At 37.6% G+C, this 288,358-nt stretch overlaps 6 protein-coding genes and 4 pseudogenes across 15 annotated transcripts in view; 3 read left to right on the top strand and 7 right to left on the bottom strand.

Moving 5' to 3' along the window:
* ARHGAP25 (Rho GTPase activating protein 25) overlaps window positions 1-920 on the bottom strand; it is an 80,283-nt gene extending 79,363 nt beyond the window's left edge. Inside the window, exon 1 of one of the 2 annotated variants that reach the window (XM_039852447.1) lies at window positions 444-920. In XM_039852447.1, the coding sequence (XP_039708381.1) occupies window positions 444-504 (61 nt within the window). In that variant the 5' untranslated portion in view covers window positions 505-920. Of the gene's footprint in view, window positions 1-164; window positions 400-443 lie in introns of those variants that run through there. The other variant, XM_039852446.1, reaches the window with a different exon arrangement.
* A 34,098-nt stretch (window positions 921-35,018) lies between these two features.
* Window positions 35,019-48,869, bottom strand: PROKR1 (prokineticin receptor 1). 2 transcript variants are annotated; one of them, XM_039852385.1, is made up of 3 exons: window positions 48,229-48,869; window positions 45,610-46,256; window positions 35,019-38,370 (listed from the first exon to the last, which is right to left on the bottom strand). In XM_039852385.1, the coding sequence occupies exons 2-3, from the start codon at window positions 46,092-46,094 to the stop codon at window positions 37,674-37,676; spliced, it is 1,182 nt and encodes a 393-aa protein (XP_039708319.1). In that variant the 5' UTR covers window positions 46,095-46,256; window positions 48,229-48,869; the 3' UTR covers window positions 35,019-37,673. The 2 variants fall into 2 exon arrangements, with proteins under 2 accessions (XP_039708319.1, XP_039708320.1); XM_039852386.1 differs by lacking the exon at window positions 48,229-48,869 and adding an exon at window positions 46,429-47,165.
* A 32,305-nt stretch (window positions 48,870-81,174) lies between these two features.
* APLF (aprataxin and PNKP like factor) lies at window positions 81,175-144,266 on the bottom strand. Of its 3 annotated transcripts, none has more exons than XM_039852383.1 (10): window positions 143,968-144,266; window positions 131,165-131,236; window positions 122,191-122,363; window positions 119,607-119,754; window positions 119,145-119,277; window positions 112,040-112,215; window positions 104,276-104,625; window positions 98,987-99,112; window positions 87,266-87,312; window positions 81,175-83,115 (listed from the first exon to the last, which is right to left on the bottom strand). In XM_039852383.1, the coding sequence occupies exons 1-10, from the start codon at window positions 144,061-144,063 to the stop codon at window positions 82,910-82,912; spliced, it is 1,527 nt and encodes a 508-aa protein (XP_039708317.1). In that variant the 5' UTR covers window positions 144,064-144,266; the 3' UTR covers window positions 81,175-82,909. The 3 variants fall into 3 exon arrangements, with proteins under 3 accessions (XP_039708317.1, XP_039708316.1, XP_039708318.1); XM_039852382.1 differs by having other exon boundaries at window positions 81,176-83,115; window positions 112,040-112,221; window positions 143,968-144,263; XM_039852384.1 differs by lacking the exon at window positions 143,968-144,266 and adding an exon at window positions 142,464-142,481 and having other exon boundaries at window positions 81,176-83,115; window positions 112,040-112,221.
* On the bottom strand, window positions 141,861-141,978 carry LOC120594707 (uncharacterized; annotated as a pseudogene).
* A 219-nt stretch (window positions 144,267-144,485) lies between the features above and the next one.
* FBXO48 (F-box protein 48) lies at window positions 144,486-149,058 on the top strand. Of its 4 annotated transcripts, none has more exons than XM_039852389.1 (4): window positions 144,486-144,592; window positions 145,624-145,719; window positions 146,796-147,134; window positions 147,668-149,058. In XM_039852389.1, the coding sequence occupies exons 2-4, from the start codon at window positions 145,699-145,701 to the stop codon at window positions 147,860-147,862; spliced, it is 555 nt and encodes a 184-aa protein (XP_039708323.1). In that variant the 5' UTR covers window positions 144,486-144,592; window positions 145,624-145,698; the 3' UTR covers window positions 147,863-149,058. The 4 variants fall into 4 exon arrangements, with proteins under 4 accessions (XP_039708323.1, XP_039708324.1, XP_039708322.1 ...); XM_039852390.1 differs by having other exon boundaries at window positions 144,528-144,750; XM_039852388.1 differs by having other exon boundaries at window positions 144,528-144,943.
* An 8,582-nt stretch (window positions 149,059-157,640) lies between these two features.
* LOC120594675 (uncharacterized) lies at window positions 157,641-157,756 on the bottom strand (annotated as a pseudogene).
* Window positions 157,757-167,154: 9,398 nt separating this feature from the next.
* On the bottom strand, window positions 167,155-167,273 carry LOC120594685 (uncharacterized; annotated as a pseudogene).
* Window positions 167,274-174,049: 6,776 nt separating this feature from the next.
* On the top strand, window positions 174,050-174,867 carry LOC120594497 (heterogeneous nuclear ribonucleoprotein D-like; annotated as a pseudogene).
* Window positions 174,868-185,475: 10,608 nt separating this feature from the next.
* Window positions 185,476-210,085, bottom strand: PLEK (pleckstrin). Its single transcript, XM_039852525.1, has 9 exons — window positions 209,920-210,085; window positions 200,721-200,876; window positions 200,290-200,471; window positions 198,509-198,600; window positions 195,391-195,575; window positions 193,930-194,034; window positions 189,332-189,415; window positions 188,445-188,514; window positions 185,476-187,275 (listed from the first exon to the last, which is right to left on the bottom strand). Exons 1-9 carry the CDS (start codon window positions 209,959-209,961, stop codon window positions 187,139-187,141), a joined length of 1,053 nt encoding a protein of 350 aa, XP_039708459.1. The 5' UTR covers window positions 209,962-210,085; the 3' UTR covers window positions 185,476-187,138.
* Window positions 210,086-248,020: 37,935 nt separating this feature from the next.
* CNRIP1 (cannabinoid receptor interacting protein 1) lies at window positions 248,021-273,300 on the top strand. 3 transcript variants are annotated; one of them, XM_039852529.1, is made up of 3 exons: window positions 248,021-248,884; window positions 251,003-251,153; window positions 273,003-273,300. In XM_039852529.1, the coding sequence occupies exons 1-3, from the start codon at window positions 248,706-248,708 to the stop codon at window positions 273,168-273,170; spliced, it is 498 nt and encodes a 165-aa protein (XP_039708463.1). In that variant the 5' UTR covers window positions 248,021-248,705; the 3' UTR covers window positions 273,171-273,300. The 3 variants fall into 3 exon arrangements, with proteins under 3 accessions (XP_039708463.1, XP_039708464.1, XP_039708465.1); XM_039852530.1 differs by lacking the exon at window positions 273,003-273,300 and adding an exon at window positions 264,512-265,506 and having other exon boundaries at window positions 248,081-248,884; XM_039852531.1 differs by lacking the exon at window positions 273,003-273,300 and adding an exon at window positions 264,512-265,506 and having other exon boundaries at window positions 248,761-248,852.
* The last annotated feature ends 15,058 nt before the right edge of the window (window positions 273,301-288,358 follow it).

Here is a 288,358-nt window from a genome sequence, read left to right as displayed (position 1 = left end):
AAGGCCTGAATGGGCTCACAAAACAGGACACCTTGAGTTTACTCACAGATCAAGCACTTCAAAAGGCTCTTGTCTCTGTGCGCCTATGAAAAATCACTCAAAATATGGATGAGTGTTCAAACAGGAAAAAAATTATCCTTCCATGATAAATAGGGAAAACGCACAGTTTTGTGTGTGATCTGTAGCCTTAGCCCATCCAAAGTACCCCAGATCCCACACACCAGGGAACTCCATTCCACTGCCACCTCCAAACAAAAGAGAGAGCCCTCTCCCAGTATTTGAGAACTTTGAGCCAACCTATCATTTTGAATGCAAATTTTTTCCCAAACCAAAATTTGCCAAGATCTATTTTTAGGCAGACTACGCTCCCTGCAGACCGACATGCAAATGGTGGACGCTCAAGTAGAAGAACCACAAAGGTAATAAAAAGGCATTGACCATACCTATTTTCCCAGCCTCTCCTTTCAGGTTGAAATCCCAGTTTCTTGGCAACTTCAGGGACATTTTGCTTCTGGTTCGAGTGAGTAGCTGCTGAAATGGCAAGTCTGTCACTATTTGAGCCCTTTCTGCTTTTTCGATCTTTCCCTCTAGCCGGTGTGTGTGTGTGTTTTCCTCTTTATGGTTGCTTCACAGGCAATCTTGGGCTTGAAGTCGATTTGCCAGCGTGTGTCCTCCTTCCTCTCAGACGAAAGGTCCATTCATCTGTGCCTTGGGGATGGCACCCAAACTCCCACTGAACCTTACCCACAGCCTCCTGGGGGCTGGTACCTCATGAAGTGAGCACCTTGCTTCTCTTGTTTTCAGTTTTACCAGAAATATCCCAGTTTACACTTCGCTTTGCGTCATGGGAAGCAAAGCTTCTGTTCAAAAGAATCTCAGGCCTCGCTGAAGAGATGAAGAGACGTCGCGATAAACAACGACTGCCTCCTGGCTTTTTTTTAACTGTCTGCTTCCTCGCATATGAGGAAGTGGTGGCTGCTCTGTGTAGATGATGCATTATGAGCACTCTTTCTTAAGAAAATGTTTTTTGGAAATGCTTGTAGAAGTAGGACAAGTGCTCTTGTGATATAAGGCTATAACTTTAATTAAAAGAAAAAGAAAAAGAAAATTCCAAGACTCTTGCCATATACCTCTAAACCCTCCTCCTCACTGAATGGATCCGGCATTAGAAAATGGGCAAACAATCAGCATTCCCCCCAAATTACCTTCCTTTAAATTTTTCCTGCTGTAAGAACTTACCCAATGGTAAGTTCTCCACCTGCTCAGAATAAAGTTTCCAAGTGATCTCAGCCTGACGCAGGAAAGGTTCTGATGTATTGAACTAATAAGTTCTCTTGAGATGGGGAGAGCCTGTCACGTGTTATAATGGGGTTGGCATTGTCTATAGGGCATGGGTTTGGGAATCAGACCGACATGGGTTCAAAAGTCAGTTTTTCCACTTCCTAGCTCTGCAGCTTTTAACAAGCAAATGCATCTCTCTGGGCCTCAATGTCCTCAGCAGTGAAGTGGGGCTGATGATAACCATGACTGCACAGAGCTGTGAAGTTGTCTAGTAGAGAGCTTGACTCACAGTGGTTGCACCACAAATGTTAATTCATCCCTCATTCCATTTAGTTCAGTTCTGTGACAGGCTTTCATATGTTTAACTGGGTCACCCTAACCTAGTGATTAAGTGTTTGGGCCCAGAGCCAGACTGCATGTGTTCAAATCTTGGCTCTCCCACTTTCTTACTGTGTGACCTTGGACAAGTTTCTTGACCACTCTGTGCTTCGATTTCCTCATCTGTAAATGAGGCAAATAATAGAGCCTTACAGGTCCGTTGTGAGGCTTTGTTAGATAGTGGTAAAACAGTCACTGCTAGCCAGCATGCAAGTTACAGATCCTCCATTCGTTCCTGGACTCTCCTGGACAACTCTGTCATACTTTCTTCTTCACCTCCCACAGTCTCACCTTCTTTTGATGACCTGGCTTCCTGTTTCATTGAGAAAGTTGGTGTAACTGGAAGAGAATGTCTGCAGTTTCCTGCCACTAAGTCCGCCCACCTCCCTGCATGCAAGCCTTCATACTCAACCTTCTTCCCATTACGAGGAACGACACGGTTGTCACCAGTCCTCCATCTCTACTGTATCACCAATTTCTTCTCTCTCTTGGATCCTTCCCATCGGCATTCAAACTTATTCTTTTTTTATCCCATTGTTCTGAAAAAAAAATCTCTCGCGATACCACTTCCCTCTTCAGCGACAGCCCCATTTCTTACCTTCATTTCTGAGCAAAGCATTTTTCACACTTGCAAATACGTTTGCTATTATTCTCTCCTGAATCCCCTCTGTTGATGTTTTTGGCCCCATGACTCCACAGAATATATTCTTATCAAGGACACTGATGGCATCCCCGCCACTATACCCACTGGTCAATTCATCTCATGTCACTGACCTATCAGCAGCCTTGGGCACATTTGATCACTGTCCCCAACTTCGAGTCCTCTTTCTACTTGGCTCCCAGGACTTCTCCCTGGCCTGGTTGTCTGCCTGCCTTCCTGGCTGTTCCATATCTGTTTCTTTGCTGCTTCCTTTTCATCTCTCTGACCTCTAAATATTAGAGGAAACCAAGACTCACTCAATGGGCTTCTTTTCCATCCACATCCACATTTCGATGAGCCCATCTTTCTCAAAGCTTTAAATACCATGTATTTAAAGCTGTTGATAACTCCAGTGTAGATTTCCAGCCCAGACCACTCCCTCGGCCCCAGATCACACACATCTCTGCTTAGATATCTAATAGCCATCTCAAACTAAAAATGTCTACAACTTATATTCAGGGGACCAGGCTGAGGAGCAGTGGTGACTTGAGGCATATTCTTCTCATTGTGAATGAAAGGAGCATAAGAGAAGAATCACACAAGTACATTTATTAAAGTCTCTGTTCACATCACTTCTGCTCATATTCCATTGGCCAACATACATCACATGGTCAAGTTCAAATAAGTGAGGCAGGAAGTACATACAGCCCTGGGGGAAGGGAGACAAAGGACTGAATACTTGCCGATCAAGACTCCAATCCATCACACCAACCCGATTTACCCAACTCCCTGCTAACCTCCCTAGGGGTGCTTCATTCTTTTGAACTTGGCTCCGCCAGTTGGAAACTTCGAAGCCCCCAGTCTGCATTACTGCCTGCCAGACCGGAACACCACTGCTTCTTTTTTTTTTTATCCTGACTTGGGTCTGGGGCAGTAAATAGCTTATCTTGAGCCCCAGCTCAGCAACATCTTCATAGGGAACTTAACATTATCCAAAGTATCAGTCCTGGGACCTTAACTCAGAAACTCTAAAAATATTTTGAAGTTACTATTTAGAAACGTACAAAGAACTTCCTTTACTCTTTAGGGTAGGTTCCTGTAAGGCTTGGAAAAACTCATGACTGATGGGGAAGTTGGTTGTGAATGCTTGGAAAGGCCATTAGATGAAAAGCACCCTGGGAAGGCCCAACACAGCAGGCTTCCTTCCAAGGAGCCCACTCTGGGTCAGCCAGCTGCTCCCCTCAGAAAATGTCAGTGCTGCTCCCCTCAGAAAATGAAGAACTAGTTGTAGTTGTCTTGTCTTGTCCCAAAGTTTGAATTAGCATGTATAATAGCAAAAGCAAAAGCAAAAAAGACTCATTCGTCTACCATTTATTGAATGCTAACTATTTATTGAGAAAGGATTTGATTTTTTTCTGGACATGGAAGGAATGTTCATGAGCACACAGACTTGGTTTCTGCTCCCATTCAGCATACTGTCTGCCGAGAGAGAAGAACAATTAAGTGAATAGCAAAATACAGCATGAGAAGGGTTACGTTGGGGGAAGTGTAGGGAACTATGGAAGTTGATATCAGAGGGGCCTAATTGGCACTTGGGGAGTGAGGGAAAGCTTCCTGGAGGAAGTATCTTTTAAATTAAAGCTTGATGGATGAGTTATGCAAGAGACACAGAGGCAACCCATCAGGTTGCTCCTGAAAAGGATGGAAGGGGTGGGATGGAAGAGAGAAGCTAGAGATACAGGGCTGTATCAGGCTGGATTCCTGACAAGCCTTGGTAAAGAGTTTTGAATTTACCAACGATGTAGATGCCATTGAGGAATTTTTAATTCGGGTCAGGATTGGGAGGCTGTGGCAGATAATCAGATGAGAGTGAGACAGAGGGAGAAAGGTCAGCAGCAGTGTGTGGGTAAAGAAGGGAAAACAATACAAGAGCTATTCAGGTGTAGGACCGACAGCCCCAGGGTATTTCTGTGGGAGGAAAAACTGATGCCCACAGTCTGCTCTAGTCCCTGGAGGGATGGAGGCTCCAATCGCAGAGGTGAGGAGTGCACAACAAGGTCAAGGGTTGCAATGGAGATCAGGGAGGGGAGTCAAAGTGCTGAGGGAGAAGATGCTGGGCTCGGCTTGGAGGAAGTTATGTTCAGAGACTTGAGGGGCCCTTGAGCACAGATGTCCTGCAGATACGTGAGCCTAGAGCTCAGCTGACAGATTCTTTCACTCGTTTGCTCATTCACTCCATAAACATTTATCCGAGACTGTGCTAGATGCCCAGTAAACAGAATGATTAGGAACCTAATCCTCCAATGACTCATGAGAGAAGAGTGTAAACATAACGGCAGTATTGCTTACAGTACAAAAATAGAGCACACACGGGGTAGGGTGAGAGTAAAAAAGGTGAGTTCTGCTTGGGTGGTCAGGGATAGCTTCCCAGGAAAGGTGACCCAGGCAGGAAATAAAGTGGGGGAACAGGATAGGACTTCTGGGCAGATGAAGCGACAGATAGCTGTTAAAACATGAAACCCGCTGAGGAATGGTGTATGGCCATAGGGTAAGGCCAGAGGAGGAGACAGCAGAGGTGGCAGGAGCCACTGGGCCAGGGCCTCTCAAGTAATGACTGAGAGGTCGGACTCCATCCTGAGGTGAGAATCACTGGAGGACCTTTTAAATAAACCTTTTCTTGTTATTTTTTCATTGTAGAAGTCTGTGAAAGTTTTAAATAAGCATAAAGAAAATAAAAATCACTTACCATTTAAGGTGTAATGAAAATTTTCCCCATTCTCAGTCTCTATCTCTCTTACTCTTTCTATTTATGTGTATATGTCTCTCTCTCTCTTCCTCTCTCTCTCTCTATATATACATATATATATATATATACACACACACATTTAATTTTTTAGGGAATAATTGACAAGTGTAATTATACATATTTAAAGTGTACAATGTGATGATGATTTGATATACACGCACATTGTAGAATGATTACCAAGACCAAGAAAATTAACACATTCATCACCTCACACAGTTATCACAGTTACCTTTTTCTTGTAGGTGGGGAAAATGCTTAAGATCTGCTCGGCAACTTTTAAATATACAATATCATATTATTAATTAGTCGCCATGCTGTACACTAGATCATATTTTTTTTAATTAAAAAATGGTTTGCATGCTGTTTTATAAGCTGTTATGTTCTCCTGACAAAAAACAGATCTATCATCAAGCATTTTTCTAAAACATCATTATCAATGGTTTCATAATTTTTAATTATATGACAAGAGCCAAATTTATTCAAGAAATCCCTGTATCAGTGAGCATTTGAGATGAGTACAAATTTTCACAATATTCTTGTACATATTGAGGTCAATTCTTTCTCCCTCTCCCACCTCCAGGTGAATTCTTAGAGGTAGAGATGTGGGGAAGTGGTTTAAGAAAATGTTAAGACTTGATTCATATTTCCAAACTGTCCTGGAACGTTCTACCAGCTTCAGTCTCCATCAGTGATATCTGAGGGACCCGGTTCCTTCACAGCCTCTCTAACAGTTGGCATTATTTTTGTTTTTTAAAAAGTTATTGCCTATTGTTCAAGCAAACAATTCTTTATCAAATAGTGCTTATTGGTCATTTGCAGAGGTCAGATATGTCTAAGTATCTATGTGGCTAAGTTGATTTTGTAAGGAATCTAGGAAAGGGGTTTTCTTATATCTTTATTTGTGGTTTTTATCCTACTCATTCTGGGATCTCCTCCAGAAACACCGATCACCCGCATGCCAGCTCTCCTCTTTGCTGCCTCCTTGCCCTCCATTTCTTCACCTCTGTTACTGTCCTTTGCATTTTGAGACAATTTCTCATGTCTGATCTTCGTTTCATTGTTTTTTTTTAACAGCTTTATTGAGATAAATGGCTTCTCTGACCCACCTAAAGTGTACAATTCAATGATGTTTAATTCACAGAGTTGTACAACCACCAGCACAATCAATTTTAGAACATTTTTATCATCCTTAAACGAAACCCCAAATTCCCCGATTCCCTAGCATGTATACCCTGGAGTGTGGCAAGGAAGATCTTTTTCATAGGGATTTTAATAGTCTATATCTTTAAGAAAACGGAATATAAAAGGCAAAGATTCAGGGTTTTATTCCCCGTTCCTTTTTTATGTGGTGAAAATGGGAAAAGAAAACAAATAAACACCTAAAAATATCAGCCTGGTGAGGAAGAGACTTCTGTCTTCCGGACACTCTGCTCAAGCTCAGGGGACTCTGTGCAGTAATCTTGGCTCAGAGCCTCCTTCCTACGGGGCCTGAGCAGTGAGGTGGAAGCGCTCAGCCTCATTACCAGCTTCGCCTCTGCCGTGGTCTCTGTGTTCGTTCTGATGGCTGGTCACAGTTGATAGTTTATTAACCTTTACTTTTCCAGCTATCCCATGGCCAAAAATATATAGAGAATCCTAAAGGTCAAGACTGATATTGTTGTGGTCAAGGCTCTACCTGGAGGAAGGCTGCTCCATAAGTCACGGGATTGGGGAGAGAAATGTCTATTTAAACAAACAATTTGTTATCAAGGGATATAAACAGTACCTGAAGCTTTTGAATGGGCGTACACAGAGCAAGTCAAAGGGAATGCCCCCCACGTTATACCTCCCGTGGGCCATCTTTATAGGTTACATTATATGAGGTTGAACCACTTGACAGCTTTTGACCTGCAAAAACAATCAATTCACATGGTCGAATGTAAGATGCCTGCTCTGTTCCTGCCTCTCATTTACTCAATAAATATCAATTGAATTGTTCACAAATTACATACCAGGCCCTATTCTGGGAGCTGAGAATACAGCCAAAAGCAAGACGGACAAAAATTCCTGCTTTTCTGAGACTTATTCTAGTAAAAATGGACAAACATAAACACGATAAATAAATTAAGTAAGTATGATATGTCAGATGGTGGTAGGTGGCACAGAATAAAGTAAAAGTGTTATGGAAAGGGGGATGTTCTGGGTTTCAGGGGAGATGGCTGCAGTTTTAAACGGTCGGACATTTGAGTAAAGACCTAAAGAAAGTGAGGAATAATTCAGATAAATATCTGTGAAGAACCTTCCAGAAGAAGGGAGAGTAAGTATAAGAGCCCAACCAGAAGTGGAAGCAAGCCAAATGGGACCAAAGACAGCAAGGAGTCCATGTGCCTGGAGCAAAGGAAAGAAGAAGGAGATCGTTGGAGACAAATATGATGCGATAACAGGAGACAAATCGTACGGGGCTTTCTAAGACTGGTCCAGGACTTTGGCTTTGACTTGGAGTGAGGTTTTGAGTGGAGGAATGACTTTGCTTGATTTGTACTTTCAAAAGATCACTATGGCATCCATGTCAGGGACCGGAGAAGAGGACATGAGCAGCCCCAGCTCAAGCCAGCAGGGAGGAAGCAAAAGGGGTGAAGAGTCTGAAAGGTGAGGAGGGCAAGGGCAGGAGCAGAGACTTTAGGGGCTGGTTGCAATAGTGCAGGTGACAGAAGATGATGGGTCTGGACCAGCGTGACCCAGCCAGCACATCATACACAGTTGTGCTGTTGATACACTAAGCGGCATGGACCTCAAGAGGGAACGGGGGCAACTGGAATCCAGTAAGGCCCATTGCCTAATGTGGAGCCACATCCCTCTGGAGAAAGGGGCACCTTTCTCTGGACAAAGGCTCTGTCCACCCATCAATTGTGAAGGTGATGTTTTTCTAAATTTTACAAAAGCAATGCCACAGCCAGAGAATTGGTTAGAAATGTTGAGATCCTAAATATATCCTGGATCGGTCCTATCAGTTCAGTTAACAGATTGGATGAAAGGTTGCAAAAAAGAAAAGAATCAAAGGAAACTACAAGGATCATGGCCTGAGAAAGTGGAACAGTGGATTCCCTCTTGCTGAGATGGGAAAGATGGGGAAGGAGCTGGCTGGGGAAATGGAGTTGAGGTTGGCACATATTAAGCTAAAGATGCCCAGCTGACATCCAAGTGGAGATGGTCGGGGGGCAGTTACATATGAGCTTGGTGATCAGGGCTGAAGTCTACTGGGTGGACATTTTAGATAATGTGAAAAGACATTTCTTTGACCTTACACTTTTGGGTTCCCCAAAGTGGCTCAGAAAGAACATCAGCCAGTGCAATCAGTAATAACTTGAAGAGTTCCCAGGTGCGCTAGGCCCCCACTCTCTTGGCAATCTGTAAGAATTATACACTGTGGGGCTTGCCCCAGCTGAGATGGCTGCCCACAGTTGTTCTTTTTGTGAGGCTAGTGTGAGAAATGTTTTTCCCAGGAGAAATGAACATCAGAGGTTCAGATGTCAAGCAATCTAAATTACAGGCCAAGTGTTTAGGAGACTTGGGGAAAATGTCAGCTTCTTAACACCTGGAGAGCTGGAGGTCCTAGTCCAGTGGGAAGTTGAGTCAAGGAGGGTCTCAGCCTTTCCCATTGGAAGAAGGGAGTCCGTGATTCGACTACCCAGAGAACTCCTCAGGTCACTCATGAGACAATCTTATTCGGCTCAAGATCTGCTATCTGACCCCAGCAGCTCACCAATCAGGGGCACAACTCTGTTGCATCTAGAGTAAGAAGAGGGAGATTATTTATCCCACCTCACCCACTTTCCAGTGTCAGACGTGGCCAAGCCCAACCAATTGCATTCTTTCTCTCTTTCCAAAGTGAGCCAGATTTTTTATTCATCTCTTTGAAGAAATAAATTCTCTGGGGTTCCAGAAGTCTCCATCGTGCCGCCATAGGTAATCTCCAGGGACCAGAAAATGTATTAGTAAAATCATCTATGACACATCTGTATGTTCAATTTGTGTCCGTCCCAGACTAACTAGCTATAGACAGTGACCGGGTTTGTCTCATCCTTCTCTCCATCCCTCAAGCCTTTTAAAAACTACTTTTGAAAGTATCCTACAGCTGTAGGTACTAACCCCAGGAAAGGAGCTTAGAGAAACTTGTAGGACTACCTGGCCAGTAGGCCTGGTAAGCAAGAAGGTGGCAGGATAACTTCTCCTGTCCTCCATCCTTCATGTTTTCACTCTCAAGGGTCCAGGATTCTCCCTGGGGCAGAGTACCTGGGCAGGCCTTGTGATTGCCCCCACGGGGTGTCTCTCCATATTACCACTTCCCAAGCACTCAGTTCACACCAAAGATGTATTAAAATGGTCAAGCTGCCAAGATTCAGTGCCCTTTTCTTCAGAACCCATTGGGGAGTGGGGGCTTGTTCACTGGTCCCTAGAGGGAGCCCTGGAGCAAGAAGGAGCCCCCGTGGCCTGTCCTCCGTGGCCTGTCTTTCTTCCCTGACCATGTTCTCACGGTCCTCCCGCTTCTCATAACTGCTCTACGTTTTTATCTGCCCCTTCTTATTCTGTCCCAGCTAGCCTGGCCCACAAATGTCAGACTAACTTTATAGTCTCCCTGCTCCTGAAAAGGGGGTCTCACTTTCTTGAAAATATTCTCAGAGCATAAAGTCTGCCCCTCCTGAGTGGATAGCCACAGACCGTTAAATTATAAATGACCTCCTTTGTCATGTGCTGAGAAGCTCTGACTACAGGAAGTCCATTTATGACCACTGCTTCCCAGTGGGTTCAGAATCACAAAATTTGCCTGCTATTCCACGCTCCTTACCAACCATAGCCGATGCGTCTAAATGAGCACTAGAATGGCCAGCTCAAGAGCAAAACACAGCCACTGTCACACTTGCCCCATAAAAAGAGAGCAAAGAGGAGATGCTGCCCCTCTGCTGGACTCCAAGCCCATGTGCATCCAGCTGAGCCCCAGGCCAAGCTCGCCAATCCTCAGTTTGGAGAGTGGAGGAATGGGGCACCTGTCAACCCCCTACACAGGAGTGTCTATACCAAGTGACGCTTGCTTGTGGTCACCCTAGTCCTTTGCACAATGCTTTACATGGCTGTCCTTGAGCACCCATGCACCCGTAAGCAATGTGGAAGGGTCTGAGAGTTCAGGAGCCTGAGCTGGGGTGACAAGCACTATAGAGGGTGGCGGCCTTGCAGCCAGACTCCCTGGGTTTGAATCCTGCTTCCTCAGCTGACCTCCTGTGTGGCCATGGGCATGTTGATTAACCTTTCTAAGCTTTACTTCTCCCATATGCAAAAAGAAGGTAATTATATCTGTCTCATAGAAATGATAAGCTCGTATGAGATAACAACATCAAAAATACTCAATTCAGTGTCTAGCATGTAGCAAGTTCTTAACAAATGTTAGAGAAGAAAATAACTGTTACTGGTTAAGTGATGTGTCCTGAAGAGCCCTCACATTTCCATTTCATGTGACTTACTAAGAAAGTAAGTTTATAGCTAACAAGTTAAGATGTGCTATATTGGCTCCAACTTGAGAAATAGGAGGACCCCGAGGTTCTTGTTTAAAAAGCCTATCAGGCTGCAAAGCCATCTGGGATTGTATTGGGAAAGAGCAAGGAAAGGAGCGAGGAAAGGTGCTGTCTGTCCACAAAGCACTGCGGTGCTGAGATGCTGGGGATGGGGACCAATTCTGGACCACAAATCAGTGGTATGGTTTCAAGAGCCCATTCTTATCTGCCCAGCAGCCCAACATGTATGCAAGTAATGATACAGCCAGTTCTATCAGTTTGGACATATTGAGGACAAGGAAGTGTGTAGTGGTGGGGGGGGAGGGGGGGCGCGTGGAGACACCCAGAGAAGGGAAAAGGGTCCAGTTGCAGAGAGGCAACTTATAATCTTTTATCTACCTGGGACTTTGCTGAGAGGAAATCTAATCCAACAGTTCAAGAACTGTATTTGTAAGCCAAAACTGGACTGCTCCGCCAGCCAGCTTCTACTCTCCAGAGATCATGAGGTGCTCAGCAGGGAACTGCCAGAACAGGAAGTGACAAAGGCAGCTGATTTTGCCAGTGATATGAAACCCACAGTTCACATTGAGTAATACACACAGAACAGCCAAACCCTGCTGGGGGAAGGGAAGAGCTAGTACCTATGTTTAACTTTACTTTAAACTCATTCACACATTGGCAAAGAGAACACGACTTTCATGCCCATTGCAAATCCATTTTTCCTTCATTGTTTTCATCATAACCCTGTGTGCAAATGGGGCAGATATTATTTATCTCATTTTACAAATAAGAAAACTGAGGCGAGGACCAGAGAGGTCAGAGTTGTCGCAAACTTTAAAGGTCAGAAAAAATACAATATAATCCTTAAAATAGAGTATAAAATTCAAAATAAAGCAAGGAATTAATTTCCGATTGCTATTTCTGATGGCAAAAAGTAAAAATAAGTTTTGGCCAGTTTCATAAATAAAGTCTGTTTTATCTATTATTAAAAAAAAAAAAAGTTTTGTTTATAACATTTTAAGCAGCCAGGGCAATTAAGACTTGTATACATTTTTATTTGAAACATAATTATTTCCAATGTTGATGTAAAGTTGGTATTAGTTCAAGTTGTCTTCAGGAAGTTTCGGACACATGGGGTGGAAAAAAGAATGAGGATGTTAATAAGCTTTCGGAGTCTGGAGATGTCTAAAGTGTTTCTGCATTTAGTCACATCTATAAGCACAACTGGATTTCTGTAAAAACTTATTTCAGTTTTGAAAGATAATATTCGCCAAGCAGAGGAGTCTATTAGGGTCACTCTCAAACATTCCAAAGCATCTAGGGGCAGAAAAGGAGTATCAGAAAATAGCTTACAAGTTTTAAAACCACGTAGATTTTGCCCGTCTTGTTAAAGGACATTTGAATCAGGAGGTGTGAAAATGCTGAGAGCAGACCGTGGTCCTGTATACAAAGAACTTGCCCTTTTGGATGATTCTAGTCACAAAGTAATTATATCCACATAATTGAGGGGAAATTGATCTCTGCCCATCGCAAAGCTTCCAGAGCAATTATAGGAGCTATTTTTATAAAAACCTGTTTGAAATGTTTCCAAGTCCACAATCTCCGTTCTGTCCCAGCTTCACTCCTCTGCCCCACCAAAAGTTTGAGCCACAGTGTATCATGGCAGCTTGACATAGTGAGATCTCTGAAACATCCCTGAGCCAAGGAACAGCATTTCTATCTCTTGTGATTTTAAAGACAGGGACCTGCTTGTCTGGGCGTGTGATTTCTAGAAATGAGTCCCGATCAGTCAGCTGATAGTGCACAGGAAGTTGCTAGGGCTTTGGTCTAGCAAAACCATCACTTTGATCTCTGCATGACATTTGAATGTTCCTTCTCAAAATAAGTGAGCTTTCGATCAGTGGACATAATAGGTAACTGAACAACCCTGGGCTATCTGACATCACCCATGCTGAGTTTGGGAGCAAATCAGGTGATTATGTTGATGACATGAGCCAGGTGGAAAGTGGTACTCAGTAAGCTTGGATTCATGAGGGTTGGGTGCCAATCTCAGTGATTTCTCATCCACAAGAACAGGAAGACAGTATCTACTGTGGGCTTTTCTTGGGTGGATGGGGTTTCCTGTATGTAAAGTGCCTGGGACATAGCTGGCATTGTTAAATACTAATGTTAATAACGCTAAATTTCCTTAAAACAATACCTGGTTGTGGAGGCTGAATGATGTCTCCCAAAAGATGTCCACATTGTAATCCCTGGAACCTGAGAATGTGTTACTTTCCCTGGGAAAGGGACGTCCCAGATGTGATTAAGTCAAGGATCTTGAGATGGGGACACTGTCCTGGATTATCCAGGTGGCCGGGTGTAATCACAAGTGGCCTCATAAGAGGGAGGCAGGGGGAAATTGGTGTGCGTAGGGAAGCCCAGGTCAGCATGATGTGAGAAAGGGCCACGAGCCAAGGAGAGCAGGTGTCCCTCTAGAAGCTAGAAGAGATAAGGAAACAGATTCTCCCTCAGAGACTTCAGAGGAAAGCAGCCCTGCTGACACCTTGACTTTAGCCCCGTGAGACCAAGTTGGAGTTTTGGCTTCCAGAATTATCAGAGAAGAAATCTGTGTTATTGTAGACCACTGGCTTTGTGAATTTATTACAGCAGCAAGCGGAAATGCACACAAAGATTATGAAACTGATTTTCTTGGGTGGCCCATAAGCTGACTCTGGAGGTAATTTCCAACAAAACAATCTTTTGCATTTTTTTCAAAACAAGTTTACCACATATTTATGACATACCTACTTTGTACCAAGTTCAAAAGTAGACAATCCCACTAAAAGAGAGTGTGTTGAGCGAAGAACAGAGGCCCTAACACACGCCCACAGCAGTGATTCTCAGACTTTCTGTTGATTTTGAATCATCTGGGTTATTGTTAAAGTGAAGATCCTAATTCAGGAGTCTAGGGGGAAGCCTGAGACTGCATTCTTAACGCATTCCAGATAATGTGATGCTGCTGATCCCCAGATGGCAATTTGAGTAGCCAGGCTCTAGAGGACCACCCTAAAGGGAATGTCTTTAACTGGCATACGAGAAGCTCCTTTAGTGGACCGGCCCTTAACTAACTTACCTTCTCTGTGTAGTCCTTTGTAAAACTCCTTGAAGGGTGCCCAGGGTCCGCTGAGTGCTTAGGACTAATAGTATGTCATTTATCAAGTGAATTGTACATCTTAATTCAGTTGGATCTATTCCAAATGCATCTCAAGCTGTATTTACTATGCTAATTATCTGATGAAGTCAATTATTTAAATCAATGAAATATGAGTGCAGAGAAAAACAAAAAGCTCTTCTATGAAAGTGAAGTCATTGGCTTAGGAAAAAGAAAATAAGTGTACAGCACTATAAAATATAAAATATGTCAAATCACATGTAAGTAAGTAGAGGAGGTGTCATAAAAATCTCTGCATTTAGAACACTTTAAAATATGCCTTTTACTTTCACTCCAGTTTAAAGAGATGAAAAATTTCTTGCAGTGCATTACAGATTAGATTTAGAAGAGAAAAGTGATAGAGATAATCATCTACTTTTTAAGTGAAAATGTAAAAGGTCACGTGGCCGTTGCCATTCTCCGTGGTGGTGGTGATAGTGTAGTTGCTTATACGCTGGACCTTTTTGGCTTTGCGTAGACAGCACTGACATTGTCACATACCTCAAGCCTGTCAAGCCTCCACACCACAATCTGTCAGAGGCCGTGATTAATCTTCACCTTTTGCAGAGGAAGAGTCTGACGTTCACAAAGAAAGGAGTGAATTGACTCAGTTCTAGAGCCAGTAAAAGCCTCACCATCTTGACAGAGGGTCAGATCATGGTGCCTCTGCCATGCCTTACCCTTTCAAAGGGGGGCCCTGATTAGATACAGCACAGAACCAGGAGTTTAACATCTATTTAATTATAAGAGAAACATATTAAAGAATACACATAAAACAAATACTTCTAAACAAACAGAATGTCACATTCTGACATTTTAAGAGAGAAAATCCGCATATATTGTTCATCTAGGATTACAGAACAAAGAGAAATATCAGCTGTGGCAAAACCATTATCAGGTTGAAGAAAGTTTGGGTCAGAAAACTATAAAGTAGAACACAGAAGCCTATCTGAGATCGCCCTAGAGACCCCATGGTGGTTTCTCACCAATGTAAGTGCTACTTCAAGATTATATCATGTGATTGAGGGTTTGAATAAAACTGTATATAGATTCTCAATCTGTTTGTGCTGGATAAAAACTTCAGCTTCATAAAATTATGAAGGTAAAATGACCCATATTCCACATCTTCTGAGTTACTTTCTGGGAAGAAAGGCTGTTGGCCCAAGCTCTAGGGGAAGGTAGAAGCAACCTAAAGCAAGCTCAGGGGCCCTGCTGACCTCTATTGCCAGGTTCACTCACTCGGTATCCCTGTCTAATCTGAAGGTTTATGTTTTTGGAGAACCCACAGCTTGTAAGAGTGAAGAGTACTTTCCACAGTATGTCCTACAAAGTTACATGGGTGTTCCAAGTAGACCCCACTGAGCAGCTCTCCTTCTTCTTGATGAACTTCATTTTTCTTTTTCTTTTGGAAATGGGTTACAACGGACAATGGGTGTCAAGTCTCAATTAGAGTAAACAAACAAATGAACTGGGTCTTCTGATTCACATTGGCACACTAAGCATACCCCTTTCTCTCTCTGCCTTACTCAAGTCCCATCTAAATGACAGTAAAGAAGGACAAGAAAGAATGGAGAGCATAGGTGACAATCAGCAGGCCAAGGATTTTCATGAATCTCTGGAAGCCAGTTGATGGGTGGAATTACACTGAGGGATACAGATTGGCAGAAGGGACATTAGCTCAGAACATACCTAAGAGAACACTGCAACGGAACAGGGGGCCTGGAAGGGCTCTGGACTCAGGGATGGGATATGAAAATGACTGAACAAATACCTACAGAATAAACGATAGAATAGGTTTATTCTCCTATCCCTTCTCCTCGCCCATTCCCACAACAAGACGTCCATGGTAGGATGATTCCCAGATGGTTAATGTCAGGGTTCTGGGATATCATGCATTCAGATCTATCTACTTCTGCCCTACTCAATGTGTCAGCTCACACCAGGATCACAAGTTCCATCATCTCACTCAGATGCAACAACATCTGGTGGAAGGACTGAAGATGCCTCCTACTCTTCCATACATCTCTTTTAAGAGCAAGAACTCTTTGCCCAGGAGCCCCCCAACAAAACCTCCCATGACATCTCATTAGCCAGACAGTGTCATGGGTCCACTCCTAAACAGTCACTGGCAAGAGAATGGGGTTTCTGTGGTTGACTTAGAGCAGTGCTTCTCAAACTTGGGTGCATGACAGAATCGCCTAGAGAACTTGTTAAAAACACCAGTTGCTGGGTGCCACTCCCATAGGTTCTAATTCGTTAAGTCCTGGGGTTGGACTGGAGAATTTGCATTTCTGCTGAGTTCCCAGGTGATACTGATGGGTATTGGTTTAAGAATCATGAATCTGAGAAGGCAACTGACAATGAAGGGGCCTCTCTTCTTTCAGCAGAAATTCTAACTTGACTTCCCACCCACATGTTTGAGTTAAGCCTTCCAGTGCCTATGATCTGCCCTCATGCTCAGAGCTTAGTCATCCTTCTCATTCAGGGAAGTTATGATTGTAACCATCAGAAGAGCTAAAAGCAGAAATAGTCAAAAGTGGCTACCTCTGGGGAGCAGATGGGAGAAAAGGGGAAGGAAAGAAAGCAGTGCGATATTTTACTATGAGTGTGTGATCATCTTAACCTTTGGGATTTTTAAAATCTGTATTATTGCTTTAAAAAGAATACCGCAGTGCACTTTTTCTGTTTAAAGGAATTTTAGTTTCCAGTGCAACATTCTTCCTTCTCCAACCAGCAGTTTAAATGTATCAAGATCAAGGTTGTGAATAAAGTTTAATGTAGGAGAGAGTATCTCTCCTTTCAAGGACACGAGTAATTGAGTTAAAATCATCATAATGAGATGACAAAATATTAACTTATGGCTTACACCAAAATTTGTCTTCATAAGAGCACTCTCTCCTTTAGAAAAATAATTTGAGAAGAACTTAGGGGAAAAGTTCACCTCCACTCTTCCCTACCAGCACCACCATGGACCTCCATGAGGCCAGCAGCAAGGCTCAAGAAAAAAAGGCTGAAATGCTCTGCAAAAAAAGAAGACTTTAGACCTCCTTGGGAAATCCACTGGAGAGAAGAGAAGAAAAGAGAAATGGGTGTCATTGATGGCGGGGCTGGGGAGGGCGGAAGGCGGGGCACCTATATTTTGAGCTGTAACTCTTATCTGGACATCCTTCATCACTTTCCCAGGACCATTTTCAGCAAAGAATCTTATACGGGCTTATATGACTATTTTTTTGTGGTAGAAATTAAAGTGACTCTGTTTCAAATTTGACAATCGAAGAGGAAGTGGAGGGCCAAGGAGACAGACGAGACTCGGAGAACAACTTAAGATTGGTCTGCCCTAGGAAGGTATAGCAGAAATCTTGGTTTTCACTTTCCATAGGCCCAGTTATTGGAGTTGAAAGTAATTTTACCTTCCTCTCAAGGGGACAAGTCAGCTCCCAGCTGACACCCAGTTATAGAAGAACTTGAAAAAGCCACCAAGTTCATGTCAGAGAGCAAATATCTCAACCCTGTGAAACTGCCAGATGACTGAGAGCTCTGAACTCTTGAGAAGGAACTGTCACTCACGTGATGTGGAGATATCTCCCTGGAAGAGGGGGTAGTCCAGCAGTGTCCAGAGCCACCTGGGCTGGGAGCTATAGACCAAATTCCGAGCATATCCGACCAGATGGAACACCTTGAGAGATCTTAGGCTGGCATTCATCTATGCAGAAACCAGAAAAGCCAAGTCTAACCAAGTGCAGGATCCTCTTTCAGTAAATAAATAAGTAAATAAATAAATAATAGCCTTATTGCTATTTTTAGTCTGATTCACATCATTTCATACACCAGCTGAAGAATGGGGACTCTGATTCAAATAATACTTACATTCCATTTGGTTCTGGTTATCTTTCCCCACTAATACAGAAGGAGTAATCTGAAGTTCTGCCATTAGTACAAAATTAATGTTATTACTCCATTAACTCAGGAATTTAATGGATTCTATTTATCAACACATTTCTTTCATAATTTAAGTTCATATCCTTTTTTTTTTTAAGCATTTCTATCTCTCTTCACAATTGCAAGTCTAGGCTGAACTTTTATTTTTCCTCCCTTTCTGTGTCTGATTCTCCTTTTCACTTATAAATGACCTATTTGACCCATTTTCAGAACTAGTATAAACCAGCCTCACGCTGTATGTCCTGAGTAATTAGCTGTTTCCTTTACGGATCAAATGGAAGGGCTTGTCATCAGACTTTTCAATAAGGCAACTATCAAAAAATAATAATAATAACGCTATTACCTTAGGAAAATTATTCCTTCACTTATTAGGAAAAAAATCTGAAGAGAAATGTATTGGCCGTTTTGTCTTGTAATCCAAACTCCATTTGATTCTGCTCTCTTTGGCTCTACCTCAGAAAGGCTCATAAAGCAGCACAGACGGCCATGTTGGCTGGTGTGTGTTCAATTTGTCCTCTTATCGCTCAGGAACAAGGACCACATGTCTGGCTCAGGGAGGCAAAGTGGGACTGAATTATCAAGCACACTCACTTGCCAAATTCTGAGATATTAGGATCTTGGTTAAATCTGTTCTAAATTATAACATAGTGGAGAAAAGTTGACTTTTTCTACATCTGCAGCCATGGGATATTTGGCAAGAGGAAAACTGTTGTTTCTCAGCTCCCTCTGCTGGCCTTTCAGAAAACAATTTGTCCCCTTACTACCAGATCCTGTGCTTTGTAGGCGAAGAGGGCCATCTTCCTGCCCAATGTGAGTTGATAAGGAAGTTAGGTTCACATCAACTGGGAAAAACTTTTCAAGGAACCTAGTGCGCCAAATATAAAAATGGGAGAAGAGTCTTCCTAATGGTGAGTCCAAACCATAATGCAGATTCTCTAGCCCGCCTAACAAAGAAGGAAGCCTGAGATGGGGCCCATGCATGTTTATTCTGAAAAAGAATCCCAGGTGATTCTGCTGCACCTCCTGGTTAGGAACCACAAGTCCTAAAAGTTGTTTTATGTTTAATGAATATTCCAGATGCTACAGGCTTAGTAGCATCTAGATTTTGCAAGCTGTGTGTGTGTGTGTGTTTATATGTGTGTGTGTGAGTGAGTGTGTGTGTGTGTGTGAGTTTGTGGTGTGGTGTGGTGTATGGCTAAATCATTAACTCAACCCGATATGCTTGGTTATTTAAATGGCACCTATAGCCTTGCTTCCTCAGTCTAAACACTAATTCCATTATCCTTCCTTCACAGTTCCTATCCTCCTAAAAGATTCTGAGGAATCAATACTAAAAATTCAGCTCTCTGTCCAAGTTTCCGAAGCCTTGCTGCTTCCTTGTCTTAGGTTTTCTCATGTCTCCTCCTTAAGGATTTTGTAATGTCGGTGAATTCCATCTGAAGCTGGTGAGCAGTCACCCAATGACAGAAGGGTCATCCCTCCCAACCTGCTCACTGACATTCATTGTGCATGATGGCGGGGAAGAAGGGGCACAGTGCTGAATGGCACACATGGCCTACTGAGCTCACAGTCCCGAGGTCTATACATCAAACCTATCCCTGGCAAGAGAAGAGGTCTTGATGTGTCAGCTCAGTGACTAAGAGATCACTTCTTATTGACCTAAGCATGAGTTACATTCAAATTCTATTTATCCCTGTCAGAGCTGCACAGAGAAAAATGGTGTCAAGTTTCTAGGCTGTATCCATGACTTCAGCCAGACACCTTACAAATGTGTGATCTTGGTTATTTCTTACCAAGAGAAATAGGTCAAACTTTGCCCAAATAACCATGGGTCAGTAAAAGTATACACAAGACAAGAGAACAAAACACTTACATAGTTTGTTCTATCTAGGGAAATATTATGCACACGCAATATGCCTTCCTATAACCTTTATTCTTTACAAAGCATGTTAATATGTTTTACAACCAAATTTCACAACCACAAATGCATGCTGATTTATTACAATGTTTTGTTATAATTGATTTATATATATGAGACACGTTTTACATATATTTACACATATTTCTATAATTTTTAAATCAGGAAATTAAAAAAATAGATTAGCACCTTTAAGATATACTCCCCAATTATTACTGAAAATAATGTTTCAGTTTTGGCAAGTATTAACTCAAAATACCTATAAGAACTCAATTAATAACACAACACACAAGCGCTCAAATTTAATTTCCTGTGAGTGGCCTTTTGAAAAATACCAATAGCAATACACTGAAATGCTCTGAGTTCTGTAAATGGTAGGAGTCCTGTGATAAATACACGTAAAGCTCTCTGGGTTTTACAGAAACCTGTCTTTAAAAAATTTTTTTAATTACAGATATAATATAGTTTATACAAGGGTATGATCCTTCTGTCATTGGGTCATTGGGTGGCTGCTCACCAGCTTCAGAGGGAATTCACTGACATTACAAAACCCTTAAGAAGACATGGGAAAACCAACCTGCACCAGAACTGGGAGACTCTCATTTATAATGTTGTCAACACTTTGCAAATCATTTGTGACTCTCCAAGAAAAAGATTGATACGCACCTTAAAGCAGCCACCAAGAATGCTCTTGATTTACACATTTGAATGTTTATTCTTCCATTCACTTTATCTTTTGTTCCCAACAGCTAAAAAGATAAATGCAAAGCTCACACGAAGCTGCTGAATTAAAGTGAAAATACACTGGAAGAATTGCGAGACTGATATTCTGGACCATTTCCTTTGTATATTTTACAGCGCAGGGATGGAACCTGGAGGCAAGGAAAAGGGTTAGGGTCGGGAAGCCCTCTCTGAGGAGGTAACTGGTGAGCAGAGCCCAGGGACTGAGATGAAGGAGCAAGACTTGTGAAGATGGGAGAAGAGCCCTTCAGAGCAGGAAACAACAGGCATGAATGCTGTGAGGTCTTCATTGAACACCTGCTAGTTTCCGGGAACTGTACTAGATGCTACATATATATTGGTAAACTTCCGCTATCATGGCACCTATAAACTATGTGGGGAGGTTCCAACAGGGTGATATGAAAGGATGTTGGTGAGGGTGGGAGTGAAACTACCTGACATAAAATGGTCAGATAATGTTTTCTGGAATCGCTAATACTTATGTGGAAGATGATTCTAGCAAAGAAGCAGTTGTGACTGAGAGAATGTTCCTGGCAAAGAGAATGGTATTTTCAAAGTCCCTGGACGATCAGTTGCCCACAAAACTACTCCAGTCCAAGTATTTCTGGTAGTCCCCATGGACCGTGTATGTAGGGAGCTCTCACTCCCATGATATCTGCATGGTTCAACAGGCATATACAATCGTCTCTGCACCATGGTCTCTCTTGAAATCTCCACTGGTCACAGCAGTTTCCTGACTTGTGGCCACCATTACTACACCAAGCAGATCCTGCCTCTGCTCCAAGGCAGCTTTGCCAGAGATGACCATCATTGCTCTTCCCTGAGCTATCCTGCTACAAACTGTGAGTTGCAGGGCATCAGAGCTGTGCAATGTCCTAAAGGAGAATGAAAGAGAATGGTTCCCTCCCTTTTGTGTTCTGGGCTGTATGAGAGATCCCAAAGCAGGATTGCTTGAGTCTGATGTATTACAGAATTTCCAGTTTTTCCTTCAATATTTTTTTTCCCCTAGACCACGGTGTACATCTGGGCTGATTTAAGTAATCACAATTATGTCCTCCAAATCTCTTACCCCTCTGGGAAGTACATCTTTATGCTTGGTTCTTTCCTCTCTCAGGATACAACCTTCCATAGCAGAATTCTTTCAGACCACCCCACCAATTCACAAGAAATACCCACTTATTTCTGAACCTAAGCAGTATATGCAGCTGGTATCTGACACACGGACATAGCACTAATCAGAAGACTCCTTAGCTCCAAAGGCAAGTAGCCATCTGTCAGATCTGTCCTCAAGTTAACCAGATATATATGAACTCTTGGAGTAGGCTGTGCCTCCAGTTTCAATTTCCATATTGAAAATATGTTTTTTGTTAACGAAGGTGTTTTTCCCCAAAGGAATTTAGAAAAATGCAAAGCAGCTTCAAATTTTCATAATGCAATTGGAATCGTCTCATGTTAATCCTACTAATTGACATTTATAGGTTTTTATCCTAGGGAGTGGAGAGATAGTAAAGAAACATATGTGTCCAATGTCAGAAACAGAATATGTCGAATACTCTAACCAAGAAATCATTTCTTGGAAGTGATTTAGTGAAACTAAAGAAACCATAAAAACATTTTTATAACAAAAACGTGTTCGTTTTTATGTGTATAATGTTAAAAATGAAGAATAAAGACACATACATGGAGTACTATCATCAGAATGTAAACTGTAATAGATCACAAAATCTCAAGTTTCCACACCTGATTTTTTTTTTTTTAGATCATTAAAAAGAAAATGTAGAAGAATGTATATTAATTATCTTATGTGAGATTTAGAAACAGAATTTGGAAACTTTTAAATTTTTTTTCATTAAATTCACAATTTATACAGCAATACAAACAAACTAATACATTCTTGTTACTAATCCGATGTGTACCCCCTCCTCCCATCTATGTTGCAAATTTTCATTACCCCAGGCACATATACACCCTCCTCTCTACCCCGCTTTCTCTACTAGTATCTCTTTTCTTTCACTCTTCTACTTCAGATTCCTATTACTCTCCTAAATGAACTTCGAATAAGTCCTTTCAATCAGACATCAGGTCTTTATACCTTAATGTGCATTTATGCCGGTAAATTGTCTGTCAGGAATACTTCATTTAAAAACTGTATCTCCAACTGTATACTGAAAAGCTTCTTTTCAATGAAAATCCAATATCACCTCTCCAAGAGATCTAGGCAAACTTGATTCAAAACCCCCAAATCCACAGCCTTCTTTATGATTTTTGTGAATTCCCGAGTTATTTATTCTGTTGGCACTCTCTGCCAATGGATCTTGAGTCCACGTGTACTGTCTCTGTCATGCATCGACTTGGATTCAGAAGTCAATGCCAATTTTTGAGTTTAGTAGAATTTGCTAAGGATTTGGAGTTACAATGGACGGCACACTTCCCTCCACCATCTCACATGCTCCATTCTCCCTCTTTCCTTCTTTTCTCCGTATACACCCTGTGAACCTCAAATTCTTCCTTTCCTATTATGCAGAGCATTTCTTTGCTCTAATAGATTCTGCTTGGAAACTTGCATATAGAAACCTATCAAGGTGATCAGCAAAACTTAGGGCCTTCCATTCATCAGGAACAACCTTCCTTGGAAGATACTTGGGATTATAAAGAATGGGATTTCTCCTTGTGCCTCCATATAAGATGGTTCTGACAGTAGTTTGGAAGGCCGCCGGAAGACAACCAGCTATGGTAGTTAGGGTCGAATGAAAATTATAGTTCTTGCCACCTTTGGAGCACCACCAGGAGAAAGGATAGGTGAGGAGGGGCAAGAATGGCAATGGCATGGAGTTGGTTCCTGGCAGAGGACCGCACCCCTACACACTCTGCAAAGTGTTGTCAGCAGCGGTTAAGCACAGTGTTGCTACAGCGGTGAGAGCAACTAAAGTAGGCAACTTGCCCAGCTCCCAAAGAAGAGAGGCTTTGGGAGGATGAGGTGCAGTTAGCACACTTCTGATCATTGATTGGACAAAGTGCTTCTTGTTTCTTAAGGCAGGGTTTCTGCATTTGGTGCAAAGATAGATTCACTTTGTTTTTCCTTTTTTGAAGAACGTGAATACAATCGTCCCTATCCCATTGCCCAAACTTAAAGCAATGCTTCCCAATTCTAAGAAAAGCAGTCAGATAATTACCTACTCATCAAAAATTATTCAAAGTAATTTAAATGTTATTCCAGTTCTTGAGGGACCACCTTCTTAAGCCACAGTCAAATGTCTTAGGCATCCTCTCTCTTCAGCTCTTCTATTCTCAGTATCTTTAATGTAGATGGAAGTTGTTCCATGGGGAAGTTTTTCTCTCCTATCCTCAATTGCCAACTTAAAACTCTCCAAAATCTGCCCTACTGAACTTTTCTAGCACTCCAACTCATTCTTAGAGTTATTGTCTTATTTTCTTTATTTCCAGTATAAATTCTCTAGCTAACACTTCTCCTGTTTTCAAATAAGCTAGACTCTCATAATAGAAATGACTGTTCAAGAGGTGGGTAGATGGGGGGAGGTTATGAGTGCTTATGCATTATTTGATTTCATCTATATTATACACGGAAAACAGGATCTCTTGGAAAAGATCAAGGTGTTTTTCTTTTTTCGATAGCAAAGAAATACCCCTCCACTACTTTCATATCTGGGTAAGGGGATTTATCGAAAAAAATAAAATAAAATAAATATTTTAAAAACCCAGAAGCTTAGAATGGGATTTTCTGAGGCTAGCCTCTCTTCACTAGAGCTATTCAAGCAGCCCTTTCTGCCCAAAGGGGCCACAGTGATGAAGCTTTAACCTGGAGCATGAGAATCTTTGGAACTGTGAGGACTAACATGAACTCACTGAGCAACAGATCCCAAGGACCTTGAGTAGCCCGAGTCATCCATACCAATGACCTTGGAAAGATCTGGCCTCCTCTGTCATTTGCTCTTTGCTCCTCAAATGTCAGTCGCATATTTATGCCACTGTCCAGAAGTATCATCCACACCTGAACAAGAATTTTCCAGGCTAGGTGCCTGTGAGAATTAAGGGTGAGACCCTTCTGTCCTGGCTATTGTCAGGGACTTAGGCTCTTTCATTTATTCCAGCTGATAAAGCCTCACTGAGGACTCAGTGTGAAGAGACATCCCCTCAGCGGCACACTTGCTGGAAATCTTTGTCCTCAGCTGAGCATCAGAGGCCTTCCTCAAACCCAAGGATGTTTGTAGAACTGGCTTCTCTCCCCACATGCTCTACCCCTGGGAGCCTCAGTGCAATGACCAAACCTTTTCCTATACAGCAGAGCCTGGGCCAGGTGCATTGGGAACAACATGGGCCTCTGCAGACACCTAATTGTCTTCGTATAAGGGGTGAGAAGCATGTCTTACTGACCTTAGACTTGTAATGGCCATGTGTTGGGAATGCACGTTCAAAGCTCCTTTTCATTTTATATGCACTAATGTCAATTCCAGGCAGCTTTTATTCCTTAATGCTTCTCCAGTGGTTACATATCTATTTGGAATTAGCATGCAATATTAGATTTTAAAACAAAAGTACAAAGTAAAACATTAATTTGTTAATTTGGTTAATAGTTATAAGGCCTTATGACACCTTTGGGTCAAAAGACATGCTGTATTGTGCTTCATAATAATATCGTAATGATACTAGGTGCTAACAAACATTGAATATGGACTGTTTGTCAGGCACATATTATGTTTTTTCATTTAATCCATGACCAGCTCCTGCCAGTCACCTCCTTCTTCTGCTCCTGCTCTGACTCTCAATACTGAAAATGGGTTCAGGCCACTAGGGAATAAACACAGCATGGAAGGCACAAAGTAACCACAGGCTTTGTTCCAGTCCAGTTGGGAATACACTTCTTCATTATAAGAGTTAATGCAAATGAATACAATTTTTAAAAAGCTCCGTTGAATGACTCAGTGGGAGGCAATGTAAGATTTCAAAAGGAGCCTTGTCTTGCCGAGAGAAACAGGAGAGCCACAGGTGGTAATGGCCATCTCATTTCCTGCCAGAATTTTTCTCATCATAGCACACCACTTCTCTGTTTTTCTGCTTTATCAATCAATAAAATGAGAGCCTCATGACAATAAAGCCCATAGCCCAGACATCAGGACTAAATGCAATGTTCAAAATCAGCTTCTACAGGACTAAGCTCTCACCAAGAGGAGGATGAAGTAAGTGGCTTAACCTCTCTAATTTCAATTCTTCTTCTGTGAAATGAGTTGCTAAACTTCATTCTCTCTAGACCAGGGGTCCCCAACCCCTGGGCCACAGACAAGGCCACGCAGCAGGAGGTGAGTGGCAAGCCAGCGAGAGAAGCTTCATCTATATTTGCAGCCGCTCCCCAGCGCTAGCATCACTGCCTCTGCTCCACCTCATCGGGCATTAGATTCTCATAGAAGAACCGATCCCTGGTGCCAAAAATGTTAGGGACCGCTCTCTAGACCCCTTAATGTCCGGCTCCTGTTCCCACCTGCCTGACCAAAATCTGCACTAGAGACTGCAATTAGTGGCAGGAGAAAAGAAGACGCATAGTTTGGCTTCTGAGGAACAGGGCTTTCGGAGAGTTCTGTAATTAATCTACTTTCCCCAAAACTGACACTCTGTCCTCCAGGCCCCCAAAATAAGCTGTTTCCAGAATTTCTCATTTTATATGCTTGCAGTGGAGGAAAGAACAATGAACCAAGAGTTACAAGACTGATTTCTGTCGCAAGTCTCAACTAGCTGTGTGACATTTGCCTAAATGGTTAACCTCCCTGCAATGTCTCCTCGGTTGAAAAATGAGGGGATTGGACCAGGCGATCTCTAAAGGCCCTTCCCATTCTGAAACTCGAAGTAATACAAGTCACATGGAATAAAGAAATTTTCATAAGTTAAAATTCTCAAGCTTTGAACTCAGTAGTGAGGTCAACCCAGAATGCAAACAAATGGCCTCTTGTATGAAAATGGCTTTCTAGAAGTATTATTGATAAGCACTTAATTTTCATACTAGATTTACATTTTATACAAAAATTACCTTATTTACAATGTGATACCAATTTCAGCTACAGTTGCAATGTTGATTTGAGTATAAAATTTCACAAAAAAACACATTTCTTCTAATTACTGATTTCTGCCGTGCTCTGTGGCTAAGAGATCAGTAATATATGGTATTTCTTCCAACAGTCCAAGGCTTTATTAAATTAATAAGCAGAAAATAAGAGCTCAATAAATGTGTTTGAATAAATAAATAATATGAACAGGTGACATTTTCCAACCAGTTTATTTCCTGATATTTATCTGGGTTCTACATAAAGGTGACCAAGCCCATAATTACTATGCCTCATTATAGTCCAGGTACTATACTAGGTTTTGGAGATTCAGAAGTAAATTACAATCTAGTTTGAAAAGAGAGAAAATAGAGTAAATGGTGAAAAACAATGCAATCATTCATAGCTTTACTTTAAAGTGCTGCCAAAAATTTGGTTATGTTTTAATGAAAATTTCACATTTTTCTAGCAAATATACAGTTACTAAGACATTCTTTCCTGTGTGTATGGTGGGGCAGTGTATGGCAGGGCACCCATGCACAGCTGTGTACCTATACATGCTTGGTGGCCCAGAATGGGACATTTGATATATTTAGGGAGATCATTTCTATGAGAAACTATAGAGAAGGACCACAGAAGTCAGAATCTTACAAGAGGATTTGTATCGTTTTGCACTCCCACTAACAATGTATGAGAGTTGCAGTCTCTCTACATTCTTGCTAATATACAGAATTGCTAATATATATGTTTTTATTTTAGACATTCCAGCTAGTGGAAATTGACATCTCATGGTTTTATTTTGTATTTCCCTCATTCTAATGATGTTGAGAAACTTCATGTGCTTACTAACCATATATATATTTTCTTTTGTATCTCTTCAAGTCTTTTGGCATTTTTTGTTGAGTTGTTTGTCATTTTATTGTTAATTTTTAAGAGGATTTTTAATACATTTTGTATTTAAGTCTTTGTCAGATCCATGGATTGCAAGTAATTTCTCCCAGTGTGCGACTTGCCTATTTGTTTCCTTAATGGTGCCTTCAAATGTGCAGACATGTTTTATTTTGATAAATTCAATTTATCCAATTTTTGTTTTATGTTAATACTTTTCATGTCCTAATAAATCAGTCTCTGGCCCAAGATTTTGAAGATATTCATCTACATTTTCTTTTAGAAGCCCTATGGTTCTTGATTATATTTTTAAGTCCTTTATTCATCTGAAATTAATTTGGAAATATATAGAAAGATAAGAGTTGGGGTGCATTTTTTTACCACTCAAGTATTGAGTTGTTTTAACACCATTTACTGGAAAAAAAAAAATCCTTTTCAATATGGAACTGTCTAGGTGTCTCTGTCAAAAATCAATTGACCATATTATGCGTGAGTTTGTTTCTATACTTACTCTTCTGTTCCCTTGACTAGTTTGTCTATTCTTATGCCAAACCACACCATCGTGATTACTATAGCTTTACAGCAAGTTTTAAAATCAAGTAGTACATGTCCTCCAACTTTTTTCTTTTTTAAGATTTCTAGATCTTTTGTATTTCATACAAATCTTGGAATCAGCCTGTCGATTTTCACAGAAAATAGTCTATTGGGATTTTAACTGAGATTTCATTGAATCTATAGAAAAATTTAGGAAGAATATATATCATAACAAAACTGAGTCTCCCAAACCATGAACATTGGAAGGATGATTGGATGGTTTTTAATTTCTTCAACAGAGTTTTGTAGTTTCAGGTATAAAGCTCTTTCACCTCTTTCCTCCTTGGGTATTTGTTAGGTTTCAAGGCTATTGTAAATAGTATTGTTTTTAAATTTTATTTTTCTGTTGCTTGTTGCTGTTATTTAGAAATGTAATTGATTTTTATATATCAACTGATATCTTTGCAACCTTGCTAAATTGACTTATTAGTTTTTATAGATTGTAGATTACTTGGGGTTTTCTAGAAATAATATCATGTCATCACAAAAAAAAATGACAGTTTATTTCTTTACCATTTTTTATGCCACTTCTTAAAATTTCTCCTACATTATTAAATTAACAAGACTTCCAGCACAATGTTGAATAGAAGTATAAGAGTAGACAGCTGTGTCATGATCCAAATTTTAAGAGAAAAACACGTAATATTTTATCATTAAGTATAATTTAGCTGTATGTTTTTCATAAATATCCTTTGTCAAGTTGCAGATGTTCCTTTCTATTATGAGTTTGCTAAATTTTTATCAACTGTTGATGTTGAATTTTGTTAAAAGTTTCACCTGCTTCTATTTAGATGATTATATGATTTTTATTATTTGTTTTGTTAATGTGGTGAATTAATTACACTGGTTGATTTTTCAAGTGTTTTGTCAACTTTGCATTCTTGGGATAAACTTCATTGTCATGATGTATTATATATATTTATTTATATGTATAAATTGAATTTCTTATAGTCAATTTTCTTATATCTTGTTATAGAATTTTTAATCTAGATTAATGGGGAAGTTAATGGGGATAATTATTTTATTGTAATATCTTTGTCAAGTTTTGGTTTAATGTTTTGACAGCCTTATAAAACTATTTAGGACATGTTTTCTCCTCTGTTTTCTGTATTTGTGTAAGATTGGTACTATTTCTACCTTATGTCTGAGAAAATTTACCACTGCATCCCTCTAGGCCCATAGGTTTTGCTTCTGTTGTTGTTGCTGCTGTTAGTGGTGGTGACGGTGGTGATGGTTTATGGTGGTGGTGGTGGTGGTGGAGGTGTTTGTGAGGAAGGAAATGGGAATTTTGATTATAAATTCAATTTTTTAAATAGATAGAAAGTTATTAACATTTTCCACTTCTTTTGTGTCAGCTTTGCTAAGTTGTCTTTCTAGATATTTGTCCCCTTTATTTGAATTTCAAACTTTACTACCATAAAATTTTTTATTATCATTCTTATCTTTTAATAGATTTAGAATATTTACTAATGTCCCCACTTCAGTTTTTATATTGGTAATTTGTGTTCTTCCTCTTTTTTTCCTTACTTAGTCTTGCAGAGTTATATCAATTTTATTAATGTTTTCAAAAGAAAATTTTAACTTGTCCACTTTTCTCAATTTTTTGTCTGTTTTCTATTTTACAATTCCTGTTTTTATATTTATTGTTTCCTTTCTTCTGCTCTTTTGGATTTGATTTACTCTTTTATTTTTAATGTCCTTATATGAAAGCATAGACCATTAATCGTAAACCATTTATTTTTAAATATAAGCATTTAAAGGTATTAATTTTTCCCTAAGAACTGCTTTAACTGCATCCCACAAATGACATGCTATGTTTCATTATTATCCAGTTCGAATAGTTTTGAATTTCTTTTGTGGCTTATTCTTTGAATTGTTGGGTCATTTAGAAATGTGCTGCATAATTCCCAAGTTTGGGGAAATTTTTTAACTGCTTTATCGATATTAATTTATAATTTAATAACACTTTCAGAGAACATAATCTGTATAACATCAATACTTTGAAATGTATTGAGACTTGTCTTATGGGCAACCATCTAGTCTATCTTTGTGAATTTCATAAATGTGTATTTTGCAATTGGTGGGCTTTTAAGTTTTTTGTAAATATACTGCATTAAAGTTGTTTATAATAATCTCTTATGATTTTAAAAATATCTACTCTATTTGCAGTGATATCCTATTTCCTTAATATTTATTTCTGCCTTCTCTTCTTGTTTTCTTTATCAATTTTGCCCCAGATTTGTCTCTTTTACTACTCTTTTTAGAGACAATTGGTTTTATTGATCATCTATACTTTTATTATTGTTTCCCAGGTTATTAATTTCTGGTTATCTTAATTTTGATTTGCTAGGTTATTGACTGCCTTCTGCCTAAGAACTTAAGTTCTATGTGGGGTGAGAACTTATCTCTCTAAATAAATATTTGAATAAATAAATTTACAAATGAATATGTACAGCTTCCAAAGTAACTGAACAACCTGGAGCACGAGAGCACACCAGATGACTTCTTAATTTACTTCCTTCCTATCAGAATATTTAGTGCATCTTATTCTTCCACTCAGCCTCTCTTTGCTAGATTGCTTCAGAACCTAATCACTGGACCTCCTTCTATACTTAGCTTCTGAATTTCTTCATTCTAACTTAACACATAAACTTAATAATTCCAAATATTTGATTTACCACTCTCCCTAAACCTGATCAGCCCCAGTGATTCTATCACATGAAATGTCATCATTTGTTTAGTTTTTCAGAAAAAAAACTCTAGAAGCATCCTTGACTTCTATTTCCTCTTATACAACACCAAATATTGATAAAGTCCTGTCAGCTTTTTATTCAAATTATAATAGAATCCATTCATTTCTCCCCATCTCAATCATACTATTCATGCCTTTGGCATATTTATATCTCATCTGGACTATTTTTTCTTAACTAGTCCCCTTGCTTCCATCTCTGTGTATTACAGTCTATTCTATATACAGCAGTGAGAGTGATCATTATAAAAGACAATTAATGTTGGTTACTCCATTGCTCAAAACTCCCCAATGGCTTCTCACAACTTAAGATAAAATCCAAAGTCCTTCCAGACTATAAGCTCCATGAAGTAGAAGCTTTGTCCAATTGTTCACCTCTAGATCCCTAGTAAGTAGAGAAGCTAGATTTTTTGCCTTTTTTTGGTCTTAAATTTTTTAAAATTGAAGTATAATTGGCATATAACATTATATTAGTTTCAGGTATACAATATAATGATTCGATATTTGTATATATTATGAAATGATCTCCACAATAAGTCTATTTAACATCCGTCTCCATATGTAGTCACATATTTTTTTTTTCTTATGATGTGGAGTTCTAAGATCTACTATCTTAGCAACTTTCAGATACCCATGCTAACTACAGTCACTGTGCTGTACATTGGGGAAGCTATTATTTGAACCAGGCAGTCTGGCTAGAATCTACACTGTTAGCCACTACACCAAAAAAGTAATAACAAATAAATTAAATAAAGTACTTTTGTTAGTAACAGAGACAATTCAGAGAAAGTAGAACTTCAAAAAGTAACAGTAATATCCTCTGAAATAAGAGAAATTTCATCTAAGTAACAAGAAGTCTATAAAAATGGAAAATTAAGAGAATCAAAGAGGCTTCTTAGCAATTAAAAATATGGAAACAAAAGTAAAAATCAAAGCAGAACAAAAGTCTTCTAGAAAGAGAGCAAGTCATAGCTTTGTAGCTGGTATCCCAGCTTCTAAACTTGACCCACCCACCCCCTACTCCCCAGACTACTTTTAGTGCAATAAACAGAGTGCTTAATTTTAAACCCTAATTTAGAGCCACTTTAATTCCTTTCTTAAAATTCTCCAGCAAACTCCTCTCACATTTAGAATTTTACACACTTTACCATAGCCTGTGAGGTTCTGCATAATGTAGTGTGGCCTCCTCACCAGTGTCAACCCTGGCCATTTCCTCCTTACTCATTCCAGCCACACTTGCTATTCCTCATCTTACCAAGCTTGCTTCTACCTCAGGGACTTTGCGCTTGTTGGTTCCTCTGCTTGTAAAGCTCTTCTCCTGGATCTCTGCAGAGCTGGCTTCTTCATTTCTAGCTTCCAAGACGCTGAGTGGTCTCTGATCTCCTAACCTAAACCACATTTTCTTTCTGCTTTATTCTATGAATTGTCACTTGGTGGCCTTTTACCTTGCTTATTTTTTTTTTCATAACACTTATCAGTATCAGAAATTATCTGATATATTTATGCATGTGCTCATGTTTGTTTGATTGGTTGATTTAGACTAGAAACTCCACAAATGCCAGAACTTTGTCTTGTTCATTGCTGAATCCCCAACACCTACATGGTACTAGTACAGAGCAAGCATTAAATAGATATTTGTTAAATAAATGATGCTAAATGGTAAAAACAATTATACTAGCTACAATGATTGTTTTTATAGAATTCCTGGATTTTCAATCTGCTAGATAATAACTTAAAAGTTTGTTCAAAGGAAATTGGTCTCATGTTTCTAATGCCCATATTGCCGGGAAGGTGGCTACAAACATAATATCTGGGCTGCAGTCTGTGCTCTGGCATTATTTCTCTGAGTGTCAGTGGTATCTTCCTTCTGGCAAAGCCTCCCGCACGGAAGGGGAACAGTCCAGCACTTCTATTAGCTAAGTACGTAAACAAGCAGGCACTGCCTCTGCTTGTTATCTGCTTGAATAAAATGCTTCCAGTAACCACACCAAGGGAGGATCATTCTCAGTTCCAACTGAGCTAAGTTCTCCAGGAAAGTGATTCTTGACCAATGGCTCAGAGAAATTCTTTGGAGGAAAAAGCGATCAGCAGTGTTAATCTCCCTTTACACAACTGGGCAGGATGAGTAATATTTCTCATAGAAGGGAAAATAAAAGTGGAAGTTGTGCTATTCTTAGTTTTTGAGAAAAATCTAGTTAATTTAGGAGAGATGATTTATCATATAATGATTGGACCTAAGGAGAGAGGCATTTATTTGGTTTACCAGAAAACACAAGGCCTAGGAAAGTCATTTAAAGGCTGCAACACAGTATGACCAAAAGCAATACAACTGCTTGGGTTCAAATCTCAGCACACCATTCATTCCTGTGTGACCTTGAGCAACCTCTCCAAGCTGAGACTTGATTTCCTCATCTGTAAAAGAAGAATGACACTTGCTCTGGTTCTGGAGGGTTGTCGTGAGATCTGAGTAGGACAAATCCTATATCGTGCTTGTCTTAGCCCCTGACACATGGTAGATGTCTCTCATTGTTAGTATTGAAGTCAGCCATATTCATTTTCAGCAACTTCCTCCTCTTCATCCTTTCTCTTATTTTTTTCCTACTTACGAGATGCTTCCTTCAACCCATCATACAGACCAGCTTCCTAAGGCTAATTTCTGTATCTCCTTTCCTGCCCCTCCTCCTATCTAAACTCACTCTCAGATTAAGGCTCTAACATTACTTATGTCTCTGTGTGTTTTTCAGTTTCTTGGTTACCTCTTTCAGGGATGATAATCTCTTCATTGTGTAAGAAGGTTTTTTTCTCCCAGGAAAAAAATCAATCTCAGTGTCCAGGAGCAGATAAAAGTAATGTTTCTCTTCCCATATTGAGTGCTTGCTCTCTTGCTTTTCTACCTCCCACTTGTCCAATTTAAGTCCCACCTCATCCAAAAAGCCTTCTCAACCTTTCTTGTCTTTACTGGCAGCAGCAATAGGTGGCCTTCTGATGCCACTGAACTTTGACCACATAGGCCTGCTATCCATTCTGGACATTCAGCCAACATGGCTTCTGTATCTTTCTTTTCTGCTTTCACAGGGAAAGGCAGCTGTTCTCATGAGCAGGGGCATGATATCTCTCCTTTTACAGTCCTAAAGACCCCCAACTAGGCAAAGTAAAGAAAGAGCAGTGGTAAACATTTTTTTTATCAGTTCTTCCTTTAAAACCTCCTAGTCTTCATGTCTGAGCTGTGAGTTCCCAAGGGTAAGATGAGCTAAACTTGGCTTGCAAAGGGATGAGGAATGTTCCTGCTAAAGTTCTTAAGGGTCTCCAGAGAAGACCAGACTGCAGTTGAATAGTCATCTCAAGGATTCTTGGAAAGGACCCTTCCCTTTCCAAGATTGATGCTCCCTGCTCCCAGGAACACCATGATAGGAAACCCTACACTGAGCACTGGGAGCCTTGGGATCTAACCCTGGCTCTCACAGTGACCAGTTGTGTGACTCGGAACATCTCTCCCCCATTCTGGGCTTCAGTTTCATCTATCATAAAATATATAACTTGAATTTAATATTCTCACACTCTAGGAAGGAGAATTGGATCATTCTTTATGGATTCATTCCAAAATTTATCATATTTTTCAGGGAACAGGACTCATATTTATAATTTTCTGGACTTCTCACAAATTCTTTAGCATTCTTTTCCACCGTGAACATGGAACTCGTTTCACGCTCGAGGGCTTGCTGTAGTGACTGCCTTATTGCCACGCTTTGGTGTCTTTGATTTAAGAACTTATTTTTTAAATGTATACTCACTAAGCAAAATTTCTAAAAGCTTTGTTGTAAATCTGCCTTTCTTTTACTTTAGTTAAGAAAGTGATTTGATTTTCCAAAATCACATCTTATCTGTCTGTATATGACAAGGTGGATATCTCTCTGCATATTGAAACAAATATGTAGAGAACAGAAAAGGAACATGTGAGCACAAGCATCGCCTTGTTGGGCTTACCACCAGTCTTTGGAGAAGCCATCTACTGGCCAGGCTACTCAGTTCAATGAATCAGCCACTAACTTGACCAAAGTGTGGTATCATAGGTCATCTCTTGGTTCACTTTGCATGTGCAGATATTAAGCCTGTTCAAAGGTTCAGCCTTAGCTTATGTAACAGATGTAAACAGGTCTTCAGATTTCCAGTCTTGGCACTTAGATGTTAAAAAGTATTAATGATTTTACCAGAGCAGACTTATAGGAAGAAGATATAAATAAGTTAAACCTCTTTAGGATGGAGAGGAGAAGTTCATAGGCAATATGAGCATGAGTTAGCACTGTTCTCACAATGTGTATGATCATAGAATAGCATTTATTCAGTGTTTACCCAAAGAACCATCACACTATAACTAGGAAAAGAATGGGGGGTGGAAATTACAAAAACATTATAGTGAATGATTATATATGTAGATTTTTTTTCACTTGACATCAACACAATTTCATGCACTATAAAATCACAAGCAGATATAATATCTAGGCATATCACAGATAAAAGAGTGAAAATTGATACACTTTAGGCCAAAAAGCAAAAACAGGTTTGGTTGTCACATATAAAAAGCTCCTATTTAATACAGCCAATTGTTGTTTAGCATTCCTAATGAAAAAGGTGAACACAGTGGCAATAAATTATATCATTTTATTATTTTTTAGTCTAAAAACTAACTTTCCTTGTTTTACAATGCAATATATGATTTTATTAAAAGTAAGAATTGCCTTTCAAGGCATGTTGGATTTAGGCTAGCATTTTAATTAGTTTTTATTCTTTGAGAGTATTCTGATTAAACTGTAGGGTAAATGTACTGAATAATAAATAGGAAAAAAATAGGTTTTTGAAATGTATCTTCCAGGGTAATAAGATAACTTTAAAAAAATAAACTTTGCTGCTCAAAATACTTAACTATATTTGGAAGGGGAAACGCCACAGAGGTGTCACTTAAATAGCATTATAAAGGTGCTGCTCTAGAATTATTTAAGAAAAGGACAAGTCAACTCTATAGCTGTACACACACTTGAGAATAAAAACAGATTGAGAAACAAATACCTCATTGCCCAGATTCATGCTGGGTGGGAACAAGCATAGGAAGATGGCCAATACGTCCATGATTACAAAGATGCTTTGCTTTGTGATGCTCTGAGCTCATCTTCTGACTAAAGACTGATCTACCATTTCCTTTCACACGTCTGCCACCAAATTTCACCACTTTTTTGTACCAACTTGTTTTTAAGAACATAATGCATGTAGCACTGCTAAGAGATATAAGGAAATAATTTACATAAACAATAATGAAAGGGGAAAATAGTGAAGTTTATAGATTACAGAAGCCAAGGTAAGTTTTTCCTTGTCCAGGCACACTACACAGTTATTAGTCCATTCTTTTGATTACTTGTGTGGTTGAAAGAGTTTTTCCACATTGGCTTGTCACAACCAGCTCATTGGTAGACACCGCAGGTATTATCATCCCTTCCAAAAAGCTTTACCTAGGGTCACACAGGTGACAAAACTTGGAAGGCTGAATCAGATCTTCTGGTTCCAAAATTCCAAATTCCAAAATTCAAAACACCAAACAAAAGAGGTGATTAGAAAGTGTGACAAGCTCTCTATAAGCCTATGGAGTCATCCACTGTTGCCTCGCATCACTCATTTGTATGCCCTTTTCTTTCCTGGGTGCCCAGGGTTCTACCACTGATCTTCATCGCCTGCCACTGGATGGCATGACTTCATTCATACTGAGGGGGGAAAATGTGATGGGTTATCCCTCCTAAAAGTACCTCCATTTTAAAGGAGAAAAAAGTTTTAATCCAAAGGAATAATGAGTATGATGGGATTCAGGCACCAGTGACAAAGACATCTTGACCTCGAATCATACCAATGAGGGTGAAAGCTGGTGGGAATGGAAAAATGGCTGATAGCCACATCCATGAGGTATTGTAGCCACTTTCAAAGATTCTATGCTTCACAAGCTGGAAACATGAGACAGAGGAGAGGGACTTAAGGAGAAGTCTAATAGGTCCAAGCCAGGATATCTGAGAGGTGGAAACATATCACCCTTCGACCCAGAGAACCTGAGCCCCTTCCTTGCGCTCCATAGTTTCAGAGGCCCTCTACTTGCTCCCCTCCCCATGGGGTGAGAAAACCACTGAGCCAAGGGGACATACCCATCCTGAGCCCAGGCTTTCCCCTCTTAATTTGTTCCAGGTGCCCCAAACCCCTTATTTCCCATCCAAATGGATTCCAGGGTCTACGTGGCGTCTTCTCCAGGTCCCTCCTCCAGACGATGAGCCTTACCTGAGTGGGGAGTGGGGATGGTGCAACGTGGAAGAAGAGGGTTTGGACAAAACTTGGCCATGCATACTCGAGTGTCCATGTGCATGCATGTAAGGCTCTTCACAGTGAGAGTCAAGAGCAGGGATGAGGAGTGTTGAAGAAAAAATCAAGAGCCAGTTCTGCATCCTGCCTCCAACCCCACAAATGTTAGGAGTGAACTCGAGCCTAAGAACGATTTTAGAAATTGACTACATCAGTGTCTGATGAGCAGCTGAAATGGCCAAGAGGGACCCTCACCCTACAAACACATTTGCAACAGTCCTGGTACCCACTTGGGTTCCCCTCTGGAATCTCGTTTTTCCAGGCTGTCTGTACTCCGACATTTTTCTTGATTTAGTCCCTATTTTTTTTTTTGACACTTAAATATTGTCAACATATATAGTTCACCAATGCTTACTCTTTGCACAAATTAGAAATTCAAAGAGTGTCAGTCACTGGTGACGGTGTCTAATCACACCAGTTTTAGAAAATCTCAGCTCCTTGCTCACAGCGTTCACACAGTTATCCATTTACTCTGCCTTCTCCAGAAAACCGACAGTTCCCGGGTGATAACATTTATCTAAACACACTGATTTCTGTCCCAAAGGTTCCGTCTGTGTTTAAACTCCGAAAGGTCCATAGGATTATTTTAGTCTGATGCAGTCCACCTCTTCAGTGGCAGGCACTCCCGTGGTTTTGAGATCAAGGTCCGCGCTGGACTTACTCCCATTGTGAGAAGACTTCCAGTGGAGCAGCATGATCCTCTTGAAGTACTTGATGGTGTTGTTCTTGACGGTCACGAAGCACAGGGTGTTGATCATGCTATTGCTCATGGCGATGCACTCCACGATGTAGAAGGCCGTCAGGTAGTGCTTCTCCTTCACGAACACGCTGGGGAAGAAGTCGCGCACGATGGTGAAGCCATAGAAGGGCGCCCAGCACAGCACGTAGGCGGTGAGGACGCACATGAGCACCAGGACCGTCTTCCGGCGGCAGCGCAGCCGCTTCCGGATCTGCTCCGTCTGGAAACCGGGGACCGCCTTGAACCAGAGCTCCCGGGAGATCCTGGCGTAGCACAGGGTCATGGTGACCACAGGGCCCACGAACTCGATGCCGAAGATGAAGAGGAAGTAGGACTTGTAGTAGAGCTGCTGGTCCACTGGCCATATCTGGCCGCAGAAGATCTTCTCCTGGCTCTTGACAATGATGAGGACTGTTTCAGTTGTGAAGTAGGCTGAAGGGATGGCGATGAGGGTGGACACCACCCACACCAAGGCAATCAAGCCAGTGGCTGTTTGGTACTTCATCCGGGGTCTCAGCGGGTGGACAATGGCCAGATATCTAGGACGAACACAAATGGGTCAACCACTGTGATAAGGAAGTGCTAGATGATGATAGATAGTATTTTTGCTCAGAATGGTGTGTGTGGAGGAAAAATACAATGGCATATGGGCTTTCAAGCAAGTCAGACTTGAATGCAAACCCCTTACTAGCTGTTGCAACCTCAGGCAAGTTTTATTTAGTCTCTGAATCTCGGTTTTCTTATCTGCAAAAGTTTTTGTTTGTTTCTAGGATTAAGTATGCTAATGTCTACACCATTCCTGACAGTTTTAAACATGGTATATACTCAGTAAATGGTAATTATTATTATTAAATGGAGTAATAATGCCTCCCATCAGTTTCCACCATGGCACCATTCCCAGGTCTTTCCTGTTTTCAGGGCCATTCATCTTAATTACCCCCACAGTTTAAGGCTAAGAAAGCCTGATAATTCCAAAGACTTATTGGGAGAACTTGCCCTTTCCAGTGGAAGCAGTGGGCAAAGTTTTGTCTTCATTCCACCTTTTTAAAAACATTGCTCTGCATGCAAAGGGGGATGAAAAACATGTGAACATTTATTTTCTTTTCCTGGCAGAAAAATAGAGGCCAAGTGAGAGATGAGTGACTTTCTCAAGGTCATATACCATAAGATTCTTCATAGAAAACATTTAACCCTATCTCACTAGGTTGATGTGAAAATCAGTTGAGAATATACACGAATGTATTTTTTTAACCACAAAGCACCAGATAGCTGTTGTTCTCTCCAAAAAAAACCATGCTCCTGTTACCACAGTGGTCCAGGAATGAAGAGAGAGCACTTTCTGGGGGATGTGAGTCATTCCTGCGGTATGAAACCTCCTTCCCAAAGAGAGTGCACATACTTATACAGACAGCTCTGGTTTCCTGGAAGACTTTTCGTGTCTGGCAGGGGGTGGAAGTTGGAGAAAGAGAAAGATAGGAAGTGAAGTAGGAGAGAATGACTAATCAACAATGGAAATAAACACATTCTCAGGTGCCCACAGCTTATCCCAGGTAGAGCCAAGAGCAAATGTGACAGGGGCCTGAAGGAAAGCCAAGCCAATTCTATTTCCTTTGAAATCAATCCTTTAATGTCATCTTTCTTGGGCTTTTGATTGGAAGAGGAGGTTCATCCTTATTTGTTTTCTTCCGATTATATTCCTGCTGTTTCTGTCCCTCCTCCTGCCTCCCATCACTTGTAGCTGGCTCCATCAAGTGTCATTTGGAGAGTTAACTGGAATGAAACTCCTGCTGTGTTCTAGCTCCCAGATGTTAGATGAAGTTGGATTGGTTGAGTCCACCCTCTGGACACCAAGATGGCTGCTCAACACACTCTGCCATCAGCAATAATCCCGGGCACTCTCACCAATCTCCTGAGTGCTGAAGAGTGGAATGGCAGTGTCTGCAGGTCGTTGGCAGTGCTTTTGTCAATGTACATGTATGGGCCCTTCACAAACACCATGGTGTTCCTGCCACAATGAGTGCACCAAATTTACTCTGACTCATAACAAAAACTAAGAATCTAGTGCTTTTTGCTCTCACTAGCTCTCTCCCTCTCTATCTACCCCACCATGTTCTGTTGATTACTCTGTCAAAGAATATTTCTATAGTCATACTTGTTTATATTAATTTTCACTGTATAATTCTATTCCTTCTTTTCCCAATAATAACTTCCTAAACCTTTATGATGTTTCAAAGTCAAAGTGTTTTTTCAACGAACAAGTAGTAGAGAATGCTGATCTAGGAGTCAGAAGTCGAAGAATCTAATCTTAGCTTTGCCACGAACCTGTTATATGAATTTGAGTAATTTTCTTAGTATTGTGGGCTCACTTTCCTCACCTGTAACATGGGAATATCACTAGTCTTACCAACTTCACAGAGATACTGTGAGGCTCCAATCAGAAACTGCATATAAACAATAGGCCCTTAACACACAAGAAACTACTAGCATTCTAAAATGTTTTTTTTTTTTTCAGAGCTATTTTGTATACATATCCTTTTACCTTTTACTGCGATTGCAAGTACTCTATAACTTTCTATTTTATTAGATCTATTTATCTTCACATCAAAACTAATCTTCAGGGTCATCTGGGACTACCCATCAGATAGTTATTTTATCCTGGCTTTCTCTGACATCACCCTAACTCATCCCCAAGGTTAGCGCCAGAAGCTATGCAAAAGGCCTTCCCAATACATTTACCAATAAGCAAATTTCAGAAATTTTTTTAAGGCTCTCCACCAACTTTGGCTATGCTAGGATTAGAACTCCAAAACTCTAGTATTAGTACTACTGGCTTATGTTTGTAAAATAGTTTACAATTTACAAAACATTTTCAAATCCACATTCTCATTAGATAATCTCAACTCTACTGAATACGTAAGAGAGAAAAGATGCCCGTTTTACAGATGAGCAGACTGAGGTCTGGAAAAATTAAATAATCTGCCAAAACCACATAGATGGAAACTGACAGAGCCATGATGCACACCCATCCATATCTTGCTCCAAATCCAGTAGGCTCACAAATATGCCATTTGTCTTCTCCCTTTCCAACCAGAGCAAGCAATACCCCTTCCTCCTACGCTCCTGGCACCCTAGTTGTCCTTCTCATCTATTCTCTCCATGAGAATAAGTAGGTTGGTTCCTACTTATTGATGTTCCAAAAACAAGTCAGGCAATTGGCAGATACTTTTCTCTGCTTATGAATATGCCCTTGGCTTGCCCTGTGTGTCTACCACTACAATGGCTCAGGTCCAGAACCACTTTGAGCCAACATTTTCCAGAGAACAAAGAATAAAGGCTGCTAGACAAAGAAATGTCCAGGCAGTAATTGTGTGATGATAGCAGTCTGAGTGATTAAACAAAAATCATTTGAGCTTCCTCTCTGTCCTCAGGACCCAGCCCCAACACAAACCATGGAAGTGGCAGTTGCAGTAGCTACTAGGCCGGTCATGGGATGGGCGGGGATTTCATGACCCGCTCCTTGGCCAGCCAGCTCCAACTGACAAGCTCACTGGAAAGCATTTCTGTTACCTAGGGCTGAGCATGGTTACTCGTGCCTTTGCTGGCCTCATTTGAGCAGACAGGCTGACCAGTTTCGCCTGGATTCTGGATAAAAAAGCATGAGGGGCCCCAGTACCCTACATGCTCTGGGATCTGAAGGATACACCTCAAGGACAGTGTAGATGTCTCCATATCAAAGAGGAAACCCCAATCTGGGGTTACGGGGTCCTTTTATGATTTTTTTCAGTTCCCTGCTGCCATCAGGTCTGAATCCCTGTGCCTAGATTTTGAGATCTTCTAGAATATGGCCCTATCCTTTCTGATCTCTACCCTCAAATGTTCCTTGCTTCTGTCCCACATACTTCCCCAAGAGACCTCATACCTCAAGCATTCCCACCTATAAACCTTGGCAAACACTGTTCTACCCTCTTGGAAAATCTTCCCTTTACTTTGCCGATTGTAATGTGTTGAAGGCCAGTTAAAAACCTCCCTCCTCTGTAAAGCCTCCTTTGACTACTCAGGTACACAATTATCTCACCCTTCTCTAAATTTCATTTAAAATGTATCCTTTATCTTCTAATTGTTTCATAGTGTTAGCTCTCACCCATCCACCCCACCCCACTCTAGATGGTAAGCCCCTTAGAGCAAGGATTATGTTTTACTTCTTTTACAACCTTTTGCTGTCTGTGAATTCTGGGCACCTAGGATTTTAGTGAAACTTCACTGTCAGCAGTGCCTGGCACTGAACAAATAGAAATGTAGCCAGCCATGGTGACAGTTTTCAAAAAGATTGCAACCTTTTTTGGAAAACAGGACATAAAATGGGTTTACCCAGCATGAGACTGGGAGGCAGGCTGGGGCTCAATAATAAAAGGTTGCAAGAGGAGGCGAAGGGGTTTGAGCCGTATTTTATACACAATGGAGTTATTAGAAGTCTTTTGAGCCAGAGAGAGGGGACATGTACAAGACAGAAGATTAAGTGGGCTGCAGTCTTGCTTTCTTCCCTCAGGTGACAGGGGCCTTCTTTCTGTTCCTAGAACCCATCGGGTCTGTTCCTGTCTCAGGGCCTCTGTACTTATAATTTCCTTTTTCCAGAATGCTTTTTCTCAATTTTCAGGAGGCTGGCTTTTTTTTTTTTTTTCTTTTCTTTTTCATCATTCAGAGGTAGGTTCAAATGCCTTCTCCTCAAAGGCACTTTTCCTGACTCTCCACCTAGAATAGCTTCCACCTTGCCACGCTCAAGGTTTTTGTGTTTGTTTGTTTGTTTTTATTTTGTTCAGAGCATTTCTCATGCTCTAAAATCACTTTCCTTGTTTGTTTGCCTTTTAACTCTCTCCATCCATGTATGTGAGCTCCATGAGGGCAAGGAGCTTTTTTTCTTATTCACCATCATATCCCCAGTGCTTGGAATAGTATCTGTCACATTGCAGTCACTCTACAAAAATGCATTGTCTGAATATATGAATGAATGAATGTTTAGCGTGGATCGTGAGGGGAGAAGGGTTGGCAGAGAGCAGACCAAGAGACACCGAAGGCAGGAAGATCAAAAGGAGACTATGATAGTCCAGCCCTGAGTGAACAGATGGGAGGGAGGGGTGAGTATTGGCAGGACCTGAAAATGGAACGAATGCTGGAGAAAAGGTGAGAGTGTCCAGGCCAGAGGAGACTTGCTAGTTTAGATGCTTGGGAGAACCATGGAGCCAATAAGAGAAACAGAGTAGTCTAGGCAGGTAGAAGATAAATAGTTCTGTTCTGCTCTATCTTGATAGCTGGTTTTCTAAAAAACCTTATATTATTATTTTGTAAATCACATCATAAAAACAATCGCTTCAATGACAACAAATAGGTTAGCCAATCAGAAATATTCATTTATCTGTTTTGTTGTTGTTGTTGTTGGTATTCCTTTAATTCAAGAATTACAATATTATGATTTATGTTTACTCTGTTTTATGCATTGTTCTAAACAATTACCTATATTGTTTAATTTAATCCTCAAAGCAACCCAGTACATTAGGTTTTCTTATTACTCCCATGTTATACATGAGAAAACTGATGGAGAGAGTGATCAAATAACTAACACAAGGCCCTACAGCTAATAGGTGGTACAACAGGTATTTAAAACCCGGCAGAATAACCACTAACATTATTCCTATGAAAAATTTATAAAAAAATTAAAGTTACTTTTATAACTGTAGGTATATTTCTTATATCAAGATAAAAATTAGTTGCCCCAAATTAACTGAATCAAACCTGAAAACCACTGATCAAATCCTGAACAAAACATGAGACTAGATAGGAATTTGAAACTAGATGGTCAAAACACAAAAATAAAAACAATTTGAAGGAAAGACCACAAACATCAGTAAAGGAACTTAATGCATTGGAGGAGCTGGTTAGTTGGCCAAGGCCTCAGGACAGCCCTGTGCAGGCAACAGTGCTTTCCCCTGAAGTCTGGGTGCAAGTTTCCACTCACGGCCCCACTCTAAATAATAGCAGGCTCCATGATGTAGAGCAAGTTCTTCAATTAATCTTTCTTATTATATCTAAATCGCATTATCTAAACTCAGGCTGAAAGAGAAATGCCTGCCGTATTTTAGACAAGCAGAGTTTGGTATGAAAGTAGGATTTGAACTTAAAGGAAGTTCAGGAGATTGAGGGGAATTGATTGACATAGATCTTACCTCTTATATGTTCAAAGTAACCCAGTGCTCATTAACTTACTTTGGCTTCTCTCCTCCTGAAGCCACTTCCTATGACAGTGTTACCCCTTTCAACAAGTAGACCCCAACATGGTGAAATGGATCTCACCCAGAGGGCAGGGGCCCACCCCACAACAGGCACCTGCCTAACCCACTTTCAATGGCTGAGAGCACCCCTGTGGAAAGATGTCCTGCTACAGTGAAACTTCAGGAAATGACCCGATGTGCTCTGTCTGCTGGTGCGCTGAGAGAGATGATGGCAGCTTCTTCTTTTAGAAAAAGTCAGAACTAAGGTCCCTAGAGCTCTTCCTTGACAACTGTGAAGGAGACTTAAGGGCCAGATACCCTGCTTGACTGTCCCTCTTCTGCTTCTTCTGTAGGTCCACTCAAGGTCTGTGCCTGGATGGACAAAATACTGTGTGGCTCCGTGACTCAAGTGGAAGACCTTGGCCAAGGAGAAGTAGCCCTCTGCAGGGATGACACCTCTAAGCACTTTCTACGGGTGACAGACCAAGGGTTGTTTTAGCTGCTAATTCCCTGACATCCTTCCCTGGAGAAAAGAGGCCAAGGCTTCGCCCTTCAGCGGTTTTAAAGCCTTGTTCCTTCTCAACCCCTCTTTCTCAAGTTTGGGCTGATTCCAGGTTATCCTGCCTATGACTCCAGAAAACAGGCCCCCATTTATTGTGCTCATCCCCAGAACATTGTCCTGGGGTGTCCTGACTGTGAGGGGCAGGATCAAACTCCACCAGAGCCCTAAGGCCATGGAACAGGGAGAACATCTGTGCTTTAGGCTCTCTGGGTTAAGGGAGAGGGACGGGCTGTTCACATCGAAGTACACAGAGGCCTGATTTGACCCTCAAGGTAACTATCTTTACATCTGCAAAGATTGTCCCAAGGGAACAAAAACCATCTTGGCCCATTAGCACAAGAAATTATACTCATTTAAATGAAAAGACTAAACATAACATCAGAAAGATTTGCATTGGCTGCTCTTATTGGTTTTATTTACCATCACTAGAAACAAGTCTTCTGCACTGTTGCACACAAATGTATAAAAGGGAGCAAACTGATTAATGCAACAACTAAAAGAGTAAGTAAGCTTATGTTCCTTTTTGTTGTTGTTTCAAAACAAATCCTTCAATCTTATTTTAAAATCAATTCATGCTAGAGGGGTCATGTTTTAGTAGAGGAAGTCTTGATGAGACAGAAACCTCTCTCAGGATATTGAAGTTGATTCAAGAGGTACCTGTCTAGAACTTAATCTTGTCCCTCCACAGTGTCTCTTACCTGTCTACCTATAGACCTTGAACAGATACAACATCTAGAAGCACGTTTATAGCAAAGGGGTATCAAAAGCCCTCCTACTGCCCAACTCAATGGGGCTCTGCCATCTTCTGCTTGCCAGCTGGAAATCTAGAACTCTCCTCACTGTTCAGTCGGTGGGCCAACTTTTAAGCCTTTGTGCATCCACATCTTTGAGCAGTACAGATATCTCTCATTCATCACAACTGCAATGAACAATTCCAATGTCCCCTCACTCACCTGTCAATAGCAATGGCCAGCAGGGCATTGGTGGAGACGTAGAGAGAGACAGTGCGCAGGTAGTTGACAGAGGCGCACAGGACGTGGCCATGCTTCCAGGAGAGCTGGCGCACCACATAGTAGTCCATTTCAAAGGGGCAGCAGACAATGGCCACCAGGAAATCAGAGATGGCCAGATTGGCAATGAACAAGTTGGTGAGGTTGCGCAGCTTCTTGTAGCGGGCCAGGGCGACGATGAAGATGAAGTTGCCAATGCCACAGACCAGCATGATGCCCACCAGGGCCATGCCAATGACAATCTTGGCGGCAAAGAAAGTTCGAGAATTGGTCACGTCCTCATCTTCATCCAAGGGCATGTCATAGTCACCATAGCTGAAGTTGAATGGGAAGGAAGCAGCTTGAGCTCCATGGGTGTCAAGCACAGAAAAGAAGCTGGTGGAGATGTTGGTGGCGTTCTCATCCATGTCTCCCGTAATGACTTCCATCTGGCCAGGTGGTGGTTTCTTGAGCAACACTGCTGAGAATTCCTCTGGGGTGATGTGGAAGGCTGATGTCTTCTCTCTCTGCTGACACTCAGTTCTCCCTAAATGAGTCACAGTGTCCCTGCCAGCATCCTTCCTGTACAGTATCGGAGCTCCATCCTAAGCCTTTGAAAGACATACAAACAGTTGGCTACATATGTGAGTGAGCATGGCCAAACTGAAAACCATTCTGTAACCCAAGCAGACACATTAGCTACCTGCTCAGAGTGAACATTGGGGTGACGGAGTAGAAATAAAGGAACCAGTGAGAAAAAATAAATGAATAACAACCACTTACTCACTCATTCGGGGAAGTCTGAATTGTTATGGAGACAATCGGGCACTGATGCAGTTTATTTTCATTCCACTGTAGACTGTGAAATGTTGCACTTTTTCTCAGGGACCAAAGTTGGGAGTGTAGGGGGGCTGAAGATAACAAAAGGGACCTGCTCCAAACTCCATTCCCTGTCCTGACAGTCTGAACTTTGTCCTCGTGGAATTGTCCCATTCTGTGGCTTAAACAAAATGATTCTGAATACCATCGAAGAGGGAGGACTTTGAGACAATCCTGTCTGCTCTCCATGAGCTGATCTCCTTTCTTCTAGCAAAACGCTACTCTGAAATAGCAGAGCCTACCTAACAGCCACCTTCCCTTCTCCTCATTGGGCTTCCTGTTCCCACATCCAAGTCTACTGTGACCTTAGAAGCCAGGCACGTTTACCAAAGCCTGTTCTCAGGCAGAGGCTGAAGGGTTAAAGTCACAGCCTAATCACTGAATAGCTTAGAAAGGGAGGTCTGGAGCAAAATCTTTTCTTGGCTGGTTGTGTGTCCTAGAGTAAATAGCTTAAACACTCAAAGTTTCAACATCCTCCAGGCAAGAGATCAATAATGTCTGTAAAGCATGGAGCTCCCTGGAGAGGGAGGGTGTTTCACCCTAAAACTGCAAGGAATTACTACATCAAGCGTTCAGCCTCCTCAGTCAGCTGCAAAGGAGGGAAGGAAAATCCTGACACAGATGATTCCACCACATCACATACTGGGGCTGCGGTTGGGGGTAAGGGCTAGAGAGGAGAGGGGGATGTTGGCTGTACTGCTGGGGACCGAAAACAACAACAACAAACAAACAAACAAAAAACAAGAGGATGCTGGAGTCCCTGCCCCTGCCCTCTTCCCACAGTACCAGTCCCTCCCAGGGCCTGAAAACCTCAGACCAGGTTGCTGGGATGTAAGAGGAAGGCTGTAGTCTGGACAGCACTGGAAATATCAGGAAAATCCGAGAGAGAAAACCTGAGGTGAGGTTCCTGGTAAAGGGAGACACGAGGAAGATCCCTAAGACCCCCAGGAAAGCCTGCTGCCCACCTTCCTCAAAGGCGAGACATCTGGACTTGACTTTGGGGGCTGGGGTTAAAGTCCCTCTGAACTCCAATGAGGTTCAGCTCCATTCCTGCCCCTCTCCCCAGCTTCTCGTCCCCACTTATCTCAGATTCATGTCCTTCCTCTTAGCCATTGGTTCTGCCCCTCTCAGGCCCTGTCCTTTGCCCCTTTCAGGTCTAAGCAGCAGAACCGAGATCTGAAAGGTCAGGGCGGGGGCAGGTTTGCAGCTCAGAAAGTGCAGCTGCAATTCCCAATGCGGGTGGGACCGTCCGCACTCCTGTCAGGCCCTGTGTCTCAGATCATGCCACCTCTGCTACCTGGAAGGCTCAAAGTTGGGTGCTAAAAACAAAGAGTAATAGAAGCTTTTCCGTGCGGGAGGAAGAGATCTGAGTTTCTCCTTCTCACCTCTCAAAGAGGAACCCCATTCCCATCCAGTGTTCTCTGGGGATCCCGCCGTTTAGCTCTTGCCCCTGGCCAGACCCTTCGGAATCCGGAAGCCTCTCTTTGCAGCCCCCGCTAATAAGTCTTCTCCTGCCCCTAACTTTGTCCTCGGAGCCTCGCCTCGAAGCCTACACCTAAGGGCGGAAGGAGCCTGAAGAAATGGGCTCCAGTGTCAATTCCTTGAAAAGCCCCCTCTGCATGCGAAAGCCCCTGCATCCCAGCGGCTGCCGGCGCCGCGAGGCTCATCTGTCTGGAGCATCGCCCCGGAGGGTGCGCTCAGTACCTGCGGCATCCCGGCGCCCAGCGGACCGGGTCGCGGTTTCTTTATTCTGGGCTCAGGGACACGAGCTTCTCCCATTGGGCCGCAGAAAGAGGACAAGTCCCTTCTTTCTTCCTCCTTTTCTCGGGGCTCCTTCCCTGCTCCAAAGGGAGTAGCGCTGGTGCCGCCGCGGTAGACCCGAGCGAGGGCGGCTCCGCGGCGAGGCCAGCCCCGGCCAGCGCCCGCCCCGCGCTCGCTGTCTCCGCCCCCGCGGGCCGCGGGGCGCCCAGGGCACAGGCGGCTGGCTCAGGAAGGCGTGCTCGGGGTCCGGGCTCGAGGCGGGGACACTTCGGGGTCGCCCTGGCACAAGCGCGGCTGGGGACCCCGAAGTTGTCCCGGGGCCGGAGTTTTCGCGACACACAGGCTGCAGCTCCACGCTCGGAAACGCCGAAGGGAGCCGTGCCAGGCGGGCGGCGAGCATTCCCCAAACTCAGGCTCCAGAACGGCCGCCTCGGGCGGGAACCAGGGCGCCGGCGCTCGGAGCAGGGCTCAGCGCCGACTCCGCGCTAGAGGTGCCCATGCGGCAGGGCTTCGCCTGCCCCCGGGCTGGGGACCTCTCAGCCGGCTCACCTGGTCAGCCCCAGAGCCACCGCCAGAGTGGGCGGATACGGCCCGCTTCGCTGGTGAGATTTCAAAGGACCGGGAGGAGCCTGGGCTCCTGCCCACATCCCCGCCTTCGCAGGACACGCTGGGACCCACCCAACCTGCGTTCCCTCCTGCGAGGCCAGGTGGACACCGGGGTCAGCTTCATTTCAGACGCTTGTACCTTTGTGTAAAAGAGGCTTAGAGAACTACTTGCTCGAAAGCAATAGAGTGCTGGAGGTGGGTGGCGTGGATGCCAGAAGGAGGGAGGAGCCCCCGCCCACCAGCGGGTATCTGTGCAGAAGGCTGGGACGAACACAGCTAACTTACAGAGCGCAGATCTCTTTGAAGTCTATAGATTTCTCAAGAAGTTAAATTTACAATCGCCCTGCGATTTCAAACAAAACAAAACAAAACAAAAAAAAACAAAAAAAAACTGACTGCAGAGACTAAACTACTTGTGCACCAGTGTTCACAGAAGCATTATTCAAAAGAGCCTAAAGGTGGAAACATCCCAAATGTCCACTGATTGATGAAAAGATTTTTTTAAATGTAGCATATATATACATTAGAATATTTCTCATCCTTAAAAAAGGGAAAAAAGTATAAAGAATGTTGGTGAGGATGTGGAGAAATGGAAGCTCTCCTTCACTGTTGGTGGGAATGTAAATGATACAGCCACTGTGAAAAACAGTATGGCATGTTCTCAAAAAATTAAAAAATAGAATTACCATATGATCCAGGAATTTCCTTTCTGAATATATAGCCAAAATAATTAAAAACAGTGACTCAAAGAAGTATTTGTACACCCACATTCATAGCAGCATTATTCACAATAGCCAAAAGATAGAAGCAACATAAGCGTCTAGTAAGAGATAAATAGATAAACAAAATATGGTGTACGCATGCAATGGACTATTATTCACCCTTAAAAAAGAAGAAAACTCTGACATATGCTACAATATGGATGACCCTTGAGGACCTTATACTAAATTAAATAAGCCAGTCACGAAAAGACAATATTGTATAATTCCACTTATATGAGGTACCAGAGTAGTCAAAATCATAGAGACAGAAAGTAGAATGTCAGTTGCCGGGGGCTGAAGGGATAAGGAAAGGGAGAGTTATTGTTTAGTGGGTACCAAGTTTCAGTTTTGCAAGATGCGAAAGAGTTCTAGAGATGAATGATGGTGATGGCTTCATGACAGTGTGAATGTACTTAATTCACTGAACTGTACTCTTAAAATGATTAAGATTGTAAATACTATGTATATTTTATGACAATAAAAAATTGTAGTAAAATATTGATACATGGTCCAGTATGGGTGAATCTTGAAAGCATCACATTAAGTAAAATAAGCCAGGCACAAAAGGACAAATATTATATGATTCCATATATATGAGGTAACTAGAACAGGCAAATTCATAGAGTCAGAAAGTAGAATAGTGTTTACCAGGAGAGGAGGAATAAAGAGGAGAGATATCATTTGATAGATACAGAGTTTCTGTTTGGGATGATAAAAATGTTCTAGAAATGGTTAGTGGTAATTATGAATGCATTAATGTCATTGAATCATACACTTAAAATGGTTAAAATGAGCTAGAATAGCAAGGCATTTAAGGCCAATCCCAGTTTGGCCTCTAATTGTCCATAATGGAAAGGGGCTGCTTAGGATCTGGACATTTAGTCTGCTTTGTCACTATCATCTGTGTGGCTTTAGGAATGTAGCGTAAATTTTTCTAGGGTTCCCTTTCCTCATTTAAAAAATGAATGAATTAAACTTGCACTAGGAAGTCATCGCCAGGTTCTAACTCTTCATATAATATCTTCCCGTGGCCCAAATCCTTACCTGGACATCTTGTTCTATCATTTGCACAAAACTTCTGTCATTTGCAAAAATGTCACAGCCCTTTCACATCTCTGAGTCTCATGTCCCCTGGGATGTGAAACACAATAGTGGTTAAGAACATTGCATATGGAGTCAGCTGCCTCCTTTCTGCCTAGCTCTACACAAAGGAGCTGTGTGACCTTGGGCAACCTGGTAACCAAAGCCTAGCTTTTCCGTTTGTAAATTACAGATGACAATAACTCCTACTGCATAAAATTGTTGTGAGGATTAAATAAGGTAAGGCAGGTAAAGTGCTTGGCACAATGCCTGGTGCTTAGCAGGCACCTGATAAATACCAACTGTGACCATCATTCTGTGATTCTTTCCATATCTTGCTCCAGGAGATGTTAACCAACCTTTGAGACCTAGCTCATGTGTCTTTTCTTCCAAGAAGTATTCCTTGATTCTCCCACTGCTTTTCCCATCTTCCGTTACCACTTGGTGCCTCTCTTTAAATGCACCTTTGTGTACCAGTTTGCTTTCTATCTTACCCTATTGCCTGAGGAAAAGCTATGTCTCATTCATTTTTTAACTCTCTTCTGCAATATTTCTCAAACTTGCCTGATAATAAGAATTATCCGGTGTACTAGTTAAATGCATTGATTCCTTGGTCCCACCCCAAACCCAGTGAAGGGGCCTAGAAATCTGAATGTTTAACCAGCACCCCAGGCGATTCTTATTATCGAATAAATTTGGGGATCTAGGGACCTAGAACAGAGACTGGCACAGGATAGACAAATATCGATTTGTCATTCCACATAGCAAATGTCTTTCTGACTCTATCGCCACACAAAAATCAAAAACAAAACACAGAGTGCATTAGTTATCTATTACTGTATAACAAATTACCCAAACTTAGTACCTTACAACAACAAACACATATTATTTCAAGGAGTTTCTGAGTGCTGGGAATCAGGGAGTGGCTTAGCTAACTGGTTGCAGGCTCAGGGTCTGTCATGAGATTGAAGTCAAGCTGTCAGCCAGGGCTGCAGTCAGATCTGAGGGCTCAAGTGCAGAGAGGATCCACCTTCCAGCTTATTTAATCTGAGGTTATTGTCAGGTCTCAGTTTTTCACTGGCTGTTGCTGCAGACTCATCATGTGGGCCTAGCTGTAGGCTGCCTGAGTGACCTCACCATATGGTAGCTAACTTCCTCCACTGCTTCTGTTATAAGCTATTCATCACAAACAACAACAACAACAACAACACAAGTGTGTGAATATCAAGAGGTAGGGATCTCTGGGGACTGTTCTGGAGGCCATCTTGGAGGCTGGCTGCCACACAGACTTTAGAATTTTCCTTTTTTCCCTTCAAAGATCTGGCAAGAAACGACACTGGCATAAGGTTAGCCACAATGAAGAAAATTTTGACCTTCAGAATAAGGAGGTCCTGAATGACTTCTGGAGCTGAGTGAGGAGGGCATAATTTTTATTATGTATTGGCCAAAGACCCCCATAAGGGAAATAGAATAATGGATGTAGATATAGTTTGGAAGGTTCCATGCACTGCAGGTCCTGTTAGGGAATCCTTCGAAGGACTTGGTCCCTACATGTCAGTTTCTGGGAAAAGGTTCACGAGTTCCCCTCCTTCAGAGAAGCTGATGTCTGTCAGGGGCCCTATCCGAATAATTCATCTCTGTGACAGTTAAATTAGGGCTATCTTGGATCACAGCAATATCTGGAATTTAAAAAGCATTTTTTTTAAAAGGAAAGGAATTAAAAACAGAACCGGTAACGCCAACGACATAATTTTTTTTCAAACTTGTAGCACCAAGGACACTAACAGATTGGATATTTTTTCTATGGCTAGAGTCTGCTACCATGAGGGATAGAGGTGCCTTGCCTCATCCTACCAATAAAAAAGCCACAATATCTGAGAAAATTTGTCATCCCAGGGACCTCTCACCAAATAAGATCAAAGAACTCATTTAGAAAGCATTTCCTTTGAAATTATTTCTTACCCCTAAATAACGCCCTAAGACTACTGTGAATTTTTTTCTTTGCTATTCCACTAGCAAACATCATCTCAAAGGTTCTTTGAATTCTCATTCAGTAGCACTTTTATGCTGAGAAAGGAGTAAACAGATGCTCAAGAGGAAAGGCCCCTGACCCAAGGAAACACAGAGCCAGCTGATTTCAGAGTCCAGATTGGAATCCAAGTCTCCTGGACTTAGCCTAGCCCTGCATTTCTGGTCAGCCATACCGGCAACACCTACTACTACCTATTCTCAATTTGCATTTCTTTCCATGCTCCTTAGCTCCAGGGCCCAACCACAATTCCTCCTGTCTAGCAAATATACTCAATCAGCTTATTTTCTGCTTTCATAAGATTTGTTCTCTCGGCACACGCTCTCATCCAGTGCCATGAAAAAAATCAAGGATTCCTGGAAGATACCCAGAGCTGGCTCAGAACTCATCCTGCCTCCTTTTCCAATTACTTCTCCAACATTCGAGCCGGCAGTGCTTGACCGGCTTCCCAAAGCCCACTCAGCAGGTTGTTTGGACTGCTCTTTGCCATTCCTCTCCACCTACCCAAATCCCTCTGGAGGAGATGTGAACAAAGATTCAGATAGGTACGGAGACATGCTCTTATTTCTGATAGAAGCCGAAACACTTCAAAAATGACAATCGTTCATTAATTTCATTGGTTTAATGTCATTCCTAACAAATTCTTAGTGGTTGACAAAACTATTCCCATGTTTATCAGAAAGTATAAACAGGTACTAGTACACAAGAATATATATGAAAAAGAAGAGTAATAAGAGGAAATTTGACCTATTCATATCAAAATAGTATGAAGGTTCAAGAAGACAGCAGGTATGGGGTTGAGACCTGGATAGGTCTTGGTATGAAGCCTGATAACTCAGTGGACTCACCAATCTGGAATATTTTACATGGAGGTCATGGATGAGAGACGTGAGGATAGGGATGGATCTGGCTCATGGTATCTTTCTCAGATTCTGGTCTTCCTGAAAAAGCCCCAGATGACGGGGCTATAGGCAATAGGACTCTGGGAGACAGTAGAACACCAATAGTGCTGTTTGGGGGCTCCTAGTACAGAATGGGAAAGAAAGACCTTCTCTCCTTGTTTGGTTCTAACGCGGCAAGGGCCACATGGAATACCACAATGTCCTGACACTTTGTAGACTCAGCTTCTGAAGTTCTAAGATGGGCCCTTTCCACTGACATAATGCACTCTCAGAGAAAATAACACAACCAGGTCCCCAAAAGTCTTTATGGGAGGATGCGCTGAGGAGTTGGGTAGGAGAGGAAGAATGTGAAAGGATTATTCAAGAATTTAAATGATAACTTGAACTTGAACCCTCCAGAGACTCCCATAGATAAAGGGCTGAGAAATTCTGCTTTATGCCGGTGGTGTCAGGAGCCAGTTATATCTTTATGTGAGCCCACTATACTCAGAGGCTAGGGAATCCTAAAGTTACAGGGGAATGCATTGCAGAGAAAACAGCCCATCACCAAAGGGCTTTGCCATCACCTACATCACCAAGTACAACACTTAAAGATGGTGATTTTGGGATTCACAGTCATTGTCTTACTAATATTCCCTACTAATATTCTTTAATATAGACAATTCACTTATATAGTTTATTCTAAGGAGAAAATTTAAAGAAATATTAATAACACTATAAAAATAATAAAATGTTAGAAAAACCCTAAATCTTCCAAAATTGGGTTAGGTATTTATTAGATCTTAGGGCTGCCATAACAGGGTACCACAATCTGGGTGTCTTAAAACAACAGAAATCTATTTGTTTATAGTTCTAGAGGCTAAAGTATGAAAACAAGGTGTCAGCAGGGCTATGTTCCTTCTGACTCTGAGTAGAATCCTTCCTTGCCTCTTCTTAGCGCCTTAGGGTAGCTGTTCTTTAGCTTGCAGCTGTTATCTTCAGTCCAATCTCAGCCTCTCTCATCACATGGTATTCTCTCTGTATGTCTCTGTCTTCATAATGCAGAATCATAGTAGATTAGGACCCACCCTAATGATTTGATAACATCTGCATAGATCCTATTTGCATAGATCCTTATTTCCAAATAACATTTGCATAGATCCTTATTTCCAAATAAGATTACATTAGAAGGTATTGGGGTTAGGATTTCAACATAACTTTTGGGAGGACACAATTTAACCTATAACAAGTATACGTATCTATGAAAAGAATCTATGCTGTTAGAAGTCAGGATAAAAGAACAATGGGAAGGGAGATGACTGGAAAGAGTCCTTTGAAGGGCTTCTGGGACACTAGTGATATTCTGTTTCTTGATCCGGTAGCTAGTTGCATGAACGTATTCAGTTGGTAAAAATTCATCTAGCTGTACACTTATGAAATGTACGTTTTTCTGAATGTACAGTATATTCCAACGAAAAGTTAATTAGAACATAGTGCTGTAAAAGTATATTGACTGACATGGAAAGATAGTCATGATATATTACCGAATGGAAAGACATCAGGTTACAAAACCATATTCGATACGATTCCATTTGGAGGAGAAATACATGCATACATCTATAGAAGAAAATGTCTGGAGAAACAAAGCAAATTGCTAATACTCAAGTCAGAGTGGAAAGGAAATACAAGTGCTTTCTCCTTCATGTCAATTATTTGTATTTTGATTTAAAGAAATAAATAAACCCACATTATTTGTATAATGCTTTAAATTTTATAAATGAGAAAAAGATGAGTTAATCAATAACAATGAACAGGAGATTCGACTATTAAAGAAAATAATTAATTTAGATCTTTATCTCACACTACATTCTACAATGCAATATGGAAGGATTAAAAAATTAAATTCAAAAAATAAAAACTGAAAGGAAACATTTATCAAAATTTATCCGATTTCAGAGTAGTAAAGGCTTTATGAAGCTAAAAAAAAAAAGGCAATAGATGACATCTTAAAGGAAAAGATGGATAGATTTTTCTACCTTAATGTTCAAAACATTTGAAAGTCAGAAAAATCATAAACAAAACTAAAAGATAAATGTCAAACCAGGAACAATATTTATGACTAATATTGCAAACAAAAGGTCAAGATCCGTAATGTATGAAGTACTGTTATATTGTAATAGGGAAAAAAACTAGTACCTCAAAAGAATAATGGGCAAAATACACAACCAGGAAATTCACAAAAAGAAATGCAAATAACTACAAAAATATGTTTTCAAGTGCTTATCCTCACCAGTAATCAAAAAAAAAAAGTCATGTAAAAAAAATGAGATACATTTTGTCTATTGATTAGCCAAGATCACAAACTGTAAAAATTGAAATAGAATCTGTGGCTTAATTTAAGAATTCAAATAAACTCTCTAACTTTGGAACTATCTTGAGCTTTCTTTGATTCTTCAACCTTTACTATATTCTGCCCAGAGCAGCTTCATAATAAATATGGGTTGATTCAGTTGATTCCACACAACAATTTTTCCCTCTTCTGATTTTAGGTCTGCCTAACAATTACTTGAGCTGCAGCCAGGAGAATAGCCACAAGCACAGAGCCAAGAAGATGATGTCATTCAAATTAAAGTGTCAGATTTCTGAGCTCCTGAAACTTATAGAGAAATGCACAGGAGAAGGTTGAACTCATATTACACCTCAAAATGTATAATTAATCTTTTGTGTGATTTATTGAATAAATTACAAAAGTGTCATATATTCGGACCACTTTCAAGGTGTATGTGTTGGGGGCGGGGGGTGAGAAACAAGCGATATACATGGCAAAGCCCCAGAAGTACTTTCATCACTGGCCCAAAGCCAGACTGTAGTAATACAGCTGACCTAATGAAAATGCTTTCAATGTTAATTAGCCTAAAGAGCTGCGGGGAGGGTATGAGAGTAGTGGGAGCATTGAGACAAAGGACTAGGACTCTCTGTAAAGTAGGTAAAGTGGAATGGAAGCCATCGCTTGGTAAGAAGAGTTTGGGAAGAGCTGAAGTTGCTCATACAGAAATGGCACTTTGTGTAGTAGCACCTCATCTCTGACTTCTTGGCTTCCTTACCAGCTTTTTCCCTGTCGATGATGTCACCTCATCCATGCTCAGGTGTGTGTCCCTAGCTCATGTTCATTTGCACCTGCACTCATTTTCTCTCCCCTTTCATCAAACACTATCCTCAAGAACAAGGATAGATACAGATATTGATATGTAGATATGTAGATATAGCTATATAATGTGTAATTAGGCATAGTATATGCCATAGTATATACCTAAAATATATACATTAAGTATGTGTAATTAGGCATAGTATATGCCATAGTATATGCCTAAAATATATACATTAAGTATATATTTTCAATGTTTTTAAGTTTTGTCTATGATCGCAAAAGTAACACGTGCTGTTTTAAAAAAAATTGTTTTCAAACCATTTTAACATGAAAAACAAAAATTCTCAGACCTTTATCCCTAACCCCATTAATTAGCAGTTTTGTATAGATATTTTCTTAAATACAGAGTATCTTAAAATGTTATAAAGAATTCATTAATATTATATTAGCATATGTCAATGTACATTTAAAAGAACAGAATAAACTATAAAGTCGCAAATGTTCAAAATACCTACCTCAGTGCCAGAGCATTAATTTAACATTCTGATGGTGCGCACAGTTTGTTAGAATACTTTCTATGTAGACGTGTATCAAAGAAACAAGGTAGAATACCGAACAATCCATGCTTGGGTAGAATTCCAAACTCAGATTATTTTCCCTGGGGGAGATTGTCTCTTAGAACCCATGAGGACAAGACAATAATGTGGTTATTATTCTTATTCATACTCAGGCAGGAAATGGATGGGCCTGGGGCCTGCAGGAGGAAGGAATTTGGGGGGATATATAGCAGGGAAGAATGAGAGGCCACATGGAAGATCCAGTGGTAGAAGTTAACTGCCCTGCTCTTAGAGAGGCAAGATGGTTGTGTGACCTGATCCCTCTTCCACTCTCCTGACTGATGATGGAGAGTCTGTGAGAAAAGCCTTGGCAACGTGTTGGAGCCTTACATTCCAGGAAGCAGCCTCTTTAGCCAGGAAAGCAATCCGAACTGGTCCTTTGTACCCAATACAGGAGAGAAATGCATTCTGTATTGGAGGCAACAACAGAGAAGAGTGAGAGTCCCCGAGTTTAATGATGTAAGCAGTAATAGCCGCAGAGCTCAGCTACACATCCTGGAGGAGCCAGGTGCAGGAACAGTGCAAAGTCCTTCTGCCTCAAAGGAGCACATTTGAGTTCTGACTCCATTAGCTACACAAGAGCACATGAAACTGGGCTTTGGATACAAAAGTACCTTGGGAGTTCCTGGATTTATTCTGGGTGGGTACTGTAATGACAAGAGAAAATTCTCTTAAGGGGTTGACATGTAAGGTCAGTGACACTGACACTGAACAGTAAAAGGAAATGTGATCTTGTTTTGGACTCTGATCTAATAAAGTGAACAAATCAGGAAGAAAATAATAAAGATTATAATAAAGATAAACAAAATTGAGAATAGAAAAGCAATACAGAGAATCAGTGAAATAAAAGTTGGTTATTTGAAAATGTCAACAAAATTGACAAATCTTTAGCTAGATTGACCAAGAAAAAACAAAAGAGAAAATTACTAAAATCAGGAAGGAAATTATTAAATTAGTAAAATCGGGAATTAAAATTACTAAAATCAGGGATGAAAGAGGATACATTCCTACCAACTTTACTGAAACAAGATAGATCATGAGGGAACATTACAAAAATTTTATGCCCCAAAATTAGATAACCTACATAAACTGAACAAATTCCTAGAAAAATACAAATTACCAAAATTAAATAAATAGACTATCTGAATAAGCCGAAAACAAATATAGAGATTGATGTTGTAATAAAAAAACTTCCAAGAAAGGAAAGCCCAGAACCAGAAGTCTTCACTGGTGAATTCTATCAAATATTTGAAGAAGAATGAACAACAATCCCTCTCAAACTCTTTAGAATAATAGAAAAGGAATGAAAACTTTGCAACTCATTCTATGAGGCCAATATTACCATGATACAAAAGCCATACAAAGATATCACCAAAAAATTATAGACCAATATCCCTTATGAATATAGATACAAAATTCTCAACAAGATACTAGCAAGCCAAATCCAACAACATGATTATACACCACGACCTAGGAGAATTTATCTCTAGAATGTTGGCTCAATGTATGAAAATCAATAAATAAATCATATCTTATTAATAGGATAAAGAGCAAAATCCACATGATCATCTGAATTGATGCAGAAAAAAATTGATGTTTAAAAATACTCAACAAACTGGGAATGGAGGGAACTTCCTCAACTTTATCAAGTACATCTATGGAAAACAAAAAGCCCACGATTCAAAGGTCAGCAATTTGAGTAATCAGCTCAATCATTATCTTTTATTTATTGTTTCACATCCCTAGCTCTAAAGATTTTTCAGATTAAAAACAACAACAATAATCATTAAATGGTTCTCAATGAGCCACAGGACTCACAGTCAAGATTTTACCTACACACGTTGGCTTTGTCTGAGGTGCATGAGTTATTTCTGGAAATGGTGGAGATTGGCTCCCAAAGAGAGAATCTAGATTTTCCTGCAGAACTCTCTTCCTCTATGACCCTGTCATTCTCTGGGTCCAGACACCATGCCCCACCAGAGAAGGGCGCAAATGTTCATTGAGCATCTACCATGTGCCAACACTGTATATACGTTATTCACTTAATCCTCACAACTTTCTGAGATAGGTCTTATCATTAATTCTATTTTACACTGGGAAAAAAAAATCTTTTATTAATGTTCTAAAGTCACACAGGTAATAAACAGCAGAACTAGGATTCAAACTTATGTTCCCAGAACTTAAAATGTATGCCCTTCTCATTCTGAGGCAGATGATGCACCGATGTGGAGAACAGGGCCAGATATAGGACTGCACACGACCTCCCAGCTCTCAAGTTTACTTGGGGGGATTAAAAGACTTATTAAGGTTTGATCGTGTTACCTCTAAAAGATGATTTTTAATATGAGTTGTGCATCAGAATCACCTGAACAACATTTTTATTATACCCACTCCTGGGATTCACTCCTGGAAGTTCTAGTTAGCAAGAGAATAAAATGGGTTAAGATTTTCTTGCCTTTGCTAGAAAAGATACCAAATAAAAGTAATGAGAGAATTAAGCTCAAAAAAGAAGTACTGAATAAAAAACATAGACCTTAATTAATTCGGGTCTAATTTATTGGCTCTTAAAGATGCCAGAAAATCTCAGTAGGATGCTGTTATGTTTTCTTGTTTGTAATCTTTGAATCAGATAAGGTTATCTGGGTCTCTATCAACAGTTTTTTCGAAGAGCTGTTCTTTTTCCTACCCTCAATTCAATTCAGTCATTTTTTTTTTAATGCCTGCTCTGTGAAAGGCTGCATTTTTAAGAAGTCACGTCAAGAAGAAAAGGTTAAATTCAACAATAAATGTAACAACCATTTATTGACTGCTTGATGTATGCAAAGCCCAATGCCAGGCAAAGCAGATTTTGAAAGGAGAAAAGGGAGACCAAGGTAGGGAGGGCATTTCAGGAAAAAAAATAGCTTATCTAACACTGTACAAAAGCAATATGATTATTCACAAAATTTCTGCTAGATTTTATTATAAATGCGATCAATTATTTATTCAATGTATATACATGTCTTGCAAAAAAAAAGGGGGTGGGGGAGTCTCCTTTTAAGCCATAAGACTTGTGCAGTGACTGTATAATTTGTCAGTAATTATTTATTTATACTAGTCTATAGGTAGAGTATACTTTCCTAACTCCACGAGCCCCACCCCTCCTCGCTGACTTTGGCCTTGGTCTGATGACTTACTTTGGCCCATGGAATGTGAGTGAATATACTCTATATCACTACTTGCCTGGTTTGGCTTGATTTTCTGAGCTAACAGGCCTTCCACCTGAAAACAACATGTCTCAGAAGTGGCTGCCCCTTTAGTCTTGCTCCCGAAATGAGACAACAGAGCAGACTTGGTTCTTCACCACATACTGGAACCCAGTCTAGCCCAGCCCAGCATTAAGCAGAGCCACAGACATGGACCCATGAGTGAAACAGAAATGTTTGTGATTTTAGTTTCTGAGTTTTGGGGTTGTTAGTAATGCACCAATATTACAGCAAAGGCTAACTAATACAGCCTGTAATGGTTTACAAAGACTAGATTCAGGAAATGCAGGAGTATTTAAAGACAGACCTAGAGATACCATCCATCTAGCTCCAAGGCTGTATTACTTTGCTAGGGCTGTTTATAACAAAGTACCACATACTGAGTTTTATCGTCTTACAGAAGTCAGAGGCCAAGGTGTAGTTAGAGCTGGTTCTTGCTGAGAGCTCTGAGGAAGCATCTGTTTCATGTTTCTTCCCACTTCTGGTGGATTACTGGCAATCTTTGACATTCCTTGGCTTGTGAACCATTAACCCAATTTCTCTCTTCATCTTCACCTGGCCTTGTCCTTGTGTGCTTGTTTGTGCCCAAATTTTTTAATAGGGCATGAAATTTTTTTATAAGGACATCAGTTAAATCGAGTAGGGGCTCCTCTACTCCAGTATGACTCCATCTTAAGTGATTACATCTGTAATGGTCCTATTTCCCAATAAAGTCGCATTCTGAGGTACTGGGAATTAGGACTTCGACATATGAAGGGGGCGGGGAGCACGATTCAATCCATAACACCTCCTTTTATACTTGTACTCCTTAAACCAGAAGAAGACCAGAGACCAAACATTACGGCTTACCCCTACCACTTATGTTAATTTTCTTCAGAGATTTCATGCCTTTGAAATTTTGCTTTGCTAATGCTAAATAAGGTTTATGAGTGATTTGAGTGTGTATGATTGTTAAAATTGTTTTTTGCCTTCCCAGCAGTAACTACTTAATTATTCTGTTTGTTTTGGCTGCTTTCCCGAATCACTGACCACTAAAATGGTAGTATAAAATAGGACAAATATTCTAATATCAAAACATCTGAATTACCATTCTGGTTCCAGAAGTTATAAGCTTTGTAGACAAACACATACCATGCCATTATCGACTCTTCTCAAAGTAAGAATCATTACGATAGGGGCCAGTGGCCCCTGGCAAAGAACGCAGGCCGTAATGTTTGGTCTACATCAAATGAGAGCACGAGAGTGTGCCCAAGACAGAGCCAGTCTTTTTAAACCAACCTCGGAAGAGACATAGCAACATTTCTACCATATTCTATTAATTAGAAGTGAGACACTAGGACCAGCCCATGCTCAAGGGGAGGGGATCACACAGGGCATGAATACCAGGAGGCAGGGATCCTGGGAGCCATCTTAGAAGCTGCCTACCACAATCCTTTTTGCTCTTTTTCAAAATTGTCATGGCTATTCTTGCCGATGAACTTTAGAATCCGTTTGTCAAATTCAATAAGGAATTTTATTCAGATCTTTAGATGGGATGCACTATATTTATAATTTAATTTGTGAACCGCTAACATATTTACAAAACTCAGCCTCATCCAGAAACACACCATCCACTCTGTCTTGGGCACACTCTCATGCTCTCGTTTGATGTAGACCCAGCAAGTTGCCATGTTATGAGCTGCCCTATGGAAAGGCAAGGAACTGATGTCTCTGGCCAACTACCAGTGAAGATGTAAGGCCTGCCACCAGCCACATGAATGAGCGTGGAAGTGGATCCTCCCCAGTCCAGTGCTGAGATAACCACAGCCCCACATGACACTTTGCAGTCTAGTGAGAGATCTTAATCCAGAGGCCCCCAGCTAAGCTATGCTTTATTTCTGACCCACAGATATTGAGTGAGAAATAAGTGGTTTTTTTATTGGGTAATTTTATGCAACAACTGATAATTAATACACCTATAAGTGTTTGTTTTCTTTTAACCAGCACCACCTCAATCTCCCAGCTTCCACTGAAACTTAAAAACAGAGGACAAACAAGACATGAGGCTCTGTGGATCCAAAGTCCCCTGTAAGTTAGGCTCCTCAGGGCTCCTCCTACTCCCAGGTAGCCACGTTGAGAAATTTTGTGTGAGAAAGCAGGTGCATTTGCCAAAGGAATGGCCTGAAGGCTGTCTTACCTCCGGGGCAGTCACTAACTTCCTGAATTCACCACCCTCGGGGTAGAGCCTGAAGCCTCACAGGCTCAGCAACCTGACTTTGTGGCCACATGAGGGCTGATCCATCTGCTATGAGTGGACTCATACTAGTCAAGCATGTGAGACCGAAGAATAAAATCAACATTTCCTTTACAAATTTAAAAAGAGAACTCTGACTCTCATGGGATCTTGAATACACAGATCCCCATGAATCACCTGTGCTTTCTGGGTCAGTTTCTTGGGCAGCCAGGGAAGCTGAATAAGGTTGGGGAGTTGGTAAAAGGAATCAAATTCAATATGAATTATATTAATTATTGATTGCTACATGAAAATTATCCAAACTTAGAAGCTTGAAACAACACATTTGAAACTTTGAAGTGCTTTGGAACTAAAATGCTTACCACAGGACCGGGCCACTCTCAACAAACAGCTGCTGTTATACTCATCCATCATCTGTAGTCTTACCAGTTCTTGGGTACAAAAAGGGGCAGCACGGAGTCTTGCACAGAGCATGAGCCTTGGAACCAGACTATCTGGGTCCAAGTTCCTGTGCTGCCATTTATTTCCTGTGCCTTCAACTGATACCGCAGGAAGGGCAGTGGGACTTTTCTGAGAGGTGCTTGAGAAAGCAAGTGGATGCATAGTAGAGGCATTTGAAATCATCTAGATACAACAATTAGTAAATAAGCCCTAGAGATATAATGCAATATGTATATATCAGAGAATATAGACAGCAATATTGTATTATAGTCATCAAACTTGCTAAGAGGCTAAAACTAAATTATTCCAACTACGAAAAAGACAGGATAATTATGATAGAGGTGCTAATTATCACTACAATAGCAATCCTTTTACAATATATAAATGTATCAAATGAAATTGTTGTATACCTTAAATTTACATAATGTTATATGTCAAATATATTTCTATAATAAAAATAAATTAAAATAAATAAAAAGAAAACTAGATAACATATTGCCACAAAAAAATCATTTAGAGAAATCTAAGAATTATAAACAAAAATCCACCTTAACAAAGCTGGACGGCAAAAACATTTTAGAACCAGGGGTTGCAAACGCAAATGTCTGCCTGGAAGGCAATGTAACTGCCTGGAAGGCAATGTAGATGAAACCTCCAGGGGCAGACAAAACTAGATTTGAGGTTCATCTAACTCCTTCAGGTCTTCTAGTGGGAGTAGAAGGCTTCAGTTCATGCTGGATACTTGCTAGCCAGCTGTGCCATAGCCCAAATGCTGTAGCCTGCAAGAATGCTCCAAGCTCCCAGCCATCAGCTGACACATGGGCCCTGGGAAACGTGGGAAACAATACGACAGGAGTGTGGAGACAGAAGCCGAGCGGTCCTGCCATAGACTGTAGAGAGAGGGGTCTGAATTCTTGTGCTACCGTGGTTTCATCACTTTAGATATGGTGTAAATCTAGACTTATGTGTTTAATGTTTGTGTGTTTTAAGGAATAATTATGTTACTTAAAAATGGGTTTTTTTGATGATCAGTCTGGTACAGACACAAAATAACACCATGGAGAGGCATATGAAAGTGAAAAAGATTTACTATACTCACAAGTCCTAGAAGAGGGAGAGGCACAGGGTGCCATGCAGGGGGCCCCCTGGGAGGAGCACCAAGGGAGTGGGCTCACCCAAACAGGCAGGGAGCGAAGAGAGAGTGAGGGCCTGGGGACGAGCGCCTTTATGCCTTTATTGGGGGTCAGGGTGAAGTACACAAGCAAAAGGCAGGAGGGGATTTCATTGGTGCAATTAAATGCCACTAGATCACAGTCAGGAAGGGCAAGAAGGGGCATTTGTGGCAGAGACCAGACTTGTCACACTGGTGCACCTGGTCACATGGGCAGGGTGCTCACAGCTTATTTGTAGTCATGTTGAGGCATCGGAAAAATATAAAATTTTAAGATTTTACAATATGCTTTAGAAGTGCTTTTTGCTTTTCAGTAAAACCTCTTGGTAGCAATGAACTTATAGAGGGGAAGGTCCTAGTACTAATTTTCATTTTTTAAAGGGAAGTTGATGATAAATGTCCACTATGGGGGTCATAGTCATATCACTGACCACATGAGAACAATAAAATACATATCAGCTAGAAAAACATCAACCTCTACAAGACGTTATGAAAAGAATACTGTGCCTAATTTGCCATGTGCAATGGCAGAAGTACGTTTATTTATCGCTCTGTGAAGTATACTTTTCATTTAGATCAAATGATCATTCTCCTGAGCTCATTTAACTCTGCTTTAATTCAAATTGGTTGTTAGTGTGTGTGTGTGTGTGTGTGTGTGTGTGTGTGTGTGTGTGTGTCTGTGTATGCAAACCATAGCTATTAGTGTATTGGCTCCATTTATAAAAAAAAATTTTACATTAACACTTTATGTTAGTATTATCAAATGATTCTATTTGAAAGTCAGTTGAGCTGATTCCAATCATGGCATGGTCATTCTTTTTCCAACTCTCCTAAAATCATAGTAAGGCTTTTGGAAGTTCATTCTGGCAAAGGTAAACATTTCACACTATAGTAAATGCTATTATAAATTCAAGTAATAAGTTCAACATTGATAATAAAATGATTCGGTGTTTGTATGTGTGTGTATATTTATAATCTTAATTTCTATTAAAATTAATAATTAATGAATGAAGTTTCTTAATTAAATTAAGAAACACATAAAGCAGAATTCTCTAGAATTAGTTTTGTTGCACACATTACTCATAATTATACTCAAATTTCAATATCTTACAAAACTGCACAGAAACTATAGTTGTCAACATGTATAAATATTATGTTTACATATGATAACACAAGTTTTTAAAAAAATTAATGTATTGTTAAATAACAAAAGAAACTCTTTCGCTTGGCAGAATGTGCTCTCTCTCTTTACTTTCTGTTATCAATCAGATTTTAGAAACGTTTATGCCTTTGAAGAATAACTTTGTCCATTAAAGTGTCTAATAATTGTATTAAACTTTTTAAATGGGTCCTTTAAACTTTAGCTGCATTTTGAGCATAAATAATTTAAAATATTTAATTAAAGTATTCAATCACTACAACAGAAAAACAATTTAAGATTTAAAGCTTTTAGAAAATTACAATTATTGAAAACAAAGCTTGTAAACAAAAGCATTGAAATTTATCCCTGTAAATGCTAGAGGATCTGAAAAAACTAAATGAGAGTTTTAACTGATAGTCTCTATTGTACTTTGGAATATCTCTACCTGTGAGAATAATTTATTTTTTTAAAATTGTGGTTTAATACATATACTATTTATCATCTTAACCATTTTTAAGTGTACAGTTCGGTAATATTAAGTATATTCACATTGTTTTGCAACCAATCTTCAGAAATTTTATCTTGCAAAACTGAACCTCTATACTCATAAAACAACAACTTTCCCTGTTTCCACAGCTGCTGGCAGCTACCTTTCTAGTTTCTTTCTCTACAAATTTAACTACCACCTCATACAGTATTATCATACAGTAGAATCATATAGTATTTGTCTTTTTGTGACTAGCTTATTTCTCTTAACACAATGCCTTCAAGGTTCATATACATTGTAGCGTGTGTCAGAATTTCCTTCTATTTTAATATTATTATATATAATAATATTTCATTGTATATATATATCACGTTTTGCTTATCCATTTTTCTGTCAATGGATATTTGGGTTTCTTCCACCTTTTGATTATTGTGAATAATGCTGCTATGAACATGGGTAACAAATATCTCTTTTTGAGACTAAGCTTTCAATTCCTTAGGGTATATGCACAGAAGTGAAATTCCTGGATCATATGGTAATCCTACTTTTAATTTATTTGAGAACCCTTGTAATGTTTTCAACAGTGGCTGCACATTCCCACCAGCAGTGTACAGGTTTCGATTTCTCCATTACCTAACCAACACTTTTTGTTTATTTGCTTGTTTATTGAAAGTAGCCTACCCTAATAGGTATGAGGTGATATTTCATTGCAATTTTGATGTGCATTTCTCTAATGATTAGTGATGTGCAGCACATATATCTTCTTTGTCCTTTGCACATATTTCGATTGGATTATTTGGTTTGTTATAGAATTGTAGAGGTCTTTTTTATAATCTTGAGTACTAATTCCTTAGTAGGTATGTAATTAATAAATATTTTTTCCATGTTATAGATTGCCTTTTTATTCTGATAAAGTCCTTTGATATACAGAAGTTTTAAATTTTAATGTAGACCAATTTATCTACTTTTACTTTCATTTCTTGTGCTTTAGTGTCATATCCAAGAAAATACTGTCAAATCCAATGTCATGAAGTTTTCCCCTACATTGCATTCTAAGAGTTTTATAGTTTAGGTCTTACGTTTAAGTCTTTGATCTACTTTGAGTTAATTTTTTGTATATGGTATAAAGTAAGGGTCCAATTTCATTCTTTTGCATGTGGACATTCAGTTTTCCCAACAGCATTTGTTAAAAAGATCGCCTTTTCCCCTATTGAACAGTCTTGGCACTCTTGTTGAAAATCAAATGACCATTTTGCAAGAGTTTATTTCTGGGCTCTCAATTATATTCTTTTTGTCTATATATGTCTTTACTTAAGTACTACAATTATGATTACTGTAGCTTTGTAATAAGTTTTAAAATCAGGAGGGTGAGACTTTCAACTTTGTTCTTTTTCAAGGTCGTTTTGGTTATTCAGGATTCCTTGAAATTCCATATAAATTTTAGAATGTATTTTTCTATTTCTGAAAAAAATGACATTGGAGTTTTGATGGGGATTGCATTAAATCTGTAGACTGCCTTGTGTAGTATTGACATCTTAAGAACATTAAGTTCCAATCCGTGAACACAGGATGTCTTTCCATTTGTTTGTGTTTCTTTAATTTTTTTTAGCAACATTTTGTAATTTTCAGTGTAATAGTCTTTCAAAGTATTTTATTCTTTTTGATGCTATTGTGAATGGAATTGTTTTTAATTTCCTTTTCAGATTGTTCATGATAAGTATATAGAAATGCAATCGATTTTTGTATCCTGCAACTTTGCTGAATTTGTTTCATTGTTCTAACAGTTGTTTTTTGTGGAATCTTTAAGGTTTTCTGCCTATTAAATCATGTCATCTGCAGGGGAAATTTTGCTTCTTTCTTTCCAACTTGGATGCTATTTATTTCTTTTTCTTGCCTGATCACTCTCTCTAGGACTTGCAATTCTACGTTGAATAGAATTCATCAGTGAAGCCAACTGGTCCTAGGCTTTTTGTTGTTTTTGAGAAGCTTTTCATTACTGATTCAATCTCCTTACTAATTATAGGTCTGCTCGGATTTTCTATTTCTTCATGATTCACTCTTGGTAAGTTTTGTGTTTCTAGAAATTTGTCCATTTCATCTAGGTTATTCAATTTGTTGCTGTACAATTGTTCACAGTAGTCTATTACAATCTTTTTATTTCTATAAAATCAGTTGTAATGTCTTCTTTTTTCCCCTTAGTTTTAGTTTTTTTCTTAGTTGAATCTCCTCTTTTACCTCAGTTAATCTAGCTAAAAGTTTGTTAATTTTGTTAATTTTTTTCAAAGAACAAGTTTTTGGTTTTTCTCTATTGTTTTTCTATTCTCCATTACATTTATCCTTGCTCTAATTTAATTATTTCCTTCTTTCTGCTAGCTTTGGGTTTAGTTTGTTCCTCTATTCTCGTTCCTTAAGATATAAAGTTAGATTATTATTTTGCAATCTTTCTTCTTTTTAAATGTATTAATAGCTATAATTTTCAGTCAGTATTGCTTTGGCTGCATCCTGTAAGTATGTTTTGTTTTCATTTTCATTTGTGTCAATATATTTTCTAATTTCTCTTTTGATTTCTTTTTTATCCCATTGGTTGTTTAAGATTATGTTGATTAATTTCCACATATGTGAAGATTTTTTTGTTTTCTTTTTCCTATTAATTTCTAGATTTTTTTCTATTGTGATCGAAAAAGATATTTTTGTATGATATCAATCTCTTTAAATTTATTAGTACTTGTTTTGTGGTCTAATATGTGGTTGATTCTAGAAAATGTCCCATGTGTACCTGAGAAAACGTGTATCCTATTATCATTGGGTGAACTGTTCTGTATATGTCTGTTAGGTCTAATAGGTCTATAGTATTCTTCAGGTCTTTTAATTTATTTATCTTCTATCAAGTTGTTCTATCATTTATTAAAAGTGAGGTATTAAAGTCTACTACTATTCTGTAGATTGGTCTATTTCTTCTTTCAATTCTATCAGCATTTGCTATATATATTTACAAGCTGACTGGTGGTGCCTATAAATTTATAATTTTTATATCCCCTTGATGAATTGACAATTTTATCATTATATACTGTCATTCTTTGTATCTTATAACAGTATTAGATCTAAAGTCTATTTTGTCTGATATCAGTACAGTCACCCTTGCTCTCTTTTGGTTACTATTTGCATGTAATACCTTTTTTCTATCCTTTTACTTTCAAACTATGCATGACCTTAGATCTAAAGTTCGTATCTTATAGATAGCATATGGTTGGATCCCGTTTTCTTATCCATTCAGCCAATCTATGTCTTTTGATTAGGAATTTTAACCCATTTCTATTTAACATAATTGCTGATAGAGGACTAAAATTGCCATTTTTAAATAGTTTTCTGTATAACTTATAACTTTCAATCCCTCGGAGAAGAATCTTTTCAGCAACCTCCTATTTCTAATTGAATAGCTTTATATCCTGTACTAGAATGGAATAAAATTGAGTAGACCTACAATTTTTTACAGAATCTGAAACACTTTGCTAAAAGACTCAAGGGCTCATAAATAAAGATAACATATATTTGGTAAGTTTGTTTTGTAAAAACATTTGTTAAAAAAAGAGACTGTCAGTATTTAGATTGACATACTATTCTATTTCAATACAAAACAGATTTGGGAATAGCCTCCATTTAGTGGAGCAAAGCTTATTGTGTAACTCAGCATCTTTAGATAGCGTATTTCTCAATTAACAATATATTCTAAAGAGAAGAGACAGATGAAAGTATAAATAATTTCAAAGTGATTAACCATAATGGCAATTTTGAAGAAGACTGGAGGTGATTTTATTAAAAAAAAATAAAAATAAGACTATATTGGAAAAAATGTATTCTTCAGTAAAATACTAGTGCCACAGAACAAGGCAAAGATGTGGCTAATAAATTGATTAAAATACAAGAATATGTATAAAAAATAAATATTCTGCTTGTGCTATTATTTTTTTTTAAAAAAAACTATAATGGAATTTAAATTTTTGATTTATTGTACATGTGTACTTAAGATTTTTGAAGAATTTTATTTTTGAAAAAGTTTCAAATAAAACTCTTTTGCAGATCTGGCAATGCAGTAAGACCAATTTGTTGATTAATAAATATTTCTAAATTGACTTAATTCTAAAACAATTTTAGTGTCCCCTTTCACTTTCAGAAGTGTCCCAGTGTGTTGGTAAATTATATGGTCATTTGGCTATAAGTAACATGTCTGAACATCCTGTAACCACACACATACGGGTCTCTGAGTCTTATGGGTTTGTCCTTACTTGTCCTTAAACTTAGTTTGAAAAAGTTCTTATAGAGTCCAACCTTTTGTTTACAGATGCGGTTGACTCCTTAAAACTAGCTGAGTTCCTGCAGGTGGCAACCAAGGAGAGGACTGTAGGAATCCCAAGGTAGGTACTAACGAGACAAAGAAAGAACCCGGCATCTTCTGGAATAGCCAAACTGATGCTGGTAAGGAGAGGAAATTTTCTCTCAAGAAACTGATTTTCTTAGAAAGGTTTAAGAAAACAATGTGCTGGGATTTTTTTTTTTTTTTTAATAAGAAGTCAGTAATATGCAAAGCCCACACAGCAGGAAAAATAAGGATCATTAAGAAGATTTTGGATATATAAGAAAATAACAACAGCCGTTACATGTATCCAGTGCCTACCACTTGCTGAGCACATTACATACGTATCTCGCTTCATCCTTTCAACACATCTACAAGATGGGCATTGTTATCCCCATTTTACAGATGAAAACGTGTCTGAGGGCTCCCCTGAGTCTGGGGGCTCTTTGCTGCTGCACTACCCTATTGCCCCAGTAGAGGGCAGTGAAGAACACATAAGGAAACAAGGAAGAAGCAGGCCGAGAACTGCAGGAAAATCAAGGCTACAGCTTGAGAAAACTATCTGTTCATACAAGACGGCATGAACAAACACTTTAACGGAATATGAAAAATCTAGAGGTTCAAAATAAATACATTTTGAAGACTCTAAAGAGATGTGGCCTTCATTCATTAATCAGAAACATTTCCTCTTTTGGGGTGAGACGCGTGCAGAGAGCCAAAGCTGGGAATTAATTACAGGGTGGCTGCAACTACCAGCCATCCTCTGAAGTCCGCTGTGAAATGGAATTAGAAATAACCAGGTAATCAGTTCCGTGGGTTGCTGAGGATGATGCAAAGCCATTATTTTCCCCAAATTAAAGCACTCTATTCATGTCCAGAGCTCGAAAAATTCATTTCTCAGTAAAGGTCAAGAAAAGCAAACACTGCCTGAATTTAATTATTAAGCCAGCTGTCAGTCACTGGCAGTGACAGACGCAGGAAGAGATTTCGAGTCAGGAAATCAGCTGAAATTAGCATGGCGGGTATTTACATCTTTAATCAGGAACTCTTTTCACTTTTAGTGTCTATACTAAAAGAATGATGCCAAGTTGGCATTTATTTTATTCCCTCACTGATTTATCTCATTCTTTTAAATAGCAAATCTAGCAAACAAGGCCTTAGTTCACTAAGGTGATGGATTTACATTAGGGCTGATAATTGTATTAATCTGTCATTGACTGTCCACATTCTAAAGTAGTGCCCTGAAGCAAATTCAAAGCATGAGATAAAAGTCGGACCTCTTGGCACTTTGTTTTGTTTATAAGTTTAGGTGTGAGAAAGTTGGTCCAGGCTTCAAGTGAACCCACCACTACTAACTTAATTAAAGGTGCTTCTAAAGGCGAAGGGCCTTGATAGGTTAGAAGGAAGTACTTGAGCTACTGACATAGAATGAATGAGGAAAAGGCCTATAACACCTGCTATCCCCTTAGAACCACTTAGAACTGGTGCTAATAATTTTTTTTCTCTGTAACTTTGAAGGATTCACTTAACTCTCTAATCTTTAATTTACCAATTACAAAATGGGAATAGGATACTCAAAATGAAGTAGCTAGTGGTGGAGGTGTTTGTGGGTGATTTTATGTTGTGATTTCCGCTTGTCTTTCTCCGTTTTTTTTAAAATGAAATTTTAAGCATATTATAAAATTTCAACGCACCAACATTTCTTTAAGATTAAGTTATTGCCTAGCTACTGATGAATGTTCTGGCTTTTTTGATGGTCCTTTACACATGGGTCATAACAGAGAAAGCAACCCATTATTGACTCACATTATAGTCAACATTTTTCCACAGCCCACATTGCTTCTCAATAAATTCTAAAGTTTCTTCCAGCAATAAAATTAAATGACAATGATACCTTTACTGCTTTCATCCAATACATATTCTCCAGTCATCATGATGAAAGAAATGCTTCTTGAGATTAATGTCTGACAGGGAGTTAATGAGCTACATAGAAAAGTTCAGGAATATTAGCTTACCTGAATATTGAGAAACTACCCGAATACTGAGAAACCCCCGAATATTGAGAAACTACTTAAAGGGCTTGTTTAATCACATTTTCAATATGTTGTTGTTGTTTTTTTTTTCCAGCATAATGATGGCCCCAGAGAAGAAATGACTTTTCTGAGTTAGGTTGAATTAGATAGAAATGACATAATTTAAAAAATAAAAACAAAGATTCAAATGCACATCTAACACCAAAGAAGATCTTATTTTTAAGTTTAATATCTCTTAAATACATATCAGCACATATGTAATAATACTTATTTCATTAATTTCATTGATTTTTCAAGGCCTTCATAATTTTAATTTAAAGTCTTTTAACTTTTAACAATTTGAATGTGATTTATAGTTATGATAGAAATATTTATAAGAACTCTTGTGTTATAGATTTATTTTTCAGGTGACATGAGCTTGGATTCTGTGGGCTCCAGTGTAAGTCACATTCTCTGCTAGAGTATTCATTTTCTCAAAGTCACAAGATCTAAATTCAATTAACTGAAACAAACATTGACTGAGAATCAGCTACTTATATGGCACAGGCTAAGTCTTACATGAGAAATAGAGAACATAGTCCATACCCTCATGGAAACTAGACCCACATGACATACCTAGGATGACCCCCTTTTCTCCACTGGGACAGGATCCTCAGGAATAAAGGAGCCCCCAAAAGCTCTGAATGCCTCTGGTAATACTTTCTCCTCCCCTCCATCAGGACACCACAAGCTCAGCTGCCCATAGAACAATCCAAGTCAGAGGGTGCAATTAGAGCTAATTATTTTCTATCGGATTTATCCCATCACGCCTCACACCCTTGTTTGCCTCAGTCAAGTCCAAGATGCCAAGTCATTTATTCTTCACCTGGTATCTTACAGCTATGTGTTCAACATGTGTACAAACCTGATTCAGTTTCTCATCCCTCCCCAATGCCAATGTTTGCCCTTTGTACCTCACAGTCCGTTATCTGCAAAATCCCCTACATACTCTTCTATGAGGAGTCCCACAATCTAGCCCTACATGATCTGGCTCCTGCCTACCTCTCTTAAGGGGAGAGGTCTCCTACCCTTCCTGTCTCCTACTCCTCCTCTCTACCTTGCTCATTCTACCTTAGGCAACTCTTTTTTGATATTTCTGGAACTCCCCAAGCTTCTTCCTGCCCCATGGCCTTTGTACTTGTTATGTCTGTTGAGAATACACTTTTCCTAGATTATCGCATTGCCACTGTGTTGTTCCATTCAGGACTCTACTCAAATATCGCTCCTCAGGGATGACTTCTCCAACCACTGATCTGAAATAGCCACCACCACTCATACCCACCGCAAGCCCCTACTCTACACTCTATCTCCTTTCCCTGCTTTATTCTTACAGCACTGATTACATTGCTATCATTGTCTCTATTTTGTTGGCTTATTTGCCGTTATCTCAATATAAGTTCCATTTGGGGAAAAAACATTGTCATATTCATCTCTGCATCTTTAGTGCCAAGAACAATGTCTGCCACAGATAGCTACTAAACTGTATTTGTTGAACAAAGGAGTGAATATTATAGAATTTCTAGTATGCTCCTCCCACCCCAAAAAAATCATGTTTATATAAGTTTCAGAAACAGTAAATACTATAAACCCAGTTTGGAAGATTCAAAGTACAAATTTGCTTATGCAAGACTATGACATGTCCCAGAGTGAGAAACCCGTTTAATCCAGCATTTTCCAAACTTACTTTGTCACTGTACTCCTTTTTGAGTCTCACCTATAAACATCCTGTAGAATCAGTATTCCATTTGGGAGAGGCTGCTGTTGGCTATGGAGATCTGTTGAAGAGATTTTAGAAGGGGGATGATATCTTTTGACCCCCAGGCGATCCCCTGGTCCCTTTCTAGATAAGAAACAGAACTCCATCTTCAGTAGTTGGGGTAATTGTCATCTGGGACTCACGTGAGAAAAGAGACTATCTGCTGGTGGCCACTTGGGAGAGTTTATTACCCAAAGAACCACACAGAGACCAGCGATGTGATTCCAAAGCTCATCTCACACAGGCCTCAGGGACCTGCAGTACAACGATATCCAATCTTGCCCCAGTGCCTGCCTTCTCTCAATACCAAACTATCCTCCTCTTTGTAGGATGTGTGTGGGTTAGGGGACTTTATTAGGAGAGTGACAATATATGCTTGCTAATGCAACTTACTAGTTTCCACACAAGATCGTAGTAGTGTCTTCCCTTGAGCCTTGGTTCTGGGGAGCACTTCAGCCAGAGCCCGAGGGAGCCCGACTGCAGGAGATATCTTGATCACATTACATAGACTCTGAATTTCCACTGTGGCAAAGTGAAAGTCTTTGAAGGCAGAGAAATGCAGTCTAAGAGAGCCCTCTCCAACTTCACTTAATATTGCTGCGGCCACAATTCCAACTTCCGATGTTTAAGCGAGAGCTGGAGAAAACACTTCTAATCCTGATAGAAACCCCCGCTAACAAATCCCTCCTAACCGATCATTCTGCTTACATTCTTTCCACTCATCAAACCTGCATCTGGGTTATTCTACCTGCCTTAGTAGCAGTTCAAAAGTTGACCTGGAAGCATGAGACACTGTAGGCATAGAAGTGATCTCCAAATATTTTCGATTGCACACTGCAGGAACAAGAAGTTTTGAGCATGTATATTTCTGTGTATCAAGTATTTTGAGCATGTATATTTCTTTATATATTTACATGCATCACTACATTAGTATATCATATGGACTCTAAAACACAAAATAAAAATTTTAAAAGAATAAGGTCAGCTTGAAATAATCAATATTTTTAACATAAGATTCTTTTGTTTTCAGATTAACTAAGCTATGCATCACCTTCTTTTATAATTTAAGAAATCACCCCCATGTTTTCTTTTCCTTTATTTTGTTCTAAAATTTTTAAAGAAAATTTTCAAACACATAAAAAAGTAAAAAATTGTATAGTGAACATCTGGATATTTACCACCTAAATTTAACATTAATTAATATTTTTTGCCATATTTGCATTAGCTGTGGGTATGTGTTGTATATAAATGGAGCTATTTGAAAATAGATAAAAAATATTATGCTACTTCATCTATAACTACGTCAGCTTGTATCTCCTACAATTAAGAACATTCTCCCTCTGAATCAAAATGCTATTATCACAGCCTAGGAAATTGACAATAACTTCCTAATATCACCTAATATTCTATTCATGTTCAAATTTCTCCAATTGTCCTAAAATATCCTTTATAGCTTTCTTTTCAAGGATTTAATCAAGATTCATGCATTGCAGGTGGTAATTATGATTCATTATTCTTTTTAAGTCTAGAGTGGTCCCCATTTATCTTTTGAGAACATCGAAGCACATAATGTCAGTCCAGCTCACTACTAGTGGGTCACACCTGATCTCTCCATTGTAAAGTTACCTTTTCTTATTTGCAAGTTATCTGTGGGATGACACTTTTCAGGGGCTATTGATGATCGTTCCATGAATTATTACATTGCAAGGATAGAAAATGCCCCAGCTCCAACTCCCCCTGTCTGTCCTTACATGGCACAGATTCCCCAAAAGGAGCACCTTACGGGTCTGGCTGGGGTCCCCCCTCACTCCGAATGAGGTCGGAGAGGTAGAATCAGGGAGCTGGGACACCGCTCCGGAGGTCCACTCTTGGGCATGTTCTGAGAGAGAGCAAATCATTGAGAAGGGGCAGCTGCCACCAAGGAAACTTCAGTTCTTTAAAATGAACTTAGAGTGTCTATGTTGAGAGGAGATACAGAATTTCACTAACTTTACACTGTCGTTCTAACAGGAGTGATAAATGTTTTGTTAAAGCAAAATGTCTTAGGTGAAATGCTTCTAATTTTTACTGGTTTAGGGGGACTAGAGGCAGGATGCCGGCTTGAAAATATAAATTTGGGGAGAACAAACATGTATTCTTGACCAGAGAATGTTTACATAAATATCCAGACTGCTAATTCCAGACACTTGCTTATTTCACAGACCAGTAAACCTGCTAAGTCATAAAAGGCTCATCTCTTTATCAGGCTGGGCATGTTTATTATCTAGGCAAGGATGATAGGTGCCATCTTGAGATGTCAGCCATGAATCAGAAATAAGAAGTGCTATATCTAAGAAGAAACAACAGGCAGATTGATCTGTGGCTATTAATTAGACACATAAAGCAACACGATTTTATCTTTTGTCAATTAGCACTTAGTTATCAAACCCATCAAAGGAAGGCGAATTTCTCTGGCATGTAATGCTGGGCAAGAGTGCCAGGCACACAGTTTGCTTAATCTCAGTTTTGGAACAATGAATTTCTATTTCAAAACAAAAGGGATGAATTCCAATGCTATACTTTCATTAAGCTAGCATTGACACAATTAGGGAATATTCTGGACTTCCCACCTGAGCACCAGGGTCAGGTAGGGGTTGATTGGAGTCATAATTAGCTCACAGTCTTCAACCTATATTTCCTTATTCAGGAGGCAGTACTATTGAGTAAAAACCTCCTGGCTTTTCATCTTGCCTTGCTATAATACATAAAAACCAACGATCCGAATGTTTACCTGCTGACCTAATTATGCTGACACATTGGAGGCCTCCAAGCACCAAGACATCCAGGAGAACTGGACCATAAAAACTCCGTATTTATGATGGAGGCTGAATGTCATAGAATGCCAAGGGACTTCAGGAGAAAGTGAGAAGATTCCTTCCTGGTAAAGAGTGAAGATGCAGCACCAAGCTGATCCATCCTGTCTCTACCTCCTGCTTCCCCAAACTCGCCACCTGACACAGCCTTGCAGGGTTATCTTGGAGAGTGCCTGGAATTTGGAGGCAACTGAGGAAGTTCAGTTTCACATTTTTTTTCTAAAACGTCTGTCTGCATTGAATCTGGATTAGGACATATTCACCGCTTAACCGCCATGGCACAGGCTATGCTTTGAATCCATAAAATCTTCTGCATTTCTACCAGTTAAAAGGACTTTATGTTTTAGCAAAATCCCAAGGGCCACGAACATAGGGGGATTTCCTGGTCACTGAAATAGTTTTTGTTTACAGAAATATTTTTGATAGCATCAGAAATAATGCAAGGATTGTTTACCAGGTGTCTGAGGGCTTTATCTTGAGACTGCACAGCTGTCTTTTACTGCCAGCCTCGACTGGTGTCCTCAGCAGTGATTCTTTTTTCTTTTTGACACAAGTAGTTCTTGAATATATATATATATATATTCTTGTTATAAGATTCAGGCAATATATTAGGATGTGGATTTAATTTGACAGTCAATGTTTACTCCCTTCCCCCTCCCATACATTTCCATTCTCCTAGGTAAGTATTGTGAACAGTTAGTTATCTGCATCCTGGTCTCTTTCTATTCATATGTAAATAAATATGCAGTGGTACTTCCTTGTATAAATGGAATCATACTGAGCTCATTATTCATAATTCCTTTTTTAAAAAATTGCATTTCTTGGAAAGCTTGCCAGATTGCTACATAAATTGACCTCATTCCATGATATGGCTGTCACATCACTTATTTAACCACCTCCCTATTGTTGGAAATGTAGGTTCTTTCTCTTTTGATTTTTTTCTTTTTTCTCTAATTACAGACAGTGATACAGTGGACTTCTTGGTATAGTCATCTTCATACTCAGACATAAATGTTTCTGTAGGATAGTTTCTTAACAGTAGGAACAGTCAAGTCAAAGAACATGCGCTTTAAATACTTACAGCGATGGCTAAATTGTCTACTAGAAAGACTTAACACTCCCTTCTTATTGCCGAAAGATGTCAATATTTTAGATTTAAAAACTTTGATGGTCAAGGACTATTTCGTCATTTTAATTTATACCTACGTATGAGGCTGAACATGTTTTCACACACACAGTGGCAAACTGTTTCTCTTCTGTGAACTGCCTGTTACGTCTCTTGTTCATTTTCTTTTACATTGTTTGTAGATTTCTATGTGTATACATTACATGCGCCGAAAATATATTTCTCAGTCTGTTGCTCTATTAAAACAGAGTTTTTAAATTTTTGAGTGAAATATGTCTATTTTTTTCTTTAATTCTGAGATGTGGGTTTTGCTTAGAAGGGCTTTCCTCAACATTAGATTAGGGGAATATTTTACGTTTCCTTCCAATATTTTATTTTCCCCAGGTATGTTCTTTATTCCAACAAAATTTTATTTTTCGGAATCTGAGGCAAGTGTATAATTTCATTATTTTTCAACTTTCCCAATGGGTTTAAAATTACATTTATCATATATTAAGTTCATATATATCCAGATGTTACTGGAGTCTCTTTTCTGTTTTATTCATCTATTTGTCTTTTCCTGCATTGATACTGTTATTTTTTTTAAAGCATGTGTAGCTCTATTGTTTTGATATACACGTTTCGATGAGGTAGTCAAGTCTCCCAACTGTTCTTATTCAAAAATTATTGATTTGCCTAATGTATTTTTCTTTAAACTGAATTTTAGCATTGTAAACTTGACAAACTTTAGATTGTAAAACTCTATATAAAGAATCCATTTGAAACTTTAATTGGGATTGCACTGAATTTATAGATAAATTTAGGGAGAATTTATTTTCCTTTCTTCTTTTTTGAGGTATGGTTGATAAATAAAATTATATATATTTAGGAAATACATTGCGAAATGATTACCACAATGAAGCTAATTAACGTGTATTTCAATATTGCATTTTTCTATCTAGAAATATGGTGTGCATCTCCATTTATGCCAATCTCTCATGTCTTTTAAAGTTTTAATATATCATCTGTAATGCTCAACATCTAGTACCATACTAGAAGTATATTTCTGAATACTTTCCATTTCCTCTACAGCTTTGATTTAGATTTTCAAAATACATTTTAAAGTAAATTTTGGTAAATTATATTTTTATAAAGTCATACACTTATTTAGATTTATAGTTATTGGCATAAAGTTTTACATACTGCTTTAAATCTGTATTTATAGCTCAAACTTTTTCATTTCTAGTATTTGTCTTTTTTTGCCAAGTATCTATTTTCTCAAAGATATCAAAGAATCTATTTTTGTATCTTGTTGATCAAGTCTACTGCTTTTTAAAATCTTATTTCAAGCTTTTACTTTATTAATTCTGTCCTATTTTCCTTGGGTTTACTTTGATGCTTTTGTCTAGCTTCTTGACTAAAATACTTAGTTCACTTATTTGTAATCTTTTCCCTCATATATATGTTTAAGACTATATAGTATTATCCTCCTCCAAGTACATCCTACTCGATGTGTAACATAACACTCTCACTGTTGCTTATTTCTAAACACTTTATTATCTCAAACATTTCTTTTTTAAGAAGAAGGCTTTTAGTACATTCTAGTTCACAATTCCATGTTGGTTAGATTTATATTTCCTATCCTTTGGTTGTTAATTTCTAATTTTCCTACACCATAGGAAGTCTTCGTTTTGGGCTCCAAATACGCAATGCTACCCATGGCACCTTATCCGAGGATTTTCCCTGACAGTGTATAGTTGGCGCCATTGTGAGCTGTTGAGCCCACACCTAATGAAGCTTAAAATCTTAAAAATAATGTATGATGCTGGTGAAGTACTGCACTTATAATTTTATGGTTTCAAAGAGTACCAGCTAGTTCCATTTATGACATTCCATCTTGTGTGGTTCATGAGAAATGGAAGTCTCAGTTTAATCCCAACCAGAATGACTAATTTTCCTTTGAGATGCCTCACATTCTGCTTGATTTTCAGTGTTGAAGTTGGACCAACTGCTCATCAGAAATGCATGAAAAGTGGCTGTACACTGCCTGCTTTCCCAGAAGCACTCCTTCAGTAGCATCTCTTCCTTGATACCGGAAAATATAGTGTTTGGGAAGTAGGCAAAGTGGTACCTTGGTTTATTTAAATTCTGTTTAAATAAACAAAACCACTGTTTTGTTGGTGACAGTCACTCATTTCCAAATAGTCATCTACTCATTCAACAAATATGTATTGAGCACCAGTTATGTTCTAGACACTGTTCATGGCACTGAAGATTTAGCACTGACAGAAATGGACAAAAATCCTTGCCCTGATGGAGGTTACATTCTAATGGAATGAGAAACAAAAACAAATATAAATTACACAGTATGTTAAGAAACAAGTGTTACGGAAAATAAATAGAGCTGGGTATGCGGGATCAGGAGTGCATATTTGGAGGTGGAGGGGATGGGAGCTGAAATCTTAAATACGGTGATGGCTATGTGGCTAAAGCCTTGAAGTTGGTGAGGGTCTGACCCATGCCAACGCCATGGGAAAGAACACCCCAGAAAGAGTGGACAGCCAGGGCACAGGCCACAGACAGGAGTGTATGTGAGGAGCAGTGAGGAGACCAATAGGGCTGGAGCACAGAAAGTGAGAGGAAGAGTAACGGGATGAGAGACCCTGTTCATGCAGGGCCTGGAAAGGACTTAATAAAGACTCCGATTCCTCTGAGTGACACTGAGGATCACTGGAGGGTCTGGGGCAAGGATGCAACATGATTTGACTTAAGTTTTAATAGAATCACACAAAAATGTCTTCGGGATGATTATCCTTAAAAACCAGCTGCCATGAGCTATCACATTACTACCAAGAAGAATACATTGATATTAAATGCTGTTTTCTTTCTAAAAGACTAATCTCATCTTTTGTATTCTTTTTTTATAACAGCTTTATTGAAATATATAATTCACATATCGTAAAATTCACCCTTTCAAAGTTTACAGTTCAGTGGGTTTTAGTATATTTACAGAGTTGTGCAACCATTACCGCTAATTTTAGAAAACTTATGTCACTTCCTAAAGAAACCCTATACCCATTAGCAGTCACTCTCTGCCTCTGCTTCCCCCAGCCCTTGGCAACCAGTAAGCTACTTTCTATCTCTATTACTATGCCTATTATAGATATCTCATATAAGTGAGTTCATACAGTATGTGGCTTTCTGTGTCTGACTTCTTTTACTTAGCATATGTTTTCAAGGTTTATCTACACTGTAGCATCTTTCAATTCTTCAGCGGTTGCTTATGAACAAAACAAGTACTGAAGAGATATACCTTTTTTTAATCCATTTATCAGCTGATGGACATTTAAGTGTTTCTACTTTTTGACTATTATGAATGCTTCTATGGCCATTGTGTACAAGTTTTTTATGTGGACACATGTTTTCATTTCCTTTGGGATATATCTATGAGTTGATTAAGGAACACTTTAAAGATTAAGTAAGTGCAAAGATGAGAATAAGTTCAAAGATTTTTTTCACCTGTTTGTCAAGACCCCAAGATTAAAGGGACATTAGAAGGGAAAAATGAGTTTCCGAATAACAACAGAAACAAAGTAAGAATGATGGGTAATACTACTCTAGGGAAATACTTACGCTATCCTGCTGTAGTTTTTAAGTAAATTTTAATATTATGCAATTACTTGAAAATATATTTAAAAACACTAAGAAAACAATTATAAATCTGTGCTCTTTAAGATGTAAATTTTGAGGTTCTCTTAGAATAGAAAATATTACTGTTTAACAAGACACTTTTGGTTTAGTGATTTATTATTTCAATACTATACCTACTACAGTATGTACATATACCCAACGATTATTAAAGATTCTAAACTAAATTTCAAAAATTCTAAGTCACCTAAAATAAAGAGTATAACAGGGTCCAAAGTAGTTTAAGAACAGAGATACAGAGATATGCTCCATAAAACTGAATAGGGGTTTCTTCTTGAAATAAAAGGCTAGAATCTTGAACACTGGCAAACAACTTGCCACTTTCATCTGAGGACAAAAGAACTAAGGTCATTTTAGAAAATTATGGTTAAAAATCATTTATTCCTAATGTAAAGACAACACATTGAGAGTTAAAATAATCAGGGAGGACTTACCTTTGAAAAAGAAACTGTTAAATTCTTTCAGTTTTTCTGCCTTTAATCTCAGACATACAGTAAATTACAGACGTGGGTCACAAAATAACATTCCCTGCGTGGTGAACATTTCTCTTCTGCAGTCTTATTGAATCTATATTCAGTATCCCCTTGGAACTAATTTCTCCAAGTTTCAAAGAATAAATGTAATAAAATTGTAAAGCTTACATCTAGGGTACTAGAAAAATAATAGCTATTATATGATAGCTATCATTTTTTAAAGCCTGATTCTGCTTGAAGAATTACTTCAATAGCAATGAAGAGGTATGCTTTTCTACCCAAGACATAATTTACCTGGTTATACTTGCCTAGTATTCTGTAAAGACAGAATCTTTGGAAAAATGAAAAAAAAAAAAGACCAAAGTTTTATGCAACCTATGGCTTTTTACTTTTTATAACCATCACACAATTTTTTTCCATAAAGAAAGAGTAAATGTGAGCCACATATTATTGCAGGAAAAAAATGGTTACTTTTTTCTTTTCATAAACTTTTTTGCTTCTTTCACAAGCTCTTCCATATCTTCCTTCTCTTGGTCCTCCTTTCCAGGTTCCCAGTCGGAATCTTCATCTGTTGGCTCATATTCTTCTTCCTCATCATCTAGAGAGCTGTCATTCACGTCATGCTCACTGGGTTGCTCAATGTTATCGTCGTCTTCATCTAAAGTGCTTCTCACTGAAAAACAGAAGTTTGATATACAACACATCAACTGCCACTCAACCTGGGATTACAGATGTCTAACTGTAAAATTTCTTCATCCACCAAGAATAATTAATTTCACTTAATGCATAAGTAACCACTATAAATTTCTAGAAAGGGGATGAAAATGACCATTTATTTATTTTTCTAACTTCTCCAACCATGATAATGAAAATAACAGCCTTTAGAAAATGAAGCAAACTCTTTAACATGTTTAAAGCATGTTATTAAGTATTCGGTATTAACAATGTGGTAATTTCTGACTTTTCTATTTATGCAGAGGAATTTGTAATATCAGAAAGACAATTCCAAAATTTGCATTTAACATTTCCTTTACAATTTAAAATCTCACTGTCAATTCTTATCCCAAGAACGAAGTCTGAAGAGTTACTGACGAGTACACTGTGTCACATGCGTGTTGAAAGAAATATTGATTTTTACATGGAGAAAAGATCTTTCTAAATTACTGGGTTTTCCAAAGAGTTTTCTGATGTTGAGGTCTAAGATGACAGCTGCCTCATAGCAGATTTACAGCTTAACATCGACGATTCCTCAAGTTTTATTTTCCTTTCTTTTCTAGTAAATCTTAGGACAAAATAGGGTATTAATTTTCATTATGTAAAAAAAATTAGCCCAATTCTCTAAACATGAAAATTTATTATACACTGCAAAAATAAACATTTTTAATTCTTCGTTTTACTACTAAAGACTCACTTTCTAGTGTACCAATATATTCATATTTTAGCTTTGGAAAAGCAGTTTGTGTAATTCTGATCTACTGTATTATACATGAAGTTTATTTTGTTTTGAAAATACTATTACGCTAGCCTTTTTCATATTCTAAAATCTGTTTTCCCCATGCTAAGCAGCAGCTTACAGAATTTCATTTACGTTCCACTAACCTTCCTTAATAGCTTTTTTCTAGATTTTTTGATTTCTACTTCTGAAGAAAAAAAATATGTGTGTGTATATATATATGTATATATATAGATATATATATATGCACATGTGTGCAAGCACATAATTGAATAACTAGAGAAATATTAAAATAGCTATCAGTGTAACATTCTAAATTTTCAGCTATGAATGGTACTGATCACCTAGAATATGAATATCGCATAATAATAAAAGCCAGAAGGAATGACTCTAATAATCAGGTGATAATTTCTTTTAAATGCTGTCAACAGGTAAAGTAGCTAAGAAAGTAGAAAATAAAATTTTCCTGGCACTAATTATTCTTATGTTCAATACCCTGTGCCAAAACCAAAGCACTCAGAAAATGTGTGGAAAGTTAGTGAAATTTTAAACTGAGGTATACAAGAAGCTTAACAGATGACAGAAGCCAAACCTACAAAACCAGAACAAACTACATAAATTGTTACATATGTGCAAGAACCTTACAGACTGAAGTGTTTTAGGAGTACTACAAATCAGAAATTAAATAATAAAAGTTTAATGCAGTTATTTTATACTATAAAATACTACAGTATTTGGTATATATGGTATATGGTACTAATTATATTGTATTGTCTCATTATGTAATTACGATACCTCACTTCAAATTCAATGTTTAAACTTTAAAAAAAACCTACATAGTCCTTCCTTCTGATCTCTATTATGTGTAACTGTCATCACCAGTCTCCTAAAAATACTATAATTCTGAGTCATCCCTATTTCCTTTACCTCATCCCAGCCCCAGACCATAACCAATCAGTTGGCAAACCTTACTGATTCTTGCTTCAAAATTCACTTGTACCTCATGGTGACCTAGCTCTGGCCCTTCATTCAACTATCTAACTAATCTCCACAAGGCTCCCCCCACTCCAGTTCAGACTGCTCATCCTCACCAGTTTCGTTTGGGTAAAATAGTAGCTCACCATTATTGGTCAGTGCATCTATACCTTCGGGCTAGCTTTTGAGAGCTTCAATAATTTGGCCTCAATACATCCTTTTGGTACCATCCACAGTAACTACAGAGACTCCATGTCAGTTAAATAGATCCACCTGCTAACTCCAAACACAACTCACCATTTTCTACCTTGATGTCCCTGACTAATCTATTATTCACTTTGTTTGGTATGTCCTATATGTACCCACCACAAACTAAGAAACTAGCAAAAATGACTGAAATCCTACCACCTTAAAGACTAACTTAACTTAAAATTCCCACATCAAGTCTACCCTGATAACTTCCAACAGGAAGGGCTCCTTCTCTTTCTTCCAAGGTTTTAGAGAATTTCACCACAAACGTATAGAGCCAGAGCTGGGTCTCACATCTCTCTGTAACTTTCCTCACTTGTTAGACATATAATAAATGCATAAAGGAGTGTGTGAGTAAACGAACCGTTACATAAATGAGATTGAGATCTTGGGTAATGTTAAACTAAGGATTTAGGGAATAAGAAAAACAAGTATGTCAGAATTCCGTGTCAGATGTCACTGAATTTAAAAATATAATGAAAACCTCAACATTTAATATTCGAAATACTCCAAATACCTTAATTTAAAGGTTTTAGAGTAGAAAGACATGTTCTGATTATATTGCCACAAAACAACCCTTGAAAGTATATTAAAAATATAAAACAGTTTTAACTTTGCTTAAAAATATCTATACTTTTTTTAAAACTATCTTTCCAATGAAAAAAGTTTTTCTTAAAAAAAGCTAATTGTTTTAAAAATATATTCTTCATTCAGAAGCTACTTTAATGATAATTCAAAGAGACTTTTCAAAGAAAATTCAGACATTTTTAACTATACCATATGATGCATATTAATAGTGTTTAGGAAAACGGTTCCTATTTCTGTAAAGATATACAGATATGTCAAATGCTCTTTTATGGAACAATGTTAAATTCAGTCAAGAAAATATAGTTTTAATCAATATTATTACGTTATTGCTGGAAAACAAGTTAATTTATGCATCATAAATGCAACATCATTAGACACAGTCCCAGTAAAGAAAGTATAACATGTAACATATAACCTCCATACCATATTAGCTCAGACAAAATGAGTACACTGGTGTCTGAAGTACTAAGGCATCAAAGTGTGTTTCAATCAGAACTATGAAATGAAATTGCCAATGGTAAAATTCATTATTTTTATCACTTGGTTACAAGTTGGTTGTGTTTGTACACATACAAAGCATGTGAGCATAGCCTGGATAGTATGCATTTTATTCTCTCTGTGGGCAGAAATATTGAATGTTGAATTGGCCTCTGCATTATATAAATGATACAAAGAAGCCAGGATTTGTAAAGGGTAAAAGTATCAGAGTTTGTAAGCAGGTAAAACAGATTAATGCAAATAGGACTGATGGACATTTGATAGTTGCTTCTCTGGTGTTTATTTCTCCTCCTCCTCCTTTCCCCAAAACTTTAGTTTCTACTGGGGATCTCTGTGGTTCTGAAGGAGGTGACTCTACCCTGGTTCCAGGGGTGGTACAAACTAATCAGTGGCCCTGGTGATTAGCTCAAGAGAAAGAATGTGATCCAAGCCAATAAAAAAAAAAAAAAAAAAAGGTAAATTTCATGATTTTTTTCTAGGAATAGTGAGAGTCGAAACTGTTCATTCTCTTTCTCTCCTTAAATGTAAACATGGGAGCTTATCATCCCAGCTGAATAAGGATGCATATAGTTTCCTGGTGGAGACAGAAGCCAGTCTAAGGATAATAATACTCCTCTAAAGGTAAAATGACAGAAGGAAATTGGGTCACTGGTGACCTTACTGACAACATTAATGGGCCAAAGCATAAATCTTATCTAAATCCAGTCCGACTTCTAGACTTTTCAATTATAGAAATCAGTAAGTTCTCTTTACCATCTAGACCAATCTAAATTTTGTTTTCAGGTACCTACAAAGAAAAGAATCATAACAGATATAAGGACAAATATATATCGTTAGATAATGACTATAGAAAACATTTGTAATATAAAAATTTCTATTTTTTTAACTAAGAAAAATCATCAAAATCAAAATTCAAAAAATTCACAGAAGAGATTTTGAGGAAAAACACAAAATAACAGCAAACTGTACCTAGGTTTAATAGGAGAGTCATTTGAAGGTTTCATTTTGAGTTTCCTTTTCATTTTGAGTTATTTTTACTTCCTGAAGTAAAATTACTTACCCGGAAGTGTACTGTGTCTATATTCTATCTTGTGCTGGGGATTCTTCCTAAAAAAAAAAAAAAAAAAAAAAAAAAAAAAAAAAAAAAAAATAAGAATGAGATCTAGTTTTCCAATCATAAAAAATTAATGAGACTATTTTAATTAAACTAGAACATTCACTAACTTACACATAAAATTAGCCTCTTATTAAGAAGCATTTGCTGTTTTTGTTAACTACAGTAATCATGCTGTACAAAGTATTTCCTTTTTAATTTCAACATTAACTGGTCACCCTCTCTATGCCAGACATATTTCTAGATGCAAAGATAGAGTGGTGAACCAGACAAATTTCTTTCCCCTGGATTTATACTTTAGAGAAAGCCAGTAAGAGATAAATAAAATATATTCATTAAAAAGATTTATTTCTAAAATGTCAACATCATATATTACATATATAAAAATACTGTAAAATACTGCATAAAATATATAACAAAATACATCTCTGTTTGTGTATGTCTAAAATGATGCTTTTAAGGCGCTTCTTAAATCCAAAGTTAAAAGCACTTAAGTCATGCCTCTTCAAAGAACACCAATTGTTATGCAAAAACAGAAAAGGTGGTTTGTGTTGAGAAATTTATATAACATATTCCCTGCTGTTTGAATATTTTGAATATATGCACTTATGATTCCTTCTATTATTTTATTAGTTAAACAAATATTTGGGTACACTATATATACAAGACATTTTACAGATAATGCGAAACTGCCTAGGAAGCAAAAATCCAAAGCAGTAACTGGTTGATCATGACCCACTTGATGGGTATCTCTCCCTCAGGATACTGACGAAGGAGAGCTGGGGTACACTGACACCAGATAGCTGCTAAGGTATACAACTCATATGAAGCAGTTGTGAGGATGCACGAGGAATACACAATAAGTCCTTAGTCTAAGGGCATGGTAAGTGGTAAGTAATTAATGTTAGCCAATGATTCATTAATCGCTGATTCAAGAAATAAGTCACAGGGCACTTATTATATGCCAGGCCCTGCGTCAGGTTATCAGTGACAGTTCTTACTGCTGATATCTCTTTTTATTGGTAACTTTCTCTACAATATGAGCATTAAACACAGCACAAGAGTGCAACCACACAGTTAATTAAGGTCATAACTCAACAGTTTTGTAAAGTGGTAAAAAGATTCTATAAAAGATTGTATCTTGGGGTAATTAACCCAAATTTGACCTTTTGATGGAAAAGAAAGTTCAAAGTTGAGAGAAATAAACTGGACAACTTAAATGTGATGAAGAGAGGTGCAAATGAACAAAGCTGCAGTGATGACTTAGGGGATGATCTTTCCTTAACGAACATGCTGGCGCAGGTCAGTGGCTTGTTTACTTCAGTCTTTATTAAAGTACAGTTACTGCTGGACATCGGAAAAATGAGGAACATTAATACCAAAGGTATTCTTCATTGAGAATTTATAAAAGATGGCTGGGCAGTCGAGATTATTTTTGGTGACTTTTTAAAAATCCTTTCTTTTTTTATTGTGGTAAAGTACACTGTTAACCTTTTATTTTGAGAACAATTCGAACCTACTGAAAAGTGATAAGATAGTACGCTGAAATTCCACACACCCTCACTGAGATTCAAGTGCTAACATTCTACACAGATACTTCATGATGATTATTATATATCTACATTCATTTGAGATTTAAAGGCTTTTTTTCTCCTTTTTAATATATGTTTGCTTCAGATACCAAGCAGTCCTATATTTTCCTGCTTTACCCTTAACGGAGCAGAACTGTTGAAAAGTTAAATACGGCCTTCATTGTCTGCTACTGCAATCTCCTTCAAAAGCTGCTTTAGAAACTCTCAAGCAACTAAATGTCAGGCTTTGAAAACAAGTACAGAAATTGAACCATGGCACCTAACGGAGACAAGTACAGTTTATGTACCAGTTAAATGACTGCTGACAGATGTCAGGCAAGAAAGATTAAAAGAGAAACTTTCAAAAAAGGCGAAATGAATGATGTGGTATCAGAAAATGGGGTGAGGGTTGTGGAGGCACATGTTCAACCTTAAAGTTGCAGAAGGCGTCTCCCCGTTCTCCGTCATTTTGGAACACAACACAACTGCACTCACACACCCCAGTGACATAATCTAACCTCACACACTATCTAGGAAAAGGCAAGCCATTTCAGAATACATGAATGGGAAAAAAGTTTTACATTTGTATATTCCCTAAAAGAAGATCAGAAAAGTATATTATGAAATTTTGTATTCAGAAAAGATTTTCAGATCCATGTGCACATTTTCCTCTACCTTAGAGGGGGGACATTTACTTCTTTGAGGCTCTGCTAATACTTTTCATCCTTTCCTAGGAGAACTTGTAAATTTCACAAAAACGCAAGTGTAAGACTCCAATGTGGACCTCAAAAAACTAGTTGAATTGGTGATTTTCCACATTTAACTCTGAGACCCAACTTCCAATTTAAAATAAAAGTATAAATATCAATAAAATTTTTACTAACTATCTCACTGAAAATGAAGAGAAAATATCCTCTGTGACAGCTTTAAAAGTTTCCTGTTTGAGGTATTTTCAAATATATTTTATTCCTTGTTGTTGGTAATAAATATAACACAATAAAGGGACTTTAAAAAATGAGCTGAAACATAAAAGTTAATATTATCACATACAAAAGCCCACACTCAAAATAAAAACAAATTTTGGACATGTTTTGTTGACATAGCAATCTAAATGTGAAAGAAATTAAGTATTTTGAATGTTAAATTCTTAAATTATCCTCTCCCTCAAGGTCCCACATAATTTTAGTCCCAACCTTTATTTTCAACCCAATTCTTCGTTTCTGCTCTCAAGGAGTAGTTTTTGGTTCCTTCTCATTGACAGGTACTTGCCGATAGCCTTTTTGCCAAGAATATTATTCTTACTCGACACTGCTCCCTCAGGAAGGCAACTCTGATCATCCCTGGGAAATATCTCCAGGACTTATTGTCTGTATCTACCATTTGGTATACTTACCACAGAATTTCTTATATTGTCATCTAAATTTTCAATGCAAATGTGTGTGTGTATGTATTATCTCTATCATCTATCAAATGAGCTGCTAGAGGGCATGGGATTTTTCTTAACACTTTCTAATATATTTTATAGCATCTATAAGAGTACCTTTCACAAAGTGGCATTCAACTATATTTTTCATAAATTAATCTATCTACTATACTGTAATCATCTTTTTCCTTCAAAAAACTTTTCTAAATTAAGCTCTCACACAAATTCCCAAAATGATGAAATATTTTACATTTTTCTATTTAATAGGGAAAAACGATACTTGTTTTTGCTACCTATTATTTCTTAAGAAAACGATTATTGAAAAGAACTGGCAAGAATCATTTGCAATACAAACAAAAGTTTAAAATTCTCATTGGTTGGAGTACAGAGAACAGTTTCTACTAATTTCCAGATTGATAATGAGTTTTCTCGAATTAATGTTAATACTTTTTTTTTTTAGTAAATAGTAATCCATAGATGCTGATGTTTTCAGAAGTCCATTCTTTGAAAGGCAGTTTTTCTATTGGAAATATGCAGAGAACACCTTTATCATTAGGTTGAAAAGAATGTCAATATACCAAAATTGCTTTGCACTCACACCTATAAAGTTAATAATCAAAGTATTCACTGAATCTTTTTACACAGACCTAAGATTAAAATAAGTTAGAATTTCCTGCCATTAACAATTCATATTACTTCCCCAGGAAACAATGAAAAACTGAGTTATATTAAGCAGACTCCACTGCAATCAGGTTCCTGAGATACTACTGACTGCTCAGCATCATAAGACACTTAGCTCCAGTCAATCAATCACTCAGGTGATTGGAAGGAACACAGAGTCCTTCGCAAATGCTTAAGAGATAGATGCCACTGTGTCTTGGACCTGTTCTTATCCGGCTTGTTAAAATTTAGATCACCAGCATTCTGTTGTGGAAGGGGCTCTGGTTTCCGACCAGAAGAGCTAAGTCTGAATTCAAAAGACACCATTTACTGATTCTGTGATTCAGGGCAAGTCCTACGAACCCCGTCTCCATTTCCTCATCTGTAAAGAGAAATAATACTGCCTGCTTCACAGAGGACTGTTCCAAGGGGTAAATGAAATAATGTGTATAAACGTTTGTGGGTTACTGAGCATTTTACAAGTGTCAGCCATTTTTATAGAAATAGAAATCAGTTTTAGTTTAAGAAAGCCAACAATGTCTGGGATCTGTGCCCATAAAAGTAATTGCCAATTAATACTAAATCACTGAATTTGCCTTCTATAATACATACAATTATTATGGTTGAATATTTTCCCAATCATACTTCACACAATTATAGAATATTTTCTAACATTTGCCTATGCATATCCCATTTTCAAAAATCAGTTATTTCATAACAAGGCAAAATGTCTTTTTCATATAACCCTGGGTTAAGGCTAAGTAGCAACCCTGGATGGATCTTTGGGAGCATATGAGTATTTGAAATAACTTTCAAGGACAATGCCGAATTCCACCCAGGACTTTTTCCAAATAATGAATGAAAATACTCAGAGTTCATTCATAAAAGATTTATATCAACCTCTTTCACAAATGACATTTTCTGTAACTCAGCGGGCCTCAAAATCTTTTCTGGTTTTCAGGGGTTTTGTTTGCTTTTGTTTTTGTTTTTGTTTTTGCTTTGTTGTTAATCATTAACAGTAATCTTTGGGTTCTAAACATAGAGATACACACCCATAACTATACCAGGTTTGTATGAGCTGTTATATTTTAAAATATTCAATTTCCAAAACATGTCTGATTTTAATGATATAGATATATGAAAAACAGTACATATCTGAAGGAAGAACACATCAGGAAGAGGAAATTAAAAATATCTCTAAATTTGCTAAGGCTGAGGTAGAAATGAGCCTAGGGTATTTGGAAAACCACTGAAAGATTTGTATAGCTCACGGGGAATGAGTGAGAAGGAAAGCAGTAAAAAATCAAGTCAGAGAAAAACTTGTAAGATAGGGTAAAGAGTTTTATGAGAAGCTATTGAAAGATTCTGCGTAAGAAAACAACATGGTATCACTTATTTTTAGAGAATTACTATGATTGCTGTGTGGAAAACAAACTACAGAAGGGCAAGAGAAGAAAAAAGAGATATCAGTTAAGAAACTGGTGCAGTACTCCAGGAAAGAGATGATGGTGGTTATAACTACGGTGATAGAGGTAGAGAAAGTAAAAAGTGGTTAAGTTCCTAACATAATTTAAAGGGTGAAATGGCAAGAACTGCCAATGGATTGAATGAGTGATGTGAAGAAAAGGGAAGAATCAAGGGTATGTCTTGGTCTGGTGCCTAAATACTATGTATAAGATGAAGTCATTGACAAAGGAGGAGAATACTTGGGAAAGAGTTGTTTTCCTGATAAAAATCAATAGTTTTGTTTCAGATGTAATAAGTCTGAACTACCTATTTTAGAACCAAGTGGAGACATTTAAACATATGAGTCTGGAGCCACTAAAGTGGATTAGCTCACCTAGGGATTAAGAATAGAATAGAGAAGGGAAGAGATCAGAAAGAACCGAGCCCTGTGACTCTGTGATAATTATAGGTAGGGAAAAAGAAAAGGAGACAGCAAAGAAGACTAAGGAAGAGTAGCCAGGAATATAACTGATCTGACTATGAATACGAACAGATTTCACTTTGCTCTGGATTTCTCCACTACTGGGTGGAGGTCCTTGAGCACAAATGATCCAACCTCTGTTTTCCATGTTTTCATGAGGAATTGAAGCTCAGGAAAATCTAATGACATGCAAAGTAATGCTACAGAATTAGCATAATATGACTAGAACTTAAGTCTGCTGATTTAAAAACCCATTTTCTCTCCACCATAAAGACTTATCTAAAGATTAAGTAGGCAACAGTGTGAGAACAGAATAATAATTTTTATTTTTGTTTACTTCCAAAGATTTGGTAACTTAATACCAAAACTTAACATTAAAAGTTTTAAATGAACCTGAAATACTGTTTTACATCAGCTTCTAAAATAGTGGTTGGCATGTTAGATGCTCAATATTTGCTCAATGAATAAGTGATCATACTATATATATTTTTGTTTTCATTCCAAAATAATTAATCTTGCATTTTTTGAAATTCAACACTTATTTTAAAACTTAAAGCAAAATCCTATGAATCCTATGTTACCAAATATCTAAGTCTCAAAATTTAGAAAGAATAAAAAGATATGGTATTTATTAAATAATGAAAGAGTAAACCAGCATAAAGTAATGGAAAATAGTCAATATGTTAATTAAAAATCATTACAATTTACTACCTATGCCAAAAGAAACCTGAAAATTCTTACATATGTGTAATTAAGACTAAATATAACAAAGAAAAACAAATCTATTATTAAAACGAAGGCATATTCATCAAATAAAGAAGAAAAACAAAACCACAGAAGGCATCCCAGTATATTTTGTCAAGTCTACATGAATATAATTGATGTTGTTACTGCTATTTCTAAATGAAGTTTTAAAAAATTATAGCCAATGGGTCAAAAAAGTGAAGGAATTAAGAAGGAACAAATGGTAGTTACAAAATAGTCATGGGAATAAAAAGTACAGCAAAGAGAACATAGTCAATAATATTGTAATAACTATGTATAGTGTTGGGTAGGTACTAGACTAATCGAAGGGATCACTTTGTAAATTACATAAATTATATAAATGTCTAACCAGATGCTGTGTTAATTTTATATTACCCGAAACTAAGATGAAATAATATTGAATGTCAACTGAAATTGAAAAATAAATAAATTAATTTAATTTAATTATAGCCAAATCTTATGTAAAACTGTGTAGCAAATGATTGACATTTAGTCTAAGATACTTCCTTCTAAGACCACACTCTTAAACATGATTAAAGAACTGTAAGCATGGCAAATGATGATAGGGTACTTCCTCTATATGCAGATCCTGTAAAATGCAATAAGATACTATCAACTTTAATTATTCTTAATTACAAATAAAATGATTGATAGCCTCACATGACTGATTCTGGGAATCGCAACTACTGGGTAACTAGGGTTTTTCTATTAAAACCTATTTGTTTTCCCCAAAATAATGTAATATGAATTTACCCTAAATACACATTCTTATTTTTTTATTAAACAGCTTTTAAAAATCAGTATCTTGTAGTTTGAAGTGTACACCTATGTATATTATCAATTAAGATATCGATAACTTGGAACACTTTTCAAAAATAAAAGAGAAAATAGCAAAAAACTTAGATCATAGCTATTAATCTGAATCAGCAAATAACAAAAAATAATGAATTTACTTACTATGAAATATATATTTAAAAAATGAATTATGCTTGTGTCAAAACACTGTTCTTTCACACTATACAGATCACGTTGCAGATTCATTACACTAAGAGCACTTAGAGTTGATAATTGACGTACTTCTTTACCTCATCCCTCTTAGGTATTATAATTAAAAAAAAAAACGAGGGCATTGGCTTCTGAAAAAACAAGGCACCAATATTTTCATTAGCATAATACATGGCTGCCTAAGGTTTTATAAATCCAAGGTGATGTATGAGCTTGACTTTACATTTTTGCTCTAAACTGGTTGGAAAGAGACTCCATTCATTTTAGTGTATATGCATTCCTAGTTTAGTGCTTAATTTAACAAGCAAGAACAGAAGTAATGCACTGCATAAAATCCTATTATGCACCAGAGGAAGCAAATGAGTCAGAGGCAGGCACAGCTATCACTAGGTTATTCTGAACATTAAGTATCTAATGTTCTAATTCAGACAAGTACCTTAAGCTAATCAAACACATTAAATTGAGCTAGTCTTCTGACCGACTGTGGTCAGAAGAGTTAAATGAGTAAGATACTTAAAATGACAACATCGACCAGTTTGTTTAAATTAACATTTTTTTCAAGGAGATTTAATTTTGTTAGATTTGAAAAAGTATTAATGTCAGAGAAAAGGTTAATAATACCTGTAGTCTAGAAATAAAATAAAATTTAATAATTAAATATCTTTTTCTAAATAGCGACCTCCTATATTATATGGGCTATGGAAATCTTTAATTTTACTATAGTATGTATTTAATGTGATCCACATCTATTTGTTTCTGTGTTACTCATGTTTTACTCAGTTTTACTCATGGGATAGAATGGCTGTGGATAAAATATATCCACATATGCACAGTTTTGTGTTTTCACAGTTGCTCTACAATAAAAAAACTTTGACCATAGATGACAATACTTAGAAATACAATGTCATATAAATTTAGAGAGCTGACATAGTATAAAACTAAGATTACTTAATGTTATACAACATTTGAGATTGCCTAGATATATCAGAAAGATAACCTGACTTGCATACATTCAAGGGATTAAGAGGTAAGACCAGGAAGCAAAAAGATTAAAAATCAACATACTATTTCACTTGAGAGAATAATTTTTTTACTTGAGAATAATTCTTATCCTGTTTTGTGAAGGGACATCTTTAAAGATAAAAAGCAAACCAAAATGTTTTCATTCATAAATTTCATCTTCCTTCCAAATATGTCAACCATCTTAGAAAACAGGCTTATCACAACTCTATTTCTGGAAAATATATATATATAAAATTTTTTCTGAATATAATAATTTCTAATTTTTGTGAGCTATCTTATGATCTGTGAGACTTCAATATCGTTTTCAGTGGCTATAGAAAAATCTGGCATGCACTTACATAAAAACTTTCTTTTAGGCAAACTATATTAAAGTATTTTATTATTCTGATATGGGAGGCTGATATTCAAACACTGTTGAAATAAATATCTAGGCCCAAGATGGAGCCACTACTGTTGAGCTGCCACATCAGCAACCAAAAAAAAAGCTTTTGTGTCCCTGTAAATGCTCTGCTTGACCAGAGAAATACAGTGCATCCAGTGACCCAATTACCACGGCCTCTATACTTACCTTTACATTTACATTTACATTTACGAAATTAATAATAATGCCTTATAAGTTAACATGTGTAGAGGTAAAAATATATAATGACAATAGTTAAAAAAAGGCAGAATAAGTAAATGGAGTTAAATTGATATAAGCTTATCACACTAGGAAATGGTAAAAGTAGCAACTGTAAGGTAGATCATAATAAGTCAGTGATGCCTATTAAAATCTAATATAACTAATGAAAAAATACATATAACTAAAATGTTAATGAAGGAGAAAAAAGTAGAATGAAAAACAGTTGGCTAATCCCAAAAAAAGTTGTGCTGGCTGAGAAATTACTGCTTGGCGATCGCCCATGGGAACATAACACTCTAACAATAAGCTTTCTGCTTCTGTACCCCCCGCTTGCACAACCGACCTGTAGGTTGACAGTTAGTATAAAGAAGAAAAATAGACTTGTGTGTTCAAACAGGATGAAGAATGGGGTTTAGGGCTTAAAAACCCTGTACCTCCACATTTCACTGCTGCTTAATTTGAGGTCTGCGTACCCCTGGCAGATCCAGCTGGCTGAATAAAGAGTGTGTTTCCTGTAACTCACTGATTTCTGGTGGTCCGTGTGTCTATCGGGGGCTGGCGGCTACAACAAAGTCAGGAAAAGAATACAGGAACAAAGAACGTGTGGGACAAATAGAAAACAAATAACAAAAGGAAAAATTAAACTCAAATGTATCAGTAACTATATTAAATGTAATCAGATTAAGCACTCCACCTAAAAGGCAGACTATCTGACTGGATTAAAACTAAGACCAAGGAACCAATTACATGCTATTTGTAAGAGACATGCTTTAAATTTAAGGACAAAGGTTGAAAGTGAAAGGATGAAAAATGTAACACAAACACTAACCAACAAAAGCTAGAGCAGCTATATTATATGACACAAAGTAAGAGTTCTGCTTCTAGTAATGACAGAAGACATTGTATCAGACCAAACATCCCATAGGTAACAATTATACCCTAGAAAAAATATTAAAAACAATAATCGTAAGGCAATGGATAAGCTACCAAAAGCAGGCAGAAACCAGAGGAAAGCCAACACATGAAAAAGGGAACAGCTCTGAATGAGTTTCCCATTTCTATAGCTTTTCCACTGAGGACAGATTGCAGTGAGTTCATTAAGAAAAACTGACAGAATTAAAAGAAGAAATATTACTGTCTCATTTCTGATATCAGAAAGAAAAATTTTAATATCTCACTTTTAATATGATGTTTGCTATAAGCTTTTGTAGATATTCTGTATGATGTTTAAAAAGTTTCCTTCTATTCCCACTTTGAAATGAGTTTTGATAGTAAATTCATAAATGAATTTTGTCAGTTTTTTAATTTATTGAAATGATTATATAATTTTCTATTTATTCTGATATATGGTGAATTACATTATTTTTAAATACTAAACAAAATAGCATTCCTTGAACAAACCTAATTTGGTCATGTTATATTTTCCTTTTTCAATTGCTTAACTCACTTAACCTTTTTTTTTTAAAGATATTCACAGCTAAGTTCAAAAATAATTTGTCTTAGAATTTTTCATTCTTGTATTATTCTTGCTGGGTTTTAGTATCGAGGTTATTCTGGTCTCATAAAATGAGTTAAGGAATATATCCCCTTTTGCTTTTTTTATATAAAAATTGAGTGTTTCTTCTTTAAGTATTTGGTAGAATTAGCCAATAAAGCCAAAGAGAATTCGAATTTCTTTAGTGGAAGGCTTCTATTTATGCATTCAATTTCTCTAATGTAGGATTATTTCATTTTCTATTTTTTTCTTGTTTCTAAAAGTTATATTTACTAAGAATTCATTCATTTGTCCTAAATTTTCAAGTTTATTGACATAGCTAATGAAAATATCTTCTAATTACTATCGGCATGATGTTGCACTGGAATAGAACACTTATTTTTCAAATAATAAGGCATAATAAGCTTTTTAATTTTTCTTTCTTGCTTAAGAAGCTTACTATGCCTTTTTATTAAAAACCACAATTATAGGAACAGCAACAACTTCAAAGTGTCCAGAAGGTTTAGGAAATTGTATCCCAAATTATATCTGAAAGATGGCCCTCTGGAATTAAAGCTAAGACTAGAATCACTACTTCTTTCTTTGGTGGTTTGACTTATTTCAAATTCATTCATTTATTAAATGAAGCTGCAGATAGAGGATAAAAGTGTCCTTGCAGGCTAGAAACTTGCTGCCTGAAGGAGGAGACATTCCAGTAAAGAAACAAACATAACCTCATGAGGTAAATTCTATTCTGCATGATACAGACAGGCACAACATGCTAAGGAAGCAGAGAGGAGAAGTACTTTTACTTTTCTTTTAGGATTCAGTATGTGTTGGCAAGAATGGTAGAAGTTGCAGGAGGCAGAGATAATGTCCTGATTTGAAATGTGTCACACTAAAGAGTCTGGATAAAGTATAAGATATGGTGCGTCGACAGCTTTTAAATTGTATGATTTGCATTTTAGAAAGTTAGAAATAAGGAACAATTTCAGGTTTTTATATGGTTAATAATGTCAACAATTTAGAATTATCTAAAAGAATAGAATCCTATCTATTAACAAAATGAAAACCTATTATCTAGAGGTTTAAAAACTAGATGTTGAAGGCTTGAGATGAGAAACTGCAGGCATAAATGAATAAATAACAGAAATTAAGGAGGAAAGAAGCACGACCAAATGTTTCAGATTTACATACCTATAACAAGATGATCCATAAGGACATTCAGGCCGGTCATCAGCCTCATCTTGACACATAACTTGTACACCTCCATAATCACTATCACCAGGGTGACTGAAATGTTGAAAATGGACAGGATTCTTCCTATGAGGGTGACAAATATACTGTCAGAAAAAATAATTAATACGATACACAAGATTTCTAGATATACTAAAAAAATAATTAATAGGATTTGGCAGGAAACCAAGAAAACACACCTGATTATTCCAGAATGTGAACTAATGTGATACGTTGTTAAAAATAAAGCTCACGACATAGTAAAGAATTCTCATGGTAACAAAATTAATTTCTGGTGATATATATGGTAGGTCATGAATGTCAATGGATAATTTTCAACTAGTACTTTATATATAAAAGCATACGCAGCTTTTAAAGACTTTTAATAACATGAACATACCTATGCATCCTCTGCTAAGATAAAAAACAGACCATTACGAACATTCTAGAAGTCTCCACAGGTCTCCTTCCAATCATTTAAAGCCATTTTACTACTCAAAGGTACCCACTATCCTGTCATAGAAAATAATGTTTCTCAGACTTTTTGACCTCTAGAAAAAATTACTAAAACTCCAGAGAGCTTTTGTTTATATGCGTTATTTAATCTATTAGAAATAAAAAATAAGAAAATTTAAAAATATACATATTATCATAAATAACATGTCTTAACACAAATAACTCCATCTTCCAAAAAATTTATGGAGACATTGTTTTAAACTTTGGAAATTTCTTTAATGTCTGGCTTAACAGAGGCTATGTGGATTCTCATATCTGCTTCTGCATTCAATCACTAACAAAAATGCAGATCGTGTAGCCCCTGGGAAACTCTACTGTACACTTGTGAGAGAATGAGAGTGAAAATGGCACATAGACATAAAGTCTTAGCAGTAGTATGAAAATAGTTTTGACCTAACAGATTTTCTAAAAGCTTCCTGAGGACCAGAACTTCTCAGGGGTCTCTGGACTATACTTTGAGAAGCAAATGTTATAAAACGGCATATTAGTTTTCTTTGGAAATAGATAGGATTCTTTGAGAATAATTCTTCATGTTTGTATGATTAGTCCATATTGTTGTATGTAGCAACAGTATATCTTCATTACTGTGTAATATTCCATTGTATAAAGCTGTTACAATTTATTTGTCCATTCTTCTATTCATAGACCTTTGAGTTCATTCAGATTATTGGCTTTTGTAAATAATACTGCCAAGAATATTCTACTTTTAATGTACATGTCGATGTATTTTCTACATACGCAGAAAACTAAAGATTCCACACACAAAAAAGCCAAAAGTAATACACTAATTCAACAAAGTTGCAGGATACAAAATTAAAATGCAAAAATCAGTTGTTTCTATACACTCATAATAAAAAATACCAAAAGAAAAAAATTTTAAATATAATTCCAGTTAAAACAACATTTAGAGGGTGGTTCCATAGAGTAGTGATTAGCACGTCTACTTTACACGCAGAAGGTCCTGGGTTCGAGCCCCAGCGGAGCCACGGCCCATATCCTGAGTACACCAAGCCCCTCTGGTGCACTGGGCCCTGGGTACACCAGGCCCCAGGTGCGCACCGTGAGCGCGTAGGAGGAGACACCCTGCCTTCAGAGATCCAGTTCTTAAGGGGAGACGGCAATATCAGTAGGTCAGAGGTGGAAGTTGGGGGGAGAAGGGAAGGATTAAAAAAAATAAAATAAATAAAAAATAAAATAACATTTAGAAAATAAAATATTTGGGAATAAACTTAATCAAGGAGGTGAAAGATGTGTACACTGGTTTAATTTCTAATAAAGAAGACACTAATAAATGGAAAGACATACCGTGTTCATAAAATGGAAGACTTAATATTATTAAGATGTCAATACTACGCAAAGCAATTTACAGATTTAATGCAATCCCTATCAAGATTCTAATGGCATTTTTTGCAGAAATAAAAAAAATCCATACTAATTCATATGGAATCTCAAGGGACCCCAAGTAGCCAAAAAAATCTTGAAAAAAAAAAACAAAAACAAAAACAAAATTGAAGGTCCCACACTTCCTGATTTCAAAACCTATTACAAAACTGCAGTTAACAAAACAGTGTGGTACACGTAAAAACAAATGGAAAAGAATAGAAAGCCCAGAAATAAACTCTCACATACATGGTCAAATGATTTTCAACAATGGTGCCAAGACCACTCAATGGCAGAAAGGACAGATTTTTTCCAAAAACAGTGTTGGGAAAATTAGACATTTACATAAAAAGAATAAGATTGGAGCCTTCTCTTTCACTGTATTCAAAATTAACTCAAAATGGATTTGACAAAGATTCTTTCCAAATGCAAAGGCAACAAAAGTTAAAATAGATAAATTGGACTACATCAGAATTAAACAGTGGCCAAGATATGGAAACAGCCAAAGTTTCCTTTGACAGATGACTAAATAAAGAAGGTATGGTACACATACACAATGGAATACTACTCAGCCATGAGAAAAGATTCATTTGTGACAACATGAATGGATCTTGAGAATATCATGCTAAGTAAAATAAACCAGATGGAAAAGTCAAGAACCATATGATTTCACTCATATGTGGAATATAAAACTGAATGTAACAAGTGAACAAATAAGACAAACAAATAAATAAACCCTCGTAGACACAGACAACAGTATAGTGGTTACCAAAAGGAAATGGGGGTTGTGGGGAAAAAGAAGAGGGTAAAAGGGATCAAATATATGGTGACATAAAGATACTTGACTTTGAGTGGTGAACACACAATGCAATATATAGAATTGTACACACACAATGCAATATATAGAATTGTACATTTGAAACCTATATGATTTTATTAAACAATTATCACATCAATAAATTTAATAAAATTTATTTTTAAAAATACTTTAAATTTCTGTGCATCAAGGAAACAATTAACAGAGTGAAAAGGTAATCTAAAGAATAGGAGAAAATATCTGCAAATCATGTATCGAATAAGGGGTTTATATCAGAACTCCTCCAACTCAATGACCAAAAAACAAATAACACAATTTAAGAATGGGAACAGGACTTGAAAAGACAATTCTCCAAAGAAAATATACGAATGGCCAACAATCATATGAAAGAAGCTCAACATCACAAATCATAAGAGAAATGCAAATCAAAACCACAATAATATATCACACTTCACATTCATTAAGATGACTACCACTAAAAAATAAACAAAAAACAGAAAATAACAAGTCTGGTGAGGATGCGGAGAAATTGGAACCTTTGTACATGTTGGCAGAAATGTACAATGGTACAGACGCAATGGAAAACAATAAGGTTGTTTCTCAAAAAATTAAAAATAGAATTACCATATTATCTAGCAATTCTACTTTTCCATATATAGCTAAAAAAATTCAAAGCAAGATCTCAAAGAGTTATTTGCACACCCATGTCATAGTAGCATTATTTATAATACCCAAGAGATGGAAGAAATCCAAGTGTCCACTGACAGATGAATGGATAAACAAAATGTAGTATATACATACAACGGAATATTTTTCAGCTTTAAAAAGGAAAGAAATCCTGACACATGCTACAATATAAATGAACCTTGAGGACATTATGCTAAGTGAAATCAGACAGTCACAAAATAACAAATACTGTATGAATCAATTTATATAATGTTATCCAGAGTAGTCAAAATTTTACTTGCTTTAATCTCCAAATTCTGTGCTATTTTCATGTATTTTAATTTTGCATATATTTTACACAACACAAAAATTATTATTGCTTTACATAGTCAATATTCATTTGTACTTATGCTCATACTTTCCATCCTGAATGTCTATGCTTCCATATAGGCCTGCCTGGCAAACACTGAACCCCATTTCTGTTGCTTAAGTCCCATGAGACTGCCCCAAATTCTCTTTGGCCTCTTAGCCCTCAGCCTGAAACACAAAAAAACCTGGCAAATGTCACAAAGAGAAAAAAAGCTCTAACTTCTAATGTGACTATATTTAGAGACAGGGCCTTTAGAGATAATTCAGATTAAATAAGGTCATAAGGGCAGGGCCTTAATTCAATATGACTGGTGCCTTTATAAAATGATGAGACACCAGGGATACGCACGTACAGAGAAAAGGCCATGTGAGGACACACTGAGAAGGAAGCCATCTGCAAGCCAAGGAGAGAGGGCTCAGGAGAAACTAAACCTGCCAACCCTCTAATCTTTGATTTCCAGCCTCCAGAACAGTGAAATAATAAATTTCTGTTATTTAAGCCACCCAGTCCATGGTATTTTGTTATGGCAGCCCTAGTGAACTAATACAAATACCAAAAAAGATTTTTCAAAAATCCAAACTCAAAGAAGGTTTATATACTACTATTCTACAAGTTTACAAATTATGTTCCACATGTGGAACTAAGCCCATTGTAAACAGATAAAATTGTGAGTAAATGCATAAATTATAACTGTTGAAATAGAAAAATATTATTATGCAAGTGCTAAAATAGCAAGGCATTTTAAAAAGAGATAATATGAATGTGATATAAATATGCTATTGCATAGAAGACTACAAACTCCACTGGAATGTATTAGTAAGATATTTGGTTTCGAAAGTTAGAACAGCAAAGAAATACTTCTGTACTAGGACTGCGTAATTATAAACATTCTAGTATGAACATTATAACTGAAACAATAGTCTAAAACTAAAGGATTATAATTTGAATTCACAAAATATGAAATTAGAATATATAGTACAATGTAACCAAATGAAGTAAGTACAGAAATAACCAATCAAGCCAGGAAATAAATATTCAATCGTTTTAGAAGGGATCATGGTGATTCAAAAGCACCATTACAAAAATATAAAGGAAATGAACAAGTATAATAAAATGCCTAAATATAACCTAAAATTCTCTTGATAGTTATAATATATACAACAACAATTTATGAACCTTTCTAATATCTAAATAAGACATTAAATAAGCAAGTATTTAGGTCCGAGTGATTTAATTTTCAAGTCTGGAATCCCAAGTTCAGATCCTTGTATTAATCAGCACGTCTACAAATAAAACATTTAAGTCTTATAAGCCTCTAGCAGGATTTGCAGGAATGCATACTGAGAGGGTGCAACGAGCAGACACATGATAAAGCTCCTAACCTTTAGGCCAATGTGTTTTATTAGGCTTTTAACACACGATAGCATATATCTACATAGCTACATGCTATTGAAATAATGTAAATAATGTAAAAAATAGGCTACCTGTAATTTTATTTTACCTGTAGCAGTTTGCCCCATACATGCAGGATGTCCTCTTAACCTTTTCTTCGGAACCTTGTAGAACTGAATGAGTGGCCTTTGCATGCAAAGTTCCAGGACTGGAGGGAGCAGAACTGGACTCAGGTTGAGACCCCTGAGACTTATCATGGAAGGATTTGCCTTGGGCGCTTGAACAACTCTCAGAATGGCTCACTGCCTCTTCTTTATTTGGAGTTCCTTTAGTGATGGTTTGAAGTTCAGAAAATTTACCGAGTTCCTCTATTGGGATTTCGTTTCTCTGTGTATTAGTTTTCATATTAGTCACCTTTGTGTTACTTAATGTAAATGCAGAATATGATTGTGGCACTTCCTGTAAGACAAATCAGAAGAAAAAAATAGAAATAAATGAAATGTGTTTTGAAAGAAATATGTAAATTTAAGCATAAAAGCATGAAACTACAAGATTTGTATAATATGCATATTTTAAAAACTTTAATATTTACATTTTAGTTATTAAATACCATTTTTATGTCTCTAGTTTAATAACTTTAAAACAATATATAGTTACTATAAAAGGAATTTACAGTCATATCAAACCTTTATAATCATGTCAAACATTCAGTGACAAATAACCAGAGAAATACAAATAAAACATAACACAACATTTGCTTTCATTTGAATATAATCTTTCCCCAAAAACCTACTCAGCTCTTAAATTTCCTGTTCAACAATGTGCACACTCTTAACATGTACTTTCCTTATAATTTCTTATAAGTTACTGCAATACTTTATTTCTATCTTCTAAATTTACTCATGATTTTTTTCCTATAGCTGAATGGTAAAACTGCTCCTCGCTCACCTTTTCATGAAGCTATGTTATGACCAATTCGGAAAATAAACATGATTCCTTTCACATGATCTGAATAAAAGTTTCAGTTTAACTAATTAGAGGTGTTTTGAACCAAGTAAATATGCTCATTAGCAGTGCAGAACCTTTTTAATTTGTATTTATCACCAGCACAAAGAGTATCCCTTGTTTTATTCTATTAAGAATGACCTTTTAATTATTTATACTTTCTGTGGAATAGAAACATTGCTCATACATGTGAATGCTCATCATTTATAACTAAGGACTCATGTATACTGCCTGCCATCTGAGAAAAGCTGATTTTAATATTACTTAATATCCAAGAGCTATAATTTCTTGAGAAGATATTAACATGACTTCTTTTGAACTAATTAAGTGTTTTGATATTTTTTTCTTAAGAACACAGTATGTAACTTTAAAATACTATCCAAACTGACTAAAGACCTTACAAAAGACACCTAGGTCTTATCATGTTTCTTGTATAGTAATAAATAACCTATAGGAAAAGCAATCATTAGGCTACCTCTTGGAGTTGACCCTCAGCTGGTGACATTTATGCTGCATTCCTCGAAAACAGTGGTCCCCACCCTTTTTGGCACCAGGGACAGATGCTCCTATGAGAATCTAATGCCTGATGATCTGAGGTGAAGCTAAGGTGGTGATGCTAGCGCTGGGGAGTGGCTGCAAATACAGATGAAGCTTCTCTCTCTGGCCCTCCACTCACCTTCTGCTGTGTGGTCCGGTTCCTAACATGCCATGGACAGTACTAGTCCATGGCCGGGGAATTGGGGATCCCTGCTCTAAAACACACTCTTTTCTCTCAAGCTGCTCAACCACACCCCACTCTCATCTCCCTCTGCGACGGGACCAACTGGCACATACCAGAGACTGGAACTCGGGGGTGGGAATGGGGCAATCTTGACCCACCTCCCCACTTGGCAGTCCCCCACTGGGTTAACTCTCACCAGTTTTCTTTTCCTCGGTTCAGGTACTAATAGAGTAGGTCAGCAAATCCACACTGGCTAAGCAGATGTCCAATTAAATACCAGTCTCACAAGTAATTCTCTTAGAGTGCATCTCTTCTCTTGATTTGAGAAAGGGAGAAAATAACTTCTCCCACAAACATAGCACTCCCTCACATCTTAAAACCCTCTCGTTCCTCAGTTCTCTCTGTATAAATCCTGGGGGTGGGACAGTGAACACTTACTTCTCATACCTTTTGATAAGTCCTATGGGACAAGGTCTGGCTCTCATTGGTAGGGGCTCCTTTTAAACATGACACTTATGCATAATACTTTTTTCCCCAGTTTTAGGCTTTAGCAACAGTTTGGAGACAAAAGAGCCCACTCAACATCCTTCATAAATTATAGGAAAAAAAGAAAAAAGGACATGGCTAGGGAAGTAGTTAAATAAATTAGAATATATTCTTACCATGAAACACCATAGAGATGTTGAAAGGAAAGAAGAAGATCTCTCTATATATATCTAAAGATTTTTTAAATTAAATAAGAACAATATACATACTACGATTCCATTTATTTTTTAAAGAAAATGTCCTATATATCTAAGTGGGAACTTACTTGTGTAAATCCAAATGAAAAGGTTTAGAAGGATACGAATCTAAGTATTGGTAGGACGATGGGACTGAAGGATGAGGGAAATTGAGATTTTCACTTTTTACTTCACATGCTTCTGAATATTTTTGACAATAAGCATGTATTATTTACCACTTAAAATAAAAAACAAACCAAAGAAAATGAGATGAAATATAAGATATGAAACACCTGATACCTTATTTCAACTCCCTCTATTTCCATGAAATGCAAAGGATTTGTTTTTTTTTTTTTAATATCATCACAAGGAGTATGTTTAACATGTTAATTTATTCTAAAAAAGAATGATAAAGTCACAAATATCAATATATGGATCAGGAGCTCTCAAATATATTTTAAGAGTCACAAAAGCTGGAATTCATAATGGAACTCCATGAAATATTGATATTCAGTAGACCCTTGGCATTCAAGAATCTAACATTCATGGTTTCAATTATTTATAAATGATCCCAAAATCCATTACATGCAGTAATTTGTAAGTTTGCTGAGATATAAATTTGTGCTGTGCCAATTACAAAGCTCATGAGCAAGTCACTGAACTGGCAAAAGAGGGGACAGGAAGGATAAAAGGTGTGCTATATTTGGAAGAAGTAAGGGAAAGGCAGAGAGCTTCATATTTTATGAGTACCTACATTGCTTAGATTAGATGAAAATGTGAAGAAAGAAGTGGGGGAGGCTAGAGATTCATTATAGAGAGACCAGATCCCCTACACTGTAAAAATACATGTGAGAGACCTCAGGGATCAAGGAGCATGGATCTAGTGGAAGGTGACCTTGGTGCTTGGAAGCAGCTGGAATGTACTATTATTATGGCTATTGAAAGAGCTCAACACTTGCCCTTCCCCATCCTTCAACCATCTGAGGTTTACATGTACTACAAGGGACAGAATAAAGAACTTCCCCTAATATGAGTCAACAAGGTAATGTGTTGTTTCCAAGCTGTCCTTGGAATGAATATCTTGTGTTAATAAGATGCCTTAAAAGCCCTGCATCAATCCTATGACCACCTGCGTGCTGAAGACCAAAAATCCTAAACTCTACCTCCAAATACACTCTTGAAATTCAAACTCATATATTCAACCACTAGCTAGGTATTTCTTCCCAAATATCCCATGAACCTCAAACTCAAAATGTCAAACCTGAAATCCTCCTTCTGTGTTCCAACCATAGTTTCAGCCAACATGATTTATCCGTTCATTCTAGCTGGAACCTTGGAGGTCTATCTTCCCTCATTCTTTCCCTCCTTTCCCTCACTTTCCCCATATCCAAGCAACAAGTCCTGCAGCTTTGCTTCCTAAATATTTCTTTAATCCAATGCCTTTGCATCATCCTTAATGTCACTGCCCTGGGTCAAATTTTCTTTATTTCTTGTCTGTGTTGATGCCTTAATCTCCTCCCTCATCCCTCTGTCCTTTATCTTGTGTTCTTTCAATCTGTCCTCTGAAGAGCTGCTGGGATTATCTCTGTGGCTGAAAACATTTCAAGGTTCTCCCTTTAGGAACCAGTTCCCAATGCTGGCTCCCCCTCATCTTACACTGCCATCTACTCTATACCAAGAATTCTAAGAACAGTAGTTCCTGGCATACTATTTGTATTCCTTTTGCTCTTATACCAGCTGTGCCACCTACCTGGGATGGACTTCTAACTCTACCCCTTCTGCACCTGGGTCATGCCTACAATTCTTCTCTTAAGATTCAGCTCAGATCACTTCTTTTAGGAACCCTTCCCTAGGAATCCTCCATCTGGTTTAGGTCGTCATCTTCCTCACAGCTTCCAAAAAAGTCAGTGTGGTCACATTATTTTATGATTTGAATTATGTCTCCCACAAAACTATGAAATCCTTATTAACAAGACTATGAGCTCTTGTAATCCCAGACCTTAGCACACTGCTTTATATATAACAGAAAGACTGTTTAGTGTAACGATTACTAGAATAATCTTTGAAGTAAAAAACCAGCATTGCCATCTCTTAACCTTCGACCTTAAACAAGTTGATTTAAATTCTCAGAACCTCAGGTTTCCTGATCTATAAACCGGGATATAATCAACACACTTCCCAAGATTTTCTAAAAATTAATTGAAATAATTATATCTAAGTGCTGGGTCTAGCCCAGAATAAGAACTCACTAAATGGTCGGGTTTTTTTTTTTTTTAGTTGTTACTATTAATAGCTTAATTAATGCCACCATATTACTATTTGCTTATTGACTGAATGAATGAATGAATGAATAACAAATAAAAAAATGTTTCTATGGGACCGATCAGAACTATGCTATAAATGATACTAACTCAAATGACCAATCAGGAAGGAGCAAAGGGTATAAGATTCCTTGATGTAGTAAACTAATACTGAGGAGCCCTGGGGGATACAGCCTTTCTTAAGAAATAGCTATGTAGAGTTATAGTCTTCATCTCCACTGCTATGTCCACGATGAAAAATGACTAAGACTCCACAGGAGGCATCTATATGCAGAGAAATTAGATACTTAATAGCCAGCTTATTTGCTTCAGCAATTACGACCACAGGACAGAGCTGGCAGTATAACTGGAAATGGCTCTCACTGCCAAAGTATCCAACTGAATATACTCTCATATACTCCAAATGAAATGTTTGCAAGTTTGCTTCCAAATTATATGGCTACAACAGAACTCTCTAGCCATGATTTTTATCTTCCATGTGAGACCAACTTTCATTTCTGTCTATTACACAGCTTTCATAGATATGCCTCCATTGCCTCAAGCCAAACAAGCCCTCCCCTTCCCTTTCCCAACTGCCACATCTACTGCTTCCCCACTCCATCCACCCTCACCGAGGCACCACTCATGTGTGTGAAGCCACTTTGGGTGCTCCAGCCTCAGCTAAGTTCCCAGCTGAATACAACCCAGCTGACACAAAACTGTCACAAAAGAAGTGCCTAGCTGAGCCCAGCCAGCCCACAGAATTATAAGAAGTCACTAAGCGTTAGGGTAGCCTGTTTCCCAGCAATGGCCTGTCGATATACTTCACGAGACTATTTTGCTTAAATTGTTTCAGTTAGATTTCCTTCTCTCACTTACAACTGAGTCCTAATTAGATTGTGCACAGGACAGAGCATCCTTTTCTTTAAAGTTAACAGATTCAAACACTCTCATTTTCACTCTCAAATTAGACAATTACATAACTGGTAAGGAGCTGCAGAAAGACAAAAGAGAACTGATCAAAATGGACTCTTTTAGAGCAATTATCTGCATTATCAGAAGTTACTAGAGACAAAATTCTTGAAGAGTCTAATACGTATGGTAGAAAAACCCATTGTGCCCAGATGAAAAGGTCTACGTTTGAGGCCCAAGGTCTTTAGCAATGTGATCTGGGCCTCAGTTTCCTCTAAGGTGTTGAACAATGATATATTAGCAGCTCTCAATTTTGAGCGCATATTGAGAGAATTTATTTAAAATCAGGCTAATGTACTGGCTGCACAGACCAAATGAGTCAGAATCTGAAGAGTAGGACCCAGTGCAGGGAAGGTGATTTCTGCCCTTTCTCTCCACTTCTTTTCTTACTCTTCCCCAGGAGAATGTGATTTGATCCTTTCCAAGTAAACTGATCCCAGCCTACTCTGCAGGCCTGGCCAAACTGTTCTTAGTCCCTTATAATTGCCAATCTCCCACCATTAGGCTAAACAGGTGGGCCTAGCCTATTGTTTTCACTCATTTTTAACTTTCCCTCCCACCTGCTCCACACTTAGACACCTCTTGAGGACCAGCTGCAAGACAGTGTTAAGACAAACTGGGCAGGGACAGAGGGTGAGGCTTGAAAAGGCCTGCTTGGGTCTCAGCCTAAGTCATCTTCTCTGGCCCAGCTTTACCTGAGAGCCCTGCATAAAGAGTTACAAAAAGGTTATGAAACCTTGAGCTCTGTTTCTCCTGTGCTGTGAGAGGCGAACCTCCTTTGGAAATCTTAAGATAGAGAGCAATTGCCCAAGCAGAGCTCAGGCATTCCTGGGAGCTGGCTGAATACTCCTTTGATGTCTTCGAAATCTCTAAATACCTCAAATATTCTGGATCTGTTTACTGGTCCTCTCTATACTCTTATCAATTATGAAAGTGTTTCTGAAAGTTTTACTTGTGATTACCAAACTTTATGGGTTGAAATTAACATAGTAAAACATGTATACTAGATTGCCTTCTGAAAAAAATAATTTCTTTTCTTGGAAAAAGAGGCAGTCATATTAACATGTTCAGAGAGTAGAACATGTTAGCACTCAAAGAAAACAAGTTTTACTTTAATAAGTTTTTATGGCCACTATATGTGAGTCAGAAAACGTTTTGTTTTCATTTATTAAACTTGACTCTGTAAGTAAGCAAAGGAGTTGAGCCTATAGTGATTAGACCCCACTTCTCTAGCTGGAAGAAAGGATCCAGTGAGAAGTTGGATCTGCTCTAACGGGAGAGGCAGCAAGAGAGAGGGGAAGACGGTAAACAGCCTGACCCTCTGAAATGCTGCTGGCCTTTCTATCATTCCAGTGCACACTATTCTAAAAGCAACCCTACTCCTTTGGCTCTCATTGAGTCTCAATGTACTGGCTGCACAGACTCAGTGAGAGCCAAAGGAGTCTCAATGAGAGCCAAAAGAGGGGACCCACAGAGCTCGGCCACAAGTCTACACAATTGTGAAAACTGTCACTTAAAGCCATCCCTCTACTGAAAGGAAGAATACCTGACCTTTCTGCCCAGGAGCCATCTCTTTTATTTTCTTCTCTCTCTCTTTTTAGATGCATTCAACATAGGCCACATTTTCTGTAAGTACCCAGTGTTAAAAGAATACTTAAGTCAGCCAAATCATTTTAGTGAGTTAGCAAAAACCAAAAGAGAAGGTTTATAAAGACTGTAAGTTAGCCCAGAAGTAATCCTGCAACAGGCTATTAAGAATGAGCTCATTAGTTGTTCTCCTCTTCACAATTATCTAAGAAGTTGGTTACATGCATTTGAGAATGACCAATAAAATAGGAGAAACCAGATTTTCAGAATAGAGGTACCAATGATAAATAGAGTCAAGTGGTCTCTACTTATTTCCCAGTCTGAAAATTTCTAAATTAAATAGCTTTCTTTTCAACAATGCAAATAGTCTTATTAAAGATGAGTTTCAATAAACACCCCTGCCCCCCAAAAAAATCTGGGCTAGTTTTTGTCTTTACAAATGTCACCAATTCATTAATAAAAAAAACGATTTTGATTTTTCCTTGCTGTATACAACATATAATCCATTCCTATCTAGAATACTTGATAAAGAAAACAATTGAACAATGAATTCTTTAAAAAATCACCTTGGGTGAAATGATAGATTTTTCCTGATCAGCATTTTTGCACTTTTTTCCTGTGTCTTGCACTGGTGATGTACTTTCTGAGCTTCCCGGTGAAATCAATCGCTTTCTTCCTTGGTGTGTTATGTTTACTTGGGTTTTATCTTTGCAGGTTCCTTCTTCTGGACTTTCCTGGGTTACTTTATCTTAAACACACAAAAGCACACAGACACAAAGAAAAAGGAGAAGAAAATTATCTCCTGCATCTTCAAATACCAATAATCTACACCCAAAAAAAGGGAAAAGATAAATGGGCAAGTAAATCAAAGTTCCATTTATATTCATGCCAACTTGAAAACACTTATTTGCAAATCTCAAAATGTGTTAAGTAGAACAACGGCCAAGAGCTTCAGCCCTGGCGTCAGCCAGGCCAAGATGCTAGTGTGAGCAGGCTCCATCCTTTAACCATTTCACCTCACTTCTGTGAACTTTGGTTTCATCATCTGGAAAAAGGGAATTATAATTATAAACTGTGTAGGAGAGCACCTGATATATGTTAGCTATCATATATATATTTTTTTATTTTAGCACTGAATTTTTCTAACAGAAAATCTGACATATAGCTATCTGATGAATTTTACATATACTTATTGAGCCCCTAACTTCCACAGTGAGGAATTCAACTTGTTATATGAAATACATATTAAGAACCCAAAATGACCCAAAAGGGAGAGTGACCTCTATGAACTTCACCAATGAAGAAAGTAAGTATAAGTAACAATGAACACTGTATGCTATGTCACACTTCCCAAGGTTCAGTACAGTCAGGAAATTTAAGTTAGTATCACATTTTGTTAACAAATTCATGAACTATCTAATCAGAAAAGAAGAAAGATCTACCTCTTTTAAGAGGAAAATCTTCATGGTTAGTTGTTATCTTCTCTACACTCAAATGATAGATAGCTTCATAAGGACAGGGACTTTGTGTACCTTGTTCTCTGTTTCACCCCTTGTGTCTCCAATACCCAGAACTGTGCCCAGAACAAAAGTGGTGCTCAGTAAACATGCTTGACTAAATAAATTTTGAACATAAACAGAATCTGTCCAAAGATTCCCTTGAGAGCCTGGATATAGGTATGTAAGGCCATCCATAGTCTAATGTCGTAAAGCAAAAGTTTTCCGCAAAAAGCTGGAAAGTAAATATTTTAAGTTCTGTGGGCCATATGGTATCTTTCACAACTACCTAATTCTGCCTTTGTAGTGTGAAAGTAGCCACAGATAATACATACATGGATGAGCATGGTTGTATTGTAATAAAATTTTATTTACAGAAACAGGCAGTGGGCTAGATTTGGCTCATGGGCTATAGTTTACTCAGAGCTGTTCTAAAGGATATTCAAGTAGCCTAAAAAAATACTCCATTAAGTTCAGGAAATAAATATTAATCAAGTATGTACTGTCCATATTATTAAACAGCTAAATCAGTTGAACCAAAATAAAAATAATGCATTTACCAAAAGAAACTTATGAATAAGCTAATAACTAAACTTTACCTAAATTATTTAAATATTTGTTTTGAATCTAAATTAGAAAGCATTCCACATCATTTTAGAAACTGTCAGAAATACGACTAAACAGGACTGTACAGCTTGGTGAAATGAATAAACAAATGCTACAACAGTTATGAATTAGTCAAACCAAAGGAAATAACCAACTATGGTAATTGCTTATTATGCTAAAAACTAAAAATGTAAGTTAAATAAGATATAGCTTCTGCCCAAATAGCAGTTTGCTACAGTCCAAGTGTCAACATGTACATAAAATCCTAAAGTTAAAAAATATATATTTAAAATATTCATTTTTTAAAAAGTCCAAATTCTCTAGTACAAATATTCTTTCTAGTGACCACAGCTCATTTCTTTTGCATTGGAAGAAGCCATTATGATATTGTTGTTAAAATGTTTTTCACAAAGAGTGCATAAAATAAGTTAATTGGTTCTTAACAATCTTTGTATTTGGCATAGCAAATATTTTTCTAAGTCCAGGATAGGTACGGTACAGTTAAATGATAGAAATATAAAAGAAATTAACTATTAAAACAAATCAGTTTATTTTACTTATGTGAACTATTAATAACTGCATTTACTTATATGAGCTGTTACACTAATATGCATATGTCATTAAAATTACATTCATCCAATTTTAACCTCCAAAGGTTAAAATCAGTTTTATTAATAACTTGATGTAAAGCTTTCTCAACTTTTTCCTAAGTTTAAGCAAATATATCTACAAATATGTACACATAAATACAAGCAGGGCTAAAAGTATAAATGCTCTTATTTCTGTGGATTAAATACCTAGAATTTCTGGATCAAAGTGTGTTGCATATTTAAAAAGTTAAGAGATATGGGCAAGTAACTTTAAATGACTGTACCATACTTATATTTCCACCAACTATGTTCAATGATACCCATTTCTGGTTACTATCAATTGCTTAGATTTTGATAAGTTTAATGAACAAAAAATGGTATCTGGTTGTTTCGATTTACACTTTCCTATCTGACAGTAGTCATATACTTATTGGCTTTTTGTATTTCTTCTTCTGTAGTGTGTTATCTACAATGCCCAAAATTTCTACTGCTTTTTCCTTCTTTTTTGTTATCAAGTAGACAACTAATAAAAACCTTCTATGTATTTTATAAGTACGATAGATATCAACTAGCATATTGTTCTCTAGTCTGCTATTTGCCTTTGACTCTGTGTACAGTGTCTTGCATACAAACTTTTTTTCATTTTTAATCTAGATAAATTTGTCAATTTTCCCTTATTGTTCTAGGCTCCTGTCATCTTTATTAAGTCTCCTGGAAGTAATAAAAATATTTTCCCCATATTTTCTCCAAATGCCTTAATAGTTTTAACTTTTACATTAAGAATATTAATTCAGTAGAAATTTACTTACTAATATGGTATGAGTTACTGCTCTACTATTATTTTCTTCTAAACTGAAAGCTAATTTTCTCAATGTCGTTTATAATAATAATGCATCCTTTCCACATCAATTTGAACTGATAATTTTTTATACATTAAATGTATGTTATTCTAATCTGTTTCTAAGTGTTTCATTCTCTTTTGCTGGTCTAACTTACCTTTCTTATACCAGAACTATCAATTGTTAAAAGCAGGCACCAGGCCCAGACTGTGATGTAGGAAAGCTCTATAAAGAAACATATCTATCTCTGTTATTCAAATGGTCCTTGAGCATATGTGGAAAATCCCTCATTCATTTTCTACAATGCTGACACAGCTCTACTGCCAAAATCTGACACGGATGGCACACATGGAGAAAAATATTAACCACATTTGTGAATATAGGTTAAAATGTCCTAAACTAAATATTAGCAAATCTAATCTAACAGAGTACAAAAATAATAAGCCATAATGATAAAACTGAACTTATTCCAGGAATGCAAACGTGTACCACAGGAATCCTACCAACATAATCAATTACATTAACACATGAAAATGTAAGACTCTTTCTATACCAAAATTTTTTTCAAAGAATTCAACAGTCATTCATGAAAAAACTAAAACATCCTAAACATGAAAAGAGTATCAAAATTGAATACTAATCTTATTAAATGCTGAAATACTAACAGAATTTCCTATTAAAATCAGAAATAAGACACAGATGCCAATTTTGCCCATTTTTATTTAAAATTTATAGACTCTAGCTCATGACATAAGACAATAAAAAATTTTAAAAGCAGTAGATAGGTCAAAAGAGTCAAAAGCATCATAATTCTGTAAATATGATTATATAGCTAGAAAATCCAAGAAGCTAAAAACCTATTGATTAGATCTTTTAGTAGCATGGCTAGAACTAAATATATAGAATAACTAGCATTTTAAGTAAATTTTGAATTACACTCAAATTAAACAAAGTCAGTTCAATATTTGTAATCTACACTGAGTTGTCATACAAAAAATATTCAGAATACAAAATGAAATGCAAACCGAATGGTCTGGGGACTACTTACTACTTCAATCTTTATCAGCACGTGCTACTTTTCATGACTCCAGGTTGGAGAGTTAGAAAATGGGGAAAGAAAAGTACTACAGAGTAACATGATACCAGTGAAAATATAAAAGCTCCTTTTTCAATCTAGCAAGAATGTCATAACCTAGGAGTTACGACTTGTCCTGGGGCCTAAAAGCGGAGGCTCTGACAGCCTTTGTCCAAACATATTCACTTCCCTATCAGGCCTGAGAAACTCATGATAACGTCCAAAAGCTGGAGACCTGGAAAATAAAATGAACTATATACCAGTTGAAAAACTGAAAGGATAGCCTGATCCCAGCAAACGTTCACATACATATCAGGACTAAACCAGGAGTTAAACTGAGAAAAGATCTAGGTGAGAACACAAGAGCATAATCCAAAAGAAAAAAAAAGAACATATAAAGGGTAAATTTAGGTGGCTGTATAGTGACACAGTTCAGAGCATGGGCTTTCAAGTCAGGCAGAGCTAGGTCTCAGTTACAGCTCTGGCATTTATTAAGTGATCTTGGATAAGTCATTTAACATCAATTAACATTATCTGACCTATACTTAATGACCCAGAAGTTACCAAAAAAATCAAGATGGTTTCAGATCATCTAAATAAATATTAATGAATACAGTACAGTACAAAGGCTGCAAAAAGACAGAAGTAAACTACATCTAAATGATCCTAAAATGCATCCTGGAAATTGATTTTTAAAAATCACTAGCATTGGTCTATTGAGCTAGGTGATATTTAAACAAACAAATAAAATAACAATAAAATAAGAACTACATAGCAGAAAAAGTCCAATTATTCCAATTTTTCATTAGCTGGTTTTAAGTACTAATTTACTTCTAAATCTTCCTGTCTTTAAAGAAATTAAGCAACCTACCTTTGCTTAATTACAAGTACTCCTCCAAAGTCTAACTTTATAATAAGATATATCTGAATCCAAAGACTTTTCTCTTATTTTGAAGCTTTTGCATTTTAAGTACATTGTATACTATGTAATATTCCTGTCCAAATCAATGTCAAATTACTCTCATTTGTATGTTCAAGGTGAAGGGCCCAAAAATGTGCTTCAAATTTTATCTGGTATATCTATCAAGGAAAAGTTATTAGCTATTTATAATTTGAAGCAAAATATATTTTGGATTGTTGTAAGTAACACAGCAGTAGCATAGAGGCAATTACAGTATAAAATAACTGAGAAAGAAAGGACTTTTTTGCAAGGAGGCAGTTTACATTTTGGTCAAGTTATTCTTTCTATACTAGAGAAATCATTCCACTGAGGAAAAGTGGCTGCCCTCTCCCCACTACCATCCTCATTCACCATTATCTTCAGGCAACTTAAGAATTAGCACATTTCATGAGAAATATTACTGATAAAATATATAGGTAATGATGAGGGAGGGAATTAAAAACTCTGTAATGGAAAAAAACTCTTTCCAGAAAATTTTAGGTTTAGATACAAAAAATCTCCAGATTAAATCACATCTACCTCAACACATAATATACAACCTATTTTTCCCATGAGATCACTCTTATCCCACTATAATCCAAACTAGCATTACATGAGGAATATCCTGTCCGTAACATCCTTGATCAAAAACTTTAGATAGGAGACCACCTAGGAAGACCAGGTGCTGTAGGCATAAAAAATAATAATAATAATAATAAGGAATTGTAAACTGCAAGGTCTTTGCAATCTGTGAGGTCACCTCAAAAAATAAAAATCAATCATTCAATCTATCAATCAAACTTTAGAAGACTTCTGTGACCACTATGCTGAATATTAGAAACAATAAGAGTAGTAATATCAACTAAAATATATATTCAATTGTGCTGTTAATTTATAAAAGATAATGTTCAGGGTAAAATGAAAGAGTAGCTTGAATGAACTAATCATCCTAAAGAAAACCATTATAAATTTTGGAAATATATAAAAAAAAAACCAAACTTGCAGGCACTGGAGAATGACCCGAAAGGCAGAACTAGAGAAGAGTCTAAGCTTGAAAAACTAACTATAACCTGTGAGGTTTGTAAATTTGTGGCTTTTTTCCTGAAGGCATCCCCTAAATCACAGGTAACAGAAAGCTGCAGCCTACTGGCTTAACTGGTCTGGGGACAGAATTTGAGGTCCATGAAGTAGGTAGAACATTAGGAATAAAATCTTAGAAGAAAGAAAGATTCAGAGAGCCAAGAACCAAAATTTTCACATAAAATCAATACAACTCTTTGGCTGATGACTGGCATGGGAGAAAGCCCCAGAATCCAGAGGAAAGAATAAGCTGAAAGAACTAAGCAGAGACTGCAGCTGCCATCCACACAGGGGAAACAGAGTTTAGGGCCTGAATTATTTGTCTATTAGAAGAAAATCACCTATAGGCTAAAGTAATTACTTATTAGAACAAAAATATGTATTCAGAAGAACATAAAAGCAAGAGTGTCTACAATATATCACTTATGGCATCCAGCATCAAATAGAAAGTCACTAAATAAGAGCATAAACAGGAAACTGTAACACCTATAAAAGAAAACGAGCAGTCAACAGAAACCGAACCTGAGATGACTGAAAAGTTACAAATAAAATGCTGAGTAAACAAGACAATGTATAAAACATTTTAATAATCTCGAACCAATGGGAATATCCAGCAGATGAAATAAATCACTGTCAAATCTGCTGTGACAGTGAGCCATACTAGCACAGGGGTCACTTCTTCTTTAAATCTTCCAGCACATAATGTTGAGTGCCTAGTAGTTTTTTATTTAATTAAATTAATTTATAAAGCCCTTACTGTGCTGGCCTTTTATCTTAGACATGACACCAATAGGTTTGTTTGAAAAGCTATGGTAATATGATTAAGTCTAGCACATAAGATAAAAAGCACTTGTTAAATCAAAAAATAATAGCAGGATGTTTGATAAATGGCATAGAATAATAGCTTTCGTTTTAAATAAGACTTCATGTACATATCTAAAAAAATGTTAGGCTAAGTTATACACTTAAAAAATTACTACGCTATCTCCATTTGTTCAGAAAAACTTTCAAATTCCGCTTAATGTTTCATTGAAATAAAACCTACTTCCACTGATGACTGGTGCTGAAAGGTTTCGATCGCTAAGATTTCCTCTTAACATCCACGCTGGAAGGATTCTTTTCCTCTCAGCAGTGTTGGACTGCTGCTTACTGAAGTCTGTACATTCACCTAGGAAAGACTAAAAGGGCACCTATTTTATTAATTACTAAAAATAATCATGCATCCTTAATGAAATTTAAAATTATTTACTTTGCAGAAAACTACCATGAAAAAAATCTATCTGCAACTGTGGACGAAGTCATTCAAATTTCTCAAAGAAAGAAATTTATTATCTCTGTTAGTTGAAGTGTTGGTCTAGTGTGATATTCTCTGGAGCTTCACTTAAAAACAGCAAAAGCAGATCAGTGCTAGAGGTATTGTCATGATATGTCTAATTTCAGTTGTCTTTTCCTCCTCGAAATAACTGAAGGAACATATTACAAATGGATGAGATTTTAAATTTCTCACCACACTTTTTGAGGTAGAAGTCTGGGCCGTCGCTATTTCTGTGCTTCTTTCCAGCTGTGGGGCACCAGTTGCCTCGTCAGGCAAATTAGCCAAGGAAGATTTTGGTGTCCTATTCAGTATATCATCTTCATCAAACATTTGACTATTTCTATAAAATAAAATCAAAATTCATTTATTAATCATTTAAATTTAAAACACTTTTGTTGCCTACAATGTCATTATAAATGTGGTTCTCTCAATTGCATCTAATGAGTAATGCTCTTCTTCTCAGACTTAGCAGAACAAAAAAGCAGATTATAGTATAATAGAATAAAACGCATAGAGTAGAACGTGTTCTTCATCTTCTGCCCATGGTATCATCATAAAATACATTAATATTTCCAAATTATGGGCCTCAAAACCACAGCTATTTATGAGATGGGGAGCAGCTATCTCTCTCAAGGCATAAGAGATATTTACTTATTCAGTATTTGTCCAGATAGTCCAGAAAAGTGAAGATCACCACCCAGCATCCAAAGAGAAAATGCAAACTGCAAGAACACCAGAAACTAGTTAGACTCCTGAAGAAAAATAAAATCCTGATGTCAAGTTCACATATAGCTGCTACTAGGGTTCTGGCCAGTACAGTCACTTGTGAAATCTCCCCAAACTTGTGAATGGAAGCTAAATGTTCTGACACAGAAGCATCCTTGGTCACATGTGGAACAAACTAAAACACACAATCATATCATCTGCAAATAAAGTTTTACTTTTTTTCCAAAATAATCCATTTTCTTTCTTTTTCTTGCCTTACTGGACTGGCTAGGACCTCCAATAAATGATGAATAAAAGTTGTGCAAACAGACGTCTTTGTTTTGTTCCCAATCTTAGGGGGAGAACTTTCAATATTTTACTATTAAGTATGCTTTTTTTTATAGGAGGGAAGTTTCTTTTTTTCCCTGGTTTTCTCAAAGGTATATTTAAATCATAAACAGGTGTTGAATTTTGCAAAATTATTATTATACATCTACTGAAGTGATAATTCTTTAATCTGTTAGAGTGAATTGCATTGATTGATTTTTATGTCATAAATTGACCTTGCATTTTTTGGACAAGTTCCACTTGGTCAAAGCATATTATCCTTATCACATATTGCTGGATTTGACATGTAAATATTTTGTTATAAGGAATATGAGTCTGTATTTTCTTTTCTTGTAATATTCTTGTCTGATTTTGGCACCAGGATTACGGAAGCTTCATAAAATGAGAAAGGAAGTATAGTCTCTTCTATTTTGGGCAAAAACATCTAATATTGATATTCTTCCTTGAAAGTTTAAGAGAATTCACTAGTGAAGTTCCTCGTGGAAAATTCTTAAATTGTGAACCCAATTTCTTTAATTGATATAAGACTCACCAGATTTTTCTTTCTCCCTGAATCAGATTTATTAAGCTGTATTTTTCAAGGAATGTATGCATTTATTTAGGTTGCCAAATTTACTGGCATTCAGTTTTAAATATTTCTCATTATTCTTTTAAGGTCTGTAGGTTCAGTAGTGATAGTCCCTCTTCCATTCCAGATACTGATAATTTGTGTTTTCTAGCTTTCTTTTTTCTTGGTAAGCCTTGATAAGGTTTCCTAATTGTATTAATCTTTCAAAGAACTTTTGGTTTTGTTAATCTTATTTGTCTATTTTATATTTCATTGATTTCTAGTCTCATTCTTCTTATTATTGCCTTTATTCTATCTATTCTAGGATTAACTTGCTCCAGTTTGTCTGTCTTCTTAAAGTAGAAGCATAGATCACTGGTTTTATAGCTGTCTTACCTTCTAATACAGTCATGTATTATAAATTATCCTCTAAGGAAAATTTGCATCTCACAAATTTTTATGTTCTGTTTTCAGTATCATTCTCTTCAAAATGTTTTCTAATTGTTCTTGTGATTTCCCTTGGGCCCATAGTTATTTAGAAATGTGTTTTTAACTTCAAAATATTTGAAGATTTCTCTACTTTATTATTATTGATTTTTAATTTAACATAATAGTGCAATTAGAGAACATATGTATAATGTCTATCTACTTCTATGGGTCCAGTTTATGTATTCTATAGTTTAAAAGCTGAAACATAGGCAAATAATCTGCTAATGACTGCCTCAACAGAACGAACATATTACTTTTAACTTTACTCCAGATGCTTATTGTAATAACTCATTTCCTCAGTTTCTCTATTCTATATTTTCTGTTATTTTTATAAGAGAAGTTATATAACTGTAGTCTAAGCCAGAGGTTAATACCTTAATAGAATTTTAAAAACTAAAGAGAAGATTAAGAAAATATCAGTTTCAAATTAACTATTCTGGTTATTTTTAGATGGAAAATATATTCTGAAACACAATGAAAAGACACCACATGTGGGAACAATCTCTATCGAGGCATAAGTTTCCAAAGTCAAATGTTTTTTTAGAAACACACACACACCATGTAACTAACTCCTATATCGCCAGTACAATTTAACACTAGAATAGTTTCTACTGAAACATTTGTGGATGCCTGAGGCATTAGATTATAAATATCATTATTTAATCTCGTTTCATCAGGCACTCTTACCTTAAAGTACATTCCAATTCCATTTCAGAATACGTAGAGAAAACACGGAAAATGTATTTGTCAACTAACAAAGAAAAACTATCTCCAGGATTCAACCAATGCCATGCATTTGTCTTCAACGGTAAAAGCTGGTTCTTCTCAGAAGACTGATAAAAACATGGATTTGTGTGTATCTAATAAATAAAGGAAGAATACACTGATGTTGTAACTCAAAATTATGACAAAAATCAACTAAATATCAACTGATACAAAATTTTAATATAAAAATAACAGGCATTAATGAGACTTGAAATAATAAAGCTGGCACTTATAAGTACTGTAATTATTACCAATAAATACAAAAAGGGGAAAATGCTGTAATATACCTCTCATTTCTCTAGGAATTGAAGAAAAAAGCAAAATTATCAATTAATTGGTTAAAATATAGTTCTGTTTTACTCGAGATGACTGGACTTTATAAAGAGAAATGTGAAAAATAATTCTCTGTATGGAAACTAAGTTCCCAATGTGGATATTCGAAATTCACCAATCCCCTGGAAATGGCCTGCTTCTTTTCCACTTATTTTCCCCTAATAATTTCTTACTATGATGAAAAAATGAGAAACTATAAGAAGGGAGATTTTGATCTAATCTCTCCAGCAAACAACAGTTTTTTTTCCTTAGCGCCTCACAGAGGAATTTTATTTTGTTTGAATGAAAACTCTCACTATGACGATCATCATCCATATTCAAACTGCAAGTAGTAAACATATCAACCTCAAAACTGTTACAATATCCACTATTTTGCATGATGTTTTCCACAGACTGCTTCCATGTTAAAGATAATGAAGGTGCCTCCATAACTAAGAGCTATTGAAAGACACCTTAAAAATTCCACCTAAGATCAAGTAGAAAGTGGCCATTTCCAAAGGTGAAATTTTTGTCTTCAACATGATGTTTAAAATAAATAAGTTTTAGTGTACAACAAAGCAACCTACATCAATGCAGCTCTCAGGTTTTTAACAGAATCTTACATGCAGCGACTCCCGGGACCACCGGCCCATCTACTTCATTGGTTTAAATGAGACTTTCTAGAGACATCAACAACCTCGGTGGCACAGCAAGGTAATTACCACCGTGGGACTGGACAGGTGATGCACACCTGCAGTTCTCCTTTTTACACTTCATTAAAATGTCTTAAGATATAACTACATTTTCATACATTAAAGCTTTTTCTGCTCCCAACCATTGAAAATATCTGTAGGTGTTAAGGTTTTATTCACCTTGAGTTTGAACAGACTGGAATTCAGTATAAATACAGTAGGTAAAAACTTCTATTCCTACTGTAAAAAAAAATCCATTAGGGATAAATTAAGGATATAATCCTATTTTTAATGCATTGTGAAATTCTAGAAATGTATCAACACTTTTTTCTTTTTAACCCTCAACAAATTTCTCTTCATTGGAAAACTTGGTTAAAATTTGTATTAAATACACTCACTTTCATTTTTAAAATATCATAAGCTTTTATATAACATAAACTAAGTAAAATATAAACAAGTCTAGAATATTGTTATAAAACATGAAGAAAATAACATTATTAATTTTGGTAGGCTACTTTGCATTATATTTTTCAGTTGTTTTTATTAGTTTTAGAAGATGAAAGTGATTGTTGTTTAAAAATTTAGTTTGCTTACATTTTCAAAAGGCATTTCTACAGAAAAACAAACAGGATTTTCAAGGATAAATGCAAAATATTTTCTGATTTAATTTCTATTACATATTAAAACACACCAAAATATTCACAAATACTTATTGAATATCTACAATGTTCTCCCACTCTATCCAAATGTCAAGTCCCAGATCATTTACCTCTGAACTATCTCCTGAATCCATTTCTCTTTACCATTTGCACAGTCACTCCCTACTGACTCATACCTAACTGTATCTCTTGCTTGGCCTATCATCACATTGATGCTTCTTGTCATTCACCTCTTTGCTTCCCAAGTTATTCTTTACATTTTTCTGTGTAAGCCGCTAATGAGTACACAATATAAACAAAGCACAGCAGTGAAGGCTCTTCATAAACCTACGGTGGTTTCCAACCTCATCTCTTACCTTCATACTCCCAAATCTTTACACATACAATCTTTGATTGAATCATGAAGGTCTACTCAAAATACTCTTTGATTTACTTTCATCTAAGATGTATGATCCCACCACACTTCCCTGTCTGAACTGGTGTATCTGCAATTGAACCAGTCCTTATCAACTCAAAGATTACCTATAATCATCTGATAAATCACCATTAAACTGTCAGGTCCATGGGTACAGATAACTGTACCGAATAAGCAGAAGCCTCCAATAGCAGGAAGAATCAATGATATTTCAACTGTTAGTCAATAGTGAATAATCTCAGGAATGGTTCCAAACAGTTTACTGTAAGAAGCGAGGCTTAAAATTTAATGTTATTTACTACCTGTTGAGTCACTTAAGTAGATTCACCCCTAAAATCATTTCAATTCCATTCTCTATAAAATATGGGTTGCACAATTCTTTAAACATTATGTATATAATCTATACAAGTAAGCAAACTAAATTTTTAAACAACTACTTTCATCTTCTAAAACTCTCCTGATAGCAAGGAGCTTGGTACAAGAGCTTACTGGCTTTCAAAATTCACCCCTCCCTCACCCCCAAAAAATCACACAAGTAACTTTGTCACTTCTCATGACTTCATTTCATCAAATAACATTAGACTTTTAAACTAACCAAAGAACCATGAATTTGGGGAAGGGAACCTAGAAACTATTTAGCTCAATTCGTAAAAACAATAACTACCTTTTAGAAGTCAAATTGTCCAAACAATGTTTAATCAAATTGTTGGGGGGAAGGAATACTAATATAGAATGCGAGCATTAAAGCAAAAGCTGCCAGAAAAATAAGCATTGTTACCTACGTGCCCTTTTGATTGTTTTTAAAGACAACTTTAAAAGCTGGAATGAATATAATCTGCCTAGTCCCGGCAATTTAATTTCATGAGGATCTGGCCACAAGTCCTTCCTGGTGTATCTGCAATTGAAAACATTTCTATTTCTTTTAAATCTGTATTAAAAGAAAGCAGTAAACTTGGGAGATAAAGGTAGAAGTAAAAATTTAAAACAGAGGCTATACAACTTCGGTAGGCAATTATTTGTCAGTCATTTTACAAATTATATATAAGGCTACATAAGAATGGAGAAGCAGTGCCACATATTCTAAAAAGAGTTGTGAATGTTTGATTTTTTAAAATCAAGTTATACTCTAAACTTAGTGTTTAGAAACCTTTCATCATGCTATCAGTCACCCCTCATCTATCTCCCAAAGCGGTTCTCTGGCTCAGGGCTAGCAGCTTTTGAGTGTAACAAAGCATGATGAACCACCAGGTTCTGAGCTTAAGCAAATTGCTGGGCTTGGAAATCTTATTCCTCAGCCTTTCAAGTGAGGCCTCCCCCTTCCTTGAGTATTCATTCCACAGTCACCAGAGTCAGGAATGTTGAGTAGTGGGAGGGACAAGAATCAAAACAGGAATGTACATTAACTTCTGCCAGAACCCTGAATAGTCTTTAAATGAGATTTGCCTCTTATAAACTAATAGAAGACCATGTTCTTATTCACGAGCATTTCGGAAATTCAGATGAATCTCTAAACAACATTAAATAATGGTATAGTCCTAAATTTACAAAGGCTAAGATGTAAAATATAAGACATAAAACTCTAAAAGTAGAAAAAGTAAAATACTTTTAAAAAAGAAACTAACTATATTTCTTTAAAAAGGCATCACCAAGTGAAACATTTAAGAAGGTAAACCCAAGTCATTCAAGTATATTTTCTTCAGGTGAAAGCACTTAACATTTAAATTTTAGGTGGTTAAATATCAAGCTTAGCAAATCCAGCAACAAAGAAAGCAGACCAATGTGTGTGGTCCACGATCATTTTTTTTTTTCTTTTCCTAAAATTATTCATAGTGGAGATCCAAGAACTAAGAGCAAAAATGATATTCTAAGAAATCTAATGTTTGATCCTATAACTTATATCTAAATAAAAATTACTTATTGAATCAGTTATTTTTTCTTAGCTATGAGAATGTGTTAAAGTTTTTTTATTAGTTTAAAGTATACAGTACATTGGATAGACATTAACATAGTTTATAAAATGATTCCCCTAATTGCTCTTTCTCTGCTCTGGCTCTCCACCTAGCCATTACATTAATGCTGACTGCATTCCCTATGTCATGCTCCCCATCTCCATGACCATCTATCAACTACTAATTTGTAATTTGTACATCTTTAATCTTCACCTCATTCTCTCAGCTCCCCAACTCCCCCGCCCCTCTGGCCACCATCAGATTGTCCTCTACATTTGTGAGTCTGTTTTTGATTAGTTTGTTCTTTTTGTGCCTTGATTCCACATATAAGTAAAATCATATGGTATTTATCTTTCTTTATCTGACTTAGTTTACTCAGCATAATAATCTCTAGGTCCATCCATGTCATTGCAAATGGCAGGATTTCATTTTTTTGATGGCTGAGTAATATTCCATTGTATATATGAACCATAACTTCTTTATCCAATCGTCTGTTGATGGGCATTTAGGTTGTGAATCAGTTTTTTAAAATCTATGCCAAACTATATACACCCCAGCTAAAAAGCCACACACACACAAAGTTTTTTAAAAAATTATAAAGTAGACCAAAATCTAGCAATATTAATAAACAAAAAGGGAGAAGACATGTACACAAAAAAATTTTAGAATAAAAACAGTGACATAACTACACATAAAACAGAACTTATGGAAAGTAGTAGAATACTATAAATACTTCATGCAAATAGATTTGTAAATACGGTCAAAACTGAAAATAATTTTTAAGACTATATACCAGAATAAAAAAAAAAACATATAAGTTTATGTGGATTTGTGACTTGTTTAAAAATTATTTAATTATAAAAAGGAGATTGAATTTGACCTATATTTTAAAAATACAATCAATAATTAAAAATCTTTCTAATCTCTCCCAAACCCAGACTCAAATGGATTTAAAGATGTTCCTGAATATTCAAACTCTTCTGAGACAAAAAAGATGGAAGTCTCTCAAATTCTTTCAATGAGACTAGTTTAACTTTGACTCTAAAAGCAGACAAGGGCAGGCAAAATACTGGCAAACGCAAACCCAGAGTGAATAAAAGATATGAACTGCCCACATGAGAGACATATCACTGGTGTGTGCCTTTTAACATATCTATGGGATTATAAATGTGAACCTAAACAGATTATGCTATTATTTTAGAAATAGTGCAAAGAAAGCATTATCCCTGAAGAAGTGGAACTAAAATACAAATCAATTTTCTATAGCTTTCTCTTGGAGTTATCATTAAATATTAAAGAAAGATGATGTGTACCCAAAGAAAGAGATGGCTCTGATTTTCAGTTGTTTTATTTTTAAATTTAGAAAGCATTCTCTCTCTCTTTTTTTTAGAGAAGTTGTAGAAAAGCTATTGTATTTTATAACTATTATACAAGTACACTCAATTTCATGGGAAGAAAAACCATCGCAATTCAGGAATTTTATTGTGCAATAGAAAAAATACAATCATCTAAAGTCATATATTTTGAGGATCAATACCAAATGAATAAAAAAAATCTTCTACGATTTATAAGTACTTATGTAACTGCTCCATCACCAAGAACCAAAAAGAGTACGATTTTATTAAAATTAAATAAAAGCACTGATAGCTATGAATTTACTCTTAGGACATAACTAACCACTGGTGATATAGTCATTTGCAGAGAATATTATCATTTGCCTTCGAAATGCATTTTCTCCCTGCTGATACCAGACTGCAGATTAAATTTAAATGATACAAAAAAGCTAACATTATCTCCTCATGCAACATTTCCAATAACTACTAAAAGCTATAGACTTTTTAAAGGGAAATATTAGAGGAAAAAAAGACAAATTCATCCATTTTTAAAGTACGAATTAGTAACTGCCCTAATTGCATTCATCTATCATAGTCGAAGCTATTTTTTTATTTGATTAGCTTTCTAAATTGAAGGAAAGCAGAAAAAATATTTAATGACTTAAACATAATTTGGCATGTAAAGCATACAGAAGGGATCATCATAATAAAACATTTACTCTATTCGTTTATATAATTTTAGATTTTTAAGCTAAACTATGTCTCGACACTTTATTACAGTTGTATATATAATTTTAGCACATCAAATAAATTGTCCGTCTCATTCTCATTATTTTCAAGATCTTAAAACTTCTATTAACAATTAAAGTCAGTTTTAGAATTTCTCTAAATTTCTCTAAATTGTATTTTGTAGGTGCAGGTGATAAACAAATAAATCTATTTCAAGGGAACAGGTATTTTATTGAAACTATAGTAATATAAACAAGAAATCAAGCATTACAAGGAGCAAAAGACCTGTGTATATACCAACCCCAACAAGCAGCTTTCCTTCAACTAGTATAATGGAAATGTAATAATTATTGAAATAAAATTCAAAACCTAATTAAATATTTTCTAAAACAGCATACAAATTCTAGTACGAGGGTTGTATGTTTCCTTAAAAGAAAATATACTTTCCATTTCTTCCAACGTTTGGTAATTGGGCATTACAGAAGTAACTGCTGTACACTGTGTACAGAAGTAACTACAGTACACTTTTTCATGTCATAAATGTTCTATAATAATTTTTGTAAGACATAATACATGTCAGATATTATATATGAACCCTCCACCCAATTTAAGGAAAAGAATATTACCATTACCTTTGATGTTACCTGTGAGTCTTCCTCTATCCCATTCTCTTCTCAGTCCCCTCAGAGGTAATCATTACCCTGATTTTTGTGTTTATCACTTCCTTTTCTTTATGGTTTCACCACTCATGTTTATAATCCTGAATATACTATCCAGATTGTATGTATTCTTCCACTGCTTTCTTGCATCATTCAGTATTATGTTTCTGATTTTAAGCCATGTTTTTTCATGCTTTCACTATAATTTATCTTCACTATTGTAGTATATTTCATTAAATAAACATGTCACAATATATTTATCAATTCCACTGTTGATGAAAATTTATTTTGCTTTTAGTTTTTTGCTATTATATAAACAATTTTGCATTTCATATTCTTGTACATATTTCTTGGGGGTGTGCGTTTAGTCTGTCTCGTAGGGAATGCATGCCTTCATCTTTAGGAAATAATGTCAAGTTATTTCCCAAAGCGACTGTATCATTTGCTCCCACCCAGAGTTTATAACTATTTTCTGTGATAACTGCAAACACACAGGATCTGAATACTAACAATACAAATCTAGAAAAGTCTATAAACCTATTGCAGGAGCTGACATGCTCTGCTTTGGTCTAAAAAATAACTAGAAAACAAGGACTACTTAAATGTTATACTTGTCAAAAAATTAAGTACTCACTGTAAGCTCTTCACTTCATTAACATGAATTACATAGCAGTAAATCTAAATAATGTAGAAAGGAAGTATTAAGTCATGAGTCTTCCACTTAAGGAGCCAGGTGTATTATTTGCCATAACTGCTATTTTGAAAAAAAGTAAATATAAACTAATGATATGCTCAATCAGAAAAGGCAGGATAAAAATTTAGGGATCCCTATATTCTTTACCTTCATGTGCTTCAGTAACAATGAAATCAAACTTCTTTATTTTAGGCCATAGTAATTCATTGAAAAGGTGTTAGCAATTACGTATTGGAAAATATAATAATTTTGTAATAATCTATGATATCCCCACTCCTAGAAATGTCACAAACAGTTCTCGCTGCAGCATTTACTCATGCATTCAACAAATATTAATTAAGTACCTACTATGTGCCAGACATTAAACTAGATACTAGAGATCTGAAGATGTGTCAGTGTTCCTATGATCGATGAGCTTATTACGGTCTAGTCTCATTATGAAAAATAAGATTGTTGGAGAGGATTCAGAGATGAATAACTGATGGTAAAGAGACTCCCACAGGAGTGCTGACTACAGATATTAGTACTTTTCAAGACACTAAGACAATGCAGTATGAGATATGAACCTTTTTAAAAAGTATTTACTAAAGGCTGAGATGGTATGAATTCAGCTTTAGTAAAAAATTTTCCCAATACTAGAATTAAAAGGCATACATCTCAAATTTGGAAACTGTTCTACACAGGATAATACAAGTACTATCTACATAGAAGAAAGAACTAATAATACAACAAGAAGTTGTACATACAAGATGAAAATACCTACAGGTTTTAAAATGTTAAAAATTAATGAATTTCATTCCATAATAATTTTACCACCACAGTATCGAGTCCAAAATAAATGGACCCTCATATACATATTTCATTCTCTTACACACTAGATTCTGCAAATGAAAAGATATAATCCCATAGCATATTCTCAGACACTGATGTCCCTACAATACATAAGTGCTTAAACTACAAAGAGAGCAAATGACATTCTGGCCCTTAACAGGAACTTTCAAATTAAAATTATTTTTAAAATCCTCAAGTTGAACAAGGTCTATATTTTAGAAATATTCAACTCTACACACAGAAGTATAGAAATCTATTAAAATACAACTCTATAACACTTAAATGACTTTAGTCACTACCCCAGAAAAATAGCCATTACAAAGTTATAGGCTTTTTATAGGATCTTATTTGTAATATCCAATCATGAACAAAATCATAATGTATACATGAACTGGCAGCCATCTTTCACTGAAATTCTAACTATATAAATATAACACTGCCTTATGGAAATACAGGTAGTTTAAATAGTTTGATCTTTATTTCCCAATCATCCTCTAGCAATAAGAAGGATACGTTTTCACATTAATTCGCATTTCTATAACCTCAGAAAATAAGCCCCTCTAATCAGGAGCTGGAAAAAGGTGAGAGACAAAAAATTAAAATAAATCATTAACATATTTACCGGTTTGATTCGAAGTTGACCATCCACCACCTCAAGAATGGCATGTTTTCTGGATACTCTCTTGTCTGTTATCTATAGTAGAAAAAAATTAAAATTTCAAACACAGCCATTCCACTAAAAAAAATAACAATAACAATCGCCCTCCCCCAAAACCATAACAATGTTTCCAAAATTCGTAGGCTAGATATGAAATATATTATGCATTCACCAACTGTATATTAAAATGACTGTCCTCCAAACAAACAGACTCATGGACATGGACTATAGACAAGTGGTTACCATAAGGTGGGGGTAGCAGGGAGGTAGATGGGGTAAAAGGGGTCAAATATGTGGTGGCAGAAAGAAATTTAACTATGGGTGGTGAACACACAATACAATATATATATGCCTTCAGTTGAATTGTACATCTGAAATTCGCTGGATTTCATTAACTAATGTCACCAAAGTCATAGAAAAATAAATGGCAGAGCAGAGACTCAAGCTTGGAATCTAACAGATCCCAAAACCATACATGATATAAAGACAAGAGTTAAGATTGATATAAAGCCAAGAGTTAAGATTACTTTCGTAATTTGCAGCTGATACATAACGCAAACATTTTGAGCATCAATTTAACACCATAATTATTTGGTCCATCTCATGGTTATGTTAGTATCTATCACCTCAACTCTGATATTATCAAAATTATAAGTAAAAGCAGACTACAGCAATGCCTAAATTCAAACCCATTAGTTCTGCAAAACCATGCAAAAATGTGAAGCTGCCAAAAATCAGTACTCATTTTTTTTTTTTAAACAGAAAGCAGTTCCACACTTAAGGCTGTGACTAAATAAAAACAGTAACATCAAGCATCACAGTGGAATGAATCCCACATACATGAACTTTCCACACAGCTACAAGTTATCATTTGGGACATTTTATAAAATAAAATATTTTAAAGGTAGCCATTTAAAATATATCCACTATTAATTAGTCACAATGGCAACTTCAGAAAAGTAAATATAAACTCACCACCTATTCTATCAGAAAAGAGGAGAGACATTTAGCAGTTCCGAAAATCTTTCCCATAATGTGCCTTAGTGGGCCCAAATCAATAGCAATTATCTGATAACCCACTTTACCATTTGTGTAGATATAATCATTTGCACAGAACTTTCACTTAAATGTTGAGATTTACCATAATACTGTTACTGCTATTATTCACATTTTACATATTTAGAAATTGAAAGTCCAGAGAATTTAAGTAACCTGTGCAGGCCACTCTTTGAGTAGGTAGTACTCCAAATCTATACTCTTATTAATAAAAACAAATGTGAGAAAAATATTCATATGACTCTACACCTACATGTAATCATTCAGACGTAGTTTCAAGAAGTTCAAATCATTCTGTGGCAAGAGTAAGAAGTTTCTATTTCTAACTTGGGTATTAAGATCTCATTGTTAACTTCAATAATACAAACTGATTTTCTAACCAACAGAGTAATAAACTGCCAAATCTAAATCCATGACATATTATGATGGTTCCTGTAATAGTCCAGTGTGGTTTTTTTTTTCAAGCTATATTTTTGCAGGAAGCAATAATGGACTTTTCCTAGTTCACTCTTTCTTTGAAGTAAGCTTCACAGGCACTAACAAGAAAAAGATTTTTAAATAATATAAAGTACAATGTGACCTCTAGTGGTCACACGGTTCCATGACAGTGTAATTGCATCGCAAGCTGCGTATCTCTAGAGTACCAAAAAAGCGTTTTTAAGAATCTTTGAAATTAATATCACTCAGGCACTTAGCTATAACTATCCCTTTTCCATACCTCTAAATAATGAGTAAGCTAAAAAATAAAATAAAATAGTTTATGCTCTCAATGGAAAGCTTAAAGGTTTAACAAATATTTTAATTTCAAGATGAGTTGAGGAGAGTGGGTGGTAAGTGGAGGGTAGGTCACAAATAGATTATCCTAAAGATCTCATGACCTAGTCTATCTAACAGCTGATCATTGCTCCTTGTGCAGAGTAAGAATCCATACATCCTTATTAATACAGTAACTGTAAGAGCAATTCTTTATCAAGACCAAGGTACTGTTCCACACTTATGTATTCTTTTTTAACTTTCACGAAATCTATTAAGAAGATACTATTATCTTCACTTTTATGGGTAAGAAATGACAGTGCAAAGAGGTTAAGCAACTATTTGAAGTTACAGAGCCAATAAGCAGCAGAACCAGATTTGAATCTATAGGATCTGATTCCAGAGACACCTTTGCTCTTAATACTGCACTGCTTCCCTCATTATCAATACATAAAACATTATCTTTTAGAATATTTACCAGTAGCTTAATTGTCCAAACTAGAACATACTAAAGAATTGGTAATAAAGCAGAATGGCTATTTAATAAGCATCAGACATTCTGAGAAAATTCAAGCTCTAAATAAAGCTCCAAGAGGCCTTCAGGCTTTCGCTTGGTCCTATTTACTCTAACATCATACTCGAGTCTAACAAGATGTGTTACCTAAATTCCCAATTCTCTATTCACAGTAGAGAATAAAGCGGACAGGGTTTAGTAAGCAATGCATTGTCAATGGCGGGTATGCGGAAATGACTGATGTTGGTCTGCTAGAGGACAGAGAAAGGCTATAGAAAAGAGGGAATAGAAAAGCAAAGAAACTCAAGAATCCGAAGAGCATGTCAGCTAGAGGCTATTGAGAGTAGGGACAAATGACATAACATCCTTCGAAAGGTACCAAAGGCTTACCCAAGTTTGCTTATTGATTACCACGAGTCACCAGGTTTAAATGAAAACTTCATTTGAAAATCAGACATTTTGTATCTTAGACATAAAAACAGTTAAAATCGAGGAATTTGTTTCATACAGAATAACTGTAGCCGCCAAAATTCTAATCACTCCACACATCATCCAAAAAATCAGAGATCAATAAATTAAGCAAATACCACCACCTATATCCTACATCTAAAGCACTGAGAAATGGAGATTACCATAACCTTATATGTAAAAGGAGAAAGAAATATCAAATGCAGATGAAGCTTCAGGACCTACGCTGGAACAGAAAGTCAAGTGGCAACTGGGAGGAAAAGAAGAGAGAAGGAGGGAGAACCTAGAGGTGGTGGGACACAGATACTGCCACCGCCAGAAAAAAAGTCATACCTTGAGTGGGAAATGCTGAAAACACATCTCACATCCAGCAGTTGAGAGGTCCAGCAAAACTGGGAACAATTTGGGCATCAACATGAATCATGATAATAATGGAATACAGCATACCGAATACAAACATAACCCATGAGTTCACACTGAACTCAAGAAAGGGGCTGGGGCTAAGGCTGGGAGAATGAGACTAGACTTTCTTTATAAAACAATGCCAGCTAACGTAGAGGAAATGATGGAACCAGAAAATCACTATGTTGTGACTACCAAAGTAATAAATGACTCAGTAAAGGCTCAATGGATGTTAACTTTCAGGTGAAAGCTTGATGGGAAACAATATTCGTGAAGTTTCCAACCACTCCACAGATCATTCACAAAAGGAATGACATCTTCACTGGGAGAAGTCTGGCCAACACCATCTTCCCCAAATAATCACACTAATAAAATCACCAGCAAAAGGACAAACTGGTAACTGGGCCTCCTGATATGCTGCTCTGAGTTCACAACACCTATAGAATACTCTTGTCTAAAATGTTTAACCTGAACCTAATTATACAGAAACAATCAGGCAAATCAAACTTGTGGACATTCTATGAAACGGGCCTGGACTCCTGAAAGCATCAGTGCCACGAAAGATAGAATAGGTCTAGATTAAAGATAAAATTTGATTGGATCCTAATTTTTTTTTTTAAATGCTAAAAAGAACACTGTTGGAAAAGTTGGGTAAAACTGAATAATATTAAAATTTATTGCAGTTACAAATTTCTTAAGAGTGATAATGAGTATTTTTGTGTACATGTCTGTACTTATTTACTATTTATGCAGAAACGTCCTTGCTCTTAGGTGATATGTGTTGACATATTTAGGAATAAAGTGCCATAATGCATGTTGTATACTTTCAAATGGGTGTGTGTGTGTGTGTGTGAGAGAGAGAGAGAAAGAGAGAGAGAGAGAGAGAGAGAGAGAGAGAGAGAGAAAATGTGGTAAAATGTTAACTATCAGTTAATCTAAGTTAAGGATATATATATATATGTTTATTGTACTATTCTTTCAACTTTTCTACAGGTCTGAAATCTTTCAAAATGAAATGTTCAGGAGAAAAAAGTTAAAATTTCAAAAATATTGGTACTTAAAAGAGTTATCATCAAATTATCTAGAAAACGTAGTATACATGATTACTAAGTAACATGATAAATGAAGTATAATTCTATTTATAGTCTCTTCAGTAAATTAAACCTCTATTTAGTTACATGTAATTTTTTAAAAATTTTTTTCCTTAATTTAGACTAGGTACCACAAACTCATAGCCAATAGGCCACAAATCACTCACAGTGTTTTAATTTTACTTTGAAGGTTATATGGACCCTCCACCTCGCGACAGTCTCCAGCATTCCCTACTAATTCCACTGAGCCCTTTCACCCTTTATTGAACACCTGGCCTCTACGGGTATTTGAATTTGCAACTCATGATTAAACTACACATATACTTTTTAGATCCTAATTATTCACATGTGATACTATACTACATACTACTAGTTTCTTAATATCTACTTATTTCTTCTTCAGTATCAATAGTACTCCAATTTGTTAGGGTAACAATGTGCTTAGTTAAAAAATATCGAAATGCCTAGAATTCCTTTGCTATGGATGGCCAAGCAACATAGATCTGGCAAAATACATAAGAAAGACTGTAACCATATTTTCTAGTTTCTGTATCTGCTGCTTTGGTATCTGGGGCATTGCACACTAGGAAATGACTACCCCTCCCAGGGATATTAGGTTGCTGGAGACAGTAAATCACTCACCAGCAAGTGCACCTCTCACATGCAAACTAACCAGTCGCAGACCTTACTCCCAATCTCCAGACTTTACCTGGCTTTGACACTGCCTTAATCACCCAAGGGTGAGGCATCAGCCAACTAGGGGCAGCCCCTACGGAGCAAAGCCCAACAAAATTATTCAAATTAGACCAAACTAAACCTGCTTACCCTGCCTTGCCAGAGGGTAAGAGCAAACCACAATAAAGGTTTCTCCACCAGTTTCCCTGGCTCCCTCTCTCTTCCACCTTCTGCCTTCCACCAACCTCAGAGTTCTCGAGTGTGGCCCTGCGTGGTGTGCCCTTCTTTCTCTTGGAAACTGCAATAAATTATTTTTTCAATGGCAGTCATCTACCAACCTGTCAGCCTCACCATATCTGACTAACAAAACAACAAAATCTACATTCAAAACAGAGTAGAGCTTCTAGAAAGATTACTATCTTTCTGATAAAAAGAAATAGGCTCAATCGGCAGGTGCCTTTTGACCTCTACCTTTCTTTCTTCCTGCTTAAATGTGACACCTCAAGGTACAGCAGGCATCTATGACTACAGACATGAAAGCCACATGCAAAGGCTGACCAAGGAGGAGCACAGAAAAGGTCACTCCTTAAGTAGCTGCACTGGTCCTGACTGACTGGCCCTCTACTACAGAAGAAAATATCTATTTGGTTAAAATCCTGTTTGCACTTTTTTGTTATTTACAGCCAAAAGCAATTATGATTATTAATACTCATTACTCTAACAACTGTTATATTGATACTGGACGCCTAATAAATTATGTTCAGTCAGTTACAGAGGAATAATAAACAGAAAAGCTAACTAAATTGAGCACTGAAGAACAAAAACTTCCTTTAGTTTTAAAAGAACTGAGTATCTTATGGGAGAAGTTCAGAAAAGAAATCCTGAAGAATTCATAGGTTGAAGGATGACGCAAAAATCACTCTTATCCTTTGTTAGCAACAGCTAAAATAGCAGGGGTTTTTTTTTTTTTTCAGATACTATAGAAAAATACCTTTTCATTTGAATTCTTCATATTGTTTTCTGAATAGGAACAGGACTCTATTTTTATATCACTTTTGTATTGATAAAATGTAGATCCCTTATCTTTGATTTTCTGGTTTTGAATTGAATGTTTCACGCATTGCGATATAGGTACAAATCCTTTCTCCATTTTTTAAGACATGATGTTTGTGTCCAAAGATAAAGACATGAAAATATAAAAGAACTGTTTGTGATTTGTTTGGCAATTATGGGGGGTTGTTTTTGGCATTTACTGAAGTCAAACAAAATGAAGATTTTCTTATGCTACCAGCAGAAATGCTTAGAGGTTTTGGATCAAGGTCTCTAACCTGTTTATTTCCAAAATTCTAAAAATAAAAAATTTGAATAAAGTAAAAGGAGAAGAGCTACTAGATCCTGAAATAGAATAGAATGGTACTTTTCATTTTTGCCTATATATATTTACTGAAAACCAATACCATTTAATTTTTAAGATCTTTTCCTAGAAAAAATTCTGAATATCATAGATAGGTATAATATATCTCATGAATTTAATGTTCCCTAATGCAGAGAAGAATTAAGATTTGTTTGTTTTTCAATATAAACTACATAACACACCAAGGGCTAAGATAATACAAATTTTCTTATACAATACTTTGTAATTTACAATGCTTTCACATAAGAGTATCTAGTTTGCTCTATCAACAACAAATAAAAATAAACAAATTTAAATTTTCACGGTAGAGACAAAAAGAAAATCATCTGGTATGGGATTTGAGGCTATATTATGAGAAAATGCACAACCTAAAGAAGCATGGGATCTTCTTTAGGCATCATTTGCATAAAATCCTTCCCTCCAACTTTGTGTGTGTATGTGTGTAAAGCAAATAAAATCTAAAATTAAGACCTGCTAACTAGCAGACAAACCATAATTTTTTTTTTTTTTAATTTTCTTATTTAGAGTGCTTCCCAGTATCGGGTTCAGCATACACTCCAAAGTTCAATCATCAACACTGAGACTTTGTCATAACATTAGATATTATGTGGATCTTATTCCTCAACAGAGCAAAAGTCAGTTGATACAAGATGTTTATTATTACACATGGAATAGTCCAATTTCTGATATTAAGAAAAAACAAATTGAGGAAATAGACTTGATTTTGGCCAGAGGCTCTCTGGACAGACTCCAATTTACAAATAAGCTCTCTTTAAAAGATTATTAATAGAGTGGATGTGAAGTAGTTTTCAAAATTTGTGAATATACTTTCCCACATGAATGACAGTGTAAATGGTACTAAGGTTATAAGGCTACCTCACAAACACCTATTTAATCCGCCATACTGATGAAATATGGATTATTTAGATTTTTAAAAGTAAAACTCAATACTTTCTCAGCTCCTAATTCAAGGTTGCTGAATTGTCAGGCTATATGATAGACCTGTGCTGACTTGATGTCACTGAAATTTCAACTCACTCAACCTGCTTGGCTCGCAGTGCTGCTTGCATAGTGAATGTTATACAAATGTGAGAACATCATCCTTATCATTAATATATTATGACTGAGGCAACATGGTGAGTAAAAATATAAGCAGAGCTTAGGAAGACAAAACTGGTTTTAAATCCCCACTTGAATTTGGTAAATTAAAGTTCCTGAATAGTTATTTCGTTCGGCTCAGCAGACATTTCTTAAAGACCTACTCTTGAGAGTTTGTCTAGAAGTGGTATTCAACTCTGGTTTTGCAACGGAATCATCCTCAGAGTTTTTAAAAATATAGATATTCAGATACTACCTAAAGAATCAAATTACCAGAGAAAGGAGCTGGGACTGAGGCACAGAGGCATATGAAAAGATGGCATATTCAGGTTGAGTAGTACATGGCAGATAATAATTTGCAGACACTGATTTAGTAAAAACACACATGCACATACATATGTAACTCACTACACACCTTTTAGAATGGCCCAAACCCAAAACACTGACAATATCAAATGCTGATGAAGATTTGGAACAGGAAATCTCATTTGTTGAGGTGGGAATATAAAATGGTACAGCCACTTTGGAAGGCAGTTGGCAGTTTTCATAAAACTAAACAAATTCTTGTCATACGGTCCAACAACTGAGTTCTGTATTTATCCGAATTGAAAATTTATGTCCACAAAAAAACCTGCACATGGATGTTTATAACAGCTTTATTCATAACTGCCAAACTTGGAAGTAACCAAGATGTCCTTCAATAGGTAAATAAACTGTGGAATATCCAGACAATGGAACATCATTAAAAAGCCATGAAAAGACAATAGAACCTTAAGTACATATTACTAAGTGAAAGTAGCCAATCTGAAAAGTCCACATATGCATACTGTATGATTCCAACTATATATTATTCTGGAAAAGACAGTAAAAAGTTCAGCAGTTGCCAGGGGTTGGAAGGGAAAGGAAGGATGAGTAGACAGAGCACAGAGGACTTTTAGGGCAGTGAAATTATTCTGTGTGATACTACAGTGGGGGATATATGTCATTATACATTTGTCAAAACCCATAGAATGTACACCAAGAGTAAACCCTGGAATAAACTATGGACTTTGGGTAATAATGACATGTCAATATAAGTTCATAGAATATACCACTGTGGTACAGGATGTCGATAATGGGGGAGGGTACACATGTGTAGGGGTAGAGGGGTATATAGAGTGTGCTCTCTGTACTGTCTATTCAATTCTGCTATGAAGCTAAAACTGCTCAATAAAATAAAGCCTATTAAAAAAACTAATAAATACTCTAAAAGCAATGTCTGTAAAAGTTAAATGGGACCACTGATGTAATGTGATTATCCCACATCTAGTGATCACTTATCCAATTATCCAATATACCTATATTTTCAAATCTTAGATCTTAAATCATACATTTAGTCTGAAAGATCTTTCCTTCCTACCACCCAACTCTCCACCTACCAAAATTCTAACTTTTAACATTTCATAGCTCAATATATCACTGACATATTGAAGCAGTTATCATTTATGACAATGCTATCATTTATTATTGTCCTTTTGTGTTGTTTTTCTTACTCCTTCCCACTTCACTCACTCAAGCTGCCTGCCTGCCTCCAGTCCCACTTGAGGCTATAACTCATTTAGCTACTTGCTTCTATGTCTCTCATAGCTACTGAACTATAAATTTCACAAGAACAAGGAGTTATTTCTTTCATTCCTCCCATCTGACTACAGTATTTATTCATCAACTATTTTCTAAATTTATTAAAATATTAGTCAACAAAATAGAAAAAATGTTAACATTTAATCCATAATAAATGTTGTTCCTTAAGCTTTAACAGTAGGTAGTACTGCTTTTTACTCTTAAAATTCACTTCCAAACTCTATATCCTTTTTACACTTAAATTACAAGTAGACTCTTTTTGAGGACTGGAAGAGTGAGAAGCTGAAATGCAGAAAAGGAAGGAAAAGATCATATGTTAAAGACCAATTATGTGCCAGGCATTATACTGGGCTCAATAATTAAGTGAGGGAGAGGCAAATCCAGCAGTTAGGAGTGCGTGGCACATCCCTAGGGACAAACATTGTTGGACCAAGTAGGACTAGTACTCCCGGACAGCCTGTGAAATTCTGCAACAAGCAGGAATAACACAGAGTTGCCAGAATGGGGAGCAGCTACTTTGTGTAAACTTTGTGAGATACTTACAGCATTCTTAGAAGTGGTGACCTGATACCACCTGAAGAGTCTATATAAAAGCCCATGACATCTGGCCAATTACATCTGCCTTTAGGAAGTCTCACTAGATAGATACCTGGTACTGTTCAATTTCCTTAGAAAGAAACAGATCATAAGGGATTGTCCTATAATCCCTGCTATCAAAACAGAATAAGGAAGATGTGAAATCAGAAATGGCAGTTTTCATTTAACAGTGTAATGACTAATCAGCTTTAATTAAAGAAAAACCATAAAGCAAATAGTTTGGCCTACAGATATTCTGTTGCTTGAGATGTTATACTGTAAAACCTTTTTTTTAATTAAATTTTTTATTTAAGATAGCTGTGGATTCAAATGTGGTTGATATATATTTAATACAGAAAGATCCCTCATACCATTCACCCAGTTTACCCCAGTAGTAACATCTTGCAAAACTATAGTCACTATCACAATCAGATTTTGATATTGATAAGGTTTTGATATAAATATTTCCGTCACCACAAACATCCCTCCTGCTGCTGTTTTATACCCACCTGATTCCCTCCTGCTGTCCCACCCCTTTCTTTATCCCCGGCAACTACTAACCTGTCCTCAAATTTAATAATTTTGTCATTTCAATAATGTCGTATAAATGAAATCATACAATATACAACCTTTGGGATTGGCCGTTTTCACCCAGGATAAATCCCTAGAGATTCATCCCGCTGTAAACCGTTTTTATTTGTACAGATCATGAAACAATTACAACCTAGTAAGTAAACTAAGACCTTGGGTTTGCTGATGACTCACACTAAAGCAAAGAACACAATAAAATTAAATTTCACTCTGCTCTGTTCTCTACATTTTCTTGCCACTCTAAAGACATAAAGACATTCTTGTTTTCAAATTGTTTGACCACTAAGACTGTTTTACAAGTTGAAATTATTTATTTTTATTTTTTTAGGTGAGGCAATCCTTGGCTGACCTCACAGATTACAAGGACCTTGTCAGCTTACAATCCTTTATTTTTATTTTTTACGCCTACAGCACTGGTCTTCCTAGGTGGTCTCCCATCTAGGTACTAACCAGGCCCGACCATGCTTAGCTTCCAAGGTTAGACAGGATCAGGCTTGTTCAGGGTGGCATGGCTATAGGCTACAAGTTGAAATTATAAACCTTTATGTTTGTATGCCCATAGAGTTTTATGAAATTTGTCTCCAAAGAACATGGCTAGTTAAGTAAGGGAGTTCAAAAATCATTCTTCTTATTATTAATCATTTCAGATGGATATGAATTTACAATGAACTTCCGGAGTTTTCCCACTTAGAACCAAATCTGCTCTCTCACATTACCAAAACAAAACAAAAACACCTAACTAAATTTGGTGTCATTTGAAAAAGCAGCTCTCATGTTGCATTTTAACCACCTCAGAGAAGAAATACATGCATCTGTCAGCATCAAAACCTTAAAAACCACAAGATAATCCGTGTGTTCCTCAAATTTTTCCTTTCATGCATTTAGGATATCGTTCATAAACACTTCTAATATCTGCCAAACTTGGCAATAGAGTCTCATTGCTGAATGATCATTTGAAAAAGAAAAGCAAAATTCAATCCAGATAACTGACTTTCTACACCTTACCATTTTCAAAAACAGAAACCAAATAGGCCCATCTCACAAGAACAAACCTGTAACACAAAAGATCAAGCTATAAATAATCAAAGGGTCTGCAACCTCTTGGCATGTTTAAAGAACACAGGCCTAAAATTCATCGATCTTTTAACCAGGTCCGCAGTACTGCACTGGTGATAAAATTTGTTATGAAAATCAAAATTCTTCAGTTACCAGTCGAAAGACTTCTAGATGAAGCACATATTCTTTTAAGTTTCTAACTTATAAATAGAGATGGAGACGGAGACGGAGACAGAGATGGAGATATGAGGGAGAGGGAGAGGGAGAGAAGGGGTAGGAGAGGAGTGGGACAGAAGGACAGATATGGGGAAGGGAGTGCACTTCGACTTTAATTGACTTTACTACATGCATATATACACACACACACACACGCACGCACGCACGCACGCACACACCCCTTTAGGAATGACTTCCTTATTACAACTTTGAATTATCACTCCTTTTCCTGCTTGGAGAAGGGTCCATTTAGACAATGGAGGTTAACCAGGATAACAGTCCACACTCCTTATTCTCTGATATTAACTCACTGACACCCGTTTGTCCACAGAGTCCAAGAGAAAAGTCCTACTCATGTAGCAACCCGTCTCTCATTCATCTTTGTATGACCTACACTGCTAGAGTCTACAAAATGTGCTGCACAAAGTGAGCGCTAAAAAGGAAATGTTGAATGTTAAGAAAACCATAAAAATGTACGTATTTAGAGATCTACAAAATCCCAGAATGCAACGGGCCAATTTTCCAATTCCTAAACATCCCAAAGAATGGAGACTATATAGCTTAGTGCCACTGTGTATCCAAAAGCTTATGTGTACCCTTTAAATAACACATCTATAGCTCATTTTTCTCATCTGAACAATGAGGATAATAAGAGCACCTAACTCATGGTTTTTACCACACACTACACAAAGGTTAGCCATTGATATTACTGAAAAAGATTGTTACAATAAAAGTAAGGCCAGTCACACAAAAGAGGCCAAAAGCTAATAAGAAATTATTCTAGAAGAGATAAAAGCAGAGGTTGGCAAACTTTTTCTGTAAATATTGGACCTGTCAGGCCAAGAGGCAATATCCACAACCCTTGAATCAATTATTATCCCAGGAAGGCTAATAGCGTTTTTGTTTGTTTGTATACACTTTACATTTTAAAACTTCAGAACCATTGTTAGTACAGGTTGTACAGGCTGGATTTGGACCCAGGGCCATAGTTTGCCAACCCCCTGCATAAGATTACAAAGATGGTAAGAGAAATCAGTGCTTTTTAAAGGCAACCTAAGGAAACGTTTGTGAGTTGATTAAAGTAGAGTGAATAACGTGCTGCCCCCAAACTTCTATACACCAGACAGACAGTGCTGGCGTGGTGGGGAATCGGCCCAGGACGGGGAGTGAGGCCTTAAGAGCCAGCGAGGATCCTGCACGGCTCTCCGGGGCCAGCCGAGCCCCCTGCCACACTTACTCCCAGCAGCGGCCCGCGGCCGATCACCGTCTCCCCGGGCGCCAGGGCCACCCGGGGGCCGCCGTCCTGAGGCTGCAGCTCAAAGCCCCCGGACATGGCGGCGAGGAGTAGGCCCCTTCAAAGGAGACGGTCCCCGCAGCCGTTTCCGCCTTCCAGGGACACGCGCGGGGCCTACGGAGGCCTCGGAAAAGCACAGGGGGGAAGGGGCGCAAAGACTCCGCTCCGGCTTGTCAAGTCCTAGTGCAGCAGGGGCCTAGCGACGGGTCCCGAATCCCGCCCCGCCCTCGGGTCAGTGACGCACAGAGGGATTTCCCCATCACACCTCCTCAAACCATTGTTCAAAAGGCCCGGTTTTACTCACTCCCCCATTCCTTCTCACCGCCCTCCCGTCTTGGAGGACGCCGGACCTTGTAGTCCGCGACGGCTTCCCTGTCCTGCCTTGCAGAGCCGAGACGCGCCGGTAAAACTACCAATCCCCAAAGGAAATGCGCGCCCCTCTCTCTACGCCTGCGCGAATCCCGAGTCAGTGGGGCGGGGCTAGAGTGGGCAGGGCCGGAGGAATGACGAGAAGCATTCAAAGCCCAAGGTTTTAAATCCTGGAAGGAGACCGCGCCGCGCTGGACGGGTAGGGTGTTTTTCCGCGGGCAGCGGGCAGTAGGGTCAGCGGCTCAGCTCTGGCGCCAGCGCAGGCTCCGCTCAGCGGCGCGCAGCTGCAGTGACAGTCGGTGCTCGTAGTTGTTATTGTCCATTTGTCAGTGCCCTGGCTTCTTCGAGCTCCGACAGGTGCGGTCTGCTCGGGGCCCTCAAGGAGGGTGGCTCAGATGGCACGTGGGGTCGTTCCTTCCTACCTGCGGGGTCTGGGCAGGTGGGGGCTCCCCGAAAGCCAGGAGGCGCCCGCCGCCAGATGTGCGCTGCCTCCGGATCCCTCCCTCTGTGTGACACTTGAAAGGGGACGAGCTCTTCCCTAACTAGAGAGGTAATTCGGAAAAGTTTGATTTGTAAAGAAGATGCAGAAGAAGGTAAGTTTGCAGGCATCTAGGCAAAACTGGATTTAGAAGAGGAAAGATGCCTGATGGAATTTTAGGAACCTCGCTAAGGCACCGACTTTCCGCAGTGCCGGCCAAGTAGGTGTGGTGCCGTATGCCGTTGGATCCATATTCGCCTAGTATTGGTAATGATTACGTGGCGATATTGGAATGATTAATTTTGCAATGAAATCATTGGAGTAAAAGTATTAATTAAATACTTAAGTAGTGAATTATTAAGCCACCGTTCGTGGGCGTTAAATAATTAAACCGTAAACCTAAATTTTTAGCCAGAATAGTGTAGTGGTAATTTTAGTAATTATTATGCATGCCGCCGCCGTGGTCACCATTACCACCGCGCCCGCCGCCGCCGCCCCCCCATAACTGTGAAATTCAAAAGCTTCTGCCTCCTGTGGAGTAACTGTAACGGGCGAACGCATTTTATTCCTCAGTGAGATCTTGGGAGTAGAAACAAACAGTAACGTTCTCCTCATATGAGATTCTTTTCAAGAATATAGTAGTTTGGCTTTGGTTTGTATTGATGGTGAGAGGGCGGAGGTGTGTGGCAAAAACTTGCGGATGAATCATGACCTTGTCTTTACCAGTTTGTTTTCTTTCCCAAACCCTCAAGAGGAAGTCCTCCGTTGAATACGGACATTAAAATTCTAAGCACCACAGTTAATCTGGATCATAAACAACCAAATGAATGGAAGCAACTATGGTCTTGGTAAGTCCAGGAACGTTTGGTGAGTAGCTCATCTAGAAAGGGGACTTGTCATGAGCTAAGTTAAAAGAAGTATTTAGCTGTACTTCAAACCCCTCCTCCAACACTACCGATTGAAAAGAGAAGTGCAAAATGGAATAAACTGATTTTAAGTAAGTATAAGCTGCCTTTATATACAAAAATAGCTTCTTGCTTTTCAGCCAATTTCAGAAGTCTACACCATGTACCTTTGGTAAATTAGCTGAAACTAGACTTTAAAATCTTTAGTCACATGCTATACATAGCTAAATTATAAACATTGTTTATAGTGGTGAGCATCACTGTTGCTTGATGGCCTCAGTTACTATTATCCTTGGTTCATAATTAATTATGCATGTAGGATAGCTTCAAGAGGCCATTTCTAAAACATTGATATTATAAACCGAATTGAATATTTGAGACTTTGTGTCATTATAATCCTGACCTCAACCTCTTGTCCATTTCAGACAGTATTTGTGTCAAATATGAGTACCTACCCATTAGATACAAACAGATAAGCAATTCTTATATAAACTACTAAATGTCCATCAGGTTTGTGATTAAGTCACAAATTGTAGATAGAGAACTTAATGATAAGGCATCAGTTCTCACAGACAATAAGTATCCAGGAGTTTAATAACATTGAGTCATACACATTTTCAAAGGTGTTTTTAATAAATATTTGGAATCAAATGTGTTCTCACAACAGTCATTTCTACTAAATGCAATAAATTTTAGTCCGTGAAGACTCATCTTTTTTAGATAATGTTCTTTGGGAGCAGAAAGACATGTTTAGAAACAACTGCATTTACTAAAAATGTTAAAAAGAAGTAATGTTTGTCAAGTGCTTCCAATGTGCAATTCAGATGTGAGGCTAGATGATTTATACATCATCCCTGTTAATCCTTGCAAGAACGCACACAAGAGGAGCTTTACAGACTGAGAAGCTCAAGTAGAGAAAGTTAAAGTTCTTTAAATCATTCCGCAGAAAGTATCTGGTTCAGAGTAGGATCTATAGTCTGATCTGAAGAGACTGAGTATGTTTAAACTCTGCCTTTTAGATTACCTGTGAGCTTACATTACTAAAACATCAAACTATGCAGAAAAACTCCAAGAAGAGCAGTAATTCAAGAGTTTCTGACATAGAATTGAACTCTGTCGATGCTGAGAAGGAAAACACGGAGAGTCTAAATAACTTTGAACTGCTGCCTAGAGAAATTTCTTTACAAATTTTCAGTCTGCTGGATGTTCAGAGTCTGTGCCGGGCTTCAGTGACATGCAGGAGCTGGAACTGCACAATAACAAAAAATGACTTTTTATGGGAACCTCATTGCTTGGCTATAAGAGCTGTGTGCAAAAGAGAAATAGATGATGATCGAAAAAGTGGTTATTCCTGGATGGTAAGTTTAATTTTTGTGGTCTGCAGTGTTCTTAAAATAAGGTGGTAGGTTTGAACTAATTCTACCTTCTGCTTGAAGGAGGTAGGATTTTATATACAGAGTGACATACAGAGCGTGTTGGCTTTTGGACTTAAAGTTGAATTATTATTCTTTTCTTGCAGACCATACTGTCTCCCATCCCTTCTACATTTTTTAAATCCTACATTCGGGCATTTTCTTCTGATAGCCGAAAGGAAAGTGGCTACTTCTTTTCACTCCACATTATTCAAAACCCCCAGCAAACTCTATGGTTTGCTGTGCTAGCTTGCTTGCTCGCTCCCTCCCTTCCCGCCCCCTCCCTTCCCTCTCTCTCTTCCTCCCTCTTTAGCCTCCCCTCTCTCCATCTACACACCCACTTACTAGTACATATATATATATGTATATATCAATGTAAATACTTATGTTTTCAGCCCTGTCAGTCAGCTTCTCTGGTTTCAAACAAATTCACTAACCAACCAACTTCTACATTGATGATGTTGATTTACTTCTTTCAGTACACACTACAGAGGAATTACCAGAAGAGTAAAGTGAAATTCAATTGGCTAAGTGGCAGATACAGCAACTTATGTTCTTCCGTTAGCCTACCAGAAAAAATCATGTACCCGATGGATGCTGAAACATGGGGAGAAATTCTAGAAGCAGAGCTGAAAAGATGTGCAGAAAAATCACGAACAGATCTCATAACTTAGTTTAAAACTAAAATAACTCTTAGGGTGCAAAAGGTATATTTTTACTCACCTTTTGTTCACCTTTTTGAATATTTAATATCTAAAATAAGTAGAAAATATTATAAAAGAAAAGCTTTGTTTTTATTTGGCACTTTAGTAAAAAAAATATTTTTCTGATTTTACTGTAATGTGAAAAAATCATGAAATGTTATTTATATAAGAAATACTGTACTAATAGAGTGATTCTAATGTATTGTTTCATATATTTGTGTTAATATATTGCAGTACTTTAATAAGAGAGTTTGATTAATATTTTCTGCTTAATTGATAACTCAGAAATTCAGGAAACCATTTGAAGAGATTGACTTAGAGATTCATTAAATGGTGGGCATAAGGTTCATGAGAAGACTCCTAAATGAAATTAATAGCAATATGTTTAAATATATAATACATTTATATTTCAATAACTAAAATTTCTATTTCAGTAGAATCAGATTGAATTGTCAAACATTAAAACCATTTTAAAATGTGCTAAATTTGTGGTTTAGCTTCAGATTTATCTGACATAGGGCTAAAACTTATGAACATTACTTGCCTACATATCTGGAATTGCTCTCAGGGACTGAAACACTTAACTATCATCAGAATTGCCTTAGTATTTTTTCTACTAAAACTTTCTTTCTTTCTAACAGCCTTATAGCACCATCTAGTGTACTACTCATAGATTACCAAGCTAACCAAGATAAACTTTTTGTTTTCTACACATTTAAAAGAAAGAAAAATATTGTTTTAGAGAACCCTAAATACCTAACTATGTTAAAGTTTATCGCTTTCCAGGAATCTTTAACTTTTGTTCTCTTTTTCTTAAAAGTAGATGATATAGTATTTACTATACCAAATTGTTCATTCTGAATCTGTGGTCAGAGGTATAAAATGTCTACAAAACATTTTAGCATAGAAAATATTAGGTATTCCATAAAGATTTATTAAATTATTTCAGCATTATTTATTTTAATTCTATTATATATTAATAAGAAATAAGAAATAATTTACTATATTATAAATGGACAAGGTTATAATGAAGTGCAATGTAAAACTTAATGCTAATGCTAATATATGAATAATTGTTCTAATCTTTTCAAAAACTGTAAGAGGAAAATAAGAAAATAGAAATGTTTTGTTTTATTCTTTAAATAAACACTTGAAAATACACTTGATCCAAAAGTATCACTTATTGCTCGGAATCACTAAGGTCTAAAGTTGTTAAGAATTACTTTTGCAAGTTATGTAAATAATCTTTAGTTTGGTTTTTGTGGTACTATTGCATTAAAATAATTCTTTGTATAAGTTATGAACTGTAATCACAGTCTAAACTGAAAGGAAAGTTTTGGAACTCAATGATAAATTTTATGGTATGGGCTTTGAATGAACAACACATTTATCAGACCGAGCCATTAGCATCTGAGACCATGAGTGGGTGGAGTAACATGGAAGAAGTGCTCTTACTCATAGATAAAATAACATGTCAAATATATACAGTTCGTAAAAGAGGAAGGATTATTAGGATAGAGCATTAGGGAATTTCTAGTGTTTTTAAATATTTAATCAGTTCAAGATCTTATATTTTAAAAAATAAATTTAGAAACTTTTAAAAATTCCTTCGTTTATAATCCAATCTTAGACCAGGACATAATCACAATAAAATCTATCTGAATATGTACTCTAGACCTTAGAATAGTCACATCTACACATACCTAATATGAAATAATATAACATTCTTCTAACCACTTTAATATAATCTCTTTAAAACTTCAAATGCCCTAATAATAATAACAAAAATAAGGTGAGTGGTAATATCAGGATATGGATTGGGAAGAAGAATACGTAAGATAGAAGATCACGCATTTTTATTTAAAGTAGAGTTGAAAGACCAAAAACATCAAATGGATGGAAGTAGATCAACAATAGACAAAGTTGATTTATTACAATAGCCAGCATTTATTGAGTGCCTACTCTGCACCAAGCAGAGTGGCTTGGTGCAGAGTAGGCACTCAATAAATGCTGGCTATTACTCTATCTCCATGTCATGAATGAGGAAACAAAGTTAGAGAATGCACTTACCTAATTCATCACTACTCCTCAGTATATAATACTTAGTAGTTGGTAAGTAAATTTTTTCTGAATTAAAAACTTAATCTGAGAATGAATAACTCAAATGGAAGAGCCAAGAATGTTTCTCCAACTTTTTATTTTGAAATTTTCGAGCCCACAGAAAAGTAAAATTATATGACAAAAACTCTTATGTATACCCTTCACCTAGGTATACCAGTTGTTAACATTTCCACATTTGTTTTATTTATTTTTGCTGGAGAGTTTGAAAAGTTGCAGAATGATATTTCACCCCCAAGTATTTCAGCATGCATCTTCTAAGAATAAGTATATCCTATTTGCAATATCATTATCACATCTAAAATTTTACATTAATGCAATAATATCTAATTCACAATCCACATTTAAATTTCCTCAATGTCTCCAAAGCCATCTTTTATAGATTTTTTCCAATTCAGGATCCGAACAAGGTTTACACATGCATATTTTTTATGCCCCTTTAATCTCTTTTAACCAAAAGCATCCCTGCCTTTGGTTTTCTTTTTCAGGATATTGACTTTTTTTTTTTTTTTTTAAGAATTCAGGCTAGTTATCTTGTAGAATGTTCTGTAATTGATTTGTCTGATTGTCTCTTCATGATTTGATTCAATTATAATTAGCAATTATATTACATAGGTGATATAATATACTTCTTACTGCATCACATTAAGAAGTTCAAAATGTCTGACCTACTATGTTGGAGGGTAAGTCTGATCATTTGATTGAGGTAGTAATCATCAACTCTCTCCACTGAAAAGGATATTTTTCCATAGAGCCAAGATTTCTTTTTTCAACAACCTGTTTCTAGAGTACTCCCCTATGGCTAATCTTGTGCTAAATGCTTTATAAACATTATCTTATTTCTCTTCACAATTAATTATACTTTCAAAGAACAAAGAATTTGGAGATGATTTTCTCCAAATTCTATTCCAGATTTTCTAAAAAGTAAAAAGCTGTTAAGCCACAATTTAAACCCAAATCTCTTTGGCTTCAGAAACCAAGCTTTTAACCAGTATAGTGCTGTTTATAATTTTAATGGTTAGTCCTTACACTGAGGCAACATGAAGGACTAAGACTAACTCGGTACATCTCCCATTACAAATATCTAGACAATCTAGGGGAATTAATATTAAATACATAGAACTTACATTTCTGCTAATGGCAGAACAGATAATTCTCACAGCCTTCCTTCTTAGGACAACTTGAAAAAACCCTCAGAAAAATAATCTTAAAGGTATCAGAGGGCTAACAAGATAGTAGAGAAATATTGGACCAGTTTCTGGGGAAAGAAAGATAACCAGAGAGGTAAGCCCATGACTGAGGTTAACTGTGCCATAGATGCATTTGCCAGTTTCTATAAGACAGTAAACAGATGTCGAAAGCTTCTCAAGGCTACAAGGACAGGGAGTGGAATGTAGGACCCACTAAAACAAGGGGAACTAGTAACCTTAGCCAACTCCTTTTTTGTGGTTTGGGACCCAGACTGCAACCTAGGAATTGGAGTGACCTAGCAAAACATAGGACCTCACAACAAAAAAAAAAAAAAAAAAAACTTTGATATTGGATTGAAAGCATCCCCAGAATGCCCTGAACATCTGCAAAGCAAAAAAAAAAAAAGTCCTTCCTGAAGAAAAATATCAACATTTTAGGCTTCACATTATCTCTACGAACATACTTTAAAATCAATGTCTGAAATACACACACACACATACACATACGTACACTCACACACACACAAAGGAGGTATGATAATATGAATAAAAATGAACAGAAAAACAAATGATAGAAAAGATCCACAATTTGAGTTATCAGATAAAGCATCCAAAATAACAAAGCTTAAGGTAATCAATGTAATGAAAGGCATGTTGAGAACTTCTGCAGAGACCTGAAATAATAAAGAGCCAAATGGAAATTTTACAACTAAAAAATAAAATGAGAAGGTCTAATGTATGAGTAATTAGAGTAAGAAGACAAGGGGGGAAACAATGAGGCAGAAGCAATTTTGAAGCAATAGTGATTAACATTTTCCAAAACTGATAAAAGGCCTCAAGTTGCAGATTGAAGAAGCCACACAATCTACAAACATGATAAATAGAAGATATACTCAAACCTCTACCAACAATTAATTTTCAAAAAGACCAAAAATAAGATAGTAAGGATATATAAGAGAAATGCTACTGCTTCAAACAAATAGAAAAAGAAAAACATAAAACAAAACATCTGCTTAAAGGCACTGGACAGCTGCGAGGCAACCATGGCCAGAGGGACCAAGGTTCTGCAGAAAGATGGACCTGGAGAGGTGAGCTGATATTCTGCAGTTTTCAACTATGGTGAACAAATCTCTCCGCCTCACAGAGGGTAGAGACTTTATCACCTCTAGAGGAAGATAACACCACCTGGAGCCTCTGCAGTTTTTCATATATGATGTCTGCATGCAATAAAAAATCACTAGGCATACTAAAAGACAGAAGTAAATGATCGAAAGTCAAAAGAAAAAAAAACAAAGTCCATAGGGATTTCGTTAGTGGAGTTTTGCTGACGACTTCAAAATAACTATGATTAACACGTCCAAGTATATGTTGGAAAAGATAAAGAAAACATTAAAACGGAGAGTTTTACCAGAAAATTAGAGAATAAAAATTAACTATGTGGAATTCTAGAACTGAAAAGTGCAATAACAGAAATGAAAATGCAATACAGAGGTTTAAGCAGATTAGAACACTACAGAAAAGAGCATTCGTGAGCTGGGAAATAGAAAAATAGAAAAATGCTTGAGCTGAAGCACAGAGAAAAAAAAGAATCTTTAAAAAAGGATTTAGAGACTACTGGACAGAATACAGACATACCTTGAAGATATTGCAGGTTTCGTTCCAGATCACCATAATAGAGTATCGCAATAAAATGAGTCATAATTCTTTTGTTGGTGGAGGGTTCTGCCTTCAATTTGTAAAAAAATGCAACATCTGTGAAGCATGATAAAGCGAAGTGCAATAAAACTGCCTGTGTGAAGGTTTAATATATTTATAACTGGACTTCTAGAAGGGATGAAGAGAGAGGTAACCTTCAAGTTCCCCTCAGCTTGGTGAGACATGAAGGATATCTGAAAAAATTTCCATGCTTTTTGAGAGAGCTATAGAAGAAGTTGAGACATAAGGTAACAGGACCTCAAAGCAGAAGTCATGAGATCGACAGACAAAACCAGGAGAGACACAGAGCAATCCAGTACAGTGAGACTTGAGGTGGGCCAGAGTCCTCAGTGGAAGCTCCCCATGCCCTGAGTTCTTGCCAAGAGAACAGATTGCAAATTACAGGGACAAAGGACGCAGTGAGAGAAGAGGCTACTGCCCAAAGTGGAAAGAGGCCTCTCAGGAAAGGCTGATAGGAGTAAAAGACAGCATACAGACCGCAAGCTTCTCCTGTGATGCCACGCTGTTACTTAAGCTTCCTGCTCTTCCTGCTCTGCCAGGGAAGGGGAAGGAAAGAGTAAAACGGAGAGAGAAACTCCAAATAGAATTGCCAGATTTAGCAAATAAAAATACAGGATACCCACTTAAATTTGAATTTTAGATAAACGACAAATCATAGTTTTTGTATAAGTATGTCCTAAATATTGCAGGGGACATACTTATACTAAAAAAAAAAGAAAAGAAAAGAAAAAAAGTTTATCTTTTTATCTGAAATTCAAATTTACAGGGCAACCCTAACTGCAAAAGACCAAGTAATGAGCTGAGCCTGAGTTGATATGGAAGTGACCAGAGTGCTTTTAATGGGCAAGATTAAGTCTTACAGTGTGTCCCATTCCCCCTCCTAACTCCACACTCCTCATGGACCTGAAGGTGGTTGCTGACTGAGTGGTGACCTTGTGAGGTAACTCAGTCTCTTCTCGGGACCACTGCACGCCCATTTCTACTCTGCTGCAATTGCCTCGTGCTGTTTTAGGGCTTCCTTCTCCCAGATTCCAGGAGGAACAAAGAATGTTTTGCCACAAAATCCTCCCAGGTGTCTGGAGTGCGGGTGGGGGTGGGGTTTCAACTCTCAAGGAAGGTGAGGGTGGAACCCTCTCAGAGGCGCCCCATGTAACCCTCCTTTAGTCTTCTTTGATTCTCTTCTTTCCATCAAGTGGCAAGCATCTCACTCTCTTTTTGGGTGGGAATGGTGTACTTTAGTCATATCTTGCATCGCTTCTATTTTATAGTAGTTAGTTTAATAAACATCCTTCTAGATTATTTAAAGTGAATCTTCTGGAATTCAGAAGACCCGTTTCTTTCTCTCTCAGGTGCTTAGACCTTTGCATTGAAAGCCTTCCTGTGAAAACTTGTTTCTTCTAAGTCTTTTAAAATTGAAAGCTGAGCTCTGACTCCTTTATTCTTAGCTGTATTCATCCTCCCCACAGAGCTCTGGATGCCTGCTTTCACAGGTGGAGTTTCAGAGAAACAAGAATTACTGGGGATGGCAAGTACAGTGAAAAGTGTTACAAAAATGTCAACCTATTCAATTATCACTCTGCGTAATAAAACAGTGCCGGAGAAAGAAGAAAAACTAAGGACTATAAATAAGCAGAAACTGAATGAGACCAAAGGAGGTCATAGCGCAAAGCAAGGACTGCAAGTCAGGTCTGGTAAAAGCTAGCATCCTTATCATTTAACTCTACCTTAACAAAACCCACTTTCTTAGTAAACCTATTTCGCCTTTTCTAACACCTCCTAGTCCCGGACTAGTCAGAACATGATGGATGATAAAATAAGATAAAACTGTAGCTTTGCAAACCATACCAGTTATGTTATGTTACTATATCGTTAACGTAAGAAAAATTTTTAAGTAACCACTTTCTGAGGCCTGATTTTCAGCTATGGGTTTTTCGAGCCCTGTAGGGAAGAAACCAACTGCTGGTTCCCAGTTTTCCCGTTTTGCTTTAGTTTTAATATGAATTTATTTAGTATGAAGTATTTAGTTTTAATATAAAATTATCTGTCTGATCATCACACAGTGAAAGCCAGGTAGAAGATATATAAGATTATAAAAGAAGCTATCTAAAAACTTCATTTGAAAATCTCTCACCTTAATGTGCTGGCTGTGTTTTCATTACCAAAAAACAGACTAGGTAGAATTTTCTATCTTTTCTTTATTCCCATAGGTTAATAATAATTTTTTTAAAAGACCTTCCATTATTGTTTTTTCTAGGTATGGCCTATTGTTTTATCATTTCATCTTCTTTTGTCTCTCCTAGACTCCTTTTATTATATATTTTTAATTTCCTTTTTTGCTAAATGTTTTGTCTTGAAAAATTTCAAACATACAGAAAAGTTGAAAGAATAGTATAATTATATAATCACCTAGATTACCCAGTTGTTAATTTTAGCCCTGTTTGCTTTATTGCTCTCTGTCTATATAAGATATTTAAACCTTGGCACTATTGACATTTTGGGTTGTCTAAGGGGCTGCTCTGTACTTTGTAGAATACTTAAAAGCATCTCTGGCCTCTACTCATTAGATGCCAGTAGCACCCCCTCCCAAGTTGTGACAACCAAAAATGTCTCCAGACATTGCCAAATGTCTCCAATTAAAAAACACTGGTCTAAAGGATGCCCACGTTCACCACTCCTCTTCAACATTGTATTGGAAGTTTTAGCCACAGCAGTAAGATAAGAAAGAGAAATAAAAGGCATCCGAATTGGAAAAGAAGAAGTAAAACTCTTGTTATTTGCCAATGATGTGATGCTATATATAGAGAACCCTAAAGATTCCACAAAAAAACTATTAGAACTGATCAATGAATTCAGTAAAGTAGCAGGTTACAAAATAAATATTCAGAAGTCAATGGCATTTTTATACACCAATGATGAACTTTTAGAAATAGAAATTGAGAAAACAAATTAACCAAGAAGGTAAAAGACCTGTTTTCAGAAAATTATGTCATTGAAAAAAGAAATTGAGGAAGATACAAATAAATGGAAGCATATACCGTGTTCATGGATAGGAAGAATCAACATCGTTAAAATGGCCATACTACCCAAAGCAATCTATAGATTCAATGCAATCCCTATCAAAATACCAATGGCATCTTTCAGAGAGCTAGAACAAATAATCCTAAAATTTATATGGAGCCATAAAAAAACCAGAATAGCCATGGCAATCTTAAGAAAGAAGAACAAAGTTGGAGATATCACACTACCTGATATCAAATTATACTACAAGTCTACAGTAATCAAAACAGCATGGTACTGGCATAAAAACAGATACATTGATCAATGGAACAGAATAGAGAGCCCAGAAATAAATTCACACCTATACGCTCACTTAATATATAACAAAGGAGGTAAGACTATACAATGGGGTAAAAACAGCCTCTTCAATAAATGGTGTTGGGAAAATTAGACAGATACATGCAAAAAAAAAAAAAAAAAAGCTGGAACATCTTCTCATACCGTATACAAGAACAGACTCAAAATGGATTAAAGACTTAAATGTAAGACCCAAAACCATAAAACTTCTAGAAGAAAACATAGGCAGCAAACTCTCTAATATTGCTAACAGGAATTTCTTTTCAGATATATCTCCTTGAGCAAGGGAAACAAAAGAAAAAATAAACAAATGGAATTACATCAAACTAAAAAGTTTTTGTACAGCAAAGGAAACTATCAACAAAACAAAAAGACAACCAACTGTTTGGGAGAAAATACTCGCTAATGATACATCTGATAAGGGGGTTAATATTCAAAATTTATAAAGAACTTATACAACTCAACAACAAAAAAAAAATCCCATTAAAAAATGGGCAGAAGACCTGAACAGATACTTCTCCAAAGAGGAAATACAGATGGCTAATAGTCATATGAAAAGATGCTCAAGGTCGCTAACCATCAGAGAAATGCAAATTGAAATGACAATGAGATGTCACCTCACACCTGTCAGAATGGCTATCATCAATAAATAAAAAACAAGTGATGACGAGAATGCAGAGAAAAGGGAACCCTCATACAATGTTGGTGGGATTGCAAATTGGTACAGCTGCTATGGAAAACAGTATGGAGGTTTCTCAAAAAATTAAAAATAGATATACCTTTTGACCTAGCAATTGCACTTCTGGGTATTTATCCAAAGAAAACCAAAATAATAATTCGTATAGATCTATACACTCCAATATTCATGGCAGCACAATTTACAATAGCCAAGGTATGGAAGCAACCTAAATGCCCATCAACAGGCAATTAGATAAATTATGGTTCATATATACAATGGAATATTACTCAGCCATTAAAAAAAATGAAATCCTACCATTTGCAATGACATAGATGGGCCTAGAGGTTATTATGCTAAGTGAAATAAGTCAGATAGAGAAAGATAAATACCATATGATTTCACTTATATGCAGAATCTAAGGAACAAAAAGACTAATCAAAAACAGACTCACAAATACAGTGGACAATTTGGTGACAGACAGAGGGGAACGGGGTTGGGGAGCTGGAGGAATGGGGTGAAAGGTTAAAGAAGTACAAATTAGTAGTTGATAGATGGTCATGGGGATGGGGAGCACGACAGGGAATGCAGTTAGCATTTTTTTTTTAGGCGAGGCAACCCTTGGTTGACCTCACAGATTGCAAGAACCTTGTCAGTTTACAATCCCTAATTTTTTTTATTATTATTTTTTTTATGCCTAGAGCACTTGATCTTCCTAGGTGGTCTCCCATCCAAGTACTAACCAGGCCCAACCCTGCTTAGCTTCCAAGATCAGATTGGATTGGGTTCCTTCAGGGTATGGCCATAGACTGCAGTTAGCATTAATATGATGGCTAGGTGGAGGGCCAGGGGAGGGAGGGAGCAATTGGAGGGATCGTTTTATGAACTATATAGATATCTAACCAATGTATTGTATACTTGAAACTAATTTAAATAAATAAATTTAAAAAAAAAAAACCACTGGTTTAGGCCTTTTGAGCCACGCTTCTCTTGCTCAGGCCCACCTCCATGTCTAGAAGTGTACTTTTCCTTCTAATAAAGCTTTTCTTTTCTACTGTTAAAAAACAAAAACAAACAACAAAAAACAAACACCACTGGTCTATAATAAAAACACACACCACTTTTGTTGAGTTGAAGTATTTGAAAGTAGGTTTCCAGGCCTCATGATATTTTACCCATAAATACCATAGTATATATATATTTCATAAGGACATGCACACACTCCTACATAACCACAACCCCACAATCACACCCAAGAAATTTAACTTTAATTACAATAATAATATGGCCTATTACCCAACTCAGATTCAAATTCCAGTTAGTTGATCACAGACAAATGTGTTTTCATATTTTTTAATGCTTGCCAATCTGATAGTGAGAAATATCGTAATGGAGTGTTTCTCAATGATTTATTATGAACTTTTCAAATATATAGTAAAGTGAAAGAACTTTCTCATTGTAGATTTAATCTGCATTTCTCTTGACAACAACGAAGTTCATACATTTAAAGGTGCTTATCGTTTTGGTGTGTATGAATCTTTGCTTTTCTTAATTTTTGAGTGATTTGTAAATAGTTGAATCTATCTACGACATATGTTGCAATTATATTTCTCCCAGTTTGTCACTTGTCTTTTAAGTTTACTTATAATGTTTTTTTCACAAAGATTGTTTTTATTAATATAGTCAGATTTGTTGATCTTTTTTTGTTATTGCTTCTGGATGATGAACATATTTTAAAAGGTCTCCCCACAGAAAGATTATAAACAAATTCACTTAGGTTTTCTTCTAGCACTTGCGTAGCTCATTTTTTTCCATTTGGAGTTTTTCCTGGAGTATCATATATGTTATGGATCCCAAGTTATTGTTTTCAAATACCTGTGCAGTTGTCCTAACACCATTTATTAACAAGTCTGTCTTCACCCCAGTGATTTAAGATGCCACTTTATTCATTAATACATTTTCTTTTTACATGGTCCTATTTCTGAATAATCTATTATGTTTTAGATCTGTTCATCTATTTATACCACACTATTTTAATTGTAGAGGATATAAAGTTTATTGGTACTTAATAGGATTATCTCTCCTCATTGATCCTCTTTCCTCCCAGATTTTCCTAAATATGCCTGTATGATTATTTTCCCATGTGCACTTTAGAATGAATTTGTCTGGTTTCAGAAAAAATACCCATTGAAATTCTATTAGAGTACTGTTAAGCTGGGGATAATATACATCTTTATGAAGTCAAGTTATTGCATCTAAGACCAAGGAATATTTCCATTTGTCTTTGAGTATTGTTTTATAGTATACCCTTTAACAATAGCTTCTTAGGTTGACATAATGTATTTCTGTTTTCTCAGATCTAGAAAACCAACAATATTGAAGATCATATTTTACAACCTTGAAAAACTTGAGCACACTAGCTTTCTTTCTCAAGTGTCTTATAAAAATAATATCTTCAATTCATTAAGTACATTTTATGTAATCATTTAACTCATCAAGCAGTCTCAAAGATAGTTTTTTAACATTAATATTTTATAGATGCAAAAACAGAGACTCACAGAAACCAAGTAACCTGAGCAAGGTCAAACAGTTTGTACCTGGAGGAGACTGACTCTCACTAGAAAGTGGTTTCTGCCACACTATCCTCAAGACCTGATAAATGCTAACCAGCTGCCAGCAGAGGGAGCAATACTTCTATTGAAACCCAGATCTGTCCAAGAGCTTGCGGGTGAGAGAGTCCTCAGTCCAGTTCCCTTTACTGATTGGAAAAACTCAGAAGTCAGAATTTGCCTGAACTCTTTTAGTTGCAAAAGATAGAACTGAAATTAGTCAGCTTTACTTCCAGGTGAGAGGATTGGACTGAGAGTAGAGTGGGCTTTCCCAGAAAAGAACATAGGATATATATAACCCCAAAATGACAAACACTCTACAGCTAGTAGTTTAAGATGTCAGGGGATATAATACTCCAATGTAGAAAATCCCACAATGCCCATCAGTCCTGACCTGACTGCCCAATAGGTTTCTACTTTAATGTCCAAAGGCGCAATTAGGAATGTATGAATTCAATTTCGCACCTTTGTCCAAAACAAGAATGTCCAATCATTCTGTGTAGGTGTTTTTCCATAGGGGTATTATTTCATTTTCCATGGATTTATCCTTTAAATCTTCATCCTGATGTCTCCACTGATTCTGTAGTTCTATTATCTTGGGCTCTAAGTGTGAGTATATTGTATTGAAGTAACGGATATGAGCCCCGAGTTTGTTGGCTCCAAAAGCTTAGAATGAGGCATTTATGGTTTAACAGTTTTTACATGTAAAGAGATTTCTCACCCTTTTACTCACATTGTGAATAAATTCTATTTCCTTATATGAAAAGACCATAAAAGGAATTCACCTAGGAGTGAAAACACTTCTAGAATTATGTTTTTATTCTCTCCCTTTGAAACACGTTTAAGCAGAAAGAGTGAGCCAGGGGCCTTAAGAGTTGAGCAAGGTAATCAAAATTCACATGCAAGATTCCATTTCATTTAAAAATAAACCTGTCACATGTAAATTTTGAAATCCATCTCTTGGGTTACACACTTTACTATGTGTACAATATCCACAGCTCAAAGTGGAAAGCAAACTGTGCCCAAGTATGATGTATAGTTTTATCTCAATATGACTTAATTTTTTATTCTTTTGTCATGACCCTGCCTAAAGCACAGCATATTTGTGATAAGAAAGTTAGTACTCAAGATCCATGTCTCTAGATAATAATAGCAACCGTAAGGTAAGTGCTAACTATGTAAAAGGTATTCCCCCGGCAATACTTGGAAATATTCCATTCCTGCAGCTTCCCCTTATTAACTGTGGGAGTTTGTTATCTGTGACTCGAATTTTCATATGCAAAATGATTACGAAAGAATGTACCTTATGGAACTGTTATTAGTAGTCATATTCCATCTCCCCATCACTGCCTCAGCCATTATTAGTCTACTTTCTATCTCCATACATTTACCTATTTTGAACATTTCATTTTGAGTTAATTTTTGCAGACGGTGTGAGGTAGGAAGCTTCATTCTTTTGTATATGACTCTCCAATTGTCCCAGAACCATTTATTGAAAAAAGTGTTCTTTATGCATTGAATGATCTTGGCACTCTTGTTAAAAGTCACTTAACCATAGATATATGGGTTCATTTCTGGCTTCTCAATGCTATTTCACTGATTTATCTATCCTTATGCCAGTACTCCCATGTCTTGATTACTGTAGCTTTATATCAAGTATTGAAATCAGGAAGTGTGAGTCCTCCTACTTGTTCTTTTTAAAAAAATTTTTTTGACTATTTTGAGTCCCAAGAGGATAGTTTTTTTAACCTTACCATAGCTCGGAAAGTGTTTAACAGTTTTTACATGTAAAGAAAATTATCCCAGAGGAAGCTTTCTGAGTGAGTGGGCTGTCTTCTCTACCAATCTCAGCCTCATGTATATATCTCTTTTGTAGCTAAGGTTGCCGAAGGCAATAATGATATATTCATACTCAAGAAATATAATTCCTTAGGTATTTCCTGCATTACATAGTTTTCTACAGTAACAAATAGGAACAGAGGTTGGGCTGTAGAATTATTAACACTAGTTAGTAGTGATGCTCCAAGTTGATTACTTGCTGTTGACCAATAAGCCTGCTACTGGCATTAAAGAAGTACTTGAGAGATGCTTAGACCCTGGTAGTTCGGGCCATCTCTGCCCTCAAGAAGTCCTCTGGAGACCTCCAACCCATGGGACTTACTTCAGCCCAGGAGTTGCTCTTAGTAATTCATTTGACTTGTCAGCTTTGTTTCTTTTTGAATTAGAGCTTATTTTTCCAGACCTTCATTCTACAAATACTTGAAGATTTGGAGTTTAATTTTAACAGGTTTTAACATTTTGATTTTGTACACTTCCTCCTTTGTCTTTTGTCACCTCTCTATTTTTGTTCTCTATATTTATCTTTTAGCTTATTTTAGCTTTACCAGATTTTACTCTTCTAAATCTTGAGGTCTAGAGTTTTTCACCCTATCTATTCTTGACTTTATATTTTATTCTTTTTGTATCCTTTTTTATTTAGCCCTAATTTTTTCTTTAATTTGCGTGTCTTTAACTTTTTAGTTATGTCTCTTCTAAACTTTTCTTTTTATGTTTTTAACCGAATCTCTAACTTTAATTTTGAGGATCATTCTTGGTTCAGTCTTTTTATTTACAGTTCCTTTTCAATGTTTTTAACCTAAATTTCTGTTCACAGTTTTCTTTTTAAATATATATATATTTTGGTCCATTGTAATTTAAAAAAAAGAAATTTTTTTGAATGCCCAGGCTATACTGGTGGGCAGGATTTATGGGTCCGGAAGTAACACAGCTGTGGGAAGGCCCATACCACAAATAAGAATGCTGGATACTGTTTCCCTCCTAGGCACCTCTCTGCTCACTTCTTTGGCTCTGCTTGGCAGATCATCTGTCTCCATCACTGTTTTTCTCTAAAACTAAATATTAACTGAGTTATAACAGAGACTCAGGAATGACAACTCTTTTGCATAGCTTTAAGTTTCTTACTTATGTAGGTGCATATTTGAAATTCTGGAATGAGTGCCCTTTATAAGAAGTTACATGTTCTAAAATCTATGGTCTCTGACATATATCACTAGTCTATTTGAGGGGTGGAGATTTAGGCAGAAAGTACCTCTCCTTACTCTGGTTTCCTCTACTGCAGTAAACCATGTATCCAGCTGCTCAAACCAGAACCCCATGAAACATTCATCAGCAAGCTCTGTCCTTGCTGCCTCCATATTTGACCCCTTCGTTACTCACCTGGGCTACTGTCATATCATCCCAACTTTGCTTCTAATATTGACCCTCTCTCTCCTTTTTCCATATAGCAGCCAAACCGATATTAAAATGTCAAATTGTATCACTCCCTACACAAAACCTGTAAATATCTTTCCACTGCACCTCAAATAAATCAGAACTTTACCAGAGCCTCCACTTAATGACTGCTCCTTGTCTAACTCTTGTTCCTCACCTATTCCTGGAGCTTCCTCTTGGACCACCCCTGACCTTGGCAAGCTCTTTCCCACCTCAGAGCCTTTCCACATGAATTCCGTCTTCCAGAGGTACCTGTTGGCAAAGCTGGTTCTTTCTCATTGTTCAAGTAGGGTGACCAACCATCATGGCTTTCCTGGGACTGAAGGGATTCCAGGGTGGCAAGACTTTTGGTTTTAAAACAAGGAAATTCCTGAGCAAACTGGGTCAAACTGATTACCTACTTTCAAGTCTTAGATTTCAAGTATCCTCAGAAAAGCTTTTCTTGCCTGTGATATCCAAAGCAAGTTTCCCACCCAAATGTCCATTTGTCCTCATCTTAACATCCTGTTTCTTTAACAGGGAGGACTGACTGCACTTTGCAATTATTTTACCTTATCTATGTCTTTACTTCTTTTTTCCTTTGTGTCTTTGTCTCCTTTGCTAAGTCTAAGCATCATGGATGCCATCATGCCTGTCTTATTTCCTGTCATATCCCCAGTGCCTAGCACTGAGCCTGGTACACATCTGTTGAACTAAGGAAAGAAAAAGGAAGGATGAAAGGTTTAAAAAAAAAGAAAAAGAAAAGAAAAGAAGGAAAAGGGAGTACCCTTAACTTTAACATTTAGCCTTTTATAAAGAACCAGAAAGGGTTTAATCTTCCCCTAAACACCTGTGGAATGAGACAAACCTATTCTTTACTAACCTTTCATGTTTTTAAATTTGAATTTGTGTCCATTTTTCACGGATACCAGAAGATCATTTTAGTGTGTGATTTAGTGTGTGAGTTTTCTTTACTCTCCTCCTTTTGTATTCCCCTTGGACCTCCTGAAGAATCATTTGATTTCCTTAATACAGAAATGCATAAACCCCAAATGCCTTCAGGGGCCACGCCAGCAATGCAAAGGAATGAAGCAAGCTGAATATAAGAAAAGTCAACTGAGGAAAACATAATCAAACTTGCCTTATTTTTACTAAACTATGGCTTAAACACATTTATGTAATATTGGAAGTTTTATTTTAAATATGAAATAGCTTACAAATTGAAAAATATAAACATTTAATTATCTTGAATGTTGTCATAGGTTTTGTACACAGTTAACTTATATACACATAGAAAAGTGTTTTTCCTCTGTTTAGCCTGTATAACTGGTCAAGTGTTCCTTGCAAGTCCCCAACCTCTGGGTTCCAGCAGGAAAAAAGATTTAATGTTCAATCCATTGCAAACCTTAGACTAATCCAATAATACAACATATTATTGAATATCAGATTTTTAAGAAAAATGCTTATTACCTTGTATTTCTGCTGCTTTCTACCGTATTCTCATTCAAAATGGTGAAGAGCACCTGGGGGCAGTGGGATTCACATGACTTTGCACCAGAGGAAGTCATGTGACATCTATTTTTTTATCATCATCTGGTTTTATGGCTGCTGAAGCATAGTTGGCTGGTTCCACCCTGGGACTTTCAACTAGCATCGACTTCTGACTTACATCTGATGTATACATGGTCTTTTCCATGCTAATCAAGCCGACCCTTAGCTAGTGCTTGGCTGTAGATCTGAATCTCTTCCAAGTCCTCCTTGCAGTCTCATAGCCAGTCAATCTCAATGTCTGCTGTGGGGCAACCTGCTCCTACCAACAGCAGACATGACGACGAGCCCCGTGGCTCTCGGCATGCAACCAAGAGAGGCTTGGTGTCTAAATTAAAGCTGCTCGCTTCCTGGCTATGCCCCAACAGTTCTCTAATCTGTATTGGTGTACCCCATATTGACATGAAGCCTCTAAACAGGAGTCTCCTCCAGAATCTCAAACTGGGAAAGCTAGCATCCCTTCGGCGTATCTGACACTTCCCACTCTTCACGCCAAGACCCAAAGATGGAAAATGATGACACACTTCTTCTATCCCTCCTGATTCTTTTTCTCTGCCTTTCCCCACAACCCCGTAATTAAAATGGGGCGGGGTGGGGCAGGTGGGGGCGGGGAGGTTCCATTACTGTTCCCATCGCTGCTTTCTGTGCTCTGGCCTCTTCACCTAGCCATCCCAGCAGGAGTCTTTTCTTTACATTAACTCTATAATCTCAGTTTTCAGAACTTAAACAAAAAAAACAACTCTTCTCTTTCACCATTAACTGGATTTTAAGCCTATTTTCTTGCTGTAAATCTCGAAGAATGTCAAAAAAGGAATATTACCTTATTCTCACTCTCACATTGCTTTTGTAACATCGAAATTTCCCCCAGGGCTAACCAGAGAGATGGTCATATACTCGGAAAGGCACAATTATACTTTTCTCTAAATATCACTTCCGTTAAATTATATTTTTCTTTTTTAATTGGTTGCTCCTTTAATTTGGAACTAAAATCTCATGCATTTTCTTCCTCACTAAGATGTTACTGTCGTGTTTGTATTTCTTACTACAGTTCGCAATGCAAAATTAAGCCTTAAAATTTTAAAGTAAGAGAGGTATTTATTTTTATTCAAGTGAAACCAGCTGCTCAGAAATACAGGTACTTCTGAATATGGATACAATCTTTGCACCATGGTTTTTATATCAACTAATCACTCTTACAATATTTGTAAAATTCTGCTCTTCTGAAATCATTTTCTTTGTTATGGTCTTGTTTAACTGCAGTTTAGTGACTTCCCTTATAGCAATTTTACACACCATCAATATTCAGTTAGATGGTAAAAATAATAATTTTATCACGTTTCCATAATGTCTGAAATCAGGGAACTTTTTGAAATTTAGTTCTCAGCTTCACAATTACACTTCATACAATAATTTCTATTTTTGGAAACTGACTTCAGTGTGGCAAAGTGGGTCAGATTATATTTGCAGTTGAGTTCCCTCAAGACACAATTTCACTAAGAAGGAAGAGATTACATAATATATTTATGTCACCTCTGAATGCCGGAACAGGGTTATGTTCAGTGCGATGAGTTGAAATGTGAAACAAATGACCAAGTCTTTGATCCAATCTTGCTGGTTATCTAAGGCAGGGATTTTTTTTTTAATGGCTTTAAACAAGTTGGTTGTTTTGTTTCTTTTTATTTTTACATTTCAAGTAATCTCAAAGATTTTGCAGAACTAAGTCATTAAATTGCTGCTACCACACTGCAGCCAGTATTAAGCAGAGCATAGAACTGTCTGTGTATTAAGCAATGGAACCATATTTAATTCATCGGGATACATCCATAGGGTTTTCCATACTTTAAGAATAGAGTATTCTTGGTGACTATAATGAACACTTGTATGTATTATAACCTTACAAAATATTTTCTCTTTGAATTTAAGTTTTGTAACAAGTCTAGCTTTAACACCAATTATCACAGGAGCATAATCATTTTGATCTGTTTATATTAAAACATTCGGGACTTTTCACAACACAGTGTTAAGTAGATAAAGAAGAGTTCTCAGGGTTGAGATCTAAGACACTCCATTATTCAGAAGAAGAGAATAAAGAGAAGCAAGCAAAGAAACTGAGACATGAAGTAGAGGGAAAACTGGGAAGTAAGTGAAACACTTTGAGGCAAGAGGGATTAATGATGTCAGGTGCCACTGAGAGATCAAATATTAGGACTACTGGGACCATTGGTTTTAACAATGTGGAGATTATTTATGTGTCTAGTAAATCGATAGGTACAGTTTATTACATATATAAAACTAATTGGAAATATTCTTGCTCCGGAGTTGAGAAAATGCCTGAGAACTTATAGGACACATTGCATCCAAATTTTTACTTATTTGTGGCATTTCCTTAAATGAACCTATGTGATCTGGACTTCACTGCTGTGTGGGTCTTACCTTCAGGACCTTTTCCCCGCCACCCCACTTCCCACTCATATTTTGCTTTTGCCATGCTGACATCCTTGATCTTCCTCAAGCACATGGCCACTTCAAGGCCTGTGCACTTGTTGTTTTCTCTCTCTGCTTTTCTCCCAAGATATAAATAAAGCTCACTCTCTTCCTTTAGATGTCTGCTCCAATGTCACCTTATTGGAGAGGACTTCCCTGACTACCCTTGCTAAAAAACACCACTAGCCTTGACTTTTTCTTCCTATTATTATTATTATTATTATTATTATTTTATTTTTTGGCAAGGCAACCCTCGGTTGACATCACAGATTGCAAGGGCCTTGTCAGCTTCCAATCCCTTACTTTTTTATTTTTTTACTCCTACAGCGCCTGGTCTTCCTAGGTGGTCTCCCATCCAAGTACTAACAAGGCCCGACCCTGCTTAGCTTCCGAGATCAGACAGGATCGAGCTTGTTTAGGGTAGCATAGCCATAGACTTTATTATCTAACTTTTTATGTAATAATTATCACCACATTATAATCTATCCATTTAACAAGAATATAAATTCAACAAAGCCAGCAGCTAAAACAATGCCTGCAACATAGTGATAAATCAATAAGTATTTTGAATAAGTATTAAATAAACGAATGAAATGAATGAAAAACAACTGGTTAGGATATTTTCACAGTAACTAGAAACAGCATAATTATTAATCTCCCAAGAAGGATGAAAACCCCAACTTTGATGAAGGGACATAGTTTTCGAATCTACAAGGTAAATGTCTTGAAAACAACCCCCATACACACACTTTTACCTAACAAGACATAAAAGACTACCTGCTCTTCAAAGCTCTAGTGTAGATTCTTTCCTATTCTCTAAATACCCTACAGTAACAAATGTTTCTGGAGTTTCTGACTTTATTTGAATGAATTAAAAAATACATGTTGTATAAGCTTTCGTTTGCACACTAACTAATAGAAGACTCACACAATAATAACAATGCCAATATATTACTTTAAATTTTTTCCATTTTAAATAATAATTTGTCTAAGTTAACTCTTTAATAAACTATATATTCCAAATTTTGAAGCTTCACTTTTTAACTAACCCTTTTATTGATTTTAGAAATTTCAGCTTTAAAAAACCCTCAGGCTTTGTAAGAGGAGGTGTACAAAGCATTCAAGCAATTAGCATTTGTAGCTCACATCTGGATGTCCAGATGGAGCAGAGAAGATAGACGCCTTTACATGTAGGCACCATATGCACAGACACCATGGACTTTAAGAACAGCCTCCTGGCACCTTTTTTCAGTGTGACATTGAAACACATGAAACAAGTTAAATAAGGGAACAGTTACATCTTTGCTGACTTATTTGACAAAGACAAGAAATTCATAGGCAAATGCAAATAAAGAGTGAGGATAGAATGTGGGGAGGAATTGAGTGTGAAGATATTTTCCAATTTCTGATGCCCTGAAGAAGCATCTCTAAGAGAGAGAACATTTAGAACAGATGAATGCATAATGTTTTCAGTGAATGCATAATGGTAGCCATATGAATGTGTGTAAAATGTACAGGTAACAGGGTAGTGTTAACAATCTGAATGTGCCTTATTCTTTTGCTTTCCTGAGAATAAAAACCTGACTTTATTATCTACCTGCACAGAAAGAATAAGGTAGAATTAGAACTGCCAATAAGTTGTAATAAAGGCCATTAGAGGCTCACTTTTGTTTTACTTTCTTAGCCTTGGTGAGAGCAGACAATAAGTAGCTGCCGAAAGACTAAATTAATCAGTAAAACAAGGAAAAATACTTTCATTTTAAGGGAGCAGAGAAAAGGCCTTTATATACCTAATTGCAGATTATCCCAAAACAATGAGAAGAAAAAAAAAACAGCAATGCAAATTGTATATTCAATGTGACTAGGAGGTATGTAACTAAAACACAGTATGAAAACAGAAAGTGGATGGAGGAATGGGGAATGGTTTAGTAGAGGAAGAGGAAGATCAATTATAGTGCATGCAGGGGAAGATATCAAAAATATTCTAAGCGAAGCATATTGTGGAAATCCAGAATGGCCAGGAATTGAAGGAGCAATACCTTAAGGAAGACAAATATAGAATTCCAGATCAAAAATAAATATTACCCAGTTTTGAAGGTATTGATCTATTATCTTCTAGGTTCAATGTTGCTACTGAAGAGTCCAATAACCTTCTCATTTCTAGTTCCTTGTGTGAGCCCTATTTTTTTTCACTTTTTTCTCTGACGTTCTTAAATTTCATGATAATATGCCTGGAAACATCAATATTACATTCTGTGCTTGAAAGCTTCCATTTTTATATCATAAGCGCTTTTCCTTTTTAAAGAAGTCAAATCTAAGCTTAGTATTTTTTCAGCCTTCATCCCACTTCCTTATTCGTAATAAAATTTCAGGTTGGTTTTCTACCCATAAATTGCATAGGATTACAAAATTACCAGGTAATTTAATGCTCCATCAACTCCAGTGTCATAATTGCAGTGCTTCGCCAAGGGCACATAAGAGAACGTACGTCATGGTTAACAGAATGAGGACTTACCAATCAACCTTGTTTAAAATTAAAAGCAGTATAAACCACCTTAATTGTGTGCCTTGTCCTATTCAGAAATGGTTTTTTACAAGTGTTGTCTAGAAGTTTGGGATACATCCCGGATACACTGGATCATTAACACTGAATAATACTTGCTGGACTGTCTCGCCAGGAGAACGGCATAACAGGCAAAGTGCAGAACCTACTAACAATAGAGCTAGCCTTTGGGATTGGTCAAGTAGGCCAATGTGAAGGAAGTGTGTGCTTGTTGCTTCTGGAAGCTCTTTCTCCATCAAAGAGAAAATTATATGAGGGGCGAGCTGACTTAGTGTTTTCTGAGAAGAGAGTCACAACTGGTCTTTTTTTCCTAACTTGCTATGCATTTTGATGTTTTTTTCTACAGAAATGTGTGTTTCGTATCCTTTGTAGCTGAATTATCTATTGTATTTTAGAGAATGGCCAGCACAGGAGATTGGATCATAAATATGTGAGCATTAGAATGTTGTGGCCTGTATAGAATAGACCAAACCAAGTATGCTCTTAAAGGCTGTTTATTAGCTGGCGGCTGTCCTGTACAAAAGAGCAGCCCCGAAATGCCAAGATACAAGGTTTTTAGCCCTAAATCCCATTCCTCATTCTGTCTTAAACACAAAGGTCCATCTTTCTCCTATTCACTACCTATCAACCCACTGGTCAGGTGTGCAAGCGGGGAGTACAGAAGCAGAAAGCTTGTTGTTAGAATGTTATGTTCCTATGGGTGATTGCCTACGTTCCCATGGGCAATAGCCAGTGTTCCTATGGGCGATGGCCAAACAGTAATTTTCAGCTTATATACAATTGATTATTTTTCATGCCACGCAAGCAAGTAGGGTTACACAGGCTAAAATTGGCAGTTAGCGTATGAGCTCATTGTTACAAATTTCATGATTAACAGAATGCACTTAGGGGTTCCAGAAACTAGGCCTAAGGTATAGACTTCCTTCGTCCAGTTTCAGGTCTTAATTATCCTTTAACCCTTTCACATTTCAGCAGGCTATCACAAGAATAACAGGCAAAGGACCCTTTTATCCAGGAATAATTGGTACTAGGGAAAGCCCATTATGGGAGATGCTGCTTGAAAACAGGATCAAAATTTTATTATTAACCATTTAAAAAAATTTTGGGTTGGGACATTATCTTGAAAACTTTAATTATAAATTAAGAACTATAACAGAATAAAAATTGTGGTAGGCAGGATAATGCCCCTCCCCCTCTAAAAAAGCTGATAGGAATTACATCCTAATCTCTGGAGGCTGTAAATATGTTAGATAAGAGGAAATAAAGGTTGCTAATCACAGAGTTTAAAATAGGGAGATTATAATGGATTATTCAGGTAAGCCCAACGCAATCACCAGGGCACTGAAATGGGAGAGAGGAAAGTAGAGGAGTCAGGACCAGAGATATAGCATCAACAGGCTGGCCACTGCTAACTTTGCAAATGGAAGGGGATCTGGGCCAAAGAATGTGGGAAATCTCTAGAAGCTCAAAAAACTAAACAAAACAAAACACTGGTTTCCCCCACTCAAGCCTCCAGCAAGGAAGACTGCCCTGCCAACACCCTGATTTTAGCACAAAATAATAAGACCCATTTTGGACTTCTAACCTCCAGAATTATAAGATAATAAATTTGTGCTGTTTTAAGCCACTGAATTTATGGTAATTAATTACAATAGCAATAGGAAACTAACACAATAAAATTTGGTTGAAAGACAATATACAATAAAATTCAAAAAGCACACTAATCTTAAGTGTACAGATCAAAAATTTGTCTTCCACATAACACACAACGCTCGAAGGGAGTAGTAGAACATTCCAGTATCCTGTAAGATTCCCTTCTGCAATTTCCCATATTATATAACATACCCCCCAAAGTAATTGATATTCTGACTTTATAAACATTAATTTTGCCTGATCTTAAACTGCACACAAATGGAATCATACAGTATATTCTTTAGGGGCTGGTTTCTTTCATGCAATATAATATCTATGAAATTAATCCATGCAGGATAATAATTTGAAATATTATCAGAAGTATTTTTTATTCCAAGCAATTTTCATTACTCCTTTAGCCTCTCCAGCAGGGTGAGTAGAACCCAAATAAAAAAAAAAGGGGAGAAATAAACTGTTCAGCTTTTAGTTCCAAATGAGGCTTTTTGATACCCATTTTAGAGATAATAATTATGAAAGCTAATGTTTTCATTAACAAGTACTAAGTTTTATTGGGAGAAGAAAGGATTTTTATGTTCAATTGAGCTAAACATGCAGGACTCGATAGAGTTCATTTAAAAGTTAACTAGACACTAAGGAAATATAAAGGTACACGTATAAGGACATTTTCTAAAGTAAGAAAAAAGCTTTTTAAAAAATCCATACAGAAGAAATACTTCCCCCCAACTATTTTGATGTTACATAAACACCACATTCTCCTTACACAATCAGATATCGCCTTGGGGAGGAGGCAGGAGAACAGCCCTGAGTTTGAATCTTGAATACTGACGAAAATCACTCATGTGACATGAGGCCATTGACATTGGATATTCGAGAGGAGCATAATTTAATAAACAATCTTCTCTTCAGTAAAATGTATATGCTTTATTGGTTTTGTATCCAATACAACTTTCTTGATTTAGGGATTGAAATAACCAGGGTTTGGCTAACAAGGACAGCATATAGTTCACTAGTGGTCATCACAGAGTTTAGTCACAGGAACAGTTAGGCTGAGATTTGGAAGACAAGTAGAAGTAAATCTTCAAGAGTCCTTCATCCCACGTGGAGAAGTTTAGAGTTAAAACAATTGATTCTGTAGATACAGAAAATAGTGTGAAGGGGCTAATTATGAGATAGAAAACCTAGTTAGGAAGCTCTTGAAAGATTATTATTAGGCAAGCTAAGGACAGAATTATGAAGATGGAGAAAGATGAATGGCTTCAACATACATTTACGGACTTGGTGACTAATTGGACTAGAGACAGGCTCAAGAAAGACAAAAGGGATTGAGGGATGTGTCAATTATCAATTTGTTCCCTCAGCTCCAAATTCATCTTTTATTGCCTGCTCTGTGAAAATGGAATGGTCCCTTTAAATAATTTTTCTTTGCCAGCTGATATAATGTAAGCTTTGTCAGTAGAAGGCGCTGGGGACTTATGGGTCCTGTGTGCTCCCTCTGCAGATTCCTGCGCCATGTGCCCTGTCACCAGCACCAGTCTCCCGAAGGGCATGACAATCAGCAGTACCCTATGGCCAGCATCTTGCCCTAATTATCACCCTCTAGCCTTTTCCTAGCAAAATCCTTCCTCCCTGTGAGCAGCTTTCCCCAGCACCCTGGAGGATAGATTTCCAGAAAGTTCCACTAATGGGCCACGTTAGTGACTCCTTCATCAACCAATGAATCACAGCCATGACCTCCCAAACAAGGTCTGGATCTCAGCCCTTGAGGGTGTTCTAGCTCAGCCTCAGGGATAGTGGCTGCTCCTTGCCCATACTGTTCCTGTTGGCATTATGCGTAGCCTCATCTCTGCCACTGTGACACTCTATTCATGTGCCTGTTGTTCTATAGTGATTATAGACAAGGACTAACATTAACTGGGTAACTAATTTGGAAGTGAATGCTTTTGTAGGGTATTAACATATGATACGGACATCTTCAAACTTAGGTCCACTTCTCTATATGACCATATGCCACTATCCCAGACCTTGTCTCTGATCTTCCCATCTTTTTCCTGACTACTTACTTGTACAGGCCATTTGTCAGTGTTCATGAGTCTCTCTCTCTCTCTCTCTCTCTCTCTCTCTCTCTCTCTCTCTCTCTATATATATATATATATATATATATATATATAGAATATAAATATTCTATATATATATATACTATTTATTTATTTATTTATTTATTTATTTATTTGTTTATTTGTTTATTTGCTTTGGGACACTTATTGTTCCACACAGATCACAAAGCTCTGTTCATTGGGAAGATTAGCCTTTGCCCTGTCAGATTTGCATTGCAGTCTGAAGGCTTTCTCTGTCCAACTTGGCTCCCTTCTTATTCTATCTTTTATGAGATTACCACCTACCCTTCCTTCAACTCCTAATTCTGTCTCTGTATCTGCTTTCCAGAGAACCCAGCAGTTGTAGTATACCTTCAGAAGAGTGGTATGTGGGGGAAAGGAGGAGGAGGAGCCGTGTGTATGTGCAGGATGAGGCTGTATGTAGAGAGTGAACAGTGACTGCTTTATGTTACAAGGACAACTAAGATATGCGAAAGAAGGGATGGAAGAAAGTAAGTCCTCTCCTCTACCCTTCAGAATTTTTTGGAAACATTGGTAAGGTTTCTAGATTTCTCACAGAAAATTATACAGGATTGAAGTTATTTTAATTGGATCCTGCAAGAAAGGGTAACCTGTCTTCCACCGCTATTTTAAATCCAGCTCCATACAACACTCTGCCTCACACCTGTAAGAATGGCTATTATCAACAAGACAAGTAATAACAAGTGTTGGAGAGGCTGTGGATAAAGAGGAACTCTCATACACTGCTGGTGGGAATGGAAACTGGTACAGCCACTATGGAAAACCTTACAGAGGTTTCTCAAAAAACTAAGAATAAAATTACCATGTTACCCAGCCATCCCTCTTCTGCGTATCTACCCAAAAAACTTAAAGCAGTAGAATGACAGTAAAATGTTTATTGGAGGCTTGAGCTGGGATACAAGCAAGAAAGATCTGACTGAATAGCTTGATTTGTGAACGTCGTAGACTGCATAATTAAAACAGATCCAGTCACTGAAATATCAAGTGGATTTGGATTTGTGCTTTTCAAAGATGTTGTTAATGATGGTAATGTTTGGGAGCTAAGGAACACAAACCAGATGGCAAATTGATAGACCTCAAAAAAGCCAAAGCTTTAAATGAGAAGGAATCCCCAAAAAGGTTTTTGTGGGTGGATCGAGCCCCAGATACTTCTGAAGAACAAATTAAAGAATATTTTGGAGCCTTTGGAGAGACTGAAAATATTGAACTTCCCATGGATACAAAAACAAATGAAAGAAAAGGTTTTTGTTTTACCACATATACAGATAAAGAGCCAGTAAAGAAATTTTTAGAAAGCAAATATTATATTGGTTCTAGGAAGTGTGAAATCAAAGTTGCACAACTCACAGAAGTCTATAGACAGCAACAGCAACAACAAAAAGGAGGAAGAGATGCTGCAGCTGGTGGACAAGGTGGTACTGGGGGTCATGGCCGAGGTCAGGGCCAAAACTGTAACCAAGAATTTAATAACTATTATGATCAAGGCTGCGGAAATTATAATAGTGCCTCTGGTGGTGATCAAAACTGTAGTGGCTATGGCAGCTATGATTATATTGGGTGTAACTATGGCAACTGTGGATATGGACAGGAATATGCAGACTGCAGTAGCCCACACAGCACTTAACTGGCAAGGCCACTCCAGGGGGTAGCAATCACCAAAACAATTATCAGCCATACTAAAGGAGGACATTGAGGAGAAAACAGGAGGAGAAAGCTGAAGTTACCCATCTCAGCAGAACAACACTGAAGATTGGTCTTCCATTGATCTAAGATGATTATTTTGTAAAAGATTTTTTAGTGTACAAAACAACCGTGTCCAACTATATATAGCCACCAATTAGTCTTCTTTGTTTTTATTTTGTCTTTTGCTGTCTTTTGCTCAGTGTGGATTCGTGTTTATACAAATTTTATTTGTATGATTTCATGTTAAATCTGAAATAAATGCTTTCTTATGTTATTGTTGAAAGGAAGAAAGAAAAAAGAGAGAGAGAGAGAGAGAGAGAAAGAAATCCTAGAAGGCTGGAGAATTTCTGCTATAATAGATACTAAATATAGCAATGGATTTGGATGACACACCCAGGAAGAGTGTCAGAATCGAGAAAAGGTAACATTGATTAAAAACGCCAAATATGGGTTTGAATTCCATCTCTGCTATCTAGTTGTGTAACCTTGACCAATTTACTTCACCCTTCTGAGCCTGTGTCCTCATCTGTAAAATGGGGATAATAAAAGAAACTACATCAGAGAGGTAGGGTGAGGTTGAAATAAAATAATGCTTACTGGCCCAGGCTACATATTCTGTAAATGATTGTCATTTTATCAAATCCTAAGAAATTCCAATATTTCATGTGTCACTCCTCAAGAAATAAATGATAATGGGTATTTTCCCCCAGAATTGCAAGTATGTAGTTAAAACCGTGCCCAACTGAATTACATCATCTTTGCACTTGCAAACAAATCTACCAATCCACAAATTTCAATTCTCATTCATCCCCAAAGGAAGACAAAGGCTATTAAAGAAGCAAGACCAAGGTTTTTCATTACTCTCTCATGCAGATACAGTATTACTATAGCTCAAGCAGAACCTGTAGTTAGAGGAACTTTCCAAAAGGATACTTAATAAATGCATTAGAAATTATGGATTCTTTCTACCCTACATGTAGCACATGGCAAATTAAACACTGCATATAACCTTACACATCGTTAAGCTGAACACTTGTCGTGTTTCATCAGTGCTCATTTAAATTTACTGACAAGCCGCAATCAGAAAGTGGGGGATTCCCACATTACTTCACCCCTAGCCCGGGGCACTCTAGGGCAGCTCACACATTTATTTCCTGATTTTTATGGTTTCAGTTTGCAGCTGTGTTACAGCAAAAGCAATTGCATTGCTGCTATGGGCTTATATAACAAAGAAAAAAAGTATAACACCAAAAGTGGAAGAGGAGAAACTTGTACTCCATCTCAGGACCTGGGCTTTTGCTCTGCTGCTTCTAATTGCCCTCGTCAAAGTCTCCACCTCTTGTCTCCCTTAGCCTAGACCTTAGCTTCCATTTCCTGACCAGATTAGAGGTGTATCTTGCCTCCTCAGTCCAGAGTTCTCCCCTCTGAACTGTCATGGCTGCTGAGTGCCTTCAACACAAAAGTTTATACCTGAAGTGGTATAAACTCCAAGCTGGAGCAGCTGTGACATTGTGTTAAGTTTGCTTTGCTTAGTGATTTCTTACCCTAATACAGTCATAATATATAATAATAATAATTTTTGAGCTTTTATTATGTGCCAGAAACTGCCCTAAGTTATTTACATGAACTTTTAATGTGATTCTAACATTAGACCTATATACTATTATTTGCATACCCATTTTGCTGATAGGAAAACAGAGGCTAGGTTAAATAACTGGCTGAAGTTCATCTGACCAGGAAGTAGCTGCTCTGCTGCCGAACTGCTGCCCAGTGGTAAGTCCCTGGAAGAAACTAAACTTCTGGGACACTGTCACAGTCATTACTTTGTTTCTTCTAATATCTTAAGGGGCCTTAAGAATGTGGCTAGACAGTAGTTTCTTCTTCATACATGTTCTTATTTTCCACTTCTAAAACCAGTGTACCTTCTTTCTTTAAATCAGGAAAACATAAAGATATATTAAAAAGTAAAATATATTAAACCAATCTATAAATAAGATCCTCTGATCTTTAGCAGAAACACACAGTTTTCATTTTTTAAAGTTCTAACTTTTGAAAGCTTCATTCCCTATAGCCGCTCATTACAAATTTTAACATGCATAGCACATCACTTGAGGATCTAATTAAAATGCACACCCCGATCAGAGATTTGGGTTGGAACTCCAGCTTCTGTATTTCAAACAGACTTCCAAGGGACTGATGCTGCTGGGTTGTGGACCACACTTTAAGCAGCACCTTCATATCTCTGTGCTGCAGCAGACACACCTGGCATCTTGCCTACCCAAGAACCTAACTTCTCAGCCCCACTCAGTACACTAAGGCCCTTCTGTATCCCACACGTGCCCTTAACCTCGTCTAACAACACAACCTTAACCTACTGTTAGAGTCTTCACTCAACTTGTGTGTCCAAGTCATTTCCATTGGATTCCTCGTTCTTGCTTTTGATCACTAAGGAATTCTAAAAGATGTCAAGGGCTCTTCTCACTCCTTGCACTACACTGAGATTGATGCTCTCTACTCTCAACTGAGTCTCCAAAACATCTATCTCTCTCTCCTTAAGCTCCCAATTATCCCTCTCACTCAAATCCCCTTCAGCAGGTGACTTCATCTCTTACTTTAGAGAGTTAGCAGAGGGTATTCAGCGTGAGCTCCACCCTCTTTCCTCCTCTCAACCTCTAAAGAATTCTATTTCTACATCTGTCTTTATTTTTATTTTTCATCAGCGGTGTCCCTCCTGCTTTCCATAGCAATCCTCTGGATCCAGTCCTTCTTTATTTCCCTCAAAACCCTCCTTCCACAATTTCCTCCTTTCTTCTCCTCTCTAGCATATACCTATGCTCAATCTTCAATTCACAAATATTCAGTTCTCCATTAAGAGAAAAATATTTCGTTGGTTCTGACCATTCCTCTGAACACCGCACCCTCCGCCCCGCCCCCCCGCCGACTTGGATGACTCAAAACATATTACACATGAGCAAAATGAAACCCCTGATTGTTACCACCCTTCCACACCCCACATCTGTACCCCCCTCAGTCTTCTCATAGCAGCAAATGGTGTCAGTGTTTATCCAGGTGCTCAGATCAAAAACCTGAGAGTCATCCTTCACTTGTCTTTCTCCCTTATCCCAACATCATTCAGCAGGTCCTAATTGATGATTCTGTCACCAAAACAAATCCTAAGTCTGACCCCTTCTCTCCATTTTCAGTGCTACCAGTCTAATCTAAGCCACCCTTATCCCTCACATGAATTATTCAACAACTTCTCATCATGTGTCCAAGCTTCAGCCCTTGCCCTCTGTAATCCATTCTTCACAATGAAGCCAAAGAGAATTCAGAAGTTGTAAATCCAATCATGTTACTTCTCTAAAATCCACCAGTGGTGTCCTCTTGCACTTAGAACAAAACCAAGACTCCTCTGTCACTCTATCATCTTCTGTCACTATCCCTTTAGTTTGTCAAGCACCAGACACAATAGTCTCTTTTGTTCCTTGCACATGCATCACTCAGTCCTATCTCAGGATCTATGTGCTTTCTCTTTCCATCCACAGACCGAAATGTACTTATGTTGTGCCTTATCTTATTTTTATCAATAGCACTTTCAATGTCTGAAGTTGTCTTCACGGTTTATGGACTGTCCCTCCACACTAGAATGCAGACTCCAGAACAGTGGGGGTCTGGCCCGCCTTTTCCCGGCAGCAGTGAACAAGCACCTAGTGGGCTCTGATAAATATGGACCTACTGAACAAGTAAATGAATGATTTACCCTATTACTCCAGGAAGCTATACACCAGTTCTCTGTTATTCACTGTAACAAACTTCTAGAATAAATAGTCTACAACCACTGTAACCCCTTTTCACTACACCTGCCATTTTCTCTGTGATGTGACTTTTCCTCTCACCATCCTACTGAAACTGCCCCCTTGAAAGTCACCATGGTCATTTAATGGCCAAACCCAACTGCTTTTTTAAGGCCTCAGCCTCCTAATATCTATGTATTTGACACTGTTGACGACTTCTCTTTTCTTGCAAAATGACTCTTCTCTCCAGGCTTCTGAGATTGTTCTCCTGTAGACCACATCTTTACCAACTCTTTTGTGGCTCCTCGTGCTGCTCCTGATCTCCATTCTTGGGTCTTCCTTGTTGTCCAACAGAAAGCTGTGTCAGTTTCTTAATTCTATATATTCTCCTTTGGTGAACACATCTCCTAGGACTTCAGCTCTTACTTCTTTGCTCATGATTTTAAGAAGATCCCAGATCCCCACTCTCTCTCCTTACCGTCAAACTCATGTTCCAAACCTACCTTCACTCTATGACTCATTTTTCTATTGATATTCTCAGAAGATCAAGATACTAGAGTCTTCTCTAAGTACCTCTTAACTCTCACCATCTTAGTCAGTCAGTACCATCTGTAGATCCTTCCTTCGAAATCATTGTGTTCCTCCTTATTTTCACTACCTACTCTCTATTACCTCCTATACAGATAGAGTACAATAGTCCACTAACTGATTTCCCTGTCCCTTTAGTCACTTTCCTCAAAGCTACCAGGCTCTAGGACCCCATTAACAAATAGCCATTGCCTACAAGGAAAAAAGGAACACTCGAATTCTGCAGTTATTCATTCAGCACAAGCAGAGCCTCAAGCTAGTTTTCTAGACTGTCCTGGACATTTCCACTTTCTTATTTTCTAAGGCATTTTCTAGAAATGGAAGTATAATCTAATCACCTGATCACCTGTTCATTTCACTGGCATTAATCTTTATAAGCAAATGCTAAGCACTGGAGAGCATTTTTAGGTCTTGACTTTTCTGCACCTGCATAACACCTGACTCCAGAGATGGCCAATTAAAGTTTGTCTAATCAATTTCTTTTGAAGCAAAAGTCTTCTAAGTTCATTATTTGCAAAGCAGAAGAATTAGATAATAGGAGAGGGGAAGTGAATGATTACATTAATAGATATGGTTGAAATCTCTGAAAATTTTAACAATATTAACAGCAATGTGTACAATCAACTGAAATTTTTAAAAAGAGTTATATTTCTGTCATTAACAAAAACATTTTTTTTCAAGTATATGTGGAATTCAAATTTTCAACTCCAGAAAATCTCTCTTATCCTTAAAAAGTGTTCTTTTAAATTTATTTTATTTTATTTTTGTTAATTTCAAGTATACAGCACATTGGTTAGACATTTATATAGTTTATGAAGTGATCACCCTGATTACTCTAACACAATAGCCAAGATATAGTTGATATATACAATGGAATATTACTCGGCCATGAAAAAGTGAAATTCTACCATTTTCAATGACTTGGATGGACCTAGAGGTTATTATGCTAAGTGAAAAAGTGTTCTTTTGGTTTCCTATTTCATATAGTTATCAGCCATTTATCTCTTTCCTTGAACAATCAAGTTTCCTGAGAGAAGAGTCTACACTTCTTTGTCTTTCAAGAATATACTTACCAGATTGATCTCTCTTTTCTTCAATTACCACATAGTGAGATCTCAGTACATACTGAATGCATGAGTGAATGAATACATCGACTCTTGTTCTCCCCTATCATTTTCATCCATTATTACAGCTTCAAATACCAACTGACAGACTCATGACTCTGAAACCTAAAACTCCACTTCGACCTTTCTTTTTTGCCTTAGTCTTGGATCCCTAACTGCTACAGGGCAGTCCCTTCTAGATTCCTAACTAAAACTTTAAATTTAGTGTTTTGTTTTGTTTTTTTAAATCTAAATGTAACATCTTTTCCACTTTTGTTTTTGTTTTTCTTATACTCGTCCATGAAATGACCATTGTCCAACGCGCGGTCCTAAACTGGAAATCATCTTAGATTCTTTTTTCTCTCATTGATTTTTTCCTCTTAAGTATCTTTCAAATCTGTCCCCTATCCTTTTTGCCTGGAGAATCCTATCCATCTTTAAAGGCTTCGCTCAGTTATCTCTAGGAAGCCTTTTAAACTGTTCTTCTTTATCTGCCCATCATAGCACGCGGTATTCACAGGGTGTTGAAACATCAGCTTAGAGGTTCTTTGAGGGCAGAGAGTAAGACTTAGCTACTTCTCATCCTAGCACAATGTCTGACCTTCTGTAAATATTTGTTCAACTGTTGACTAAAACAGACTCTCATTTGCCTCACCTTCACTGCTGTGATTCTCTCATCTCTCACCTGGATTACAACAACAGGCTCGACTGCCACTGTTCTCCCAGGGATGCCTAGCTCCAAATACTGTTTACACTGAGGTCAGAATTGGCTTGTACATTGCTAATACGGACACCTTGTAGAGAGGCTCAGAGAGCAAGAGAAACAGGAAGGGAGGCGTAACAGAAAAAAATGGGCTGTTTATCCAATTGGGTCACTCACTGTGACAGAAAACGAATGACTAAACTGGGGCAGTGAGTCTTCTGGCCTTATGTTGACATCATTTGCTAACCCAAAGACAAGAAAATCAGAAAGTTATCTTCCTGTGTGTTAAGACACTGACAAAAGAAAAAAATCCACACAGTGGTATTGGATTAGCCATTCTTCTGAACTACTACCAGACCACAGTCCATTTAGGAAGACAAAGAAAATTGTAAAAGGTTCTGATATTTCTGGTTGTGGATCAGTGAGATGAAGAACCTAAAGAAGAAAAATAGATATTGATGGAGATTTCAGACGATAAGATAATCAGAAAATTTACCTCTGATGCTTTTCCTCTTCCAAGTTAACCCCATCAAGAGAGCTAAGGATTGATGCTGCAATAACAAGTAACTCCAAACCCTAATGGCTTAAAACAGCAAACATTTACTTCTTGCTCACATTTCACATCCATTGTGGGTTGAGTATCAGATCTGCTCCATAGTTTTCACATCCTCACTTTGGAAACCATCCAGACTGATAAAGAAACTACTATCTAGAACCACATTATCCAATAAAAACATAATGCCAGCCACAAATGCAAACTCATGCATATTTTAAAGTTTCTAATAGTCATTTTAAATAGTAAAAAGAAACAGATAAAATTACTTTTAATAGTATCTTTTATTCAAAATAGTATCTTTTCAACAAGTAGTATCTATATTCAAAATAGTATCTTTTCAACAAGTAGTAAATATTTCCCTAATGACTAACGATGTTGAACATCTTTTCATGTGCTTATTTGCCATCCTTACATCTTCTTCAGTCAAGTACCCCCCCACTTTATGATGTTGTTTATTTTCTTATTATTGACAAAGCATGACCTTTGATCACATACACTTTTTTCCTGTGCATGCACCCAGTGATATCAGTAAAAGTTTTAAGTACATATACAAGTACACACACATATATATAGACACACACTAATCAGATAAGGAAAATGCTTTGGAACATATAATGTTAGAGAATAAAGTTTTCAGAAGCCTCAAAACAAATATCAGCAGGGCAGAGCTCTTTCCATAGCTGTATCTAACCATAGAGGTTTCCCTTTAACCAAAGAAAGGCCTAGAGCCAAGTATGGTAGCTGGCTGTGGCCTAATAGGAAATGTTGCTGCAGTTGATATGGCTTGAGTAGTGGGTGTAGTAAACAGGATGTTCCCATGGCAACAAGATAGATAGCCAAAAGGTGGTAAGAACCGAATATATCCAGGACAGAGCTCAGCACTTAAGCATATGATGATTTAGAAGCCAGGCAGATCTGGGCTTGAATTTCCTTAGGCTACTGGCTCAGGACTCTTAGGTAATATTCTTAACTTCATTTTCTTCATTTGAAAAATGGGGATGAAGCTGCCTGGAATGATTGTTGTAGAAATTAAGTGAAAAATTTCTGGTATGTAACAAAGTTACTGGCACTCATAGTCGGCACATAAACTCATCTCTTATTATGAAGGGGAGATATAAAGTGGGGTAGGAGAGCATGAACTTTGGGGCCAGCCAGACTGGGCTAGAATCCTGAGTTTGACAAGTCCTAGTTGCGTGACCTTTGACAAATCACTTTACCTCTCTGTGCCACAATTTCTTCATCCACAAAATAACAATAATATTGTATAAATCTCCTAAGGTCGTTGTGAACTTTAACTGAGTTTATATCAGCAGAGTACTTAAAAAGGTGGTAGCCAATAGGAATTGTTTGCTCTTACGGCTGCAGTGCTTTCCCTAAGCTCAGGTCAATGTATATGGAACCTTTTGTCTATGACTAGTAATTCCTTCATTTGCATTACTCAACTAACAGCTATTTATAGAGCACGTACTATGTGCAAGCACTGACCTAGATGTCAGGAGGGATTGAAAAATTGTAAAACACAGACACTTTTCTGACTGTAAAGAACACAAGCCCTAAAACAGAAAGCCTGGTCGATAACTTCAATCAACATAGTATGTGGCTATTGCTAAATAAATGATAGAGAAATTTAGAGGCATAAAGTCTGCCATGAAAATAGAGAGAATTGCAAAGAGAGAGCGGAGAGCTAAGGAAGCGATGCATGAGCAAGGGCAGGTTCCAGAAACGTACTGGTCTTCCCAAGGACCAGTGAGATGGGTGTATGTCTGGAGTAGCAGGTGAGCAAGAAGGAAAACAGTTAGGAAAGGCAGTTGGGGACCGGTTTATAAAGAGCCTTAAATGCTAAGCTATTACTTCATTGTCTAAACTGTAGGCAGTGGGGATGCAAGCAGTTTATTAGTAGTTTTTAATTTTAATGTTGATAAAAAGTACTCAACTATTTTTTTTAAAAAAAAGTAGAAGTGCAGACATAAAGATCCCACGGCACATTGATGAAATCAGGGGCCCTGAAGTAGAGGCCCATGTTCGGTGAAAGAATTCCACAGGCCATTCTGACAGAGACCAAAGTTGAACCCCCTGCCACAGAGCCCTTAAAACCTGGATTACCACAAATGGTTTCTAAGACAGAGGCGTCAGAAGAACGATAACTGGGATTTGTTGAGTGCCCACACATGCCAGGTGACTTACAGATAGTATTTCGTTTAGTTCTAATAAGAGCCCTGTGAGGGATACATTATTATTCTCATTTTAGATATAAAGGAGAGATACTCCTACATGTTGCAAATGCAGTAAATCACAGGCTGGGCATTGAAACACAGGTCTCCGGCTCCAGGACCACTGCACTTCCCACAGTATCACATGACCTCCCCATAAACACCTGTGCGCACTTTTCCTTTGAAACTTAATTCAGCTCAAACTAAGTCAAGTAGCAAATGTGGCATCATAAACACTCTCCTCCCACCTTCGTTTCTCTCCTCCAGTGACGTCTATATTTTATCTTCCCTCTTCCCTGAAACTGAGCCAAAATCACTGAGGACTATCATTACACATTCGGTTTATTTTTTTAAGCAAGCTTCTCCTAATGTTTCTTCTCTTTCCCCTACCCTTTCCTCTCCAACATCTCCTCATCCACCCTACTCAGTTTTGAAACTCCTTATTCAAAGAACACAAAATGGAACCTGAACTCATGAATTTTCTTCTATGGTTTTTTTTTTGCCTGAAGGCTGATGTGAGGTGATAGAGGGGAGGGTTTTGTCTATAATAGGCTTACACGAAATCCAAAGGAAATGATGTGGATGCTCTGTTTAGCTCTCTCAAATGTCTACCAAGAAGCACCAGGAAGCGGTTCGTTATTCTAATCTAAGCAAGTTCCTCATTCTGATTTTGAAAGTCATCCTCTGCTGGTAGAATCTTACCCATAGTATGTGTGTCTGTGTCCACTTGTGACTACAAGAGACACTTAACATCTTTCCTAACATCAGTATTGTATTCTCCAGTTGCATGTGAGAGTCTCACCTTACAATGCCTCTTATTTTTTTCCCAAAAAAGTGTTAGAGTTTTCAGATTGAGTGCTTTATTTTTCTGACTGGCTGTCAGTCATGTGATGCAAGAACACATTTTTCTCCTTTTTGTATACTTTCTTAATTCTTCCGCAACTGAATATTTTACAATTTATTTTTCCCCCAATCTAAATTGAAATCCTGGGTAAATGCCTAGCAGCCTCTTTTTGGCTTTGAATATTCTTTGAATAGAATTGACAGTTTATACATTCCTTATCACACGTTGTCACTGAAGGAAATGTCTGCCACTCTGGAGCTCAGACACATGTAGACTTACCTATGACTATGCCCAAAAAGGCCTGAGCATGATTTCTAAGCCAAAGATATAACATCTATACCTGTACTCTAAATATCCACTTTGAAAAGTGACACCTTCATCCCACCAGGAAGCCATAATGATGCTATGAATTCTCTGCAGACCAGTATGTACAAATATGCAGATCATGTAATGAAAATCCCAAGGAATGATAGTCACCTATGCTATATGTAAATAGTGACCCCTGGAGTTGCTCAGTGCATATCCTGCTCAACCACAATAGTAGCCCTTCAGTAGGAAATTTATTTTCTCCTAATGTAAATAGTTTTCCATATCCTTAATAGTTAATGGTCATTTATGAATTCTTTTACTTGGCTGAACACTATAGTCAAGGTCCCATAAATTAAAAATTAGAGATATAGATTTAAGGAATAGGAAGATATATGGACAGCCTTATCTTTATTTCCCCCGTATTTTTATTATTCCCTAGAATAGACTAACTTTATTAAACAAAAAAAATCATAGAGTCATTGGGATGACTCGAGAGATTAGAAATGGTGTTATCCTCAGTACATGAAAGTAGGTGGTGTAAAAGGAGAATTATTTATGGGAGACAAAACATCAGAGTCATCACACCAAAAAGACACTAAACACAGTCATGTTTATTTCAAATATAAAGTGGACTCCATATTAATAAATACTTTTAACATTGAATGTAGAAAAACTACTGTGTATATTCTAAGAAGACAGTTTACTAAAGAACCAGAGAAAAGGTAGGGCTTTGATCAAACAGTCTGGGAATAGGAATAGCCCTGTGGATATTGTGTGGAATTAGTGTAGGGAGAGAGAGGAGTAGGTAAAATTGGGAAGAATTTTCTACTCCTTTTTACTCACTGGGGCCTTAAAATTAAAAATCTGAAATTGGAAAATAAACTTTCGCCCACATACCCGCTTTCTTTCTCGATTTTGGATTGGAATCATTTATTAGAGGACACAGTCAAAAACTGGGAACAGGTACCCAGTTAGAATCTAGGTCAGATAACTCTGGTTGATAATGGGTTTGCGAGGCTCTTCGGAGGTCTAGCAAAAGTTGCTTCAGTTTATGCTTAAAGCTCAGGCACAGCCACAGTATCATCGACTGGAGGATGGAAGGCACTGAATGCTGTTGATGGCCACCTCTACTTGCTCTGCTAGACTTGAGTTCTTTCAGTGCTATCTTTGTATAAACTCATCATCCCATCTGCCCACCTGTGGTGTAGCCCCTGTGCCCTCTGGAACTGGAGTTTGGGGGGCACGTTAGCCAGGCAGCTGCCCAGGCCCCTCACCCATGGAGAGAACTCATTAAGAGAACCTGGATGGCCACTTTTTTCTGCAAACACTCAAATGGAACTATCTCAAAGATTTCGAGTTCCCCGTCCTGATTATCGTACATGATAGAGAAATGTTCCGGAAAGGGACAAAGATAGACTGTTCTCAGATCAGCATCAAGTGGGAGTGGAATATGCCTTCACTGGGTGTCTTCAAGGCATGAAAGACCCTCGGCTACTCCTGACTTTCTTAGCTCTTTTTCTCAGAAGACATAACTTTTCAGGCTATAGTTAGTGAAAGAAGACTTCAACATAAGAGCCCCCACTGCAGCATTGCCTCTCAGGAAGTTTCTGGGTAGAGGGAGAAAGGAAGAAGAGAGGTCTCCTTCATTTTGATACATGACCTTGTAGCCAAGAGCAAGGGAAAGTGCTGAAAGAGAACAAGAGAGGCAAATGCCTAGTCCTCGTAGTACAGACTGGGAACAGTTTTGAAGGGAAGAGTCGTCTCAGGGTCTGAAGGCCAAGACTTAGCCAAGAAGAGACACCAGCTGGATGACTAGAGACACTTTCACTTCCATGGATATTACAATCACAGGGCTTTGTGTTTAAGCGAGGGAGAACCTCATGGAACTCACTTCGTTTTCCAGAAGAGGAACCTGAGGCCTGGAGAGATTAAGCAGTGTACCCAGGGGACATGGAGAGTGGCAGAGAGACTGCAGTGAGCCATGTGGTTGATACAGGTGAACATCACGCGGCGTGTGTTTAATTACATTCAAAACCCCCGAGATGAAAATTTCCCACCCCGGGGCTCTTTCTTTGCTCTGTCACCAGAAATAAACAGATCTTGGACCGAGCTTATCCATGGCATTCCCTCAGGAGAGTGAGGATGAGCTGCAGGTGTGTCCTCACTTCCCAGTCCGGGAGGCCACCTGGATGGCTTTGATCCACTCAGTGCGCTCCTTGGGGGTGGCCGCTTGCAAGAAATAATGAACTTCATGAGCCGTAATGATCTCAAAGAGGTTCTCTTCTTCACTCTTCTTGCCTGTTGAAAGAGGAAGTGAATGACAGTAGACATGGGCACCAGAAAGTCCACCTCATTCATCGTCCTTCTGTAATGAATGAAATTTCTATTTTTTGAATGTTCTAAGAAAATTAAAAAGGTGGTTTTCAAACTTACTATTGTTGTAGGATCATATATATTCAATTTATAATTACATATAGTATTTATATAGATAGGTACATAGTATGGTCATGTGTGTGTGTAAGAAACGTTTAAGAAACACATGAAACACTCAAGGAGAAACATTTTCTTTTACGGTTTACAAACAAATTAAACTTCTCACTTTTGCATACCAATAGTGTTTAATGAGTATCTTTCCTCTGCTCATAATATAAACCAAGATATGACCCTAGTCTATTTTTTAAATTTATAAATAAATAAATAAATAAACAAACAAATAAATAATCAGACCCATAACTAGTACCACCAGTATAGTCTACCCCCAAACTAAAACATAATATGGGGAGAAGGGAGTGAGCTGATCTAGGGGTAGTAAAAATCTAAGCTTTTGCAGCTGTAGTGTTTGCCTGTGAGTATAACATCATAATCCCCAAATAACAAGGCGAAACAAGTGTTTGGTTGTCTAACCCACATCTCCACAGTGATATCACTCATCCTTGCACCTGCAAAGTCAATCTACACCAATATGGTTATTTTATGCACCAAATCATAGACTTCTAATCTGTGACATGAAGGTCATCTGTGCTGCTAAATCACTAGCACAGACCTAACTATAACCCAGGTGCACCTTCCACTCACCACACTGCCTCATTGTACAAATGTCCCTTTTGTTGTGGGAGATTTCCTGGTCTGTAAAAGGCCCCCATTAAGAAATGTCGTGGCTCAATTACAGGCATCAGGAGGTAACAATTCTCTCTATTTAAACCAGTTCTGAGGTGAAGGACTCTTCTCAGCATTGATCAAAGATTTATCGAAGCATTCACAAAACCACTCTAACTCCCCAAGGCCTAGAAAGCAAGGGCAGCAGTTGGGAGAGAACAGCTCTTGGTTTCTCCCAGGTGTTCAGACAGAAATTCATCCATGCTTATGCCTGAAAAATTGAGCAAGTGATTGCTGTAGGCTCAGGATGCCCAGGTGTGGGGAGGGAGTTTGAGTGACCACTTCTCTCTCAAACAAAAATTCATTCTTACCATCCGGGTTGCTCTCCACTGAAGTCACTACACAGCCTCTCAAGTGAATTGCTCCCAGGGGATCTTCCCCCTATAGGAGAGAAGAGTCCTTTGTTATGTTTCCAAAATATAATGTAGGGCTATACCATATTCTATTGGTACGAAAGCTACACAGACTCCCAAATAGATAAAAACAGAAGAAGATTAAAGAAAATTTCTTCCAGGTCTTCCACCCCACCCCCGGTCCCACTTTACCCAGGGAGGCAGGATGAGGAGAAACAGGTCAATCTGAACTTCATATCTGGAGGAGAGGTGGAGACTCTGAATCACCACCACATCCCACAAGAAAAGAGCTGCATGTTTTCAGAGCTCTTTGGCCCTATGCAACTGACGCCACAATATAACCCTCATGAGAAGGAATCAAAAAGCCCTGAACTGCAAGCAGAGGCTGAGGGCCCAACCCAATGCGTTAGAGTTGGCTTATTTTACTGAGGTAAAAGCCTTCTTCTGAATATTAAACAGCCCAAATGGCTAGACTTAAATAATGCTTTCATCCAAGTTGTCCTAGAAGAGAAAGGATCACTTTTTTGTGTATTAAACCAAAAGTAAAGTATTGCACTGGCCGAGTTCCTCTGAAAATACCAGATTGGGAGAAACAACAAAAATGTGTTGAGCTGACTAAATAAATAACAATATAGTGATATTTTCTTCCATTTCTCAGCTTATGCTGGCCTCAAAACCTAAGATCTCAAATTTTTGTAATAAGAGGGGGTAGGAAAAGGTAAAGGAAGGTGGGAGAACAAGAAGGAGGATATCAACATAGCAGAATCGGAAATGGGAAGCCCCAAGAACCGGTGCGTGCAGTAAAGGCTTTCAGTGGAATGGATTTATCGGCCGCAGGATCTTACCCCAGCAGGGTCATAGTAATGCAGGTATGCAGGGTCTTCTCTCAGGATGAACTTCCTCACTTTCCAGTTTTTCCTCCTATGCCCCTATATCCAGGATCAACATAAGAAAAGGAATGATGAGTTCTTAGCAGCACTTACATAATAAGTCTTTACTGAATTGAAAAAAGAAAAAAAGCTGAAACACTAACTTTAGGAGAACCAGGCTCTAACCCAGATCTTTGTCAGGGAGACAGCACAAGGGCTAATGAACAATTCAGATGTTATTAAATTATGGACTAAATTATTTCCAATCAATTAATCAATCAATCAATAAAATTATTTCCAAGGTTATCTTCCAACTTGATATCATAAGACAGTACTACATACAATGTACTATGTTAGGTAATCTGGAGGCTATCTATAGAGAGATTTAAGATATGCCCTACTCTTCTAAGAGTTTATAACCTATTTGGAAATTTACAATAGCAAATATTCAAATCAAATAATTGGTATAGATAGTGGATTTCAAAGGAGTGAAACAAGGGATATGTAATTGTGGATTTGGATGTCAAGGAAATCTTTATAAAGACCTGCACTTATCCCTGTGGTACACACAGGAGTTAGATGAATGAGAAAGAGGCCAAGTGAGAAGACCATTGACAACAAAAAAGCATCAATGAGAACGCACAAGGCATATTCAGACATTGATGAATAAGATCAGTCTGAAAAGAAGGCAGGGTTCATGAGGAATAATGGAAAAGGAGAAGGGATGTAGTAAAAATAAAAGGTGGGGGTGTTGCTGATAGCTTTTGAGTTGGAAAGGAGGAGATTACGGTCACATTTTAGAAAGATTAATGGGGTGACATCAAACTGCATGGACCAGCTGGCTAAGTTAAAGATAAGCCAGGGGGAAGATAATAAGGTAAAAAAGAGAGCATTAGAAAATGATTTCAATTATTCAGGCATAAAATTGACAAGGACGAACAGCAGGTAACAGCAAAGGAAATGGGAAAAAAATAGTTGCTGTGACAGACACAATAAAAAAGAAAAATAGAATTTGGCCTTTTCCAATAGAATTAAATACTGACACTGTCTAGACTGTGGGTTTTGAGGGCAGGATTTTTGTCTCGTTTGTCTTTGCTCCACCAATGCCCAGCACTGTGCCTGGAACATGGAAGCTGCTTTATATCTGCTTGTAATTACCTTGAATTACCCAGTTATTTCAACTAGTTTTTTAAAATGTTATGGTAAACCTGATTCTAAGATTTCCCACAGAAAATTCAAATAACGAATAACTCCAGAAACCAAAAAAAAATGTAAAAGATATACGCTTTCTATCCTGCCAACATGAAGAATATTGTTGTTTCTAAAACACCACATATTGACAGACACATATATGAATTTTCCAATATTTTTCATTGTGCTTGTGTAGGAGGATATGAAACATTTATGATTTCAGCAAACAGTGCCTCCTTCATAATGCCAGGTCGGAGGAGTTTAAAGAGAGCTTTCAACAATGGGTCTAAGTTATTTGGCTGAGCATTTGGTCAAGGAGCTCATTTCTAAAGGGCCTTTTACTGGCCAGAAGGATGGAGCCAGAAATTCTATAGAGTCATATGTGAGAAGAGAGAATATTTCATCCTGCAATATCATATCCAGATAGCTTTTGCAGAGTATCGACTTCTAAAATTCTTTTTATAAATTCCTGTTCTTTGCCTTAATGTTTCCCATAAAATGTTTCTGCCCCACAGCCACTTCCTCTTGACCTACAGATATACTTGGCATGTTCTTTTAAGCAATTATTGAGTGAATACCAAGTTCTCATGAGTCAGTGGAAGAGGAAGGTACTAGGAGGATGTGAAATTAGGCAGTCCTGGCTAACCACCATTTTCCCTTTAATATGACATCACAATGTGATGCATTGAAGAGTATGATGTTAGTAAGAAGTGTCTGGCCATCTCTCATTTAACAAGTATTTCCTGAAGGATCTCAAGGAATGCATACATGCCCAGGATTTACAAGAATTAATGCTGATCTGTCAAAGTCATTTACCTGTATTTGATTTAATTCACTCTACAAATGTTTATTGCCTATTATAGACCAAGAAGAATGCTGATCTCTGCAGCAGATATGAGAAAACACATATAGCACATTGTCCCTCCCCACCAAAGAATCTATATGTGGTTGAAAAACTAAATATTGTATTCATTATCATAACAGAATAGTTATATTAAAAAAGATTATATTGAATATAGTCACGTATCCTCGCACTTGCTACGTCTTCCAAGTAGAATTATTTCCTCTGGGTTGGGAGAAGAGGAGAGAAGAAGGGTGGAGGGGAGAGGACCGACCTCCACTTGGACATAGCTACTTCCCACTTGTGAGGTGTGAAATATAGTTGTCCTTTTTCATGATTAGCCTTCTTCTCAGGTTAACCCTGGCTAACTCCCAGAGGGAGACACAAGGGTGGTTTAGTTTTCATGGCACCTAAAGAGGGCATTTAGTTAAATTCCCTCACATGACTCTGATATGAAACAGGGTTATAAACCACTGAGCTAAGAGACTGGAAACATTAAAGGGGGCTGTCGATTCAAACAGAAGAGGTTTTTGTTCCCTCCCTCACCCCGCAAAAAGGAGATAAAAGAATATTCTAAAAGAACAAAATTCCTGAACACACATAGATTTCTGTTTACTTTATGCTTAAAGGAGGTTTGTAAGGATGACTATTTAAACAGTGATGTTTCGATAATAGGATAAATTAGCTTTTAAGAAAAAGGCTCTGTGGTTCTCAACCTTAGCCACACATCAGAATTGCTTGGGGAACTGAAAAACCCAATGACTCCGATTTAATTGGGCTGGAGTGCAATTTTAACAGATCCCTGGAGGAGGAAAATGTGCACCAACTGCACTAGCTAAGGCTGAATTGTAGCTATTGACGAGTAGAAGAAGGCAAAGGAAAACAGGGAAGCAAGGCTCTTTTGGCCCTCATCTTCTTCAGTACACGCTTAGGCACCCATTACCCTCAGTCAATTTTAGACCAGCCAGGGTCTCCTCTGGGGTTCTTTGCCCAGATATGAATGACTCCGTTCCAGTCCAGATTTTGTTTACCCCTTTTCAACTTTCATGTTCGATTTCTCAGGGTCCACTCTAGACTAGGGCTTGTCAGATCAACTAATTCTAAAAGAGTAATTAATGAATGATAATATAGAATTACAGAAAGAATTAATAACATAAAAAAATAATAAAATTCCTTCCCAAGTTACTCTTCACAGCCACCTTCCAGCAGAAACGTAAGAATGTTTGGCAAAACCAATATGGAAGCCAGCGATGGGCAAACTCTGCCCATGGGCAACTGCCAGAGCCTTCCCTACACAAGTCTGGCCTGCTCTTATGCTTTTCTTTTAATCTAGTCAGTGGTTACCTTGTTATAAAAGTCATTAGAATAGTCTGTGAATTCTTTCTAGATTCTTACTGTATTATGTCTTAGGACCCTATTCTCTGAAAACCTGATGTTATGGTAAATTTTCCACATTAATGCCCACTTCCCCTAGTAAAATTCAAAATCCATTTCTATAACTAATCTCAATTAACCCAATTTCCTTCTTTTCAAGTGTAAATACATGCTCAAGTTCATTCTCCCCTCTTGCCCTGAAAGTTCAGGGTTCCATGATGAGATAAGTCAAATCTCTCAGTCCCATGGGGTCTACATCAGAGCACAAAAATCTCCTTACGGCACCCCAGTTCTCTCTGTTATATACTGAGCAGTGCCTTTAAGATGGCTCACAGCACAACCAGGAAGGCAAAACTTTGGCCTCATAAAGTAGTTTGGTTTCTGTGACCCTATGTGCTGGTATCAGTTTGTTTCTCCCTAAATATCCTCATGTCTTTCTGCTGCTTCTTCCTCTATTAGGTGCTGGCCCTAACTTCCTCACTCAGCCTCAGCCCTTATATTCTCTTACCTCTTCCATGGTCACTAACTATAGCTCTTCAGCTCTTTGCCTCCCAGACTGACAGTGGCCTGTACCTGTGGACACCTGGTAACTGCACACAACTTCTCCCCAGGACTGAGTTCATGCCTTCTAACTGGATTTGCCCTTTGCTGATGCTTCTTCAGAGTTGGCCTCAGGCATGCACTAGGTTTAGTCTAACCATGTCCTACCCGCAGTCTGGAATGGTACTTCCTTGTTCTCAACAGTATATAATGTTCCTTGTCTAGCTGTGGCCTATTCCTGTTTCCCAGTTACTTTGTAGGGAGGAGGAATAGGCAGATGGAAGTATTTTTATTATGAAATATCGTTGTCTTTTGGATGGCATCTTTTAGCCAATTGATTTCCTCCTCCTAATTAAAAGGTCAATATTTTTCTTGAAACATCTATTTTCCCCATGATATTGATAAAAGAGAAATTTCTCTTTTTCAAAGTGGATCTTCTGCCCTGTCTGCTTCAGTCCTTTTGACCGAATGCCACTTTGATCATTTACTTAACTAGTTGTCTATCTTTTTCTCTGTAGGTTTCATTTGCTAGTTGACTATTGGCCAAATGAAATGCCATTTGTGATTTAGAAATAAAAAGAAGCTGATAAGGGGAAAAGGTAAAAATGGAAGAGCGGTGGCCACTCACCTGCTTCAGCAGACATCCCTGCTTGATAATGACGCCTCTGAATTCTTCTTTCAGAATAATGTCTTCATCACTGGAATTCTCTTCACAGAAGAACCCACTGTCTGGCTATGAGGAAAGAAATGGCAAGTTTATTTTATGAGTCTTAGGCATATTGCTATTTTACCATCTCCATCTCCCTCTACCCTCCAGCCACCAGGGTAGGCTCCTTCTTTTCCTCCCCCGAGGTTCATATCCCAACCTGAACCTTAAAGGCTGTCCTTGGTTAGCTCGTTTCCCCTCCCCTTTTATCTTGTTTCTAGATGCTCGTCCTCTCTTGTTTCTTCTCATGTGATCTTGTCAGTATCCTTTCATTTTCTTGGGTTCCCCAAGGTACATTCTAAGTCTAGGTGAACACATTTCTTTCTTCAGAGCCTTCCTTCTCTTGGGACTTCAAGGCCACATTCTTGAAAGTAGAGTTAGCTAACTTCTAAGACACTGCACAACACAAGCTCAGTTATGACCTCTGCCACTCAGCCCCTTCTTCTTTGAGAAGATCAAGAGCATGTGTCCATCCTCATTCTCTGAGGTCAGGAGGGGACTGAGACTTGCTCAGCTATAAGCAAGCAATGAATCGTACAGAGGAAGAGGAGCCACTGTGATGGGTATTTTTAGAATCCCACATTTAAATAGCTACAAACAAGCATATTAAAATACTGACAGAAAAACTTCCCCCCAAATGAAATGAAACTCTCTCTGGGATATCCACATCATTTTTTTAAAAAGGTTTGTTCTCTTAAGTAGCTAACTTTTGTGCTCTGACACTAAATAGAAACAAAACTGCCAAAATTCCCCTAGAAATCTATTGCGGGATTTCTCACATGGCCCAAGATTGTTGCGTAACATAGTGTTTCCTAGTCTGTGGTAAGCATACCATGGGAGGTACACAAGACAATTGAGAGAGGTGATGTAGATGAAAACATTCTGTATGAAAAGTCATGTATTTTAATGTATATTTGGAAAACTACAACCAGCATATCGTGATATCATGGATCTCCCTCTAGAAAGAAAGCTCCATAAAGGATGCAATTTCTACCAGTTGTTGTTTTGTTTATTTGTTTTTCTTTTGGTTTTTCTGTTTGTTTTGTTTTGTTAACTGCTGTATCTCCTTCATTTTTTAGAGTGCCTGGCATGTGTGACGGCCTAACAGATTTTTATAACTGAATTACTGCTTATAAGAATAGATATAGTAAAGTTTTTAAAAGTCCATTTAAAGAAAACTATTCAAGAAAACAATGTTTTCCTTTAAATTGATTCACTTAAATGTGGCAGACATTGAGGAGGGGGGACAGCTGTCAAGTCTGAAACATGCAACAGCTCTCCGTAGGGCTGGGCTTTTCTTTAGCATACGTAGATATGAACTGAAATCAGCCCCTAGAATCTGCCCATTGCAGAAAGAGTAGATAGGTAGCTTTTCTCACTTACAAAATAGTAGAAGGCATCAGGGTTGTCCAGGAAAGGGTTTTCGGCAGTTCCATCCACTGCGTTCTTGGACAGGTCTCCAGCAGGTTGCAGGTAGCCTTCGTTCAGCAGTGAGGAGGCGATCATGAGGCCTTCCTGGCGATTCCGAACAGACTGGTTGGAAAGCAGCCAGTCGATGACACAGTTACCTGGATGGGACCATCAGAAAGAAGGTTAACGCGCTTAATCAAAGAACGAATCACTGACAGCCACCTCTGGAAAGCTCCAGAGCACTCGCGTGTCTGACTTGTCTTATCTTTTCCCTGTTATCCAAGAAGAAAAAAGCAAAATCAATGGGATAGATACCTAGAAACAAAATGAACCATGTTAAGTCTTGAGGGGAAGAAAAATCTATATGCATCAAAGAAACAGTTTTTACTATTCCACTCATTTGCTTCATTAACAAACATTTATTTAGCACCTACTAGGTGCTGCGATGGGTATTGGGGAGACTCACTCAGGGAATCTAAAAAGGAGAGATGGGTGATAAGCAATTGCTATCACAACTGCTATACTATGGGTCAATACCGTGGAGCTACCTGCAGGAAGGTATGGAAGGGGTGGATGGGGGAAGGGAACTCTGGATGCACTGACAGGAAAAGCTTTATAGAGGAAGTGACACTGGGCCTTTAAAATGAGTAGATTTTTGCCAAGCACATGAGGCAGAGGCTGAGAGAAACCAGCACAGGCTGAGGGGAGCTGCAGTCTGAACAGATGTACACAGGCATGAAACAGCCCATTTTGGGGCTAAGGGGGAGGAGTCGGTGACAAGAAGGCAAGAAGAGACAAGAGAGAAAGGAAGGCGCAGAGTGAGCCGGGAGAGCTTTAATGGGCACATCAAGAATTCTGACAATGGGGAGCCACTGCAAACTTCTAGGCAGGAAATAATACGGTCAGATACGTATGTCCTAAATTAAAATTTGTTGATAACACTTGCACTGAAGGTCACATCTTTTTTGCAGGGTCTAGCAGGAACCTTGAGAAGTCATTTAATCAACATTCTGCCTCAAGAGAGATTTAAAAAGAGAATAAAATAAAATTGACCCCTCAGTTGGATTATTAGCAGGCCACAGAAAAGCTGTGTATTAAAAACAACATTTTCTTTACAAACGTAGCCAACCAGGGAGGCAACATAACAGGCCTCAAGTCCCAGGTCATCTGAGACAGTAGTAAGATGAGCCATCCTTGAAACAGGAGTGAAAGCGGTTGGTGAGTGAGTCTTCATGAATTTCATATATGAAAGGCTTTGCCTACTTTTCTTTCTCTAGAATGATAAACTAATTAATATTGTATTTCTGCTTTTAATCCTCGCAAAGACCTTGTAAAAGAGGTAAGGCAGTAATTGCAGATCTCATTTTCAGGATGAGAAAATTAAGGCTCAGAGAACTTAAGTAATCTTAGGCCTGTGTTCTGCCTGCAATGGAACTTCGCTTTAGTGTTCTAACCCCAGACTCCATGCTTGTTCAGCCAGGCATGCTGAAGCTTGAAAGGCAACTTCAGTCTAGTTTCCTTATCACCTAACATTCAAAGTCCTCCATCACATGTCAGCAGTACCCAGGTCCCAGTCTCTGCTGTAGACAGACATGTGTCTCTGCTGACACCACCTGATCCTACATGAAGGCTGGATCTCGCCTGATTTCTAGAACCCATTCTGGCCTTCATTGGGGAGGACTGAAGAAGTTCTAGCCCAAAATTCTGGGACTCAGTAACACATTGCACAGGAAATAAGTCTGGCCTGGACCTTGTGTCCAGATCTGCATAGGGAACCCCATCCCTGTCTCCACCATGTTCCCTTTGTCCCAGGCTCTGTCTTGGTGACCTCAGTCCTGCTAGAATTAAGGCTCTGCCTTGCTCTTGTTGGGTTTCCCTTACCATTGCCCAGGCTTGGTATCTTTACCCCAAATCTTAGCCCAATCTTTTCTGATGTTAATGGCCATTCTACCTTAACTCTCTGATGCTGAATTCCCATGGGACACTACCCTGTTAGCTGAGATCACACCCTCTACCTCTCCACCTTCCTGGCCTGGTCCTGGACAGTTTCCATGCATTACCTGTTGATTAATTCTACATCTGTTGTTTCTTCTCACAGTTTTTCTCCCTTGATCTCTCTTGTCACCATAATCAAGACATGCCTGACATTAGACAAACCTAGTCCCAAACTACACATCCTGTTTTGCCCTCTAATGAACCAGCAGCCCTAACACGCTGATCGTGTTCTTTTCCTGCGTGTATATTCTGCATATCTCTGGCCCATAACTTTGTCCTCACTGTCCTCTCTGCTCAGCCCTCTCATCAGCGTTCCTTCTCACAAATATTTAATGAAATTCTATTTATCTTTCAAGGTCAAACCTAGGCGCCACCTCCTATTCGTCTCTGAGTACTTTCTCCTTTCCGAACTCACAGAATTGATTGGCTGTCAGACTTGTGACCTCTTAATTATAAACCACATGGAGAACTTGCACCAATAGTCCTTAGTGTATGTCAAACACTGTTCTAAGCACATTATAGCAAGCCTATAAAATATATGTGCATGGTTATCCTTATTTTATAAATAAAAGTGAAGCAAAGAAAGGCTAATTTTTTGGCCTGAGGTTTTATAGCTAGTAAGTTGCAAAGCCAGGGTTCGAATCAAGACAGTCAGGCTCCAAAGAACATGTTTTTAACTACTACACCATTTACCTAAACTCATAACACTTAAAGCCTGATCCTGTGCAGCCTCAGACATCCCTAGTATTGTTACTTAAATCTTGCATTACATCTTAATCCCTGTTTATCATTTTATTCAATTCTGTGTCTTTTTTAACATAATAACATTTATGGGCAGAAAAAAATGATCTTTTGATTGATATAACCAGAATTCCCAAAACAATATCTTGGACAGCAAAGTTCTTATCTACCCTTCTTTCTGTTTCCATGCTGGGGAAGTTCAATTTTCATGCTCACCAGTCTGCGTCCTATGACTCCATCCACCCACCACGCTTCGCCCACCATGCTCCACACCCCCACCGCACACATTAGGCTGAGCGAGAACTTCATCTTGCCTTCCCCAGTGGCCCCACTTCAGACTCAAAAGGCCTTTTACCTGTGAAGCAGTGATTAAAAATCTTCTTGTCTTTCTCGAGGTTTAGTTCTCTTATTCCTTTTTCAGTATCTTTCATGGACAAATACATAGCACTGCACAAAGATAGAAACAGACAGATGAGCGGGGAGCATTTCAGAATGGTGAATCCTCTCAGAGAGTCCACCCTGGAGAGGTTGGCCATGAGCGCAAGCTTTCCTCGCCACACCCTGCAGGTGACCCCATACCTAATCTCTCCATCAAATTATAAGTAGTTAAAGGGCATAGTCGTTTAATTTGCATACCTTTGTGGCCTGGATAGCATTCAATAAAATGTACTAGAACTATGTTTATTATTTCTTAAATTCATTAAGCTCTTTGTTGATTTAACTCCTGGTACCCGAAATAGAGCTGCCCCCAGGTAGGGGGCAAAGATTAAAGTTTCTCAGGGCCATTTTTCCATACGCATTCTAGATCTCTAAGGTCCCTCAATTCTCATGTCTCATTCTTTTAAGTGTGTTTCAGGAGACCATCTGGTGTAGGCGTTCGCCTCCTAGAAAGTGAACGTTTTGACTAAACTTATCTCTTATTCTAAAAATTATGAGACAAGATGAAACAATGAATTTTCATTTTTGTCCTTGAAGTAATAAACTGAAGATAGCCTGATCAGAGAGAGATATTGCAAGCAACCAAACAGAAGGCCACTTTCGTGAAGTCTGCGGCTCCACCCAGCACAAGCATCATTCTCACTTAACTCTGACAGCCATAGCCAGAAATGTGGTCACTTGACAACTCTAGCCATCAGCTGCACCTCCTCTTGGGTCTCTACCCAAAATCTTTCCTGGTGAGAGAAGGTGCTCAGTCTCACCAAGCTCAATGTGCAGACTTTTTCAAACTCTTGTGACATGCCAAGTCTGTGTTAGGCTTGCAGAAGGAGTTTTTCTTCAGTTCCTCTCAGGGACTCCCCTCATTTTGTAAAAAGAGCCCTTGTTGGACCTTTTAAGCAACCAACATGGAATTTTTCTTGGCAGGGCTCCAGTTTCAGGATATGCTCGGCATACAAGCAAAACTATCAAAGGGTAAAGAGACTCTCAGAGAAAAAGGTCCATGCGATAGGAGAAGATGTGAAACATGCAGAAAGGAAGGAAGCCTATTCCCAACTGCTATCAGAGGCTGAATTTACCTGTGAGTTTCTAAAACCCTTTAGAAAACAGCCATCATCTGCAATTCCAAGGCAGCCAACGTCAGAGGACATTAAACCAGGCCAGGATACAAATGACTTCCACCCAGAATGGGTGTTCACCTTGGTTGGTCTGTGTTGACTGTGTGAATGTGTGCTCTTGAACTTGAAACCTCACACACTTGGATGCGTAGCCCCTGCCATTTCCTGCCTACCTAGAGATACTGAAGCTTTCTTTCAATACCAGCTTATTACAATTACTTCATAAATGAAATGATAACTTATCTCTATCTCTCTGTCTCTATATATGAGAGCTGCGTGCTCTCTCTCTCTCTCTCTCTCTCTCTCTCTCTCTCCCTCTGCCAAGGTTACCCAAAATGAGAGAATGTATACTCCATTAGCCTCCTCTCCTCAACTGCTAGGTCTCGGAAAAGCATGATTACACCCTCAGATCCAGGTAAACATCTTAGTACACCAAATGCCGATATCAACCTGGAAGAGTGGATACAGCTTTCAGAGGTGACTAAAGCAAACTTTAGCACCAGAACTGTTATAAAATTTCCTCAAAGGTGGGATGGGAGTGGGGGAAGGAAGATGGCAGAAGGAAGCAAACAGAGAAAGTCACCCTAAATCAATGGTTTCTGGCAGTCGAATGGATCTCCTGGTGGATTTCCTCGCAAACTTCTGGCCTCCTTCAATGCATTTAATGGCCTTCTTAATGTCTCGAACCCAGCCATCTCTCTCTTCCAGGAAGGCTGCCTGGAAGAAGTGGTCCTGCTGTTTTTTTGTAGTGATCTTAAACACAAACTAAAAATCAAAACACATTCCATTAGGGATAATTCATTTCAAGGGGCTGAGGCCCCTTAAGAAGCATAGTTGTTGAGCCCACCTTGTTCTATAAGTGCTTGGCCAAGAGACACCCAAATGCCCGGAGTGGAATGCAGGTGGTGGTGAGAGGGACTGCCCCAGGGAACATCATTCACATGATAGGCTATGCACAGGCTCAAAGGTCAGTGCCTGGCAAGGTGTTCATCGCAGCTAATGATGTCAACTCACCATCCTTTTGCCGAAGTCCTGACAAGGGCTAGTCAGAGTGCTTCCTTTCAAGGGAATCATTCCTTTGGGGCTGCTGTCACTTTTCTTCTTATAGAATTCAATTCCATCTTCTAACAATACAACCCACATGGGTTTCCAGGTGTTGAACACACTCCCCTATAATGACAACAAAAAGAGCTGTGTAACAATGTGTTCTAAAACTATTCTATAATGGTGCAGGACTTTGTAAATCACCTAGCTTTGTGTGACAAGGCTGCTAGTAAAGCATCCTTCAGGGGAGAAAGGGGTTGCCATTCTGCTGGTACTTTAAAAACTTTTTCTAAGATAAACTGTATACACTTCTATAATTAGCCCATAAGCCTCTTATGGGCCACTACCAGAGGAATATGGTGTGGATCTCTACTCCTCTTGTGCACTTAAGGCTGGCTTTCTAGGGCTTATTTTCTATTCCCAACTCTGCCTGTTGTGTTTATTTAAACCTGGAGACAGCAAGTAGATTCTATCTCAAGTGTCAACTCAGACTGAATAGTAGTTTATGCCTGAGGCTGGACTCACATAGCTCTATGATCCAATAGCTATGTTAACGGCAGACATGGAGGCTGTAAATGGTGGTATGCTAGCTGCAGTGACTCTCATCCTGTGGTCTAATTAGATTTTATCTGAATAAGAATGTCAAGAAGAAACTCAGAGAGCAGCCTTGTGTGACAATCTCTTGTAAAATGGCCTGGGATACAAAATGTTGCTATGCATGTCGATGTAGCTTTTGGAAAACCCTTACTGAAAAAGTTTCCAGTTTGGGTTAATGTCAACTGCCGCTGTACAAATAAATTAACCATTCTGACTAGGTCAAGAAAGTTGCTCTTTCTTGTGTAGATTTTGAGTGGGCTTTGAAAAAGGAAGGAAATAGGGTTCTTTGCCTCTCATCATTGAATCCATGAAGTCACCTTGTCATGACTACCACAAAATAGAATTATCATCCAGTTCCCAGCAGATCCTGCTGTTTATTTTAAAATACCAAGAGTTTCCATATAAAGGTCTAGTTGCCCAAAAGGAAGTCTATTTATACAAAGAGAATACATACTTGTGAGACTTGTCCGAGTGTTTCCTTTATTTCAATTCCAAAAAAAAAAAAAAATTGTTTAAATTTGAACACTATCTCTTTTCTGCATAGGCAGAATAACTATCCAGACTAACACTAGATTATTTCCTTTTCTTAAAAAAATGGCTGAGTTCACACACTAAGCCAATACATGAAATAATTTTAATGAAATGCCTTTCTGTTTTACATCTATCTGAGAGAAACTCATATCCAGACTATAAGAAAAATACGAACAATCTATTTTTTAAATGGGCAAAAGACTGGAAGAGGAATTTCATTAAAGAGGTTATCCAAAAAGGCTCCGAAAACATGTTAAACATCATTATTCATCAGAGAAATGCATGTTAAAATCACAATGAAATATCTCTGCACACTCATTACAATATCTAAAATTTAAAACGATTAAGAAGAGCAAGACTTGGCAACGATGGTAACGGGAACTCCCACGTATGATGGGCAGGAAGGCGAGATGGCACACCAAGTTGGAAAGTAATTCTCAGAAGATATACGTTAAAGTATATAGGGATCAGATAGCATGATGTCTAACATTTATTCTCCAAATATTTGAGCATAAAAGTATGTGTGTGTGTTTATATAGAAATGTAGAGACAGGGAGCAATAAAGCACATGCAGCCAGGTGTTAACAACTGATTAATCTAGGTAAAGAGTTCATGGGTAGTCATACTATTTTCTTGTTTCTCTGTGGGTTTGAAATTTTCAAAATAATTAGGAACATTAATAAGTGAACAACACATGACACTACTATATATTAAAATTTGGACTATATATACTTTTAGAGAAATACAGAGACGTCTATTTAATAAAAAATTAAAATAACTGAAAATGATAAAAGATACAGTCACAGAGCTAGGACTAGGAAGTTGGGCTAAATTGATAGCTAAAATGCTTTTCGATTCTTAAATTTTATATTCTACCTCAGGCCTATCAAAGATTAATAACTGCCACAGTCACTCAAAGCTTAAGATTGGGATAAATTGGGAGAGGTCAGCCAGCACAGCATTCCTTCTGTAGACAATTACAGTAAAACTACTCCAGAGCCAACTGTTCAAAATGAGTTTGTGCTTTCCTAATTCAAATGTAGCCTTATATGGTTCTCAGCTCACTCAGAAGAGGATGTCATTTGGATTTCAGGTCATTATGCATTGAGGAAACTGATACTCTGTAAAACAAGAAATTGCTTATAAAGTAGAAACTTTCTTCCAGGCTTGGTAGTGGTTAGTTAGGCTAGGATGATGAAATTATGAATGATCTCTCTCTCTCAGCCCTTACCGTAGCCACCAGCTTCTCACTGCAGTGAACTGACAGCACCTTCTCTCAGCAACCCCTACATTTACTGCTTTCTGTCCCCAATCTTCTTGGTACTCAACCAAGAGCAAACCTGGCAGTGTGACCATGAAACATCCAAGGCCTAGTATACCTGACTAGCAATGTGGATGTGGAATCCAGGTCTCCTGATTCCCAATTTTAGCTCTTTCTACAACCTTTCAGATGCCATCTTTATTTTGGTTCTTATGTACCTTTGAGTAATTCTGGAATCTAAATCAATTTTCTCAGGCAACTTAGCTAGCTATACGTATAACTTCATAAAATCATATGATTTAATTTATATATATATATGTATATACATATATATACACATATATATATGTATATATAGCATATGTCTGCTTTTTCCCGTTATAGACCAAAACCTATACAACTACTTGTCACAATAGGTGGGTTTTAGATGCTGGGTCAGGTTTGTTAAAATTTCCCAGTGAATAACTGTTCATCATCATGAGACTGGTAAAGCTTAGTGCATAAGAGTCTGACATTGCACGACACCAAAGGTAGTTGACCATATAAAAATTAAACTTCGGTACATTAAAAAAACCTTGCAAATTAAAATATGTGAATATTTGTAGCATATTATCATATAATTAAAGGTTAATATCCTTAATATGTTTTTAAAAACTCTTTAGAATCAGTAAGAAACATACAAACACTCTCAATTTTTTAAATGGGCAAACAATATAAACCAGGCATTCCCAGAAGGAGAAATGCTCAGACTCAATAAACACAAAAATGTACTGCCTCAACAGCATTCGAAGAAATGCAAATTAAAATTAAATAAGATAAAAAATTTTAAGAAGTTTTTTCTTAAGATTTGTAAGATGTATCGGTGAAGATTTGGGGAAAAAGAATTGTATGAGTCAACAGTTTGATGTAGGCTGTGAAAAACAATTAAGGTCACTGTAGGCTCTATAAATAGATGCATAAAGTCTAAAGTGAGGAAAGTAATATTCTGACCTTAATTGGAGCATAACGAGTAGGTGACCATGAGCTCCAGAGCTGAAGGGCCCAGGTTCAAATCTAGCCATGTGACCTCAAGCAAGTTTTTCTACCTCACTTTCTACATCTGGCAAATGGGGATAATGCTACTATCAACTTCTTAAGGTTATTGGGAGATTAAATAAAATAATCCATGTAAATGTCTTAGGGCAGTATCTAGAACATACTAAGCACTTAATAAATACTACCGAACCCTTGTAATTCTGTGCGTATCAGGTGCACCTGAAAAACGACCTAAAGTTCAGGAAACCTCAGAACTGCAGACAAACCAGAGCCTGTTCAAAAGATAGTGACAAGATAGCATCTCTCTGGAAATTGTTGAGGGAACTGACTAGGTTTTAGCCCGAAAAGACACAGGCAGAGCAAATGAGGACTGTCTTCAAAGATATGAAAAACATTGTCGTAGATTGACATCCCAGGAGGTGGAAGTTTGGGGCGGGGGGACAGTTTCCTGCATAACTTAAAAGAGAAAGTTAAATTAGTAAGTTTCCTAACACAAGAAGCATTAAGCATGCTTGATAACAAAATAGCAAAAAATTGCAGACCACAGGTAGGAAGTTCAATTAAATACTTACTTCAAAACTTAACATTCCATTCTACATTCCATTCAGATTCTACATATCTATCCCAAAAAGCCTGTTGTCCCTACTATTCCTTTAATCTTCAATTTCTAGATATCCCTGCCAACCCTGAGTCTCTCCTGAACGTCAAAAATAAATAACTCTAAAACACATATTTAACATGATCATCTAAAAATGAATACCCCACTGGAAATTTTTGCTACATTAAAAGTTACTATAATATGGACCCCTGATTCCTTGGTTTCTGTGAGTCTCTTTTAGCGAGTTTCTTGAGACATGTTCATTCAACAAATAACGAGAGCATCTCCTGCACTTAAGACAGTGGCCTGGGTGTTGGAGTGTAAAAATAAACAAGACACAGTCTCTACTTTCAAACGGTTCACAGTCTAACAGGGGGAGAGAGTGAGCTTGGTAGAACACTTCGGTTCAGTGTGATAAATGCACAAACTGGGGCATGCCTTCCTGTGTATGTGCAGCTACGCTGAAAGGAGCCACAACTCACTGCTGAGGGTTGGGGCAACTTTATTTTGGTGTTTAGAACCCCTCCCAGGCACCTCCCACAGAGTGGAGACATTTCTTTTAACTTCTCCTTTCCCTCAAACTTCTCTTTTCATATGTTGATGTATAGCTGAAACTCAAAGGAAAATTACATTATGGTCAAAACTACGTATCTAACTAAAGCAGAAGTGTGAGTTAGTGTCATCCATTCTCCCACACTCATGGGGCATGTTGTTTTAAGTTGATAATGCATTAAATTAAGTCCTTATTTCTGCTGCATTGTAAATTGTTTCTTCTAGTTTTCCAACCTGATCCATGCAATCACTCGTCTAACATCCCAGATAAATGGTCACTCTGCACCTACTTAAATACTTTGAAGGCAAGGAAACTAACTAATCTATTCAGCAGTATATTTTTTTCAGGTTGGATAATTTCTCAATAAAAACTTGGTAAGCAATAGAGAAATGGCACCAATTGCTTAACCACATGATTTCTGGGCATCTTAGGAATTTGGGTTCAAAGCTCGAGTTTGCCTCTTCCAGGCTGTGTGGCTATAAGTTAAGTTACTTAATTTTCCCGAACATCAGTCTTCTTATCTGAAAAATGAAGACATTATTGTACCTATTTCCCACTGTTGTAAAGATTAAATGAGATAATACACTTAAAGGTCTTAGCACACTGGCTGGCTCATTGCAGGTGCTCAAAAGTGGTTACCAAATAGACACATAAGATTATACAGTTTTGCAGGCAATTCTGTGATGTCCTTCTGGCATAAGGTTCTTCTGAGCATCACCCATCACAACAACAGTGCTTCAAAAAAGAAAATCACTGCAATACAAGCCCATGAGAGCCCCCTGTAATGTGGTCAGGCACTGCTCTGTGTGACACTGGGGTCACACTGCTGGGTTCCAGCCCAGCTCTGCCACTTAACAGCTGTGTTACCCTCGGCAATCCTCTTCGTCTCTCTGTACCTTAGTTTCCTCATCTGTCAAGTAAGGCTAATAACCGTACCTACTTTATAGGGTTGTTATAAGTATTAAGCGCATTAATGCATTAAATGCTCATATTTGTCCCTGCTGAAGGTGAGCACCACATGTATTAGTTATTATGATGATGGTAAATTGATGGGGGTGCAGATTGCTGGGGATTGTTTTATGGTATTGTGTTCCGAAGACAAGGCAGCTGTATGAGAGAAGTCCTGGGCTGAGATGCCTGACTCCTGTTCTTCAATGTAGGCTTTCCTTCTTCTACTGCAGCTCTCTGCAGGCCCTCTTCTTTCCCACCTGAGCCACTTGTCCTTGGGTGCCCCGACTCCTGTGCTTTCTCCCAGCCTCACAGGCCACCCAGGTCCCTGAGCCACAATTTGAGTCAGTCCTGCTGCATGAAGCACCTGCTGAACTGGTTGCCAAACTCTCGACAACAGTGTGCTCCATAAACCTCTAGGAATTAGGTTGGTTCGAGACATGGCTCAGTGGACTCCGGGTTCTTGCTTGTGTTACCTGCTCCTCTTCCTTTTTTTTGATTATAAACATATTCAAATCAGTAGGACCTCCAAAAGATATTAATGATTATTCATTGGCAATAACTCCTAAGAAAGAAAGAAAGGGAGCCTGAGGTCATAAAACCCAATCTTACTCCCAACAAAATTTGTCCAAGCCCCACTCTGGCTCTGGTAAATTTATCTGACTCCTTTTCTCTGGCTTGGGTAAGCCTGCCTTTTAGAATGTTATATGGAATCAATAAGACAATGGGCTTTGCTGTTAGAAAAGCCTGGGTTTGAATCCCAAGTCATCTTTTCACCAGTTGTTTGACTGTGGGCGTATCACTTACTCTTTCTGGGCCTCAATTTTTTTAACTGTAAAATGGGGATAAGGATACTATTGCATAAGGTGGTTAGGATTGAATGAAATGGTGCTCATGTAGCAACTGGCTATTACATGGTAGACATGAGTGCTCTTTTTCTTTAAGTCAAAAATAGCAAAACTCTGAGGCAAAGAAATCTGGGTGTTACTTAAAATAAAAAAGTTGCAAAATGACAGAACCATCTATTTTCACTCCTGCTCTTAACCATCATTTCTATTTAAAGATCTTAGGCAGGGCAACGAGGGAAACATAAATTGTGAGATGTGGATAGTTATCTTGCACGGAAGAAAAGCAGAAACATTTTATAGTCAATGCCATTGACTACTTGACCCCAAGATTTGGACTTGACAAAATCCTTGCTCTAGAGTTTTCTAATGTTATATTTTTTACACCCAAAAGATCTTTATCTCCAATAAAATTACTTCATAAAACAAAAATAAAGAGAACGATATTCCTTATTAGCACCCAGGTGTATGAAACAGCATAAGAAAAAAGGTGCATGGAGGGAAAGTCAGGTATTACTGTCTGTTATGCTTTAACATCAAAACCATAGTGAAAGATAATCATGGACTTGTCAGAAGAAGATTTTCTTGGTCCTTTCTTCACTATTAACTTGACAACCAGCCCGGGAACCAGTATATGTCTCCATGATCTAGGAGAACACCCCTATATTTTGAAGTGTGTATCAACACTAATACTAATAATTATTTTCATTTATGTAGCACCTACCGTGTGCTAGGTTCCTGACATTTATAGTTTTAAACCCACATATATGGAGTATCTGAAAGAAACTTAACATCTTAACATCTAAAGAAGTTAAAAATTTCAGCCCCTTACTGGGAAGTTTTGATTTCAGGTGTAGTTCTGCAGCCAACAAAGAGAACACTTCTGAACAAAGCATTTCTTTAAATAACAAATTAAGGACTCTTAATACATTTCAACAAGGAGTGTTCAAAAGGTCCTAAAGAAAATGCAAGATTTATGGAAGATGAAAATTGTGGAAATATCACTATAAAATTTCACCATGTTTTTTTCTAGGTACATTTTCTAGATTGGCTTTTACAAGCCATGATCTAAAAGAATTACTCTCACTGAGTAAAAGCTGTTTATTAATTTAAGTCTTGACAATCCTACCTCTCTCTTCCCCATTTTCTAGTAGGTTGGCCTCACTTATTAGAGATTTCGTCTTTTATTTTTTGTAATTTATGGAGTTTAAAATGTGGGTAAACAAAATAAGAACAATTTTATTAGAAGATGTTTAAATTGTTAAAAATAATAATGATAATAACCTTTGCAGAAGATGTTTCCATTTACCTGCTCTTCTTGGGATACTAGCCCAAGTGCTCAGGAAAGAAACAAGTCAACATTAACTATTATTGGTTCTCAAAAAGAGTATTGGTGCCTATTGTAAGGAATCTACATACATATATGTAGATACTCTGCATACATATATGTGTCTTTTCCAAAGAATGTTTCAAAATAACGCCAGCTAGAGAGAATATCAGCCTAGGCTTATTTCTTCTCCAGCACCCACTCATACCTCTCATTACCATAGGTTCATTACAAACCCTAACTTAGATAAAATTTACCAGAAGAAAATCCTAGGATACTGGACAGAGCTCAGTGCCACAAGTCAGAAACCCAGAACTCAAGAGAGTGGGTCTCTGCCCCAATATTGTCCCAGCTATGTGACCTTGGGCAGTCACCCAACTTCCTGATCTCAAGTTCCCCTTCCGTTAATGAGTGAAGGAAGGAGGCCAGATGATCTAAGGTCACTTCCAGCTTTAAATCAAAACAGAATGAGGCAGCAATGAGTGCTGTTTAACCTTCTTATAAGTAGAACATTTTGACTAAAATGTTAAACCAACAAACAGCCTAAAACACAGTCACGGTAGGCATTTATTCAATTAAAAAGCTGGGCATCTGAAGGAATGTGCTGAATTCAGTTCATTTCTGACTAGCTTAGCTCACTTGGATCAGTATGAGTGTACTTATTTATATAGGTGTTGCCCACAGGATGCCTACGAACCCTGTGTGTGAACTCAACGCCCTGGGGAGTTTCACAGTGACACGGAGTACTCCCACCATCAGAAGAAAAACCAACAATGCTAACAAAATTCAATTTCCTGATGGCACACTACTGAGACTATTTTTTAGGGTATTTGTGTCCCCATTTTCCAATCTTTAAAATGGTACATCTACCTACTACCTTAACGGCACATTATACAAATTCATTAAGAATTGTGAATGAAGAGACTTTGGCCCCTTAAAAAATTATAACGTTTGTAGTGCACCGATTCTAGAAGAAAGCCCAAGAAATAAGCTATGATTACAGTATTATTATATAGCTCATCTTTAATCATTTTCTTCTTTCTCCCCTCAAAAAATAAATAAATAAATAGAGGCGTGGAATTTAAATAAAAAATGAATAGTCTCCTCAAGTAACCTCTATAGCAGAAGAGTTTGAGTCTTCTAGCATAGAAGGCATGTGTGAAAAGGATACTGTAAATCATGAGGGATTTTGCTTAGGTCCCCATCTTCCAGACCCTGCAGCCTGGAGTTCTCAGTCCCACAAGATAAAGCTGTGCTGATGCCTGAGTTGGATTAGTTCATCTTTAAAAACCAGAATGCAATGGTACCTGTATTGGCTTCCCCCTAAACATTCTACATACTGCGATGTTCTCCTAGTTCAAACCAATAAGTTCAGCATTAAACATTCCTAAGAGTGGGTAGAGTGCAAAGCTGGACTCCAATCCTCCCCTACCCTATTTCCAGTGACACCTTTGTAGGTGGCACTTCTACTTACCCTTTTCACAAGGTAGCCCTCCCTGATCCGCTTTGGTTCCATGTCGGGTAGACAAACACACAGCCGGGTCCACTCTCAGACAAGTCGGTCGTCTCAGAAGCTCACCTCCTCTGAGAGCAGAGACAGTTGTGGGCTGCTTTTCTATACAGAGGTCCCTTTCACAATTTCCTGTCTGCTGTCTATTGTATGATCACATCCTCTTCCCCTCATTGGGGTGGAAGATCAGAATAAGGAACCACAGAGAGAAACACCCCATATTTTTCTAATGTTGGAAATTTATTAAAAGAATAGTGGGGTTGAATATTTACCCAAGGTAAATTCTGATTATCATAAAGAAAATCATTCTCCTCAAAAGAGAAAAAGAAAAAGAAAACAGTGAAAGAAAGAGAAAAATAAACAAGAAAAACTTATTGGTGGAAATTGTCCTTGCTTAGGAATTATTCTTGAGATTTTATAAATACTTTACAAAAATGCCAAGGAATTCAGAATCATCTGGTTAGCAAACCAAAGGTAACTACTATTAAGTGAATTCTTACCTCTCTCTGTGCCAGGTACTCTGTGAGGTGTGTTTTAGCCTGCCTCACTTACCATGGTCCTTACAATGAACACATAGGGGAAAGCAGATTATTGTCTCTATCTTAGACATTAGGAAACTCATGCTCAGAAAAGAAAACAGTTGTCTCAAGGTGACACAGTAGGTAGGAGGCAAAACCAGAAAAGTAGGGAGGGACCTCACCAGGTTGCTGTTGCCTCCCATCGGCCTGAGAACCATGCGTCACACAGAATGCTAACCCTACAGTAGGCTTGTAAAAAAAAAAATCCATACTCAAGCATGTTTGAGAAATTGTACATTACAGTCCCCGCTTGGTGGCTTCCCTTCAGATTAAGAAATTAAAGACGCTCCCAAACTACTACACCAGAGAATCCTATTGTAAGGTGTTTAATCTTGTGTTTCCCAAATTTATTTGACCACAGAATTCTTTTCTAAGTAATTTCTATTAACATTCTTGTTATAAGTCGAGTTGTGTCCCCCCAAAAGAAGTCCTAACTCCCAGTACCTTAGAACGTGATCTTATTTGGAAATGGGGTATTTGCAGATGTAATTAGTTAAGATGAGGTCATAATGAATAGGTGGGCACTTAATCCAATATGACTAGGGATTTAAAGAAGAGACGTGAGACACAGAGAGAAGAAAGGCACCTGACACCGGAGGCAGAGATTGGAGTGATGCATCTACAAACCAAGGGACGCCAAAGATTACCAGCAAACATCAAAAACTAGAAGAGACAAGCAAGGATTCTCCTCTAGAACAGTCATAAAGAACATGGCCCTGCCAACACCTTGATTTCAGACTTCTAACCTCCAGAACTATGAGACAATAAATATCTGTTCTTTAAAGCCACCAAGTTTGTTGTACTTTGTTATAGCAGCCCTAGGAAGGAAACAAATACAATTCTGAAAGACTAGTATTCTATATGACAAACTTCAAGAATGTTAATCTGGCCATTTGAAAATGGTCAGGCTATTTAATCACTCTGTGCCTCAGTTTCCTCATTAATAAAATGGGCATAATAACATCTATCCAATCTGGTCATTCTGAAGATTAAATAAGATAATGCTTGTAAATGTTTAGAAAAGTGTCTGGATCATAGTAAACAGAGATTATAGACCTGACCATGGAATTAGGTTTTCAATTAGTTCCTTTTCCTCATCATACCAGTCAGCATTCTTTGACTGCAGTCAATAGAAAGCAACTCTAACTAATACAGGCAAATAGGAAATTACTAGAAGATTTAAAGGAAAAATGCAGACCCAGATCTTTGAAAGGACATAAATCGGGGCAGCTGTGGGGTTCCAAGAAGCGAGAACTAATGAGTGGTTTCTTTGAGACACCAAGATAAAAGAATTTCAGTGGTTTTCGGGCTCTACAATAGTTTCCAGGGACCAGGCCTTTGATTGGCCTCGCTTGGCTTAGTGCTTATCTCTCAGACAACTGTGGGGAAAGCACATGTCTGACAGCCCCACCAGGACCTGGACCAATGGGGGAGGAGCTCGGTCCCCAAAATAAAATCAGTAGCAGAGTGAAAGGTTTCTACGCAGGCAAAACCAACAGATGTTAACAGAAGATATGCAAGGAACCAGAAAAGTCAGGGACAGGAAGAAGATCCGTTCTTGGAGTTTTCTAAGAGGCTCCTGATTCACTCTCCTCCTTCCTTCCAGCTCCATATCTAACCAGCAGCCATTGCCCCTCTATTTTTCACTTTTCAGTTTATGCTAATGTAGATTATGTAGAATTATAGGCCATAAGTTTCTAATTGCACCAAAATCAGTTGGAAATTATTAGAAAGTTTTGGAGAATAGAAGTAGAAAACCAACATTTGATGGCACCTGAGCAAGACAGAAACAAATAAAAGCATGATTTGCCATGTCTGCACTTACACAAGTATTTTGCTATGTCTGTATTTGCACAGGAAATGGAAACAGTTCATAGATTTACCAAGTCTTATTTCATGAGTAAATTTATTTCCTTTTGTTTAATTAACCAAGTGACTTCTAATTTGTAATATTTTCTCCCTCTGTCCTAATACATATGACCAGAGGTCTTAAAGAATCCTTATTCCGAAATACCATATTTCTTAGATGCCTACAGTATAAGAGCACCCCCTGAGTTCCAAAGAGTTCATTTTAAGAAATATATATTGAATGCTTACTATGTGTAAGGCCAACATTACAATAGACGAATTAGATGCTGCCACTTCTGCTTCACTTCCTGTCACAGGTCTTCATGCCTGTTTAGCAACACCTAGTGGTCAATAGAGGGAACTGCCTGAATCAACAACATTTAGGGCTTCCTCTCTTACAAAGAGTTTCAGGAAGGGCTCTCTGCTCTCTCAGATCCCACTTTTAAAAACCTCCTGTCCTTCTAATTCTCCCACATTGGATCAATACCTTGGAAACATTCTTATAGTACATTTTATTGGTATAAGGAAAATTTAAGACTTTGAACTGAGCAAAAAAGATTACTTACTGTGTGTGTAGCCAATGGAAAACTATGCATTGTTTACAGTGTACTTTTCCAGTTTATCCGATTCTGTGGATTTTGTGTTTTTCTTGTATGAATTATTTTACAACTCTATAAATTGTGAATAGCTGCTAGCAATGCAAATAATTCTTGTCTAATGACATGTAAATAAAATCTGTTGGATGGAGTTTCAACAGACTTCACTTTACTCCTCCCCATTACCCCGCCCCATATCCCCATGGAAAAAGCCATTCGTAAATTGATTTTAACATTCTTTTACTCCTCATAAATTATTCTTTGACTTATTTGAATCAGTTGTGACTTCCGGCTGGTTTTCTCTTTAATTTATGACCCAATACAATTTTCATTTTATTACATATGAGTCATGAGTCTATTTTAAAATATTTTTTAAATTTATTTTTTTTATTTAAATTTATAAAAACATATTATTAAACACTGGTAACTCAAAAAAAAAAAGACCTTACATTTATCTGAGAAATATCAAAATACTACTAGTGCTAAACCTAAATTAGGGGAAAAGTGTCAAAATCTATTAAGAGGCTGATGTTGACCCTACTTGCAGGCTAATAAGTTAGTTTCCACAAGTTCATGGAAACTGACAGAGGACCCAGGACTTCTGGACATTACAATGGGACAAAGGACTTTGTACAACATGGTAAGCAGGATAGGCTTTGTGTTTGTGTTGTTTCTCTTGCCCCAAGTGCTATGAGGCAGAGTAGAGTGGCCCAGACACAGCGGGCATCACAGCTGAGGAACCCTGAGCTGGAGAACCTGAATCTTTCACAATGGGCTTCAGGCATATCTGAGAGGTACACGGTCCTCAGAATGCTAGATAGTAAACAAATCTGCCCCAGCTCTAGAAAGAGACACATATCTTCCAAGGCTGTTGCTCACTAAACAAACATCCGTTGAAAGAGAGTGCTTCTGCTTGCATTTGTAAAGAAACACAAGAGATCCTTGGAGAATTATCTCCTAGCAAAAAGAAAGCCTTAAGCTGTCTAATTCCCGTAGACCCAATGGAGAACATGTAGTTGGTGTCCAATGGGCCTCCCTCTCTAAGTGAGGAACTGACCCCACATACTGAGCAACTGCCTCCCAACAGACACAGACACAAATTCACATGGAAATGATAAAAGAAATATAAAAGTGTAAAAATACATATACCCATCTGCCTCAAAGAAAGCATTTCCACACATTGCTTTGTCAGCTGAAAGGGCCTAGAAGCAAAAACACCCTGATAGCAACAGGCACAATGCTTGTTGGACTGAACGTTTATGCCCCTCCATGACTACCAATTTCATATGTTAAAATCCTAACCCCCAGTGCAGTGGTGTTGAGACGGGACATCACTTGTAAATTCTTAATCTTTTAGCAGGAAATGAAATGGAACATCTCTAGCAGAGTTAATCTTTTTAGTAAACCTAGTTAAATTTTCTTCTCTCCTTTCTTGGGAAAAAGGTCCTCTCCCTCAAATCTTGATAATTGCCCTGGCACTCAGATTCTCTGGCTATTGATAAGGGTCATCAGCCCATTGTTAAGCAGAAATGGTATTAAGCCAGGTGAGGCCCTTAGAGTCTGAGAGGGAGAAGGAACTTTAAACCAAAGGTCTTTCTTTTTACTCTTTAAGAAACATTAACCAAGCCTATTTCCCTTTACTCACTTAATAGGCAAATCAATAATAGAAATTAATAGATGTATGATTTAAATAACAAATTTGTATCTTCTTTTCCTTGTCTAGGGACTGAGGTGGCACTTCAGCAGGAAACCCAAGACCCCACCCAGATTGAGGCAGGAAGGGAAAGAGCTCCATGAAACTGCTGTAGGCAGGGACTACGGCCATTCTTAGCAGGAAGCAGATATGGAAGAAGAGACCTCCAGTCCCTCGACATCCATATTAATAATAAGGGGGTTCATGGCTCTTAGAAAAGAGGTAGGCAGGAAAGTTAGTTAGGTTATTTCAGGTCTGCCTGCAAAGACACTGAGGTCATTCTATCCTAGAAGGGGTCTGCCCTAATCCTCCCACAATTAAGCAAGCCAGAAGGCATTTTTTTTACTCACAGGAAGAAACCAGTAGGCAGAGATTTAGGTACCAGTTTAAGCCAGTCACTCGCACCTGCACAATAAAGACCCCAACAACCTTCAACTCACGTGAGTTTCATTGTACCATCATTATAATATGATGCATACGCCTGGAAGTTCATTAATATCATAACAGACTGAATTCTGGGAACAAACATGTGCAGAAAGCAAAATGATGAATCACTGAGTCTTGTCAATCTTAGCTGTCAATCAAGGAAGCCCACTCCTCTAAGAAAATGAATCACCCACAGCAAAAAGGGATAAAAACCCTGAAGTCTTTGTTACCAGGGCTTTTGAGCCACGCTTCCACGTCTGGAAGTGTACTTTCCTTTCTAATAAAACTTTTCTTTCCTACTGTATTTTGGTGTCTTGCTCAATTCTTTGTTCTAGACTTCAAGAACCTGAACAACACGCCAGGAGAGGACACCACTCTCCGGTAACAGTATTAGAATGTGGTCTCTTTGAGAGGGAGGTAGGCCATGAGGGTGGAGCTCTCATGAATGGGATTAGTGCTCTCCTAAAAAGACAGGAGAGAGCTTGCTTTCTCTCTCTATGCTCTTCTGCCACATGGGGATACAGCAAGAATCCAGCAGTTTGCAACCCAGAAGAAGGCCCTTATCAGAACCTGACTATGCTGGCACTCTGAGCTTGGACTTCTTGCCTCCAGAACTGTGAGAAATAAATTCCTGTTGTTTATAAGTCACCCAGCCTGTGGTCATTTGTTATAGCAGACTGCATGAATTAAGTCCCACACCTAGTGCCCACATCTTGATACACTATTATCCAATTAAAAAAAAAAAAATCTAGGGCCCAGAAAGAGAAAATAAAAGTAATTTTATAATAGAGAAACTTGACAAACACTACCTTAGCCAGGTGATCAAGGTCAACAACAACAGTGATAAGTCAGGTTGAGTCCATGTCCTTAATATCTAATCATAAAAATATCAGACAAGCTTCAGTCAAGGGACATTCTATAAAGCACTTGACCAGTAATCATCAAAACTGTCAACGTCATCATAAACGAGGAAAGTCTGGGTACTCACAGCTAGAGGAGCCTAAGGAGACATGACAGCTAAATATAATGCGGGATCCTAGATGAGATCCCAGAACAGAGAAAGGACATTGGGGGAAAACTAAGTAAGTCTAAAGAAAATATGGGCTCTAGTTAAAATAATGTATCAATATTGGTTAGTTAATAAGGATAAATATGCCATGCTAAATAAGGTAAATGAAAATAACAGGAGAATCAGATATAGGGTATGTGGAAACTCTTTGTACTGTCTAAATTTTTCTGTAAACCTAAAATTATTCTAAAATAAAAAGGATACTTTAATAAAAAGAAAGCATTTCCGATTCATCTTCATCTTCCTAATTTTCATCATATGCAGATGAAGATCCTGATGTAACAATTTCCATATTGTTATATTCACATTCCATTTGTTCCAAAAGGCCTTAAATTCAGTAAGAACTGAATTTTTGCAATGGAAACTTTGTTTTGTCAGTTTTTTCCTCTCCTGCTGAGGATTATGGAGAGCTAGAAAACTGCTTTTTTAAAAAATGCACCTTCGTTAAGTTTAAAATTTTAAAACAGTGTATATAATTCTCTGGTCATCTCACAATGGAAAGCCCTCACACTTCGGATTTTTAAAGATATTATTAAATAAAGGAATTATACCACCAACAACCAAAAACTATGAGAATGAATCCCCAGAAAAATCTCACTAATACTGGCAAGCTGAGAGCACTTGCTGTGGGAGGTGTGGACTGTTGAAAGTTTATGGAGACCCAATACTAGTCCTGCTAGGACATTCGAGGAAGCGTGGCAAACAGAGCCCACAGTGCTGGGCACTTACAGCCAGCTCACTTCTTGTGCAAAGTAGACCCTCTAAAGAAAGAGAGGAGGATGTTACTGCTGCCTATGGATGAGGGCAATTGTTCTGACGAAGGCCTGTGCTGCTGGAGCTGCAGTTTTACAGAACACAGTGCAGTCTGTTTACTGCACTGCGGCCACCATGGAGCTAACTGGAGGCTGAGATCCAAGCTCTGTCTGACAAGCCCCCGCGCCCTGCACTCTCAGCACAAGTCGAGGCTGCCCTGAGGTAGGGGTGCCTTTTTACTTTCGTTAAGCACTGAAGGATGGAACTCTCGCTTTTTGCAGATTAGATAAATAGGCTACATTGTGAGCCTTTGTTCTCAATTCTAGATGGCAACAGAAAAATCTTCAACTAAATTTCTAACAGTTTTCTCGGTGCTTGGTAATATGCATACATTACAATAAATAGGACAAATTTCTTGTTTATAGTTTTGGAGAACTGATGGCATCTCTTAGTGTTTATCCCAATCCTAACATACTTGTAAATATATTTGTGGATTTTTTTGGATTATCAAAATAATATGAACTTGTAACCATTTCAAACAGTATAGAAACAAATGAAATAAATATGGAAACGAAAGAAGGTGAATTAATGTTTTTCACTAAAACCAGAGATTTCATATTCCAACAAGGTTATTTTCATCACATCAGAGCAGGTCAATGCCAAAGTCTCAGAAATGCCTCCTTTCATCTGCCCAGACACAGGAGAGGGTCTGGAAGGATGCACACAAAACTGTTAACATGATACCAAGTGTTTCAGGAAGTGAGAAAGAGGAGGGCTTTCACCTTACACTTTAATCACTTCTATATCATTTGAATTTGTTACAATGTGCATGCACTACCACAGTAATTTTATTTAAATCCAATAAGCATTTATTTTAATGATTTACCCAGAGTCTTCAAGAGCATGGTAGGAGTGTAAATCAGTCCTACCATTTGAGAGGGTAAAATGATTAAAAGCCCTAAAAAATACAACTTTTTTGACTCAGCAATCAGGATTTTCCCCGTAAGGAAATAATTATTGCTGTGGGGGTAAAATTAGCCATGAGGATGATTTTTTGCAGCATAGTTTATAATAATGATAAGTTTGTGGGGAAAATCTAAATGTGCAAGAATGAAAGCTTGGTTAACTGAATTACGAAGCCCGTATATAATAAAATAAGAGGCATTTGATAGACTTAAGTGGGAAAAACAGGACACAAACCAGTTGGAGACTTTATGTGCTAATTTTCAAACAGCAAACACAGAACTCTTATTAGGCTGAAAAAGTACCAAGTCCTGTGTGATCTAGGTGTTGTGAAATAAACTGTCAAATTTTTAAATAAGAGCTTGTTTAATAATGGTCCATAAATATTTCAATAGTAACAGGTATAGAGTGCTGGAGATTTTATGGTATAGCTTTGCCGTCCAATTAACAGACAAATGACATTAATGAATGCCAAAGTGCCCCCCTGCTTTGCTGCAGCTTTAGCACACTAAAGGCTCCAGAAGACTAAGCACAGCTTTTCATGTGCTCCGGCCCATCAGCACTTGTGCTGGGAGCAGCACCCTCACCTGGGCTCTACAACAGATTATATGCTCTCAGTGCAGACATCAGCACCCTTGGGATCAGGCATTCACAGCCTGGATGCAGCAGACCTCAGCAGACATTGCCTGCTATAGTGGCTGTATGGGCTGCAGGAGAGAATCATAAGGAGTGCTAACGGGAGAAACCCACAGTAACTGATAGGACCATGTCCATGAGCCCACGGGAGACATCTCCTGCCAAATCTCCAAAACCCGTAGGGAACCAGAGAAAGGGGCCGGAACTCCCATCACAGAAGGTATATGCAGAGCTCAAGAAATACTGTGTGCAACTGTTGTTGCAAGGCTAGATTGTCCCCATACTTGCAGGGCTGTGGACACACAGGTTCTATATCTGCATCATGGTTACTGGATATCAAGGGTGTCTTCAATCTTCAACTTGTTCAGACAAGATTCTTTCCTAAAATGGGCTTCTGAAGATACAGCTGCTCAGAGTTCCAGTTGTCACCCATCCTTCTTACATTTCCTGCCCATGTCCAGATGAGCTAAGTGGCATTAAGTATAGCTGAGATCACTGAAGAGATTTTTAAATAAGCTATTTTAAAAGTGACTGACAGCATCAGCTCAGAGCTGTTATTCCTAGGTCAGCACATCTTCTCTGCAGCAGCGACAGTCCTTGATGATTTCTGCCTGACTGCACAGGACACAGTGGGGTACCAGAGCTGGAGGCAATATCAAGAGCAGAGTGAGGTCCCTCTAGCAGCCAATCTCCCATAAAAAAATGGAAGAAACTGTTCCCCAAGAGAATTTAAACCAAATGAAATATCAAATCATGATTTAGTTCTGAAAATATTTTGACACTTTCAAGTTTAGAAATAATTTGTGTATATTTAATTCTGATTCAAACAAACTTCCCATTTCTTTTAAAGACACCTTAGTCTCATTTATAGGAAAAAAGTTAAAATTTGGTTTTATTTTCATATTTACCAAATAACTCTAGGAAGGGAAACTGAGCCAGATAACATCTAAATTCCTTTCCAACACCTAGATTCTGTAATTCTATAAAATGAACAAGATTCAGTCACATTTGGTTTGTTTTTGGATAGATGGTTCTTTTTCAAGTCCCTAGGTTCTAGGATATTAAGAACAATAACAAAAGAGAAATATTTCTCCACTTTATGGGAAGGACAGATGTCAATGCATCTAAGCTTCTAGGTGTTACCTGTTTTTTAAATGGCATGCTTCTTAACATCTTGATTAACATGAATTCCTAATAATGATAATAGATAAGATATATTGAATGCTTACTAGTGTTGGTATTGTGCTAAATCCTTCACTTATTTTTAATCTAATCTAATCTTCCCAATTTAATGAGGTAGCTATTATTATTAACTCTGTCTTAGAGATGAGGCAGCAAGCAGAAAAGTTAAGTGACTTGCCCAATGAAGCTCAGCTCAGAAGGACTATGAGCTGGGATTTGATCCAGGTCTTTCTCATTCCAGAGCCTTTGAGCTACACACATTACCTGACATACTGTCACCTCTAGGCTGTGGTGCTTGGTATTCAAGAGAAATCAATCATTAAGTTCACATCAACCCCCGAAAAACAGCCACCATTTTTGCAAGAGAAACAAACTTTCCTTAACTCTTGATTCTTAAAAAACAACAACAAAAACAACAACTTACTGTGTATTTTTATATGGAAGTCACTTAATAAAATAACTTTATAGAAAATACAATCTTGTATTTTGTATAACAATTTCTTAAAATCTCTCAACACATTTGAGGTAAGGAAATAAACATTCAAAAAGGAGTTAAAACACTAGGAATTATATGTAAAAACTCTCTCTTAATTAAAAAATAAAACTTAGAACCACACACAAAGAGAGATAAAATCTCAGATGACTATCCTTTAAACAATTCTCCATGTAAATCTTTTATCACATGGCTCAAGATAAAAGTTGAGTGGCAAAAATGTTGAAGGTGTAGTCTTTGGCAAAGACCTGAAGTGTGTATCCTCTAGAGGGCCAATTAAGAGCAGATATATATGCTCTGAGATAGTAAGTTGTTATTCAATAAGTCATGGTGATATAATGAATAGCTATATGGAAAAAATAAATAAATTTATATTATACACCTTGCATTTTATATCAAATAAATTCCAGATGGATCAAAATATAATGGTCAAAAACGATATCAGAAAAGTTCTATCAGAAACATGAGATAAAATTATTTTTATAATCCCAGAATGGAGATTCCATAGGAGACTAATAGATTAAATTACATAAAAGTAAAAATATCATGTATGGGAAAAACACCACAAACAAAGCAAAAAGGCAAATGTCAAGTTGAAAAAATATATATTTTATTTCATATCCCAGACAAAAGGCTTATGTCTTTGATATAGTATTTAAACAAAGAAAAAAAAATAATAGAAAATGAGTAAAAGACATGAACTGACAGTTCACAGAAAAGGGAGTTCGAATGATTCTTAAACTTATGAAAACTGTATGAACCCATTCAAAATAAAAGGAATTAGAAAGAAACAATGAGATGTTATTCTTTACATATCAGTCGGCTCAGACTCAAAATTTAGATTGTACCCTATGTTGATGAAGGTATAGGGAAACAGGCACATGGCTAGTGGGAGTGTTTGAAGAAAATTTGGCAATATTTATCAAAATTGGGAAAAAATCACATATTCTTTGACCCAGCAAATCTGCTTCTTTTTTTATTTTTATTTTTTTTAGACGAGGCAACCCTTGCTTGACCTCACAGATTGCAAGGATCTTGTCAGCTTATAATCCCTTATTTTTTATTTTTTATGACTACAGCACCTGGTCTTCCTAGGTGGTCTCCGATCCAAGTACTAACCAGGCCCAACCCTGTTTAGCTTCTGAGATCAGCCGGGCTCGGGCTTGTTTAGGGTAGCGTAGCCGTAGATGCAAATCTGCTCTGAGTAAAAAATTCTACGGACATACCTGTGTGCAAATAATAAATATACAAGGACTCCCCTCACTGAGGTATAAAGCAGCACCTTCCATCATCCTCTATTTCTTTCTCCTTTATTGGTCATCATAACATTTAGCAATACTATTGTTTTATCTATCTCCCCTGAGAGTGTGTATGTAGGTGAGCAAAGAGTGGGAAGCAGTCCTGCTGGGGGATATGATCCTGGGTTTGCCTTCTAACAGCACCACTTCCTTGCATAAAGGAGGACAATTGCATACCACCAGTCAGTTATCTGTCTTGTTTACTCAGAGAGAAATGAACTGGAACTCAAGCCTTGGCCCTATGTAACTAGAATCATAGAGAAACAGGCGGAGAACTAAGGCATTACATTCTGTTTCAAGATGAATCACACATACCTTGACCTCGTTCATGGAAAGTATGTTTGTACTCCCTGCATGGAGTTGTTGAATCACTGATGAGACCAAAGATGCTTTGCATGCTGTTTTTCCTTGACCTGTTTTCCATCTATAGAGTAAGAAGACTCAAGCCTATTGAACCCCACTCGTTGGATTTTCAGTCTGAACCTGAAACTACTGCTGGTGGCAGGACAATGCACCAAAAGGCAGGCTGTATCCCCAACATCAAGAACGGGACCCGACACGTGTTAGGAACTCTACAAATACTATTTAAATGATAAATGAATGGATGAATGGATTCTATATTGTTAAGTGAAAAGGAGCAAGGTGCACAACAGTAGCACCTTATGTAATACCGCTTTCGTTTGCACAGGCTGATGCTGGTGGAATGCACAAGTGGTTTGTACCTCAGTAGATGAATATACCACTTCTGCTTTTGGTGGTTACAAAAATTTTTAAAGCCAGGACAAAGATTATTCCTGGAAAACAGTTGTTGCTCTGTTCTATCATATACATAAATGTATAAATGATTAATCAAGGTTGCGTATCGTAGGCAATAATGATTTTTGAACTGGAAAATGACCGAAGCAGGCATTACTGGTATAAGCCTATTATCTGTTTCCAGAAGTATAGTGATCTAGGTGCTCTGAGGGGCAAGCCACACCAAAAAAAAAAAAAAAAATCCCTGATTAGGAGCAGAAGCTGAGAGAGGTATGCAGTAGATGGGCAAATATTAATCAACTTAGAATTCTACTGATCCCACCAGGATAGAGAGGTTGGAAAATAATATAACCTAAGGTAGTTAATCATATCTATCTTCCCTATGAAATTAAATATCTATCGACAGGTTTTGGAGGGAAGGATGCTGATAAAAAATAACTTAATTTTTGAGGGGTTTGTATTAAACTGTCTGATCAAAGTTAAATAACAGCAAACACTCCTATTTCATAACTATATATATATATGCAAAGAAAAACACACTTTTTCTATTTCCTGCACATCAAATAGGACAGATGAGGAAAAGCTTACATACAACCCAAGAAATGTTAAAAAATCATTAGGAAATAAAAGATGCCTCTCTTTATGCCGCTCAGAATTTTCATATGATTTAAAAGGAGACTGTTTCTGCTAACTGGATGTCATAGTGTGGATTCTGCATCAAGGGTCAAAACTGGACAATATTTACCTACATCTGCTTTCTATATACTTTAGCCTATTAACAGCTTGTTTCCACAAAGTTGAAGGTAAAGTCCAACAAACGGGCTGCAAGTATTACAAGACCTTTCTACTCCAGCTGGCAGCACTGCAAACTATTCCCAGCCCTATGTGAGCTCCAGGAATTTTTCAACCTACTGCTTTATGGTGGTTCTTTCCTGGTCTTGTGGAATTTCGCCCCACACATGCGCAGAGCAGTAGTCAGGCAAAGATTCTAGGGAAACTGCTCTGCAAATATCCAGAACATTCTCTCTCTCTCTCTCTCTCTCTCTCTCTCTCTCTCTGTCAGTCCCTCCTCACTGATATTCTGCCCTCCAAGTTCTAGCCTTTGCTAATTTTGATCTCTTCTCCTATATTCCGTGAGTTTCCTCGGCTCTGTTTCAGTTCTCTTTCCTGCTCCATAGCCTGGAAATGGCCTCAGACAATACGGGGCAATCATACTTCTCATCTTATCTGTTTCCTCCTCTTAGGTTTCACAGTCCTTTGTTGCCTGCTGTTCACTGTGTGAAAAAAGTTGTTACATATATTTTGTTTGATTTTCTAGTGGATTTTTACAGGAGGGAAATTCTGGTTGCAATTAAACCTTCATGGGAAGAAGTACAAGTCAATAATTTTATTCTTCATAACTTCTCCAAGAGTGATCAAGAATATCTTCAAGGTCAGTTGAAATGATAATGTAGTCATGCTAAACACACACAAACAACAACAATAAAAATTTTTATCTTTTAGAGGTTCTACTGACATATTTATTGACTGATACAATTTCTGGGATTTGCTTCAAAAATATTGGTAAGGGTGAAATTGCATGGGGACATTCATTGAGCATGAATTGATAATTATTGAAGTCGAGTCATGAGTACTGCCTACTTTTTATATTTAAAATGTTCTATAATACAAAGTTTTCTTAAATCCATTATGAGAACCTCTGTTTAATGCTCATCAAGTGACTTTTGTGTCAATTTTGTAAGAATGAAATATCTGAGAGCGGGAGTTTGATGGTAAAAAGGGGCAGAACATGAGGCACACAGCATAAAAAAAAGAAACTGAAGGGAAGGGAAACTGAAAAACCAATGGCAACCTTCAACTGTTCTCTCTTATCAGTTCAGAGGATGGCTGTCCCTGTTAACCTGGATATCCAGGACCCGGCACAATGCCAGGCTGGTTATTGGTCCTCCACTTACTGTGTTACTGAGAGGTGGCAAAAGCTGTGTCCACACACATTGTTACTGCTGCTGTGACTGCCTGGTCCTTATTTTAGAGAGCGAGATTTCACAAATCGCAAAAACAATCTGTCCTGTCACAAACTCCAGCGAAATAGAACCTGATCACCATGGTAACAGCAAAAGCAGGAGTGGAGGAGGGATGCATATTTTGTCACAGAAACAAAAAAGCAGGTGAAAAGCAAAAGTTAGAGAAAGTGTCCTATCCATGCCTCAGGATCTAGCCCAGAATTCTGTCTCCTCTCAACCCCTGTGGCCTCCTCTTTATGGCTAGGTTTGTAAAGAACTTAGTCTGTAAATCCAAAGCAAGTATCATTATTTCCTTCTTACAGAAGGAAAAACAGCCTCCGAGAGTCTAAGAAACTCTCTAAAGTCTAATAAGTGCCAAAGCTGAAAATGAAACCCAGATCTACCTAGTGCCAAGGCCCACATTCTCCCATCTCTGATCTTGTAGCATTTAGCATTTGCAAATGCTCATTCAGACATATCCATGCAAACCTATATGTCATCATTTATAAAATAAACACAATGGACAACATCATAAAGATAAACACAAAAATAATTTTTAAGCATTTAAAGATCCAGAGTGTTTTGAGAACTCATATTTCATTCCCCTCTTCTCCCAAATATTACAAAGCAAGGACATAATATTAGAATATAATAATGGAGGGAAATTACTTCTCATTATGGAACGTGAAAAGAGACATATAAACTAAGGGCTGCATTAAAACTTGGCCAAATAAGCAATATTCTAGGACATCAATGTATATAAATATCATCGTGATTAAAAATGATACTGTTCCACTCAGGCTTCCTCACATAACTCCTCAAATAAACAGTGCAATGTAAATCATTCTTTTTCAGTGTCTATAATAAATCCTTTATTTAAATATTTAAAAATGTTGTAGAGAAAAGGAAATTTATCATCTCAAGTTGATTTCTAAGTAAGGTGTTTTTGTTTGTTGTTGATGTTATTTGGGTGATACTGTTTGTTTAGAGATTTTTTTTATGTATTGTTGTATACAAATACAATTTTTCTCTTCAGTATAGTTGCTTTGTCATACCAGAAAACAGAAATCAGAGGTGTTCTAGAAGGAATACTATGGTCAAGAGACTGCGGCTAGTATTGAACATCCACCACTAACCACTACTGCAGCCTATGACTTCTAGCTCCGTTTTGCCTTTGCATCATTCATTCAAGATTTAAAGTCCAAAAAAGACCCATGCCTCACATCTTATACAATATTAACACAAAATACACAATAGCTCTAAATGTGAGACCTAAAACTATAAAAATTGCAGAAGAAAAATAAGAAAAAAATCATTGAGAATCTAGGTTAGGCAAAGATTTCTTAGATACGACAACAAATTCATAATCCATGAGAAAAACAAATTGATGAATTGGAATTCTTCAAAATTAACGACTGCTCCTCAAAAACACCCCTGAGAAAATGAAAAGAAAAAGCACAGATTGGAAAAAAAAATTTTTGCAATTAATTTCTGAACTATATCTAAAATATATGACAAATTCTCAAAATTCAATAATAAACACTTTACAATAGGCTGAACAAAGGTCTCCTGAAAACTCCCATATCCTAATTCCTGGAATTTGTGAATATGTTACCGTTACCTTCCCTGGCAAAAGAAACATTGCAGATGCAATTAAGTTAAGGATTTTGAGATGGGGAGATTATCCTTGATTATTCAATTGGGCCCAATGTAATCACAAGGGTCCTTATAAAAGGAAGGCAGGTGGATCGGAATCAGGAAAAGGTAACCTGATGACAGAAGCAGAGAGAGATTGGAAGATGCTATGCTGCTGGTTTTGAAAATGGAGCCTTCTTCAAAAGGGGCTATGAGCCTCTAGAAACTAGAAAAGGCAAGGAAAGAATTTTTCTCCCAGAGCCAGCAGAAGAAACTCAGACCTGCCAACACCTTATTTTAGGACTTTTGACATTCAAAAAGATAATATAAAGATAATAAATTGTGTTGTTTAGAGCTGCTAATTTTGCTATTATTTGTTATAGCAGCACAAAGAAACAAATACATGTGTATATATGCATATATACCCACATATTTACTTCATAATTTTTAAAACTGTTTATATATTTTTTGCACATATGAAACAGTTATATTGGTTTTTTATAGTATGTATACACATATATACTGAATAGTATATAAAACACATAAACAGTTTAAAGAAAAATGATGAAATAAATGTGTAACCACAACCCAAGTCAAGAAACAGATCCTCATGTGCCCCTCCCCATTGCATATTTCTCTCTCCTCCCAAAGGTCACCTCTGTCTTGACTGCATGATAATCAATTTCTTATTTTCCTTTATAATTTATATGCACATATAAGTGCACACATGAAAGTGTGTCTCTAACCAGTACAGCAACTTGCTTGTTTTTCAAATTTTTTAAGTCTGGTAAAAGATATGTAACATAAGAATTTTCATCTTAACCATTTTTAAGTTCAATACAGTCCAATAGTATCAAGTACACTCACATGGTTGCACAACAGAGCTCCAGAACTTTTCATCTTCACAACTGAAACTTTATACTCACTAAACAACGACTCCCATATCCCCACACCCAGCCCTTGGTAACTACCATACTTTCTCTTTCTATAAGTTTGACTGCTTTAAATACCTTATATAAGTGAAATCATACAATATTTGTCCTTTTGTGACTAGCTTATTTCACAACCCAAAATGTCCTCAAGTTTCATCCATATTGTAGAACGTGTCAGAATTTGCTTGTTTTTTCAAGGCCAAATAATATTGCATGTATATGTCACATTTTGTTTATCTATTTACCTGTCAGAGTGGATAATTGGGTTGCTTTCCCTCATTGGCTACGTGAATAATGCTGCTATGAACATGAATATACAATTATCTCTTCAAGACTCTGCTTTCAATTACTTTGGATATATACTCATAAGTGGTATTGCTGACCATATGGTAGCTCTATTTTTGTTTTAAAGAAACTTCATACTGTTTTCCACAGCAGCTTCACCATTCTACAATCCCACCTTGCCACATCTTTGCTAACACTTGTTATTTTGTTTGTTTGATAGCAGCCATCTTATTGGCTGTGAGGTGATATCTCATAATTTCGATTTGCATTTCCATAATTATTAATGTTGAGCATCTTTTCATATGCTTGTTGGCCAAGTGTATATCTTCTCCAGAGAAATGTCAATTCGAGTCCTTTGCCCATTTTTTAATAGAGTTGTCTGGCTTTTTGTTCTTGAGTAGTAGAAGTTCTTTATATATTAACCCCTTATCAGATATATGATTTACAAATATTTTCTCCCATTTCTTATACACTGTTGATTATAGCCTTTGATGCAGAAAAGTTTTTAATTTTGATACAGTCCAATCTACTTATTTTTACCTTTATTGCCTGCGCTTTTGGTATTATATCCAAGAAATCGTTGCCAAACCCAATGTCATAAAACTTTTCCTCTATGTTTTTTTCTAAGAGTTTTATACTTTTTGGTTTTATATTAAGATCTTTGATCCATTTTCAGTTAATTTTTATATGGTGTAAGTTAAGAGTCTAACTTCATTTTTTGCATCTGGATACCAATATTTCCAGCACTATTTTTTGGAAAAACTTCTTTTCTCCACTGAAGGGTTTTTGCACCATTGTCAAAAATCATTTGACTATATATACACAAGGGTTTATTTCTGGACTGTCTATTCTATTCTATTGGTCTATACTATTGTGGCGCAATCAATTCTAAGACCCACGGAGCCAATTGAGATGAACTGTGAGCCTTTATTAGCCAGCCAGCGACTGACTCTCTACCACGCAGGGTCAGAGGAGATCAGCCCCAAGCTTCCAGAGGAGGCAGCTTATAAAGCTTAAGACCATGTCCTGGTGGTCTTCTCAACAAGCAAGCAAGCAGATTACAGAAAGCAGATGTTGGCTGTAAACATCTTACACAAAGACAAATGTTTCCGGGGAACTCTTAGATCAAACAGGGCCTAGAAGGCAGTTCCTTTATCTGCATCTCGTGGCTGTCAGTGCTTTCCTGGGGGCTGGTGGCTGAAGATATCACTTCCCTGCGACTGATTTATTGGAAAGTTTTTTACTCCTATATTCCTCACTGGTTTTCAAAGGGAATTCAAATCATTGATTCTCTAACCCGAAGGTTGGTAGTTTATTCTGAGGACCATGAGTTTTACTGCCCGGACCCGCTTTCTGACATAGGCCGTTATCCAATTAATTACACAGGGGCCAAATAGCAACCCCAGAAGTACCAATATTAGGGGTCCTGTGATGGAGGTAAGCAGTGTAGTTAACAGGTTCTCATACCAAGATCCTATCTGCTGACGTTGTTCTCTGTCATGGAGTCTCTGTCTGACTAAGGCTAAACTATTTCTGATAATACCTAAATGGTTAGCATAGAAACAGCAAGTTTCACCCAGAGTCATGCAGAGACCTCCTTGTTTCAGGAAGAGGAGATCTAATCCTCTCCTATTCTGTAAAACTACTTCTGCTAGGGAGTTCACAGAGGTCTCTAGTTGAGAAACTAGAGGTCTCTAAGTCTCACAAGTCCTTGTCTACTTGTTGACTCAGGGTCCAGTAGTTAGCATCCCCCATTACTAAGGCTGCCGTTCCAACAGCTGTTGATCCTGTAATACCTAGGCCTACTAGTGCAGGTATCAGAATAGGTGCCTTCTTAGTAATTTGATGGTCTAGGTACTGAAAATGTTCACGGCCCCCTTCCCCAGAGTAGAAATATACTTGAGGGATAATGTGAACTAGTACACAGAAGCCATTTGTCCCCTGGGACCAGTAGTTGGAGTTGATACAAGGGGTTAGACCAGTATTGCAGGCAAACCAGGTGCCTCGTGAGGTAACTAAGTAAAACGGAGGAGTAGTGTCTATGAGAGTGGTGCTGTTACAATTCTGGGCATACAAGTGGAGTGGATACAAGTGCCCTGGCCTTGTAGGTCTCCAAGAGTGAGCTTGGGGGTCCTACCCCAAGGGCACAAAGCACCGCTATTGTTTACTGAAATATTCCTGATCTGGTGAGTGGAATTTCCAAAAGCAGCAGTAGCTCCGAGCCCTACATAATATGGTGGGGCCAGATTCAAACAAAACTAGCAATCACTAGTGATATTAGGGTTGGTCTGATTAACAAAGCTAAAAACTGCATCTAGCATACCTAACATTGGGTTGCGGAGCTGTGGTGGCCCCGGGATGTTCTGATGGGGGGTAGGATGGGAATAGCATTTTCCGAGGAGATAAGGGGTAGAGGTGGTGATGTTGAGGACAAAGGAATCAAGAGGTAGAGGTGGTGATGTCGAGGACAAAGGAATCAAGGTGGCTGGGTCCTATGGGTAGAGGTTAGAAGCGGCGGTTGACTCGCCGCTGTACAGTAATGAGTATACCAGGATCAACTCCTGATACATATAAACGAAGCCCCCATGTCTTCCCTGTAGTCCAAGTCTGCGCATTCCATTGTTTCACAGTAAGGGTTACGGGGTTACAGCTTCCTAGGTTAGTACATACAGACTGAATAGGGCGGCTGAGAGATATGTAATGATCTCTCCCTCCTGGTTCGCTCTCCCATGGTGCAATTGTTTCGCAGCCCCAAGAGGCACAATAATATTCATTTGGCTTAGTACATGTGGGGCTTCCTTCCTGAGGACACATATAAAGCTGTGTTCCTTGAAGGCCTTTTTCCATAGCGAGGTTTCCGCACCCATACGGGGATGACCAGAGTCGGCCCCTTGCCTTATAGTAGGCCTTGCCAGGCTGCCCGAGGATGGCACATAGATCTATATTGAAAATAGGTTGGCTAGAGGTATTCACTACGGAAATAGGAACACCCGTCTCGGTTCTAGTTAACTCCCATCTATACACTTGGGGCTGGTGAGGATTGCTAGAGTGACAGTGAGTGACATGTAAGAAGATAGAGACAATTAAGATGGTCCAGCCCCAACCCTTGCAAGTCTTATCTTTAGTGGGTCCTCTGACCGATGCAGGGTCCATTGTTCCGATGTCTGTGGTGGATGCACAGCCTTGATCCTAGTATGGTGAATCCAATGACGGCGCCCAGCTACCTTGACAGCAGTGGGTGTTGTGAGGATGACAGGGAAAGGTCTGTCCCAGTGGGGCTCAAGAGAAGCAGGCTGTACCTTCTTCACCCAGATCCAATCACCTGGAGCGTGGTTGTGTGGCTGGACTGGATGCTGAGTGGTTGTTCTGGTGGCAGAGACCAGTTGGTGGGTCTCCTGCTGTGCGAGATGGAGGACCTGCAAAGACTTAAGCAGTGAAAAATTATGAACTTCTGTTAGCTTTTCTTCCCCTAACTTGGGGAGGAGAGGAGGGGTCTTCCAAATATTATTTCATAAGGCATGATGCCCTTACAATAGGGCGTGCACCGTGCCCTTAGGGCAAAGGGGAGGAGACTCACCCAGTTTTCGCCAGTTTCCAGCTTGAACTTAGTTAAGGTTTCTTTCGAGGTTCTATTCATTCTTTCAACTTGCCCTGAACTCTGCAGCCTATAAATGCAATGCAATTTCCAATTGATCCCTAACACCTTTGCTAGAGATTGGCTGGTCTGGGCGATGAACGCCGGGCCGCTTTCGGACCCCAGTGTTATGGGCAGGTCAAATCGAGGCACTATTTCTGAGACTAATTTCTTTGCTACTACCTGAGCTGTCTCCTGCTTGGTGGGGAAGGCTTCAGTCCATCCTGAAAAAGTGCCAATGAACACAAGCAAGTACTTGAATCCAAAGGTACCTGGGCTGACCTCAGTGAAATCCAACTCCCAATGTTCCCCCAGTGCCTGTCCACAAAGCCTCGTCCCTTGTTATTTCCTTGGAGGGCCCTGGATTCACTTGTGCGCAGATGTGGCACCAGGCTGATACCTGCTTAGCCATTTGTTGCAGCCCCGGGATGTAATAGTCTTTTTTCAACAGTTCAATTAACTTAGTCCCTCCCAGGTGAGTGCTCTGGTGAACCTAGGTTATAAGGTCTCAGCTCAAGGCCTCAGGTACTACAATGAGGCCGTCTGGGATCCTAACCCACCAAGTAGATTCCTCTTTTCTTCCCAGCTTGCTGCATAGTTCAACTTCCCTTGGAGTATAGGTAGGGGTGTCTGTTAGCACCCTGGGCGGTCGGTAAAACCCCAGGCAAGTTTGCTAGGGGCTCCTCTAGCAAAAGGTATTCCTCAGACAATGGGCAGGTGAGTAGAATGGCCAGTGAGCCTGACCCGACTGTCAGTTGTATATGGCCTTCCTTGAAGGAAATTGTGGCCTGTAACTTCTGTAGCAAGTCTCTACCCAGAAGCGGGTACAGGCATTCTGGCATAACTAGAAATGAATGGGTAAGTGTTCTTCTTCCCAGATCTGTTATCCTGGCTTGGGTCCAAGGGTAAGACTTCCCTTGTCCAGTGGCCCTTTGTATAAGTGTCTTTTCCTTTGAGAGTGGGCCCTGGGTGCTCTGTAGGACAGACTAGGTAGCTCCTGTGTCTACCAAGAAGTTCACAGGCTTGCCCCCGACTTGTAAAGTTACTCTGGGCTCCCGGGGGCTCATAATGTAAGAGCCCCAACCTCCTCACTCTGCGTCCTTGAAGAAGACGAGGGGGGCCTTCTTCTCAGGGGCTTGTCCTTTTTCAGGGCACTCATTCTTCCAATGTCCCTTTTTCTTGCAATATGTGCATTGGTCCTTCTCTAACCCGACTCTCCTAGGTCCATTGCTTGCCCTGGGTGCCTGTCCTCAGCCTTTGCCTTTTCCTGGCGGTCCCTTTGGCTTGGCTCCTTGCATGGTTGCAAGCAGGACCTTGGTCATTTTCTTAGTCTGTGCGGTATCTACCTCATCTCTATTGCTGAATACTCTTTGGGCTATATCGACCAGCTCAGACAGGTTCTTTCCTTCAAACTCTTCCATCTTCTGCAGTTTCTTTCTAATATCTGGGGCCCACTGACTGACAAAGGCTAAATTCACAGCCCTCCTATCATTAGGATCCTCCGGGTCAATAGGGGTATATAACCAGTACGACTCTAAAAGTCGTTCTAGGAACGCCGCCGGTGATTCATCCTTAGTTTGGATGACCTCGCTTACCTTAGATAAGTTAATGGGTCATCAGGCGGCAGACCGGAGGCCCTGGAGCAGAAGCTGGCAATACCTTTGGAGAGCCTCCTTACCTTGGTCGGTGTTGGCGTCCCAAGGCAGACGGGTGTTCAGGAAAACTTGTTGGACGCAGGCTAGATTGGTGGAAGGCTGCCCTGCCCGTTGGGCTCTAATTCCATCCGTGCAGCCTCCCTTAGGATCTGCTCCCACTCCTCTGAGGTAAACAGGACTTGGAGAAGCTGCTGACAATTATCCCAAGTCGGCTGGTGGGTAAAGAAAATAGTCTCTAGGAGAGAGGTTAATCCCTAGGGTTTCTCTGAGAATGAGGAGTTCTGATGTTTCCAATTGTATAGATCGCTGGTGGAGAAAGGGACATAGACCATGAATGGCCTCTGGGTTTCTCCCCCAACCGGGGGAGCCAATTGCCGGAGTGGGGCCAGGACTGCTGCCTGGTTTGAAGAATTGAGAACAAGATCAGAGTCTTGTGGGGGCCAGTACACAGCCCCAGTGTAGGTGTGGGGAGGACTCTGGAGGGGTTCTGCCTCCCGGTTAGATGGAGACAGGAACGGGTTACAAGGGGAGTAAGGGGGAGGATTAGTAATTTTGGGGTCCTCAGGGGGTGCCTGTAAGACGAGGTAAAGAGAGGCAGGTGTCTGTCCAGGCAGTTTCTCTTTTGGCCCCTTCAGTGCTGAGAGAAGGACAGACTTGGGAGTTGCCTTTGACTCTTGGCCACAGCGGCAGCCCTTCAAGTACTTGGGAACATCAGAAACAAAATCGACCCACACATCAATATATGGAGCCTGATCAGGGTGGCCAGGATTTCCGTAGATAATATCCCGCACCTGAAAGGCTGTTTGCAGGTTGAGTGACTCCTCTGATGGCCACCCTGATCCAAATGTGGGCCAATCGAACTGGCAGAACCTCTGAAGATCGAAGGGAGTGACACTAGCTCCGTAGGCTTGAGCTCATCTCCTGAAATCCTTAAAATGGTTAAGGAGGCATTGAAGGGGGGTAGGACGATTCGAGGAAGAAGCCTGATCTATGTTAGTAAAAATAGGTAAGAAAAGAGAGAATCCCCACAAAAGCCAAATAAGCCAGGGCTAGCATCCAGTCGGACGGGGCCACGGAGGCCAAACCTAAGGAAAGAATCAAAATAAGTAAACTTATGAAGACTAAGGCAATAGGAGAGTAACAGTACATTCGGCCAGTCTGGACAGACAGACAGAATACAGACAGACAAGACAAACTACAGATGACATAAAACACTAGCATACCCAAAAAAACCTGAATACCTGAAGTCAAGTCTGACGTCTCAGACCTTGATCGAACTGAGGAAGTATTGCTGCGTCCAGCCTTCCACTAGTTCTCTTTAGGGCCCACCAACAAACAAATCCAAACGCAGTCTGACTCACCGGTGAAGCTGCTCCGGATGGCTCGTGCTCAATTGCTACAGAATCGAACCTTTTGTCCACCTGCCCTCCTGGGCGAGTCCGCCTGGCTTCCGGGGCTGAGGAATGTCTCTCAGCGGCCCTCCCCTGGATGGGGCAGGTCCTCGCTCAAGGTGGCCGGGGTCGCGGGTCTTAGATTTTCCCCTCTGGAGAGATCTCGCTGGGGCCTCCAAATGTTGTAGAGCAATCAATTCTAAGACCCACGGAGCCAATTGAGATGAACTGTGAGCCTTTATTAGCCGGCCGGCGACTGACTCTCTACCACGCAGGGTCAGAGGAGATCAGCCCCGAGCTTCCAGAGGAGGCAGCTTATAAAGCTTAAGACCATATCCTGGTGGTCTTCTGAACAAGCAAGCAAGCAGATTACAGAAAGCAGATGTTGGCTGTAAACATCTTACACAAAGACAAATGTTTCCGGGGAACTCTTAGATCAAACAGGGCCTAGAAGGCAGTTCCTTTATCTGCATCCTTGTGGCTGTCAGTGCTTCCCTGGGGGATGGCGCCTGAAGATATCACTTCCCTGTGACTGATTTATTGGAAAGTTTTTCACTCCTACATATACTACTGTCTTTATGCAAACACCAAACTGTTTTTGATTGCTGTAGCTTAACTGCACTTGATTTAGAACTACATGAAATCCTATAATCTTATTCTTGAGGATCTTATTTCTTTTGTTTAGCATTGAAAGATGCATTTATAGTATTGTATATGGCTCTAAATGATTTGTTTTCATTGAAATATAGTATACTATTGTCCAAAATGTATCCATTCTACTGCTGGTGGATATTTGATTCTCCCTTACAATGTTTTTTTTTTGGAAGTGAATAACTGCTATTTGGTCTCATTAGGTTTGAAATTTTTTTTCATAGCCACCTGAGTATACTTTATAGTCTCTTTTTGACGTACTTCATCTTTGTGATTTCATCTTTTGTTTCTTTAAACTTTCATTCATAGCTTTTTTATATTTCCTATCTGCTATTGTATTATATCTGAAATTCTTGGTGACCTAAATTTGCTGTTTATTGTTCGTGTGGAATCTCATTTTTTTTTTTCATCTACGTGGTTTAGGTAATCTTTGATTGTAAGCTAATATTTGGTTGATATTCATCTGTTGAAAAATATGTGGCCCAAACTGAGGATGCTCCCTCCAGATATGGTTTTTATTCACTCTTCCAGGAGCCAGGAACTGCTACAAATCCACCACTTTTAATCCATATTTGGAGCTTCAAGAGTCCAAGCTCATCCATCCCCGCCCTCCCTCCACTCCCCTCCACCCCCATCTTGCCACTGACATAACAGTTTGGTTTCTGGATTGCAGGAGTGATCTGCAATATATCATTTGACTCCTATTCAACTCCACCTTTTTGGAAGCACCAAGATTCATTTGGGGTTTTGGGTTTTTTTTCCTTTGGAATGTTATCTATTTGCTGTAATATTAGCAGTATAATAAAAATTGTGTGTAAGTTTTAGTTGTTTTGTAAGAGAAAATTATCTGGTCCACTATCGTGTCAAAAACAGAAGTCCTTAAAGGTCATTTTTTGTAGGTTGATAAAGCATTAGCTTCTTGCTTGAGAACAATAAATGGAAGTTACTCCACTAACCAAACCAGGCTTTTGTTTTATTGAATAAGGTAAACAAGAGCTGGATTATCCTAGGTCGAGGACACAAATTAAACCACAGAGAGGATTTGTAGTGATTTAGGGAAGAGAAAAAAGAGAAATGGGTAACTGGAAAGAGGAACAAACTCTACTGGAGTTCGATCAAGTTTCCGGTGCTTGGTGAGGAATGTGGAGTACAAACTAACCACAAATAGTGTCCATTGTTAAAAGTAATGTGAATTTGGTTCTATTTTGGAAAATGCAATAAAATTCTGACTTTGGCTCTGAAGTAGGCGAGAGTGAAAGCCGGGGTCTATTACCTACATTAGGTAATATCTGGAGAATGGAATTTACCTTGATCTTATTATTTTGGTCTCTTACAGAAATGTCTTCACCATGGCAAGATGTAATGTAAGTCCCCTAGTTTTTACAGCATGCTAATGTAAAAATCTGTTTGAAGAACATTCTGTCTTTTGCAAAACCACATTTTAAGATATTTATTAAATCACTCACTGTGCCTTGAACAAATCCACACACATGCAAAATTTCTCCTTAAATTCATTGCCAGGAAAAACCTTGTCTCTTTAGAAAATTATATTTCCTTATTTTTATCAGACTAAATAACCCATATGTTTCCTGTCTCAACTTGTTTCCTTAACTTCCCAAAAAAAGTCAGATCCAAACCGAGTAAGCTCAGTTGCGGTAAGCAGTGCATCCCAGGCGCCTGGTCCCATCTTCCCCTGTGATCCTGTTTGTAAAAACAGCTTGATCATCTTTTCATTTTGTAGCATAAAAGTAATACATATTCATTATTCATTCTAGGAAATATAAACCAAAAATGAAGAAAAAAAGGCAAACATCAGTTTTAAAACCTTAGTGTACATTCTGAATATACCATTTCCTCCCTCGCCCAAACTTTATTAATATTATTTTGTTGGCAGGAAGGAAACTGACTCTGAGTGTGTAGGGGAAAATGTTTTTATTTTCCTTCTCCCTATCTTATCTTCATTGGCTGGGGCCCTGCAAATTAGACTGACAAAAGACAGATTAACAAGGGAAAATCAAACAGAGTTTTATTACCATGTAAATCACACTTACACCTGGGAGTGCCAGTGATGAGTAATTCAAAGAGGTTTTTAGAACTTGGACTGAGATAGCATTTTAACAAAAAACAGTAATTTTGTAGAGAAGTGACCAGACAAAGGAAAAGGACTTTGATCTTCTAGGAATGGCCAATTGTGGGAAGGCAAAGTTATCCGGGAAACTAATGGCAGATCAGGGCTAGTTTCAGCAAGGTTTGTTATGTAAATTTCTCTGGTGCCTCCTCTAGGTTTGTAAGGGTCTAGAGCAGTCTCGATGATGAACTTCTGACCTTTCTTGTAGTGAGGGGAGGGGACACATCTTTACAAATTTTGTCCTGCTTTTAGGCAAATAAGGGGAAGACAAAGAGCTTTTCTTGTACCTGTACATCTCAGTTGCCTTCAGCTTAAAATAACCTTTATGCCAAAGTGGCATATTTGGAGGTGGCAAATTCTGCTATCCTTCACTCATTTAAACAATGAAAAGTGATCTTTAGAAGAATACAGGTGAGCTCCCATAATTCAAGTACACCGCCCAGGCCTCAGAATACATAGGAAACCTGGTGGCCCTCAGCCCCCATTAATGGAAATAACGGACAATCTCCTTGAGACTCAGCCATCGGCTGACTCATCTTCAAACTACTTTTTTTCAAGTGATGACCTGCTTGGAGCACTGCATTTGGCCCTCCAACTAAGACTGCAAGGAATGGGGAGGGCCAGGTAGCCAGTGCAGATGAGTATGGGTGGATCTGTCATCACAAAAGTGGGGTGAATTAAAAGGGGTGTTTCAAACTACTAAATCATCTTTTTTTCCCCTCCCTCTTTTGTGGTTGCAGCAAGTGTTCATGAATTTACGTTTCCCCACACCTATTGCCACTTCTGTGAGAAAGAACCCCGGACTGGTTGTTATTCTCCTGGCGGGTTTCTTAGGCAGGCATCAGTTGTTGAGGATTGTGTCTTTCTGCTGCCTGCATGCTCTTCCTGATCCTTGTCCCACTATTTATGGCTGGAGGAGAGAGAAGAGGGAGTCCCCTTAAGTACATTTCACATAATTAGAGCAAAATAAAGGTTGATTCTATTTATTTCAAAAATTAATGATGGCATGAATCTGTTCTATACCCTCAACAAGTGAGATACAAAAGGCAATATCCTCAGATGTGTATCTAATGCAGTATTTCTCAGTATTTATGGGAACACTCATTTATGGAACACTAGTACATTTAGTGATATTAATATTTGTTTTCAGGAAAGAGTTTTGGTAGTCAAAATACATTCGAGAAACATTGCATACTATATGATATTTTTGGATATCCAAAATACATTGTATCAAACAAAAGGCTTTAGTTCTACAGTTTTAATGTAGGGAGGAGGCAAGAGAATTTAAAATGTTAATCAAGCCACATTCAGAGACTACAATATGCTGATCAGCCCTGCAGCCAGGTCAGGAGGACACCTGAAGAACAAAGGAAGATTTCTACTGGGATTGCTAACAGCCCATTCCTCCCACACCTGTGAAGGGGAAACAGGAACCAAGAGCCCTTGCCTATGGCTAAACCATGGGGGACCAATGGATTAAAGGCTGGGAACTGCCAGCAGGCCTTACCTTTTCATACTACATACTCTTCCCCTTCCATATCAAAGGAAACGGGTTAACAAAGTCTTTTAAACTATAACTCACAGGTTCTAAAGATTGATACATAAACTAAATTCCCCTAACACGAGGATCCCTCTCAGTGCCTTTTCTCTGTCTCTCTCACTGTCCTTCTCACACTCTCTGCCTCTGTGAGGAGACCACACTCTGGAGAGTGTTATCCCTTTTCTGATAAACTTTCCTTTTGACTTGAACTTTGGCGTGTGTGTTGAATTCTTTCTAGACTTTCCACCATAGGACCCTCTTCTCTTGGTGCAGGGCCTGGTCTCTTCGACTTGGAGAAATTTGTCCTGTCCTGCATCTGTTTGTCTCTCTCCTTGGATGCATGTATGTGTGTGCGTGCACGCGCACGTGCACATACACAAATAACAATGTAAAGATACATATTAAAATATACAGTGATTATATTCCATTGTTCCAGTATAGTTTTTCTTTGTTGTTTGTCATTATACTCTGATTTTTCTGTAGCATGTGTATATTAAAAAGGCTAACAATTTATACAAAATTAAAGATTAAATATCTGTTAAATACAGCAAATGAAAAGAATTTGTTCTCATCAAACACGAAAACTGTATGATAGTGTCTCCCACTGAGACGGGACATCACTTGTAAAATTCTTAATCTTTTAGCAGGAAATGAAATTGAAACGGGACATCTCTTACAGAGTTAATCTTTCTTAGTAAACCTAGTTGTTTTCTTTCCTCTTTCTTTGGAATAAAAAAGGCCCTCTCCCTCAAATCCTGATAATTGTCCCAAAATCTGGTGACTCAGATCCTCTGGCTTTTAATAAGGGTCATCAGACCATTGTTAGCAGAAATGGTGTTAAACCAGACAGAGGCTCTAGAGTCTGAGAGGAGAGGGACTTTAGGTCAAAGGTCTTTTTCACTCTTTAAGAAATATATTAACCAAGCCTGTCTCCCTTTTCTCGCTTAATAGGCAAATCAATAATAGAAATTAATAGATATATGATTTAAATAATAAGTTTGTATCTTCTTTTCTTTGTCTAGGGACTGAGCTGGCACTTTAGCAGTAAACCCAAGACCCCACCCAGACTGAGGCAGAAAGAGAAAGAGCTCCATGAAACCTCTGTAGGCAGGGACTACGGCCATTCTCAGCAGGAAGCAGATATGAAAGAGACCTCCGGTCCCTCAACATCCATACTAATAAAAAGGGGGTTCATGGCTCTTAGAAAAGAGTTAAGCAGGAAAGTTAGGTGGGGAGTTTGGGTCTGCCTGCAAAGACACTGAGGTCATGCTTCTAGGGACGGGGTCCACCCTAATCCGCTCACAATTAAGCAAGCCAGAAGACATTTTTTAACTCACACTAAGAAACCAGTAGGCAGAGAATTAGGTACCCGGTTAAGCCAGGCACTCGCACCTGCGCAATGATGACCCCAACCGCCTTCAACTCACCTGAGCCTCATTATACCATCATTATAATATAATGCATATGCTTGGAAGTTCATTAATATTATAACAGACTGAATTCTGGGAACAAACATGTACAGAAAGCAAAATGATGAACCACTGAGTCTTGTCAATCTTAATTGTCAATCAAGGAAGCCCAGTCCTCTAAGAAAAGTAACCACTCACATCAAAAAAGGAATAAAAACCCCAAAAGTTTTGTTACCAGGCATTTTTGAACCATGCTTTTCTTGCACAGGCCCACTTCCAGTTCTAGAAGTGTACTTTACTTTCTAATAAAACTTTTCTACTGTATTTCAGGGTCTTGCTCAATACTTTGTTCGAGACATCAAGAACCTGGACAACGCGTTGAGAGAGGACCCCACTCTCCTGTAACACCATTATCTTGTAAAATGCAGCACACAGTTCATTAACTATCTGAATTAAATATAGATATATGCTGAATGAATGAATATAGCAATATCAGAGGGCCTATAAGATTTAACAATGTTATTTCATTATACAAATATTAATCACTAAGACATACTCTTATCAATAAAAATTCTTTATATCCTTTACCATTTATAAATAACAAAGACATTTAAAATGTAAATTTTAAATTTACATAAAATGTGCTTTTAAGTCAAGGGATTGGAAAACTTTGTAAGTAAAGAGACAAATAGTAAATACTTTAGAATTTGTAGGCCATACAGTGTCTGCTGCAATTACTCAACTCTGCTATTTTAGTACAAGAGCAGCCTGGGCAATGCCTCAACAAATGAGTATAGCCATTTTCCAATAAAATTTTATTTATGGACACTAAAATTTGAATCACATAATTTTCATGTCTTTAAATATAAATTTGTTAAATTTTTTCCAACCATCTAAAAATGTAAAATCATTCTTAGTTCATAGGCCATAAAAATTAGGCAGAATTAAATTTAGCCTCAAGAGCTACAATTTGAGGACCCATGTTTAAAATATTTGCAGTGCAGGAATCACTTAAAAAAAAAAAAAGCTGATTGTTCAAACAAAAACTGTCTGTGCTTTTGGAGGGCTTCATCATTACAAAGATTCTTATTTGATCTGACATCTCTTAGGGAGAACAATCTTAAGAAATGCTTTTGTACTTATTGAACCCAGCCTCTAAGCTGGCCCCCAGTGATATCCACCTCCTGGTAGTCACCCCTCGTGTGGTCCCCTCCCACATCACAGTAGTTTATGGTAGCAGTGATGGTTCATCACTTCTAAGATGAAGTTATAAAGACTGTGATTTCTATCTTGGATGCATTCCCTCTCTCTCTCTCCTCCCTCACCTTTCTCCCTCAGATCTTGGAAGCAGACCCCCACCCCCAATCAAGCCTTCATATGTTGGCAGCCACAGCTAAGAGCTTGAGCGTTTGGGACTTTGCACCAAAATCACCCAGCTAAACTCTCCTGGACTCCTGACCACCTTCATTAAACTGTAAGATAATAAAATTAAAAAACTGTAAGATAACAAATGTATACTGTTTTTACCTGCTACGTTTTGGGGTAATTTTTTATACATCCATAAGTAAGTAGTACAGCACCTATGTTAGACCAAAATCTGTCGGTTCCTAACACTAGTCTCTCATATATTGTTGCTCTTTAAGACCCCTCTTCTCTGACTCAAAACCTAATCCCTTGTCTGAGTGCCCCGTCCATGAACCTTGCTGTACTCAGACACTCCCTGAAATTAAGACTTTATTCCATCTTTTGAAATGTCTATGCCAAATATGAAACTAGTGAAAAAAAGAGGGGAAAAATTCTCTGCATATTATTTTCCACAAAACACTGGTCATATTTTCAGAATCTAGTGGTTTAATAGCATCTTTCCATCTCAAGAAAAAAGTAAAAGTTTTTTTGCTGCTTCTTAACCTGTTATGTAACTCTCCAACTCTCCTCGATCACACTTTCTTGTATCTTTTCAGACAGTATATTGCATTTTAGGTGACAATTTTGCCCTTGGGAATTGTGCTTTGATTTTCAGTCACCTGATTTTCCTTTATAATGCACAATAATCTATTCCACTGTTTATCACTTCTTACTCATCAGTATTACGGGTCCTGTGATTATTCAAGATGATATTTTGTAAAGCATAAGGCAGGAAAAACAAGAAAATAATGGTCACTCTGCCAAGCCAATCACATGATCCTGACAGAAGCTTGGAGCCAGGCCAATCATCATTAGCAGGAAACTGTCTCACTGCATTTCTTGATTTTAGGGTATGAGAATTTCTTAATGTTCATGAAACCTTCTATACATTTAGAAAAGTATTGAGATTGTGTATTCTGTTTCAGTTTTGAGGGTATGCTCAGGCACCTGAGCATGTGGGCACATGTGTACATGACGAGAAACAGGTAAGGGTCAGGAAGTGGGAAATATCCAGACACTCTAATTTCCTTTATTCAATTTGTTTCTTAATCAGAGAACTCTAATCGTAGGATAAATTTCAAGAGGTCATTAAAAAGTTCTGTCTGGTCTTTGAACTTCATAAGCTATGACTTCTATAAGATTAGACAGAGTCAAGGTTATTACACGTAGGAAGCCAAATTTGACTAGCTTAACAAGGGTTGTCAGTGGTGATAGGATTGCCAGGCACTGTGCTCAGAGTTTAGGCACTGGACTTAGACCATCTCAGCTCAAACTCCTCCTCCATCGTTTATTTTTGTTTTTATTTCTCCTTTTGCCTGCCCAGCACCTTCACTGGTTCTTTTTTGAGAAACACCACCTCTTTATTTGGAGAAACTATTCTCTCTCTCCAACTATTTGGTTCTAAAGGTTCTAGTTCCAGTTATTTCTGAGGTCCAGCTGATCTTTTCCTCTCGTATGTATTGCTTCACTGAGGCTTCCTTGTGTTACATAATATATCCAGATGGTCTCCCCGCAAGCTGGTTAGAATTGAGTTTCTTTACTTACAACCACTTGCAAATGAATCCTGGCTCAATCAACTGTGCTAGGTGTTGTAGTATAAATAAAATAATAGGAAATAAATTATGGCCTGATTGAAACAAAAGACATATAAAAAATTAGAGAATTATATGAGAGTATATAAATATAATTATTATAGTACTCAATTACCAATTATCTGGTTGTGTGTTAAATGGTTTTCAGCTAAAGTGCATTTAAAAAGTAGTATTGCACTTGTGAAAAAAATTAAAATTGCCACAATGCTTGCATGTTAAAGACTCTATTGGTTATAACCATATGCTAAGCCCCTCACCAATTAAACCCCTCACCAATTAGATACAACCTATATTAATGTGCCACAGCCTGACATTCTGTCACTGTTCTGTGAAAATCTGAGTTATACTCTGTCATTGAACATCTAAAAGTTTAAGTATTATTAATATAACTTTAGTAATCAAAATGTCAGCATCTTGAGATTGAAAAAATTTTTGAAATATTTGAACAAACAGAAAATTTGGAAGGGGGAAAATATTAAGAGACTTGTATTCTGTCACATACATTTAACAGAGTAAAAATAAAGTAACGGTCACTTTTAAAAATTTCTTCAGAGAACATGTTGAAGAAAATGGCAGTGACTAAAATGACTTAAGTATAATACATGGAAACCATGTTTGTAAACTCTGAGAAATGACAGTTATTGTTCAGCATGAAGATGGAAAATGGTTGGGGAGGGGAGTACAGAACAAAATTAGAATTGTGATCAATATCTCAGCCTGCAGGTAGAATATATGGAATTCCTTTAAAAAAACAGTTTGTTCAGTGATAAGCTCACATTTTATTGGCTTTATCGTATTATTTAAAAATGAATAACTTTGGGCCATTTTTTTGGTCAGGCAATGCGTCTAACATTCAGTGTCCCTTAAAAGTAGTTCTATCACCATTGCCTTTTGGAGGGAATCTACAGAGGAGGAAATATGTTCTAAAATATTGAGTGCACTATAAGTATTATATTAATATTGTACTAGACTTCAACTAATTCTATTTTTATTATGATTTTGGGTTAACCATGTTCATCTTCTCCTCTCTCAGTCCACTGTTGCCCCTAATATTTCAATTATTTGTGAGTAAGCTGCACCATAATTGCTGTAAGACTTCAGAGGAAGTGAGTATTGGTGAGGGCTGGGCTAGTTAGTAACTGCTTTAAGGAGAAGGCAAGATTTGTCTTAACTTTGAAGGATGGGACAATTACAAATAATTCTGAAGACTTAATTTATTGATTGATTCATTCAACAAATATTGAGCACCTACAATTTGCTAGGCTTATTCTAAGTACTGGGAATAAAGTTGTAGATATGGTAGAATCTCTTCCCTAAAGATATTTCTATGTTGGTTGGGTAAACAAAGTACAAGTAGACAAGTAAATGTGTATTTTATAATTCCAGATGGTGATAAGTGTTCTGAAAAAAATTTAGTAGGGTGAAGGCATAGGATGCTAATTTTATGCCTCTCTAATGAGCTAACATTTGATCAGGGGCCTGAATGAAAAGAGCAAGAAATGAAAGAACAAGATGCAACGATATAGCATTGCAGGGGCTTGCGGGGAGGGGATAATGGAAAGTTAGTGTTTCATGGGTACAGAGCTTGAGCTAGGGAAGATGAAAATGTTCTGGAGATGGATATTGGTGATGATTATATAAGGGTGATTGTACTTAATGCCTTTAGTATAGCCTACCAATTTTTTTTTTTTTTTTTTTTAGGTTCTATATCAATATCAGAAAGAGTGGGAAGCCATCTCTATGGAATCTAGTTTTAATTGAATATTCACATTCATGGAGAAAAAGTGAGTACTGCTGTCCTGGTTATTCACAGATAATATCTATGGCAGGAAACAGCCAGTTTTATTTGGATATAAATTCCTATGCTAAATTGATCCTGAACAAACACAAGCAAGAATTGATGTCAGGATTGCCATCACTGAACCAGAGTCTGCACGGTAACTGTGTGAGGAGGGAACCGGATTCCCCCAAGAGTCTAGCAAACAAACAGGAGGCCTGCTGCTCATCACCATGGGTACAAAATCCCTTGGGCCTAAAGTAGGACCTAGATTCTTCAGAACTGGTCCAGGAAGATACCTTTGTTTTCAAGTCTAGCAAATCAAATGAGGAGGGGAATCCTAACATAAATGTACAGTGAACTGGTTGAGATCTATGATACTAAGATATTCTTGAGGCAGAAAGAAAGGAGTCTGGCACATCATAAAATCATTGACACTTATTTAAAAATAAAAATAAATAATTTCTGCAGATATTAAACTGTACCTGAACATAGATTAAATAAAAAGAAAATAACCTGTGCTGGGTTTGGATTTTATTTGTATGTACACACACACACATCCCATGTCATAACACTGATTATTTTTGAAGGCTGTTCCAGAGACTGGGACAGTAGGATATTAACCTGATTCCCTTACCAAGCCCCACCATTCATTTGGGCTTAATTTACCAACTTCCAAAAGAGTGATAATAATGTTTGCCTTGTCGACAGACAATGTTTAGGGTCATCAATTTGAGATCATAATGCTAGCTACCTTAAAAATATAGTAAGTATATTTTTAAATAAAAATAGCTACAATGCATTGAATGTCAATATGTGACTGATGCTTTTGTATGTTTTACATAATTTCCTTTGGTTCTATGAACATGATCTATTTTACCACCATCATTGTACAAATGAAAACACTGGAGCACTGAGAGGCTAAGCAGCTTGGCTTGTTCAAGGTCACCTGGCTTGTTCAAGGCCACCTAGCTTGTTCTCAGCTGAATTAAGATACAGACACAGATCCATTAGACTCCATAATCTTTGCACATTTGTATCACTGATGAGAAGTTATTCAGTTACTTTTACATTTTTTAATTCCATTTTAAGCTGCATTTCATGGTTCTGTAAATGTTATTCCCAATATATATTGCCCAGCATTAGCAGCGCCTCATATTTGAAAAGTAATTGTTTTTAACGCTTTTCATTTTCTCACTTAGTTTTCACGATGTTGGGAAGGAAGTGTTTTAACTCCCATTTTAAAATAATGAAAATCAAAATGCAAAGATTTTAAGTTCTTTGCATAAAGAAACCAATTGGTAGCCAAGCCAGGATTCGAACTGAAGCCATCTTACTCTGCGTCCAACCCTCTTCAATACACAAGTGGAAAATGGGTTGAGACTGTGGGATTGCTGAACAAAAAGTTGAGAAAAAAAGGAAAGTTTCCAAATAGATTTTAAAATAATTCCAAAAGAGTATCACCCTCTTTCCAGCCCCCATCCACCAGAATAATCATTGTTTGTCATGTTCCCTCTAATACTTATAAAATTGCTAATAAAAACATATACAGATATATGTGGTTTTAAATTTTTTAATGTTTTAAAATACCATCATACTGTAAATATTATTTGCAATTGGAATTTTTTTCTTTACATTATTCCAGGTAAATCATACAGATCTAATTACTTTTCAAGATATGGGAGAATTTACATGTGAACATATTTAAAAACGAGGGCAGAAATTCAATTTAATAAATATTTATGGAGCACTACTATGTGCCAGGCACTGTTCTGTGCATGCTGAGGATACAACAGTAACCAAGACAGACAAAACTGCCTGCCCTTGGGTTTCCACAGTTTGCCACTGTGTAGACACCCACTTGTATCATTAACAATTTTAGCATATGTGTTTGCCAATACAACATATAATTTATTATTTAACAGTAACATGAATTCTATAGTATGGTATACGAGAACTTATTCAGCCATTTACTTATTTGACATTCATTTATGCTTTGTTTTGATTTTTACAATCAATGCTACAATAAACATCCATATTACATATATCCAATGTAATGATGCCTTTATTTCTTCTGAAGAATGGGTTTTTAAAAGTAGGATTGCTGACTCAGGGGGTGTGTGTGTGTATGCTTAATTACATGTGTATAATTATATATATAATTTAAAACTTTTGATACATTCCTCAGATTACTTTTAATAAAAGCTGTAGCAGTTATGTTTTTCTATCAGCTTATAACAGTGTTGATTTCCCTATGTCTTTACCAACACTGAATTTTAAATTTTTTAAAATTTTGCCAAACTCAAAAAGTAGTTTTGATAATACTGATTTAATTTGTATTCATCTGACTCTTCTACTAGAGATGGTTAAGCATCCTTACATGTGTTTATTGACGTTGCATTTCCACTTAGTAACAACCGCTAATAGCTAATAGAGTCAGGTGCTAGAATGTGCATCATCTCATTTGATTCTCACAACAACCCTACCAGAGAGATAGCATCTGCTTCCCACACCTATTTTACAGATGAGAAAACTGTTTCCAAGAAGTAATGACACTTACCCAAGGTCACACAGCTGACAAAGTGGTAGAGCGGGAATTTTAACAAGTCCCATTGTAGTGCTTCTGGGCTGAACCACTATACAAAATTTTAAATTTTTTAAAATTTTGCCAAACTCAAAAAGTAGTTTGACCAAACCAGGAACGTTTTCAAGCCATTCCCTCTAATCTTACTCCTTCTTTTCTGGTGAAGTCAGAACAACTTGGTTAAATCAGCAAATACTTGAAGAGTCCCTTTGCGGAAGATACTATGATAGACATTATTGGGTGATCTGAAGAAACAAAGCTCCTGCCGCAAAATCTTTTTGACGAACCAAAATACATTATAGGTAAGGGAGATATATATATATATATATATATATATATATATATATATATATATATATATATATATATATATATATATCAGTTTTTTAGAAGGATGTGATTTACTATCAGCAATTATGGTGTAGTCAGAAAATCTATCCCATGTCAGAGAAGCGAATAACGCACAAAATTTTGCCGCCCTACAGAATTTAATGCTAGTCAGAATAGTGTAGGGAACATTGCAAACAATTGCATAATGAGAGTTAAAGTGGATTTATTTTTATTTTTGCAGAATAATGTAGGAAATAAATCACTTTCGAGATGATGCTATTTCTAGAGAAAAGCAGTACTAAGCTGGGTAAACAAAAACTAGCAAACAGCCCCGTCCCTTCCCTTTTGACCCGTTTCTCCATCCCCCAGGTGTGCTCACTGGCCCTGGTACTATCCACCTGGGTGGTGCTGAAGCAGGAGTTCACTCTCCGCTTTCTGAAGCCATTCCCAGTACAGCCCTAATACTCTTGGTCTCCTTTTGCTTCCAAAATCAGGATCTGTCAACCGACTTCTGCCTGAAGACTTTCTAATCACGCTTACTATGCAAATCTAAACTCCGCAGTTTCCGACAGAGGACTCTGCCAATAATCTTTTATTGAAGATCCTTCCTCTTGGCCATCCTCGCCAACTATATCTTAAACACATGCCGGTTGCCTTTTACAGGGTTAATAGCTCACCCATCAAAATCTGTAAATACATGTGATTCATTACACTGTGTCATTCCTGAGACAAGAATATGCGTAATGGAAATACAAACCCACAAGAAGATGCAGCTCCTTGAACGGATATTGGTTATTTCCTTTTTCTCTTTCTTGTCCTACATTCCCAGTCCCTTGGCCATTTCCCCTACGCTTTGGAAAGACATACTTCCTGAAATTTAAATCACAGGCTAGTGATTTCCTGCTCCGCTTCCCGTCTCCCTTACGCCTCTCAGTTTCCTCCTGTTTGCCTGAAGCCGGATCCGCGAGCGATGGTGACCAATGGTCTCCCCGCTTTGCTGACCAAGGTGGTATCTAGATTCCGACTAGCTCCTGGGTGTAGTGTCGCTGAACCCTAGTATCTACACCCTCCCTCCCAATCCTCTCCTCCAACTGCCCGGTACCGCTCTAGGAGGAGCCTAAATGTCTTCTCCGGGAGCTGAAGGGGATTGTGCTGCGTAAACAGGATTAACTCTCTCGCCCCCAGCCGCGTTGATCTGTCTGCGGCCTCAGGGCCACAGCGAGCCCACGGGTGCGCGGAGGTCGCAGCACAGAAGCGAGGGATGCGGGGGCTCCGGGCTTGGGAACTGTTCCAGCCTCTCGCTTCCTCGCCAAGTGAGGCGGAAGGCCACAGCCTCAGAAGCTGCTCCTCCAAAGCCCGGGCGGACGGCGCGGACTCCTAGGTGCAACCTCCCCTCCGCCACCTCCCTCTCCTTCCCGGCGCTTCCTCTCCGCCCACCGCACTCAGCTGCTGGGTCGCAGCACTAGCTGTCCGCCCCCCGGAGCCGCCGCGCCCGCCCGGCTCCCAGCCATGGGGGACCTGCCCGGCCTGGTGCGCCTCTCCATCGCTCTGCGCATCCAGCCCAATGATGGCCCAGTCTTCTTCAAGGTGGACGGGCAGCGCTTCGGCCAGAACCGCACCATCAAGCTGCTCACCGGCTCCTCCTACAAGGTGGAGGTGAAGATTAAGCCCAGCACGCTGCAGGTCGAGTGAGTGCGGGCGCGCGCCGCGGATGGCTCCCCCCGACACACACCCCCCCATCCCCGGGGTACGCGCGGAAGACCGAGGCCCGGGAACAGCCTGAGGCTCCTGGGCCTCTCTGGGCTCGTGCCGCGCCCGGCGGGACCCGGCGTTGTGAGGGGCAGAAGTCAGCTCCCTGTTCCTCTTGGTCCCCTCCTCTGCCTTAACTCTTTTCTTTCCTCTATTCTCACTTCCCTCCACCCACCGCGGGTGGGATGTTTAAAACAGCTACAGGACGCCTGGGGGCTAGGGTTTTGTTTTTTGTTTTCGTTTTTTGTTGTTGTTTTTGTTTTTTCATTGTAAATTTCTCATCCCTTCTGTCCAGCCATCGGCGTGGACCCCCAGGCGGCCACAGTGGTGCAGATACGAGCGGCTAGCCTTGGGGTTCACCTTCCTCAATCTCGGTCCTCCTCTCCCCAGTCCTGGCATTCCGCCCGGGTCGGACCGCAAGGATGAAGGAGGGAGAACAGCTGAGGAATGAAGTGTAAAGGCGGGGGTGGGGTGGTTATTGGGGCTCCCTGAGGACGCTCCCCACTCCTCCCTCCACCCGTATGTGGCTGAGGACCCCGATGCTGGAGGAGCAGCCACAGGTCAGAGCACAGCCTCTGCTTGGCCTAGTTTGACGGGTTTTCATGCCTGGTGTTTTTCCTTTTTTTCCTGAGTTGTCTGTCTGTTCAGCCTAGTGATGGTGCCTGGGATTGGCAACATACTTACAACAAAAAGACGGGGGGAGGTGTTTTGTTTGTTTGTTTGTTTGTTTATTCGTGGCAGGAATTATCTTCCCTGCTACCACAGTTGATGTGCCTGGTAGACCTCAGGCGGAGAGTCAGTGTGATAGGATGCAGTAGCTATGGAGAAGTACCCAGGGGTGGAGTCATTTACCTCTCAGCCTCCACCTAAGCATGATATGAAGTCTAGCGTGGAAGGAAGAAATAACTAGCATTTATATCATCTACCATATTCTGAGGGGAGATGGAGTGGGGCTTTGCATCCACCAAACACCTTTTATAGCTTAAATGTCCTTCCGTGGTCATTAATTCAATAAACTTGTTTTGGCCTTTTAGATGCCAGGCCTTAGTTCAAAAACCTGGAACTAAACCTGGATTGTTTCTGGTACTCCTGGTCCATCTATTTGTCAGCATCCCCCACAGCTCCGCGCACCCATTACTCTCATATTTCCCAGTGTTCTGTGTATTGCCTATGATCTAGACTTTTCCTTTTCTTTTTTCCTAGCAACCTCGTTTCTCAGGTTATCTGTTCTATATGCAATTTTCTTCTGGGTAGTTCTCTACTTTTCAAACTAATCTAAAAAACCAATTTGTGTTCATGACAAAACTTTTTTCTAGTTATACTTTAATTTTATCAAGGGTTTTTCAATGACCTAACTTAGGATTCTCAAACTTGAGTGTATATCAGAATCACATGGAGGGCTTGTTAAAACATAGATGGCTAAGCCTCACCCTAGAGTGATGTTTAAGAATTTGCTTTCTAATAGGTTGGCAGATGATACTGTTATTTCAAGTTCAGGGACTACTGCTTGAGAACCATTATCTTAATACAAGGGAATAATGCCATTGAGAATTTCTGGCGGTGTGGCTGGCTTGAGGAAGAGTACCCGAACTCACAGGACACCTGATTGTTGGAACATAAAAAAAATCATTAGTTTAGTGGTTCTCAACCCTACCTACACATTAGAATCACCTAGAAAATCTTAAAATAAATTTACCAGTGCCCAAACTACATCCCAGACCAACTGAACCCTAATCTCTGGGGTTTGTGATGGGACTGGGTATAGCTAGGTTTTTAATAGCTCCATAGATGAGAAACTAAAGAAGAGGACCACTGATAGGGTCCTACTAGGCCTCGTATAAGTATTCTGGATGAGAATACTGAGGTCAGTTCAGAGAGATTAAGTAGCTATGGTCACATGAGTGATTAGTTGAAGAACTCAAGCCTCCTGAACTTGCAGAACTTTCTACCATACCTGTCTCCTCTAGCCAAATTTTCCTGCCTAGGATTGTGGTCTGACCAGGACAGGGTGCCTAAGCTAATTCCTACCACATGTGGCCAACTCAAGTTTATTACAGGAACATTTCCATTGGTGGTGTGGCGGTCCCACTGGAGCTGAAGTCTAAAGAGCCTGATGGGGACAGAATTGTTTATACGGGCACATACGACACAGAAGGTGTAGCCCCAACCAAGAGTGGAGAACGGCAACCCATCCAGATCACCATGCCGGTAAGGCCTGCATGTGGGTGTTGGTGTTGGGGTGTGGTGCCAGGCAAATCAAAACCATAGAAAACAATCACTATCTCCCCTTAAGGAAAGGTATAAAAAGAAATGTTATGAAATTATGAATTATTATCTCAATTCATGGTTTCATATTAGAATCTAATTGTCTAGAATATCACAATACAACTAATTAAATAATTTTGTGCTTCTCCAATGGTCAATTTTAAGGCTTTCTACACTTCTAATCTATTGCGTTGATCTGTTTATTCTTATGCCAATACTGCATTGTTTTAAATACATTGCTTTTATAATATGTGTTATAAATAAATAATGTATTTTGCAACTGGTCACCTTACCGAACTTGCTTACTAAAATTTTTTAGTAAATGATCTTGGGTTTTTCAGATAGAAAGTCGTAATCTACATGTAACTGTGTAGTTTTCTGTTTTGTTTTGTTTTTTTTCTGGTCTTACTGCATTGGTTTAATGTTTCTAATGTTTCTGGAATAATATTGCCTGCTAGTGATGGTAAGGAGTATCCTTATTTCCATTGTACTACTAGGTACAATGTTAGTTTCAAATATTTATCATGTTAAAGCATTTTTTCTCTAGTTCACTAAAGGTATATTTTTAATTGGGAGATGTGTTAAACTTCATCTAATTCCTTTCCCATGTATGGAGATAATTTATCTCCATTGATATATTAATGTAATAATTATATAATACATTTTCAAATACTAAGCTACCCTTATTTCCTAAAATAAACCCTACTTTAAAATTATGTATTATTTTTAATATATCGCTAAATTTAATATGCTAATACTTTACTTAGGACTTTTAGATTTTTATTTTATTAATTTTTTCACTTGCTTGATTTCTCAGCAAATACATGAAAATTTTTTATATATCAGGCACTGGTAGAAGAATGGTAGAAAAAATAGATATCCCTGACTTTATGGAGCTTCTAAGCTAGAGAAGGAAAACATACTTTATACATGATTATCAATAATAAAGTAAATTATTATAACATAAAGTGAAGTGAAAAGGTAGTGGTGCCTTTGGAGCATCATATATCAGGGGTTTCAGCCTTGTCCAAGATTTTGAGGATGGCTTCCTTAAAGAAGAACTAAAGGATAAATAAGGGTTGAGGGAAGAGGAAGCATGTGAGGAAAGAAGAGCTACCAAGATCAAGAGCTGAGTGAAATAAGTCAGACAGAGAAAGATAAATACCATATGATTTCATTTATATGTGGAATCTAAGGAACAAAAAGAACAAACTAATCAAAAACAGACTCACAAATATAGTAGACAATTTGATGACAGACAGAGGGGAGTGGGGATTAGAGGGCTTGGAGAATGGGGTAAAGGGTTTAAGAAGTACAAATTAGTAGTTGATAGATGGTCATGGGGATGGGGCGCATGGCATAGGGAATGCAGTTAGCATTAATGTATTGGCTAGGTGGAAAACCAGAGGAGTGAAGGAGAAATTAGGGGGACCATTTTATAAACTATATAAATGTCTAAGCAATGTACTGTATACTTGAAACTAATTAAAATAAATAAATTTTTAAAAAAAGAGCTGGAAAAAAGCAAAATGTGTTCTAATGAATGAGAGAAGCCCAACATGGCAGGACCAGAGTGAGGCAGAGACAGGCTCAAGATAAAGCTGGAGAAGTAGGTGTTGGATGTTACGGGACCTTTTTTCCTTTCAGATTTATCCTAATGCCTATAGGAATTTGTTCGATATAAATTTGTTCGATATAAATTTGTTTGATACAAATTTACATACAATAAAATGCACCAATACTGTGTCCAATTCATAGGTTTTGACAAATGGGTACTACTGTATAATTACCACCTCAATAAAAATATAGAACATTTCCATCACCTGAAAAATTCCCTCATGCCCATATGTAATCAATCCCCCAAACCCTAGCCCACCCTGAGGTTTTTGTCTCAATACCTTCGTTTTAGCCGCTCTAGAATTTTGTGTAAATAGAATCATACTGTTGTGTCTGACTTCTTTCATTTGTCATAATGTTCTTGAGATCCATCTGTGTTGTTGCATGTATCAGTAGTTGGTTTCTTTTATTACTGAGTGGTACTCCATTGTATGGATATACTACAATTTACTTATTTTTCTCTAACAAATGGAAATCTGGATTGTTTTCAGCTTTTGATATTTAGAGTAAAGCTATTATGAACATTTGAGTATAATTGTTAGTGGGAACACATTTTCATTTCACTTGAGTAACTACCTAAGGGGAGATTTGGCTTGAGTAAATACCTAAGGGGAGATTTGACAAGTCACAAGGTAAGTAAGTGTATGTTTGACTATATAAGAAATATCCAGACCATTGTACCATTTCATATTTCTACCAGCAATATATGAGAATTTTAGCTGCTTTGCATACTTACTTATATATCAGTCTTTTAAATTTAGAAATGCAAAAGGCATAGGAGAGCTAAAACAATTTTCTTTCATGTCTTATATACTATAGTCTTTAAATCAGGTTGCATAAATCTTCCAGCTTTGTTTATTCAGTTATTTTAGCTAGTCTAGGCCTTCGCATTTTTATATAGATTTTAGAATGAGCTTGTCAATTTCTCCAAAAATTGGGATATTACTTTGTTTTGCATTAAATCTATAGTTTAATTTGGAGAAATTTGACACTTTAATGTTGAGCTTTCTAATACATGAATATGATATCTCTATTTAGATCTTCTTTAATTTCTCTCTATAATATCTTACAGTGTTCCCTATACAGATTTATATATTTTTTGTTAAATCTATTAGCATTCAGGTTTCAACACTAAGTATGAAGTTAGCTGTAGGTTTTTTGTTTTGTTTTCTTTTGTTTTTGGTATACTCAGGTTAGGGAAGTTCCCTTCTATCCCTAGTTTACTGAGAGTTTTTATCAGGAATGTGTTTATAAAGTGTTTTCAAATGTTTTCGCTATCTTTTGAGATGATCACATGGTGTTTTCTTTTTTATTCTGTTCTATGGTAGATTATATTGCTTTTTCGGTGTTAAAACAACTTGGATTCCCAAAATAAACACTATCTGGTCTTGGTATATTCTCTGTATATATGACTGGATTTGATTCATTAATATTTTATTGAGGGTTTTTACATCTATGCTCTTTAGGGATATTGCACTGTGGTTTCCTTTTCTTGTAATGTCTTCAGCTAGTTAATACCGACTGCATAAAATGATTTGGAATGTGTGCACTCTTCAGTTGTCTGAAAGAGTGAACACATTACTACCTAGTATGTATATAATTCTTCTTTAATGTTGGATAGAATTCACCAATAAAGGCATGTGTTTTACTTTGAAAATTTTAGTTAACAAATTCAATTTCCTTGGTTGATATTGAGCTACTCACATTTTATTTCTTGAGTTGTTTGTAATTTATCTTTGATGTTATTCATTTGTTTTAATTAAATTGTCAAATTTATTGGCACAAAGTTGTTGATAATTATCTTCCATCATCCTTTAATGTCTTAGGATCTCCGGTGATGTCCATTCTTTCATTTTTGATATTCATAATTTGCTTTTTTTTTCTCTCTGATCACTTTAACTAGAGATTTACCGATTTTATTGGACTTTTTAAAAATTGAGCTTTGTTTTCATATTTCACTGTCCAGTTTTTTATTTTGTTTTATTTCTGTATTTCTTTTCTTTATTTGCACTGTGATATTTTAATTGAAGTATAAGACCTATATACATAATATTTATATATATCATATTGCATATATATATAAAATAAATGATCCTTTGTGTATTGTGCAGTTCTGGTTTTCAATGGTTTGACTAAGATGTACCTAAGTGTGGTTTCTTTTGTACCTCTTTTTCCTTAGGGCCCAATGAACTTCTTGAATCTGTAAGTTATGATTTTTTTACCAAATTTAGGTTATTTTTAACCATTATTTTGTTTAAAAAAAATTTTTTTTTTCAGTTCCATTCTCTCCTTTCCTTAGAGTGTAGGGCTCCAATTACACATATGGTGTTATCCCAGAGGTCTTTAAGTTCCTGTTTAATTCTCTTCAATTTTCTTTTGTGGTTCTTCAGATTAGACTATTTCATTGATGTATCCTGAAGTTCACTGATTTTTTTCTTCTATCATTTGTAGTCTGCTATTATGCTTATCATCTAATATTTTTGTCATATTTTTCAGCTCTAGAATTTTCATTTGTACTTTTTATAGTTTCCATTTCCTGAGACTCCCTGTTTGCTCATCATTGAAACCATGTTCCCCTTTACTTCTTTGGGCATGTTTATAATTTCTAGTTTAAAATATTTGGTAAATCCAACATTTGGCCCCATTTAGAGTAAGTTACTATAGAATGACCTTTTTTCCTGAATATGGGTAATACTTTCCTGTTCTGTTACATGTTTGGTAATATTTGATTAGAAATTTAAATTGTGGATAATATGTTATTGACTCTAGTTTCTTTTATTCTTCTGAAGATTATTATCTTTTTATACTGTAGCATGCAGTAAATATTCCTGGACTCAAGCTACAAACTCTGTGTTGCCAGCAGTGGGTAGTAGCTGATATGTGTGCTTAATTTTTTTCAACTTCCAGTTGCTGCTTTTCTAGCCTGGTCCCTTAAGCTAATAGAGTTTAGCATTTAACCAAGGAATTGGACAGTTTATACTGAGATTTGAAGATCCATCCACCTTGAGATTCCCCTAAATTTCCAGCTGCTCTGCCAGTCCTGAGACCTTTGCTTTGACATTTCAAGCCATTAAGGCTTTAACTTATCAGGTTTGAGAATGCACTCAATCAAAAAAACAAACAAACAAAAAACAACAACCAAAAAAACGACACTGAAGTTACAAATCTTACTCAGCATAATTTTTTTCTTTCAAGGATCGACTCTTCACCGATTTGACTGCTTTTTCAATAAGTCCATTAGGGTGTCCCTTTCTACCAGCCCGTGTATGCAGTTAGCCAGGGATTACGGCAGAGTTATAGTCAGATTCTGGGTTTCACCTCTTCTGCTGCTCTCTTGCTTCCAGGATTTTCTCCTGGAATATTTCCGCTGCTCCACCAGTCCTGAACACTGTCTTCAGCCACTTCCAGCAAGAAAGCTTCCATTTTCTTCTGCCAGATCTACAGGGGACTGAGGAATTCCCTCAGGCAAAAACAAAAAACAAAAACAAAAACAATTCTTAACTGTTGTAGTCGAGGTGTTTTCAAGGTAACTCTCCTCTGGTTTCTGTCCCTCTTTTAGTTACTTTTTAAAGGCTTCATTTTTTTGTTTGTATTTTGTCAGATTTTATGATAATACATATAAAGTTCATCCAACAACTCCACGCCACCATTACCTCTCTCTTTTAAAAATCTTTATAAGAGTTCTAGCTCCTGATACTATGATAAGATTTGCATGTTTTTACAATCAGTTTAGTGGCAATGTGTAAATGGAAGGGAGACAAGAGGGGAAGAACAATTAGAAGGCCTTTACAGACTAAGTTTTACTGTCAGGTTTAATAGCTTTATAAAATGAATTAGGAACATTTTCGTAGTTTGTGTTCTGAAACAATTTACATAGCATAGGACTTAGCTGTTACTTGAAAGTCTGACAGAATTTCCCCATAAAAGTCAAGATCCAAAATAAAGATATTCAGAAGGAATGTTTTTAACTTTTAATTTAGTCCATAACTTTTACTTGGGGGAGGGGAGCTTTGTGGTTTTATTGAGTCCATTTTACTTGTTTTTCTGACAAAACCATCCGTTTCTAGAGTTTTAAAATGTATGTTTAGACCTCTAAGAAAATATTTTCATGTTACATACATGACGAAGGGCTATTGGATCAAAATAAATCTTTTGTTATAACAAAGAGATATCCTTCCACTCCCAGTATGTCAAAATAGCATATGTAATTAGAGGTGAAAGAAAATGTTAACTCGAAGCAGAGCTGCAAATATGAAAGTTATCAGAATTTTCATGAGATCACAGAGGGCCCCTGAGCCAGCTTGAAGTTGTTCCTTCTTTCACTGAACTTGTACTGGGCACTGGGTCAAGTGCAGAGGGGGCCACCATAAATGAGCCTGTACCCAGTCTTCCAAGTGCTCATAGAGCAGGAGAGGAAGCCTCCCCATCTTCTCCCTGGATCCGGTATGAGCTGAGGACCAGAGCTATAACTTTCTCTGTTTATTCCTGAAGCTGCAACTCCCTCCTCAGCCTCTGGCCTTAAAAGGACCAGAAGGATACATCTTTTACTAGAGGTATAAGCAGAACAAACACTATGGGGGGAGATTAACTCAAACATTTAGAAAGGAGTTGATTAAAAACTTCTTAATTAGATTTATAAAGTGAGAATTTTTACATTATTTTGGACGGCTGAAGCACAGGTATTTTTTTAAATGTAAGAATGATTCAGACTTAGTCATGAAAAGACAGATTTTATTAATTACCATAAGTCTAGATCAACTGTCTAAGTATACACTAAAACAGGGGTCCCCCATCTCAAGCCAAGGACCAGTACCGGTCAGTGGCCTGTTAGGAACTGGGCCTCGCAGCAGGAGGTGAGTGGCATGCAAGCAAACAAAGCTTCATCTGTATCTGCAGCCACTCCCCAGTGCTAGCATCACCACCTCAGCTCCACCTCAGATCATCAGGCATTAGATTCTCATAGGAGCATCGGTCCCTGGTGCCCTAAAAGGTTGGAGAGACTTCAAGTTACTGGGTGATTTGGGAGTATGTTGTAGGGGACAGGATCTGCAGTCTCTTACTGTAAATCACAAGTCCTGAGTCCCAGCAGTAAAGCCTAAGTTCTTACATATAATTTCCACATCTAGAAAAAGCAAGTCATTGATAGTTAATTGTTCCAACAATGATCTTACAGCTTTTGGTTTGAGCGTTGGCTGTGATTTGAACTTATCTATAATAGAGTAAGTCTAAGGAAAACAATTGAAATTAGGATTTCCTGATCAAGTCAGCATCTCTAATGTTAAGTTCCAATATCATTCTAGTAATGAAAGCCTTACATAGCCTTTTACACTGTTTTATGACTTTTGTCACCAATGTTTCAAGCTTAAGTATTGAAAATTACAGACACAATCACACTTTAACGGATATCAAGGACATCTTGAGATGTCCAAGGAAACTCAATTACATAGGTGAAGCCAGCAATGGAAGCTGGATTAAGGGTATACCAGAGAGATTTCCTATGAGTCTAAAGTTACTTCAAAGTACATAGTTTTTTTTATTTTTATTTTTAAATCATTGGATAAGTAATGCTGGGATAATTGGCTATTTGAGTGAAACATCACTTGTTTTTTCCTGATAATATACTCTAAAATATACTTCAGATAGATCAAGGGGTTATCTGTAAAAAGCCAACTTTTTAAAAAATCAAAATAAAAAGGGTTAATCTAAACCTAAAATAAATGGAAGACATCCAAAAGTAAAAATTGAAAACTCTGATTACATACAAGGCAAAATTTCTGTCAAACATCATAAACAAAGTTAAATTTTCATTATAATGTGATTTAAATTAAAAGACAAATAACAATTGGTGAAGAAAAGCTGTGTTGCCTTGATGTGCTACTGCCCATGTAGAAATTGCAGCTGCCATTAGTAACTTTCCGCAGCGAAGCTCAAGACAGGAAGAAGTAAAATACCCTCTGACTCAGATTAACGGCAATGATCTCTTTATTCAAATAATTCCACAAGCCCTGGTACTGGGAGTTAATAAAGTGTTACCCAGTTCTAAAAGCGCTCAGCCCCCACTTCAAAGAGAATGTTAACTCGTGTTTAATATGACTAATTCCCTACTCAGTCCTTTCCAGGAGAAAGTCCAGGTGGAGATGCCGTCTGTGCAAATCATTATAATGTTCTCCTTCTGTTGGCTCTCGTCAGTGGGAGACTGGTGGGAGTTTGGAAAAATAAGGCAAGATGTATGAGCTTGTTATGAGGCTGTGTGTGCGGAAGAAGGTAGCTTTATGCATGCACTCCCAAGTATAAAAGCTGTTCCTTGTGTCAGCTTTGAAAAGAGTTCCTTCATCTGTTGTCGGAAAGAATTTATGTTGAATTGTTGGGTTTTTTTCCCCCCTCAATGTCTGAATTTATCAATGAAGCCACTTGGGCCTGAAAATTTCTTTCTGGGAAAATTTTTAACGACAAATTCAATTTCTTTAGTAAATAGAGGTCAACTGAAGAATTTGTCCATTTCATTAAATGTATTGGTCTCCTTCGTGGTAATTTTTTTTACTTGCTCAGTTTTGCTAGGTGGTTATCAATTTTAAGACATTTTCCAAAAACATGTTAGTTTTATCAACTTTTCTTTACAGTTTTTCTTTATAGTTTTTCCTTTTCTACCACATTGACTTCTGTTCTTTATTGCCTTTCTTCATCTTACCACTAGATTGGCTAAAATTAAAAGGACTAACAATATTAACTGTTGGAGAGGATGTAGGGCAACTGAAACTTTCATATTGCTGGTAGAAATGTAAAATGGCATCATCACTTCAGAAAAATGTGACAGTTTCTTTTAAAGTCAAATATGCTTTATAAGATCCAAAACTTTTATTCCTATATATATTCAGCTAAGAGAAATGAAAAATATGTATTAACTAATAAAACTTGACACATCACAAGAATAGAGAGGCTTGAAATCCAGTAGGAATTAAATGGTAACACCACACTAAAAGTCGCAGATGTTCATTTATACAGATTTTGTTTAGTAATGAAGTAATGTCATGTTTTTATCAATATAATAAGCCCATTTTGTGCTCCCTAGTCGATGGATTTCTGCGTGACCTTATTCTTGTCTCCAGTGGAGGTGGGTGGCATGGCGAATGCAGAGTAGTCTGGGTATTCTAGGACAGCTGGTTGTAAGACCACAGAAATTGTTTAAAACAGGCACTTGGAAGTACTCATTTATTACCGAGGACAACAAATGCATCTTCTCTCCTTGGAATCTGATGAGTTCTCTTTCACATTAGTTGCGAAATAAAAATGTACAAAGGTTTGCAGCTTGTAAAGACACTATAGCAAATGTCCAGGGATAGAGTAAAATATCGGTTTCAGAATACAATAGACTGAGCGGTTTTAACAACAAACATTTATTTTTCATGGTTCTGGAGCCTGGAATTCTAAAATCAAGGTGCAAACAGATCTGGTGTCTGATGAGAGCACTTTTCCATGTTCAAAGAGGGCTGCTATTTTTGCTATGTCCTCACATGAAGGCAAGCAGGGAGAGAGAGAGAGATTATCCCTCTCTTGTTTATTGGCACTAATCCCATTCATGAGGGCTTCACCCTCATGACCTAATTGCCTCTGAAAGGCCCCACCTCCAAATACCAAACACCATCACAGTGGGGATTCATTATATATATATTGGAAGTATCCAAATATTCAGTTCATAGCAGTGTCCTAAAGCATTCAACAGGTGACAATCCATATACATTCTCACTCAGGGAGAAAAAAAAAGAAAAAAACTGATCATTAACTCTTAGCTGTTTTGCTCAAATAAACAGTTTGGCACAATGATGATAGTTCTTACGTAGGAATTAGGAAACCTAGGTTCTTGACCTATCATTAACTGGGTGCATATTTTAGACCAAGGGCAAGTCACTTAACCTCTCTGAATCTTAGTTCTTTCATCCACAAAATGGAGATGTTAAAATCAAGACCAACATGGAATGACATCTTTTAAAGAGCTGCATAAAATAAAGAGTACTATACAAATGCACAGGATTATACCTTTGTATAACTTGCATCACCCAGGGAGCCTGCCTGGGTAAATTTTCCTTAGAAGGCACAGATGGATTGGGAGGAAGAGCCTGAGTAGTTGCTTCTGTTCTTCAAAAAGAATGTCAGCTTTCTAGACTCCATCTGTTCTTAGCCAGAGGAGAAGAAATTCTGAGCTGAGTGGTGAGATGCCCAGGAAATAGAACTCCGGAAGAATGAATAGGAAGGAAGAAAGCTAAAGGGAAGTTAAAACAACTAGGCATGGGAAAGAGGAAAATATATTCCTAGTCAGCAACAGTTAAGTTTACTACATACACCATGACCTTGGATCAGCATTAATAAAAGAGAAACAAAACCGAAATACGAAGCACCTACTGTATCCCATATCTTTAACCATGACTGTTTCTGTCATCAGATTTCTATTTTGGTCTCTTGTTTTACTGAGAACTCTTAGATTGAGACTTTCTTAGTTTTAAGATTATTCCGACATAAATGTAGTGCCTTAAGTTTTTTCTTATTTGTGGTCATAATCATCTTAGGTTTTTTTTTTGTGTATTGTAACCAACTTTTGTCTATTTTAAAAAAAGGCCTCGGCATTATTTTTTTCTCTTACCTAGCATGGTTTTAAGCTGCTTCCCTCAAAAGACTAGCTGGGGTTTGTAAAATATTTTTATAACTTAGTTTAATTCAATTGCACTTTAAATTGGAATGCCCTGTGCTGGTCAAAAGTAATAAGTCTTGGTAATTTATAAAATGAGATTTTGTTCTTACCACCACTACTGTATTACATACAAAGTTGTAATATTTTCATATGTATATAGGTAGCCTTAATAGAATTTATAAAGTCCCTAGGATTTGAGAAATATATACGTTAATTTTTCAGGAATGATAAATTCACTTCACCTTTTAAAATATTCTTTCTGATTATAAAAGTAACATTTATTGTAAAAAATATGAGCAGAAAAGATAGAAAAACACTCAATTTCTTTATTTAGAAGTTCTATTATTAATATTTTTCATTTTCTTTTTTCTGTATATCTTATTTTACATATTTGATCTCATACTGTAAACTGTTTTAATCGATCTTTTCCCTGTTAACATTGTTCTAATTATTTTCTCTTATTATTAAAAACACTAAATTCATGTTTAATGGTTATATAAATCCATCACTTGGATATGCCACCATTTTCACAATATTTTCTAAAGTTGGATGCTTAGATTACTTCTGGTATTTAGAAGTTTTGGCTAAGTTGATAGGTGAATATTATCTCTGTAAAAGTTCATATTTCTTTAATTACTAATATTACATGTGAATATTTTTCAGATGTTAGCCATTTTTTTCTTTTTAATGAACTATGTTCTTGCTTCATCCAGATGTTCTTAGTTTTTAGTAATTAATTCATATATTCTTATTAATATTATTAATGATATTAACTATTTGGTAATTCTTATAAATACAGTTTGGCTTAACATTTATTTCTGATTATAAAAAAACTCAATCATTAAATTTTGAAAATACAAATGAGTACATAGAAGAAAATAAAAATTATTAACATGTATAAGTTTAGTTGAATTAATATTAGACATTTTTGTTGGTACTCTGCTTAGTTCAGGTAACATATAGAATCATAGAAAAAGTTTATTAAATGTTTTACATTTAGAATTGTTACATAGTATTCCATTATATAGATATGCCGTAATTAATTAATGTTCTATATGGACATTTTTTAGGGTTTAATTTTTCACTATTCTAAACACCGTGATATTCTTAAGATAAATTATAAGTGAAATTGCTAGACCTACATATATTCACACCTTTAACTTGATACAAATTACTCTTCCAAAAGGCTATATAATTCAGTTCCCATTGGCAGTGTTTAGAATACCTGTTTCCTTGTAGCTAGCTAAAAATCAGTATTTTTATTTTTCAATGAACTTTGAGGTATAGTTTACATATAATAAATGTACCCATTTTAAGCACACTGATCACTGAGTTTTGACAAACATATACATACACCCATGTAACCAACACCTGTCTAGATGTAACATGTTTTCATCACCCCCAAAATTTTCCTCTGGCACATTTTCATTAATCATCAATCACTCGTATATCATATACATAATATATAAATTATATATCTACTATTTATATTATATATTATAATAGATATTATGCATATGAGTTTTATATAAATAGAATCATACAGTATGTATTCTTTGGGGTCTGGATTCTTTTACTCAGCATGTCTTTGAGACCCATCTTTGTCGCTGCCTGAGTCAGTATGTTTCTTTTTACTGTTGAGTAAAATGCCATTTTGTAGATACACTAAAACTTGTTTATCACCAAGTGATGTTGAAACATTTGGGCTGATCCCTGTCTATGGTTATTGTGAATAAAGCTGCTGTATACATGTACAGCTCTTTATGCCATGATTCTTTAAAAAGAGATACTTCATTTTCTCATCTGGGAGAAAATGTGTGGTATATCACCCACTGTTTCAAGTCAACCAAATTTCCCAAAGGAAAGCCAAATCTTGTTTTGGGATCAAATTAGTAGGATGAGGCAATGGTGCAGAATATAATTTTGAGAGCATCTTGGAGAGATATCTGGGAAGCACCTGATTACCCTCCTCCTGTAGCAGCTACAAGTATAAGGCTTCTTCTGCTCACTGCCCTCCCCCTCCATGTCTTCTGGCTTCTGACAAGTCTAAAAACCCTGCCAAGTCAGTCCCTGTCCCTTCCCATGACAGGGAAGGGTCAGAGGAGAAAATAACGACAGGCATCATGCTATTGAATGCCAGATCCCCTAAATAGCTCCAGGAGGCGGTAGCAGGGTCAGGCTACCCCACAGGCCACTTGAGCACCTGCCCAGTGGCCTCTAGGGCATTCTGCGCCCTGTTCTCAGCTACATGAGAGTTGTGTTCTTCTGGTTCAGAAGAATTCTGTGTAGTGATTTGCAGGGCCTACCTTCTGGGAGCGGAATGCAAACTCTGTGAGAGCAAGAATCATGCCTTATAGAAACTTGTATATGTGCAAGGCACCTTGTAGATACTCAAATGTGGTTTTGGGTAAGGTATAGACATGGGCACGGAACTGGACTTATAAACATTCAGTGGTATTTGAAAGTTAAAGTGGAGTCTTTAATAATCAAATACTTCCAATAAAATAATTTTCCCTGGAATTGAAATTAACAATAGGACAATTGCCATCCTATGTTTAGTTATGTTGTGTTTATGTTATTTTATACAACCGTCTTTTGAGATAGAAACCAAAAGACAATCATTAAATATTATTTCCTCTCTTCCCAATCCCCCTTCTGTGGCAAGCTCTAAAATTCTGTGATTCTAAGTGGTTTCCAGAAATTAAATTTGGAAAACACATACATTTAGGGAGTTAAGTTTTTTTAAAAGGCAATATAATAGCAAATGCCACTCATACAATGGAAATAAGATTTTATAGAGGAAAAATGGTCCACCCACAGCTTTACAGGAAAATATCTCCCATAATAACGGAAGATAGTTTATTAAAGTAAAGGCTAAGGTTTGCCAACTCAGAGTCTTGATTGATCACACCTGATGATGCAGGACCTCTCACTAACATTGGCTCTCTTCTATTGCTCATGGCAGAATGAATTTTTCATGGGGCGTATTTCTCTCCCTCAGATAACTGACATTGGGACCTTCGAAACAATGTGGCAAGTCAAGTTCTATAATTACCACAAGCGAGATCACTGCCAATGGGGAAGCCCCTTCTCTGTCATTGAGTATGAGTGCAAGCCCAACGAGACACGCAGTCTCATGTGGGTGAACAAGGAGTCCTTCCTCTGAAGATGGCTTTTTCTGATGTTGCTGGACAATCCTTCAGAAATTTCCTTTTAGATAACCCAGCACAAGCCTTCACCAAGGCTCACCACACCGTTGATGTTTCCCATCGGGTGCCAATGACCTACTAGCCCCGATTATTTTGAAAGCGTAATTTCCCTCTGATGCAATGTCCCTGACAAAAGATTGTGATATATCATCCCCAAGAAGACCCCATTCCATATTCTGTGTTGGTGTGCCTGCATCCAATTGTTCTCGGTCATCCTGTTGGCCGCTTCTGAGGACCTCGGTGGAATTGGCAGGCATGTCCCATGCTTAACAGTTCTACCAAATAACCGTGGTGTTATGTTTTCAAGTTGAGTGATTCCCCTTTTTTGTTAAACGTTAAATAAAGAAAATAACAATGTGTATGGGTTCTCTCCCAAGTGTAATATGGTAACTTGCAATGTTTTACAGCCCTTAAAGCAGGCTTTGTGAAAATGTAATACAAACTGCTGTGAATGTGATTCAAATGTGCTCCCTCTAGATAGCTCAGCTTTTTCAGGAAAGGATGATGACAAAATAAAAGGAGAAATATTTAAGAAGTGTTTATAGTGTATTAAAACTCTTTCAAGTAACTTAAGATTTTGTGCCATGGCCTAGTGGAATTCGGAAGAAGCATGGTTGTGACCACTGTTAAACAAGGTGACAGGTGTTACAGGGTTATCTCTTTGGCAAGAGACCCTGGCATTATATTGATGGCATCCCTACATTCCCCTTCACTTGAACTTTGTAAAACTGTGTATGGAACTGTAATCAACTTTTGATATTTCTTAATAAAGGTGTTGAAAATCATACCCTGGCTTGCCGTCTTAATTTGGGCAATATCTATTTAGCAGGTGGACCTCTGCTCCAAGCCAGCTCCCCTAAGATCTCCATCTGTGTTGCAGCATGAGGGGGACAGACCTGGAGTAGAATTAGCACACTTACCCAGAGATCAATTCTGACAATTTAACGGGATGCTCCAGCCAGCTCTAACAGGGCTAGCACAGGCTCAGGCACTTGGTGGGCAATCAAGAAATGTTTGTCCCTGTTCTCTTTCCAAAATTCCTCCCTTCGTAGTGGCCATTCCCCTATCAGCCAGCTCTGTAGCTGAGCAACTTGAGGCTGTGGTGCTGTAATAGTAAGTGCACATCAGGGTGGATACCTCCTTGCCTATTCCCAGGGTGCCGCAAGGTACCCAGCACAAAGCCAATACTCCACGAAGTTTGAGGATGAATCTCTAAGAAGGAAAGAAACTTCCTCTTGAAAAGCAACATACTACTTTGTGACAATATTGTAATATTCACTTGAGAAGCACAAATCCTATCACATTGGAAAAAAATTAGTTGAGGATTTGTTTTTCGCTGCCTGTAACCCCTTCATGTAAGAAGAAGCAAGGTTAATGGAAGTATTGTAAAGAGCCAATTTATTGTAGAATGGAATTTCCACCTGTCACTTACCTGCAATGAGGCTGTACTGCCAGCAGGGCACAGCAATGCCTTGGATATGGGCTAGTTATGAGTGGTGGGGGGAGGGGGTGTTTTAGGAGAGCAAATGCTTCTCAGTTCACTTGCTTTTCAAAAATAATAGTGTCTATTACAACTGCTGCCAAATATAAAAATTGACCCATTTCTGGTTACTGTATTTTAAAAACCAACACTCAATTATTTAAACGGACATTGAGATATTTTTTTAAATGTATTTACTATAGACAGAGACGTAAGTTTTCTTCTAGAATATCCAATAGAAATGCAGTGATTTGAAGGTGGGGAGATATGAGAACTACATATTTTAATCTGAAGACTTTGATAAGAAATATTTTCATTTGTGAAACAAGAGGTTTCAAACTAGTGACTCATTTATCAGAGCTTCAGCATTTGTTTTGAGAGGTAGAAGCAATATTATGGCATTTGCAATATTTCCATGGCTTTAGAAAAACACGTAGAGGCTTTGATTTTTGAGTTTGGGATGATTCAAGGCAGGGCTGAGAGGAAATATGGCCCAGCACAACTGCACACTCCCAGAGAGGAGGCAGCTGGTGAGCCCTGGACAGAAGCTGGAGCATCTGAGCCCCACAAACATGCTCCTTGAGCCTAAGTGGTTATTTCAATTTTCTATGTCTCAGTTTGCTTGTCTCCAAAACAAGGAGTTAAGCTAGAAGAATTCTAAAGCCTTTTAAGCCTTACAAGTTATAACTCTATTTTATAAAAAAAAAAGTGTGTGTGTGTGTGTGTGTGTGTGTGTGTGTGTTCCCTTGGGGCTAAGAGGTAAGGCTGAATCACGGGAGATGGGGAGGAGATGGAGATGAAGTAAACAGGAAATCTTAACAGCTAATCTGCCACGTTAAGTGATCTCTCCTGGCATATACTGTTCTACTTATGATTGGACTCAAGCCCAGGGTCTCTGGCTACTTCTCCTATAGCTCTCCTTCTACTCCAAAACTTGAGTGCTCAGCTATATCAAGCTGCTGAGTTGTAACTTTGCCCCTCAGCCATCTGGAAGGGCTATTTTTATACAAGTTGTAGCCACGTCTCTCTACTTCTAAGCATCAGATGGCTACCCAGAAGCTTGAGGAACAAGGCCATCCTTCTAATTATGTTGATGACTAAAACACTTTTGAACAGGTAGAAGAGTAGAAATGCCTTGAATTTATATTTTGTGACACCTTGCTTATCGAGAAGTCATTTATCCAGCCTTCTAAACTATCTAGATCACAGCTGAGAACAGAAAACATGCCACGAAATAAAGATCCCTGTCACAGATGTCACAAAGTCCATTCACTAAAGGCTTGGGTCTTCTCTCAAAGCCTCATGAATCTTATTTTACAGATAGTTCTAATATATAGGGTGATCTGGTTTCTGGCTTTTAGGAAATTGGAAGCAGAATAATTAGAGGAAAGAAGGCAATTTGTAGAGGTAGATATGCTAAAATTATATATTTTTTTCTACAGAGGATAAAGAAAAAATGTAAAAAGCAAACACAGTCAGTCAAAAAGTATAATATATAGGGACTATAGAGACACAATCTTGTACTAAATCACAGTAGTTTCAGTGGATATCAAATAAAAATGATATGTATAATCACGGCCCTGTTTCATCTAGGAGGATAATGCATTATCTTCAGAAATGTGTCATTGTGATTCAGTGTTTAAAAGTTCAGATTCTGAAGCTAAGATGCCTCAATTCAAATCCTGGCTCAGCTTTTTAGTAACTGTGTGACCTTAGGCAAGTCACTTAGTATCTCTGTGCTTCAATTTTCTCATTTGGAAAATGGAGATAATGATACTATTTACCTTGTAGAATGGTTGTGAGGATTAAATAAATGAACGTATGTAAAACTTTTAGAACAGTGTCTGCACATATTATTTCATGCATTTTGTTTCAAAAGGCAGGGCAAAATACATTTTCAAACAAAATTATTAAAAGTGCCAAGAGAAAAACTGAAGTCATTTAAAGGAATAAAAATTATTTTCCTAGGATATTCCATGCATGAATTTGAAATAATGACCAACGTTTGTGCTCTATTTTTATACCCCCAAAAAATGCATGTAGAGGTAATATTTTTAATATTTAAAAATAATTTGAAGTAGTATGTATTAAGATATGCTAAGAAAAGACTTTCTACACAAACAGGCTTCATTAAATCTTTTTTATAAAGACCCAGTTTTGAATAATTGCAAACATCAGGACAGAATCAGAGAACTTAAAATCTGGGAGAAGTCAAGAATGATGTCAAAAGTTCTATTTGCTATTTCTTTTAATCCTGAAAACTCTATGACATAGGTAGCACATGTCATACTTCCATTTTACAGGGGTGGGGTGGGGGGTGGGGGAAAGCCTCAGAAGTTGAAAAACAAGGCTCAAGTTTAAACAGCTAATTGTATAAGAAAGCACTTTATTTGACCTTCAGTTTTCTCATTTATGAAATGATGACAATAATATCCACTTCACAAAGTGTGTTAGGATTAAATAATATATCACATAAGAAGCACCTTCTTTCTTTTCTCCCCGTTCTCTTCGGCCTGAGACATTTCGTTTAAAATGACTTCATTATGTGCCCACACTCCTGTAGTGTTTCTTTTTTTAACCTGGTGGTTTTGCCTTAATTTGTTTGCAGCCTATCAGATCAGTTCCTTTTCCCAAAGAAAATTACCGTGGATATATTAAAAAAAAAAAAAAAGATATATATATATATAATGTAAAAACGATTGTAAATAAACAGAAGTATTAAATTTCTGGAAACTCAGTATTCAGTATAGAGACCTAGAGAACTCTACACAGCAAATTACTTGAAGATGACCTTTGCTCTTTGAAGTCATACTAACTGCTGTTACAGCGCTAGAGAAGACTAATTAAAATTTTTCTTTAATAAGTATAGTATTCCATTTCCCACTTGCTAACAGATGAAAATTACAGCAATATTTTTAGTTCTACCCTGGTGCTTTCATAGTAATCCTGAGAGGCACTCTAGACTCTGGCCCTGGTGAATTTCTGATTTGCCTTTTGGTCAAGCAAGCCAGAAGACTTTCCTTACCCCTGCACAGCCTGTTCCCTCAGCTTGGAATGCCCTGCTCCATTTTCTACCCAGCAAATGTCTTCAAGTGCCAGCTTAAATGTCACCTTAGCTGTAAAGTCTTTCCTGACTCCTCTAAAATGTCGAGTCGAGAATAATATTGTTTAGTCAAAGATTTTATTTTATGACCCCATTTCTGAAAAGCGTCATCTAACTTCTGCTTTTCTTAAGTTCTCTGGACAGTGTCCACATATTCGTACTGATGGCGAAAATGAGCTGACTCAATAAAAAGGTGATGAGATTCTAGAAAGAGCTAGCTGGCTGGCTGACTAGCTGGCTGGCTGGCTGGCTGGCTGGCTGGCTGGCTGGCTGGCTGACTGACTGAAAAAGCAGCCAGTGAGTAGTTTGGAATATATTAGCCTTTAGCGGGTTAGTTCTCCCTTTAAAGGAGACCAAAAGAAGGCAAGTAGATAAGAAAGAAAAAGCTTGAGTTCTCTCTTACTGACATTGCTTTAAGTAAATGTGCCTTTTCATGTTAGTATTATTAATGATGATGGAACTAAGGTGTGTCATTCTTTTAAGGAGTTTATTTCTGTCAGGATAATTATTTGTCTGCCCACCAAACATTTCCAGCCCTCTCCTGTGTAGGCATATAATAGGACTATACTTCATAACCTGGGATAGGGCTCTGTGAGAACAACTCTGGCTAGTGAGCTGTGAGCAGAAGTGGCATATGTCATTTCCAGGCTGAAATACCCAACTGTTTGTGCAATACCCAGCAGAGCTCTCTTTCACTTTGCCATAGCAACTAGCCACTTTCAAGATGATCCATCATCCTGGGTCCTGGAGTAAGAAGATATGAAGCGAAACCCTAGCCAGTCTTTATCAGACCTGTAGCATATCTGAGAAATAAACTTTTCTCCTCAACATTTTATTGTGAAAAATGTTGAGATATACAGAAAAGTCGAGAGAACTGTACAGAAAACATCCACACACTCATCACCTGGATTTTACAATTAGCATTTTTCTGTATTTGCTTTATCACTTATCTATCCATTTATCCATCCATCCATCCTTCTGTGCTATAGCAATTCATCTTCTTTTTTTTTTTTCAGATGAATGGGAAGCTATTGTAAAATACTATTAATATTTGGGGTTATTCATGGGGTTGTTGTGTACTACAACATAACTTAGACTTGCCTAATCTACAACAGCTAGAGTGCTCTGATCAGCTCCTCTCCTTTTCTGCTGAGGATCCTAAAGTGGAACTATTCCAAAAAGAAAACTTAAGTGTTTTAAGTTAGTTCTAAGACATTATTTCCTGTCTGGGAAAATCTAAAGTTATAGGATGAATTAAGAGGCAGATTAAATCATTTTTATTTTTACTTATGGACTTAAAAAAAAAACCCATAAACTCTGATTGAACTAGTTGGAGTGGGGCTCTGTTTAGAAGCAGAGGGGTGGAATAAATGGTGAAAGAAAAGGCAAAAACCACATCCATTGAATGTCTGTTGCATGGCAGATATTTTATATGTACTACCCCCAAGCCACTCTATAAATTATATATGATTTCTTTTGTTAAAATGAGGATATTAAGCTCAGAGAGGTTGGGCTGCCTGTCAAGGTCATATAGCTAGTGAGAATGAAAGAGGCAGAATAAAAACCCAAATGACTCCAACATACTTGCCCTCCTCTGGAAGTCTACAAACCCTGATTTCTGAAGCCCCAGAAGCTGATGTTTCCTGCCCACTGGGAAGGCCGCTCCTCATGGTCCATGCGGTAACCATGGGGTTAGCAGCAACCTCCTTCACTGCCTGAAGCAGAATTTGAAAAGTCAAAATTATATACATATATTCCAAAATACTATTTTTTTTTCAAGTCAAGACCCAGCTGGAATCTTGATCTCACAGTTTATTCCTTAGTCTTGTATTTTGTTGTGGAGTAGATACACGCATGCGTGCTTGGTACTTATTTACATCTTGAGATTTAATGAATATGACCACAAACAGGTTATTTTCAGGATTTTCATGGCTCGAGCCTACTGTTTTCAGATTCATATTAGTTAAACTCAAAATAATGGGTATGACAGACGTAAGTTTAAATCATCAGGTTCCCGTTCAGGTCAAGGATCTTTTTCCTGATCTAGGTACTCTTGCTTGCCTGAGTAGGAGGGAATAGCTCAGAGAACTTGCCTGGGAAGAGAACTTAAGAACCCATTTAGGACTTGGGATCATGGGAATTTGTCCTCACCCTATAGATGTAATCCAAATCTGCACAAGTTCTTTCAAATATTGACACAGATGATCTTTCTTAACTTTCCTATAGAGGTTAATCTTTCTCCAGTGATCTTAACGAGAGTAAGTCCTTAAAATAAAGCTTGGATACACTCAAAAGGGCAGCATGCAGGAGTTTCCTGGGGTGATGGAACTGTTCTGTATCCTGATGGTGGTGGTGGTTGCATGAATCTATACATGTGTTAAAATTCATAGAATTGTACATGCCACACATATGCACGCACACACATATACTCTCAGAATTAATTGTACTGTATGTTTACTGGTTTAAAAACCTGAAGACACTAATGCAAAGCGACCCATGAGGCAAGAAATTAAGCTTTCAGGGCCAAATCATCTGCACAAAGCATCAGGGAGTAATTTCAGACTCTCCCAGGGGTAGCTGCCTGCATGGTTCTCTCCTCTTTCTTTCAGGTATATCAATCCTTCCATAAAACGGACAAGCATCAAATGTACCTCGTAAACCATTAGAGAAGAGTTCAATGTCTTTTCCATATGGTCTGCTTTGAGTATGTATGGGTCTTGCTTTGGCCCTGTAGTGGTTTCTTTATCAGGTGTAGAGTCATAAAGCTGAAGAGTGGGCACGCTAAGGAGACCATGATTGAGAAGGAAGAACTTAGAAACTGTGGAGTTGGAAAAGTACCTAAATTAGAAACTGGATTAATTCAACTGAGTTAACTTCTTTAGAGCTGAGGAAATCAGAGTCTGTAGAGCTGAGAGGGCCTTTACCAGGAAGAAAGCCACATGAACGAGGAGTCAAGGTAAGTCCAGGCAGATCCATGTGGCCAAGGTCAGAGCTGCGGGACCTCTGGGAGAACTGGTGCTCTGAACCTGGTGGACCTCTGCTACCTAAAGGTTCAGCCTTCTGAACCAGAACCTAACCCATGTTTTCTACTGTCTCTGAAAGATTCGTTGGTTAGTTGTATGGAGGCTTGTCTTTGGCCAATGCGGTCCTTGGCACTCCTGCATTGTCTAGAACCTGTGAATCCTTTTAGAGCTTATCTATCTGGAGAGGAAATTGTCTGAATAGACTTGAAGAGTGAGAGCCATCTGCTGAAGACACCAGTGAGCATTTGGCAGGGTGGGTGGGGGAAATGAGAGAGCACAGAGGGGAGGGGGCTGGGAATTATCCCACTCTCCCCCTCCCGCCTGCATGGGGTGCTCCAGGAGCTGCTTTTAAGCAATGCCTAACAAGTTGAGTTGGCGTGAACTTGTGCTTGTTCCTCCCTCAGGGAATGAGGGAAGACAGGCTTGAAGCTGTTTAAATGCTTGGAGAATATCCAAAGAGAAGCTTGACACAAATGCAACATATTAATGACAACAGCTTGGGCCTGGCTAAATAGTGACTATTCTAACAAAACAAACATATGGGTAATGAGGACAATTGTTCTGAAAAAGAAACAATTCAGCCCTTGTACAGGGAACTTGGTGCTTTTTTAGAGTCTTCATGGAATTCACTTCACTGTGGCTTTCTCAAACTCTGGCTGGCGTCTATTTATTCTTAGAAGTGCCAAGAACAACCACCTCAGGGATCTCTTGTGGGCATGAGCACATTCTTCAGTGTATGCCATCTCAAAGAACAAATGTTCTTTGCTTTTTTTCCAGATTGTTTGCTTTGTACTCTAAGAGAGGGCTTCTTGCGGGCCATCAGAATTATCTGGGATGTTTGTTAAAATGTAGGTTCCTGCGCTCCACCTTTTCAGACCTGCCAAATTAGGTGAACTCTGAGAGAAAAATTCAAAACATCTGCATCTTAAGAAGAACCTTAGATGATCCTTATCACAGTAACATTTGGAAATCACTGCCCTAAGGCCTAGTCCTTATCTTTAATGTTCATTTACTCATTCAAAACACATCCATGTGCCAGCTATTCTCTGGTGCAAGAAATGGTGAGGGTACTACCATCAGTATTCAAATTGCTCATCTTGCTCATCACCAAATAATTACAATAAAATGTGGTAAATGTTATAGCAGAAGGGCATATGAAATATATGAAAGGATAGAGGAGGAGCCTGCAAGAGTTAGAGGCAGCTTCATAGATAATATTTGAGCTACATCTTGATGAATGAGCAGAATTTAATCAGGAGGACAAGAGAGAAAGCACATCTCGGGCACAGAAAAGGTATCGGTTTATGAAGGCGTATGATTCACTCTGGAAGAAGGAATTCTGTGCAGCTGGAGCGTAGGGAATAGTGGAGGAGGAAAGAGGCATAGACTAGACTGCGAGGAGCTTTGCATACCTGCTGAGCAGTTTAGGCTTTGCTCTACAGAAAATGAGAGCTGGAGGGTTTTATTATTATTTTTTTTTTAAGTATAAAATGACAGAATGATTTGTATGATACAGAGTGATCTCCCTGCTGGCAGTTTGGAGACAGGGAGAGGAGTATAGAAGCATCTGCAAGGGTGAGGAGTGAAGAGGCTAAAGCCAGACAATGGCACATGGGGGCAGAGAGATCTGCATGAAGCAAGAAGTGGAGTGAGAAGACGGGAGCGATGGAGGCCTGGACCAGACCACCCATCGACAGCTTGGGCCACAGGATGGAGAAGTAGAGTAGAGGGGCTACTGCTCAAGACAGGAAACAAGGTAGGTGCAGATTAGGCAGGGGAAGAAAGGGAGGCATTTTCAATACCTATATTAGTCTTCCAGCTCAAAATTCGACAGCTGACCTGACATTTGAACTTGCAAGCAGATGATAGTGTGTGGGACCACAGGGGATAGTTTCTGCTGCGCTAGGAAATTATTTTCAAGATATCTGTTATGCAAAAAATATCATGCCATCATATGTAGTATGGTTCCATTTATGTTTTTAAAAACTAAGTGCAGAGAGAGACACCGAGAGAGAGAGACAGAGAGAATGAGAGAGAGGGGGAGAGAGACAGACAGAGAGATTGGGTTTTGAGGAAATGCACAGTTAAAGCAAGTTACTGTAAATAAGGAAGAGAAGTGGAATTGAGAGAGGAAATGGAAAGACCCTTGACAATTTACTCGGAATTGTTTTGTATTTGTAATTGTTTTTAACAATAAGTTTTACTGATGTATGCTTTTATAACTTTTTAAAGCTTTTAAAAAAATGCCTACACATCTTCTTGGCTGCCACTAGGTGGTACTAGTGGCAGGACAGATTGGATGGCCTTTAAGCTTCTGTGCTCATCCCCGGCACCTACCTTCCTACCTTCAAAGAGTGAAACCAATTAATTCACCAACTACTATTGGCATTCATTCTCAGAGATTAGGGCTCAAGGCCCCAGACTCCCCTTTGATTCCCCTTAAGATACGAGATGCCAGGTTTTCTGTTTAATTTGTATCAAAATGTTTTCAAGCAAAAAAATGTTCTTTATACATCAGTCTAGGTTATACAGTTTAGTTCACATAAATTCAGATTTGTCTCAAGAGCTCCACCGTAAAAAGATATTCCCAAATCAAATCTTAATCAGATGCATAAAAATAATTTAACTTTTCTCTGCAGTGGCACCCTTCACCTGAGGTTCCCTAATTCCGAGATCAGGCCTTTCTTTCCACTCACTCACCCTTAATTCTCTAGGACAGTCACATCTTCCATCACCTCGACTGATGTGGGCAGGAAACAGAAATGTTTCCACTTGGCCTCTTTCTACATCTCATGAAAATGAGGATTTGTGATTTCACTTCTGGAGCCTTTTCCCTTTTTAGGGGGCTTATCTCCTCTCCTATCATGGAGTGGTCTGAACTAGTTAATGTGTTGTCTTTTGTTCTAAAACAGTATTTCAACCAGCTGTCTGAGATTCCCAATCCTGGAGTTGGTAAAATCTTGCAGGACTCAGTGAAATCACTCATGTGCTCTCTTTGGGATATCAACGAGGCCAGCCTGGTACACATAGCTACTCAGTTCTGAAGGATGCAAAGCCAAGAGGTGTCTGCACTGGCTCTGGCTTGGCTAAGGCAGGCTCCTTGTCATGATCCTCACTGGGCTTGGCATGAGTCTTCACCTTCTTACCCCCCATATACACTGTACCCCTTCAACAGGGGCAGTGTGCTGAGTCAGCCTTTGGATCAAACCCAAGAAGAAAGTGACCAAGGTGATAGAATTGTACTTGACACTCCCTATGCAGCCAATTAAGCCACCCATAAATATCAGAGAGGAGAGTTGCATGCAAAAGATATTAGACATTACATGGAAATTAGCCACTATCCATCATTAATAATAACAAAGGCTACTATTTATTTAAGCTCTGACTATTTTTCCGAGCCTGTCCTAAGCACTTTATATATTGTACTTTATTTGATTTCCTCAATCACCCTGTAAAGTATTGCTCCCATTTTACAGATGAAAACAGAGAAACTAGGTTCAAGAAACAGGCTCATATTTATCTATTTTCAAAATTTGCCTTGTTAATCCTTGTCCTATTCTGAAGACAGTTAAGAGCTCTGACTATTCAGGGATCCATTTACAGCCCCCATTTAATGAATTACTGAGGACCTTGACTTTTCTTCTTTCTTACCCCTTAGTTCAAAGGGTACTTTCCAAAGGTGAGAAAAATGGTCAAGGCAAAAAAGTGACTGCAAACTTATTATGTGCTTTGTACTGACATTTAGGCTTAGTTATACCACTTTTTTTTTTCTTTTTGAATTTTTATAACAGTTTATTTGAGCCAAACTGACATATATCCCAGGGGGGTGAGATCTCATATGTTCTAGTTATACACCTTTTAAAAGCAAGAATTATGCTTTTTGGTTACTTTTGACCTCCTCTCAGCACCTCCCATCAAATTCCACCCACAAGCGTTTCTGAAGACTGTGTTCCTTCAGTAACGGGCTGGCCCCTTGTTCACATTTGGAGTCAAAAGGTTGGCGCTGGGATATAACTCAAGGTTTGTGAGTTTCTGTGGGCCATGATTATTTTTACCACCTATTTCCCCTCACCATGAATCCTTGAAAGTTAAATGTAAATTGGTTTCCATATTAAAATATTTTATCTAATTTTTATATGGGTTTAATTTTATTTTTTAAAGAAAAACTAATTAAACTTGGTTGGTTAAAAGTAGTAAACAAGAAAAAAATCTACCACAACCTTCTTTTTCCTAGGAACTTGGAGCTGGAGCTTGTTTTCATGATATAATTAGGTAGGGACTTGTGCGACTTAATTTAAAAGCCTGAATTATAATCACCTTTCTTTCTTTTTTTTTTTTAACCGTTTTCTTCTCTGCTACCCCTGGATGAACCTGGCTCTGCTTTTCCAAATTCAATGATGTCAGGTCAGCAGGGAGCAAATTCGAGACTGTACAATTCTCTTCAGCTGTTAGCTGGGGAGATCTTTTCATCCCCAAGGTCTAAGTTCAATTCTAAAGGGCATGTTTTTTTTCAACGTATGTGGTTATCTCTTATTAACGGTAATGGGTGTTAGGTGTGAACATTCAGAAGACTCTCTATCTCTAAGATTTTCCCAGCCATGAATTTACGAGGCCAAAGTAAACACATTTTTGCTCTTTGACTCCATTCTCCTACATGTTCAGATAAATGTTGATACCTGAATACGAGTCTAACTGATGAAATGTACAATGCATGTGGCCTCTGCATATGTCATCTATAAGACGTGGCTTTAAAAATGGGTTCTTTTCTTCTCTGATTAATTCTTGGCCTGGCCAGCCATTGTAACCCTGTGAGGGAGGCAAGGAGACATTTCTGAAGTTTTTTCTTTTCTTCTACCCAGATGTCATACAACTTGTGCCAGCGAGCAAAATATACCCAGTACAGCATTAATGTCCTATTCTGAAACACTTGTATCCTAGTCTACCTTCAGCTGATTTGATCAGTATCAGATACTCTGATATCATCAAGTGAAAAACAAGTGTGAAAAAAAAGAGTGAGTGAAATATGAATAACAAACTGTTCAAGATGAAACAGTTCTAGAGGGCTCGTTCCACTTGCCTAAGAGGTGTGTCCCAATGCCAAATAAGCTGAAATAAGAGGCAGCCTTGTTTGTATAGTATTTAATAGGCCCCAGAGGGAAATGGGACAGCTCAATGAAACAATCTTGCCTGATTTTTTTCTTAGGCTCTTTATTAGAAAGGTCTCTAAAATGTGATGATGGTTTTAAGAACACCAATCAGCCAAGGCTTTTAAAATGTATGCTGATGGCTTTAATCTTACTGTATATATAGTTATCAATAACAATGGTAACATTTAGCATATACTTGAACTCAGTAATTTCTAAGTAGGAAGGGCTTTACTGACACAAATTCTTTGCCAGAAAAAGAGTAGGAAATAGTATGATTAAAAGTAATATCAAGATTCTTTCATTTCTTCTGAAATTATTTTTAAAGACATAAACAACTCACTTTTTTCTTTGCGGGTATTAATGTACAAAACACAAAAAGTCAACTTGTGGTTATCTTTTCATGACTGTTGGCCTCAATTCCTGGCTCAGGAGATACTACAAAGCAGTTTAACTGGTTTTGTCTTGTTTGAGAGAAAAAACATTAAAATTTCAGGAGTTTTTTATCTTAACTCAGAAACAGGAAAGAAAGCAGTCTATCAGAAAAAATCATAAAACCAGTTTTCCAAATGTGTAGACCTTTTTCACACAGCATCAATCTTAAAAAAATAAAAAAGTGGGTTTTTTTTAAAGATTTTTTTCGTGTGTGTGTGTGCGCGCGCATGTCTTTCTCTAGTTGCCACTGGACACCTTAGATTTTATTCTCATCTTTCAACTACTGGCATGTCATAATCTACTCTAGAGAATGACTGCCTAAATTACTATGTTCATAAATATTCTAGTGGAAAACACTTGCAAGGCTCATTTTCAGAAATATACTTCAGTACCTTGAAGCTGAAACCTATCTCATAAGATCAAATTCAATCCTATTTTTCTATATTATAGTCAAAAATTTCAGTGTTATTTTAAATATTGCAACTCCAAAAATATGACAGAAAAGAGTTACATGGATGCTATATAAACCAATAATGAAGTTTATTATGAAAAAAAAAAAACTACCCAGTGATGGTGAATTCCATTTTTCATACCACCCAATACTGATAAGTCAAGCAGCCTCTAGGATAAGTGATTTTTTGGAAAATAAAATGTGGACAAATGAGTGTTATGCTGGCTCTCAACACATTCAATCTCTTTCTGTTTTTTCAAAAATCGTAAATCAGACCCCAGTTGTCAAATTTTTAGCTTTCGAAGAAGAAATTGCACTAGATGTTTATTTACCAAATTTAACTAAATCGAAGTCATCACAGCTAATTCTGGCTCATTCCTGGGATTCTTCTAATCACAAATTACTTGGTTAAATGAGTAAATGTGCTATATTAACTGAATGCTTGAAAGAGTAAAGTTGTTTATACATTGTGTTACCCATTATACAACATTCTATATTAGTCATTGGCCAATGTATAATTGGAAAGGGTAATAAGAGCCCTCTATGTACAAAGTGGTTGGGGTAGAGGAAGAGATTGCAAAATAATCTCAGGATTACCTTACAATTTACTGTTATTGAGAAAGAAATCTAAAAGTAAAACCACAATAAACAAGTAAATCACTTATTTGATAAGGGGGAAATCTTTTATTTTCCTTGTTGCTTTCAGTCTTCATTGTTCTTCTTGAATACCATTTTTAAACCATTTAGAGGAACAATTTGAAGCTCAGTAAGTAAATTTAGATCTCAAAGATTGAAGCGTTTGCATTACCAACAAATAATTTGTGATTGCAGGTCCTGGAAACAAATGGCTAACATTTTTGAGAGTCTCAGTAGGATATACAAACTACTCCCTACCACACACACACTATATCAATCTAAATTGAAGCAGACATGTTTTTATACATGAGGAATGAGTCTCTTCTTAAACACAAAGGGATCTGATTCCAACCTCCTGGGCTCCATTTTCTGGCCTAGCAACTTCTTCCACGCATCCCCAGGGTGAGTTTCTTGGTCTCATGGAATCTTCATCTCCCTGCCTGGTAAAGGGGAGGAGGGATAATAATGATTTCACCACAGGGGTGTTGATAAAAATTAATTAGTATTTATAATGTGCTACATTAAGGTCCTCAGGTAATTCATAACTTAGAATTTATATGGCACTTGATTATTGCTTAAAGTTTTTAAAACAACCCTTAGTTTTTCAACTCAGGCTAAAAATACAACAGATCTTTATGCTTCAAACAGTAAGATTAAACACAGGAACATTTTGGCTTTCCTAGGAACAATTATTTTTCCTGAGGTGAAAATACTAGCATATTACAAAAGCTTATTTCCTCAGCTTTAGACTATGAATAGAGTAGCTTTTATTTATAGTTGACAAAAGCCAAAGGAAAAAGGTTTAATAAAAGCCATTTTAATAGCTTATTCTGCCATCTTCAGTGGAATTTTCAGTTACTCATTGCTGAAGGGGAATCAGTTCATCTATTTTACAATTATTTAATTCTAGCACTTAAGAAAAAAACCTTGTAAGTCATCTGGTTGATGTCCAAATGACATCAAGTTGTTTTGTTGATGTCCCCCGCCAGCAATAATAGTGAAGAGGAATTTTTCACTCAAATGGCTAACCCTGTAATCAGCTCTTTGTTCTGCTTCTGTAGACATGCTTGCCGCATAGACCGAAGGGCAGGGTGACCTCGAGATCAACTGAAGACTCATCTTCCTTTTTGCTTGTTCTATCTAGATAACAGATGTATTGCCTTTGCTTGTTAAACTCTATAAAAGTAAGGTTACCCCTGAGCTTGGGGTAACCAGATCGTCAGAGCGCTAGCTCTTCTGGGACCACCGGTATAATAAACCTGAGTTCTCCAACTCTCCAAGTGGTGCTTGGTTTCTTGCCAGTCTGATTTTTCTGCAATAGTATTAAGCACCTACTCTGCGCAGCAACATTCTCATATTATAGATGAGGAAACCGAGGCTCAGTGAGCTTAAGCAATAGAGCAGATATTTAAAGCCACATCGTTGGACTCCACAGTCCATTCTCTTTCTACCACCTCAAACAACCACCTCCAAGAAGTTATACCCAGAGCTTCTCTGCCTGTACAGACAGGCATTTTTTCTCCTCTTTGTCTCCTCTCTCTTAACTTAAAAATTAAACTAAGATATTCTAGTGAAACTTCAGTCCCATCCCCAGAGAGTTCAAGAGCACACACTAAAATCATTAGTTAAAATTTATTTTGAAAGATAGGTAGTTTAAAAATACTTTAAAAAATACTTTTGTGTATTTTTATTAAAGAAAACAAAAGCTACATATATCTTTTCTTGAGAATGGACTTAGTTCACTCAAGTTTAATAATTTCTTATGCCAAATTAAAGTGCATGTTATATTATCAGCACCTTTTAAATACTGCATTAAAGTATAATACACATAGGGAAATGAAGTATACTTAGTATTCGAAATATCTAAAATCCATCCCATCTTCATCTTGTAATAAGATGCCATTTCACATCTAAGAGAAATGTATGTAAGTAATAATGAACTCTAATAATGTATAAATTAGCTCATATACCTAAAAGTACTTGAAAAGTTATGCTTATAATTTAAATTAGGGCATTATTGGTAAAGTATTATTATAATTATGATAATCATCTTAAATGATAATATATTTTCTTATGCCTTTGGACAGCAGGCAAGATAAGATAAAGATAATAAAAAATTATAGGCACCTCTGCACACTATCACTACCTTTAAACAGTGATTAATAACCCATACAATATATAAATATGTATAAAATTTTGTTCATACAATATATCTCCATATTAATTGCATAAATCAACTTCATGGTCTATTATCGGAATGATATTACCTTAATTTCCAGTAGTACCTAAGAATTTGAATAGCAATTGAGAGAAGTCAGACTTAAATTGATATCCATCTTTGTTCTTTCATTTTACTCATTCACTCTGTTTAACATCCACTGACAATTAAATGGATGGAGAACCCTTATTAAACAAACGTCAAAGCTGGTAAATATCAGATTCTCAATTATGGAGGTTGAATGATGCTCCTGGGCTGGAAACATATATTTATTGAAACATTACCAATGAGAATAGGTCTTTTATTGTAGTTGGTCGCATGCCTCTTATCTTTAGGCAGTGAATCAACTCAACCCTACCTTTAACTCTCGCAGAAAATGTAGGCCACCGCATATCCTGCTCTATTGTAAGACTCAAATTAAACAAGAACATAATAGCCATTCCCCATACACCTTGAAAGATTGACTTGGACTTAATCTCTATTCTCAGTGTCTATTGTGGCAGGTACAAGAGCTGAGCGGCCTTCTGGGTAGCAAATCTCAGGTGTGCAGCTCTCTCCTGGTCCTGGGGCTCTGGCACCATTAGCAGAAAACACCCTGAGAAGGTCCCCTGAGGGCCTGAATTCAGCTTTTGTCTGCCTGGTGAAAAACATAATTCTTATCCAACAATTCCCCTAGGATTTTCCCTAGGGAGTAACCTATAACACTAAACTAACCCAATTTGAAGAACAAGTTAGCTACAGGAGAGAGAAAACAATGTCCCTTAAACTTACTGACTGAAACCTCAGTAATTTGAGTTTAACTTGCTATATGAAGTTGATTAATTATACTCTTATAGCACTAAAATCGGGTTGTAAGATTTCAGGGGGAAAAAAAATCCTATTTTTAAAGAGTATTAAATATAAATACAGGTATTTAAAAGATCATAAAAACTTTCTAATTTAAGAGCTTTGTTAAAAGCAACTTAAGGTATTTATAAAATTTATTTTCATCTAATATAATGACCTATTTAAACCATTTAATTTTCCAACTTTTTTTCTTTAGAGTTGAAATGTTCACACAGTCTCAGGTTCAAAAAGAAAAAAAGTATTTATGCAGAAATATTTTAAAACTCTTCATTTTATAAACATTATATAATCCTCGAACTTAAACAAAAAAATAAAATAAAATAAAACAACCAATAAAGAAAGATGTTGTGGGGTGAGGGGTGGGGGAATTAGAACTGATCCATTGGTCGTGTAGTATATTCTCTCGTTAAATCAGACAGAGGAATTCTAAGTCAGCAGATAAAAAGCTATTCCAACTTCCTTTATAAATGCATGTTGATATGTTAACAGCTCCAGTGGTGAGAAAATGTTTTCAGATATTTAAAATTACTGATATAGAATGAGGGGTCATTATCTGCACAGAAACACGGTACTTTTGGTACAATAAACTCAAAAACTAAATTCATAAAGCAACTAAAATTAAGTAAACAAAGTCTGTATGAATCTATTTCAGAGATGAAGTCTCTTGACTAATTCAAAAAGTATCAGTCTTCCTTCTCCCTCGAACGCTCATTTATTTGCTTAATTTATCTAGTTATGTAACTGATTCTGTGACTTGTAAACAAACAGCCTCAGTTTGACAATTCCGAATCTGAGGGTTCGTACTGCTGTTTCCCTGTGGAGGTTGAGAGCTGCATAATGATTTATTCTTTCCCCCGCCCCTGCCTTCTTTTTCTATTTGGCTCCCTCTTTTTTGTCAAAGTAGGTTAAAAAAAAATCCAAGGAAACTACATGTGAAAACAAATCCTGGTGTTATAGGATTGAGGTTGCTAACTTAAATACCCTCAGCATAAGAAATGCAAAATGTGAGGGTCTTATACTCAGATGAGCTGCCCACAGGGAGACTACTAATACGTAGTATTTTTCAGCATCCCCTGGACTCTTAACCATATGCTTTTGTATAAGGCAGCTTTGATTCCCCCTGATTTCCCACGCATGAAACTCTCACAGCTTCAGAGAGAGCTCTGCATGCAAAAGGTACGTGGGGGTGTAGTTCGGGAGGAGAATGGGGCTAGTAGGCAGAATGTGGGTGAATTAACATTCAAGTCTGTGCTTTCATTCCAGTGTTACTTTTTACTGGTATGCCCTAGTTATAAAACATGGACTTCTGGCGAATTAGAAGCTTTCTATTTTGGTGATTAGACCTAATCAATTACCTGTAATTAAAACACACCTAATTCCACCCTAGAGAACTTGCATTTCAGATTGGTTCTTGGGTTATGGATTCTATTTGTTTTCAATAGTATAGGTTAAATACAATTTATACTATGATGTACTGTGCCATGCACGTACTAGAACATTGTGTTGCTGATAGAATCTTCGGGAAATATTTTCATTGCATAATAATTTAATGCAAGTAAAACAAATCTGGAATAAATTAAATATTTTGTTTTAAAAATCTAGAAAATTATGCAGTCTTAAGTGAAGAAAGACAACAGAGCCTTTAGTTACCTTCAACGATTACATGACATTTTTATTAATTCTCCTTCTGTGTTTGCTATTTTAGAAGGCCTTTATTTCTAAATATTTTCAAATGGATTTCTCTCCCCTATATCACCTATTCTTCTATCATGAGGGGCATTGTAAATCATCTACACTATAAATTACTTCAATGCCAAAGAATCTCTTGGAACATTAGAGTCCAATCTACTAGTTGACTTTCTTCTTTTAAAAAGCCTCTGGGAGTATTTTATTAGCTGTGTCAGGGCAGAAATCAGGATCCTTTGAAATTGCAAAAGGCCTCTTTGAAAGCTGTATTTGGAAGTTTGGTCTTACTTCCATGAATGTAATTTGTGATTAAGAAATATTTCATGATTTCTTTATAAGAAATTTACCCCTCCTTCTTTAAAAATCATTTCGTCATGGGAAACTTTTTTATGTTAGTATATTCTCTAGCTTTATTGTTTAAATTTATTTTCAGGTGCATATCATCAATAAGAATGCCCGATTCTCTCTGATCTTGATCCATGTGATCCAGATTGAAATAAAAGTGGCACGCTCCAGTTCTATAGCCAGCGGATGTAAATGAGATTCTGAAGTGAAACAGTTGCTAAGTCCAAGGAATTAATGGAAGCCTTTGTGTTTGTCTCAGAGGCTGTGGTTGGAGCTTGCTGGGGTTTGCTCTGGCAGGTTTCATAGGCCTGTCAGAAACAACAGAAGCATAAACTCTTGGAGCTGGAAGGGACAATGTTTAGCCTTCATCTACTCTAACCCCTCATGTTAGAGATGAGAAAATGCATCCCAGACAGGTATTGTAATTCTGAGTGGCACATTTTCCATCTTTATTCCCTTTTAAAAAGCCTTCTTTAATTCAAGTTCACATTAACAATATTATACCCTACTAATGGACGGGATCTCTGCATTTGTTGTGATTACTATGTCCACATGGTGGAGGAACTGGAGAAATTGCTGCCCTGAAAGGACAGAAAATGCAGAGCAAACCACTACACAAAACTTAAGGATCTGATTCGCCAACTACCACATTATTAAAACATACTATCTGATTTACTTTATATAATCCCAAACTCCAACTGTGAAATATAATAAGACAGTATTATAGAGAACTACATGTTCAAGCAACGGAACCATGGTTGGGTTTAAAAAAAAAAACAAACAGGTAGTTTAAAAATTAACTTTCTTACCACACATATTTGCTTCCTGTATTCCTTGGAATCACATTTATTTCCTGTATAAACAAAGTTATAATTTGTAAAAAAAAAAAATTACAATTACATATTATTATCTAATGAGTAGAAACACTAGTTGAGGAAACAGTGGAGAAGATTATATTTCTGTTTTTTCTATAAAAGAGCCCAAAACATTCCAAACAAAAAAAAGTTGGTGAGTCTGAAGTCATGGATGTTTCCAAGTGTCTCCATGAGTTGATTGTTTTCACAATACCAGAAAAATTGGACCATTGTCTTTCCTCTCATCTCAGTTTCTTGGCTTGCTATCTGACAGACAAGTGGCCCAAATCATTGATAGTTTTAGTATGGTCCTCTGGGACCGTTCCCTATAAAAGGAATTGGCTTTTATTTAAATATAGTTCTTAGGCTTAGGGTTAGATACCTGGAACCATTGTTATCAACTCTCCCAAGCCTAAAGTGTTACACGAACACAAGAGTTGGTGAGGGAAACAATTACGAAACAGAATAATTCTGTGTTTATTTTACAAAGAAGATCAAGTATGTAAGGGATAATACATGTAAGGGACAATGCACACCATAGATATGCACCAAACAGCTGTATAACATAGTGGTGAAAAGCTTGAGTTTTAGAGTCACACAGTTCTGGGTTCTATTTCCAACCCTAGCACTTAATCTCCACTCTTCTTAGATCTACGCAATTATTTTCAGTCAAGTGAGAAGACTTAAAATTATGGTACAGGCTTCCAAGTACTTCATATCGCATCTTTATAAATTGTTTGTACTCAGTCCCTTGCTCTTCCAGCCATCCTTACGATTCTTCATGTCCTGCTAACTAGCCAAGCTCAGAATCCTCAGTGCTCCTTCACCAATGCTGGGTGCTGGAGCTCTTTATTGGGGTTCAGAGTTCTTAAACTCAGTGTTTATAGTGCCTAACCCTTCCAACCCACCACCATCCAAACATCCTGCAGCCTTTGCCTGTCCAATGCCTATTTACTCTGTCACATTTCAACCACTGGTTAATTTGAGTCTTCTGAAACTCTTTTCCTGATCTCAACCCCATAAGTCCTTACTCTTAAACATACACCCTTTGAGCACCAGGATCACTTTGTCTTGGGCCTTCAAAGACCCATCTCTTTCTCAAAGCAGTTGCTAAAGGCAAATGTTCAATTTCAACATCTCTGGTGCTCAGATTAATGAAGTTTTATTCTACACTGAAAATATCCATTACCAATATCCATGACACACACAAGTGTCTCCATGAGTTGACCGTTTTCACAATACCAGAAAAATTGGACCATTGTTTTTCCTCTCATCTCAACCTAAACACACATATTTAGATTTAGCTTAACATGACTGCTTGCAAAATGTTTCATTTTGTGCAATCTCTCTTTATCCTTTATCATTAAGAGGAGTTTCTTGTATCACTGCATAACTTAGAAAAGTAAAAATAAGAGATATATTCACACTTCAAAAGGACCATAGGGTTCCAGACTTCTCAATTAGAAAAAAGGTCTTTCTTCTATAACATCAAGATTGTTTTGTCATGAATAGCAGACAAAAATATATCATGGTGGGTTGTACTCTCACTTTGCAATTTATTAAACAGCGTGACAGACAGAAGAGGTTCTGTTCAGTCAGAGCCAAGTATTTACCAAGCATTGCAGACATTTTATCAATTGTAAAGTATTTTCTGTGCTTTATGGCTTACATTGCTTTCCACAAATAAAACCATCCTCTGGCTCTTGGGTGGATCCATTCTAATTGCTAATTTCAGTGATTTATAGGACCCCATAAAAGGAAGCAAGGAAAGTGTGGGTTGGGAGAGGGTATAGGGCAAAGATTTCAAAGCTCAGAACTTGAAATTAGTGTAGGGGCAAGAAAGGAAGAGTGATGATCAGATAGAGTACAGTTGGAGTATAGAATTTTGGGTGTACTTGGATGCAATTGTTATGTTGGACCAGAGGCTTTACTGTTTCCTCACTCTTTCACTCTCCACTGTTCCCCATTGCTTTCTGAACAGTCCTTTTGTTTCTTGGCCAAAAAGCTATGGATGCTGACATTGGGAAAGCACACAAGTCCTGCTAATTGTAAATACTTTGATAGTAAGAGAGTCTTTTCTGCTTCGAAAGAGTGATTACAGTGGTGTCTTGGACCTAAAATGGGCAGCTGTTTCGGAAAAACGTGGAAAATTAATGTAACAAGCTAATCGGGGCTTACTAAGCAGAATCGTTATTGACAAAATTTGTGCCTAAAGTGGAATACGCCCTGAATCTTAACTGCTGCTAGGCAAAGGTAATCTGCTTGTACATTAATGTTTCTCTTCCTTCAGATTTGTCAGAATGGTTGAGAGAATGCTACAATTTTGATGACCTGAAAATGCTCTTTAAATTTACAGAATATATAGAATTCACTGAAGAAACCTTATTTACCAAACATTCTTATTCAAAAATATACTTTTTGATTGAATATTTTCTTAGGAATACAATCAACTTCTCCATTCTGATGAAATGTATCTATACTGAAATTTCTAGCAGTGACCTTATTTTAGCACTAGCGCAATTTGCCAATTATGTAGAACTGAAAAGTTCTATTTACTGTATTACAAATTTTGTATATCTCATCTCACACATTCATAAATTCTTTTAAAAAGAGCAAATTATTTTAAAAAGCATAGTGATTAATTTTAGTGATACAAACGTGAATCTGCAGGTATGGCTCATTTACTGAATATCAACAATTTGTAACATTATGTTATATATATTTATTTATACAAGTATATTTCTTCAAAGTATGCCTTTTTGATTACTCTTATATTTCCTGGAAGAATAACATTATAGAGAATGTGCTAGTGAATATTTTAAATTTGGTTCCAACAAGTTTGCTCTGAGAAAACAAATTTCCATGATAATTTTAATCATTACAAAGAAAAGTGACATAACCAGTCGCTTTTTAAAAATATATTTCTAATTTAGAATATTGCACAAGGAAGAATCAACTCCGGCAGAAGCACAGAATGAGAATTAACTACCCAGAATGGATCTTAGGCTTATAACTATATTTAGTTAGGATGTTACTTTTGTTGAAGCAAATTGTTTTCATGTACTCATAGAATATATGTATAGAGGGACTATGTTACAGTTACCTCATGTACAGATAATAAACTAGTTTAATGTTTATTAATTACCTTACTTAGGATACCATGATGAGAAAGAACAATATATGAAATGTTTTGTAATTTTGTGAGTAGTATATGAACTTGGTTAGAAAACAATAAAGCAATGTGCTATCACATAGAACATTTTATAACCATATATATTTATATCAGCTATGTGTGTAACTGGTATAGAATTATCACAAAATAATATACACAGTTGACTAGATCATATATATGTCTTTTTCAGAAGATATCTTCAGCTGTTTTTCAGTCTCTGAATTTAGTTGTTTGTAGTTCATTATG

This window comes from Pteropus medius, unplaced genomic scaffold, assembly GCF_902729225.1.
Source record: "Pteropus medius unplaced genomic scaffold, Ma_sr-lr_union100, whole genome shotgun sequence".
In the NCBI taxonomy this organism is placed as follows: Eukaryota; Metazoa; Chordata; class Mammalia; order Chiroptera; family Pteropodidae; genus Pteropus; species Pteropus medius.
Note: the sequence above shows the minus strand (reverse complement) of the source record. Positions and strands in the feature narration are given on the sequence as shown.

Coding starts and splice junctions, on each gene's coding strand:
- PROKR1 (XM_039852385.1), bottom strand. CDS start 46,094: ATGGAAGTCATTACGGGAGACATGGATGAGAACGCCACCAACATCTCC. Junction 38,371..45,609: donor CTGGCCATTGCTATTGACAG/GTGAGTGAGGGG, acceptor TGTTCGTCCTAG/ATATCTGGCCATTGTCCACC.
- APLF (XM_039852382.1), bottom strand. CDS start 144,063: ATGTCCGGGGGCTTTGAGCTGCAGCCTCAGGACGGCGGCCCCCGGGTG. Junction 131,237..143,967: donor GCCGCGGGCCGCTGCTGGGA/GTAAGTGTGGCA, acceptor TTTCTACTATAG/ATAACAGACAAGAGAGTATC. Junction 87,313..98,986: donor TATGGATCATCTTGTTATAG/GTATGTAAATCT, acceptor TTTTTTTTTTAG/GAAGAATCCCCAGCACAAGA.
- FBXO48 (XM_039852389.1), top strand. CDS start 145,699: ATGGAAGCAACTATGGTCTTG. Junction 145,720..146,795: donor TGGAAGCAACTATGGTCTTG/GTAAGTCCAGGA, acceptor TCTGCCTTTTAG/ATTACCTGTGAGCTTACATT. Junction 147,135..147,667: donor AAAGTGGTTATTCCTGGATG/GTAAGTTTAATT, acceptor TACTTCTTTCAG/TACACACTACAGAGGAATTA.
- PLEK (XM_039852525.1), bottom strand. CDS start 209,961: ATGGAACCAAAGCGGATCAGGGAGGGCTACCTTGTGAAAAGG. Junction 200,472..200,720: donor AGGACTTCGGCAAAAGGATG/GTGAGTTGACAT, acceptor TTTGATTTTTAG/TTTGTGTTTAAGATCACTAC. Junction 198,601..200,289: donor CCAGAAACCATTGATTTAGG/GTGACTTTCTCT, acceptor ATCTTTGTGCAG/TGCTATGTATTTGTCCATGA.
- CNRIP1 (XM_039852529.1), top strand. CDS start 248,706: ATGGGGGACCTGCCCGGCCTGGTGCGCCTCTCCATCGCTCTGCGCATC. Junction 248,885..251,002: donor CCCAGCACGCTGCAGGTCGA/GTGAGTGCGGGC, acceptor AGTTTATTACAG/GAACATTTCCATTGGTGGTG. Junction 251,154..273,002: donor CCATCCAGATCACCATGCCG/GTAAGGCCTGCA, acceptor ATTTATTCTTAG/AAGTGCCAAGAACAACCACC.